The 253,411-nt window shown below is 37.9% G+C and overlaps 32 protein-coding genes, 4 long non-coding RNA genes and 2 pseudogenes across 54 annotated transcripts; 14 read left to right on the top strand and 24 right to left on the bottom strand.

Moving 5' to 3' along the window:
• Positions 1-1,739: 1,739 nt before the first annotated feature.
• Positions 1,740-5,544, bottom strand: LOC126607597 (ultraviolet-B receptor UVR8-like). 6 transcript variants are annotated; one of them, XM_050275257.1, is made up of 7 exons: positions 5,255-5,544; positions 4,497-4,539; positions 4,079-4,354; positions 3,640-3,989; positions 3,129-3,530; positions 2,634-3,018; positions 1,740-2,285 (listed from the first exon to the last, which is right to left on the bottom strand). In XM_050275257.1, exons 3-7 carry the CDS (start codon positions 4,301-4,303, stop codon positions 2,043-2,045), a joined length of 1,605 nt encoding a protein of 534 aa, XP_050131214.1. In that variant the 5' UTR covers positions 4,304-4,354; positions 4,497-4,539; positions 5,255-5,544; the 3' UTR covers positions 1,740-2,042. The 6 variants fall into 6 exon arrangements, with proteins under 6 accessions (XP_050131214.1, XP_050131217.1, XP_050131218.1 ...); XM_050275260.1 differs by having other exon boundaries at positions 4,471-4,539; XM_050275261.1 differs by lacking the exon at positions 4,497-4,539 and adding an exon at positions 4,568-4,653.
• Positions 5,545-12,381: 6,837 nt separating this feature from the next.
• LOC126607705 (ALBINO3-like protein 1, chloroplastic) lies at positions 12,382-15,907 on the bottom strand. The gene is made up of 9 exons (XM_050275411.1): positions 15,207-15,907; positions 15,034-15,094; positions 14,875-14,948; positions 14,660-14,764; positions 14,199-14,312; positions 13,945-14,048; positions 13,570-13,776; positions 13,112-13,488; positions 12,382-12,850 (listed from the first exon to the last, which is right to left on the bottom strand). The coding sequence occupies exons 1-9, from the start codon at positions 15,735-15,737 to the stop codon at positions 12,840-12,842; spliced, it is 1,584 nt and encodes a 527-aa protein (XP_050131368.1). The 5' UTR covers positions 15,738-15,907; the 3' UTR covers positions 12,382-12,839.
• A 721-nt stretch (positions 15,908-16,628) lies between these two features.
• On the top strand, positions 16,629-17,469 carry LOC126607706 (photosystem II core complex proteins psbY, chloroplastic-like). The gene has a single exon (XM_050275413.1). It carries the CDS (start codon positions 16,769-16,771, stop codon positions 17,366-17,368), a length of 600 nt encoding a protein of 199 aa, XP_050131370.1. The 5' UTR covers positions 16,629-16,768; the 3' UTR covers positions 17,369-17,469.
• A 3,420-nt stretch (positions 17,470-20,889) lies between these two features.
• On the top strand, positions 20,890-22,111 carry LOC126608521 (uncharacterized). Its single transcript, XM_050276462.1, has one exon. It carries the CDS (start codon positions 21,190-21,192, stop codon positions 22,012-22,014), a length of 825 nt encoding a protein of 274 aa, XP_050132419.1. The 5' UTR covers positions 20,890-21,189; the 3' UTR covers positions 22,015-22,111.
• A 1,105-nt stretch (positions 22,112-23,216) lies between these two features.
• On the bottom strand, positions 23,217-28,086 carry LOC126608684 (uncharacterized). 3 transcript variants are annotated; one of them, XM_050276653.1, is made up of 6 exons: positions 27,842-28,086; positions 27,252-27,319; positions 25,854-27,168; positions 24,006-25,706; positions 23,884-23,917; positions 23,217-23,652 (listed from the first exon to the last, which is right to left on the bottom strand). In XM_050276653.1, exons 1-6 carry the CDS (start codon positions 27,963-27,965, stop codon positions 23,505-23,507), a joined length of 3,390 nt encoding a protein of 1,129 aa, XP_050132610.1. In that variant the 5' UTR covers positions 27,966-28,086; the 3' UTR covers positions 23,217-23,504. The 3 variants fall into 3 exon arrangements, with proteins under 3 accessions (XP_050132610.1, XP_050132609.1, XP_050132611.1); XM_050276652.1 differs by having other exon boundaries at positions 25,845-27,168; XM_050276654.1 differs by lacking the exon at positions 27,842-28,086 and having other exon boundaries at positions 25,845-27,068.
• A 990-nt stretch (positions 28,087-29,076) lies between these two features.
• On the bottom strand, positions 29,077-31,675 carry LOC126608115 (very-long-chain 3-oxoacyl-CoA reductase 1-like). Its single transcript, XM_050275899.1, has 3 exons — positions 30,790-31,675; positions 30,513-30,582; positions 29,077-29,584 (listed from the first exon to the last, which is right to left on the bottom strand). Exons 1-3 carry the CDS (start codon positions 31,425-31,427, stop codon positions 29,327-29,329), a joined length of 966 nt encoding a protein of 321 aa, XP_050131856.1. The 5' UTR covers positions 31,428-31,675; the 3' UTR covers positions 29,077-29,326.
• Positions 31,676-35,560: 3,885 nt separating this feature from the next.
• Positions 35,561-37,613, bottom strand: LOC126608937 (very-long-chain 3-oxoacyl-CoA reductase 1-like). Its single transcript, XM_050276949.1, has 3 exons — positions 36,885-37,613; positions 36,613-36,682; positions 35,561-36,157 (listed from the first exon to the last, which is right to left on the bottom strand). The coding sequence occupies exons 1-3, from the start codon at positions 37,502-37,504 to the stop codon at positions 35,900-35,902; spliced, it is 948 nt and encodes a 315-aa protein (XP_050132906.1). The 5' UTR covers positions 37,505-37,613; the 3' UTR covers positions 35,561-35,899.
• A 3,884-nt stretch (positions 37,614-41,497) lies between these two features.
• On the bottom strand, positions 41,498-42,964 carry LOC126607869 (very-long-chain 3-oxoacyl-CoA reductase 1-like; annotated as a pseudogene).
• Positions 42,965-44,087: 1,123 nt separating this feature from the next.
• LOC126608577 (very-long-chain 3-oxoacyl-CoA reductase-like protein At1g24470) lies at positions 44,088-46,576 on the bottom strand. Its single transcript, XM_050276525.1, has 2 exons — positions 45,795-46,576; positions 44,088-44,597 (listed from the first exon to the last, which is right to left on the bottom strand). The coding sequence occupies exons 1-2, from the start codon at positions 46,430-46,432 to the stop codon at positions 44,270-44,272; spliced, it is 966 nt and encodes a 321-aa protein (XP_050132482.1). The 5' UTR covers positions 46,433-46,576; the 3' UTR covers positions 44,088-44,269.
• Positions 46,577-47,085: 509 nt separating this feature from the next.
• On the bottom strand, positions 47,086-51,299 carry LOC126608576 (regulator of G-protein signaling 1-like). Its single transcript, XM_050276523.1, has 11 exons — positions 51,007-51,299; positions 50,367-50,487; positions 50,182-50,245; positions 49,993-50,077; positions 49,718-49,791; positions 49,442-49,633; positions 48,727-48,815; positions 48,382-48,620; positions 47,958-48,082; positions 47,692-47,813; positions 47,086-47,583 (listed from the first exon to the last, which is right to left on the bottom strand). The coding sequence occupies exons 1-11, from the start codon at positions 51,081-51,083 to the stop codon at positions 47,413-47,415; spliced, it is 1,359 nt and encodes a 452-aa protein (XP_050132480.1). The 5' UTR covers positions 51,084-51,299; the 3' UTR covers positions 47,086-47,412.
• A 3,701-nt stretch (positions 51,300-55,000) lies between these two features.
• On the bottom strand, positions 55,001-56,067 carry LOC126607058 (protein NOI4-like). Its single transcript, XM_050274486.1, has 3 exons — positions 55,830-56,067; positions 55,331-55,552; positions 55,001-55,211 (listed from the first exon to the last, which is right to left on the bottom strand). Exons 1-3 carry the CDS (start codon positions 55,836-55,838, stop codon positions 55,182-55,184), a joined length of 261 nt encoding a protein of 86 aa, XP_050130443.1. The 5' UTR covers positions 55,839-56,067; the 3' UTR covers positions 55,001-55,181.
• A 527-nt stretch (positions 56,068-56,594) lies between these two features.
• LOC126607055 (uncharacterized) lies at positions 56,595-59,447 on the bottom strand. 4 transcript variants are annotated; one of them, XM_050274480.1, is made up of 9 exons: positions 59,284-59,447; positions 59,098-59,183; positions 58,849-58,895; positions 58,485-58,742; positions 57,919-57,979; positions 57,573-57,697; positions 57,365-57,427; positions 57,148-57,272; positions 56,595-57,003 (listed from the first exon to the last, which is right to left on the bottom strand). In XM_050274480.1, the coding sequence occupies exons 2-9, from the start codon at positions 59,147-59,149 to the stop codon at positions 56,862-56,864; spliced, it is 873 nt and encodes a 290-aa protein (XP_050130437.1). In that variant the 5' UTR covers positions 59,150-59,183; positions 59,284-59,447; the 3' UTR covers positions 56,595-56,861. The 4 variants fall into 4 exon arrangements, with proteins under 4 accessions (XP_050130437.1, XP_050130440.1, XP_050130439.1 ...); XM_050274483.1 differs by having other exon boundaries at positions 58,854-58,895; positions 59,284-59,438; XM_050274482.1 differs by having other exon boundaries at positions 58,854-58,895; positions 59,098-59,438.
• Positions 59,448-60,021: 574 nt separating this feature from the next.
• Positions 60,022-67,430, bottom strand: LOC126607054 (trans-Golgi network-localized SYP41-interacting protein 1-like). Of its 2 annotated transcripts, XM_050274479.1 has the most exons (9): positions 66,965-67,430; positions 66,663-66,869; positions 64,943-66,559; positions 63,023-64,738; positions 61,866-62,727; positions 61,107-61,747; positions 60,732-60,879; positions 60,557-60,638; positions 60,022-60,326 (listed from the first exon to the last, which is right to left on the bottom strand). In XM_050274479.1, exons 1-9 carry the CDS (start codon positions 67,127-67,129, stop codon positions 60,224-60,226), a joined length of 5,541 nt encoding a protein of 1,846 aa, XP_050130436.1. In that variant the 5' UTR covers positions 67,130-67,430; the 3' UTR covers positions 60,022-60,223. The 2 variants fall into 2 exon arrangements, with proteins under 2 accessions (XP_050130436.1, XP_050130435.1); XM_050274478.1 differs by having other exon boundaries at positions 63,023-66,559.
• A 1,287-nt stretch (positions 67,431-68,717) lies between these two features.
• LOC126607057 (E3 ubiquitin-protein ligase AIRP2-like) lies at positions 68,718-70,786 on the bottom strand. Its single transcript, XM_050274484.1, has 5 exons — positions 70,411-70,786; positions 69,763-69,925; positions 69,586-69,652; positions 69,240-69,483; positions 68,718-69,135 (listed from the first exon to the last, which is right to left on the bottom strand). The coding sequence occupies exons 1-5, from the start codon at positions 70,488-70,490 to the stop codon at positions 68,919-68,921; spliced, it is 771 nt and encodes a 256-aa protein (XP_050130441.1). The 5' UTR covers positions 70,491-70,786; the 3' UTR covers positions 68,718-68,918.
• Positions 70,787-76,152: 5,366 nt separating this feature from the next.
• On the bottom strand, positions 76,153-81,879 carry LOC126608890 (probable LRR receptor-like serine/threonine-protein kinase At1g67720). 3 transcript variants are annotated; one of them, XM_050276906.1, is made up of 14 exons: positions 81,724-81,879; positions 80,855-81,392; positions 80,188-80,699; positions 79,953-80,082; positions 79,291-79,362; positions 79,130-79,198; positions 78,959-79,030; positions 78,773-78,841; positions 78,504-78,676; positions 78,063-78,431; positions 77,905-77,970; positions 77,640-77,826; positions 77,418-77,550; positions 76,153-76,620 (listed from the first exon to the last, which is right to left on the bottom strand). In XM_050276906.1, exons 2-14 carry the CDS (start codon positions 81,307-81,309, stop codon positions 76,291-76,293), a joined length of 2,637 nt encoding a protein of 878 aa, XP_050132863.1. In that variant the 5' UTR covers positions 81,310-81,392; positions 81,724-81,879; the 3' UTR covers positions 76,153-76,290. The 3 variants fall into 3 exon arrangements, with proteins under 3 accessions (XP_050132863.1, XP_050132861.1, XP_050132862.1); XM_050276904.1 differs by lacking the exon at positions 81,724-81,879 and adding an exon at positions 81,517-81,698; XM_050276905.1 differs by lacking the exons at positions 79,291-79,362; positions 81,724-81,879 and adding an exon at positions 81,517-81,699.
• A 4,779-nt stretch (positions 81,880-86,658) lies between these two features.
• Positions 86,659-88,849, top strand: LOC126606481 (E3 ubiquitin-protein ligase AIRP2-like). Its single transcript, XM_050273867.1, has 5 exons — positions 86,659-86,978; positions 87,372-87,534; positions 87,651-87,708; positions 87,799-88,036; positions 88,161-88,849. Exons 1-5 carry the CDS (start codon positions 86,896-86,898, stop codon positions 88,366-88,368), a joined length of 750 nt encoding a protein of 249 aa, XP_050129824.1. The 5' UTR covers positions 86,659-86,895; the 3' UTR covers positions 88,369-88,849.
• A 5,181-nt stretch (positions 88,850-94,030) lies between these two features.
• On the top strand, positions 94,031-98,112 carry LOC126608113 (two-component response regulator ARR11-like). 2 transcript variants are annotated; one of them, XM_050275896.1, is made up of 5 exons: positions 94,031-94,312; positions 95,401-95,553; positions 95,653-96,039; positions 96,192-96,265; positions 96,685-98,112. In XM_050275896.1, the coding sequence occupies exons 1-5, from the start codon at positions 94,186-94,188 to the stop codon at positions 97,852-97,854; spliced, it is 1,911 nt and encodes a 636-aa protein (XP_050131853.1). In that variant the 5' UTR covers positions 94,031-94,185; the 3' UTR covers positions 97,855-98,112. The 2 variants fall into 2 exon arrangements, with proteins under 2 accessions (XP_050131853.1, XP_050131852.1); XM_050275895.1 differs by having other exon boundaries at positions 94,034-94,312; positions 96,189-96,265.
• Positions 98,113-98,181: 69 nt separating this feature from the next.
• On the bottom strand, positions 98,182-101,858 carry LOC126608114 (protein WVD2-like 7). The gene is made up of 9 exons (XM_050275898.1): positions 101,518-101,858; positions 100,471-101,043; positions 100,007-100,387; positions 99,846-99,904; positions 99,649-99,720; positions 99,244-99,340; positions 99,059-99,136; positions 98,805-98,915; positions 98,182-98,659 (listed from the first exon to the last, which is right to left on the bottom strand). The coding sequence occupies exons 1-9, from the start codon at positions 101,572-101,574 to the stop codon at positions 98,474-98,476; spliced, it is 1,614 nt and encodes a 537-aa protein (XP_050131855.1). The 5' UTR covers positions 101,575-101,858; the 3' UTR covers positions 98,182-98,473.
• Positions 101,859-103,074: 1,216 nt separating this feature from the next.
• Positions 103,075-103,815, bottom strand: LOC126608489 (uncharacterized). 2 transcript variants are annotated; one of them, XR_007617886.1, is made up of 3 exons: positions 103,749-103,815; positions 103,441-103,526; positions 103,075-103,318 (listed from the first exon to the last, which is right to left on the bottom strand). It is a non-coding gene; the product is annotated as an uncharacterized LOC126608489 (long non-coding RNA). The 2 variants fall into 2 exon arrangements; XR_007617885.1 differs by lacking the exon at positions 103,749-103,815 and having other exon boundaries at positions 103,441-103,742.
• A 549-nt stretch (positions 103,816-104,364) lies between these two features.
• LOC126606811 (small heat shock protein, chloroplastic-like) lies at positions 104,365-107,138 on the top strand. The gene is made up of 4 exons (XM_050274196.1): positions 104,365-104,851; positions 105,024-105,316; positions 105,870-105,877; positions 106,970-107,138. The coding sequence occupies exons 1-4, from the start codon at positions 104,596-104,598 to the stop codon at positions 107,106-107,108; spliced, it is 696 nt and encodes a 231-aa protein (XP_050130153.1). The 5' UTR covers positions 104,365-104,595; the 3' UTR covers positions 107,109-107,138.
• Positions 107,139-108,262: 1,124 nt separating this feature from the next.
• LOC126608653 (uncharacterized) lies at positions 108,263-109,857 on the bottom strand. 2 transcript variants are annotated; one of them, XR_007617937.1, is made up of 3 exons: positions 109,665-109,857; positions 109,207-109,296; positions 108,263-109,037 (listed from the first exon to the last, which is right to left on the bottom strand). XR_007617937.1 is itself a non-coding variant. In XM_050276612.1 (2 exons), the coding sequence occupies exons 1-2, from the start codon at positions 109,214-109,216 to the stop codon at positions 108,688-108,690; spliced, it is 360 nt and encodes a 119-aa protein (XP_050132569.1). In that variant the 5' UTR covers positions 109,217-109,857; the 3' UTR covers positions 108,263-108,687. The 2 variants fall into 2 exon arrangements, 1 of the variants encoding a protein (XP_050132569.1); XM_050276612.1 differs by having other exon boundaries at positions 109,207-109,857.
• Positions 109,858-127,061: 17,204 nt separating this feature from the next.
• On the bottom strand, positions 127,062-128,312 carry LOC126608578 (uncharacterized). The gene is made up of 3 exons (XR_007617911.1): positions 127,905-128,312; positions 127,171-127,729; positions 127,062-127,128 (listed from the first exon to the last, which is right to left on the bottom strand). It is a non-coding gene; the product is annotated as an uncharacterized LOC126608578 (long non-coding RNA).
• A 409-nt stretch (positions 128,313-128,721) lies between these two features.
• Positions 128,722-201,624, bottom strand: LOC126606572 (uncharacterized). The gene is made up of 2 exons (XM_050273973.1): positions 201,610-201,624; positions 128,722-130,721 (listed from the first exon to the last, which is right to left on the bottom strand). The coding sequence occupies exon 2, from the start codon at positions 129,639-129,641 to the stop codon at positions 128,967-128,969; it is 675 nt and encodes a 224-aa protein (XP_050129930.1). The 5' UTR covers positions 129,642-130,721; positions 201,610-201,624; the 3' UTR covers positions 128,722-128,966.
• On the top strand, positions 149,006-150,662 carry LOC126606571 (stemmadenine O-acetyltransferase-like). The gene has a single exon (XM_050273972.1). It carries the CDS (start codon positions 149,117-149,119, stop codon positions 150,404-150,406), a length of 1,290 nt encoding a protein of 429 aa, XP_050129929.1. The 5' UTR covers positions 149,006-149,116; the 3' UTR covers positions 150,407-150,662.
• LOC126606573 (stemmadenine O-acetyltransferase-like) lies at positions 154,345-163,133 on the top strand (annotated as a pseudogene).
• On the top strand, positions 180,738-182,229 carry LOC126606570 (stemmadenine O-acetyltransferase-like). Its single transcript, XM_050273971.1, has one exon. The coding sequence runs from the start codon at positions 180,781-180,783 to the stop codon at positions 182,083-182,085; it is 1,305 nt and encodes a 434-aa protein (XP_050129928.1). The 5' UTR covers positions 180,738-180,780; the 3' UTR covers positions 182,086-182,229.
• Positions 187,485-196,644, top strand: LOC126606568 (stemmadenine O-acetyltransferase-like). The gene is made up of 2 exons (XM_050273969.1): positions 187,485-188,965; positions 195,866-196,644. The coding sequence occupies exons 1-2, from the start codon at positions 187,648-187,650 to the stop codon at positions 195,895-195,897; spliced, it is 1,350 nt and encodes a 449-aa protein (XP_050129926.1). The 5' UTR covers positions 187,485-187,647; the 3' UTR covers positions 195,898-196,644.
• LOC126607872 (uncharacterized) lies at positions 196,662-197,466 on the bottom strand. The gene is made up of 3 exons (XM_050275574.1): positions 197,245-197,466; positions 196,973-197,189; positions 196,662-196,882 (listed from the first exon to the last, which is right to left on the bottom strand). Exons 1-3 carry the CDS (start codon positions 197,464-197,466, stop codon positions 196,662-196,664), a joined length of 660 nt encoding a protein of 219 aa, XP_050131531.1.
• LOC126606569 (BAHD acyltransferase At5g47980-like) lies at positions 197,918-199,521 on the bottom strand. Its single transcript, XM_050273970.1, has one exon. The coding sequence runs from the start codon at positions 199,405-199,407 to the stop codon at positions 198,079-198,081; it is 1,329 nt and encodes a 442-aa protein (XP_050129927.1). The 5' UTR covers positions 199,408-199,521; the 3' UTR covers positions 197,918-198,078.
• Positions 201,625-205,139: 3,515 nt separating the features above from the next.
• Positions 205,140-212,325, bottom strand: LOC126609001 (putative ABC transporter C family member 15). 2 transcript variants are annotated; one of them, XR_007618064.1, is made up of 11 exons: positions 210,992-212,078; positions 209,472-210,898; positions 209,279-209,365; positions 208,589-209,188; positions 208,323-208,487; positions 207,859-208,153; positions 207,216-207,736; positions 207,075-207,138; positions 206,725-206,964; positions 206,173-206,495; positions 205,140-205,570 (listed from the first exon to the last, which is right to left on the bottom strand). XR_007618064.1 is itself a non-coding variant. In XM_050277020.1 (11 exons), exons 2-11 carry the CDS (start codon positions 211,818-211,820, stop codon positions 206,356-206,358), a joined length of 4,368 nt encoding a protein of 1,455 aa, XP_050132977.1. In that variant the 5' UTR covers positions 211,821-211,927; positions 212,116-212,325; the 3' UTR covers positions 205,863-206,355. The 2 variants fall into 2 exon arrangements, 1 of the variants encoding a protein (XP_050132977.1); XM_050277020.1 differs by lacking the exon at positions 205,140-205,570 and adding an exon at positions 212,116-212,325 and having other exon boundaries at positions 205,863-206,495; positions 210,992-211,927.
• On the top strand, positions 205,584-206,150 carry LOC126609002 (uncharacterized). Its single transcript, XR_007618065.1, has 2 exons — positions 205,584-205,774; positions 206,057-206,150. It is a non-coding gene; the product is annotated as an uncharacterized LOC126609002 (long non-coding RNA).
• Positions 212,326-224,822: 12,497 nt separating the features above from the next.
• On the top strand, positions 224,823-227,538 carry LOC126608983 (uncharacterized). The gene is made up of 2 exons (XR_007618052.1): positions 224,823-224,927; positions 227,295-227,538. It is a non-coding gene; the product is annotated as an uncharacterized LOC126608983 (long non-coding RNA).
• A 1,957-nt stretch (positions 227,539-229,495) lies between these two features.
• Positions 229,496-231,272, top strand: LOC126607828 (mitotic spindle checkpoint protein MAD2-like). Its single transcript, XM_050275543.1, has 7 exons — positions 229,496-229,777; positions 229,895-229,910; positions 230,039-230,169; positions 230,328-230,448; positions 230,561-230,664; positions 230,758-230,879; positions 230,976-231,272. Exons 1-7 carry the CDS (start codon positions 229,705-229,707, stop codon positions 231,030-231,032), a joined length of 624 nt encoding a protein of 207 aa, XP_050131500.1. The 5' UTR covers positions 229,496-229,704; the 3' UTR covers positions 231,033-231,272.
• A 590-nt stretch (positions 231,273-231,862) lies between these two features.
• Positions 231,863-235,970, bottom strand: LOC126607827 (trihelix transcription factor GT-1-like). The gene is made up of 5 exons (XM_050275542.1): positions 235,185-235,970; positions 233,356-233,394; positions 232,766-232,897; positions 232,392-232,616; positions 231,863-232,247 (listed from the first exon to the last, which is right to left on the bottom strand). The coding sequence occupies exons 1-5, from the start codon at positions 235,732-235,734 to the stop codon at positions 232,045-232,047; spliced, it is 1,149 nt and encodes a 382-aa protein (XP_050131499.1). The 5' UTR covers positions 235,735-235,970; the 3' UTR covers positions 231,863-232,044.
• A 114-nt stretch (positions 235,971-236,084) lies between these two features.
• LOC126607826 (uncharacterized) lies at positions 236,085-238,358 on the top strand. 2 transcript variants are annotated; one of them, XM_050275540.1, is made up of 2 exons: positions 236,085-236,352; positions 236,848-238,358. In XM_050275540.1, exons 1-2 carry the CDS (start codon positions 236,208-236,210, stop codon positions 237,864-237,866), a joined length of 1,164 nt encoding a protein of 387 aa, XP_050131497.1. In that variant the 5' UTR covers positions 236,085-236,207; the 3' UTR covers positions 237,867-238,358. The 2 variants fall into 2 exon arrangements, with proteins under 2 accessions (XP_050131497.1, XP_050131498.1); XM_050275541.1 differs by having other exon boundaries at positions 236,207-236,352; positions 236,864-238,358.
• A 99-nt stretch (positions 238,359-238,457) lies between these two features.
• LOC126607829 (uncharacterized) lies at positions 238,458-239,003 on the top strand. Its single transcript, XM_050275544.1, has one exon. It carries the CDS (start codon positions 238,681-238,683, stop codon positions 238,864-238,866), a length of 186 nt encoding a protein of 61 aa, XP_050131501.1. The 5' UTR covers positions 238,458-238,680; the 3' UTR covers positions 238,867-239,003.
• Positions 239,004-239,948: 945 nt separating this feature from the next.
• LOC126608059 (F-box protein SKIP14-like) lies at positions 239,949-243,688 on the bottom strand. The gene is made up of 2 exons (XM_050275819.1): positions 241,973-243,688; positions 239,949-241,755 (listed from the first exon to the last, which is right to left on the bottom strand). Exons 1-2 carry the CDS (start codon positions 242,906-242,908, stop codon positions 241,201-241,203), a joined length of 1,491 nt encoding a protein of 496 aa, XP_050131776.1. The 5' UTR covers positions 242,909-243,688; the 3' UTR covers positions 239,949-241,200.
• A 2,931-nt stretch (positions 243,689-246,619) lies between these two features.
• Positions 246,620-250,420, bottom strand: LOC126608064 (uncharacterized). The gene is made up of 6 exons (XM_050275825.1): positions 250,225-250,420; positions 249,985-250,121; positions 248,986-249,338; positions 248,372-248,468; positions 247,994-248,275; positions 246,620-247,857 (listed from the first exon to the last, which is right to left on the bottom strand). The coding sequence occupies exons 1-6, from the start codon at positions 250,364-250,366 to the stop codon at positions 246,859-246,861; spliced, it is 2,010 nt and encodes a 669-aa protein (XP_050131782.1). The 5' UTR covers positions 250,367-250,420; the 3' UTR covers positions 246,620-246,858.
• Positions 250,421-253,411: the final 2,991 nt, after the last annotated feature.

Genomic DNA, 253,411 nt, shown 5'->3' on the forward strand with positions numbered 1-253,411 from the left:
TGTGTTTGGACTCGTGTGTCCAAAAAATACTTAAGAGTTCTATGAAGGCACCACTCCATTGAATATCCGAAACCACGAGAGTTGTTCTTCAAAATGGAAGAAACATCTTTAGCCAAGTTTGAACAAATGGCATCAAGCATTGTTAGCAGCCGTAAGTAGACATGAAAGTGGCACTAATTACTACGACGAAGTAAGTGTTTTCACAATTTATTTTAAATATTTAATTATATTACATTTAATTTCATAAATTAATTTCCTTTAATTTTTGTAATTATATTTTCTAGGTTCGTCAAGTGGAGAAATTGTATATGGAGAGTAGTTCGAAACCCCTTCAGTTTCAAAGTTGTTGGGAAATTTGTAAAGGGTGAGTGTTATTTGAAGATCCAGCTCAACATAGAGCTCCTACGCTGGTGTTCAGAACTGCATCCTTAGCTACAGATATGGATGAAGATGGATCTCCTACCATTCAACAAACAAGGGTAGAAAATCCGTCTTAGGGTGAAGGTTCCATACCTAGGGCTATGGGACGAAACAAGGCACGAAGGTTGAAGGAAAAGGGCAAGGTAAATGATGATTACGCCGCTCAACATGAAGTGGCGGCCTCATTGTGATTAATGGCGGAGCAAAATGACCTTGAGGCGGAAGAAAGGAAGTGTAGGCATGAAGAACGGGCCAAACAAATACAAGAAGAGATGGATGATAAAAATACGGAAATGAACACTTCGAATTACACTCCAATGAGTAAGGCCTATTTTGATAGGAAAAAAAAAAGAAATTATGACTCGGCGGCAATTGTTTACCTCTAACTATACTCCTACAATGGCGGATGATGAAGATGATGTTGATTATGATATTAAATTTAAGTTAATGTTGTTTTTAAATTTAATTTGTAGTTTTTAAATTTAATTTGTCGTTTTTAAATTTAAGTTGTAGTTTTTAAATATAAATTGTAGTTTTTAAATTTAAGTTATTGTTTTTAAATTTAAGTTGTTGTAGTTTTTAAATTTAAATAATAAATTATGTTTGGTTCTATGATCCTCGGTTGGAGACGATTTTTTGTGACAGGACTAAAACGAGCCCTATAGCCTTTTGGCCCTCGGTTGGAGATGGAGGCAAATATGACCATGTACTGTTCATTAAAATATTAATATCTTGGAGGTCAGATGGCTAAAACAAGTTCTGGCCAGCCCTCAGTTGGAGATGGCCTTAGTGAGCACCCTAACCCCACGGGTAGGTAGCAACTCTCTTGTTTGGGCCTCCAACTTCCTTTGCTTTGTGGGTTTTTTTAGCCATCATCATGCACAAGAAATCCTAAACAAACTTCCCTTCCCAATTCCTTAACCATCCAAATCCGGTAACGAAAATGGGTAATCATATCCAAGTTGACAGTCGATTCTCACCACTCCATTTTAATGCAAACAGGAACAAAATTTCCACACAAATGCTCAAATTTCCCATCACAAAAAAAACTTGCATGCAACTAGAACGTCAAGAGCAGATATTTCGAACCAATCATATGCTACTATTGCTATGTGAAAATGTTAAAACAATGACACAGTAACGTCACAATTACATGTAAGTTTACCTCGTTCCCGACTAAAAACTTAGTTTAGTGACCCAAGTGGACAGTGGCCCCTACAATTAACAAAGACAGTGACCCATGTGTACTTGTGTATCACAATGCTTAAAGAAAAAGGGAAAGTGATGCATGAACATCTTTCACTTTTCACCCCAGCAAATAAATCATAAATTTAATTTTGAGATGAAATAAGTCATGAAATGAACCTTGACAAATGTATCATCAGCTATCAACAACTACTTGAAGCCTAAGAGCAAGCCAAATTTTCAGAGATATAAACAACCACTTGGCAATCTGTTTTAAGCCCCTATTAACCTAATAAACTTGAAACTTCACAATTCTTTGTTTCTATGTACACAATAGACATGGAAATGCAAACGTCAAATGCAATGAGTTATGATGGTAAATTAGAGGATATAGAGCATTAGGGTGTGGCCGGGAAAGCCGGCGATATCGATGAACTCTATCTGAGATCAATATCGACCAGCTCTGGCTTTCCCCTTTCGGTCTGGTTGGCAACCAGTTCAATGCCTAGTTGCCCTTTGTCTCCCGCTCCAAATGCGTATAGCTTCCCTGACTCGGTGAGTGCAAAAGTGTGGGCGTTCCAGTATATGGAGTTGGTGAGGCTGATCTGTACAACCCGCTCGTTCACTTGCTTCAGTGATGTCACTAGCTCTGGTGCCAACACATTTGCATGCCTATTTCCCTGTAAGACACGCAACACACGAACGAGATTCAGAAACTTTGTTAGACTGGACGGCCTTTCATCCTATGCAATGCCCCAAACTGGTGAAAACAAATAACCGTTCACATAATACAACTCTGCAACAAGAAGCTTGTGAGTTATATCTACAAGGAAAACAGTGTCAAATATCTTTTAGGATGGTGAAGTCATTCTACTGATGAAAGATGATGTGCAGCAATTTGGTACCATTTTGGAACATGTAATTTGTGTTCACAAATTAATTTCATACATCGACTTTCTGCAATGTGAGTTAAGGAAACCAACTAAATTAAGATATGAAATACGAAATACAGCAGAAATAAACAAGACCTGTCCATCGGCGGCAGTACTATGTCCAAGACTAGCTGATTCTCCGCAACCAAATGAGTACACATCACCGTCATCTGAGACCACAAAGGTTGTGTAATCCCCTGTAGCAACGTGCACCGCTTTCACGTGGCTCAATGCTTCCACAACCTTAGGAACTGATTCACATTCTTCATTCCCGTGACCCAAGCAGCCATAACGGCCCCAACCCCAAGTGCAGACGCGTCCATCCTGCCCCACCACAGCGGCATGCCAAGCACCAGCAGCAACCACCATCGGCTGAAGGTTCAAAACCTGAAATTGTTCAATAAGTCGGGGGTGCTTCTCATCAGTTCTTAACCCATGTCCAAGCTTCCCTCCCAAGCCACAGCCAACAGAGTAAACTGACCTGAAAGGTATCGAGATCACACAAATGAGCAATGCTAATCTTCATATAAGATTTAATGCAAATACTACAATAACAAAAACTGTTTCAGGATGAAGACAGACAATCCTTACATGCCATTAGGTTGACAAGCCAGAGCAAGAAGGTAGCAGTATCCAGCTGCAATTTGCACCACAGGTACATTCTCAAGTGCTCCCAATAAAGGATGAGGCTCAACATCAGTTGGCTCAGTTTGGTGACCGAGTTTGGCATCGTTGCCCCAGGAAAATGTATACACCCTGCCCTCTCTTGACAACACAGCCGTGAAGAAATTTCCTATTGCAGCTTGTACCACAAATATGTCTTTCAAAGACTCAACCAACTGTGGAGTAGTAACCAGCTTCGATCCTTGAACCCCGTACTCAGTTTCGCCAAAAGAGTCCTTTCCAAAGGCATAAACTTTCCCCGCATCACTGATCAGCATTGTCCTGCCAGCCCCAGCAGCTGCGTGAATAATTCGAATGCCTTGCAGAGATCTGCAACACAATGGAGTTCCATTAACTTTTCGTTTATGTCAACAATTTCTCTTTCCTTTTTCTTGCATTTTACAGATTCGGGTCAGAGAAGTGGTCAAGAGTTCGCAACCTGATTGGCTGAGGCCGGTATTCCTCTTCAGTTGTGCCATGTCCAAGCTGTCCTGAGCTGTTTGAGCCAAATGAGTAGACAGATCCTTTTGAAGTCACAGCAATGCTGTGACCGGGCCCTGCTATTGCCTGCGATTTCTCCCTTCGGAAACATGCCTCTCCAGCCAACAAAAACCTCAGAACAAGTTTCCATGAACCCCCACATCTTTGCTTCAATTCTTGACGCTGTTCGGCTGTCATTGGCTTAAATATAGCTCTTTTTTGGCACATGTCCAGAGCAGCAAGCTCCGATATGGACAATTCAAAGTCAGGAGCAAAGTGTGCAGGCTGCCTAAAAAAGGAACATGTTGCCTGCAACAAACACACAGCCAAATATAAACCAGAAGCATTATAACTTAAAATGCCGCTGCATTACCAAAATAAAGAAAAATGTCACTTGCCTCTAACTTTGAAAGGTCTTGAGGATCCAAATTGCAGGCAGTAAGGACATGGAGGACAATGGAGGGGTTTGCAGCTAAAGGGAACTCTCCGGGGGTGGAGGTCCCGAAGCAATGGCGTTGCCGCCTTTCAAATGTTGGTACAGGAGTGGCAACAATAGTGGTAATTGGCTGGTCAGGAATGTTATGGTATTGTATAGTGGGGGTTCCGCTCGCAGTGGCATCCATTTGGCACTGCCAAAATTTCACAGTGGCCAAGCTTTGCAAAGTTCTAAATTGCTGAAAATTATGAAATATTGGGACAACAATTACTACATTACTCCTCTCAATTATCCAACATTACATTAGCATCTAAAGTTTTAAAACTTCAATAAGTTCCTGCAAATTTTATTCACCGGAGAATCTACGCGGCGGTATCTACCTCGAAAATTATGTCATTGATCAACAACTTCAAGTCTCAAAACCTACAAATAGAAAGAAAAAAATACATACCTATAAAACCTCGTTATATGACAGCAAGTACAAGAACATAAAATGCAACAAGTTATCTCCAATAAACATGTCATGGCATCAAACATCTGCAAAATTCGACAAACCAGAAAAATTCACAACCCGATCATTTGATCACAGTTCGATCAGAACAAAAACCGAAAATTTTCGGACTTTCCGAATCAAGAGGAGTTAACAAAGAAACCCAAAACCTTAAAACAGTAAAACAAACTTGAGGAACACTAAAAGATGGAGACTTTGAAGGGAAGAATACCAGTCTTCTATGAATGGATATTCCAACCGGCAAAAGACATCCGAATAAAGGAAAGAATTTTGACATCAAAACATAAAATATAATCCAGGTAAACTGGTTTTTACTGACACGGGTCAGATTAACCCGATCAAAATTAACTTCCATATTTTTAATATAAATAACAGGGGCTGCAGATACAAGCAAACTTTTTTGCCAATAATTATCCAGAAAAATCAAAGCTTTTGACAAACCCAGATCAGAAAATCATCGGAGAAATCAAAAAACCATTCACAAAAACTTGATCAAACACCAAAAGTAATCGAAGAGACAAAGAATCCAGCAGAAACAGAACACAATCACATGCTCAACAAGCTTTGTCAATTCTACATTACGATCGACACAGATCGAGACCCAACAACTAGGAAACGAAGAATTACATATCGGAGCAACCCAAGATTCCTGAAAACCCATCATCAGCATCCGTCGACAAATTGGCAGAGAAATTGACGTTTTTTTCTCAGACAAAAACAGCAAAAATTGGATCAAATGAAAGAGCAGAGAAGTGGGGTTGTGATCAAAAGGCAGAGAGTGGGATGGGATATTTCTCAAACGATTTTGAGAGATAAAAAGGAAGGGGAATTTTGGTTTTCGTTGTTTTTTTCAATGGGGGATTTCAGGAGGTGACTCTCTTCCCTTTTATCTCTCTTATGAGCTTTGGGTGGTGATGAAGCTTTTCTAGTTACTATAAATTTGTAGTATGCTCATTCCTACACGTCACCTTCTTCCTCTTGACTACGGAGATGGTAAAACTCCAACTAATTTAATCACCTCCTAATATCCTTATGGTTTTACGAAAACCAAGGTGAAAACCATCACGAACCAGATAGGAATCCTTTTTATAATTTTTATAATTTAATTTTTATTTTTATTGAAATTATTTTAAAGTCCAGTCGGTTGCATTAGACACGAATGATGACAATTTAAAATTATTTGGTTCTTGTTTGAGATGTTTTGGAGTCAAATTAGTTGAGAGGGTACAGTATGTTTTCTCCCAAGTCCAAGATAATTAGGGCTGTAATTTTATCCTTTTTAATTGTAGTCTAGCATTAGCATTACCACTTCACTTAATACGTAAGGTATCGCATAGATCCGCCCCGACTTGCCGGTCTAAGATTCGATTGTCCACCCCTAATTACATGTGTATTGGATGAGCTACAATTCATTTTTTCAATAGCTATTCACAACTAACACGTATAAAACGTTTGGTAAATGCGTGTTTTAAATTGAAACTTAATGTAAAGACACGGAATTCTTGAGTAACGTTATTTGACTTAGCATTCTACATCATGGTCTTCCATTTCATTTTTTATTTTTTTGAGGTAACATGGTATTTAACAAAATGAAAGCTAAGACATTTAGTTCAGGAAAACAAATTAAGATTTAGTTGACTGCAGAGGGGATATATAAGCATGGTAGTTAACAAAGTGAGAGCTGTAAGTTGTAACAAGCCAGGGTTTGTGTGTTTGCGGGGGGACCAGATCAAAAAGCTATAATGTTACTACTCGTGAAAGTTATTCTCCAACGCATGATTTGATTTGGCAATGTAAGAACTGTATAAAACCACGAGGCTAAAGGGTTGGCAAGGTCCATACGTACCTATGATATCTCACACTCAGAGCTTGCTTCATCTCCACTTTTGTTCTCTTTTTTGTTTCAATGAAAATCATGCAGTTTGCCCCGGTTTTGGAGATGAAAATCATGCAGTTTGCTACGGTATCGGAGATGGAATTTGCATGCAATTAGGACGTTTAGGTAGTTAATAAGTTAAAACACATAACGAGGTATAATAAGTTTAACATACCGCTATTTTAATTTGCGGTTTAATTACATATAAGTTTCTCTAATCAAGTAGACTATTCATAACAGTATAATTCATATATACTTGAGTTCTACGGTTCCTTGAAACTAGTTGAACTCAAATAAAACTGGTCCCAATGCATTACGTCTTGGTGCTAATCTACCTAGCACATGACCCTCACCTGTGCTTCAATAATGAAGTAGTAATATATTACAAATTAAAAAAATATAAAAACACCTAACGGTATGTTTTGCACAAAAATATTTTAAAAATTCAATGGGAAAAAAAAAAAAAAACCTCTTTCTTTTGTTCACCTGTTCGTGCTCTAACTGACCATTAATGTAGAATCATTTCCACATTATAAAGTCAAATTTCTAAGTTATTAGGTTTGAAATGTTTTTTTTAAGCGTAATGTTAGGAAGATGTTAGTGACACTCCAAACGTGTCCTTCCTCACTCATCATAAATATGTATTTTTTTCTAAATATAAAAAATTAACAGTGCAGAATAACCTTTTGAGGGCATGAATAATATTAAGAACTTATACGTAAAATGTCCTATATGAAAGGACATAATTGAAGAGATCAACAATTCTAAAATACCTAAGATATTTTATATTTAGAAAGAAATCAAAGAATGAAAACTACAGCTTGCCCAGTTTGACAGAATTCTTTGTATTGAGTGTCATTACACCCCATATTTTCTGTCAAGGACTAGTGTAGCTGGTATAAATTATCTTCAAAATTGTAAATCGATTTATGAACATGAAGTTTCATCATAAAATTAATTGGCAATATAAAGAGTAATTCAACTTATAAGCCGATGCAAGATTACTCCTTCTATCAATGTGAGATTCATTATCAAAACATACCTTCAAAGAAATTTTCAAATCAAACACGTAAAAACCACAAACGGGATAACGTGAAGCACGTGTGGTCGTTGGGCTTCACACGTAAGACAATTTGTTCTAATACCATAAAACAGTTGATATGGCACCGTAAAACTAATTAAAATAATATGGAAATTAAAATCAAAGTAATGAGCTTTGAAGAATTATCGAAACAATTGGGTGCTCTATTTGATTTATGAAATTAAGGGATGATCCAAAAACTTAAATTACAAGAATATGCTAATCGAATATTTTTTTTAAAGATAAAAGAGATGGTCCTTTTTTATTTTACTTCCTCAAAAGTTGTATAGAGTGAGGTTGAAATGATCTTCGTCGTTCGAAAGCAACGTGAATGGGATCTGTCGATCAACGAGGCAGGTGCTGGAGGGACACACATGCAATCGAGTTAGCTGTCGAAAATAGGAGGAAACATCAAACATAGGCCTTCATCATGCATGCAACTTGTATCGACGACACAAAAACCGTCTAGCATGTTCAAGACTTGCATAAAAATGGAACCCAATTTCCATCATGCAAAAAAGTTAAAAAGCTTAAAATCATAGTTTTTCCTTTTGATCTCCATTAATTAGTGTGCCAACTGTAATTATTAATATTATCTTTACATACAACGTTATTCTTTGTAATTGAAGTACTATGAGGGTGCGTTTGTTACATTAGACTATCTTGGACTGGACTAGCTTTAGGGACTAAGCTGGACTGGCTTAAATTAGACTAAGCTAGATTAACTTAGTGAAGCGTTTGGTGCAGTGTTGGACTAAAAAGCTGGACAATAACAAATATATTTTTAACTAATATTTTATTAATATTTTATATTATTTAATACATATTTAGTAATATTTTATTACTACCACTATCTTTTTTTTTTAGAAACCACCCATCCCCATTCCTGATTATTTTCCACTAATCTTCCCATTTCTTTCCAAGTTTGCTCCGTCCCTCTCCCTCTGTTTCTTCTTCTTTCTTCTTCACCCCTCTCTCTCTCTCCATCTTCACCTCCATCTTTTTCTTCCTATTTCTCTCTGCTCATCTCCCTCTTTTCTTCCTAATTTTTCTAGGACCCAATTGGCAAATCAGAACCCATTCAGAGTCTGGGTCATTTGGGTATTCATGGGTCTGCTTCTCCAGCGTCAATAGCAAAGGTCTGCGATCAGGGAGTCTGGACTAGGTGGAGTGTGAGCAGAGTTGCTGAGCGTTTCAGATGCACAACGATTTTGTATTTTTTTCCACTTTTTTGTTCTGAATTTTGGATTTGGATCTAGTTTTGAAAATGGAAATATTGCAGAAATTTTTGCCTTTTGTTTCCAATTTTGTGGGATCTGGGTTTGAAAATGGTAAATGATAGGGGCGAAGCAGGGCAGAGTTTGTATATGGGACCTAGGTTCCACATCTTGTGAGTAACAAGTTGATGGGAGGGCGAAGCGAGGAGGAACGAAGCAGGAGGAGTTGGGCTTAGCAATCCTGCCTATTTCGGGGGTCTCGCTAAGACCCCCTAGCGAACTACTTAGTCCCGTTTAGTCAGGGCGAGTGTCATTAAAACTTGTCCCAATTTGTATCACACACGGGACTAGACTCCCACTTAGTCTAGTCCAGTCTAGTGAATGCTAGTGAGTGCAAACAAACACACCCTGAAAGTCTATTTAATAACCTTTTTTTTTGTAGTGTTTGGTTCGGAGAGATGAAGAAGAGTAAATGATGGATGATATGAAAGATGTAGAAAAAGCATATAAGGAAACACATAAAAAATAGCAACTAAAAACCAACATACCAAAAACAATTTTAAATTGTTTTCACTTTTCATTTTTTTATTTTCATTCCTTATTTCTTTTTCTTTTCCCTCTCTTCCATCATTCTTCTCCCTCTCTCATTTGTGCCATATACTTTCTTTGAATCTCAAGGATATCAAACTTAAATAAAAAAATTAAAAACAAAATAGTTCTCATAAGAACCCTAATTTACTATTTTCTTTTCTAGTTTTCCCTTTACCGAGTAGGTTTACACGGGACTTTCTCCTTCAAATCCCTTTGCATCCTTTTCAACATGAGATCATATATGTCACTGAAAATAAATGTGTTCTACTCCACAAACCCTTTTAGCTAACTTAATTAACATTTAAAACAGTCATTGTCACTCTAAATAAGTCATTATACGCACTATGTTATTACAAATAACTTATATTAACTACTTTCTAAAGCATATTTTTGTACGGTAATAATAAAAAAGTATATGTCATAAACTTACCAGGGCGAAGTCCATATATATATATATATATATTTAGTAATATATTTCTGTAAATGGGACTTTAATAAGTCCCAAATAAATTTCCCTGTAACATATGATAATATTGATGTTGAAAAGGTATAGGAAATCGAAGTGGCCAATAATTAAGTGTCTGATTATCTGAATACAATTCGGTAGATCAATATCGAAAACAAAGGTACTATGGATGCTTTTGAGGGGAAGATCCAAAACAACGGTGATGCAGGCATGGATCAGCTTCATCATCAACATCATTATTAGCAAGATTTCAATGTCGACACGAATTAAAAATGCATGCAGTAATTAGTATATTTATATATTTACATGACACTTGTGAAACAGACAGCCGCTGCTGCTGCACCATCTGTCGTTTTGTTAATGTACTCATCATTTGTTTAATATAATCATTTCATATTATTTTTCATGTCCACCTTGTAGCTCGCTAGGGTTGCTGGATCTAAGGTGTAATATTTCTCTAAGATCCTTCCACGATTACGTTACGCACAAACTTGAAAACTATTGCTTGATGAGTGTGGTTAAAGTTGATCTGCCCGGCCAAAATTAAAAAAGTTTCTCACTGTTCTAACATCTAAGAGATGATTTGTCATGTAAAATACTATATCATCAATAACATTTAACGCAATCAAATATATCAAAATATAATATTAAAAATTCATTTTTCATTGCACCCAAATTCTTTATAATAAAACTCAAAGATTTGTCGGACTATAAAGACAGTTAAATCGATATAATGTAAACGTAACTAGTAGTAGTCGTGGGCTCTATTCTGAAATATTCTTAACAAGAATGCCTGACCAAACCAAGTCAAGCTTCATTTCCAAACCAACGTTAGAGCCAGATAGCTACATGGGATGATAATTAACGATTGCATAATTTGCATTAATATGATTAAACTCCTTTAATTTGACAAATTAGTTTCCAAAGCTTTTGCGACATATATGCACGGCAGACAAAATGAAAATGCGTGCCATGCACTTGATCTGCATGCGTCTGCACTCTGCACTGCAGGCTGCCAGCCTACTTACATCCTTCGGCTGCATGCATGCCATTGCTGATAAGAAAAGTTCCAGACTTTTTTTTGCGCATGAATCATGCACGCATGTGAATTTGAGTGTTTGTAAATTTTTCACTAATCTTGGAATTTTTTTGGACATATTATTTACACGAAGAGAATGAGGGATGGTGTGAAGCCTCATAATAGGCTGACAACGTGGTTTAAATTTTCATTTGGTAAAAATCAAACTTAAGATCTCTGATTTACAAATGAAAAAGAATATAACTAAACTATAGTACTAAACCGATAATATTGCATTTAAGTCTTTTCACTTTTATCAAATGCCATGGGTCAAATTATTCATCACATAAATATAACATCTAGTCAACTTTTAATTTCGACGAATTGTGTTCTCAACTCTCACTGATCACTAATTAAGCAGCATTATTTTGCAACTAATTATAATGCTATCGTTAAATTATCAATTAATTGTAGCATGATCTAACACTATCAAGTTCAGGTGAGAAATAATTAACTTCTTTCCTCCTTTTTTATTTGGGTCAATGAAATCAACTCCTTTCAAATGCCATCAATTATTGTCCTGCTGACAAACTCGCTAACACACTCAAGTTCAGGAGAAAAATAATCTCAATGACACACTTGACACTGACATGTGAATTGCATGTAATAAAATTATACTTAAAAAAAAAAATAGAACAAGCTTGTACTTCAAAATTATACTTAAAAAAAAAATAGAACAAGCTTGTACTTCAAAATAATTTGAAGTACAAGCTTGTTCTATTTTTTTTTTAAGTATAATTTTATTACATGCAATTCACATTGTATATATAATTATATATGTATATAGATATATAGAGTATCTTATTTATCTTCTTTTAAGGAGTATATAGTATTTTAAAATAAGATTTTATTTATGTAAAATGCATCTTTTTAACGCAAACTAGTCTTTAAGAAAATTGATATATTTTTACTAAAAACAAATGTTGACAAATAAAGTTACTCGTGTAAATAAGTAACTATAAAATAACTACTGAGGGTAACTCTGAAACAATAAAATAAAAATCCATAGGATAACATTAAGACATAAAAAAGTTTAGGTTAAGATATTATTGAGTATAAAGAAGAGAATTAGCTTCAATTTAACGAGTTAAATATTACCCTTTTCTAATTGAAGAAACATTATTGTAGGTTACCTTCTATGCGTACGCTAAGGTAATAAACACATATACGTTAACTACTGGCTGCACATGTCTCCCGCTAAACACTGTCTACGCCTATACATGTATGTCTCAAAATACCATACAAGGCGACGCACACCATTGACGAAGAAAATATGTCATAGCACAAGTTGAATACAATCGTGACTGAACTGGCGACACCCAAGAAATAATCAATCCAATTGAAGGGAACTAGGAGACCATAAAAAACCAAGCAGGAAACCAGCTGAGAACAGTTGGTGTGCAAAAAAAATAAATAAACAAACAGGTACAGAGCTACACAAGGAATTTAACCAGCTGAAATTTTATATCATTTATTGGTTAGTTTTGTGGTGACACAATGAGCAATAAAAAAATCTCTAAGAACATCTCCATAAATCTCCTATCCATTTTCCCTCTTCTCACCTAATATAACAAAAAAATAAAGAAAAAATTGTTGCATAGATCATACACGCATTCGAAAACTTCCAGCTACAAAGCAGAACCTCAAAATCTTCTCGTTGATCCTACTCGTCGGTCTTGGATATGATGTAATATACACCCAGTGATTGCTTTTTAGAATGTTCAGCCTGCTTCCCATTTTCTATTTTGACAAATATATAACTAGCCTTGTCAATCTGATTAACTTGACTAACCAGTACTGTCGCAATGCTTACACTCTGGTTGGTTGGTCACTCCCCTCTCACTTGATGTGTGCTTTCTCCAGAACCTTTTTTTTATCCATAGTGGCCGTGGGAGTTTGTACATCAACTGCTTCCTGAAAATCAAGAAAAAATTTGCAGTTGCTAATCAGAAGGCAAGTCAAAATAATTCAAGCATACATCGATTAAGTTTACTAGAGCCCTTTTTCTTTTCCTTAAGTCAAACGATTGTATTACGGAGAATAAATTTCAATCAGAAGCCGCCTAAACTATTTGTTCAATTTGTTCTTGTCTAAATCTTCTTTATTATACCCTAGTAACCCTACACATTAACAAAGAAAGCGCTAACTGCAAATATCAAAGCACAACCAGGATACCTTTGTCACCTAGACTTCCATTCAACTTCTGCTCATCCCTCCTATCAACCTCAAGATCAGTAGAAACTTCACTGTTTTCCATCTGAAACGTGGACGCTTTGTTGTGGTCTTCTTCCGTGTCCTGTATAGACTGATCACCATTCACAGAAACTCTAACATCAGAGGAATTATAAGTTGTGGTCTGAGATTGATTTTCTTCACTCTTGTCAACAACTAATCCAACTTTAACTCCATTTCCATTCTCATGTAATCTGGTTTCTCCCTCATGTCTGTCATTAGTTATTTGAGTCACTTTTGCTGCAGCCTCTTCAGCTTTCCTCTTTTCTTCTTCTCTTTGTTGTTTCTTTCGTGCTTCTTGCTCCTTTATCATTTTAAATCTGGAATATCACAAACTATTAGGAACATAAACACTATATGTACAGAAAAAACATAGAGAAATGACAGGAAAGACCATTTACCTTTCACCAGGTCGTAGACCCTCTGGCGTCAACTTTTCTTCTCGTTTGGTATCCTTTGGTATTGATTTTAATTCAGAGACAGACTTCAGAATTTGGGGTTCATCTTCCTTGATAATGTTATCACTTAATTGAGTAATTGGATTTTTCGCACCCCCAAATTTCTGAAGCCATACTGATTGTGCTGTGGTCAGTATGTTATTTGTGAACCTGCACACACGTATATGAAATATGTAAGATAACATAGGGAAGACTATCACCAAAATGGAAAGTTACCAGTGTCGTTCTAATGCAGATTAATGATTCACTAGAATTTGAAAAATACAAATAAAAACTTCTATGGTGTTCATAGAACAAAAGGGTTTTACATCTGCTCACCAATAGAGACTTAGACCAGAAGGCACTGATAGAGAAAAATAACCAATAATCAAAGGAAGAAACTTGGTAATTGCTTGAGAACTCTTCATGTTTGGATCGTTGCTCTGAAAAAAAGGATACCACATGAAAAGAATGAGTAATTGTAAATCTGGCTCAAACAAGAAATCCCAGTACCAAAGAAGGTCAGACATAGAAGTGCTAGTGAACTTTATCTAACCAAGGTTTGGACCAGGGAACTGAGTCAAATGACTGACCTGTGGCTGTGTTGATTGCATAATTTGAACAGATATGTACTGTGAGATAACCAGCAAAACAGGCAGTGCAAGATATGCCAGCGTGTCTGACCATCCAAGGGGTGGATGACCATCCTGAAAATTTATAAGAAACCAAAAGTGAAAATGAGATCCACAAACCATAGGTGGGTCGTAATTATATATCTAGTAAAGCAAACATCAGAACGATCCAAATTTCAAGCGAATACAAAATCTCCACAAAAACAATAAATAAAGACATTTAAGAGTAGAAAACTGGAAACAAAAATAGAGAGCAATTTGAGATTTGCGTAAGTGTTGAGTCTGAACTAGATAGCTACATAATTTCGAGGAAAAAAATTGTAAGGCTTGCATAGAATCCAAGTTAAAAAGATTTTTTGTTAATCAGGGCAATAAACAGAGATAAAGGGAGAGTTTTAGCTTGAAGGTGAAGAAACACCCACTACAAATGGAAAAAGCCAGGAGATGCCACTTCCATTTTGTCGAGCAGCAACCGTTGTAGGACCAGCCAAGGAGGGTATCCAGAAGAAGCCTTCTGTAAGGAGTCCCTTTATATAGAAATGCACACACTTAATAAGAGCTCGGAGTGATTATAAAGCATAAATAAATAACAGGAGGTTACTAAAAACCAATTAACACGAATACGAGAGGATGGTACCTCATTTGCCACATTTGAAAGAGCTCTATATAACCCAATCCACACTGGGATTGTTGCAAGTGTAGGCAAACATCCTGGCGCAAAACGAAGCGAAAAACCAAGAAGGATAAGATATATAATCAAATTGGAGGTTAGAAGAGTTTTGTAATTAGCTTATACCTGCCAAAGGGTTTATGCCTGCTAACTTGTATAATCGAGCAATTTCGAGTTGAATTCTCTCCTACAAGTAAAAGTTTACAACTTGAGCTCATAAAAATCTAATTTTCAATAATTGATGAAATGGGTTTGATTAAATTAGGTGAAAGAAAGATGGGTATGCATTGCATTTGCACCTGATCCCCAGCATAGCGCTCTTGCACAGCTTTCACTTGAGGTTGCAAGGACCGCATAGCCATGGCGGACTCCACCTGCTTCTTGGTCAACGGGAAGGTAGCAGCTTTAACAAGAACGGTCAACAGTATGATTGCGAAGCCATAGGAGTACGGAACGTGCACAGCAGAAAGCCCATCTTTCAGAAACTTAAGAACGCTCTCGAGGTAATTGGTGATCCCAGAAAGCCAATCGCTGCTCTGTTTCGAAGTAGTCAAATTATCCGACGACGATGACGACACCGCCGCATCGGCCACCGTGTAAAGCAAGCTCTCGGCTTTACCGAACAGCTCCTTCAGCACAGCTCCGGCATCTTCCGGTTCGGGAATCAGACCGGGACCCAGGCCGAGCCGGGCCACCACGAGCGAGCCGCGGAGGAGGGGCTTGGAGTGGAGAAAGCCGTATAGGTGGTGGGTTCGTGGGAGGAGAGGGTTCGGGGGCTTGGGAGATGGGGCGAGGACTGTGCTGGGTCGAAACGACGATAAAGTGGCCATCTTTGGAGGGGTTTGGGAAGTCGGGAAATTTAGAAACCCTAAAAGCTTGAGCTGGAGCAAAGAGATGAGTGTGGGTTTTTAGCATCTCTTGCTCCGATTCATGCGATTGCGAATGTCTGGTTTTCCAATTTGACGGGACTCTTGGAAGTTGAGAGGGTGACCAAAATGGCAAAATATCAATTCAACGACTTGTCGTTTCCCTTTCACCTATTTGTTGAACTTATGAGTTTTGAGCTTTGTTTTTATTTTCCAAGAGTTTTGGGCTTTGTTGCCTCTCCTAAGATCTATTGGATGATAAGCACCTTCTTCTTGTTGATGGCAAAAGGCCAAGTTAGAGGTTCAATGGCTTGGGATAGGCCCATGGTATATTGTAATTATGGATTTATATGCTCTATTTCTTGATCATGTATTAGATTAATTAGGGAGTGGCTAATCCCGTACTCACTTTGTTTATGCTCTGTTATTGTTCTGATCAGGTATTAGATTGGTTAGGAGGTATTTGATCTCGTACTCACTCTTGCTACACTCTATTCTTGTCTTGATCCTGTATTATATTGATTAGGACGTAGCTGATCTCATATTCACTCATTTTGTACTCTAATTCTGACTCTTCTAACTCACGACTTCTCTTATTTCACATAACTAAATGTCATTGTAGATTTGATATATGCATATAGCCATGCATGTTTCCCGACTATTCTAGAGGCCAATTAGTGACAAAGAACTTAACACAATTTGTGGTTTAGCCATCAATAAACTCAAATTACAAGAAGTGATAAGAAATTGTAAATATGAGGTTCTTGTTACACCAATCACACTCTCTAGATAAGAAAAGAATCCACACACCCCATTTCTATTGGTTCCCACCCCCCTAACTTTGCTCCACATCTATATTTCCCACACTCGCCACTCCAAACCAACCATTGAATCCCATCTGATCTCACTTCCCTCTGCACTGCACACAACTGAAATCAAAGCAAAGCAAAGCAAACCAACCAATCCCAAGCTCTCCACAAGAAAACCCTAAACAAATGGCAGCGACCATGGCAACAATGGCAATAATCAATGCGAAGTGCTTGAGCTCCACCACCACCCCCAAAGTCGCCACCAAGCTAACCGCCGCAAAACCCATCTCCCTCCTCTCATTTCAAAACCTCCCAAAAGGCCTAACCCTCTCAAAACCCATTGAACTCTCCAACATGTCCCCTTCCCTCGCCGGCACCGCCATCGCCGGAGCCATCTTCTCCACCCTGAGCGCCTCCGACCCCGCCCTGGCCGCCCAGCAAGTCGCCCAAATCGCCGAAGGCGACAACCGCGGCCTCGCCCTCCTGCTGCCCATCATTCCCGCCATCGCTTGGGTTCTGTTCAACATTCTCCAACCGGCTCTCAACCAAATCAACCGCATGACAAACAAGAGCGTGGTCGTCGGGCTCGGGCTTGGTGGGTTGGCTGCGTCCGGGTTTGTCTCGACGCCCGAGGCGTCCGCCGGCGAAATAGCCATGATTGCTGCTGATGCCGCCGGTGACAACAGGGGGCAGCTGTTGCTGTTTGTGGTGGCTCCGGCGATTCTGTGGGTGCTGTACAACATTCTACAACCGGCTTTGAACCAAATCAACAGGATGAGGTCTTAGAGTGATGGGTTTTTTGTATAGGGTGCGATGGCACAATTGTTGATGAACTTGCGTGTAATTGCACTTTTGTGTTAATGGCATATTAATATGTGTCTATATAATCTGTTTATTCACTCGAGCAAAACGGAGTTTGAAGCTCATGAGTTTCCACGATAATGCATGGTCATGTTGTCACCAATTGTAATGTGCAATTGGGAGAGAAACATTATCGCCAATTTGATAACATTGTGTCCAATGTTTCAAATCAGTCAAATTATATCATGTGTTTTAATTTTTTAACTTAAAGATACACAATTAGCTAGTCATTTCGTAACAGTGACATTACAAGTGTAATGCAGTTGTTCTCTGCAGTTGGACATCTGCTAGGTGCTAGTTAATAGTCTAGTGAAAGATTAGTGTTTAAAGTCCTGGATTAGATTAGGCATCAACTCACATTTTAGCTTCGCCAAAAATATTTCGAACTTGATGCACTCTGAAGTCTCATGACTTTATGATTGATTCGTACAACGAACCTCAAACACAGGGTGGCCATATCTCATATATACTCAACAAAATGGGAAAAGAAAAGAAGTGAAGAACCAAGTAATAAGAATCGGATCAACTAGTCCCTCAAACACAAGGTGGCCATATGATTCCTAATTTTTAAGTATTTGATTACAGATTTCAAGGGAATGCTTATAATTTTTCTATTTATTACGTATAAGTAAACACAGAAAATAATTAAGAAGTGAAGTGATTCATTTTAGTAAACGCAGAAAAATGAAGAATCAAAATGACTCCCATTTCTATTACTCACAGGTACAAAATGAAAGTAATTATAATTTCTTCTACCGGTAAACATTGCCCTTAAAGGGTAAACGCATTAACAAACAACAGTTGAGAATCTGTGCTTGAATCTCCATATTCTCCTCTGACTCGTTTTTGGGCCGAACCACACCTAAAAAATCCCTATTCAAAGCAAGTAATAACCCGGTCCATAATGGTATTGTGGACAACCCAATCCCATCAACCAAAGGAATTCGGCCCAATAAAAAATGAAAATACTTGTGTCCCCCTCGTAGGGGACTTACTTGTCCCTCTATTTACGGTTAACAAACTTTTACCGTCCGAACATCATATATAGAACTATTCATTATCTTTATCATCACTTAAGGATTATATATATATAATGATTTGATTTGGAGATCCTGAGCCATTCATACGCATCAAACAAATGAACGGTTCATCCTAAAGATGCTACTTGTTACAAAACCGTTAATTGGTTTAACACGTATGGATGATTGTTTGCAGATATGACCTTTAATTAGTTGATGATAAAGTGAATGAACAGTTCCGACTATGATGTTCGGACGATAAAAGTTCGTTAATCGTAAGTGAGGGGCAAGTAAGTTCCCCAAGAGAAGGGGTTGGGACACAAGCATTATCCAAAAACAAAAGATTTTGTAAGAAGAATTAGGAAGTTTTCCCTACTATACATCAAAATTGCATATTTAAGTTCCACATTTAAGCAAGAGCTGTTAGATTATGTTATGTTTAGACGTGTAACTTAAATGTGTGCTTTTGATGTGCACTAGAAATTTTTATAAGAATTAGTCGGTATGATCCCAAACTTTATCTTTGAGTAACCTGCTAGACTTAATTAGCACATTTTGTACATCACATTTGTATCACTGCTCCGTCGATATAGGACTCACTAATACAAACAGGTCTCACATCGATGATATAGATCGTTTGGAAGTTCTTTCAAAATGATTAAAAGAACTTTTGTTGAAAGTATTTTTTGGGTTCCAAAAGCACTTAAAATGCATTTTGGAAGAAGCATCAGTTATGTGGTTCTTCTTGCAGGAAGCACTTCAAGTGATTTTTTAAGATTTCACTTGCATTTTACTAAGGAGTTGTTCTAAAACACTTTCATCAAAAATGATTTAGACATTTTAAAATCACTTCCAAAGACACCCTGAAGAAGTAGTATAGATATACATTGTAAAATTTGCTTATGCGATGTACAAAATGTAGTGACGATAACATTTTTTATTCTTTTGAGGCTTGTGTGGCACATGAAATGGAGGAGCCTGAGTGGTGTTCATCGCAACTAATCAAGATGGAAGACGTAGCTAGGCTTCAACAACAAGCAACAGATGTGATCACAGGTCACGGAAGCCATGCAACAATGTCAATATGCATATGCATATGTAACCAATGCAATGTTCATCACTTTGTTAACAAATATCAGGTCGATCGGGACTCCAGAATAATGCCACTTCGACTCGTGCTTGCGCACTTACACACCACTTTTCCCCTCTCTGGTTGGTCATAGTAAAGTTTTATATTAATCTTCTTTGTTTATTAATGATCTTCCTTATACTAGAGTTACTTTTTACATAATTAATTAACGCATAGTTTTGTGGCTGAGGCAACTGAGTGGTTGGTGCATTCCACAATTCCATTCATTATAATCTCCATTTTCTTTTGGAAAATGCTAGTAGATCATGTTTTTAGAGCATATTGTATAGACTACGTAATATGTTGATTAATGATTGAATTTTTCTAACAATTTAAAGAAGAAATCTAATTATAGACGGAGTCAATGAAGGTTCACTGGAGGCAGATGCCCCAACTTAAGTAATTTCTTGTTAAGCTACAGACTGTAGTTATATACATACATATATTATATTTGAAGAAAGTATATGTATCTAATATCAAGCAAACTCCTATATAAAATATAACATGAGCAAAAGTGCTCCTGTTTCATCATTCAAAAGAAAAACCCATTTCTCACCTCTCATTTATTAATATTTTTCTCTTCATTTTGCCACTTTCTATTACTACACATAAATTTTTGTAACATTGAAATTGTGATGAATCATCATTTGAAACCATCCTCATTTTCATATTAGGTACAAGTCATACCATAATAAGGTTTTGTTAGTTGTTTTCGGATTGCCCCCATTAGAAGAAATTTCTAACTCCGTCCCTAAATCTAACCATCACTTGCCACATTATGTAATCTACAAAAAATATGGTTTAAACATATGATCTCTCTAACATTACTCTTTCTTTTTTATTCATGCAAATAAGGACATGGTATTTAATAAAGGTCTTAGAGCTAAGAAGGAAGTTTAATATCATATAACTATTTACACTATCCATCTGTTATGTTCAAATAGCTTTAATTAATTAACTGGCTAACAAGGTTACAATGTTTTAACTTTTATACATGTCAATTTATTCTTTATTATATAATACATGCCATTATATGACTAATGACTTCCTCCTTAATCATGCTACATTAGTACATTGGGACCTTGGTCTCATCATTTTTTTTTTTGCCGAATTATATAATTGACTACCAATATATTTATTATTAGAATAATTTCTTATTAAATTGTTTGTTTAGTAATTTATATTATCAAACTGCGAATCTAAAAATAGGTTCCGTTGTATAGTTAAAATTTGCAGTCTGGTAACAAAACAAAAAACTTCTGTCTGGCAACGTAATTGATGTGAAGTTAGAGTTTTTCTTTTGAGTAAGTTTAGGGGACGTTAGTTTTAGTTACAATTTACCCTTTTAAAACGAGGAGTTCAGCTAGGAAACAAATACGATTGAGCGAATACATCTCTTTCCTTTTTGTTGCTGGAAACTTGGAAAATATATACATCTCCTTCCCCCTCCAACAAATTTATACAAAATAGATGCCTATATAATATAGGGTTCAAGGAATAGGAGGAAGAAGACACAAGCCGAAGAGAACTGACGGAGGTCCTTGAAGAGAGAAAGAGATATAGAGAGAGAAAGTGAGGGGAACTCATGCAGAGATAACATGAAACACAACATTCCGACTTTCAAATACTTGTTCCTCTCTCTCCTCCTCCTCAGTCTTCCCATTCTCCTTCTCGTCCTCCGTCTCCAACCCCACAACCTCCACAGGACGGCCGCTACCGCCGTCGCCACTACACACAATAACATCCTCCCGGTTATACAACCCGAATCCCAACAAGAAACAGAAACCAATACCTCATCCGGCAAAGACATCCGAATCCGACCAGGCTACACCTCCTACGAAGCCTACCTCGAGCGGCAGGTCAACAAAACCAACAACCCTAGGCTCCGCCAGTTATGGACCACCCGCGACTGGGACCGAAAAATCCAAGTCTTCTCCCAAGTCTTCCAACAAATGAAGCGCCAGAACCTCCTCACCAACGGCTCCAAGGCCCTCTGCATCGGGGCTAGAGTCGGCCAGGAAGTTGAGGCGTTGAAGCGAGTCGGGGTGTCCGACTCCGTCGGCATCGACCTCGTACCGTTCCCTCCGCTCGTGGTCAAGGGCGACTTCCACAACCAGCCATTTGGCGACGACACCTTCGACTTCGAGTTCTCGAACGTGTTCGACCACGCTCTGTACCCGCGGAAGTTCGTTTCCGAGATCGAACGGACGTTGAGGCCCGGCGGGGTCTGCGTTTTACACGTGGCAATCTCGCGGCGGACGGATAAGTACTCGGCGAATGATCTGTATAGTGTGAAGCCGTTGGTGGCAATGTTTCGGAGGAGTAAGTTGGTTCATGTCAAGGAGGTTGACGGTTTTGGTGCTAACACGGAGGTGGTTTTTCGGAAACGGCAAAAGGGGAGCCCATCCAACGGTCCCAGTTGATTGATATAAACCAATTGTCACTCTGCAAATATGTGCAATATAATTTCTTGTTTAATGGGAAAAAATTTATTCAAATCATGTTATTATTTGTGTATATGCATTCTTGCTTGAGCAATGATTTCCATCTAATATCTATTAGAGAAACATAATCCTTCTTTCTCATGAGAATGATAAGGAGACTCTGACACCTCACATTTTAACGTTAATTTTCGTACTAAAATTATAAAATGTTGTGGACAACAGAGAGTGTAAGATCCCACATCGGCGGGGTAGGGGTTGGTCCCTGGTTTTATATGTACATGCCCATCTCTTCCTAGCAAGACGCGTTTTGGGCTAAGGCCTAAGAACAAATCCGTGAGGGCGTGGCCCAAAGCGGACAATATCTTGCTACGGTGAGTCTGGGATGTGATAGAGAGTTGATGAAGAATGGGATGTGATAGAGAGTTGATGAAGAATCCGACTTTTGAGAGAGTCTCCTTAGCATTTCTATTATTCACGTTCTAAGTTTGTTGTCATTTTGTTTTATCAATGATGACAAATTGAGGGGATTGACTACATGTATTTTTTATAATCACCATCTAATGGTCAAATATGTGAATATATGTAATTAATACAATTACCATTTGACAATTAAGATGGTGATTGTATATTCAATACATGTAAGTATGGTAGCCAAATCCAAAATTGAGAATGTGAATACATGTAAATATAGTAGTCAAATCCAAAGTTAGAATGTGAACATAATAATTTTGACGGTAATTCTTTTTATATATATATTTTTGAGACTATTATCGCCCTTCTCTTTCTCTTTGCATACTTTATTTATTTTTATCCTTTTATTTGTCTTTGATTTATATGTATGACCTAATTGCTGAAAATAAACACCAAAACATCAAATTAGTTGTCCAATGTGGGTATGTGAATGGTGAGAGATACTGATTACGTCATGCTTGGAATATTTGGAATTTTTAAGCCTAAAAAGTTAATAAAATACTTGGTTAATTCGAAATTTATACTTTAGACGATGATTTCCATAACGACTAAAACAATGCATTTGCAGTGGCCCCAATGCATGATTTTGTTGACTAGCTGCATAACATAAAGTAAAAATTAACGTAAAGATAGGAGATTAACAGCTTCTATTAGCCTGCTAATCCGCTTAGCAAACTGAAAATATGTTACTTCTTTCCGCGACAAAATCGTCCTACAAAATCCACTTTAATTGCAACCTTAAATAATCCATAAACCTGCCTTAATTATACAGTCAAACAAGCTTACTACATGGCGGGAACAAAAGGGGGCGAAAAAGGAAGCAATCTACAGATTCTACACGCACTAAGACCCTTTTGATTCATGACAAAACTGCCGCACGGATACGATGCAGCTGAAAGGGTTCCAAAGGAGGGGAGACAAACTAAACGTAAAAACAGAAAACAACATAATCTCAAGGCCTCGGAGAGAATGCGAAAACATTGGCGACGGTTCAATGACTATGATACAGGCTGACTGTCGGGTACGGGTTCAATGGGTTCGCTGTCCTCCTCCAGTTGTGACTGAGACGCTGTAAGTTTTGCCTTCTTGAATGTGCTAGAACTTTTGGCCAATTCATCCCAATTCATGTCCTTTATGCCGGAAGTGCTGCTCCACGATGAAACAATACATGAAAGGCCTCAGATATTGATGAGAAGGAAGATTTCAATATAAAAGTAACAATGCTCCGTGGTTCTTAGCGACAGATTGATCCCCATTACAATTCCGGTTTTTTCTTAGGGAGAAAAAAAAAAACAAATCTTCTTACGAGCGACAGACCAAGCGAATTAGATGAAAGGTACAAAGTTGTTAAAGAGGCATGGCTGCTAACAAACGTACCAGGATTTTATGACGCTTCTCTCACCAGCCTTTCCTGTGGAAAATGCAATGTATCGGATAATGAAATCATGAAAACTGCTGTGGGTATAAATATTCAAGACATGAATTCTTTTTCAACTTACCGCTTCTTGGTGTGCTCATATCTGCATTGCTTTCCCCATCTGAGTAGCCAGACGACGAATAATCTGATGGAGTTTGGGTGCTGGCCTTTGAAAGTTCATCTTTACCTTCATCTTCAGAACTCCCACTACTGTCATCATCCTTGAAAATTTTCCTTGGTGTAGCTAAGATCTTCCTCCTTTCTGGGCTGTTTACAACTTCACCATAATCGATACCATAAGGTTTTCCACTGGCCACACGATTTCGGTTCACACCTGATTGAGACTTGTTATCCATTTTATTTTGGAGAGGTTTATTGTTTGCTTTTTCCAATTTAGAATTCAGTCCAGCTGAAGAATCATTCTTTTTCCCTATACGAGTCCTATCAATACCAGAAACGTCAGCACCACTGTGAGTTCGGGCTGCTTTAGAAATGGAATTCATCTTATCAGACTTATCCGGGGTTGGGGCTTTGGTCCCAGTTTTAGGAACTTTCTTCGAAAACCTTTTTCCATCGTCACCCTTGGATGATGATCCTTGCGGCTGTATGGAGTTAGAGTTGCCAGCTTCAGACCTTCCATCGATCCCTTGGTTCTTCTTAGACTTGAGCGAACTTTGCAGATCAGGCGAGGGACCACTTTGTACATCAAGCTTTCTTCGCTTCTTTTTTGGTTTATCATCTGCTCTGTTTGTTCTAGTTACCTCGGCGTGCACTTCTTTAGAGGTGGCAACTTCATGCTGGCCTAGGCCAGGCACCTGATGGTTGTCAAAGTTGTCCTTATTGCCTTCACAAGAAACTTCCATGTTATTATCAGCCTCATTAGAGCATCCATTTTCAGGAGGGTTCCCAAAACTTATGCTAGTGTGTTCTAGTGCATGAGAAGGAGCTTTAGTAGGGTCAATACGCTTGGATTTTGACCGAGCAGGGACCGAATCAGTTTCCATGCCATAGCCCTTATCAGATTCCACAGCTTTCCCATTTGATTGTTCAATGGGACTTGTTTTGTCCAACATATCAGTTGTCGGTGTTGGAACCTGGTGACCAACTTTTTGCGCTTCAGCTTTCAAATTCGGGATTTCTTTTGTCATGGTACTCTTTTTCCTCTTAGATTTCTTTTTGATGTTCTGCTCCATACCTTCTGCATTTTCTTGAGGTTTGCCATTTTGCTCCAGGTTCCCCACCTCACTGAGATCAAGGTTACCAGTTTTCGCAACGATATGAGAACTGTCCGTTTCTTTTTCTAATACATCTATCCCATTTTTCTTAGAAACATTACTTGCCTCCTCCTTAGCTTTATCACTAGCATGTTCACCATGTACAGCTTCACGAGGTTCATCCAACGAAATTCCATTCTCAGAACCTTTAATGTGTCCTGCACCTGATTCAACCAAAGTTTCTCCTATGGATCCCTTGGTTTTTCTGGTCTTCTTTTTCTTCTTACTAGTGTTATTAGGAGTGACCATTCCATTTGCATCCAACCATTCAGATTTCACAATTACTTTTGTATCATTCCTATCTCTCTTATCCTGACCAGGCAACTGTGTCTTTTCAGACGTCACCAATTCAGAATCCTTTCTCTGTAATGATTCTCTCTCCTCTCCAATTCTTTCTACGCAATCAATTACACCTTCACTGGGAACTTTGAAAACAGAGGAAGGACGGTTGTCCAATCCTTCTTCAGCCTCACCACTTTTGTTTTCCACATTGGCAGTATTATTAACATCTATAAAAGAAAGAGCAGTAATCTTAGACAAAAGACCCCTTTTCCATCTAGATTAGTTAAATTCTTGAAAATCTAAGTTAGAAAGGATTCAAGGGAATAAAAAAAATCTATAACTGATCACATATCAATAGAGCAAACGAAACTTACCCAGTGATGAGGGTAATCCAGAATTTTCCCGCAACTCTTGGACATGAGCACAGTGATTTCCCTTCTGAGAGATTCCATTGAGTTTAGGTGGCATTAAAGCTTGTATACCTTGTTCATTAATAGAAGCAGCATTGTCTTCTACACCTGAATTTTTATCATTACTTCCTGAAGCAGCAACAGCAGATCTCTCTTGTAAAACATCTCTTCCGGAAGGAGCTGCAGCAACTACTTCATGAAGAGAATTTGGTGAAATTTTTCTCTTTTTCTTCTTCTTCTCTGAAGATTCGGCAGTTGAACCATATAAGATAGCACTTGCATTTTTCTGTGTGTCCCTTAAAGAGAATTCAGATGCAATCTCTGGCTTGGAAGTCACTTTATCATTTTCTTTCAGTGAATCCTCAAGACCAGATATGTTTTCAAACCTCCGCTTTTTCTTTGCAGCAGGCTGAGATTGTGAAGCATCTTCCACTGCTATATTGGAGACCACAAAACTGCCATGCTTAGATGTATTCTCCCTGCTCCCGATGTGTTTTCCAAGAACTTCAGTGCCCTTGTATGGATCATTTGTCATATGAATTCCAGAATGTGACCTGTTATCCATACTAGAAGCTGAACTCCCGCAAGGTTCTTCTGTAGTGTTTTTGTTTCCAGCTGCCATATCCTGTGAAACATCTTTACTGGTAGTAGTTTTCTTTCCAAAAGTCACGTCACATAGAACATCTCTACTCTGATTGCCTAATGAATTTTCAGGTGGTATATTATCTGGCTGCGACTGTTCTTTACCAAATCCAAGAACTGAAGCACTGTCTTCTTTTAACTGCACTGGTTTTTCATTTCTCTGCTTAGTCTTGCGTTGTCTTTTCTTTTCAGCAGGCAAAGCTTTTTCCGAAGAGACATCGCATTGGACATCAATTTCTTTCCTCGAGCCATCTGCCCTGCAATCTTGTGTTTTGGGAACTCTGTACCCCTCGCTACGTACGCTGTGGTCCTCCTGTATTTCAGGTTCCAGCCGATTGGCCGTCTCATCAAATGAAGTTGCACAATGACCAATACCAGAACTCTTGAACCCTATCTCCAATTGTTTTGAAGTTTCTCTAGCAGAGTCAACTGACCCAGCCTGGTCAGCAATATTAACTTTCTCTTCTGCACGCTTGTTCCCCTCAAGTAGCAATGGCATTGAATCATTAAAATTGGACAATCTTTTCCCCAGAACATCTTTAGCATCGGCAGAAACAAACCAGTTATTGTTGACCCTGAAAGCATTTCTAACAACCATGGAATCTGATAGGTGATAAAAGAATCCTTTGCGTTTTACCTACCAGGCATACAAATCATCCTCAATACCAAGGCTATATTTCAGCAAAAGTAAATTAACAGTTCATTAAGAAAAAAACAAACCTTTAGAGTTTCAACTTCGATTTTTCCCGCCCTAGTAAAGCACAATAGATGTTCATGTTCTATTTTCCCTGCACATTGAAGGCATTCACACAATCATTCACAGTACATAAAAACGCAAATTTCAAGTATTCATGGTAAAAAAAGTGGAAGGATGATAACTAATGGAACAATGTAGATGTAAAGTGAATCACATTAATGACAATCATACGAAAAGTTGTGATATAAAGCATCTTCCTATAGCTTTATAAGATCAGTTTTTTCTTTTGTACAAGCATCATTATTACGGGATAGGGGATTTGAACTCATGACCTTGTTTGCAAGATAAGCGCTCTTAATCACTCGAGCTACAAGCCGCCTTGTGATTTCTAAGACTCTTCAAAGGCCGAAAACAATGCATTTAATTGGGTATTTGGAGCTGAACAAATTGTAAATTCATAAATATTAACACCCAAATTTTCCAATTTGGTAATAATTATTCAAAGCAGCATTCTTTACCCAGAAAAACAATAAAAGCGATTAAATTTTTTGAATGGGAGGTAAAAAACAGTATCAGACTGAATACTAAAAGAGAAGGGATGGGATAATATTACGTTTGAGTGCAGAAACGGTGTCGTTGGGGTCGATGGTGACGGCGATGTGGGTGCCGAGGCTGGTGTCGACGAACACCGTGGCCTCCGCCGTATGGGAGACCAAAGTCAAGTTTTCCTTCCTCATTGATCGACCTGGTAACTTCCTATGACTTAAAAATAAAAACACAGGAAACCCACATACCAATTTTTCTTCGGAGGTATTTCAATGGCGGCAACAGTCGGTCTCTGTATATTAACCGGAAGGTGCGTACTGCGCTCAAGGCGTATGTGAAGGGCGGGTAAATGTTTACGGGCCTGAGATAATGTGCTTCAGGCCCAATGACACTTTCCGCTCACTTATGGGCTTGATTTTTTATTTCTCTACTTAATTTGTTTTATTACAACAACGGACCAAGAAACGAAGAATTTGTATTATCGATTCTTTTTTTATCTCTATACATGCAATTCCCTCTGCGTTATATTTTTCATATTATTTTGCACATGATTTTTTATACAATCTCGTATTTTTTGATCTTCTTGTACATCCTTTGAATAATTTTTTGGTTGTGCAAATCAAAGAGAATGATGACCTTTCGTCCCATAATCTCCCACTACTATATATCGTCAAACGTGACACATGTTTGTATTTTCTTTTTATCCCTTCAATTTGTTTTAAGCATAAGCTAGTATAGCGTATGAAATGGGTTCAATGTCCAATTATAAAACCCCTAGAAAAAAGAAGAAGGATGAATCGAGATATAACTACTACACCGAAACCGGGCACAACTGGATATGAAGCTGCATTGATTATTTGAATTATGCCTATAATCAACTAGGGAGAAAATATAGAATGGGTGTGAGGTAATAATTCCAAGTTGAGACCCAATCGAGAGATGTTTCGATTCATATTCCCATGTATAAGTGATAAGGAATACCAGTCAAACAATAGTACCAAGCGACAATTTTTTTTATGAGAATAAATGGAGAATTATAAGGAAAACCCATATCGCAACCTAGCCTCGTACAAACAAAGAGATTAGAATCGGATATTCCTATCCAAGTTGCGCCCGTAAGCAAGGTGCTTCAATTAGTTTGTTCTTGTCAGTCTAATTGAATTAAAGGAAAACTAATGAAAAGAGATTGAAAACTTTGAATTTTAACAAAAATGACAAAAAGGTGTTGTAAGTGAATGGTACCAGAATTGACTTTTGGAGTAAAAATATGATTTTTCTTTAAAGTGAACCGTACTGAGAGCCTTTCGTTAAATTTCCCTTGAAGTAATAGATCTTCAAACAATGTGGCTATTTCACTAGAGAGCAGTTCAAGGCATTAACAAGAAAGAAAACAGTGATCACCAATCAACAACGACCATGGAATTTCAAAACATACAACAGAAAATGAAGTCCAAGCATACAATCAGATTTCCGAAGTCCTAATCCGCTAAACCAAACTGGCATGACCTACCCAACAACGCATCTGAATAACGTAACAGTAGCGTTCGGTCATCTATGCCTGCTTCAGGGAAGAATCTTTCTGCTGTCCTCTCTTCCGAATCCTCAGGCAAAATCGCAGACGCCATGCGTCAACAACAGACTCCGGCAATGAGCATGCCAAACCCCAAAGAAGTGTGTGCGGCCAGTAAGGAGTGCAACGAGGCTCATAGCCTATCCAGCGCAGAGCTGCCCGGGCATAACCGTCAGTTGATGGTACAAAGAAGGAAGACCTCCTGATAGATGCCATCTTTGTTGCCACGTACAATGGAACCTGCAAAGAGAAACTCCTTAGTTTATAATGGAAACAACTCGAAGCAAAGTCGATACTAACAATCATCCCTACTCCCTAGTGGCAAGCATCCAATGCTCAACAGATAAGTTGCCAAACTATGGCAATATGCATACGAAGAGTCAGGATATAAGGGTTCTTCTCAGTGCTCTCACCCTCCATGTATTAGATACCATTTAATAATTTTGAATGTAGTCTAGGACACGTTTAATTGCCATTTCCTAATGCAACATATCACTCAACCTCAAAGTTTACGCTTAAAATCAGAAGCCGGACAGGGTAGCGTTCAAAATTAGAAAGGCAGGAAGCATGATGCACAAGACTCTTAAGACTCATTTCAACTATCGCTACTGACATCCTCACTGACTGCCTTTCACATTCAGAGATCTTCAATTTCCATTCAAATCTGCACCAATTAGTCCAATTTTAATTTGTGTTGACATCAGTTTCATTGCCGATCACATCTCAACGGTAGTTTTTACAGTTCCCATATACATCAACCTGTGATACAATCAGGTAATACATGACGACCATTGTGATGTACTCATGGACTCTAAAACGGAAACCAGATAAACGATCCGAAGCTACTTAAACGCCAACATATAACTACTATGGTATATGCAGCAGGGGGAAAGATTCTGATAATTTCAAAGTAATTGTAAAGCCAGAGCCACTTTTTGTTTCACTACATAAAGATATACACAACGCACCACCTTTCTATAGGTTTACTTCTAATGATTTGAGAGTTGGCTTCAATTACTTACAATATACTTAATATCAAAGTTATGGATCAAATGAATATTTTCTATTTGCCAAACAAATCGTTGATCAATTACCCGCAAAACGCGAAAACCAAACCAACTGAGCTAGCTATAACGATAAGTAAACAAAAAAATCACAGAAACAGTACCTGGCACTGCACGTCAATCCCACTTTTCTTGTATTCAACGTACAGGCACCTAGAGAACTGATCAATATACCTGAAAAACAATTACAACAATAAGCACAAATGGATCCCAGATAAAAGAATACACAAAAAATTACGCACTCAGGGGCTCGTAGCTCAATTAGTCAAGAGCATTCTAAACCCGAACTCGAACTCCGAATTCGATTCCCCCTCCTCCACTATTGCTTGTATAAAAATAAAATAAAAACAAGAAGTGAAATAGTAGGTGCAATATACTCACGCTTTTGTAGCTGCATAAACAGCATACAGAGGATCCGAGGGGATCACAATCGCAGCACCCGAACCAATGTTCACAATAGCACCTCTCTTCCTCTGCACCATCCCCGGCAAAACAGCCTGAGTAACCTTCGTAGTACCTTCGACATTAACCTTAATCAAGTTCCTCAGCAGCTCCGAATCCACCTCATGAAAGAACCGAGCATACGGGTACGAAATCCCGACGTTGTTAATCAAAAGTCCCACATCCAACCCTTCAATCGTCTCCCGAATGCGCCTGACGCCGTCGTCGAGGTCGCCGGTGAAGTCGACCACGACGGTCTTGATCTGGGTTTTGCCGTACTTGGCCAGGACAGCGTCCGAGACGTCCTTGAGTTTGTCCGGATTCCGACCTACCAAGATCAGATTGAGCCCCTTCCGAGCCAGTTGGAAGGCGAAGGCCTTGCCAATGCCATCGGTGGGTCCCGTGACGAGTGCCCAAGATCCGTACTTTTTGAGATTCTTGGCAGGTCTAAGGAAATTGACGTAGACCCATTGGAGGAAAGAGAGAGAGAGTTTGAGGAGAGAGAAAGAGCCGAGAGTGAAGAGCACAAGAACCCAGAAAGGCTGAGCCTTGAGATGCTCGAGTAAGCAGGAACCCATGTCTGTTTCTTGCTTTGGATCTGAATTCTTGAATTCTGAGATTTGGGTTTTTGGAATTAGAGTGGGGAGAGAGGAGGGAGTGGCGTGAGGAAGAAGGGCATAGCAGGGAGTGAACGGTGGGATTAAATTTATGGAAGCGTCTGAAACTGGTAGAGAGGAAATGTTGGATGAAGTAGATGAGCGGAAAACCACCCCAATTAACTACCTCTGTTTCCGGGGGTACCATAAACGACAACTACATTTTATTGAGGGTTTGTCCAAGTGAAGGAAATTTCCCTGAGTTTAGTTTACTAATTGTTTAGAGATGAAGGGGTGTATTCAATTGAGATTTAAAGGGATTTTAATTGTTTTAATGAATTTAAAGTGTATTCAATTATAATTTTAAGATTATTTATTAAAATCATTTGAAATTCGAGTGTATTCAATTAGGATTTTAAAAAAGTTTATAACATCCTATGTGTATTTAATTAGAAATTGGTTTTAAAGAATTTGAGAAAGTTGAGGAATTAGAGAGAATTGGAGAGATTTCATAACGTATTTTAAGCATCCATAAATCTCACATCTCCCTATGAGATTTTGAGGGAATTTCAGGGACCATTTGTAATAATAACTCAAATCTTATATGAATTTCTACAAATCAATTAAACTCTATAAAAATCCATGAATTTATAAATTCATTAAAATCTCTCAAATTCTCAATTGAATACACCAATATTTTCCTATTTGAAGAAATGATTTTTGGCAAGCAACAAGGTGGTTACAATCATCTTAATAATTGGGTGTTTACAATTTTGGCAAACAATATGGTTAATTTTTTTCAATCATCATTTGATGTTTATTTATGCAAAAAAATTAATAAAGTTAGCGATTGTTTTGGTCATCTATAATGAGGTATAAAGTTCAAACAAGGTAAAAAATAAATTTCAATGTCACGAAAAGAAGAAACATCATCTATGTCAACATTCAACGCTGAAACAAGTAACGTTAACTCATTTTTTACATATAAGCATCGTGGGAAAGAAAATATCGATCTAACTTAAGCTACAAACTTCTAATTAACTCTTTATTTTGAGGGTCAAATTTGTTTTAAAAACCCAAATTTCATTCTCCTTTCTCTTGAATGTTTGTTTTATTCCTTTTCTTTGGCTAAGTGAACAAAATACATCTTACTCATAGTTTGGTGGTGGTTTGACTTCAAGCCAAGGCCGACCTTGTTACAGGCGATACTATCTATGAGCAACTTCATCGTTGCAATGGGCACTTAGGGCAAGTCATTATTGAATAGCCTTCAATGAACAATAACTGTCTTTTGCATCTGCATCCCTATACTGAATAGCCCTGGCAGTAGGCAATAAAATATTAGCATTTTTTATTTTATAAAATAATAGAAAATAATTTTATTTTTAATTTTGGATATAATTTTTAATCAGTCTCTTTGTACCACGTGTCATTAAATAATAAATTACAACCCAAAGTATTTGAGAACATATAAAATTACGGTGTAAGTTGGAAGATATGATAACATATTTATAGAAAAATTAAATCAATTTTTATTTTTTTTTCAGATTTTTAAAATTAATTTTTTACATTTTAAATTAATTTTTCACATTATTTATTAATATTTAATATTTTTATTAATTTTATATTGTGACTGACGTCAACCATTCATCACCTGGCCTGTCCATCCAACCTCCCCCGAGCCCCGTTGCCCACATGGGCTGAAGTTGATTGCTGGGCTATTGCCTCATTTATGTCGCCTGTCCATCAGGTCAAATACACCGGTGGACTTGCTCTGAGAATTGCATCATATGTTGGGCCATGCATAAAATTAATTCGATTCGATTTTGGCAAAAATCAGACCTAAGACTTCTCTTTTAAAGTGAAAATATATATCACTAAATCATATTATTAAGTGACATTTAAAGGTAAACATTGAATGTGATTTACCAAAATGTCATTATCTTTTTAAAAAGGCAATCTTAGAGAGGGTGCTTTCTTGATTGAATCGTAGGATGGACCTTATTTGTTAAAATTTTGATTGTACACCAACCTATAGAGCTTTCTTCAAATGTTGCAGCTATAGCAGTTGGGGGACAGTTCTAGAGGGTAAACTAAAAACTTAGGCATTATTTAATTATCATCTACTAACATGAAATCACAATTTGTCCAACAAGCTTTTTTTTATTTTTCATACAGTAAGCTACAAACTTCTAATTAACTCTTTATTTTGAGGGTCAAATTTGTTTTAAAAACCCAAATTTCATTCTCCTTTCTCTTGAATGTTTGTTTTATTCCTTTTCTTTGGCTAAGTGAACAAAATACATCTTACTCATAGTTTGGTGGTGGTTTGACTTCAAGCCAAGGCCGACCTTGTTACAGGCGATACTATCTATGAGCAACTCCATTGTTGCAATGACCACTTAGGGCAAGTCATTATTGAATAGCCTCCAATGAACAGTAACTGTCTTTTGCATCTGCATTCCTATACTGAATAGCCCTGGCAATAGGCAATAAAATATTAGCATTTTTTATTTTATAAAATAATAGAAAATAATTTTATTTGTAATTTTGGATATAATTTTTAATCGGTCTTGTTGTACCACGTGTCATTAAATAAGAAATTACAACCAAACGTATTTGAGAAAATATAAAATTACGGTGTAAGTTGGAAGATATGATAACATATTTATAGAAAAATTAAATCAAAATTTTTTACATTTTTATTAATATTTTATATTTTTATTAATTTTATATTGTGGCTGACGTCATCCTGACATCAACCATTCATCACCTAGCATGTCCATCGGGCCTCTCCCGAGCCCCATTGCTCGCATGGGCTGAAGTTGATTGCTGGGCTATTGCCTCATTTTTGTCGCTTGTCCATCGGGCCAAATACACCGGTGGACTTGCTCTAAGAATTGCATCATATGTTGGGCCATGCATATAATTAATTCGATTCGATTTTGGCAAAAATCAGACCTAAGACTTCTCTTTTAAAGTAAAGAGATATATCACTAAATTATAGTATTAAGTGACATTTAAAAGTAAACATTGAATGTGATTTACCAAAATGTCATTATCTTTTTAAAAAGGCAATCTTAGAGGGTGCTTTCTTGATTGAATCGTAGGATGGACCTTATTTGTTAAAATTTTGATTGTACACCAACCTATAGAGCTTTCTTCCAATGTCGCAGCTATAGCAGTTGGGGGACGGTTCTAAAGGGTAAACTAAAAACTTAGGCATTATTTAATTATCATCTACTAACATGAAATCACAATTTGTCCAACAAGTTTTTTTTATTTTTTTATTTTTCATACAAGTAATATTAGAAGAACGAAATTGAACACAAAACCTCGAGTGTAGAAACAGACACTCTGAACTACTCGAGTTACATGCCCTCTTGGAATTTGAATACAACCTTTTGAATCTCAAATATTTTGCAATCTTCATGGATTTCATTCATTATAGGGAACTTTAATGAAAAGCTCCCGGTACTGTTCATTTTAACCAAAAACCACATTTTTGTACTAAAAAGTCAATCCTGATACTATTCACTTTACCCTTTATTTTGTCCTTATCGTTAAAACTCAAAATTTTCAAACTCTTTTCTTTAGTTTTCATTTCATTATATTGGTAATAAAATTATATTAAATAAGGGTATAGAATGGCCCAATCTTTTACCCTGCTTGAGAAGTAAAGGGGACTGATTAAAGTCAAGTGGTAAACCCAACGGCACAATTTTTGGCCACTGTCTGCAAATAGAGGGTTAGCTATATATTAGCTCGTCATCATGTATTTCCAAATACCGATAGGGATGTGAGTGTGACACACCACAAAACACAACCAAAAACCATCAAAAATTTTTATGAGAGAAGACTTATTTGTTTTAAGTTCAACCACCCTACTCCAATTGCAAGTGACCCTTTATCACAGTAGTGAAAATGTGTTGAGCCCTTACATGACGACGTGGGTTCAAACTATGTCGGTAACTAATATAATATCTAATCTAACAAAATTTATCGTTTGACAAAAAAAAAAAAAAACCATTTATCGGGATAATTTACGTTATAAACTTTTTTCACACTCGAAAATGGCCATAATAGTATAGTTTCTAAACACTGTCCAAAGAAAATTTCGCCCATCAAACTAGGGTCATTGCCCGAAATGACCTTACCGTAAATTTATTCACCCAAATAAAAAGTAATGCTATATGGTTATATCATAAATCACTAGTTAAAGATTAACTCAATAAGGCATCAATTGCAACTAACAAGAGACTTTTCCTCTTAGTTTCCGGAGATCATGCCATCCTAACGGAGCTCTCACTTGTGTAGGTGCACCGTGATCACACCATCCTTGACGCACCTCTCACTTTTTAGAGGAACATTTGTGCTGGGAAGCTATTTATTTTGGTCTCACTCAGCCGGTGTAGGAGGGCAGCCTACCGAAGTTTCCCTTCCATTTTATGTTGCTAAATTGCTTTGTTTCGCGACTCCTTCAATTGGCCTCTCTTTCGCATCCCAATAAAATACTTCAACATGATCGCATTCAACAAAACATCAGGCAGTGCATTTGTTATGAACCACTGCACAGAATGGCTCAAGTAAGGGGTGCACAGATGCTCATAACCAATGCATCTCATGCTTGCTTTGCTATACATCTCTGGTGATGCAATGAGGAAGGAAGTTGGCTTCATCTTTGTCATCTTTGTTGCCACCAAACTAGGAATCTGCATTGAATCGTATGCAGTTGGATAATATATGCAGGACTTCAAAAACACCACAATCACGTATAGTGATGACAAGTTTTTTCCCAAATTTGAAACGAATGAAATAAATTATTGAGCTTGGATTTTTTCAACAAAATTTTCATGTGGTAACAACAAAACCTATAAATTGATTTCCCTTCCCCCTCAAGTTTACCTATAAAATGTTCATCCATTATTTCCAATTTTCCAGTCTACACTTTCTCCATATCTCAACCACAAAAAGTGAAAATTAAAAACTAAATAGTTATCACACATACCCTAAATTTCCCATCAAAGTTACAAATTGCATAACAAAATACCTTGCTCAATACTTTTTGTTTAAATATACATAAATAAAAACAGAGTGCCCCAAGTAGGTAGTATTTTTCTCATTGAACTGGATAAAAAGAAAACATAAAAATGGGAAAAATGAGAACCTGGCACTGAATGTCAATTCCTTGCTGCTTGTACTCCAAACTAATGCATTTTGAGAACATTGATATGTACCTGCCAACGCCAAACCTCACAAGGATTTATGTCACAAGTTACAAATTTGACAATATGCTAAGATTAATTGAGCATTCCCGAAAGGGAGTAGTTTTTCAACATGACTCCCATCGTAACGTGTTGTTACTAATTTACTCATGCTAATTAAACTACGTTTAGTTGACAAGGCTAATCAAGAGAGAGCAGTATTAATCGTACTCACGCTTTGGATGCAGCATAAACAGTGTATAGAGGGTAAGAAGGGAGGGTCTCAGAGGAGGCAGAACCAATGTTAACAATTGCTCCCTTCTTCTTCCTCAGCATAGCTGGAAGCACTGCCCTAGTGATCCACGTGGCAGCCTCCATGTTCACCTTCACAATGCTCTCCATCAGTTCCAAATCAACCTCATGAAAAAACCTTGCATAAGGGTAAGCCACCCCAGCATTATTTACCAAAATGCCCACATCAAGCCCTTTTATTCCTTCCTCTATCGCATCAGCAATTTCCTGCCCGGTAAACCGTGCCAAATCAATGGCAATATTCTTGGTGTGAATTTTTTCACCGTACTTTTCGTGTATTTCGTTGGAGGTTGCTTCGAGCTTCGAAGGGTTTCGACCAACCAAAACTAGGTTAAGATCCTTCGAAGCCATTTCGAATGCTAGGGCTTTTCCGATTCCGTCAGTGGGGCCAGTGATGAGAGCCCACGAGCCGTACTCCTTGAGATTCTTTGGGGGTCTGAGGAACATGAGCCAGACCCATCTGAGAAAGTTGATGAAGGATTTGCAGAGAGAGATGAACCCTATAGTGCTTACTGCCACTAGGAAAAACTGTTGGAATTCCATTGCCAGCAATTACAGTGGAGAATGCGGTAGGGTTTCTGGTTTATCGGTAAGAAGGCGTGAGGCGGCCAAGAATAATTAAAGACGCCATGTTTTTGCCTAACGAGAAATTTTTCCAAGTTCCAGTCGTATATGACATCTGGTGTTCCAATAAATGAAAATTAGACACGTGGCTCTTCCTTGGTTCAATTAAATGGAAATGGATTCTCTTCTTAGCATATGTTCAGGATCCTGCTGAGCAGGACACGAAGATAGTTGGATGAAAATTTAACGGCTACAATTATTATAATTTTAAAGGGACTTCCTGATACGCCCCGATCCCGATGTCCTAGGGACAAAGGGATGGTCACGTGCTGGCCGACACCCGAAGGGTGACGAAAGCCATTTATTGAGTGCAATTGCTGAAAACAAGGAATAATTAAGACTTATAAATATAAAAGAATAATGAATATGCATTTAAGGAACGTGTTCAGAGCATATAACTAACTAGAACACTAAGGGAAATAATATAAAATTAGATTAACAAAGGAATGGGTCCTACACCGAGGGAACTCGAAGATACCGATGCGGAAGTGCCTGGATGCCGGGATTGTATGCCTCGATTCTAAGTCCTGAAGGGGGCGCAAAACAAACATGAGTGGACCAAGTTGATATATATATAATAAAACAGTTATCAACGTACTAACCCCCAGGTTTTATGAAAACACATATATAATGATAAACATAGGTTTTCCGAAACCTAGCATGATGTGTAGTGTCTCAAATCATAACTTGTATATATAATAATCACTAGTGAATTGTCCGATAACCCCTAGGCCCCATGCCGGCTCCCCGTCTCTGAGTAGACAGTCAGAGGAAAATACACTTCAGGCCCCATGCCGGCTCCCCGTCCCTGTGCTAAATAGCCAGAGGAAACACACTCCAGGCCCTATGCCAACACCAAACCGTCGCCCGGGACGGACCGGAATCTATCCCTACGTCCCGTAGCGGAAAGGACCACTAGGTAAGTACAAAACCATTGAACATATATATATTGAAAAACAACTTCATAGTATAAAGTCATTCATCATCTATACTATAAAGAGGTGTTCGAAACATGTTCTAGTATCATATCGTCATCCATCAGATATTCTATAAGAACACGGGTTATAGGAAAAATAGTAATAATTCAAAGTAGCCTCAGTAAGCATATCATCTCATAAAGTACTTCATAAAACATAACTATTAAATCATGTTTTTCATGTATGCATTTCTATTATAAAACATGCATTTTAGAAGGGGTCCACTCACAGTACTTAGTTGCTAAAAGATGCGCCACTAGCGAAGACGGAAACGTCACAATAATTGCCCCTAAGCACATTAAAGAGTCCAATAAATAAAACTATATAATAGCAATTGATTTGGGAAAACGGACATTGGAAACGGATCCAGAACGTCGAATTACCCTAAGAAGGGTCCCGGACGAAAACCCGAAAAGTCAACCCTAAAGTCAACGTTGACCGGGGGTCAACGGTCAAACTAGGTCAAACGGGTTTTAGGCTTGAACCCGGATTAGGGTTTAGAGTTTAAATAAAAATAGGGGATTTGGGATTGGATGGGTTTAGGGTTTTAAAGGATTTTAGGAACCTAGGATTTTTGGGTTTAGGATCCTAAGGTTAAAGGGTTTAGTGCTTAAGGCCCTTAAGTTAAAAGGGTTTGGGAAAGGGCTGAAAGCCCATTCCGATTGGCCCAAGGCCTTAATTCTAAAACAGGAAATAAATAAAAACCTCAAAAGGTTTTTGGGTTGGACTAAGGGCCCTAAATCTAATGGCCCGAAGGCCTTTTGGGTCCTAAACCAATAACAAATAAATAAAAACAATTAAAAGGATTGGGCTAGGGCTTTGGGCTTATGCAGTACGGGCTTAAGGCCCGTGGGTTTGAGAAACGGCCTGAAGGGCCTGGTTTGCCAAAGAAGAAGGCCGGAAATTCGGCCGGAAAACCACCCCACTTTAAACGGCCATAACTTTATCACTACTCAACGAAATTAAGTGAAACAAAAAGGAAAGTTATAGTACTCGACAAGACGAAGAGATTGATACCTTGCACGCCGGCCAAATCGCCGTGGTTTGGCCGGAAATGGCCTCGAAAGCCGTCGGACTCGCCGGAGGTTATTTTCTTGGTTTCGCCGAGTTGCGCAGAGGCAAGAGGAAGAGGAAAGGGACGAGGTTTAGATGGTGAGTTCTCAGCAGATGGCGTGGCTGAGTGTTGATCGGGGAAAAGAGTTGCAGCGAGGGAGAGAGATGAGGTCCGAGAGAGAGAGACACGGGAGAGTGAGGTAGAAAAGAGAGTTGAAAGAGGAGAGAGACCGGGGAAAAACCAAAAAAAAATCATAAGGTGGGTCCCACGGGCTCACCAATTAAGGCTTTAAAACAATTTTTTAAAATATAAAAGGGGTTGGGGTGTTTCACTTCATATTTGTAGCCGTTGAATTTTCATCCAACGGTCCTCGTGTCCTGCTCAGCAGGATCCTGAGCATACGCTCAGGAGAGAATCCATTTCCCAATTAAATTGCATTCTTAAAATACCAAAGTGACAAGAAAGTCTGTCAAACTTGTTCTCGTCCTTAGTTCTGATGGCCGTCCCTGCCCTCATACAGATAAACCAATCTACTGCAGTTATCAACCACTAACATGCTTTTATAAAAAATAGATATAAAAAAAAATTGCGTTGAAAAAGATATTTGATAAACATTTAAAAATAGCTTAATTTCATAATTTTAGATAAAAAAAGTTGAAAACGTGAAACAACAAAAATAAACTTATTCTCATAGCACAGCTGAAATAATTTTTTTTTAAAGGACAGCAATACCAAACCTGTACTTAGTTTCAGACAGTTCCTCTGAGTTGTACTGTCATTTTCCTTGGTTGGGTTATTTTGGCCCTTTCATGAAATTAGATAAAAACCTCATTTTACAGACAGATCAGTGCAAATAGGCCACCATGCATGCCTTGTCAAGCCAAATCATTCATTACTCCTTGTTTGATTTCATCAAAATCAAAGCCGGAAGAAGAAAAATAAAAACCCATAAATACCCATAAAAGAATAAGAAATTACTCAAAGAAACTTCAGAGAACTGAGAAATTAACGATGGAGGAGGAGGAGGAGGAGGAGGCCATCGCACGTTGCAGCAATCTGGATGATGGAGGAGGCCTTTGCACATCGCAGCAATCTGGACGATTTGAATTCGCTTTTCCTCTTTTTAGACGGCAGAGATGAAGACGGAGTTTGACGGAGTTTAGCGAAGTTTCTCTTTTCTAGTTTGTGGGGCCCACTATCTCAGAAATTATCAAAATGCAATTTAACTGAAGGGATGCGCTATTCACACATCCTAAATTATTTCTCACATATCTATTGTTAATTTCTATCCGTTGATCTTCTTTAATTCATCCGATCTGATAACCGAAAATTAGAAGAGTGTGTGAGAAGTAAAATGGGATGTGTGAATATCACATCCCTTAACTGAAACATGGAATAGCCACGTGTTTAATTTTCATTCATTGGAACACCAGATGTCAAGAAAAGCATTAATTGCCAGTGCAACCTGCGATGGGAGTATGATTTTTTTCCCTCCCCTCCCCTCTTATATGAACGATCATGGTTAAACCATATTAACATCTTTTATTAATTTTTTATAAAAAGATAAAGACAACATAGAGAATTTAAAAGGAGATGTTGGAAAGATACGGAAAGATAATCGTGCTTGCGTTCACATGAGTGTTGTATATAATATAATTATATAAATGAAAGACAAAATTATGATTTAAAGTATAATTTTAGTAACGTGCGAACTGGACTAAAGACGTGACAATGTTCCCATAACTCACATTAATTTTCCCATTGGTGAATCATATGTCCATTGTGAATTTGTTTGTTAAGATTCCTTAGCCACTGCAAACCAAATAACACCTCACAATCTTAACCAAAACAAAGAATGCGCGCACTGGATTTTCATCATTTTCATGCTGTTTGCTGCATCGTTTTATTGTCCAACCTTTTCAATTGGCCAATCTTTCGCAACCGATGGGCGTACCAAAATACAATAGCACTCAAAAACGCATCGAGCAATCCATGTAATATGAGCCACTGCAGAGAGTGGCACCAGTAGGGCGAACATTGGTTCTCATAGCCAATCAATCCATCGCATGCTTGCTATGCTGTATATATCTGGTGGTGGGAAGAAGGAATCTGGCACTGAATGTCAATTCCATGCTGCTTGTATTTCAAGCTAATGCTTCTTGACAACTTCGAAAGGTACCTATATATACAACATAACGCATGCATTCTTAATCACATAAACGGGGTTTTTTTTTTTAAGAAAAATATAATCATAAGGGTTAATATATACGAACTTCGTATTACAATAAGCAAGAATCTTTAAAAATCTAATTACGAACGACCCCATTAAAAGAAAAAAAAATTCCATAAAAAATAACCGGTTGTATCTAAGATTTTCTCCAATCGGAATTCAAATAAATTAATTGGACTTTCCAAGAGGGTCAAGGCATATGATATTATCAACATTGGGCCTTCATTTTGCCTTGTGGGTTTCAACTTTCAAGTGATCTTTTGGGAAGATATAGAGGAGTACTCGTGAAAATGTTGGTGCAATCTTAGGACACGTGAAAGTGTTGGTGCCTATGTGAAGTAAAATGTATGGGCTTCAATCTACAAGGCTATATAGACTTGCACTTAAACACATACCAATCGCCTAACCACGAGATATAAAAATATGAAACAAAGGTTTGGTTAGAAATGATGTGCTCCTCGTCTACACCCAAGTTTTAATCCCTTTGATTTTTACGATTATATAATTTAACTTAAAGCAGAATATCGCTTGAAAGAAGAAAAAGTTTAAGGAATAAATGAACTCAGGCTTTGGAAGAAGCATAATTGGTGAACAGAGGAAAGGACGGCATGAGAGGCAGAACCAAGATTGATAATTGCTCCCATCTTCTTCTTGAGCGTACTTGGATCTCCATCAACTCCCAATCATCCACATCATGGATGAACTTACCAAATCTGTAAGCCACTCCTGCACTATTTACCAAAATACCAACATCAAGCCCTTTTTACCTCTTCCACCATGGAATTAGCTATTTCCTCCCCCACTAAACTTTGCCAAGTCCATGAATATTCTTAATGCCAATTTTCCACCATATTTTTCACGTATTTCATTGGAGCTAGCTTCAAGCTTTGAAGTGTTTCGATCAAGCAAAACTAAGTTAAGACACTTTGAAGCCATTTCAAAGGCAAGGGTTCTGTTGATTCCATCAGCAGAGCCCGTAACGATTGCCTACGAGCCATACTCCTTGAGATTCTTTGGGGGTGTCAGGAACGTGACCCATACCCATCTAAAAAAATTGGAGGAGGATTGCAAAGAGAGATGAACCCTATAGTGCTTGCCACAAATTCATGTAATTCCATTACTGATGCTGCCACGTGGTGAGTGAAATCAAGGACTTTGTTTTTGTAGAGAAAATTTTAATTATGACGGGAATACAAGTGGTACATCACATGTTTTAGTAGAAGTGGTGAGAAATTTTATTTTTAAAGTTAATAACTTTTAACACATATCACACTATTCGTATAGTGACACGTAGTATACCATTCCATACACCAATCACACTGAAAAATCTCTCGTTTTTGTAAACAGACTGAACGACAAGTTTAATGTTGAGCAGCTGAAAAAATGGACCATGCCATTGAGTATGATGGTGAAAAGAGAGAAGAGTAGTTGGATGTTGCAAATGCTAGAGGCTGACACAAAACTTCAATGATTTGGCCAAGACGTCTTTTTGAGTTAGGTGAGTTTCAAAAACTTAAATAACTGCTAGTGCATGACCCGCTATTTATTTCACCTTTTCTTTTTGTTTTTTTTGTTTTTGTAACATGATTCCATGAAAGCCCAACGGCACTGAAGAAAACCCCAGAAAACACACATGAGATCAGCAACCATATAGCACAGCGAAAGTAGCAAAACCTAGGACCGAGACCGTCGGCGATGAAACCATGATAGCAGAGTATGAGAATTACAGAAAATGAATAGTTGCAGAGAAAAGCTTTAAGGAAGAAGAGAGAGGATCAGAGAAATGAATACAATCTTTTACTATTGATGAACTAGAATGAATGACAAACTAACTCATTTCTGAGTTATACAGAGCTAGAGAGAGACTTAGCTCCTACGCTAACCAATACAACTAACATACCAGACTTTTAACCAACTCTAACAACCTTCTAATTAATCTTTGAAGACTCATCAATATTACACTTCAATGATGACGAGGCAGAGTCAACTATATTCAACAAAACCCACAATAAACCATACTTCTATTATATGAGAGATTTTTTTTCGAGTATTACGTTTTTAAGCGGTACTTGACATGTTATAATACAAGGGAGGAAATGATATATTTTTTCATATCCCTATGCTTATTTTATGACATGTTTACTAATTAATTAAATACCGAGCACTGAAAAAATTTCTCGTATGATACTGAGACTATTGCAAGTTAACTACTCTTTCATTGCTTACGAAAATGTAAATAAGTTTTGGATAAATAAAAAGCGCTTTAATTAAGTTATGTGGTAGAAAAACTTAAATAGTAATATCATAGTTCCTCTCATGTCAATTCATATATAATCTAAAATTAATTGCATAAACTTGTCTGCTCACACAAGAGAGAAATAACAGAGTGTGTGTTATTTTTTGGTCAAAACACAAAGTAGGTATTATATTAGTTCTTCATGGAGTTTCTTCCCCCTTCTTTTTAAACCAATAGAGAGGCGCCAAGCATCGAGAAGAGAGTCGGGGGCCAAGCGCGAGAAGAACCACTGGACTGAGTGAGCCCAGAACGGTGCGCAGCGAGCTTCATAGCCAATCCGCTGAATGGCTGCCTTTGCATAAGCATCTGGGGTTGGTATGAAGAGGGAGGGCCTTTCGATCGAAGCAACCCTCGACGCCAGTTTTGTTGCTACGTATAATGGTACCTGACTTTGCACATCAATTCCGTACATCTTGTATTCCGCGTGGAGGGATCTAGACAGTTGATCCACATAACTGCATAATATATGTATGATAGTAAAACCAATCCGATTAAACCAATTAATTACAAGAGTAAATAACAATTAACTAGATATGTAAAATGTGTTCGTGATCGTTAAGCATGGCCAACAGAAAAACAGTTAGTTAAAGGATCGTTTGACGAGCTAAAAACGATAACAAAATAAAAAAAGTGGCATTCAAAAAAAAATGTAAAAGTGTTTTTGAAATCTGAAAATAACTAAAAGGCTTGTTTGATGCTGCCTTTAGAAAATAAAGAAAATTACCAAATGATAACAAAATCAAAAGTAATTTTTTTGAGAAAATTTCAAATGGTGCTTTTTCAGAAAAGCATTTACACACATAATTTTTAATTAAAATTTATTGTATTTTTATTTTTTAATAAATCACTACCAAATAATGTGTGTATAAGCAGAAATGTTCTCTACTAAAATATTCAGAAATATGTGTTAGCTAGCTAGATATACCTTGAATAATTATTAAATTTTTGATCAAAAACACAAAAATAAAAATCTAATTATTAAAATACCTCAAATATCTTATACCCTCGAGTACTATAAATATTTTTGTGTTTTTATATTCTTTTTTGTACCAACACACAGCCACAAATTCACAATGGTGTGTTGCACTTGCATTATTTAAAGAGTTGGACAACATATAGGTGGTCAAATTGATGGATTATTGATTCCCATGAACTTCCAATTGACAGGGATGCTGTACAAAGGTTAATTTGTTAATGCTTTTGACATTGGATGTTTCACATAGGATGAAAACGTTACCTTAATTAATGCATGAAATATAAACAAATGACTCAGTACTTAGTTAAAAGCGTCACGTGCAAAGCTTGATGGGCACCCATGAAACTGCATGCGGCAGTATAGCAGAGTTGTAGATGAATACAGTTAATAAGTCGGTTAGTTAGTAAGGGTTTTATGACATAACAAGATCGAGGGTAGTAGCACGCATTCAATTATAACTTCTTTTCTTTTTTTGATCTAGCAAACCTTGTAAATTCAAGGAAAATATGTATGTATAATATATGCAGATGTATGTGTGTGTGTATGTGTGAGAGAGAGAGAGAGAGAGAGATAAATTAACTTAAAATTTGATGCTTACGATTTTGTAGCGGCGTAGATCGAGAGAGAGAGAGAGAGAGAGAGAGAGAGATAAATTAATTTAAAATTTGATGCTTACGATTTTGTAGCGGCGTAGATCGTGAAGAGAGGATGAGAAGGCACAACAATGCCAGCCCCAGAACCAATATTAACTATTGCACCTCTCTTCCTTTCAACCATCCCTCGCACAACTGCCATGCTCACTCTAGCTGTACCCTCCACATTCACCTTCACAACGTTCATCCACACTTCCTCATCAACCTCGTGAAAGAATCCTGCACTCGGGTATGTAACCCCGACGTTGTTGATCAAAACGCCGATGTCCAAACCCCTGATCTCCTTCTCCAGCTGCTCGTCCAACCCGTCCAAGCCGCTGCCTGAGAAGTCGAATGCAATGGTTTTTATTAGGGTAGAGGGAGAGTTTGCATGGATTTTATCGGAGACTGATTTGAGCTTGGTGGAGTTCCGGCTGACTAGGACTATATTTAGGCCTTTTTGGGCAAGTTGGAAGGCAAATGCTTTTCCTATGCCGTCGGTTGCACCGGTGACCAACGCCCACGAGCCGTAATTTTTCAGGTTTTTGGGGGCTCTGAGGAGGAGGATGAAGACCCATTTGGCCAGAGCGGTGATATGCTTGAGGAGGATGAAGAAGCCAAGAGTGGAAGGAAGGAGAAGCCAGAGGGGTTGGGTCGTTAGGTCATGAAATGGAGGCACCATCTTTTTTGGGTTTTGGGGGAAAAAGACGGACTATAGGGAAGTTCTACACCATTTAAGAGCTGTGTATATATGGTAGCAGCTTTTACTGGTGTGATCTGTCATTTGGATTGATTTGGGGAGACGGTACATACTGTTTTTACTTTTGGGAAAACTTGTTTATTTCATTTATTGAAAAGACTATAGTACTAGTTTCTCTAGTACTAGTTTCCGAACTTTCACCCGGATAGAGGATTTTCCTCGCATTCTTTTTACGAGGATCTTGGAAATCCTCTAATCATATCCTTCAGCGGCTGATCCGTTTTCGTCAGATACTGTTTATATTTAATTTTAAATAAAAAAATTTATAATGATTTTTAACAACACAATATATGTTGAACGGATGTGATATGAGAATCTCTAGGATCCTCACAAAAATGATTCAGCGAGGATCCTCACTCCTTTCACCCTAGTTCTACATGAGCCCTTGGCAAATACTTAACTGCAGCTTGTTTCCGTATCGCTCTACTTTTAGTGTTCCTCATCACATGATTATAGTCGTGATTGAAGATGAAGAAAGAAGACCGCATGAAACCCAGTTACACGCAAGTTCTTCCCGAGCCCTTGTTATGCTTCCTCTCCATAACTAAAACATGAAGATCACAACAGCTGGAAACTACTTGTAGAATCATTTTTTTCAATTTTTAGACGGTAGTGTAACTCATAATATATCTGAAGAGGGGGTATGTACAGATCAAGTGACGCTACGCCTTCATAAACTAGCTAGAATCAAACACTTCTTCACGTGTCCGGTAATCGCCAAACAAAAGTTTGCTAAACTTTCATGAAACTTCCATATCTCTTCTTAATCTTCAGTATGTTCATACCGTCCAAGCGATAATGTTGTCGGAAGCATACCCTTGTGGGTCTAACAAGCTTCCAGTTACCATATTTTTCCATGTCTGGCTCATTGTAGGCCTTGGTGATGTGTGTTACAGCCAAAGTCATGATTCTTGTTCTTGGTGAAATGGATCATCAACGCCACGTACAGAACTCAACCTAGGAGTGGGAGAGGGGTTCCAACTTGTCATCTGTTCCAGCTCATGAGATCTCATACTGGCTTCTTCTTTGAACTTAATGGAGTATATGGATGACCAGAAATCTTTTGCCAAGCTCTTCAGAGGGTAAAAAAAGAGAAAGAAAAGCTTAGAAATCAATCCACTGTAATATTATACTAAAGTCAGTTGAAGAAAAATTTTTGGAGCCTGAAATATTCATCCTACCGTTTTCATCAGCTGTATCAGCTCATTTAAAGCATCATTAAAAAGATTTGGTTGTGCCAAATTGGAAGTAGTCAAAATTGCTTGTCTGCTTCGGTGAGAAATGTTCACCTCCATTGCTGCACCTGTATGGTGAAATTGGAAAAAAAATGCCCCCACATATTTGTGAGACTTAACTCCTAGTTAGTGTGAGACTAGGTTGAAGACGGTAAATCATATCGTTAAGCAGCAGAACAAAAATGTTGGCTTTCACTGACAAAATTACAAACCTGCAATTATGTATTTGTCAATGATATGCCGTGCCATGTAAATCCTTCTTACAGGATCATCCGCTGGTATTTTACCAAGTTCATGCACTTCCTCATAAAAATGGACACTCTCCCCTGCCAAACAACTGTGATTAAGAAGAACAATAGAACAAAATAAATACTCCACATGATCAATGATTTATTCTTTATCTCAATTGTCCGGGCAGAAAATAGATACCACTGCAAGTTTTTGATAGAAAAATGCATAATCTTTGAAGGTTCCATTTGGCTGGATAAAATTACTTTCAGCCTTTGGGCAATTCATTATTTCTTTTCAGTTAGCTTCAGGAGAAAGTCGTGTTCTGTACTCAAGAGTATATTTCGGCATAATAATTATTAGTGCAAATGTATTTTTAAATATGTAACTTAGTGAAAAACGGAATACCTGTTTGCAAATTCCATGAAGGACTGACGAAATATTTTGTTCATAAGAAGTTTATCAAGTGGTTCATTAGGATCCACCACAGGTGCTGGTTCCCTTGGCAATAGCATTCCACTGTTAGGTATGCCCAGAGCCTTACCCATTGTCTCAAATGATAGGGGCTCCCTTTTCCTCAAGCTGATTTGTGATAGAAGAGGTTGTGAACTTGATATCGAAAATAAAGCTAACACAAGAATGCTTGCCTATCATATATACCTTAGAAATGTTAGCACACGCATAACGCATAAGTACTTTTACACAGGTGCATAACATGAAAAGGTACTACTACTACCAGATGATAAATCATACCGTAACTAAGAGCACAAATCTAGAGGCAACTTGAAGCCCAGAGATATCATCATGAATTTCATTCAAAATGTGAGCAACAACCCATACTCCTGGAAGCAATAAGGAGAACCAGTCAAAAGCAGGGCAAACAAGTTGTACTGATTCAATTAACCATATATTACTGATATATTGCAGCCTTCATCATCTTACAAGAAAGTTAAGAATCAATGACACAGTTTTCAGTAACATGATAGTTTCTTCCACGATATCTAAGAGCAGAAGTAAACTAGCCTTTTAGCAGCCATGAAAATGCTAGGACTATTGTGCCTTCCTCTTTTTCAAGATTAATATGGAAGCACGAAACATTAGTAGAGATTTTTTATGTCATGCCTAAAACATTTATTTCGACTCCTATCAGAGAAACAAATTGCAGGTCAAAGTGTATAGTTTGATTGCCATGTGAGGCAGACAATTAGCGAGGTCCAACAAATGAGTAAAACCGCATCTACTATGTTTTCCCTTATACAACTTTATGTAGTCGAAACCCCCCCACAAACTTTATGACAGAGATACCAATAAGGCCTATACAACAAGACTATATTTGGGACCACTTGTCATTCAAACTAAAGAAATCTAATCTGAATTGGATTAAGATGAACACCCTTCATTGGAAAAAATTTGGAGTATCATTTTTTATATTCATCGAACAAACCAAAAATAGATCACCGTGGTGTACCAATAGAAGAGGCTGATACAAGTATTCCCTGCCAGAGGTCTCTAAGTTCGTCAAACCTGAACTCTATATGCCGAATAGCCCCCGTGAATCCTACCAAAATGGCAACATATAGTGCGTGGAGGGACATGTCTGGGATGATCCACTGAGTTCCCACGTGACATCGATGATTTAGAGGCCTTTTGATGTGGATCACTACAAATCATACAACACACACTGTGTAAGACACAGGCCTCCGGGGTAGATATCCCAATTAGAAATCAATTCAGAGAGCCTTACAAGCAGCCCAAGCAAACCATGGCAAGAGAATTAGTGGAAGAAAAATATAAGATCTGATTGGTGGTAGACACCTCCTGAAATTTCAATTGCACATAAGTGTAGCACACAGGTTATCAATAAAAACCAATACAAATGCAACCTAAATCTCTTTCTTAATTGGTTTTGGTTCCGCAGCTTAATTTTCTGATTGAATACTTGGCGAGTTGCAGCCCAATTGTAATATTGAGCTTTACAATGCAACATTGATTTCTTAAGTATGTAAAACATATGCTTACTTTACAAAAATGTAATACAGTTGAAAGGCCTGTGATATGCGGCAGCTAAGTAGTAAACCAAAGCCAAGAGGAGCTCCAATCCAGACTGAAAGAAAAAAAGATACTTAAAAGAGTACACAAAACTATAGAAATTCACAAACGAGAAACTGTAAAATTAACTTCAAAGTCATGATAAAATCAGTAAACAACCTGCCCAAAGATAGCAAGACTGCCACCAATATGTCTTCTCGAATTTCAGAAAATTGAGAGACATCTGCAGGAAAACATGCTTTATTTATAAATGGTAACAAAAGATCCCCATAATACAACTTATAACAGCTGAAGTTATTAAGAACAGTATTGATGGATTATTGAACATAGAAATCGATAATCACCACAAGCGACAACAAAAGGTTGAAGCTGGCGTAAATTTGAATCACTGGAATCCAAAAGCTACTGCGTTTCGGAAGAGGAATTTTGTGAACGGCAAAGGGTAAGATTACCCGTGAAAGAAGCCTGAAAGAAAGAAACCAACCATACAAAAGACTGGAGTTATTTTATGAGTGAGGTTTGTTTAGCATAAAAGTATAATAATCACAGAATAACTCAAAGCACATGAGCAAACAAATCAGCATATATAATCTGAAAATTCTATAATTTCTTTCCATTCATTCACTATTAAAAATGAGGTCAACAACTTTGCTTATCAAACTTTGAACATCAAATAGTACTTCTATCCAAACTAATGAACTCATAGAAAGCTAAAGGCTACAAATTTGGATACCCTATTGCACCCTTTCACATGGAAATTTCAAATCTTTTGCTTTAACTCAAAATTCTCTCTGAGACATTAAATCAAACAGATACCCAGCAAGCAATATGTTACAATATTTCACCCAATCTAACTTCCCCATCAGCAAGAGCATCAGAATCCCAAAACCCCAAAGCAAACTAATTTGAAAAAACCCAACAAAACCTATTAAACTGTGATGAATTTAAACAGATAGAGACCCACAAGAGCCAGAAAAAACTTACAGAATGAAACAGACGGCCGATATGGCTACGGCTAAGTAGTCGCTGGCACAGCCACCTTCCACAGCGCAGCTTACCATTTTCTTTGCATTTGGGGTATTCGGGTTCACCCAGTACGTTTTTAGGATCCGAAACCAGAAGATTTTAGGACGCCCCGCCCACCAAAGTCATCAGCTTCAAGGTGAGTCCTTTTTCTGTGCAGTGCAAGCCATCGGACAATGGCAGCTTGACTTTCGCACGTGATGTTTTGGGACCAAGATTGTCTGCCCTCCTAGTTTCCATCCCTTCCATGCCCTCCTACATTATCAACCATTCATTCCATACCAAGTTAATTTAAGGCTCCAGATTTCGCCACGTCACCAACAATACTCAAGTTTCTTTAATGCCCAATTTTTCTACCTTTCCCTCCCACTCCAATTTTCTTGCCGTAAAATGGACCAAGATTGTGAAGATGCTGGTGATGGTGAAGATGTTGTGTGCACAGTTTTGCACCTTATGGTGCTTTTATGGAACCACATGTGAGGAGGACGACAGATTCAACTGTTGGTTTCTGCAAAACAAATATTTTTTGTAAAATTTTGGATCTACAGTTTCTGGTGCTTCAGTCCAGGCGTTTAATTTCGTAAAATCTCAAATATTGCTGCTAAGACAAGAGTTGCAAAAACCAACAGTTGAATCTGTCGTCCTCCTCACATGTGGTTCCATAAAAGCACCATAAGGTGCAAAACTGTGCACACAATATCTTCACCTTCACCAAAACTTGAGTGTTGTTGGTGACGTGACGAAATCTGGAGCTTTAAATTAACTTGATATGGAATGATTGTTGATAAAGTAGGAATGCATGAAAGAGGATGGAAACTAGGAGCGCACACAATCTTGGTCCGAAGTTTTGACCAGTAGGGACCACAGTGGAAATATTGTTTTCCTTTGTTACAAAATCCAAGACTCCAAGATCGCAAGTGGCTTGTTAAAGAGCCATCTCAGCAAAAGGATAATGTTTTGGTGTCTAATAAAAAAGTGTCGTGTGTTTTTTGTATTTTTAAAGTTTAAAACAACTTAATTCCACTGTCATTATTTTTTAAAACAAAAATATGTGTTAAAATATTGTTGGGCAAAATCAAAAGGTATTCATTAATGAGCATCCAATTTTTATCCATTGTAAAAACACATCAAGTTTATGTAAAAGTCATCTCCAAATGAAGGATCCAGATAGTTAGAGGATTGAAAATAACTCGAAGATCATCTCCAACCTAGAGCTAGGCCAAATGGCTTGTGGGTCCCACTAGACAAAAAAGGGTCAACCAGCCGACCCAACCTAGCCAGCCAGCTGACCCCGGGCTGGGCCACAATTTGAATGCAAAGGTAACTAGCTAACGTCAGCTAGCCGTTATTTTTGAAATTTTTATTTTACAAAATTAAAAAAAAATTATATTGTTTTTACTATAACTTCGTAAGCCATTAAATAATATTAAGTAACATGAAACAACATTAAACAACATTAAACAATATTAAACAACATAAAAATTATACAATATAAAAAATATATTTAACAATATGAAACTTAAACAACATTTAACAACATAAAACTTAAAATGCCTACTATATGCTTCTTTTGGCCCAAAGATGTGCAACAAGATCTTGTTATAGGTACTTGTTTGTGGCACGGGAACTTATCATCTTATAGCACCTCATGTACTCATTTAACGAGATACTATCAGTTCTTGGATTGAAAGGCAAATTAGCCCCATCATATATTTTTGCACGAGCCCTTCTTAACCTATTTGGATCCTCTTCGTCATCATCAGACTTTCCATAAATATACCCATCTCACTTATCCTCCACAATCATGTTGTGTAAAATGATCCAAGACATCATGATGGAGTCCAAATTTTCTCGACTCCACCCTCTTGCCGGTTCCTTGATGATCTTCCACCGTACTTGTAGAATACCGAAAGCTCTCTCAACATCTTTCCGATATGCTTCTTGGTGTAAGGTAAAACACTTTTCGGCGTCATTCACAGGGTTTGGAATTGCTTGGACAATTGTCACCCACTTTGGGTAGATGTCATTTGCCAAGTAATACCTCATATTGTACTAACGGTCGTTGATGTAGTAGTCAAGATGAGGTGATTTACCTTCCGTCAGGTTATTGAAGAGGGGTGAACGCCTAAGAACTGTAATGTCATTTTGGGATCCGGGGACTCCAAAGAAAGCATATCAAATCCATGTGCCATACGAAGCAACTGCCTTTAACACAATAGTTGGCTTTCTCGACCTTCCGCTAAAGCCTCATTGCTATCTAGTGGGATAGTTATTCAAATTCAAATGCGTGCAATCTAATGACCCTATCATGCCTGGAAAGCCACAATCTTCAACTCTGCGAAGAAGCCGATCCAGATCTTCTTGATTTGGCTCACGGAGGTATTCCCCTTTGTAAAGATGAACAATTGTGTCACAGAATTCAGCAAGAGTATCAAGACATGTAGACTCAGACATACCATATGTATCATCCATTGCATCAGCTGGGGAGGCATATGCCATCATTCGGAGTACAATAGTAACCTTCTAATGAGGTGAGAAACCAGGGCGACCTGCTCTGTCCAGCTTCTATCAAAAGTATGGATTGACCTGTTGGACATCATGAAGTAAACGCTCAAACACATGACACCTCATCCGGGAGCGACGTTTGATTTCCTCTTATGTGTACACCAAGTTGGGGTTGAAGTAGTTGTTCATCAGATTGGCATGCGCCATCGCTCTGTTTTGTGGTTTGTAAAAGCGACCAATAACAGAGCCACCCCACTGAGGTTGTTCCTCAGTTGGCTGACACACCATGGACATAGCCATGGTTGCCACATATTGTGTGTTGCGTCATGCTTCATCTTCTTCATCAAACTCCTCATCTTCTTGTCTCATATGCGCCCATTTTTATTCCAATTCGGAATTGGATGAGGACCCCCAGTTGGAATTCAAAGAGGATCCAAAGTTGGAATTCATTACAAACTTGAATTGAAAAAGATTGAATTCAAAGGTGTGTGAATTATAGCCCAATATCCACCCTATTTATAGCCCAAAAAAATTCAAATCCAACGCCTAGCTAACGTCAGTTACCGTTGGATTTGAATTTTTTTTTTCAGCCAAAATTTAAAAAATAAATATTAAAAAGTTCTCATTTTTTCCTATAAATTTAAATTGTTGTAATTTTTAAATTTAATTTGTAGTTTTTAAATATAAGTTGTAGTTTTTAAATTTAAGTTGTTGTAGTTTTTAAATTTAAATAATAAATTATGTTTGACCTTATGACCATTTAGCCTTCGGTTGGAAATGGTAAGAACTATAGCTCTGCACTATTCATTAAAATATTAATTTTTTGGAGGACCGGAGGGCTAAAATGAGTTATCTGACCCTCATTCGGTTGAAGATGACCTAAGTACCAAGGCTTAGAGAGGAGCATTATTTGGACAAATTTTTGGGTTGGATCGCATCTTTTGTCCGGCTACACTTTCAGGAGTGTGTATTATGGGTGTATCTAGATTAAGTCATTCGTCGGATCAATTAGCAGAATTTGAAACTATCTGATTAATTGGCTTCTCAAATCATTCAATATCAATAAGTATATTCACACATTATTGACTACCACATTTGTTCATCTTATTAATTCCATCACTACTTTACTTAAATAATTGTCAATAATATATCGATATATTTGTCAATGAAAGTTTGAGTGGAACTACTGAATGATGTGGCACCATGCGACTGGTAAAGCAATCTGACATAAAATTTTCTCCTGTCTCAAATACTTGAAGTCTAATTTTTGAAAAAAAATGTGATCGGACGCGTGATATAATATATCCCGTAATGAAAGAATTTTTCCATGATTTGGCCAAGAGTATAAATGTGATCTAGAGGTGACTATTACAGATCAGTCAACCAGTTCCATTGTGGGTTGCATTAGCATTCAACAGATTGGGCAAATAAAATAAAACAAAACAGCTAATGAAAAAAAATAAATAGTATTTCATTATTCGTTCCTCAATATATCGCTCTCCTTGAAATGGAAAAATCAAGGAGTAACACATCAAAATTGAAAAAAAAAAAAAAAGGATTAAGGAATAAGAAGAACAATATTGTTTTCTTGTCGTGCAAGATTCTTTCGAATGAGTCAATGTCCAGAAACCCTAAGAACCGCAGCAGATAAGCCACTTGCTCTGCATCCACAAAGTGTAGGTAGATAATTAGTTGCGATATACATTCAATCAGAATTTAGAGATATAAACAAACTTAAATTGTTAAATAATTAGGCATGGATATTAATAATTATTATTACCTTTTTGGGGTGATTATTATATTTGTCACTTTTTTTACGGGAAGCATATTTTTCTGGTGCTGCTGCAACATTAATCAATGGAGTTCCACCAGACTTTCTGTCATCTCTGGCCTTGTTGAATATGACTGTAAATCCTTCAGCCGATGCCGGATTGTTCACGTCCCACTCCCCAAATTTTGGTAGAGGTCCCCCTCCCCCTACTGACGCCCTTCCCTTCTCATACTACAATTTATACAGTAAGCAAACAATGTTATTCATGGAAACAATTTCCTGTGTAATAATCACACTTTTGATCTTTCTGTGACTTCTAGACTTCGAACGTCCATTTTTCTGTATAAGATGGATCGTCACTGACGTGTTATCAATACAAAATCTGTCATTTTCTAAAAACCCTAACAGACGGACGTCTCATGCACAGATGATAGAAAAACAAACCCTACATCTCTAAGATCAGGAAAACAAGATTTACAAGACATGAAGGAAAACAAAAAAAACATACCGCTGCCATTGATGTGTAAATCTGGGGAGATTGGAATCAATTCACAGAGAGGGTTTAAACTTCAAAGAATCTGAGAGATTAGGAGTTACTGTTTGATTGAAAAGAAGGGATTAAGAGAAATATATATATAAAGGGAAAATTAGAGAGTAAAAAGGCAGAAAAGGATAAGGTCGAAGGATTCGGTAATTCCTAGATCGAGTAGGCACCCGCTCATATCGGACGCGGGAACAAAACTTGCCGTTTGAAAAAGCGCGTTTTTGGTCAAAGGCTGCTGCTGCTTCTTCTGCTTAATTATCCAAAACGCTGGCGTCCCTATTGATTTGATGATTTCCAAGCAAACCGCGAATAACCACAGCAGCTTTTGCGGGAAGCGTTCGTACTCGTACCCGCAACTGCGCTTCCAAACTTCGAATAAAGCTGTTGCAACTTGCAACACTACTCGTGGTTTCGATTCTTGTTTTTATTGGTCAACGATGCCAAAATTTAGATTAAACAGGTTTTTATAGGTCAATTCAGGTCTAATTTTGTTTGTTTTCATTTGAACTTGTTTTGGATTAACAGCGTTTTAACTACAAGGTTAGAAGAACTTGGCATGGATGTACCACAATCATAGCGTTTTGTTTTGTGTTAATCATACGATATCATGAAGAGACAACTGATCGAGTATCGATGTCCTTGTGTCATCTTAGTTGCTCACCTCAAAATTTTAGTTTTACTAGTTTTACATCATGAAGTTTTTAAATGGCATAAAAAAGAAGACAAAAGTTCTTTTAAAAGTACACAAATACGTTAAAAATAATGGGATTGACTTGAGTACATACTTGGTGCGAAATACTGACAAAGTGAATCAAAACTTGCACACTATTCGCGTGGTTATGAAAACCGTGTGTGCATTGGTTTTGTTTCAACTTTCTTCCTTATAGATATACAGAAGTAATACGTTTTAGTAATAGTGCCTCACTAGCTATACACTCCCCAATTTACAAGACAAATTATGTACATTTTCTGGTAAGGGTGACAGTGGCAGTCTTCTCATAACTTCCGTGATGAATCTGATCGGTAACGCCATAACATCCCTCCAACCAAATTGTTGACTGCATGAGAAGCCATTGGCACGATAAGGCTAGAGGAGACGACGGTTGCATAACCATACACAAGACCCACAAAAGTTGCCCTGAAACACGTTTTAACGCAAAATCATAACTAATCTTCAATGCAGTTTCATGAGAGTTCATCGAAATAATTATACGTGAAATATGAAATGAAAAAAGGAAAACTGTCTAACAATGACATGAATGAACCAGAAAAGGATAAGTACCAAACAGCGAAGGAATACTTTCGGCCACTGCCCAGGTGTAGAACACCAAAAATGATGGCGACTACCAAGGCACTCCTCCAATTAGATCCAAAAAGTGGTAGCAAGGCACCCCGAAAAAGAAGTTCCTGTCCATCCAATGCACGATGAATTAATGCAAAATTAGCTGAGCAGAGAAGAACTGAACAATACTACAATCAGGTTACAAGTACTAGCTAACCTCGCTGACCCCAGGCAAAAATGCAACGATTATGTAGTCCAAAGGTTGAAGTGATGTAAGGACCTAAATTACAGGAAATGGAGAGATGCGGAATCAACTATGGACGACACTATCAATAAAAAGCGATGTCTTCAAGCAGCAATGTGGGACTGAATTACTATATTGACAGAGTCCTTGCCGATATACAGCTAGAACAGAAAGTAGGTACCTGCTGATTGGCGGCTTCGCTGGACTCCGCGAAATCCGGCCATGTCTTCAATAATAGATATCGGCTAAGTGATATCAGAATAACCAATCCAGAAATCAACTGAAGATGCCACACCTCAAAATCAACTGGACCCGATGGGGGAAACGAGTTATGCTCTTGAAACTAATGAAACAACTAAATCCAGAAAAAAGACATTAAAAATCCAAAACATAAAGGAAAACAAAGAAGAAGGCAATAAAAAGTATCTTGCTTCGGTAACAGCTTATAGACTGTCTTTGCCAAAGAGAATAAGAACAAAATTTTCACTACTAATTCTTGCATCGAGATAGCATGTATGTGTTCATACATGGTACTTCCAATGAGCAGTCAAAGACTGGCAATCCTTCAATCTTTGCAACATGAGATGCCTGCAAGTTGCAGATAAGATATAAAATTTAAATGCAGATTACTTACCAAGTTAAGCAAAACTCCAACCATACTTTTCTGTTCCTTTTACAAAACCTGAGAGTAACATTACACTCTAGAGTAGAATGTCTTAACTATTAACTAAACTCGGGCCTCGGAGAAAACATTTTAACTTTTAATTTATAATTCAGGTTCTGATGGAAGATGTGTATGGTCATGACTAGTCGACGTTCGTGGGAAAACATATTGATTTTCTCAGACAAAATATGAACTTCAGCACATAAAATAATCAGAAACAAGGACAATTGTGTCACAGCATGATGTTTAAGAAATTTCAGTGCAGCATGTATGTTCGACAAGGTCCAAAATGTATATCCTGGTCTACAAAACCGACTGGCCAATGATCCTGTTCTCAACAAGGTAAAATAAGACAGTGAAAACAGTTGATTTGCGTGAACCGAAAACTTGAAAGAACATCGATTCAGGAACACACTAAGTAAATCCTACCTGTCGAATAATTATACCCAAAGCCGCTATCAACCCGGATGTAACAGTGCAAGCCTGAAGCACAGCACCTCTGGAAGGGAATGCAACCAGTTCCTCTGCAGCTAAATTAACAGAAGATTCCACATTCTCGTCATTTTTAACACAATCATCTTCGGAAGCAATGCTCTTATCTGCTACCTTTTTTCGTGCCTGCCCGTCCCTTCTCAATTTCTTCACCGAATTCCGACTTGCAAAAGCTCTCGGGCTAATTGCAACTCCCTGCCAAGACAGAAACACACAATTGAATTCACATTATAACAAAATCAAAACCCAACTTCTATACACCAAATACTGTATAAAAAAAAATTATATACGAAATTCTCACACTACATAATTTGGGAGGCAAAGCTTTGTGCACATCAAACTTCCCACCTGAACAAAAAGGTTCAAACTTTATACTACCAAATCAAGAAGCATAATCATAAACTCCAACACAGAAGGCCAATTTTTCGGTGTACCGGCCGCGTGGCGATACAATTCTACTCAAATTATAACACCACGTGACTTGTGTTCCCGATACAATAAAAATTTAATCCGAAGAAAGAAATAACTTTAAGCAGTGTAAAGGACTAACCAATGAAGATAGAGCTTCCCCAACTCAATGGGATCACAGAAAGGGAACCCATTGGCCAATTGCAGGCCAGAGTCCAATCCGAACCTCTGAGTAAAACCCCAGTTTCGGAAATGAAATTTCGGTTTAGTTTTTATTCATTTGAGCAAAAAAATTGGAAGATGAAGATTTAACGAGCGTTTTACGAACCTCTGAGTAAAATTATGGAGTAAAAACGGCGACTAAAAGCCCGGTGCTTTACAGCTAAAGAAGCAAGTGAGCGACCGGAGCTTCAAGCCCCCAGATTGAACAACCAACGACCACCACAACTGTTGCCACGTGGATCATTGAATACAGAAACGATATCCTAAAGTTGACAAATGTTGAAAGCCGGCACAACACCAGGGATGGGGAAAGGGATCCTCTCCCTCCCATCAAATCCACTAATCGGAATCTTTGAAATTTGATTTAACGGTTAAAATTATTATAATTTTTAAAGAGTTTTTGTTTTTAGCCGTTGGATCAAATTTCAAAGCGCTGGATTGATGGATTTGATGACAGGGATCCGGACCAAGGATGGATCCTGTATGTTATTCACAGAAATGTTCTCGTGTACGATCATTTATTTGCTAATGTGCTTTTAATGTTATACACTACCACGTGACGTCTCATGCCAATAATATAAAAACATGTGTTAACTTTTTCCCATATGTTTTGTGTTATTGACACCGAACCTACCGTGGCGGATTCAAGTGACGATGAATCCGTGACATGAGTTGTTCCCGTGTCATATCACACAAATAATTTACGAATAATTTTTAGAAACACGATTCATCAAATGGGAAATTCCGAAAGTTAAGAAGTGTGTCTGTGTTACTGGATTCACTAGAGAGATTTTGAGGTTCACCGAGTGTCATATACCAAACTACCACGATGAAACAAAACAAGTAACAAAATGTGGAAAATTTTCCACCTGCGATTTGATTCTCTGCAACCTAAAAAAAATGTGATTGCATCGAATTTTATAGTTTGGGGATGAGACATATATGCAAAGCGAAAGAAAAGAACAGCAAAAGGAAAAGACAAAATGTCTGTCTATGATACAATTTGGTTGCACACCCTAATGAGGGACAACCAGAGACTTGATTGGTTACAAAATGGTTCCCAGCAGCCACAGATGCAAGAAGAGCCAGTAGACGATAAGTCCGAGCCTTGCCCTCGGGCGACTCATCAAAACCCGCCCGCCAGATACCCTGCGTATATAGATTAGAAAACAAATAAGAATCAAGTGAAACATAGGAAATGTGGCAGACTGCATTGATCAAAACAACGGCTAAATATGCTGTGTGTTAGATGTTAGGCAGCTACTAAGGTTTTCGTGTAATAAGGTTTCAGAAAAAAGAAGGTGAAAAGAAGAAAGGATTTTGATGTTTTCCACCGCGACCCCCTTCTCTATATAACAAGGTTAATCTCGAGAGTTTACCAAATTCCATCTATTCGATCTGCAACCAACTTTCCCTGTCTTGGAATGAGACCAGATGCATTGAGAGACTTGAACACATGACCTGGAAAAGGACAAGAAAATAAAAACAGAAGGAAATAAGTTTTACCAGGCCTTAAAGGTGTTTGGAACTATAGACAAATCATAAAGTGCACACCTTTGTCCTCATCAGTTTCTTCACTGTTGAGTAACCGGGTGGATTCAGATCCAATTTCAATTGCCAGATGGTCAGTTGAACCCTTTCGCATAGTTCGCACATGAGCTGCTGATTGGACAGGAGATATCCCGTTCTTTCCGTGTGATCCCTGAAAAATTTGATTAAACTTCAACTCTTACAGGTCTCCGTACAAAAAACCACAACTGATATTGTTCGGCATGCAACTAACAATAGGCACACCTACTAATTTTTGCACCGTAAAACACCTCAACTTAATTGGAATTTTTATAGCATATGTCAACATGTTCAAAAGGAATCAAATGGTAACGACGCAGAGAATGGAATTATAATGGAATCATATAAATGAACATTTACCCCATCTTCAATTTCAGATATCTCTGAACCGGTAGGCAACGAAGGTGCTTCAAAGATGCTCCTGTCCTGGACAATCTCTGACTGAGCAGCCCTTCCTTGAAGTGAATTAACCACAGTCGATAATTCCTCCACAATCTTTTGGCTCTCTCCCAACTTAGTACCAAGTTCCTGGGCTTTTGATTTTGAACTTTCAGATTCCAGTTGTAAAGCCCTAACCTGCTTCTCCAACACTGATAGAAGTCCCGTCACACCAGAAGATTTCTGGTCTCCTACTAAATCATTACCTCCTGACATATCTATAATTTTTTCCAAACTATATATGAGCAGAGACAGTTCATTTTTCATCTTCTCTCTACCTTGTCTATCTCTATCATAACTTTCAACCTCCTCCTTCAATTGTTCAATTTCAAGATTCCTAGTCCCAAGAGTTGACTGCAACTCGTCTTTTTCATAAGACAATAAGTTTATCTGATGCTGAAGGTCACTAATACTATCAATAACGTAAAATAGTTTATTCACATGAGATGAAATGTGGGGCTGCGAGTCTCCTCCATGTGACTCTGGCATAGGGATTTCAATCCCGCTGATCTTGTCAAAGAGGATTTTGATTTCAGATGCTGACAGGAGTGAGTCTTCCGCCTCTGAAACAAGCAACATGAATAAGTAAGTCATTAGAGCACTTACAGTCATTACAACATCAAAATAAATATGTTCAGCAACATCAAAAAGAGAATAAGAAAGAAAAGAGAAGATATTCACCTTGTTCCTTCATTGACAAAGCATTGCGCAGTGATAAAACTTCTGCCTCTTTTTCGTTAAACTTATCCTCTTTGGATTGATAATCCTCTAGTCTAAGTGCCAGCTTACTGCATGAATTCTGTAATGCTTCTACATCAGTATCCAACTTGGAAATCCTATTTTGTCCAAGATCCCTTTCTTCAACGGCTTTCTCAACAGTCGTCCTCGCTTCTGTCAGTTTACTCTGCAAATCTTCAATTGTAGAGGCTGCCACTTTACTTGCGCTCTCAAACTGTTTAATCAAAGCTTTAACTTTTCTAATAGAAATGGACAACATTTCTGCAGTTTTCCCATATTTGCTGCCGTATAGACCTTGTTCATTGGTTTCTGTGGTCTCTCCACCAATTGCTCCTGTTTCTGGGAACAGATAATGTTTCAATTCTTCAAGCTCAGGAACAGAGCTCAGTTCAAGTAAATTGTTCTTGACTTGAAACTGAAGTTCTCCAGTAGCATCAGTACAAGAAGAGAGTAGAGAGTTAAGATCATTTTCTAAACTGGCTATTGTATCCTCCTGTTCCTGTTTACTTATTTCCAGATTAGTTGCTTTTTCCTTGACAGACTCCATGTTCTCGGACATAGTGATTACTTCATCCCTTATTGCCTGTAGATTTCTCAACAGATTTGCAATAAACTCATCTACAGAAGAAGAGAAGCGTTCAACATTTTCGGCAAGAATATTGTCTCGCAACTGAAACTTTTCTGCAGTCTTCTTCAAATATGAGGACATATCAGCATCGGAAACACTGGCCTCACCATTATCCTTTTCAACACTGTAAATATTGTCAAGGCCATCTGAGAAAGACTTTGTTGCATATGAATCTTCCTGGAATAAGTAATAAAAGGAGCTCATTAAAACAAAGATAAAAAATATTGAGTCATTGGGAACACATCACAGCGACATTATAATTATAAAGGAGTTTGGTTTTATCAGAGCCAAACATATTCTTCCCGGGAAGAAGTAAGAAATTGACAACAAAAAGAGAATATAAAAAGAAGAAAAAGGAAAGCTCAAAATGCAAAATGGATTCTGATCCACCAGCATCTGCATGGCATGCACAAAAGAAAAAATAAAGTGAACCGTACGGAACAAAACTTTCTCCACAGAAAAGCATATATACCTCCAACACTTGGTATCTTTGCAGCTCTTCTAAATTCATGGAAACACACCGGTCCTTTATATTTTTTAGAATGAGTTCCATATCTTTCAGGCCCTCAAATTTCTTCTCAAAACATCTTTTCACAGTGGACAACAGAGTTTCATCCTTCAGTAACAGGTGAAGATTATGTAGGTGACAACTTTGCTCTATGGACCTGCTTTCTGTGCTGCTATTAGTTCCAGACAACTCTTCGTTGCATGTATTTAACTTGGAATTAAGAGTTAATATTTCTTCTTCAGCATTTTTCTTTTCACCTTCAAGTACAGAAATATCATTCTCAGCCTTCAGCAATGCATCTTCCAGTGATTTTATGGTTGCCTGGGCATCTGCTACCTTGTTATCGTGGAATCGAGCTTCGTCTTGCAGTTTCTTTAGATCACCCTCTAAATTGGTCCTACCAATTTGAACTTCATTGTTTTGTTCAATGAGTAAAGAAACATTGTCCTGTACCTGCGATAGGGAATCTTCGAGTAACTTTATGGTCTTATACGCCTCTGTTAGTTTGCCAGTCTGAATATCAACTTCCTCTTTTACTTTCTCTAGCTCTGTCTCTGCAGCAGCTCTACCGGCTAAAGCTCCTTCTTTTTCACTGACAAGCACAGATATATTATTTTCTACGAGTGATAACGCCTCTTCCAGTGACTTTTTTGACGCACAAACCTCACTGTACTTGATAGCTTGAGACTTAGCTTCCTCAATTGCTTTCTCGAACTCTTTTTCAACTTTGGTCTTACCCACTTCCATTTCCCTCTTTTGTTCAACATGTTGAGAAATATCATTCTCTGCAACTGACAACTCATTTTCCAGCGACTTTATAGTTGAGTGAGCTTCTGCTAACTTACCAGCCAGATCATTGACATCCTCTTTTACTTTTCCCAATTCTTGCTCTGCTTTTTCCTTCGCATCCTGACACTCATTTATGTATCCTGCAATGAACTTCACCTTCCCCACAGGCTCTTCAAAAACTGGATCAACAGGAAGATCAATGCCATCAAGAGATTCGATTACTCTCTGCAACATGTTATTACTCTCCAATAAGAACTGTTCGAGTTGATCCCGTTGTTCCTTCATTGTAACTAGATCAGCATCTAACTTTGGGATGCGATCTGCATCAGCAGACAAACTACTTATCTTGTCCCTGCATTCAGCAAGTGCCAATTGTTCCTGCTGTAACTCAAGCTGTAACTTATCAATTTCCGATTTCTTTTCATCCAAACGATGTTTCAAGTTTTCCCGGTCTTGAACCAGTCCCTTACCTTTCTTGACTGCCATGGATAACTTCTCCCTTAGCACAGTATTTTTCTCCTCTGATCGTTCAAAATCTCTCTGCAGGGTCCCCTTTTCCTCTTTCAACGCTACAAGTATTTGAGATACATCCCGCAACTCATTCGATAGATTACTCACCTCTGACCTCACCAGAGTCTCCTCTTCTAGTAAAGTCTCACAAAGCATCAATTTCTGATCTCTTACATACAGGTGGGTTTGAATTGTTTCAAACAATTCAGCATCAACCTTTGCAGAATCAAGTGAGGAACTACTCTGTTCTTTTATCTTCCCAATGCATCTGTCAATGAGCAAGGCAGTGTCCGAGGAAGGCTCATAGACCTCTTCATTGTCCACTACAACTCCCGACACATTGAGTAACATTCTGACCATATTGGCCTTCTCTGAAGACACCTGTTGCTCTTTCTTGACAATCTCTTGGTATTCAGATGTCAGATTGTCCAGCTCTGCTTGGAGATATTCCTTTGACTGCAACTCAGCTGAAAGTGAAGCAGTTAAGTCTTCAATATTTTTACGCGCCACTTCTTTAGTTGCAGTAATTTCATCACGCAACACAAGTACTTCCTCTTTGGCCCTACCAGCCTTCTCCAAAGACACCTGTTGCTCTTTCTTGACAATCTCTTGGTATTCAGATGTCAGATTGTCCAGCTCTGCTTGGAGATATTCCTTTGACTGCAACTCGGCTGAAAGTGCAGCAGTTAAGTCTTCAATATTTTTACGCGCCACTTCTTTATTTGCAGTAATTTCATCGCGCAACATAAGTACTTCCTCTTTGGCCATATCAGCCTTCTCCAAAGACACCTGTTGCTCTTTCTTGACAATCTCTTGGTATTCGGATGTCAGATTGTCCAGCTCTGCTTGGAGATATTCCTTTGCCTGCAACTCAGCTGAAAGTGAATCAGTTAAGTGGTCTATATTTTTACGTGCCACTTCCTTAGTTGCAGTAATTTCATTGCGCAACATAAGAACTTCCTCTTCGGCCTGAGAAAACGATTCCCTAAGCCAATTCACTTGATACTCTAAGTCAGAAGATGAAATAACTTCTGGTAGATCAATTGCATGCATAGCATCCCTCAAGTTTTGGAATTCAAGGGAAATGCCCTTGAGTTTATCATTTTCATCCGAAAGCCACCGAAGCCTCTCTAGAATATCCATAGACTGAAGTTCTTCAGGTACACCGGTCTGAGACATAACCTCCTCCAAACTTTCAATGATTGCATTCTTCTGGGATACTATTTCTTGTAAGGATGCAATCGAATTTTCACTTCTAATCAATTCCTCCTTGGTTAACTCAGCAGCTTCAAGTGCACTTGACTTCTCTTGCAATTCAATCAAACACTTCTCAAGCTGACTTGTTTTTTCAGCAATGGACTGCTTCAACAAGTCCCGTTGCTGTACCAATGCCTTCCCTTTTGTCACGGCCATAGTAAGCTTCTCTCTGGTATTAGCGCACCTATGCTTCTCCTGCTCTAGTTCCATTTTTGTTTGTCCTAGAGCCGCATTTACCATCTCAACTATTCCTTTTTGATTTTCAAGTTCTTCAATCAATTTCCTATTTTCATCTTCTAGATGGCTCAATCTTTCGACAAACTCTGCTTCCTTTCTTTTGTGCTCAAATAACTCATCACGGGCAGCAGCGAAGATCCCCCCTAATTCATGCGAGTCAAGATCTGACCTGGCCTCCGGTAAACACTGTCTAAGTTGCTCAATTTCAGAAAGCATCCCGGTCAACTTTTGAATTAAGATCGAAGTGCATTGCTCAACATGTGCTAATTTTCCACCTATAGAACCATCCACCATTTCTTGTTGATCAACAACACCCTTAATTGAAGCCAACATCCTGTTAGTCACAAATTCAACATGTGTATCCTTCTCAATCTGAGCCTCAGATGACACTTCCACAAACCTCTGAGCAGAATTCAAAAAAATTGATACCACATCATTCAATACCGAAAACTCATTGACCTTGGCATTGAGTTCCTCAATCTCTTGATCCTTCTTAAACACAACTCCTTCAAGCTCTCTCACTGCGGCCTCAGTCTGCAACCGTTTTTCCAAAGCCGTCTTAACAAGTCCAGAACATTCATTTATCAACTCAGTCCATCGGGTATTAACAAAATTACCGCTTTCGCCAATCGATGGCTGTGGATCAGTGAAAGCATTGAGCTGAAACCGAAGACTTGCTAATTCTCTACCAAAAGCCTCTCTTTCTTCCTACATTTTAAAAAACAACAACAACAACCAACAATCAATACCAAAAACACGAAAATGCCTCGAAAAGCATCAGTCTGTTCGATTGAATAAAACAAATACCAACCTCGAATTGGCGCGCTAAACTTTCCTTCTCGCTAACAGTAGTCTCCAGCAAAAGCCGCAGGCGATCCACCTCATCCATGGCGTAATCCTCCGAGCAATCGACGAACTCCTCTTTCCCCGAATCCTCCGTCACTTTGCCTTTATCTCCCGGAACCCTGTCATCGCCGTCTTCGACTCCGTCCGCCGCCGGCGACTCCGACCCTAATTCCTGCAATTAAAACCGATACCATAGCTATTATGCACCCCCGATCGAATTGAAACGGCACCGTTTCGCAAATTGCAATTCCAGAATTCTCCGCTTACCTGATTCACCGGCTCGGCGACGTCGTTTCGAATCACATTCGAATCCTTGACCAAACCATTCGGAACTGGACTGCCCCGAATCGCTTGATCTCCCTCCGCCTCAGCTGCCGAGTCCTCCAGAACCTGCTTCAAGCCAGGTTTCTCAGACATCGGAATGGCGCGCATAAACCAATCCCTCCCTCCTCAGCCACAAGGCTCGGATCGGCAACCCAACCGAACCGGATTATTCAATCCCCGTAATCCCTAGAAATCAATCAGAGAGCTCCAAAATTGTCACCGACTGAGACCAAAACCCTAGAAATTTGACCTGTGGAATCCGGTAACAGTTCAAAAGGTTGGATACGATGAATAAGGACCACCGCGGGCGGTGTCTCTCTGATCCTGCATACTGCGGAGCTGACTGTAATTTTCCCACGTTACCCCCTTCTCTGGTTTCTCCCACCAATTTTATTTTTCTTTTTCTTTTTATTTATTTTATTTTGTGTTTTGATCTTTCCGTTATAGTGCAGTCAATGGCCACCGTTACTCTACACGTTTAAACTAAACTTCTACCAAACTACTAAACTTCTACCAAACTACTAAACTAAACCAGTCGAGATCTCTACGAATCTCTGTGTCCAAAGTTGCAAGATTCAAAAATTTGGACCGTTTAATTTAAACCTCACGGTCCTCATTAGTTCATTTTATTAGCTCACCTCATCTTTAAACTGCTTGGATCACTCTTTCTTTGAACGACCCGAATTTTCAAATCCGATTGCTCGAAATAAAGTGATTTGGAGAGGATCTTGATTCATTACTAAACTACTACTAGGCTTTCGAGGTCAATTTTCATTTTTACCAATTTACCATGATCATAACCTAACGTTACCAATACATTTAACATAAGATATGTAATATGTCATTTTAAAATTAACAAAAACAACTTATGAATAACGAGTTACATTCTCAATTTTTTTGTCGAACTATCAAGATAACCGTTACGTTTTTACGCAGGCAGAGTCTACTTTTCACTTGTTTGGATGCTAATCAATAGCTCTGTCATCAATTTCTTATCCCTCACTATGTATGGAAGATCAAGTTTTCTTTAGAGAAAGCGTTACATGTTAAATTGACGGTTAGATGGAAGAAAGAGACCACAGCACATAGTCTGATTTCATCTCAAGTACAGCCTGCCAGAGCACATTATCTGCTTCCGCAGTCCATCCACGCACTAACCCCCACGGGGGCTTCGAGTCATCCTTAAAGACATGCCCAATATGAGACGATAATGAATTGTTTACCCTTGACTTATTTTACGTCCAATCACATTAATGCTCTACATAATTACAAGGCCTAGAGTCGTCGAGTTTTTTCGAAAGTTGGTCATCGATAGACATAAATGTCTACAAAGAATAATGCTTTGACCGTTATATTCAGAGTCAAACCTCAGATTATTACCTCAATTGAAATTGACACCCTAAACTTTCTTTTAGAAAATTAACACTCTAAACTATTTAAAATCAGCCAGTTAACCCCTTGCCATAAGATTCAATGAAATTTTATCCAATTTGCCATCAAATACTAGCATGACTTAATCTTCAAGAGTGAATCACGTATTGGTCACATGACAATATTTGAAGGCAATGTGGATGAAATCTCATCTCTGACCGTGAAAAAAAGTTAATTGGCTGATTTCAATTACTTCAAAAATTAATTTGCCAAACAAAAAAAAAATGAGACGTCAATTTTAACTGGAGTAATAGTTCAGGAGATCTAACTTACAACAGAACTTGATTCTCAAGATGAAAATTTTGACATCAGTAAATGAAGCAGTATTACAACGACTTGTAAATTTTCGATATGCATAACATTTGAAACCGTTGTTTTGTGTAAAAATCGAACAGAAGTTCCTTACCGGGTTGTATTTACATTTGACAGGAGGGCCTTTTCTATCTCTACACCATTCTTCGCTCTCTTAAAACAAATTAGAATACTCGTAGTACACCAAGAAGAGGGCATCCGGGTAATCTTTCGGCAGGCTGTTGATATAGAGGTAGAAACGCAACAAGTCCTCTTTTGAAACCGTTTCGGTGTCAACCACATCTTCGTTGCAAGTGAGCACCCATAAGTCTTGAGACTTAACTCTCTTTATATTACCACGGCAAAATGGGCAAGACTCCGACTTTCTACTCCTGAAATTAAACCAGAGCATTGCAAGTGCAAAGAATAAATGACTGTCTAGAGAAACAAGCAGACATGGATACGGATAAGGGATATAGCGAAGGCTTGTACTTACCAATTTCGGTAGCATTTGATGCACATTGCGTGACAGCAATTAGGCAAGACCACTTTGGTGCAAGGCTCTAAACATATCCCACACTCCTCTTCTCTCTCCCCCTCAGCATTGACAAGGCTACCATCTCCCTTAATCATCTTCTTTCCAGAGCTTTCCATGCTGGGAACCCTAGGATCTCCATCCTTAGAATCGTCTAACTCCCCCAAATCCCCGTGCAGCCGCTGAAGAGTCGGTAAGATAACGGCTGAAATTCGGTTTTCAACAAAGCAAACTAAGTTAGAAACCTAATCGAGCAAATCACAACCAAACGACATCCAATGATCATAAAGTAGGAAATTCTACATACAATAGAAGTCCCTTATAGAAGCCTTCCGTCCATGAGTTGAAATGCTAGGCCTGCCATCTGTGTATACCTGTATCAAAATAGGACCGGCATGCCCGAATTAGGTGGAGCAACAAAAGTAAATTCCTTTTCCGCATCGATTAACAACGAATAGACTAGAGAGGAAGAAAAGAACCAAACCTTGTAGACAAGTATGTGGAAGAAATTTAGGTATCTTGGGAGCAGGCAAGTGATTGAGCAATCAAACCATTGCAACAAAAACAGAAAGAGGGGAGCCAAGTGATTGTAAACCAATTTCATCTGAAACCGGGCACCGCCTTTGCCTCTCGGAATTGCAGCAGCTCTGCACACGACCAAATCAAAATCAGAACTAGTAACATGTCAAAAGTTACAAACTTCACAATTTTATCTGATGACTCTAACATGATCAAGTCAAAACCCAAGAAGAATATCACAACTTTTCTCCCCAGAAAAATCCCAAATCAAAATCAGAATTAGTAATAGGTCAAAAGTTGTAAACTTTACATTTCAATCTAATAACCAACCATGATAAAATCAAAACCCCCAAAAAAAAAAAAAAAAAACAAACTTGCTCCCCAGAAAAATCCCAAATTGGCAATTTTGACAAAGGGTTTTGCATTTTCTTGCCTAAATTGAAAAATTATGATGTGGGTTGTGATGATCAGATGACCTAAATACAGCTTTTTGCAGTTAAACGTAAAAGTAAACTACCCACTTGGGAAAAAAAAAGGATATTCACAACCACTATAGGAAAACAGAGAAATTGAAACAAAAACAAAGAATTTCCAGAGGAATAAAGCAACTTACAGAGAATTTGCATGCTGTATATCTGCCTCTAAAGCACTCAAGGACTCCTGGTAAGAAGGCTGGTAATAAATCATCTCCATCTCTCTCTCTCCTCTCTTTCTCTAACAAAGAACAGAGAGCAAGAACTCCCCTCTCTTATCAGAGACTACCAAGTCAAAAGATCACCCACAAGTTCACTATTTTTTGTTGGGTTTTTTTCTTCTTTCTGCAGGGAGATTAAATAATACCCAGCAAGCACCAAAAACAAACAAACAAACTAAAGGCAGAGAGTGATAGGGACACAAAGGTTTATATCCCCAGGCTATTTTCTCTTTATCTTTTTCTCAATAGGGGCGGCTCTGCTTGAGACCTGAGACCGACTTTTTTCGGACTTCGCTTGCTTTATACGGTCAGAACGGCATACGTATTCAGGATAAACTGCGTCTTTTGCCTCCTCATTTAATTTGTGTTCCTACTTCTTAATTATCATAATCTTTTCCTTTATGTATATTTGCTTCTCTTTTTTTATATTGCCAAGGTGCCTTCTCTCAGCTTCTTTCTAATTTTTTTAATCAATGGTATTTACGAATATTATTATGTTTTGGGATGATTATTTTCTGGTTTTGGGTTATTTTATGAATGAATCTTGTTATACAAGCTTGACGTAGGATATAAATATATATTATATTCACATTCATGTGAGTCAATTTGATTTTGTTCCTACTAAATAGATGATGAGTATTAGGTACCGCTAGACTAGCCAATCGTATATAATTCGAGTGTTGTTTTTGTTCATATTTGGTAGAAGTGGGCTTAACTAATAGCATCTTTAATGAGGTAGCATTTGGGTAACAAAGTTAAATTTGTTAGCCACGTAGAAAATACGCTCTTCAACTGAGGTGGAACCCAATTAGCAAACTAGAGAATTGGCAACTACTAAGTCAGTTGGTACTTCTTCAAGTTAACAAATTGGGTTTCACAATATATTTTATTCAAAAATATTTTTTAGTAAAGAGTTTTAGAAAAAAAATTTGGGCCAATGAGATATAATAAAGTTAAGATATCAATATTTTAAAGTGTGAAAAAATTTAAAGAGTTAGTTGGGGAGTGATTTGAAGTGACAAAAGTAGCACAAAAGTGTCAAATGGCTATAGAAACTTTTTGCTATCTCCTTTAGAGATATTCTACGTTGATTAAAATAATGTGCGCTCCTTTATGCATCAAAGTTTAAATTCTCTTTTCCAAACTTTAGAAGAATTTGGTATAAAATATTATTTCGGCTTTTTAGCAAAAATGATCATTGAAATTTGGATAACTTTTCACTTTGGTCCCTGAGATTTGAAATCAATAGAAGTGGTCCCTGAGTTTGTCCACCATCAATCATTTTGGTCATCCCCTGAAAAATCTCCATGAAATAAAGATAAAATGACAAAAATACCCTCAATTTTCGTTAAATCATTTTGGCCCAATGTTTATTAAGTTGAGGGTATTTTTGTCATTTTGGTCGCTATTTAACAAAAAATTTCACGGAATAACCAAAATGATTGATGGTGGACAAACTTAGGAACCACTTCTATTGATTTCAAATCTCAGGGACCAAAGTGAAGAGTTATGCAAATCTCATGGACAATTTTGGCTAAAGAGCTTTTTTTTTTTTTTGCAAATGTATATGGGAACCTTGCCATTTGATTCTCTGTTACTCCATTTGAAATTGACCTCATAAACTATTTTCTAGTAAATTAACCCCTTAAACTATTTAAAATCAACACTAACCCCTCATTGTCAATTTTGACGAAATTTCACCCATTTTATCATCAAGGCATACCCTAAGTGAATCAGATGTTGGTCATGTGCTAGTATTTGACCGCAAAATGAATGAAATTTCATAGAATATGCTGGTGAGGGATTGATTAGCTAATTTCAAAAAATTCAATGAGGTAATTTAAAAAAAAGAATAATAATAATTGTCCAAATCATCAATTTCAACTAAGATAATAATGAGGAGGTTAAACGGCAACTTACTCAATGCATATGTAGGTGTGTTTTTGGTTGTGGGTTTTTATTATATTTTTGTTCAAAATTGTGGGTTTTTATTTCTGTGTATGAGAGCAACTCCACCCTTAGAGCCCTCCCCCCAGGCAATCCACTATTCAATCCACCATGTGAACAGTAACTGCCTTTTGCATCTTCACCTTTGCACTTGAATAGCCTTGGCAATAGGCAATAAAATATTATTAATAAAGAACACTATGATCCTAATCCCCCAACCCCTGCAAAAAACACTATGATCATAATCCCCCAACCCGAAACCAATCTCCCGTATATCAGAACCAAAATCAAGACCTCCCACTTCCATAATTTCAATTTCCACAAGCTTTTCTCCCTCAGAACTGGAATCGTCAGCGTGCAAACCACTGCCCCAATAATAAAAACCAAGCTTACCCACTGAAGCAGCATCAATGCGTTGAAGTTCACCCTCTTGTACTTGTGCGGCACGTCCTCTTCCAGAAACGGGTCGTCGTCGTTGTCGTCGCCGTCGCGGCTCAGCAACCCGAACCTCATCTGACCCGATTTCAGGATCTGTCTCGACCGCGGGATCAGGCCCGACTTGAAATCCAGCTCCTCGGGCAGGTCCTCCCCAGTCCCCTCCTCCGTCTTCCCACGCTGCACGAAATCAAAATTATCGGCATTAACAGCACAGTTGTCGTCCCCGTGCCAAAAATCGATGCTAGTTATACTCCATTACACGACGACACCATGGCGTCAGCCTGACGTCACACCCCTCGGGCTGAAAGGCTGTCAATCCCTCACGGGCCTGGCCCTCGGGCTCCCACCCTCACTCGGGCTGCCCAACGCTGGAGCTGAACCCACCGGCCCTCGGGCTCTTTCCTCTCGCATGTACCCCGAGCAAGGTCCAACGGTGGACTTGTTCTAAGAATTGTTCATCTGCAATCATCTGATGAAAGGGCCCACATTTGGACGCTTAACAGGTGGAGAAACCCATATGGAAAGCAATATAAAACTTTGCATTATGGAAAATATTATTGTGGTGGAGAGACAAATAGGTCCCTTGAAACTTAATCAACTACTTTCTAATTCAAGGATTGGGGTCCACTATCCATTAAAACCTAAAAACAAAGGGGGCCGAATCCTATCTTATTCTTGTGGAATTTTTATTTTTAATATTTTGGTTTATGTTAATTATACCTAATTATTCTTGCGGCCTTCCTATGATGATTTGACATTTGTTTAATTGTATTGATTTATCACTTAATAATATTTTTTTTACATATAAGTGTAAGTTAAAAATTTTAAGTTCGAATACAGTAATTTTAATATATTTTTTTTATAGCAAAGTCATCGTGTGACTTAGCATGAATTCTGTCACATCCCAGCCCAGGTCGTCACATCTCGGGCCCGTTCCACCATCGTCGCACGATATTGTCCGTTTTGGGCTTACCATTTCCTCAAGGTTTTGTTTTTGGGAACTCACGAGCAACTTTCCAGTGGGTCACCCATCCTGGGAGTGCTCTGGCCTCCTTCTCGCTTAACTTCGGAGTTCTTACGGAATCCGAAGCCAGTGAGCTCCCAAAAGGCCTCGTGCTAGGTAGAGATGAGAATATACATTTAAGGATCACTCCCCTGGGGCGATGTGGGATGTTACCCAGCCCGTTCCACCATTGTAGCACGATATTGTCCGCTTTGGGCCACGACTACGTCTTCACGGTTTTGTTGCTGGGAACTCACACAAGAACTTCCCAATGGGTCACCTATCATGGGAGTGCTTTCGTGCACTACTCACTTAATTTCGGAGTTCCGAAGGAATCCGAAGTCAGTGAGCTCCCAAAAGGCCTCGTGCTAGGTAGGGATGAGAATATACATATACGGATCACTCCCCTGAGCGATGTGGGATCTTACAATCCAACCCCTTAGGGGCCCGACGTCCTCGTCAGCACACTTCTGGGCAGGGATTGGCTCTGATACCATTTGTCACATCCTGGCCTGGGTCCACCACATCCCGGGCCTGTTCCACCACAATAGCACGATATTGTCCGCTTTAGGCTCCGACTACGCCCTCACGGTTTTGTTTCTGGGAACTCAGACGAGAACTTCCCAGTGGGTCACTCATCATGGGAGTGCTCTCGTGCACTACTCGCTTAACTTCAGAGTTCTGATAGAATCTAAAGCCAGTGACCTCCCCAAAGGCCTTGTGCCAGGTAGGGATGAAAATATACATATAAGGATCACTTCCCTAGGCGATGTGAGATCTTACAAATTCTCTACTAATGACCTAATTAAAAATATAATTAAGAATTAAACTAAACCTAATATTGGGCCATAAAATTAGCACATGTTTCGAGTTTCTATAAAAAAATCCATTGGTTCTCCTCTATTGTGGTGAATAGATCCTTTTTAAGCAAATTATTCTCGTTAAAAACAAATTTGAATCAAATTATTGTTAGTTCATTGTGAGACTAAATCTACATCTTTCCTTTTAGTGTAGATAATATCGCTTATTCAAAAAAAAAAAATATTAAGACAGATGGTCTTTAATTTATAGGGCTCCTTCTCCATTTTCTGCTAAATTAGTCAAACCATTTTCACAAAGAAAAATAAGACATTTAACAGAAACAAAAAGAGAAGGTAACAAATAAAACAAGTGAACTTTAACGAAAAACTCATAGTACTGTTCACTTTAACGAAAAACCATATTTTTATACTAAAAAGTCAATCATGGTATTATTTACTTTACCCTTTATTTTATCTTTATTGTTAAAATTCAAAAATTTTAAGTTATTTTCATTAGTTTTCCTATAAAACAAGTTGCGGAAAATCCAAGTGGAACATCCCTTTAGAAGGACACTTGGGGGGCAAGTGGTGACAACACTGAGCGAGCCGACATAATTTGCGTAGGATTTGGCGAGATAACCCACACCGTCCCCGACGAATATATGGAATATATGCATCATACATTTCTATCCATGCTTTGTCTAAGTGCATGTCGTTTTCCACACGGTTACGTTTTAGCATCTTTTGCACGCACCATGGACGACTATAGACCGTTCAGACGTTATAACACTTCACTTGCATCGACAATTTGTTAATATAAATTTTTTAAGAGAAATATCAGTTTAATAGGTTGTCACGGGTCACGCATGTAAAGCAAATAATTAAGAAGTTGTCATGTCAATACAAATTCAAACGGAAATTAACCATGATGCAAAGGGTTTATGAGATAGTGTGCAGTCCAGGCACAAAAAATAACATGCCGAACTATTTAGTAAACCAATTGCTAGACCAGTTAACATGAGTGATTGATTGTAGTAAATACTCTTGTACGCATAACAAGAGTTCTTACTAAAACCATTTTACAAACTAAGGTTAATACGGCTTAATATACTTTTCACGATGTGCAATTTCGCACCAGAGGCACGTCCATCCACTTCAATAAACATAACCGACATGTGCGGCAACATATCATGTCAAACTATTTGTAATAAAAATTACTTCTCTATGTGTATACATAGAGGTGGATGCACATTGGGTGGTCCCAGGACCGGAGTTTAGAAAATATACATGTGAAGGTCTTCTATGGACATTTCGAATCATTTGTACGGGTCACTTTGTACCTACTAGACATATCTTGAAAGATTGCGTGAACAATACTCAAAAAATTCTCACAATATAAATTGAAATTTTTTTTATGCTCTTCGCGCTTGTTTTTATAAAAAACTTGTACATTTAATATTGAAACGATCCAAATTTCTAATCCTTGATTCGCCACTTCATATATATCGTGTAAAACCAATAATTACAATTTTCAAATGAGAAAGAAAAGTAATGTTGGTTGGTGTTAAAGTGGTGAAATGTCAAAAGAAAGAGCGTTCATATATCATCATCTCATCTGGCTGATGGGACTAAACAATCCTTGGACAAATCAGGGCCCTCAATTTCCAGAAAACTTGTTAGCAAAGTTTTCCTGGAGGGTTGTGCTTTTGAACTGCTACTGCTGGGTGATATTTTCTGGTTGGATTCACTGCCCTTTTCAATCTTCATAGCATCTTGAACGGCTACGATTATCTCCTGCATTCTTGGCCTCGAAACACCATGTTGCTCAACACACTGGATTGCTACTTCAGCAATTCTCCACATGGACTCAACTTTCACACTTCCTGCTAGGATAGGATCTATGATGCTTTCAACATCTCCTTTAAGAATCAAGGATCTTGCCTGCAAAACAACAATTTTGAGTGATTATATGGTGTGTATAAAACGAAAATTCTACTATGTTCCGGTGTATGATATACACGGGATGAATGACGCACTGGATGTGGAGCCAAACATGCAAATGTCAAGAATCAACCGGACATGGATGTTGGTTTATCATATACACTAGAGTATACTAGAAAATCCCGCGCATATCAACCAGTCATTGAATTTTTATTCCAGAAAAATTAGCAAAGCCCTTGAATTTATAAACCTGCTTTCAATTTGCCCCCTGGGCTTTCAGTTTGGTTATGAGTTCCCTAATCTTTCAAACGCACCATTTTGCTCCCAAATGTCAAATTTATCACATTTTCCGTTAGTTTTCTTCAAATGGATTGACGAAAAATAGCCTTTAAATGGACGGAAAACTTGACAGTTTGAGAGTATTGGCACATTTTAATGGAGGTGGATTGTTTCACATTTCCATACTCTTCCCATCCCTTCTTGTTTGTGTGGTCACGGTTAAGCCACATCAACATTTTATATTGATTTTTTTATAAAAATAATAAAACAAAAAGTAACAGGAATATAAAATATTAACCTGGCTTAACCGTGATCACACAAAACAGGAGGGGATGGAAAGAGTATGGAAATGGGAGGGCAGACAATCCACCTCCCATTTTAATAGATTATGGAGTCTCAAAACGAAATTCAAAGTCGAGAGGAGTAAACCAGAAGAAGGTACTAAGTTCAAGGGGTACTGCTAAAACTTTCCATATACATTTTTCAGACATGTTTTTTAAGTGAATCAGAAAGCATACCCAGTGAACAATGTTCAACTCAGAACCAAAGTCTTCTGTTGAAACTGGCTTTTTTCCTGAAATCAGCTCCAAAAGAACAACCCCAAAACTATACACATCACTTTTCTCAGTTAATTGCTGACTAGCATAATACCTGCATCGGACGATTAACATGGCTGATTAAGTGCATACAGGAGAGATTGTGAACATAATTAATTTTTCGTATACGAGTCATGGGCTTACTCAGGATCAAGGTAGCCTACTGTTCCCCGAGCCACGCTTGATAGATGGGTTACATCCTCTTCTGCTTGCCTAGACAATCCGAAATCCGACACTTTTGCTCTCATGTTTATGTCTAAGAGAATGTTGCTTGTTTTCACGTCCCGGTGGATGATACTAGGGTTGCAACCAGTGTGTAAATACTCGAGACCTATACATATTAGTGTCAATAGCATGCACTTGAAAAATGAAGTATGCATACATTAGTATCAGAAGTTCCCTCTTATACCTTTAGCTGCATCTTCTGCAATGCGAAGGCGAGTTTGCCAGTCTAAGTGCTTCTGGGTGGTAGAACCTGTTGTCACCAAATTATGTCATGGATTTGGATGAAATTGGTAGAACTAAGAACATAAACTCAAAGAACAACTTTTTTATGAGAGTGTAGACCGTGTATGTGATCGCGTAAGGTTCCATTGTGCATATACTCGTAAACCAGAATGCATTGATGTTCTTCTTCGCAATATCCAGTTAGAGGAACCAAGTTCCGATGATGAATACGTGACAAGAGTGCTACCTCAGTTACAAATTGCTTATTCATGTGGGTAGATGATTCTGCCATCATTTTAACTGCTATCTCCTTTCCATCTTTCATCTTTCCATAATATACAGACCCAAAGCTTCCTTTTCCAATTCTTTTTGAAAAGCTGCTAGTCGCTTCTTCCAGATCAGGAAGAGTAATGTAGCAAGCTATGCCTTCATCCATACGAGAAATTGAATAGCCAGTTGAAGGCTTGGTGCTGGCACGCAGCGAGTCACCTGATGCACAAGAAAAGATGTTACATTGCAGAAATTGTGAACCGCACAGCAAACAGATTCTTGCGTACAAACCTTTTCCATTACTTCTCTGAAAAGATGACTTTCTTTGAAGATTACGCAATATCAATAGAGTCCCTAATAATAACAATGATACAGTTGCAACTACTCCAACAGAAATTCCAATTATCAACTTGAAATGCTTCTGTTTTCGTTCCCTCTTACGTAGTCCAATATTATATTCATATCTGCATGATGAAATAGCATATCTGTCGATGAGTTTCTAGGCTACGATATATTGTCATGTTTGTTGCATTGCATAGATCAGTGAAAAGCAAACTTACTTAAATGTGATTTTCCCCCTTAACAGTCCTGCCGGAATTTCCCCACTGAAAGAGTTGTTCTGTATGTACCTGCCACATAAGGATTTCAGATAATCAGATTACAGCATTTCCCCACAACGGAAAATGTTCAATACTAATCCAAATGATACATGGAAGTATCCAATTCACAATCCAATGGCTACTTACAGTTCTTGTAAGCTTGGCAAGCTAGCCAGGTAAGAAGGTAGCGAACCACTCAATTTGTTGTTCTCCAGATGCCTTCCAAGTTGGCAAAATATGAAAGAAATGCATCATTGAAGGAAAAATATCTTCTCCGAATTCAAATATGTAAGTTTGGAGAAGATTTGAAGATCTTACAGAATCTTTAAATTGATAAGATTACTGATGTCAGGAAATTGTCCGGTAAGGTAGTTACCACCCAACCACCTAAGTGCACAGAAAGATAGATTGCAAGCAAACTCAATGTAATGATTAAAAAAATACAAAGGCGTGCATCTTTAGAGGATAATAGCACATACAACTCTGTCAACTCCTGCAGGTTTTTAAGCTCCACGGGGATTTCACCCTTCACATTCTGTCCTGATAGGTCACTATACCACAAGTTAGAGGGTTCCGTAAACTTAAAATGCTTAATATCTGTAGAGACATTTGATCAATTTTTAAGTTTTCAATCAAGACGAAATTTTCATGACCTACATTGTTTTAATTGCAATAGTCCATTGATGCAATACCTTGCACTGTTTTGTGAAAAAAGGGGTTTTAATAGACATCCATCGACAAACCTATAAGCAAGCAACTGTGCTGAATGAAATAACTAGTGAGTGATATCTTCCGGTGTGATGTTCAGAAGTGAAGATGAAGATCTGATATTTGAATGCTTGATGCAGAAGCAATTCTGTCAATGAATTCAGCTTTTGTATATCAGCACTGCACCATAAAAGGTGCTTTTGATGAACATTCAAAGCTAACTAATTCCATGACTCTAACTTTGAACCATTCACTTAGCGTCTACAAATTTCCTTTTGATTTGTATATTTTCTTTCAGATGGTTTTGCATGTTTCAAGTTGGTTGCTGCAATATTCAGTAAAATTTGTTGGCAACTAAGTATCCTAGTATTGAATAGCAATGTAACAGAAATCGACATGAAGCAGAGTTGTTGCGAAGGTATGAAGAACTTACATTTTTGTGATTCTTGGTGGTGCTGTGGAGCTACAATTCACCCATTCCCACGGAGTTGGAGCACAAGGATCACCTTCATCTACTGATAGACTTTCAGCAGCCATGAAGTGAAGCACATTCAGAACCGCCACTACCAATTAAAAACCAAGCATAGCAATCAGCTCATCAATGATAAACCGCCTCCAATCTGATGCAAACTTTTTTTAAATAAACAACACCAAGATCATGGACTTACAATCTCGCCTATCGGTCTTTGCAGCAATTTGAACATATTTACTTATCTCCATTGCATTTAGAAGCGGCCCTCGCGTAGAATCAGGGGTCCTAACAAAGGCAAATGATAGAACAAACTCCAGACTCACATTCATGTAGCTCGGCTCATAAAGCCTGTAGTCCCCATTTGCATTCTCAGCGATATTTACCACTGCACTATTATAGTCAGCCGAGAAAGGTTGCTCCAACTTGAATTTCCGGTTCTCATTTGCGCCTAAATCCTCAATTTCTGCAAAGTAAGCATAAGCTCGACCCATTCCTGGGAAGCCATCCAGATTTAATCTGTAGCTCAGCACTCCCTTCGTGCCAACTACCGCGGTCTGTATTACTTTAACAGGCGGGTACTCTCTACTCCTTGTGTCTACATCCCTTGATGTACTGATTCTTTCTGTACCTGGTGCCACTCCAACCAAATAATTCTGCCTTTTCACAAGATCAGAATCCCAAATTCTGTCATATGGATCATCCGGGTACCTGCGAAAAACAATAAATTCTCCCTCAAGGATCAAATCACTAGATGCATTATCCGAACCAGCCTAATTCTGGTGCTCAGTTCTGTTCGTCCAATCCTCTATTACCTAATGCCTTTAAAAAAAAATAAAACATCAACATCCAATCTGGTTTTCTACCTTATAGCATCTTTGCTTGGAGCACCAAAATTCACCCTAGCTGCAACTTTCAAGAAAAACTCATCCTCATAGTCCGTGGCATACATTGAAAGATTCAAAGGCCTCAGCTCCAAAGTCGATATAAACGGAAACCCAGTTGTTGCGCAACATATACACACATCGACAGAATCCGACGAAGCCCTAATGATCATCTCATTCACATATGTTCTTGAAACATCAAAAATAGTCACGGTTGCCCACTGCGTGGCATCCAAGTAAAGCTCGAATTTCGGATATGTGTCTTCACTTTTGAGACTGCCGTACTGAAATGTTGCCCGGACTAAATACCTCCTCCTCTCCACAGTGTTCAATGTATAGCAGTACTTCTTGCTGTCTATGGGAAAATCCCTGCGTCTCTGAAACTGCGACAAGTTTCCATTAGGGTTTTCGACCTGGACTGATTTTCCCTGGGACATGAGTCCCACGTCAGAAATCCATGCCAGTCCAGTGCTTGTGTCAGTGTAGTTACTTGTCCCTCCACAATCTATGCTCACAAAATCTGCATATACTCAATTCAAACATATCGTCAGTCTGAAAACCAACAATTCCTAGCAAAACGCATGCGTCTGTAATCATGAAAATCTCTTAAAAATCGGTAATTAAATACAGAAAAAATCACATACCTTGAACCTGGGAAATAACAGATGATATAAAGCAAAGATAAATTATGAACAGGAAGAATGAGAAACCCATTTGATCATTTCATGAGATAAAACAAACCATTTTTCTATGTTTTTTCCAGTGTTGAGAATTTGTGTTCATTCATTTGATGAAATCGAAACTGATTGTAATTAGGTTAACATGTTTGTCTAAGCAAGGGGTCCACGCACCTTTCACTTTTTTTATTTACGAGTCTGCAATGTTCATCCACGTTCGTTTCTTTTTTTCAGATTTTTGGAATCTTAGAAAATTAATTTCTGGTTTCATTTTTTGGTTTAGCTTTATATTCACTTTGAAAAAGAGTACCAAAAAAAGTCATTATTTTGCGTTTTAAAAATGATTTGGCGGATGAGCTGTGTTGTATGTAGATTTTTTAAACAATGTCTTGAAATACATGCGTGGCTTCAAGTCGTCCCTCTAAAAAACTTAAGTTGGTACACAAATTACTACTGATTTTTCTTGTAACTAACGATTGTAAACCAAATTATGATGTTGCATGTTTATATGTCGTGTTGCTGCAGATATGACAATGTGGCCAAGACTGACAGATGACACTTTGATTTGTTGCTATCAGAATTTTTATTGCTTTTGTTCTATTTACGTACAAGTTTGGTTGACATGCAAGTGTTTCTGGTTCTGCAGAATTCACTGTGTAAGTTGTAAGTGCCACCACCCTACCACTTACCACTTGCAATCCATTGTTGTTTGGGGTCTTTTGATATGGTCCAAATAATTAAAAGTTGGACCTATTTCAAAAGTTAAAAGTCATTAAAAATTTGACCTATTTCAAAAGTAGACCTATAAAATTGAACATATTTCAAAAATTCCCTTGTTTTTTTTTTCTATCGCCACCAACAAAAGCATCAATAATCAATCTTTTGTAATACCTACGAGAAATGTGCGGTTGAGATTTTGCTCTTTGCATCAACGGTTAGGATAAAAAGTTTTGGGAGAAATTGCACGAGACCTGCTAACTGGTTGGTACCCAAGACAAACCCCAGGAGAGATAAATTCACCTAAGAAATTCTAAACTACCTATTAATCTACAAAAAAAATAAATAAAATAAAATAAAAGTTATGGGCAATATAGTAAATTAAACACAAAATAGTTTTCTTTTCTTTTTTCACACCCTCGCAGCTAGGTAACCACATTAGTTGTCTTCATTTTCTCTTTCACGTTTTTTTCTCAAATAAAATAAATTTTTAGTGATGAAATAATCATCTAGAAACAGTCAATCGTTAAAAATATGAACATCCTAATCTTTTGAAGTCGTTAGCAAAATAATTTTGCAACCATTTTTTGTATTCTTTGTAAATTTTATTTTTACAATTTTATTAAGCACATACATAACATGTGTACAATTGTTAGTACATGATAATGGTAAAAACCGATTGAACCATTCAAACCTGTTAAACTAAAGGGATGGTTTGATTTGAATTTCACACTAAAAAGTGTAATCTTAAACTACCTGAACGAAACTACAATCATTTGGTTTGGTTTCGTAAGACCCCTTCCTAAACAGCCCAATATTCAATTTAAGGTAACTGTCATATATGTAAGAAAATTTAGTTCCTTTGTGCTTGTTTAATTCTTGAACTATATCAAATTGTGATGGTAATGTTGATTCAGTTGTGATGTGAAGCATAAACTGAACTGAATTGAACTCAACTCAATCATGCACACTTATGTACATGTACATATTCAGAGCAAATATTACAATTAAGTATGCAATCAAGGTTATCAATGACTTCCAATAATGGTATCGAGTACACATTGAAAACTATAAAGTCAAAGCATCAACACAACATTAATAATATTGAGACACATCCTCATTCTAAAAATATTGTGGTTAATTGTAAGGCACAAAAATACATAAAATTTACTCATAAATATAATTGTGAACACGGAAAATTCCTGAAACGAAAGAGACAAGAACAACGCGCACAAACAAATATTTGTATTTGATGATGATTTTGGGTTACAATCTCTCTCTATTTTGATCCTCTGATTCGATCTCCGTAAGGTGTTGATTTGTGGGATGTGCGATTGATCCAAGGGCCGTTGAGGCTTGATCTTGGATGAACGAGGATGAACGGATCTTCAAGGGCTTTTGGGCTTGATCTTGAAGAATGGTGATTGACGGATCTTCAAGGGCTTTTGGGCTTGATCTCGAAGAACAGTGATGAACGGATTTCCGAGGGCTTTTGGGCTTGAACTCGAAGAACAGTGACGAACGGATCTTCGAGGGCTTTTGGGCTTGATCTCGAAGAACAATGATGAACGATGAACGCTTTCTTCAAGGGCCGTCGGGGCTTGGGCTTGATGAACAGCGGATGAGCGGATTTGTTGGTGTTGTCGATCCAAAGGGGCCGTTGGGGCTTGATCCTTGAGGATGAACAGTTGATGAACGATGAACGCTTTCTTCAAGGGGCCGTTGAGGCTTGGGCTTGAAGGTGGATGATTGTTGATCCAAGGGCCGTCGGGCTTGATCTTGGAAGAACGATGAACGAAGAACGCTTTCTTGATTCTTCGGGAACCTGGATGCTTGAGAGCTTCGGAGTTTCAGAGCTTCAGAGCTTCAAGAGTTTTGCCTAATGATTTTTGGTTCCTCCCAAATGAATGAAATGGGCTTGTATTTATAGAATTTTCCAAGGCCTAATTTTGAATATAATATCTCAGATGAAATAAGTCGTTTCTGCCAAGTCCTATTTGATGACTTTTCCAACTCATTTCAATTTTCGTTTAGTCACACGCTACGTGTAAAATTTATGTAATACATGAGCGTTGACACTTTGATTTATCGGTCAACATTTATTTACCGAAATTTCGATGTCTACAATAATCTATGAGATTCATAAAGATGTAATTGACAATTTGCCAAAGCATATATGATCATCATAATAATAAAATAGAAACTTAACCGGAATTAGGATGAAAGCCATGACGAATTAGAATTTAGCATCTTCAGTGAAAGAAAAGGAAGCAACATTATCAAGACTTGATGGCACTTGCCTTAAAATTGGCTTTTGCTGTCGCTTACAACGAATTATCTTTTCTGACATCCCTTTTGGACCAACTTGTCTCCAGCTTTTCTCAAGTTTGAAAAAGGATGAAGATGATGACTTCATGCCTTATTTTTATCTTGGACACGATATATTTTTTGTATGTGGAAAATATAAGTGGTTGAATTTTTTTTTCAAGTATTTATCTATTTATATTATAATACTTAATATCGGGTCGTGTTTTTTGATCTACTGAAAATCTCTCTTTGGACACATACATTGCAATCCCTGATGGTCTCCCCCATCTCTATCATCACTAATAAGTTAATAACAACTCAAAAGGTAGATCATATATATGTGCATTATTAATATTAAAGTTTAATATTTTTTTTTAATTGTAAATGTATCAAATTCGATTTACTTGGATGACTAAAACGCCTATAATGTCATTATATAAAAAATAAACAATTCGTACTTAGCATTATGGTCTACTGATATTCTTCTTAACTTGTAAATGACAGGTCTTAGGTTCGATTATCGCCAAAGGTGAATTTGAACTACATTATTGCTAGCACATTATGAGGCTAAACCTATCCCCTTCCCCTTAGTGTAGATAATATTGTTTGTTCAAAAAATAAAAAATAAAAACAATCCAAGGGCAACTTTGAAGTAAATGGAAATGCTTTTCAAAGAACATGCGTTTCTCTAAAAGAAATTTTTATTTTTGTGCCAAAGTATTTTAAGAGTTCAATTATTATAAAACAATATTAGCACTTCTAAAAGAAATCTAACACTTAGTACTACGGTCTAGCGGTATTTCTCATAACTGGTAAGTGAGAGGTCTTAGGTTCGATTATTGCCAGAAGCAAATTTGAACCACATTATTGCTAGCTCATTGTTAGACTTAGATCACTACTTGCCCTTAATATAGATAATATCGTTTGTTCAAAAAGAAAAATAAACCTAAGCAAAAATTAACATAGATGAGAAGCCAAATATTTTCCATGAGAAATTAATCCGTTCTCAGTCGAGTAGATAGACGTAAGATCACCATTTATTGTGTACTTGCTGTTGCAGTCTTGGGAGGCGTATCAAAGCAGAAGATTTCCTCTACATCTCTATTGGACCCGGTTTCCAAGTCTAGGCTACAGCACAGAGTAGCAACAAAATTTAAAGGCCAAGCTCAGGATGGGCTCAAGTCCATTCTAAGGGTCCACTATATTTGACACCTAAGCTTGGTCACTATTCATTACTTCTGACCCCACACACTAAACACGTATTTATCAATCGGGTCGATTGTGTATTCAAATATACATCAACGACTGAAAGTTACTTATGTTCGCATTGCTAGTTCATGCAAAGCATAATTCAATTTATTGTGGCTGTGTTGTGCACAGCACAATGTGGCTATTTTGATACTAAGAGTTAGAGAGTAATGTTAAGGATGTGTTGAAACATCTCGTATCGATTATATTTTAAGGAAAATAATAGTTTAAATATTCTAACTTCACACCTAATGGATTGTGCAGACATAATTATTAAGTTGGAGATAATATCAGTATTGTTGAAAATTGAGCTTTGGCCATGTCATATATGAGTGAAAATATAGTTAATTTTCAAATACATAATATTAATAAATATAAAATAAATACATGTATAATAATACTAGTGTATTAATACCATGAGTATTGTTAGGAAAACCATATATTTATACCACATTGGTGTACCATCACATGTGAGATGAATATAATCAATATCTAATAAATTAATTAATTGATGTGCCATGTACACATAACTTGCAACATCAAATGATACATAAATGTGGACGGAAAGTTACCAACATAGATATAATGAGGAGCTTAATACTTTGATTAATAATATACGCTAGTACCAAAAGTGGGTGGTTTTATTCTTTGACAACATTGATTAAGGAGGACTTTAATCCAAAGTATCAATTATCAAAAGTCAGAGTTGGTCTTGGAGTTGGATGGAAAGGGCAAGTAGGAGCCCAAACCTCACTAAGTTGATAAAATAATGAAAGAGAAGCCATCCCTTTCTTCAAGTGTGAAAAGGTTTGATCACTAAGCAAAGCCTCTCTCTCTCTCTCTCTCTCTCTCTCTCTCTCTCTCTCCTGTTTTTTACAAACCCCACCATCATATGTCTCCAACCTCCAACATAATTCACCAACAAAAACAAAAACCAAACCAACTCCACCCAAAAAACAAAAGTCTACTCTTTTCATCTTATCCCCCACCCTCTTTCCTCCTTTTGTGTTTCTTCTATTTCCCTTCTCTCTGTTTTTCCTTCCCAAAACTCAAAAGTGAGAAGAGAAAGAACATATGTGGCAAGCTCAGGCCTGCAAGTCTTCTTATGGAGAATCCATCAAAGCTCTTGAAGCTGATATCCAACATGCCAATACCTTGTGAGTCTCTGTTTTCTCTAAAAATCTTCTTCTTTTTTGTTGGTGTTTATTTCTTTATGATCAAGTTTGGTTCTTGATTGGTGATCAATCAAAACTGTGGATAATCCATGTGCATTTTCCTTTTCTGAGTAGTTTGTTCTGTTGGGTGGTTAATTTAACTGAATTGTGGTTGTTGGGTGGTGTTTGTCATTTGAGAGAGAAGGTCAAGTTTGCTGCTTAATTTTCCTTTTGGCATTTAAGTTTAACACTGTTTCCTTAAGGCTGTTTTTTAGGTGAGAAACTCTCCAGCTTTATATACATTACTGCTTTTATGTTGCCAATTTACACCCAGATGAGGTTCAAATATATTTTGATCTTTTTTTTTCATTGGTTTTTGAGATGGGATTTTTGCAGGGCAGCTGCTCTTCCTGGAGATTATGATGGGAACTGTATCCAAATGAGATTGTCTTATAGCCCCTTTGCACCTTTCTTCCTGTATCTCATTGAATGGATGGATTGTCGTTGCACTGATATACTTCCCAATTATTTAGGCCTTCACCACGTCCTTGTATACAAGGTGGGCTGCTCTCGGTTTCATGCTTTATTTGTTATATTTCGTGGTAGCCTTGCCTCCTGCAGAAAGAAAATCTTTTGTCGCCTAAAGACCGAAATTAAGCTTATGATATTGTACAGGATGGAATGCCTTCGTTGTCCTCCAAAGAACAGGTCGCCACTTTAAGGGAATTTTATGGTATGCTATTCTCTTGTTTGCTTCTTATTAAAAACATACTCGAAAATTTTGTTTCGACATCTCAGTGCATTTTGCTGGAAATCATTGCAGCTGTAATATACCCTTATCTTAGACAACTCGAAGGTGAATTTAACGAACTGGAAGATAATAATAATAAGAGAAGCCGATGCACAGATGTTTTGGGCAGAAAGAGGATGGAAGACCGGAGGAAGCATTCGGATAAAGATCTAGAGAGAGATGATGAATGTGGGATATGCATGGAAAACTGTACAAAAATGGTGTTGCCCAACTGTGGACATTCCATGTGCATCACCTGCTTCCACGATTGGTATGATCAATTTCCATTTTCACTTGTTCACTTATTAACGAAAACTGAAAATCATTTTACTTACCTGTGAGGTGATGATAGCCTGTGGAAAATATATATATTCTGTAATGTGCCTGAATTGCAGGAATGCAAGATCGAAATCCTGCCCTTTTTGCCGCGGCAGCCTAAAGAGAGTTAGCTCCAGAGATTTGTGGGTTCTCACTAGCATCGGCGATGTTATTGATGCAGTAACCCTTGCGAAGGAGAACCTAAGACGTTTCTATCTTTATATTGAAAATCTACCTGTTGTTGTGCCGGCAACACCTATTGTGGTATATGATTACATGCTCTGACTCACAAAGGAAGAATGAAGTTGCAAGTACACAGATTACTCGTTACCTCAATGTATATATAGTTTAATATAGGGAAGTTCTATGTAAACTGCCATGGTGAGTTGACGAGCTGTCTCATGGTAGCTGTATATAGTCAACTAAAATACCGAATGCCTGTTTTCAGACGATAAGCAGGTAGCTTTGGAGAATCTTGAGCTGCATCTGGCAGCATCCTGCCCGTCTCCAATGACCAAGACACCTGCAAGTCTCTGGCGGAAGCACCAGATATTCAAAGATTAATATGTATAAGAGGTAAGCTTGGCATTCAACTCAGCTTTTTGAAAACTGAGTGTTGGAATGGAAGGCAATTCATGGTCTCTGCTCATTACTTGATGATCTCTTATAAAATAATGAAAAAGTTCACAAAAGAATTATTTTGTTAAGAATGTAATGTCACGATGGAACTTCATTTTAATGAAATTTCATTATATACGAGTTTTAAGTCTCCGGTGCATTAGAGATGGCGTTAGTAGAATCATAGGTTTTACTTTGAATAAGATTAACCTTGAGGGAGTTGGTTATGTGGCCAGGATTTTTTTTTTAAAAAGCAACGATCCTGAGCTTGATTGTGCTCCAATCCAGCTCCAGAAGCCGCCACCAGCAGATTTTCCCCGCTGAGCATCGGTAAGTGTAGGACTGAAGATTGCCTATACCGTGAAGATAGCCGAATGCTCGAAGAGGGGATACCCTTGTGCCAGAACAAACGCATATCATACCCTCAACAGGAAGCAAACTACTATGCCTTCATTTTAAATCATGCTGTTTAACTTCACTGGATGGCTTGAATTACCTTGAACTGCATCCTTAAGAGACCTGGTTGAGTAACTTCTGGCACAGCTAAACCAAGTTTGTTTTATGTAGTTGTTGGCATGCAATATTCCTATCACAGTGATCTGCCCAACAAAATTAAAAAGGAAAACTCATGGTGAAAAAAAAAATCAGTATAGTAAAATTGTGCTAAGGCCACAAAGTTTTAATCATCGTAAATACACGAGTAGAAGTTAATATTAGTGAATTGGTAATAATACATGACAATTAGACAATGAATGCCCATTTATCAAAATGTCTCATCATTTAGGTTGAGCTTCTGAACCTTTGGGTCCAAAAATCCATCAAACCCATTGCTAACGCATCACGTGGTGCCTACACACAGGTTTAGACATACAACAACAACAATCATAAAATCTTATCCCACTAAGTAGAATCAGCTGTATAAATTCTACTCGGATATTCTCATTCTTAATCCTATTTCTTCTCGTGTACCCATACATCCAATGAAGCATTATCATCTTCACTACACTCATTTTTTGCATATATTGCTTTTAGACAACCTAACATTCTTTATTGTCGACAAGTTTAGACATATGAAAAAAATTTGAGCAAGTCAGCCGAAATTTGAATAGTTAGACACTTTCACATGAACACGATCCCATCTGTATTCGAAAAAGGCATACCATACTATTTTGCGAGAGTAACTTGACCAAATCCTACCGAACTTTTTTTCCAAACATATTCTCAGAGTGGTTGCTCATTGTATTCAGCACCACCAGGAAAACTAATGAAAATGGTTTGAAAACTTTGAGTTTTAACTATAAGAACAAAATAAAGGGTAAAGTGAATTGTACCAGGATTGACTTTTTAGTATAAAAATGTGATTTTTCATTAAAGTGAAAAGTACCAAGACATTTTCGTTAAAGTTCTCTTCAGCACCACAACAACAGTTAAAGGGGGGAGTAAAAACAAAATAAAAGATTAAATGGGTAAAGAATAGGGGAAGCATCATAGGAGAGCATAAGGGGCAGAGTCATATTCTTTTAACTTTTAAATAAACAAATAAAAAGGCACTCCACTGATAAGAAGTTGCAAATGGGATTCATCCTCCCAATTTGTTAGTCACCAATCATGCTCACCCTCTCTTTAATTAATTTATTGTAGAATTTCTAAGTGGGCATTTCCTTTTAGAGCCATTGAGTTTTTATCTCTTCAAAGTCCTTTTCTACCTCCCACTCTCCCAAAAGTATGCGTTTAGAGGCTTTATAAATCCTCAAAGTTTTTGAGAGTTGTAGGAGAAAAATATTGAGGGTTAATGGCTCACCCACTAGTTAATGAGGTTCAAACATGTATTTAGGCTGGTGAGTCATCACGATAGTGGTTTTTTGAAGGTTAAAATGCTTTTGTGAGTCTTTCCGGTCTTTGAAAGAATGGATTGTCGTGACAAAGCCATCAACTAGTCCAATTTTTAAACTGTAAAAAAAAATGTATTTAGGCTCACTCCACATGGCAATTATTTGCATTTTGGATATGTCACATCTCAGCCCCGGCTCCCACCACATCCCGGGCTCGACTCTACTGTAGCATGATATAGTCCGCTTTGGGCCCCGACCACGCTCTCACGGTTTTGTTTCTGGGAACTCACACGAGAACTTTCCAATGGGTCACCCATCTTGGGAATGCTCTCCCCAGAACTCACTTAACTTCGGAGTTCCTACGGAACCCAAAGCCAGTGAGCTCCCAAAAGACCTCGTGCTAGGTAGAGACGAGAATGTACATATAAGGCTTACATGATCCTCACCCCTCGGCAATGTGGGATCTTACATGATACACAAAGTGGAGGAAGACTTACTTACAATGAGAATATCTCTGACACTGCGACTATATTTTAAACAAAGCATGCACTGTTGTGTAATAAAATTAAAAATGCATGATAATGTATGACTGACTTGAGATATTGTTGTAGTGTCATTCATTATAAGTATAACAATAATGCATGATTAACTTGGAAGACTGCTATAATGATATAAATCGCCGTTTGTTATTTGTATGCATGATAAATGCTAAGGAGACTCTCTTAAAAGTATGACTCTGTCACCTCATATTTTTGGCACAAAATTTTCTAATGTTAGCATGATTACTGACATTAAAGTGTGAGGTGACAGAAAATCCATAAAAAGTCTCACTTTAAGATAATCTCCTTAGCATTTCTCTTGTATATGTACATGTGTCTCTTTCACAAAGTGTGCGAGGAAATCTTGTTCTTGCTGGTCAAGAAACCTAATTAAGTGATCATTGGCACAACTAAAACCATTCTTTTAAATGGAGTTTCAGAAAAGATGCCACTTTGTTTTGCACCAATGTGGAGCAAATGGCACTATCCTAGCTTCAGTATTTTTCTGCTTAGGTCATCGTGGCCTCAATTAACGATGATGATTAGCCTCCCTTAATCTTAAATATTTCAAAAAATCTGCAAACTCTGCCAATAATTTTTTCTTAATCAGAATCCTCTTATGTCACTGACTGTATGTCATCCATCTAGAGGCCTCGTTAGCTATTGGAGTGAATAGAAAATAGTTTAAGGACTAATTCTTTTGTTAAAAGTTTGATGTTCCCTCGAGATTAGCATCATGCAAGTCGTTACTTAATTGTGATGTTAAACTTAATAGCAACGTTAGGTAAACTAATATTTTAAATTAAATTTGTAATATATGATGTGTCATTAATAAGAAATAAACACGTTAATCAACATTTAAGCAATAATCTGATCATCAACAATCAAGACATATAATTTACAAAATTTAATTTAAAAAGTTAATCTCACTAGCATTACCCTAAACTTAACGAGGGTTAGAATCTCTCTAATTTCAGGTTTAAAATATGACAAGAAACAAAGACTGAAAACCACGCGCTAATGAGATGGAGACAAAATACACTGTGTAAGCTGATGGCTAATGTCACTATAAAATGTAAACAAACAAGGATGTTTTTGTCCTTCTCTTATTGATTTTTAGTTCTTTAAACACTTATGGGTCCATTAATACTAGTGAAAAATCATAGCAACAGACATTCTTACCTGTAAGGGGGGAGACATAATCAAATTACGTAATGAGTAAGTAAGTCAGATGATACATGAGATAGATAAATGAAGATATATATCGACTATTACACTCAAGTTTTTCTCTAAAAGAAGATACTAAGGTCTTGGCCGCGACTGATTTTCGGATCGCACAATGTGCCATGGTGCCATGCATGCATTTGCCCAAAAAAATTGACTTTACCCTAAGTACTTAAAGATACTTTAATTATATGCATTATTTGTTTAGCAATGACATTAAACAAGTAAATTAAGAAAAGGGGTTTCCCATATGCTTCCATTTCCACTGAACGATTTGGATAATGTGTAATCAGACTGGTCTAAAGAACATGCATGCCTTACAAACATTGGTTGAAAGAATTAAAAGGTCAAATTTTGTGAGTTTGGTACCAATTGGGTTTCAGCTGTCTTAAAGTTCATATGGTCTTGGCATTTTGTCCAACCACTACAAAAAAATGCTTCAGACAACTTTTCATCTTTGTCTCTCAAATGCATTCCACCTGTCCTCAAAACCTTGTTTTGTTTATCCAACATGAGGTGCATTTTAGCTCACCGCCCTTAAGAGGTTGTATTATTCTCCATTCTACTTATAATCGTTTGATTAGTTTAAATTTTGAGATTTATTTTAATTTACTACACAGATCTTGAAATTTAAACTTATCTAATAATAATAAATAGAGTGGTGAATCTCATCATAAAGGCGAGCAAAAATATTCCCATCCAACATGCATGAATTCATATTTTTGACCAAAAGCAACAAAAACATTACTCCAAATTGTTCTATCACCTTCCTCTCATGGTCTACAAGAATAAACAATAGCTTTTTTTGCCCAACAAAGAGGGAGGCTTTGCCTTTTATTTTCTTTCTTTCGGCCTTGAATACACAATAAACTATTATTGCAAAAGGATCTTAGGTGAAGAGTAAATAAAGGAGTCCTTACACGTAAGATAAATCTGATAAAATCACACTTTAGTATGCGGTTATAATATTTCGTGACTTTAAATGCATCGAAATATATATTAAATGAAATCAATAAAGGAACAAGATTTGTTTTTTTAAATCTCACTCGTGCATTTCACTATAACGTGATATTGAAGATATTAGTCTGTGATTTGTGTTTGAAATTGATGCATTAAGCTACCTATGTGTTCTTTACAAGATGCCCTTGTTCATTCAATCATTCTTTCACAAAGCATATTCACTCCCACCTTTAGATTCTACTTCTTTTATCTGGTTAACCCAAGATTCTACCCCCAATTTTTCATAATTATTAACATGCTTTGATCTTTCCCATATATTCTTTTTGGATACCAATGGTAAGACTTGTTTATCTTTTATTCCTTTTAATCATATAACCCAAGCATATATTTTTAACCATATTAAAAAAATACAACTGTAGAGACTAAGCAAACAATTGACGATTGATGAAGTATACTTAATTGCTTAGTGTCCTTCGATTTTATATGATTAAAACTTTGTCACGTGTTCTATTGAAAAACACTAAATGAAAAATAGATAATATATAAACCACAGTACCTGTTTAATGTTCCTCGAATTCTATTGATAATTAAAAGTTTATAATTAATTTTATTTTGATTAAAAAATTTAGCAACTCATTCTATTTGCACATTTCTCTAAATATATTTTTTGCCAACCCAAGAAAAAAATGATTAGAAGCTAACGTGAACCACAGTGACTGTTAAGCCATCCGGCGCCAAATATTCGTTGGTTCCTCTCTCTCTCTCTCTCTCTCTCTCTCTAAAAAGCATTGCCATAAAATCCAAAGAAAGCCATTTTTTAAATTTGGAGACACTCTTAAGCTATATAGTCTCATTCGAGCTGTAAGTCCCCACTCTGCCCCCTTCCCACTTCAATCTTAACTCTTCCTTCTTCCTTTAACTTTTTCCCAATGGAGAGTAGCTTCTCTTCTCCCCGGAACGATTCGTTTCCGGCTGGCCTCCGGGTCCTCGTCGTCGACGACGATCCCACTTGGCTTAAGATCTTAGAAAAGATGCTCAAGAAGTGCTCCTACGAAGGTTAGTTCACGCTATCTCAGTTTTGTCACTGTTCCCCTATTTCAATCATTCTTTAAAGTTCCAATTTTTACACTTTTTTTCCTCTACTTTTTTTTTCTGGAAATTCATGGTATTTCCGAATGTTTTTGGCGTTTTTGAGATGGGTTTCTTTAGTTGTGGTTTAGTTTTGGTGGGTTCTTACTTATCAGTGAAATTTCGATCTTATTTGGTAATTTGAACAACTGGGTTTGTTAAAAGCAAGGATTTTTAATCTCCCCAGAAGCAGCAATTTAGTTGTCGAATTTTCGATTTAAGTAAATGGATTAGCAGAATGATCAGGGTTTAGTTGAGATTGAGTATTTGATTGTCTTTACAGGCTGCTAGGCAGGAGGATAATGTGATCACTGTGCAATTGGGAACAAAGTGTACTGTTTCCTTTATTAGTTAGTTTAATTAAATACTAATTATTTATTATTCTATCGAATATAAGTGCGTAAAGTTGATCGATTTCAAACAACTGGAGTGTTCTTTGGTGCCTCTGGTAGTGGACTTGCATAATTATTACTCTGATCTCTGTATGGACAACTTGCTGCAGTTAAATACTGTCCAAATCTTGCTGTCATGCTTGGATTTCTGGGTTTAAGTGCCATGTAGTGCATTTTCCTTTCGATATTTGTTTCAACTACGCTAATCAAAGACCCATTCTAGCAATCTCTTTGTCTTTGTAATACCTTAACATACTTTATGATCCTTGCTCAATCAAATTTTTTGTGGTACTTCATATGTGGAACTGAAGCAGTCTTACAGTCACTGCTCAAGATGCATAGCTTTACAGTAGTTACTTTGATTATGTTGGGGGAGATTCTTATGCATGATTACTTATACATGATCTAAACAAGATAGAGAAGGCTTCCATTCACAATGCAGTCCTTAAAAACACCCACTCGTTTAGAAATTAAATTCCGTCTGTGTTACAGTTTTTTTTTTTCCGACTGTTAGACAGGATGCTTTGATCAGTTTGAAAATATAATCAGCTTTTCAATGATAACAGCATCAAATTTTTCATTATTTCTGATGGAATTTTCCTCCCTCTTTTGTCTGTGTTTCAGTGACTACCTGTGGTTTGGCAACAGAAGCTTTATGCTTGCTTCGTGAAAAGAAAAATGGATATGACATTGTAATCAGTGATGTGAACATGCCCGACATGGATGGTTTTAAGCTTCTCGAGCATGTAGGACTTGAGATGGATCTTCCAGTTATTAGTCAGTACTCCGCCATTGACCAAGAAAGCGTTGTCTTCAAAAGCAAAATGTCTGTCACCACTTAATTTCTGACTTATCATATCCATTTTACTTGTGCAGTGATGTCTGTTGATGGAGAAACGAGTAGGGTTATGAAAGGAGTTCAACATGGAGCGTGTGATTATCTTCTTAAGCCGATAAGAATGAAAGAACTACGTAATATATGGCAGCATGTCTTTAGAAGGAAGATACATGAGATAAAAGACATTGAGAGTCATGAAAGCCTCGAAGGTATTCAGCTTATAAGAAGTGGATCAGATCAGTATGATGAGGGATACTTTCTTAGTTCAGATGACCTCACTTCATCGAGAAAAAGAAAGGATGTCGATAACAAATATGATGACAAAGACTTTGCTGATTGTTCATCTACAAAAAAAGCTAGAGTTGTTTGGTCTGTAGATCTTCATCAGAAATTTGTAAAAGCAGTACATCAGATTGGATTTGACAGTAAGTAAATTCCTTGCTTATAAAGCTAGGTTTTTGGATCAGCATCATGAACCATAAGTCTGAATACATTTTGTGCTGCTTTTCAATGATATCGCCACCAACTTTATTATATTTCTACAGAGCGATGATGTGTAATGTCTGTTTGGCAGAAGTTGGTCCGAAGAAAATACTAGACCTGATGAACGTGCCTTGGTTGACAAGAGAAAATGTTGCTAGCCACTTGCAGGTAAATACCTCACTGTTTAGTTTTCCTGATAACATCTGAAACACTTACCTAGTAGGATTTGTACACCGCAATACTCTCATTATGGTAACTTGGTACCCAGAATACCTTGCGATTGATAATTTCCTTATGCAATAATATGCATATATATATGTATATAATATGTAGACACACACACACACACAAGTATAGTGACAACACACATTGCTCCCATTTCTTTGATCTCAGTCTGATTTTCAAACTTAAAATACGTATGAAGAAAGTAGTAGATAGCTATTTGAAATTAGTAGATCACTATCTTCTTATCACTAAAGTAATGAAACTCAGTCTCTCTTGTAACAAAAGGGGTAATAAAAGCTAAAGTGTAATACATAGTATGGTTACATTGCATGCTTATTCTCACTGAGAAAGTTCCTGTGCAGAAGTACCGGCTCTACTTGGGTAGGCTGCAAAAAGAAAATGACCTTACATCTTCTTTTGGTGGGATGAAGCGTTCCAATTCTCCCTCAAAAGATGCTCAAGGAAGTTTTGGCCTTCAGAACTCGATCAGCATTCAACAAAATGATCTTGCACATGGCAGCTTCAGAGTTTCTGGCAATAACTTAATTGCTCAGTGTGTGGATCCGAAGAGCCACGAGGGTGATGCAAAGGGGATTGTTTCAGAGCCTGTAGCAGAAATTAAGAAAGGTTCGAACGGAAATATTCCTGATTCTCAAAAGACCAGGAGTTTACAGATGGTGGACTTCAATAATTCTTGTGTAGAACCCAAAAACGGTGTGATTGGAAATGTTCCTGATTCGCAGAAGATCAGGATTTCACCACTGGACTTCAATAATTCTTATGCAGAAACCAAAAAAGGTTTGAATGGCAATATTCCTGATTCTCAGAAGATTAGGACTCCGCAGGTGCGCCCCAGTCATTCATTTACATCAGTAGAATCTGAAGTAAACTTCACAGAATTTGAATCCACTATCCGGACAAAGTATTCTTGGAACGAAATTCAATTGAAAAAAGAGCAGAAGCCACTTATTCAGTTGAACAGTGGATTCAACAAGCCACCACTGTCCGGTCCACACAACCATTTCCAAGTTGATCGACTACAATCAATTCCTTCCATTAGTCCAAGACCTTCTATCGTGGAGGGAGATGTAACTGGCCCTGCTAAGAGTAAGCCTTCGTACTCTGAGTACATAAATAATCAGGGTAGCCAAGTAAGTCCAACAATAAGCACGGCAGACTCCTTTCCTGATCAAATCAAGAGCTGTGTTGTAAACCATCAAGTTTCTGAGACCATTTCCAGTAGTACATCAAACATGAAGAACCAGGGCTTCAACTTGAGTAGCGTTACTGATTTGGAATCCGCCCAAAGGAGCCTAATCGTGGGAAGTGCATCACCTTTTGCTTCTTTGGATGACGACTTTCAAATTTGTTGGTTTCAAGGTGATTGCTATGGCATGAATCTCGGACTTCAAAACATAGAGTTCCCGGAGTACAATGATCCTGCACTTATTTCTGAAGTTCCTGCTCACTTGTACGATGCACTGAGATTTGATTATCCATGTGACGTGACCCATCAGAATATTCTGTCATAGATCAAGGTCTATTCATATCGTGATATGCCCCTGCGCCGGCACTCTTCTTCTGCGCAATTCAACGAAGAATGATCTATAGCTTTTTCCGTTTTGGTAAGCCAACATAAGTTGAGTATCCCAACTTAACGAATCTGGATATTATATCTCTGACCGGTTTGGATTTGAATGTCGAAATGTTTACAATATGAGTGATGCAAAACCCTAGCATAATAAGCTTTCTTGTTTAAATTTGATGAGATGTGCACTAGATTTCTTGTATCTTTGCCAGAATGGTTTTCTTGTCGAGTCTGTACCTCCGCATAAAACTCATCGTTCACTCCTCACAAGTTATGAAACGAAAAACATATGAAACTAACAACTGAGTCAAAAATAAACCCTACAAAAATGAAAGATAAACCCTACAAAATTTCACTTCTAACTGAAAGACAGAATGCCCCCCCTTCCCCGAAAGGAAACCAATCCATCCTCGCATACTTATTTTCTTACCCCATATTTCTTATTACAGAAAGTAGTTGCAGCCCTTCTGGGCAGTAGCCGGCCTTTTCCCTTTCTTTTCGATCAGAGGGTGTCAACCGGCTGAGTCAATCAATCTCCATGCATATTCCTGCGCTAGACACCCTCAACTCTGGATATTGGGAGGAGCATTCTCGCGAGCATTCTTTGAAAGAGAAGGCACCGTTCGATTTGTGCTCACATTATATTTTTGTGTGACATACTTGGAGCTGTGAGAATTGACCGATGGTCGAGAGCTTGAGTCCAGAACCTTGCTGACAGTAGAGTGTCTCCCAAGTTTTGGTGACCGAGACTGTATATGTCCGCCGTTAATAAAAGAAGATACATTAGAGGGATAAAATGGAAAGGTTATTGCAGTAGAAACTTTCCAAATACTATTGAAAGCCTTCACTGCATGCTCTAATACAAATACAAAGTTTGGAACAAAATGTGTATACCTTGTTCAAGTGATCACTTGGAAATTGTGATGCCGATGACAGATCTTGGTTTAGTTTCGCTTTTAAGGCAGTGCTGTGGTGCAGTTTATTAACATCCCCCACTGCTTTTTCCTGCATAAAATTTTCTTTCTTTTAAGTAAACTTTCAAATGGTTTGATAAAGATAAAAGTACATAAAACGTTACAGAATTCAACTCGCATTGCAAAACTCGAAAAAGAAGAAACCCCTTGCCAATATTTTCATAAGAAACTAACCTTTTTATTAGATTTCAGTTGCACCAGGTCACGTTCAGCCTCCTTGGCATTTTTCTTCTCTTCCAGCCTCTTATAGAACTGGTGCAGCAAAAGAAGAGACTTTTCTCTTAGCAAAGAAACCCTAAAATATTTAATGAACCGTGGCACGATAAGGAGGGAACTAAAAATATAATATCGATTCTTGCCTCTCTACGCTTTTCTGCTCTTTCTTCACTCTTCAATCTAAAAGGACAGGATACAATAGGGGGTCGTGGTTTACTTCCATTTGCAGTAGAAGATTCGCTGCCAAACAGAAAAGCGTAATCATAAGTTTATGAAAATGTTGGTTGTCCCTTTGAAATCTAGTGCACTAACTATTTTAGTCCAATCAGAATACAATCCAGAACATTATACGAATAAAAGTTCGTAGAGTTTGTTAAGTAAATCTAAAATTAACAGAAAAAGAGTTATCAGTTCCTGAAAAAAAAAAAAACAAAGTTAAAAATAGAATAACGCCAATTTTAGGTAAGCACCCCAGAGCATAGATATAAATAAAAGATGAAATGAACATAAAGAAAAATTCATAGGCATGTCAGTAGCAAAGTTCTTACTCTTTTGAGGAGGATATCCACTTCCCATCTGCAATTGGTCCAGCTACCGACTTATTAAGTAATGTTTTCGCCCTGGAAATAATGTAATTGATCACATAAGTTAGAGTACTCAATGCATGTATAAATAGCAGAAATGGTAAGGGCGTATGCAATGGACTGAGACATTTTGCGAGCATGTGAAGTACAATGCAGAATACCTTCTATCTTTGGACCATGGGTCAACTGAAGACTGCATCAATACCCCGCTAACAGATGCCTTAAGTTGGCAAAAGAATATTCTTATTAGAGGTGTCACATTAGACACACAAATCAAATGAATGAAGAAGAAAGAATAACATTAAATGGTAAGAACTCATACCCTAATAGCAGTTCGTCGAGAAGCTGGATTATTCATGGAGATATTAAGTGTAGTTGTAGTACTTCTCGAATTTCTAGTCTTCTCAACAATTGGTGAAGTTCTTTTACTGATTTCACTTTCACCACCATGAGAAGTGAAATGCTTTGACATGTGGAGAGATTTTGCAGTTAAACTCCTCTTGTCAACTAAGTCTGATGAAACCTTCTTACCCATTTGAGTGGCATTTTTCCCGTTTATGGTTTGCACACGAGTTGCTTGTTTGGCAGGAGGCGATGGTACCTTGGGTGGTCTACCTTTGGTGGATAACCTTGGGGAAGAGTTCATCAATCTTTTCTTGCTCACTGAAGCAAGATTCTCCTCACCGGCAGCTTCCTGGAGGATCTGTGAGATGACAACAGTTTGTGCGGTGAGAAAAAGTGATCAAGCAATACAAGAGTCAAAACAGGGCAAAACCCTACAATTACCTTATTTGGCATCTTCTCTTCTAGGGTGGCAACAATCTCATTTTGGTCTTTGCCATTTTCAAACCGGTTCGAGATTTCAGCGTGAATAGAATTTTCCAAATTAACACTTTCTTGAATTACCGCCTCTGCTCTGGCCACCTTGGCGGTATCCAGTTGATTCCCTTCAACAATTTGATTATGGCCATTCACATCAGCTGAGTATACTTCTACCTCGGAATTTGGAACAACATTTCCCTGTTCTTTATCAACAACCATCTGGCTCCCTCCATTCACCGAGTCTATGTCCATGGAGGAGCTCTCGTAATTTGCATACATAGTTACTGATGACGCTGTAACATTACAGGCACCAGCATTTGTCAGCTCAAGCAAGGCTGCTGCTTTCTCAGCAGCTTTTTTCTTGTAGTGAGCTTCAAAATAAGCTTTCTTCTGAGCAACAGATCCGGGCTTAGAGAACTTCTCGACTTCTTCTAAGTAGTGATTGTGGGAAAACGCAGACCATTTCTCCCAAGAGAGAGGTTCTGACATATACCTACCAAAGGAGATCGATTCTCCTAGGCAACGAAGGGGGTCACCCTGCAATGAAAAGCACATCACAATTTCCTCATTGAATTCAAAATCCTACTCGTAAAAACGTAACAAGTCCATCCAAACACAAAATTCAATAATCCAACAAGAACTACCGAGATACACATATCATCTAAACCACCATGAAACTCTCTCTCTCTCTCTCTCTCTCTCTCTAACAAACTGAACGAAACCAAGAACTGAAGGCATCCATTGAAAAACCGCCTAAACTACAACACTACGCGCACTTCCTCCCCTAAAAATAACAAAAGGAATAGCTCTAACCAAACCATCTTAATCCACACCAATCTGACCCAAGTTCTCAATTTTTCCCACGATTTCTCAGCAGCCAAACAAACCGCAATGCGATTAAAACAAACCAATCGGATCAAGACCCATCAAAGATATAGAGAAAACAAGAAAAACCCATGAATCAACTTTAAGAATCAAAGAAATGGAAAATTCTGCGGAAGGACGACTGACCTCTTTGACTTCAGTAGGGTCGGAGAATGATCTCGTCAGGCAGGCCGATTCACCCATTTCAGCGTTCTTGCCTTCTCCTCCAATGGTGTCGTTTAAAATATGGCTAGAAATTTGAATTGTGAATTAGAATTCAAGAAGGGCGCCTTATTGGGTCCATTCCATGTTTGGTTTTACAGTTTATACCCCGATAAAATGTGCAGAAAATGAAAGGTTTATAGAGAGAGAGAGGGGAAGGGAGTGTGGGTTTTTGTTTGCCTTTAAAGTTTGGGTTTTTAGTTTCTTGTTGATTTTCTTGGATGGAGATGTCTCTCCTATTTTCTTTTCTTGGAAATTTTATTTATTATTTTTTCACTAAATTGGATCAACACCTCAACGTTCATATGAAAGCAACAACCTTTATTTGTATTGGAGTGTGATTCGGGACCCATTAATTTGAAAATTAAAGCTTTATTTCCAACGTCTAGTTCCTTTTTTGTTGACCATTTTTATTTATGGCAAACATTTCTCAAATTTTGTTATAGAGAGAATTTAACAATTTAATACAAATGATAGATACCACGGTCTGCAATTTTCTTTAATGTGGTACGTATCATTGAGTAGTATGAAAAACAAATGTTTGAAATAAAAAATAGAAACCAAATTTAACAGCTAAAATATTCATAGCACTTAATGCGATTACATAGCATTGAAGTCACATCCTAAAATTTGAGCCAACTCTTTTTTTTCTTTTTGACAAAATTAAAATAATATTCTTTCATTTGTATTTTTTTTTTATAATTTCGTTTGGGAGTTGGGACCATCTATTCCATGGAGCGCAACACTTTGTCCATCTCTTGCTATAAGCATATATTTATTGTATAAACTTCATAACCTCAAAAGTTCATTTTCTTAATTATTATTAAAATCACCGCTACAAATGTAAATCAAACCATATATCACTTAATCACTTATATGTATCAAACAAATAAAAAATATTGGTACCATGTAAACAATTCATTTATGTGATACATATAAATAACTAAACGATTTTTAGTTTGGTTGGTTTTTCCTAAATATGACTTTAAATGATGATTACGAAAATAAATGATTATGATCATGAAATTTGTCCAATGAAAACACGCTAATCGCAAAGGGCGAACCCTTCCATGCAATGGATGCAAGTATATATTTTCCTTTCATGTATATGTTGGTTTATAATAATCATGTTATCTGTATTACATTTACTAATCACTTCTCAAAATAGAAATGTACGCATTTATATACGTGAGACTTAATAACATGTATTAGAGAAGTGGTCAACAATGTGATCAACAAATGTAGTCCAATTAACAACATTAATCACAAACAAATTATAATCTAATTAGTAATTATGGAGGTGGGTGTTGTGTTCATCTGATGCTTCATCCATAAATAACTAAGCAATTTTTTTGTGGGAAATTTGCAAACACTTTTCTTTTAACAAACTAAAGAAATTTGATTATATCTTTTCAGAATGAGGTTCCCGCGAGTAGTGTAAAACTAGAAATCGATGCCCGCGCGTTGCTGCGGGATTAAAAATTGTATGGAAGATTGTGTAAACATATGAAAGATTGTAAGAAGATTAATACTATTTACATTCAAAAGAATCTAAATAGATCTTAATCTGCTAATCCCTATAATAATTGGGATTACTAATATAGTGTCAAGAAATGATTGGACAGAAGAATATGGGTAAACATGTGACAGAAGACAGACTTACAATAATTCAGCCTTCAATCTTAAGGTCCTTCGGATCGGAGAGCTGAATCTTAATGCATTCTTTCTGCAATTTTCCATAAATACGAATAAAAATTTAAAATCCAAGTCTAAAAATTAACCGATATCCCAACTTTGTAATAAATTGTGATGACAAAATCAACAAAATAGAATGAAAACATGACTTACAAATTTAAGGCATACTTGAATCTTGATCTAAAGTCGGTGGTGAGTCAATTGGTTGTCACCAACTCTAAATGAGAATTCATCAGAACCTAGAAATTTAAATAAAGAATTTTACAAAATCAATATTTACTAAAACCCAATTATTTTGTTTATCATGTATTATGGCTTGCCAAAGACTGAATAAAAAAAATGCACAATAAAGAGTCAAAACTCAAAGTCAAAAATCCATCTTCAAAGTACTATTAAATGCCAGCATTTACCCAATTATAAGAAATTGAATTGTTAAAATTTAAATACCATTATCAATTCACCTTCCTTAATCTTTTATAAAGTTTCCTCGCACCCTTCTTTAACTGCTGCATAATAAATAAATAAATAAATAAAACACATATTACTCTTTAAATACTAAAATTGAAGATCTTAAATTCATAAATTATCCAAGACTTAATAAGCTCATCAAAATGGAAGAGCCTTGATTTTCCATCTTTCTTCCGTTCTAGGATGAAGAACACGTGTATAGCAGTAAGAAAATCCAACGAAAAGGCACACGGATGAGGACGCGTGTGCAGTGTGCACAGAGAAAGAAGAAAGCAGAAAAACAAAGGAAGAAGGCGGAGCAATGAGGGACACGTAGGCAAATGAGGGTAAAATTGCCTTTTTACTGTGAAAAAGCACAAAAAATGCCACAGAAAGAAGCATTTGAAGGGCGTTTTCGTCCACACACTGTTCGTGAACAGTAACCCATCTCACATGATGAACAGTGAGGGGAACTGGGCTTTAGTATATATAGATTTCAAAAAATGTAAATGCCGAAATGCCAATTGACCAAAACGACGTCGTGCGAATTTGCAACCGAGTATCTCAGATTTTTCCCTATCCAGGTGAGGTTTCTCCTTTCAAGAGCTCTCCAGAACTGTCAGTGCCAGGTTCTGAAACTCTCGTCTTCTTCCTTCGTTTCTTCTTCCAGAAAGGTCTACACTTTCCTTTAAATATAGGACAACCCAGTCCGTTTCTCCTCAAATTCCATTGTCCTTCACTTTCTGTCTCGATTTTCTTGTCTACCAAACAGTGCCCTACAACTCCATTAATTTCTGGTGCCAACAACTGACAACTTCACTCGACCAATAAACAAAAGCCCAACATTTGAGAGATACAAAAATGTCTCAGGCTATAGCAAATTTCAGCCTCTTTTCTCCCAATGTCATCTGCAAAAACCAAAAATGTGCGATACCAGTTTTTTCCAAACCAATTCATGGCGGTGGACGTTTTAGCTACGGTAAGAACAGAATCAAGGCCATGGCAGGCGATGCACGAGACAACCTCGACCACTTGCAGAGGACCGTCAAGCTCCAACAACAACAACAACAACAACAAGCCCAGCCTAGAAAGAGAGCTGCCCCAGCGCCACCCATCGGTAAATTCGAGTTCCCCCCTCAAACTTTTAAGCTTCTTGGACTTGCTTGAGATGCGTAGTAAGTACTTCTGTTCGTAAGTGCTTATGCTAGTAGTGTTTACATTGGAAACAGTCACTCAGACATGCCCTAGGTTTGAATAGTTTAATTGAATAACAAATTGATATTTGGCAGGGTTGTGGGATCGGTTTCCAACGGCGAGGACGGTGCAGCAGATGATGGAAACAATGGAGAGGATGATGGAGGACCCATTGGCCTACTCTGGCGGGTACACGCCGCCATTGCCAAGAGAGGCAGGAGTGTACGGCGGGGGACGGACGCCATGGGAGATCAAAGAAGGGGAGAGTGATTACAAGATGAGATTCGACATGCCGGGGATGACGAAAGAGGACGTGAAGGTGTGGGTGGAGGATAAAATGCTGGTTGTGAAGGCTGAGAAGGCGGCCAAGAAGACGGAGAATGGGGTGGTGGTGGAAGAAAATGATAGAATTAAAAGCACACCACAAAGTAGCACACAAATGTCCTATTGATTTTCTTTATTAACACTAAGATTTGTCAATTCTAGCATATGAAAATAAGGGTCTTTTCAGCAGAAGATTGTTTTATCTAACTACTTAAAATGTCACAAAAACAGGTTGCTGTCCCTACTGACCAGCCACCGAAAAATAATTATTAGATTGACTTACACTAATCTAAAGTCTACGAAATTTTATAAGCAAACACTAGACACACAGAGCTACACTTTTACAAATTTTTGGGATTTTTGGATTAGGTTTGATATTTAAATTAAATCAAACAAAAACAGGATAGAAACATATTTTAAGTAGTTCACATATTAAGAAAAACGAGTTAGGGGAATTGTTATCCACCACCAGATAATCATGCAAACATGTTATGTTTTATTCAAATTCCTTTTATTTCCGGATGAAGATGCTTAAGTTGGCTCAATGTTAGAACTCAACCTATTACTCTTTCTTACATAGTATGTTAAGAGAATGACATTTTCAACTTAACTTCTAGAATGGCGTGTTCATAGATTTAACAAGTAGGAATCATTAAGAATGAAAAGAGTTTGAGTCATCACAAGACATCGTAAGTACTGGCGTTGTCTTACTTATCCTAAAAATTGGTTCACATGTTAATCGCAGTTAACAAGTACTACTTTAGAACATATGTAGGTCCTCATTCTACAAGGGCAGTCACACACATATTCATAGCATTAGAATCCTATATATGCTTACTACGTATGCACCCATAGAAAACAAATAAAGAATTCATCAATGAGACAAGTAGTGAACTAATTTTCATCCATTCATAAAAGTAATTCAAACGAAATGTCATAACAAACTTGCAATCATATTTGGGGCTTCAAAACAGCCCCTAACTACTAAAACTTTAGTTACACACAATCCTTAAGTTAAAACAAAAGATAGACATGAGTTTGAGAAGATAGAACCGAAAGAAATCGACCGAGGCCTCCTCCCCCCTTTTCCTCCTTCCCCAATGCTGGTTTTAAACCAATTCTTGCTGCATCATTTTCTTCCCCTTAACTCACCCACTAATAGCCATTTAGTGATGACAATAAGTGAGAGGAAATTGTAAAACAATTGTAACTCTTTAGGTAGCCTTTATGCCAATTACTCCCTCTTAATCCTCATTTTTAATTCAATTTCCTCTGATATTTGAATAGGTGTTAGCTGACTTGTTCTTGGCTGCATTAGTTTTGGCTGCTAGATTTATTGGATTTATTGCTTTCATTGCAATTACAAACTGCCCAGTCTCTTGTGAACCTTTCAGTGTTAAAACGGCCATAACTTTTTCTACGAAAATGATATTAACAATCTGCGAAATGCTCCAGAAAATAGACATCCGTAGCTTTCCAAGCATATAAGGCTCATTCTCTAATTCATTTTGAGCTGTTCGCAACTTGCTTCCAAAGTCAGCTGATCTGCACAGACAGTTTTGACGAATTTGTTACTAAAAATCCTACTTGTGCTATTTTTCTTTTATTTGCTTGACAAATCCCACAAAACACAAAAACAAAGTAAATAGCTCAAAAATATAAGGAACTAACTAAGAAAAGAGAAGTGAATTTGATGTAAAATATATATAAATATGAGCTTATCAGAAAACGGGGAGGTGTGGTCTGCCAAGAGCTATGGGAGGTGCAGCAGTAGGATTGCGTTGCCGGAGAATATTCAGTTTGAGGAGATCAAGGCTGAGGTTAAAGATGGGGTCTTGTATATTACTATTCCGTAGGCTTCCGTTACTTCCAAGATTTTGGACATCAATGTTAGTTGAGTTGAGTGATGGCCATTTTCTTTGTTCAATCTTAATTTTGGTTTCTGAGTTTTGGGGTTGTATTTAGAGAATTTTATGATCATCTTTTTAAACTCAGTTTGATGTTCTTGTTTTTGTAATGGGTGATGCTAAAAATTTTGTGAGCTATGCTATTATAACTGAATTAAATACTTATTTTAGAATGATGATCCTCTTTAGGTTCTCTTTGTGAGGATCTCAGAGATCTTCTAATCACATTTGTTCATTGTATATCGTACGGTCATAAATTATTATAATTTTTTTATTTAAAACTAAATATAAACAATATTTGACGAATACGATATTGGAGGATTTTCAGAATTCTCACAAAGAAAATCCCCTCGTTTCTTATTTTATATTGATAACACATCACATCAGTTATTTGTTATTTTCAAGTTATTTTTGTAGAATAGTTCTAAGCTGTGTAAGTTCCATAAACCATAAACTCGTTCAACAATTTGGGCCTCTGCAATGGAAGATGAGCCAGTCAGGATTTTTGGCTTCAGTTGGCTAATATTTGGGCCACGCAACCGTAAACTTGTTTGGTCCGTGAGTAGTTACATGAGCCGTAGAGCCTGTCCCTTCAAAAGCAGATATCTTTAGATTAGGGCTTGTGAGGAACACATGACCAAACCCTCACAAAAATCTTGTACCCCATTCGTCCATGACTGTGACGTTCAAGTAGAAGTGCAGAGCGTAAATAAGTTCCCTTCAAATTTAGTAAATTCATAATTTGAAGTAATTTATCTAGATGTGAGATGATACTTCACATTCTCATACGTCTTTTTATGTGTAAAAGGTACTTAAGCTAAATAAATAAACAATATTAAAGTACATTAACTGTTGAGCTTCAAACATGTGTCAATCCTTACTATCTTAACATATTAAAGCTCACTTAGAATTTTGACACAAAAAAGAAGAAAGAAAGTGTTACTAGCAGCATAGCCCAGATTTTAAAAAACATCTACGCTTAATAATGGATTCCTTCGTTAGATTTTGATAGGACTCTGAAGCCCAGATTTCAAAATCTGAGGATCGTACACTCAATAATGGCCACGCTAATATAAAAAACAGTATCAGTTCTCAAAAAAAAAAAAAAAAAAAAAAAAAAAAAAAAGTATCTCGTAAAGTGTTATTAGCAGCAATTATTAGATGGTACAGTATTACCACCTGGCACTGACAGCTGGTAGTACCCACCAATAAATGCATGACATGTGGCAAGTTAATTATTAAATAAAAATTAATGGCTGGATTTTACAAGAACCTAACGCCGTTAGGTCTCTGCCAAAAAACTGATGTCTGCCTCTTCTCCTTCCCCACGCCTTCTCCTCCTTTTCCGCCGCAATTGATTCCTCGTATCTCACCTCCTCCTTTTTCGCCAAAACCAAAAGCTTTTCTATTTGATCTCAAAAACTGCCTCTTTTCTGGTTTAGCAAGCTCGTGATTGTGTTGAGAAAAAAAATTGAGCAACTTTCAACGTACCATCCGTTTGTACTGCAAATCGAATTCTAGCTTTGCATCATGTTCTTGTCTCTAGTTTATAAGAATTGCTTGCTTCTGACGGGTCACCATCTACCTTAAAACCTTCTTTTGAACAAAGATAACAAACTTGTCTTAGTTGATTCTTTCTATTATATCTCTTTTGTCCCTTACGAACACTGAATCCAAATGTCGTAGCATAGTTGTTGTAGAGATCATAAGCTTCCTTTTCATTTAGTACAACTTTTCCCACGAAAATGTCATCGAAATTCTCCGTTCGATTCACAATGACTGGATCTTCTTCTCTATTATTTTCTTCATCACTTTCTATATCAATGATTGGATCTTCTTTCTGATTATTTTCTTCATCACTATCGGTATCAATGAATACTGTACAAGAAAAATTTGTACGTGAATGAAAAATTTGTACGTAATTGAACGGTTAAATAATGGATGCAAAAATAACAGACATATGATAGCAGTCGAATAACAAGTTAAAAATGAAAAGAGAAATTGCTAAAAAGACAAACCAAATAGGCTGATAGGTTAAATATTTTACCAGTATCCATATTCTTCCTTGGTGAAGCTTTGCTTTTTTGTGAATGGTGCGGAGCCTACTTTTTGAGAATGGTCCCAGAATTTAAACAAGCTGGAATCGAAAAGGGTAAAACAAAATTCAAGCAAGAAATTGCAGTAAGATTCAAGCAAAAAATTCCAAATTGCAGTAAGATTCAAGCAACAATTTCTTGAAAATCATTGAAGGAGTCTGTTCCTTCTCTCCTTTGCATGTATACGTTATCTCTTGTCCTACTTTTCTTTATGATCAATACAAACACATACTAGCTTATCAAATTCAACACCAAATGACATATAACACTGCCTGGGTTTTACATCACTGCCTGCAGTTGCAGGTTTAAGAAGAAAATAATAACAGAAACACATATTTTTGGTTTTCGCAGTCAGATTCAAGCAAAAAATACCAAATTGCAGTAAGATTCAAGCAAAAATTTCCAGTACCTGTAGCATGAGATTTCTGGGTTTTGATTCAAGTAAATAGGGATGAGGTTCTTTTTTTTTTTTTTTTTTTGAACGTTGCAGAGCTTTCCTTTTCTTGAGAAATGACGGATTCGATTGGGAGCGCAACAAAAGCTTTTGGTTTTGGTGAAAAACCAAAAGGTGGGATACGAGGAATCAGTTTTGGCGGAAAAGGAGGAGAGGCAGACAGTCACAGCAGTTTTTTGGCAGAGACCTAACGATGTTAGGATCTTGTAAAACCCAGCCATTAATTTTTATTTAATAATTAACTTGCCACATGTCATGCATTTATTGGTGGGTACTACTAGCTGTCAGTGCCAGGTGGTAATACTGTACCATCTAATAATTCTCATAGCCATCAGGCCCATTACTTTGCGCTAGTCTTGGTTTCCGAGTCCCAGCAGCTGCGGGAGAAAATTTTCGGCTGCGGAGATGAAAGTGCGATTGAAAAGCCTTGTGGTCGGAAATCACTCTTCTTTGTACAATTTTTTTTAAATAAATAATATCGTTTGTTTTGATAGTTGTTTATTAAAAAAAAAAAATTCATGAAAAGCTTATTCTTACAACTGTTTAAAACTACTTGCCTAAGAGTGATTCTTTACTACAGTGGTAGAAAGGTGTTAAATTCTTACACGATGTGAGTTTAAATCTTATCAGTAGTTAATATAACAAAATCTATAATTTGACAACAAAAAAAAACTACTTGACCAAGAAAATTTTTATTGGAAATATGCAAAAAAAAAAAAAAAAAAACCCTATAATTTCTCCCTCCAGTGCATGTAATCCTCTTCTTTATCGTGTTTTTTTTTTCACCTCCTACTTTTGTTGTTTTAATTTAGAGGTGTATGATTTCCAGCTCTTCCTCATGAGCCTTAACCCTGATTTGGTATTGAAGTACTTTTAAAAAAAAGTTGGGTGCTTTTTTATGTTTGTTAAAAATTCAACTTTAGCTTTTTTTTTTACAGTTTTGGGTGAAAAAAAATCAAAAACACAAAGATGCAAAACTCAGCTTTGAAAAACCAACTTTTTTTGCTTGCCCAACTTCTGCACAAACCGATTTCGCAAGAGGAGCTGAGGCCTTTAATGAAATTTTCCAATACCCAAAATGGCCTTTAGCAATTAAATAAATTATACATTATACCCGTCGACTTCATCGTCGACCCCGCCACGTCTTTCTCCTGTCCTCTTTGACTCTGAGCTTCTTCGGATTTCTGGGACAGAAGAGGCGGAAGGTTCGTTTGATTTATGGGTTTTGTTGAAATTCGTGGCCTCTTCGTCGGATTTTTGGGCTTTGTCAAAATCTGGGTTGCACAAAGAATGCTAGATTTGCACCCTTCTGATTGACACCCAAAATCTCAACGGGAAAGCCACAACGCCTTCGCCGTTAACACCGACGGGAAGTCCTGAAATCGGAGTTCATCCATCTTCCGCAAATCGGTTGATGCGACCCAGAGGGAGTGAGCGGCGGAAGATAGAAGATACACAGGTTCAACAAAAATAAAATAGGGACAAGATAAAGAAGAAACGACTCTTAGAGAAAATAATATAATAAAAAAATTATAATTATCTTAATAAAAAAAGGTAAAAGTACATTCTTCGAAGCTCACAAGTGTTTATAAATAGTTTATATCAATCTTATAAATGTCATAATAAAGAAAAGATAAAAAATTTATTATATAATATTTAACATCATATATTTTTTAGTTATTTTACACAGTCGCAGCGGTTTTACATAAAAATTTACCAAACACTTTAACACTGCTTCTTTTTGCTAAAAGCACTTTTACAAAAAAGTTTACCAAACACTTTACTACTTTATTTCACAACTGTTTGTTCTCGCAGCACAGCAGAAGTAGTTTTTTTTCAAAGCACAACAATACCAAACAAGACCTTAGTGGAGCATTCTACTATCATCTTCATCTCTTAATTCCTCCACCTAGGCTACGCTCTCATGAGAGAGTTTCTTTGTTTTTCTTTCTTACATTTTGCATCATTTTCATGTGGCCTAATTGTGTAACTTTGCAATCGTATAATATGTCATTTTTGTTAAGAAAATACGATAAATATTAATGAAGAAGAGTAGGCAATTTGGCGCGTGCACACACACACACGAAGTTTTGTGATTACACTAGAAGTAGATGTAGGGCTAGACGAGCTAAACTACACATCGTTCTGTAATACATAATTGTGCAATTCTGTCAAAGTAGTGCTATTCTTACTCTTTTTTACTTCTCACACACTCTTGTTAATTTTTGTTTATTGATATTCTTCAATTCCTTCAATTTGGCGACCAAAAATTAAAGAATGTGTGAAGGTTAAAATGAGTGTTTGGATACCACCACCCTTCTATAATTGTACGATTGTAATTATATACTTGTATAATTGTGTAACTATGTAATTACGGAATTGTTTTTACTTTTAGATGTAATTATATACTTGTATAATTGTGTAACTATGTAATTACGGAATTGTTTTTAACATTTAGATTGGAGGTGGTCTCATGTGTTTTATGGTACATGGATAAGACGCGGAAGACAATTGCATTGCGAGAAGAATTTGATATGTCATTGCAAATTTAAATATATATATAATATATACAGGTAAAATAAAATCGTAATTGGGGCCTCGTTCAGTGGCACCACTGCACACCCTTAAGGCTAGCTTTGCACATGACCAAATTCTCACAAAACACTTGTCCCCCATGAGTCCACAACTTTTTTTTTTTTTGGGTCGAAAATGAGTTCATGACTATTACTTCAAGTAGAAGTAGAACTTGCAAAAATAAGAGCTTGTATAAAAGTGCTTTTAAAATTGAAAGAGTTTTTGGACTTAATCTAGGATATTATCTACACTAAGAGCATATGCAATGAGGGTTTTATCCTTCATGAGGCTACTACATTTCAAGCATTAGCGAGAAATTTCATCCCCAATGAGCAGGAAAATGGGGCTAAATCCACCACTGGGGCTAGCAACTTCCTTTCTTTGGTAGCATAAAATTGGGCTACATCTAGCCCAAAAAAACAGTGGGTCCCACAAAAAAATAGCAACTCATTGAGCAAAATTCTATCACTTTCCCTTCACTTGCAAATACACTTATACTCTCATTTTATTCTTTTTTTTTTAATTCTTTTTTCTTACTTATTTTTCTTGCAATTTGGCTAATTAATGATTGTTTTAAATTCCTTAAGAATTAAAATTTCAATTTGATTTAACATTCATGGGCATTGGTAGGTGAAATTTTCAAATAATATTTTTCAAAATTGTATGATACTAATTTACCAATTGGTGCTAGGTAAATTGTTGTGTTGTATGTGAAAATCAATTATTTCAGAAGGCGAAGTGGAGGTTTGTTTCTTTCAATGGATGAGATTGAGATAAGAGAATCTAATTTAACAAACTATGTTGATGCACAAAATCAGTAAGGACTTTGGTACAACAGAAAGTGTTAAGTTTGTGACCTTCGCTAGATTGCTCCGGCCACTAATGTGGATAAATAAGTAAATGGATAAGGATAGGGAAGCAAACACAAGATGTACGTGGTTCACCTAGATTGGCTACGTCTACGGAGTAGAGGAGTTCTCATTAATTGTGAAAGGTTTACACAAGTACATAGGTTCAAGCTCTCCTTTAGTGAGTACTAGTGAATGATTTAGTACAAATAACATTAGGAAATATTGTGAGAGAATGATCTCTATTTATAGAAGAGAGTTTCTAGTTTCATTCTAACATTGATACGTGTCGTGTTGTGATTGGCTTTTGATGTTGACACGTGTCATGCTATGATTGGCTTCTGATGTAAACACGTGTCGCACTGTGATTGGCTTCCTGGTTGGAGGGAAACTCTTCTGGGTCTTTGACAGTATAACGTTGACCGGTGCTCAGTAGTTTCGGGATTGGTCAAGTATGGTACAAACAATGCTCATTTAAGTTCCTGAGTGAAGAAAGCTCCTCGGTTAGAGACTTGCAAGATCCAAGCCATTGAGTAATCACGAAACTTCTAAGTACCGAAGTGTGGTATCATTTTCACTTGCCTTATCTGTCTCATATGTAGATGTGGTATCTTTTCTGGAAGTACTTTTCCTCCATCCAAGGGTGGTATCTTTAATCGATGAAGATGCACAAGGTAATGTATCAATTTCACTTGAAGCTTACTTGTAGTTTCGGGCTTGGTCAAGTGCGATACAAAACCCTATAGTAGGAGTCCCCCAAGTTGCAGAGCTAAGAGATTTGCCGAAAGAGCTAACAGACAAGGTAAGCAATCAGACTTCCAAGCAAGCAACCTGGATCGGAGGTTCGACTTCGGCTTCCGGTTGATTGTTCTCCTTCTCATTGTGTCGTAAACAGCAACAAGGATAAGGAGAAGCAAATGGAGAAGAGATGATATGAGATACTTTTGCTTTTGAAGAAGTAATTTTCCATAGGCTTATTCTTGAACTGGGCTGGAGGGTTTTCTGGTTTCCTCCAGAGTATAAGGCCGACTCAAGAATTTGAGGGTCAAAACAAGTCTATTAAATCTAGAGTACGTTCGACCCTGATGATATGAGATACTTTTGCTTTTGACAAAGTAGTGGATGTATCGGCACGTGTTCTGTTATGCTTGTCTCCACATGCTTCCTTGTATCCTTCTCACTTGCCCTATCTGTTCCTCAGGCAGATGTGGTATCGTCTTTGGAAGCATAAAATGTTGAAGATGAGTATTCGAGAGCAAAATCAGGCAAGGGGTTCCAGGCAGTCAATTCCTGACTGGAAGCTTGATTCCAAGTGCTGACTGATTACTTTCTTTCTCATTGTCTTGCAGGTAAAAACAAGGCCAAAGGAAAAGATAGGGAAAAAACATGATATGGGATACTCTTGCTTTTAACCCTGATGATATGAGATACTCTTGCTCTGGTGTGGCTGGTTTGCATAGGTATTATTGGGGGGAAGAAAGCTGAGTATTTCGAGAGGCTTCGTTGGGAGTGCCCTCTCGGATGTGAAGAAAAGTTGAGCATTTTTTTTATTTGCAGGTTTGCCTGGCTATGGAGGATGGAGGTCGACATATATAGGAGTCTCCCTAACAACAAGTAGTAGTGCTATTCCTTTACCCTTCTTGGTCATAGCAATGTAGTGGGAGCTGCAAGCTTCACGTGTTTTAACTTTGTCAGAGCACTTTGAAAAAATGGTCTGTGGTATCTGGAAAGCTGATGTTGCGTGTGAAGATTATAGATAAGCTTTATCCAAGGAAATCTGGCTCTCAAAGTTCGGAGAGCGGTGCCTCTTTGGTTTTCGAACAAGCAATCATGTCGGGGATCTGGCTCTCGAGATTTAGAGAACTATGCCTCTTCGATTTTTGAGAAAGCAATCTTGTTGGGAGTCTGGCTCTTGAGATTCGGAAAGCGGTGCCTCTTCGATTTTTGAGCAAGTAATAAAGCTGGAAGTGTTTTCTCGAATGTGAATAAAGGTTGGGCATTTTTGCCAGTTTGCCTTGCCACGGAGCACAGATGTTGACACACATTGGGACTTTTTAGTTATCATGCAGAGGTGCTGTTCCTTTACCCTTGTGGGTAATAGTAGGGTAGATGGACCTTCAAAATTTATGTGTCTAAACTTTGTCAGAGATCTTTGGCAAAGTTATCTGTGGTACCCGAGGAGCTGATGTTGCGTGTGGAAAGTGGTGCCTCTTCGGAATCCGGAGAGTGGTGCCTTTTCGATTCTTGAACCAACGGCCCTGTTGCCTTTTCTTTTATAAGGGCACCAGTTGTGTGCAAAAAGTACATTCAGAGAGTTATTGCTTGTAGGAATTTTCCCCTTACTTTAGAGATTTATTGCACCTCATTTCTCCTTCATCATTTCTGAGAATGTCTGGCTCATCCGACCGTCGTTTTGACTTAAACTTTGGTGAAGAGGCAGCTATACCTTCTCAAGACAACATATGGCGCCCATCTTTCTTATCCCCTACTGGTCATTTTACCGTTGGGGACTCTGTGATGAAGAATGATATGACAACTGCGGTGGTGGCTAGGAACATTTTCACTCCCAAAGACAACAGACTACTTTCCAAACGGTCTGATGAGTTGGCTGTTAAGGATTCTCTGACTCTCAATGTTCAGTGTGCAGGTTCTGTGTCTAATATGGCACAATGCCTATTTGCTCGAACCCGCCAAGTTGAATCATTGGCGGCTAAAGTGATAAGTCTCAAACAGGAGATCAGAAGGCTTAAGTATGAGAATAAATAGTTGCACATGCTTGCACATGACTATGCTACAAACATGAAGAGGAAGCTTGACCAGTTGCAAGAATCTGATGGTCAGATTTTGCTTGATCATCAGAGGTTTTTGGGTTTGTTCCAAAGGCATTTATTGCATTCGTCTTCTGGGGCTGTATCGCGTAATGAAGCTCCAAATGATCAACCTTCGGTGCCTCCTCCTTCTAGGGTTCTGCCCAGTACTGAGGCTCCGAATGATCACCCTCCGGTGCCTACTCTTTCTGGGCTCTGCCGACTGTTGAGACTTCTCATGAGAAACCTTTGTGAAGGCTCCCTCTTGTTTGTTTATTTTGATTCATGTATATGTACATATTTGTAACTTATCGGAGATATCAATAAATAAGCTTTGCTTCATTTCAACGTGTTGTGTTAAATACACCAAGGCCTTCTTCACTAAGTTCTTTGAATTTTTTCTTTTGTTGAAACTTGTATGTTGAATCTTTGAGAGTGAAGCATGTATGTTGAGGTAGTGCTCCCTTAATTTCTCGAGTGAGGAAAACTTCTCGGTTAGAGACTTGAAAAATCCAAGTCACTGAGTGGTCGTGAGACTTCTGAGTATTAAGGTGCAGTAACATATGGTAGGAGTCCCCCAAGTCTCTGGTCGAGGGAGTTGACGAATGAGGCATTTCCTTTCTAAGTGGTAGCCCAAAACTCATTCTTCATATATATTTGTTATAAAAGTTGTTAGGCCTAAAGAAGAGAAGGCCTAAGCAATTTTATTTTATTTTTTTTCGAAAAGATGCAAGGAAAACTGGTGTAGTACGAGAAAGTGGATCGATAGTGTACTTCAATTCACCATTTGGTGATATCCCAGGTAAAATTTGGAGAAATAACGGCAGATATATACATCCTTGAAACGTACCATACTACTTCATTTCACTACGCCACGTGCCAATAGGTCTTCAAATCTTTCTCGATACTCAATTCTCTCTAACAGCGAGAAATTAACTCGTACTTCGATTCTACTGTTTACCTGTTGAAGTGATCGAAATGTTGGCTAGTTGAAGAGGTTTTGTTTACCTAGATAAGTGATAAGGTAAAAACAACCATGAGTTTACTGTCCTAATACAAAGCTTGCTCCTAAGTTTCTTCGGCTCAGGTAGTCATTGTTAATCGATCTATTAGTCGCGTCGCTAATTAACTCACATATGATATCTTGATATTGTTCGCTACCCTGAAACTGTGAACTGACATTCCGGCATAAGGGTATCACTCCCAGATACTAGTACATGTGTCCGGTATCAGAACTCATACCGCCTGAATACTGGTTGACAGTTCCTGGATATCAGACAGCATCGTCAATTAGTAGCGCCACCATAGGCTGATTACAGGTTAAAGCCCACTCGGGTAGATGGTTTCAGATGATTGGTATGGAACTGGTCATGTGAGGTGGTTTAATTAATTATAGGGAAAATACTTACTACTTCGGGGATTTCTACTGACCGTAGGTATAACAACTCGTACACTTGTACTTATGCTCGTCGAAATAATGAGTACATCAACAAAAGAAATTCAGGAAACTAGTATTAGTTGGAATGATATTTCTTCTAAAGATCTGGAATGATCACTAGTGTGTTTGAAGAGATTAGTGCTATCAGGGACCAAAAGTGGTTGTCCCCCAAATGTTCTTCCATCAAGTGCTACCACTTCAGCACTAGGTAGTCGCTCAAGACAATTCTCATAGAAATTCTAATAAATGGTACATTAACGGGTACTGCCAAGGAATCAACTATTTCTGGTTTCCTACCTCGAAGGGGTTTGTAATGATGATTGCATGGGTTAAAGAATCTGCAGACAATTACCAACATATTAGCCCTATTTCAGGGCCACAAACTTGTCTCCAAAATGGGATTTTTCTTGGCCGACGATTTCTTCATTTAAAGTCTAAAGGCGTCCACCAAAACGAGGTTCTAGAATGTCGATAAGTCATCTAAGTAAATTAAAACTTAGAAAAAATTAACAAATTTATCGTGCTAGACGAGGTGGCAAGATTTGACAATTAGGTTCAAGAACTGAGAATGTTTACATCACGTATGTGATGAATGTAATACTGCCCAAACTTATGCTCTAATACCAAATTGACACACCCCGACCCATAATGTCCACTTGGACTCCGAATCGAGCTGTGCTAGCCGACATCAGGAAGGTGACGAAGCCACAAGGTGTAGTGTAATGGAACATGTGAATAAATTTAAACCTAAAAGTGCCTAATTATAAGAGTGTGCTAGTAAGCAGGAATGAGCCCAATTCACACGTGATGTCAGAGCATAAGTAAAGTCCAGTAAAGGTAAAAAAGGAATTATACTGTTGGTAGTATTCCCACAACAACAGTTTGCCAGAAATCCTCGTCAATGTGAAGGCTCAGCCACTAAAATCTGGAGGGGCGAAAAACAAGGGTGAGTGGGCCTAAAATTAAAGTTTTGTAAAAACCTTTTCGAAAACATAATAACCCCTCGTCGTAAAACAAATATAATTTCCAAAATATACATACTATGTATAGTAAGAAGGTACTTACTGTAACCTGCAATATCTCAAGATTCAATATGGCATAATATTTCGTAAGTAAACGCATGACGTCCGTAATCAACATAATCTCGCATAAGCAAACATCTCAGATCGAGTGCTCATCGACATGTGCTGACACACGAGTTCATACAGAGGTATTTTGACATGAACAAGACTAGGTGTAACAATGATATACGCTATAGTACTACAATCACGTTAAGACTGGCGTTATACGCAACACAGACGAGTCCTAATTTCCTATAGCAATCTAGGATAGGACTGGCACCTACAATGGATCCAAAGTGAGCGTACGGTGCGATGTGCACATACACTTGAAATACTAGCCCTGGTTCGGGCGAGTACCAACACCGGTGTAGCAAATGATGAGCAGATAACATAAACATAGACATGCCACAGTGATTCGATAACTCTAGTCAACATCACATTATTCATAGCCATAAATTTAGCTAAAGCATCCCGTACGATTTATAACGACTTGCTAATTCTCATCGTTACGTCATTTACCATAAACTTTAATTTAATTACGGCAGTCGTAAAGAAAGTTCATTATTAGATGTATATATGGAAACTAAACATATATATATATATATATATATATATATATATATATATATAAGAAAAGACCCACTCATAAATCATGTCGTCGAGCCAAACCCGCCTCGCGAGAATCGAAGATCCTTACGATGCGTGTCACTTAGAAATGAGGCCATTCATGTAAATATATAACATATTAATGTAGTCATACGATTTCATATAAAGTATGGTTAATAAAGGAACTATTTTAAAACGACGGAATTTCATAAAATAGATGGCGGAATCGGGTGTGGCACGTTAACAAACCTAAGGAGAGACCTTGGGTTCCTCCACGCACCGCCACAAGATGGCTGCACCAGCAACCACGTGCGCCTCATGCGCCGCGAGTACAACAGTACTCGCCTCCCTCGTGATTTCCTGCAATTTTGCAGGTTTTCCCCCCGATTTTTAGGGCTAATTTCTAGCTCAAAACCTAACCATTTTTAGTGTTCTACCTATGTAAGTGAAGCTTGTAATGAGGAGAGTACGGTCATACCATAATGGGGACAAATCGTGGTCTAGGCCAGTCGAAAAAACGTCTTGAAAGTGGCCAGATGGCCACAATTTTGCTTTTCCAGAAAACTAGGGAAGGTCTCCCATTCGTTCCTACATTCTCCAAACCCTACCTAAACAAGTGCAAAACCCTAAGATCTTCCACAAAAATTGAAAAGGAAGGGAAAAAGAGTGTTCATGAGGCCTACCTTGGTTGGAATCGACGAGAACTCGTTGGAGATCATCATGAACGGTGGCATGGCCATTGCATAATGCGAGTTTCAGTTTGATGGTGTTGATCCCGGGTTAGTAGTCGTGACAGGTTTGAGTTCATGGTGGTGTGCTTGTCGGAATGGAAAGGATGATGGTGGTGTATTTTCTCTGCGCTTACAGAGAGGGCCGAGAAGAGGTGAGGGAAGGTGGAGCAAGTGGCAGAGAATGAGATACGGTGAGGGTGTCATTTCGTCGTAGTGGTGAGTGGTGGCATTGTGACAGAGGATCTTGCCGGAGTGGCTGAGTTTTGCTGATCTCTGTAAAACAGAGGAATGAGGGAGAAATGATAAGTGAAATATGAGAGAGAAATTGAGAGAGAGTTTGAAATAAGAAAAAAATAATGAGAGAGAGACCGAGATCTCTCGAGGCTGAAGACATGGGACAGGACATGAGTGGGGTGTGGGCCCCACGTGTCCCATAAAACAATACAAAAACTCTCTAAACATGAAATTACCAATTCTCCTTTCACGTTCATAAATCCGTAAAATCTCCATAGTAGCTCCAAATTCGATTTTGCTTATGTCCACACGTTCGTATTGTTGCGTACTACGCAAATACACTAAAAAATGAGTCATACATCTCTCTAAATGATGGTCAACGGAAGTCAAAATCCTTACCTCAATAGGCATTTTCATCAATTCTCTCTTTTAAAATTAATAAAATCGTAAAATTAGGGACGGGTTGTCACATTATTCCCTTTTTTCTCTAGAGTTGAAGTGACGGAAATTACCTTTATAGTGGTAAAGTCTTTTCACAGTTCTATCTCATTCATCTTTTATTCCCCTTCTCTTCTATAAATATTGGCCCAATTTTTCCTTTTCTCTCTACTCATTTGATAGCCTACTTTTACATTTTAGCACCAAAAAATATTTTCAACAAATTTATATTAGAATACGAAGAAAACAAAAAGCTTCGTTAGCAAAGAAGAAGAATGCACAAGAAGAGTTATTGAAGCAAGTTGATAAGTGGGTTATTAATATTGAGAAACTACAAGGAAGGAAGAAACTTTCCTTCCCTTCCCTTATTGTTGTTGTTGTTGAACAATTTTATTAAGTGGATTTTGTTTTTGCCCCCACTTTCTTCTTATATAGCCTTTTCGTTTTCCTTTCTCTTTTAAAAAAAAAATTAATCAAATTCAAACAAAGGAATATGGTGTAACACCCCAGATAGCAAGAAACAAAAACTCTAAGGACCTCCAGATTTTATTTTTTTAGAATTTTAAAATTATGCAAAAATGGTCGAAGACGAGTTGAACTGATTCTGAAAAAAATGTCACACCCCGATCCCAACATACGTCCAGAATCGACAGGTGACATAACCAAATTCCCGTTTCTCTAACATACCTCGCTTCCGGGATATGTACAAGCCTAATTCAATACTCGAATTGCGTTGTAATTTTTGTATACTTTATGGTTGCATATAATCTCCTCATTAGACTGCCTACGTACCCTCAATAGGGACCAAGCCATTCGTAGTTCACCATTCACAAAATCAGACATTTATCCCACTGAGTTCAAGCAGAAAAGCATAACATTCCTCAATCATTTAATATAACCTGATAGCATGAAATTCTTGGGCTCAGGCTACATAACAAACCCTCATGAAATCATGATTTCTCTTCCACCATTCTCTAGCCACATTAATTAATTAATTTGATCAAAGTAATAACAATCATTCTCATATCTTCTAAATTCATACCTTAAGAAATCATAATCGAATCGTAGAAAATCCCGAAGAAGTCACCCATGCGTCCAACATCTTTTCTAATTCAATTCACAAAATTCTCGAAACCATTGACACAAATATATATAAAACTAAAGCTAGACTAGAGTGACACAGTTAGGCCAAGCCTACTTCTCCAAATAATTGGATTTCAGACCACTCTACGAAATCCAACAACCTCGGGTTCTGGACCACTCAACGAAACCAAACTAAATATGATCGCCTATCAAATGTACCAAGTACAACTAATCATCATCACCTCTAGAATGCGTATGGTCCCCCATCGCGAATATACCAAGCAGAAACATAGGCATAATCTCATCGTGCAGACAGTGATCACCTATCGCAGATATACCAAGCATGATCACCCCTAACAGTCCCTCATCACGGATATACCAAGCATGATTGTATCATATAACTCTAGGTAGTGATCACCCATTGCAGATATACCAAGCATGATCACTCCTAGCATACATATGGTTCCCCATCGCGAATATACCAAGCAGGACCATCCATGTATCACTACTACATGGTACAGTCTCATCATCACACATTATACCCAATTATACGTATACACACTATCGATTCCACATATCAACCATCATCTAGTCATATGGAGCACAACACAAAGAATTCCCCTAATTACTATTTCTACTAAAAATCTAATAAAGTACCTAACTCATCTCCTGACTTTCATCCCTATCACATACTAGGTAGTAATGCCAAGTTCAAATAGGTATTCAGTTGGCAATCATATCCAAATAATTATCAAACAATAGTTAGATCTCATAATTGTCATAACATTCATCATAATTATCATTCACATTATTAAAAAGACAATTAAACACATATATATCACAAACATACTCAGTACACAAGCCAAATCATATGTAATAAGCATAGGTCTATGGCTAAATATATAAAAATCACATTTTAGTAGAAATCATATTTATAAGACCAAATCATATTCACAAATGATACCAATATAAGAAATTAAGATAATAATCATATCTCATATATTCAAGTTCCTATCTAACTAATATAGGCCCACTAGACTTCAATTAGTCCCGTGGTACTAATTTTATTATTTAGAACTGTTTGTACCATACTTGACCAATCCCGAAACTACCGAGCATCGGCCAACGCTATACTGTCAAGGACCCAGAAGAGTTCCCCTCCGACCAGGAGGCCAATCACTACTCGACAAGTGTCAAGATTAGAAGCCAATCAGAGCGCAACACGTGTCAACATCAAGAACCAATCATAACATGACACATGTCAATGTGACAAAGCTACAAGTTTTTCTATAAATAGGGGTCATCCCCCCACAATATTGCCTAATGCCATTTGTGTTAAATCATTCACAAGAACTCACTAAATTGAGAGCTTGATCCTTTGTACTTGTGTAAGCCCTTCACTACTAATAAGAACTCCTCTACTCCGTGGACGTAGCCAATCTGGGTGAACCACGTACATCCTGTGTTTGCTTCTCTGTCTCTATTCATTTACGTACTTATCCTCACTAGTGACCGAAGCAACCAAGCGAAGGTCACAAAACCTGACACTTTCTGTTGTACCAAAGTCTTCGCTGATTTTGTGCATCAACATTTGGCGCCGTCTGTGGGAAACGACACTTATTCCTACTCTCTTCAGCTGTGTCAAGCTGGTTTCTATCATTCGTACACTTTCTTTTGATCAGGCATCCCTCTCCAACATGGGAAGCAAAGGAAGCCACAGCACACAGAATGACACCCCCCTTGCACATAGTGCGAAGCAACGAAAGAAGGAAGGAAAACGAGTTCTTCTTCAAGCTAAAGTAGATGAGTTGGAAGCTCAGAACAACAAGATAGCAATGAGGAATGAGGTCCTCCAGGAGCAATATGAGAAGCTCTTCGAGACACTCCACGAAGCTAGGCAAGCTCAGACACGCGAGCTTGTTGCCCCCGTGGAAGTCAACCATCAACTGGGTGCCCTCCAACATGGAAGGTCACATGCATTCGACATAGATATCCCTGATAGGGAACAGATTACCCCTCGACTTGATAATCAACATGAGGCTTCTCTTAACCCAGTTGCTTCGACCCGAACCATGAGAAGTGGAGGGAGACACCTCTTTGCTGAAGGGGCAGAAGGATCGAAAGCCGTCTTTCGCGATTGTCGGGATTTCCTGAAGCAACGTCGAGAGAATTCCATCCATATAAGCTCAAAGATCAATGACCCAAGGATTTCTGAGAGACTCGGTCCCCTGCCACGGCCCGAGCCGGCCACCAATTTGGGGAAGGGGCAACAAGTCTTAGAGAGACATGAGGGTACAGGGGACTCAGAGGTGTTCCGACAGACATACCCTGGAAGCCAGTACAGCGAGTCCAGGGAAAAATCACATGCCCTTGATCAAACCTTCCTAATTCCAAGAGGAGATGGAGATTTACGAAAGAAAGCTCCAGTGGCACATAACTCCGCTCAGGACCCCCTTGTCCTATAACTTCTTGAGGAAGTAAACAAGTTGAAGGCTGAACGTCAGGCTGAAATACCTGACTGGAACCAACCCAGGCCTGGCCCTCTTACAAGGAGGATCCTCAACACCCCCCTTCAAGCAAAGACAAAGCAAAAGCTTGGCTTGCAACTTTATACTGGAAAAGAGGACCCGATTGAGCACCTTAACCTCTTTGAGTCCACCATGGCATACCGGATGCACACCGACGAAGAGCGATGTCTTCTCTTCCCCTCCACCCTCTCTGGTGGAGCTCTAAATTGGTATTGTCGTCTTACACCTGAGACGGTAGACTCATTTGAGGAATTGAGGAAACTATTTGTTTCCCAACACATTTTCTAAACCGATCGCTTGCACTCTGCAGATGACCTGTACACTATCCGCCAGAAGCCAGACGAGTCATTACGTATGTATGCTGGCCGCTTCAGCCATGAATACTCCCGGTGTGCCGAGGCAGACGACAAGACTGCCCTCAAAGCCTTCACGGCAGGCCTACGTGATTGTTTCTTTAAATACATGATCAATGCCAATACTTGGAAGACTTACTCTGAGGTGATGGCGCATGCTTATAACCATGCCTCCGCCGAGGCAAAGACATATCAGGAGAAACCCCCTACAACCATCCTTTATCAACAAGTGGGAGGTGGAAGCCAGACTCACCTAAATGAGAAGACCTCGACTTTCCAAACAGCAGTGGCACCTCCTCATGCCTTGCATAATGCTTCGCCGAATCAACAGACATATCAATTTCAAGGCAAGAGGAAGGATTTCCATCCTCACCACTCTCATTTCAGTAAAAAGAGTAAGGGACACTATCCCGATAACCAAGGGTATCGCCACAATAACGCTCGCCCCCAGGCAGTCAATGCAGTGGGTCAAACCCGCGTCAAGATACCCCCTACCCCAAGGTATGAGACATACACGCTCTTGAATGCCACATGCGCGGCCATTTACCCCAGCATAGCTCACCTGATACCAAAGCCAAAGCCGAGGCACCCAGATTACACGCCCCCGAATAACGCGGGCATGTTTTGTTGCTACCATGAGCATAACGGCCATGATAGCGAGAAATGTATCATCCTCCGTGATCGTATTGAAGCTTTGGCACGAGAAGGAAAAATTGATCAATTCCTCCTTCACCCTCAAAGGGATAACCGTAACCAACGCCAGGTGAATGTCATATATTCCATAAGCGGCGGCACACCCATATCTGAATCTTCCAATAGGGCCATGAAAAACAGTGAACGAATTCTGAGGCCTGGTCACCAAGTGTTTCACGTGGAAGACATCAGGGGAGGGAAGTATCAAAAGCCTAACTGGGATCCGATATGTTTCTACCCTGAGGAAGAAAGAGGCATCATCTACCCTCATAACGACCCATTGATCGTGGAGGCTCACATAGCCAACTTTGATGTTCGACGAATCCTCGTAGACACAGGGGCTTCGGTCAATATCATGTTTGCCGAAGCTTTCAGGGCACTCAGTGTAGCTGAACACTTGCTCGATCGCTCGATTTCTCCTCTGATAAGCTTCTCCGGTGATATCGTGCAACCCTTAGGGAGCATACATTTACCCTTTACTATTGGTACAGGCCCTTACACGGCTACCATTACCACTAACTTCCTAGTGGTTGACTGCCCAACGGCATACAATGTCATCTTTGGGCGCACAGGCATCAATGATCTCAAGGCTATGGTATCCACGCATATGCTGTTGATGAAATTTCCAACCCCCCATGGCAACGGCTACATCAGAGGAGATCAGCTTAGTGCACGATCATGTTACAACACTTCAGTTAAGCAACAACACTTGCCCGGACCCAAGGAAACCCTGTCTGTACATGACCAAGTCACAAAGACCAGCCTAGATGAAGCGAACTTGGATCTTCCTGATAGCAACAATCAACCCGATGATCCTCGAGATGACTCTTTCACCCAGCAAGCCCAACCTGCTGAAGAGTTGGAGAAGGTACCTATCTCAAGAGATTATCCAGATCGCATGGTGAAGATTGGCACCACATTGTCACCACCCCTTCGGTTAGCATTGATATCTTTTTTGAAAGAGAACACTGAAGTCTTCGCCTGGTCATACGAGGACATGCCAGGCATCTCTCCCGATGTCATCTGTCATCGTTTGAGTATTGACCCCAAGATCAAGCCGGTGAGACAGAAGCGAAGATCTTATGACGCTGAACGATACGAGGCAATGAAAGCAGAAGTTGAAAAACTCAAAGGCATAGGCTTTGTCCGCGAAGTCAATTACCCGACATGGGTAGCAAATGTGGTCCTTGTTAGGAAAAATCCGACCAAAGAAAGTCTTTCGCTTCAAAAGGTCTTGTGGAGGATGTGTGTTGACTACACCGACCTAAACAAAGGGTGTCCGAAAGATAGTTTCCCTCTTCCTCTTATTGACAGGCTTATAGACTCTACGGCCGGGTGTGAACTCCTGAGCTTCATGGATGCTTACTCAGGATACAACCAAATCCTCATGAACCCTTCGGATCAAGAACACACAGCCTTCACTACCGACAGAGGACTATACTGCTATAAAGTCATGCCTTTCGGCCTAAAGAATGCAGGAGCGACTTATCAGAGACTAGTCAACTCAATGTTCGCCGAGCAGATTGGGAAGAGCATGGAAGTTTACGTTGATGATATGTTAGTCAAGAGCAAACATGCTGACCAACACATCACCAACCTATCTGAAACTTTCACTATTTTGAAGAGGTATCGAATGAGGTTAAACCCCAACAAATGTGCCTTCGGCGTAGGCTCTGGCAAATTCTTAGGTTTCATGATTAGCCAACGAGGCATTGAAGCTAATCCCGAGAAGATCAAAGCAATCCGTCTTCCACAGTCACTACAAAACAAGCAAATGAAGACCGTGTCAAGCGCCAAAAAAAACAAAAAACAAAAAAACAAAAAAAAAAAAAAACAGCTTCATCCAAAAAGCTTCACCCGAAAAGCTTCACCTCCAAAGCTTCACCCACAAAGCTTCACCTAAAAAGCTTCACCCAAAAAGCTTCACCCGAAAAGCTTCATCTACAAAGCTTCACCATCAAAGCTTCACCTAGAAAGCTTCATCTACATACTTTCATCTACAAAGCTTCACCATCAAAGCTTCACCTCGAAAGCTTCATCTACAAAGCTTCATCTACAAAGCTTCACCATCAAAGCTTCAACACCAAAGCTTCACCTACAAAGCTTCAACACAAAACCTTGCTCCAAATAAACAAATTTTGTTCACAAAACCCAAGATGCCCTTGAACTTGTACAAAAACACTTGGGTAAACATAAACATTTTTTGTTTTACACCCACAAGGGCCCAAAATTTTCCTTCTTATTTATTCACTTATATATGTTCCCAAACATATTATAATAGATCCAACAACAAGCCAAAGTCCCAAGTTTCATAATGGACAAAAGTACAAGCAATTCATCAATAATGAAGGTGCTACAAAAATTGGAATCTGCCCCAAAATAGAAATCCAACCCAAGAGACTTTTTCTCTCTCTCCCTCTTCCGCCTCCTTTCATCTATCAAATTTCTGCAACCTCTGCTCTTCTCCAATGGAGCTGAATTTTAGACACCCTATAGTTCTTGAGCATATGAACAACTTTCAAGAAGGAACCATTTCTGTTTGAGCGACGGAAATTACAGTGTTGAAGCTCCAAACATGATAGTCGGCTTCTTGCAGATTTCGAAGCTGTTGTGATGTTTCGAAGATCTGGAAATATTTAACCGTTAGTTCATCCTGAATTTTTGATATGTTATGAAAGAGTCGATGAGGAACAACTTCAATGAAGAACGCATACCGATCTGAACAAGAGAAAATAGAGTTTCGAAGCTCACAACAAATCTGACGGGTTGACAGAAAAATAATAACCAGTCATTCATCATACCTGGATTTCTGGAGTTATACTGCTCCGAGGGATCTCACATTTGGATATGTTGTAGTTCACAAGCTGAGGAACAACTTCAATGAAGAAAGCATGCTGATCTGAGCAAGAGAAAATAGAGTTTCAAAGCTCACAACAAATCTGACGGGTTGACAGACAAATGATAAACAGTCACTCATCATACCTGGATTTCTGGAGTTATACTGCTCCGAGGGACCTCAAATTTGGATATGTTGTAGTTCACAAGTTAAGGAACAACTTCGATGAAGAAAATATGTTGATCTACACAAGAGAAAATGGAGTTTCGAAGCTCACAACAAGTCTGACGGATTAACAGAACATTGATGAACAGTTACTCATCATACTTGAATTTCTGAAGTTGTACTACTCCGATGGATCTCAAATTTGGATATGTTGTAGTTCACAAGATAAGGAAAAACTTTCATGAAGACGACTTTGCAATCTGAGCTATAGAGAAAGGTGTTATCTTGCATCCACTCAGGCTGATTAGTGGAAACGAAAAGCAATTCCACCAAAGAAAAGATGAAAAAGAGAGAAAAACTACTAATTGCACTTGATCTTGTCTAGTCAATAGCATGCAGCATCAAACACACAAAAGTTGGAAATATTTTTAGATAAAGCATATACGAATGTGTGACATCGAAACAAGGATTCGTTACTTTGACAAATTAGTAACACGCGAGACACCTCATTCGACAACTCTCTTCGCCTGAAGACTTGGGGGACTCCCACCATATGCTACTGCACCTTGATACTCGGCAGTCTCACAACCACTCAGTGACTTGGATTTTTCAAGTCTCCAACCGAGAAGTTTTCCTCACTCGGGAAATTAAGGGAACACTACCTCAAACTACATGCTTCACTCACAAAGCTTCAACAATACAGGTTTCAACAAAAGCAAAAATTCAAAGAACTTTATGAAGAAGGCTTTGGTGTATTTAACACAATATGTTGAAATGAAGCAAAGCTTATTTATTAATATTTTCGATAAGCCACAAATATGTACATATACATGAGTCAAAATAAACAAACAAAAGGGAGCCTTCACAAAGGTTGCTTAGGGGAAGTCTCAGCAGTCGGTAAAGCCCCAGAAAGAGAAAGCACCGGAGGGTGGTTATCCGGAGCCTCAGTACTTGACAAAACCCCAGAAGGAGGAGGCATTGGAGGTTCATCATTTGAAGCTTCATTACCAGGTACAACCCTAGAGGACGAAGGCAATAAATGCCTTTGGAACAAACCCACAAACCGCTGATGATCAAGTAAAACCTTACCATCAGATTCCTTCATCTGGTCAAGCTTCCTCTTCATGTTTGTAGCATAGTCATGGGCGAGCCGGTGCAACTGCTTATTCTCATGCTTGAGCCCTCTAATCTCCTGTTTGAGACTCATCACTTCAGCAGCCAATGATTCAACTTGGCGGGTTCTAGCAAATAGGCGTTGGGCCATATTAGACACAGAACCTGCACACTGAACACTAAGAGCCAGAGAGTCCTTAACAGCCAACTCATCAGACCGTTTGGAAAGTAGTCTGTTATCTTTGGGAGTGAGAAGGTTCCTGGCCACCACTGCAGCGGTCATATCATTCTTCATCACAGAATCCCCAACGGTAAGGGGACCAGTAGGGGATATGAAGGATGGGCGCCATATGTTGTCTGGAGAAGGCGTGGCTGTCTCTTCTTCAAGGTTCAAGTCAAAACGACGGTCGGAGGGTCCAGACATTTTCAAATGTGTTGAAGAAGGAAGAGGTCAGACAAATCAAGATCTTAGAAGTGCAAGAAATGAGCTTCTACTGGTAGAGATTCAAGTGTGCTGTGGAACTTAATGTCAGCCTCTATAAAAATCTGCACTCGACGGAGCTTCAGAAATCGAAGAGGCGTTTGCTTTCTCAAAAGCTGGGCTGCTCAGAGACCACGAGGGCCGATCTCAGAAATCGAAGAGGCGTTTGCTTTCTCAAAAGCTGGGCTGTTCAGAGACCACGAGGGCCGATCTCAGAAATCGAAGAAGCACCTGCTTTTTCAGCCTCGTCAGCACCTGTCACATGCACAATCAGCTTTGCGGAAATTACGGGCACTCTGTCGAAGATTTCTGGTGAAGTAGAAAGCACGTGAATCTTACTGTTCAATCACCGCTCTCCATATGCACCATCAACTCCTCGGGTACCACATATAACTTTGTCAAAGATCTCTGACAAAGTTTAAGCACGAGAATTTCGAAGTTCCAGCTACCCTACTATTACCCATAAGGGTAAAGGAACAGCACCACTGCTTGACAACTGGAAAGTCCCTATGTGTGTCGACCTCCGTGTTTTGCGGCAAGACAGGTTGGCAAGAACGTCCAACCTTTACTCACATTCGAGAAAAGACTCCCAACATAATTACTTTCTAAAAAACCGGAGTAGCACCGCTTTCCGAATCTCGAGAGTCAGATCCTCGACGGGATTGCTTGTTCGAAAACCGAAGAGGCACAACTCTCAGAACTTCGAGAGCCAGATTTCCTTAGATAAAGCTTGTCTGTAATCTTCACACGTAACATCAGCTTTCCAGATACCACATACCACTTTTTCAAAGTGCTCTGACAAAATTAAAACACGTGAAGCTGGCAGCTCCCACTACATTGCTGTGACCAAGAAGGGTAAAGGAATAGCATTACTACTTGTTATTGGGAAATCCCTATATACATTGACCTCCCTCCTCAACGGACAGAAAAACCTGCAAAAATGCTCAACCCTTTCTCGCATTCGAAAAGGCACCCTCAACATAACCTCTCGAAATACTCAGCTTTATTTCCCCCCGATAATGCCTCAGCAAATAAGCCACACCAAGAACAAGAGTATCTCATATTATCAGGGTCGAAAGCAAGAGTATCCCATATCATGCTTTCTCCCTGTCTTTGTCTTTGTCCTTGTCCACACCTGCAGGACAAGGAGAAAGAGAGCAGTCAGTCGGAACCTGAAATCAAACCTCCAATTTGGAACTGACTGCCTGGAGCCTTTGCCTGGTTGCTTACTTAGCATTGCTCTCGAGTACTCATCCTCAACTGCTGTCAAGGTCACGAATTCCACCGGCAAATACCTCATGACAGTTGATCAGATATTGGCTCTTTACACTGAAGCTGCCAAGCGTGGATGAGTCACTATGAATGAATGTTCTGAAGGACCATTTAAATGCAAAGGTTGCACACCACTTCTGCCATGCAAAAGATTGAAGCAGAAGGTTCAACGGTGAGCTGAAACAGATCACTACAGCACGACACCTTTCCATACCACATTCATTATTCCGTCAACAGCAAAAGTATCCCATATCATCAAGGTCGAACATACTCTAGATTTGATGGACTTGTTTTGACCCTCAAATTTTTGAGTCGGCCTTATACTCTGAAGGGCACCAGAAAACCCTCCAGCACAGTTCAAGAATAAGCCTGTGGAAAGTTACTTCTTCAAAAGCAAAAGTATCTCATATCATCTCTTATCCATTTGCTTCTCCTTATCCTGGCAGTTGAATGAGAGACAAGGAGAAGGAGAACAATCAACCGGAAGCCGAAGTCAAACCTCTGATCCTGGGTTGCTTACTTGGAAGTTTGACTGCTTACCTTGTCTGTCACCTCTTTCGGCAGATCTCCTAGCTCGGCGACTTGGGGGACTCCTACTATAGGGTTTGTATCACACTTGACTAAGCCCGAAACTACAACTAAGCTTCAAGTGAAATTGATACATTACCTTGTGCGTCAACATCAGCTAAATACACCATTCCCGGATGGAGGAAAGGTACTTCCAGAGAAGGGCAGATGAAGATCAGACCACACTTCGGTACTTAGAAGTTTCGTGATTACTCAAGGGATTGGATCTTGCAAGTCCCCAACCGAGGAGTTTCCCTCACTCGGGAACTTAGGGGAGCACTGTTTGTACCATACTTGACCAATCCCGAAACTACCGAGCACCGGCCAACGCTATACTGTCAAGGACCCAGAAGAGTTCCCCTCCGACCAGGAGGCCAATCACTACTCGACACGTGTCAAGATTAGAAGCCAATCAGAGCGCAACACGTGTCAACATCAAGAACCAATCATAACATGACACATGTCAATGTGACAAAGCTACAAGTTTTTCTATAAATAGGGGTCATCCCCCCACAATATTGCCTAATGCCATTTGTGTTAAATCATTCACAAGAACTCACTAAATTGAGAGCTTGATCCTTTGTACTTGTGTAAGCCCTTCACTACTAATAAGAACTCCTCTACTCCGTGGACGTAGCCAATCTGGGTGAACCACGTACATCCTGTGTTTGCTTCTCTATCTCTATTCATTTACGTACTTATCCTCACTAGTGACCGAAGCAACCAAGCGAAGGTCACAAAACCTGACACTTTCTGTTGTACCAAAGTCTTCGCTGATTTTGTGCATCAACAAGAACATTTCGAGACATGTTGACCACAAGTCAACTCTCGGTCAACGATAAGGTCCACAACTCTACGTAATTTGATCCTGAAGATCCGCACATCGGATTTCTGATCCATAACTTCCCAAAGTCCACATTATGCTTCTAAAATAACATACTAAAATTTCATTATGATCCAACAGTCGGATTGTCGTCAATCACACAAACAAGTGGCGGTCCAATTTGATCACCACACCAAACAATTGAATTTCGGGAAACCGAGCTAGACATAGGTTCACAGGGTCACTAGAAGGTATTTGGTACTTATACAACACTTGTGGACGGTCCCACGCACCGCCACACACGGTGGTAGCCAAGGAGGAGGGTTTTGAAAACCTAAATTTTCAACATTAACTAAATGAGCTCAAATTTACGTGGTAGCTAGAGCTCAACAAGAAACACTTTTCACAACTAGGCCGACGATAAATTCTAACCAGAAACTGTCCAAATTCACCGGAGAAAACTGGATTTCTAGGGTTCTAAACACCCAACACTAAAATGAAAGCACGAACCAAGCATAAAACTTGAAGATTATGAAGAGTAGATGAAGTTTCATACCTCACTCAAAGGAAATGGTTGCCGGAATCGCCGGAAAAGTAGTGGGTTTTGTGGCTTCAAACTGCAAATATGGAAAATAAAATGGGGCATCTAACACTACAGAGTTGTAGGGCTCGTCAAGAGCTTTCCATGGACACCAAGATTGCCCAAAACAGAGCTCGGATGGAGGAGATACAAACGGGTCAAGTTGGTGGGTTAACAGGTCCAATCCATCCCAAAACGGGTTAGAATTAGACCCCTCCCTTTCTTTTTCCTTTTTTCCTCCTGATTCCTTGTTTCCCCTCCCTTTTTTTTTTTCAATTCTGATGGTCCACTTAACCCCATATCGATCTGGGCCTCTTACCCACAAAGTGGGAGATAATTAATTCCTAAAATCTATAGTATCACAACTTCAAATGTTCCTAACTATACCGTTATAATCCGAACTCGCAAACGGTTTTCGCCTATGTGTTCGTGGTTTCGAGATCTTTTCGAAAACATTACTTGTGATCTCGAAAGGTCAATGAGTAAATAATAATTTTCCAAACTTCACTCTTCGTAACTAGTTTAATTGAAATCTAAATTCAAATAAATTAATATAAATTCTTGAAAAATAATATAAAATCTTAATAATACAAATACGTAGATTATAACAGTGAAATCCATGAATGAGATTTCACAAAAAAAATGGTCGAGGATGGGTTGAGTTGATTCTACAAAAATAGATGAATACAAGTTAAACTAATTCTGCAAAAATGTCAATGACTGATTGAACTGATTCTGCAAAAATGGTTGAAGACGGGTTAAACTGATTGTGTAAAAATGGTAAAAGATGGGTTGAACAGATTTTGTAAAAAATGGCAAAAGACGAGTCGAAATGATTATGCAAAAATGGTTGAAGACGCCAAGACGGGTTAAACTAATTCTGGAAAAATGGTAGAAGACGGGCTGAACTAATTCTGTAAAAATGGTTGATGACTGATTGAACTGATTTTGCAAATATGGTTGAGGAAGGGTTGAAATGATTCTGCAAATATGGTAGAGGACTGATTGAACTGATTCTGCAAAAATGGTCAAGAACGGGTTGAACTGATTCTAGTAATAAATGATACAATTAAACTGATTCTACATATAGTTTCAAAACTGATTTTGTGGAAATAGTCTTGATATTAGTCATGAATCCTGCATAATCCTGCAGGCCATAAAAGTTGCATAATCTTCTTTCGACATAATGAAGCAAAGATACAAGTAAAAGGTTGAAGGAGATATGGGTATTTTAGGTAGAAAAAGTGGATTCCAGATGGAGTTTTTCTCTCGGAATCCAAATACTACCTATTATTTGGTAGTCCGATTCAGGAGAAATCAAGAATCAGGTTCCCCATTTTGGATGGGTCCCGAGTATATTTTCATTCCCTGAATTACTTGGAATGAATGCAATTCTCATTTCCCTCATTTTCTTCGCTTATCTAAACATGCCATAAGGATCATGCTAGGGAGCCTTAATTTTTAAACTAAATTTTGTAAACTAAATGATGTGGCTGTTAATGACTGGATTATTACTTAAGTGTTGATTAACGTATTTATTTCCTATTGATGCCACATAATTTGGTTTGTAAATTAGTTTAAAAATTTGGTGTAGCTAGCATTATATCCCTTGTAAAAATATCCAAATAACTTTAAAAGACACCAAAAGAGGACATAGCGATGATGCAAGTACTTAAAGTTATTAGGAATATGATGAAAAATGCGATGTATTGGGTTGTCGACACTTTTCACAATCCTAAATTAATTAGTTAATTTATATATATTGATTATATTTGTGAGACTGGTATTGAGATAAAACTGAAGTTTGTAGATTAGAATGCTCATTATTGAGAAATAGAAATAACAAACAGTTTGTTCTCTCTCTGTCTCCCTATCTTTACTTCATCTTCTTGGGCTATATATAGAAAGAAAAGAAATATATTTATGATGAATTGTATATTTATTTGAATAGCTAAATGATCTGCAATTTTGAAAGATTTTTTTATATTGATGATCTTCAAATAAAAATTGAAAGTTTTTTTATATTAATGATCTTCAAGTAAAAATCAAGAAATTAAACTGTTTTAATTATAAAATTTAGGAAGTTTTAACAAAACATTCCTGGTATTGTTCACTTTTAACGAAAAATCACATTTTTACCTTTAACTGGCACTATTCACTATACCTTTAAAAATAATTTTTCGTTAAAAGATAAGTTTTTTTGAACTTTTCGTTAGTTTTCCTTAAAATTTAACTAATGAAGATAATTTATTTGTAAAAAAAATGAGATATGTGTACTCCCCAAAAGAGGGTGCTGGTCATAGCCATATGTGATGGAATGAAAAACATTATCTTTCGTCGAATTGTTATATTAGTTTTGTCGTGTCACTAACATTTGCCACCTATTGCTGTTTTCTAGATTAAGACCTGGTTTGGTACTGATGTGATTCTGAAAAAAATGGGTATAAAAAAAAACTAAGAGCTTTTTTGTGTTTGGTAAACATTCAGCTTCAGTTTTTTTTCACAGTTTTGGGTGAAAAAAAGCCAAAAACACAAAGCTGCAAAACCCAGCTTTTAAAAACAGGCTTTTTTTTCACATCTGTTTTACATAAAATTTTACCAAGCACTATAATACTGTTTTTTTTTCAAAAGCACTTTTACAAAAAAGTTTACCAAACACTATGCTGCTTTATTTCACAGTTGCTTATTCTCACATTACAACAAAAACAGCTTTTTTTTTCAAATCACAGCAATACCAAACCAGCTCAAAATAGAAAAAATTTAGGAAGTTTTAACGAAAAGCTCACGGTACTGTTCACTTTAACGAAAAACCACATTTTTATACTAAAAAGTCAAATCTAGTATTATTTATTTTACCTTTTATTTTATCTTTATCGTTAAAACTTAAAATTTTCAAACCCTTTCAATTAATTTTCCAAAAAATTTAAGAGCTGGTTTTTTTGGGTCGATTAGATAAACTTGAATCAATTGCATCCTACGAACGACTTTTCCTTTCCTCATCAATACACATAAAAATTGTCAAAATAAAAAGGCGATGTGTTGTCTTGTCAAAAAAGGGACATAAAAATTGTCAAAATAAAAAAGCAATTTGCTGTCTTGTCAGTAGAGAAAAAAGGAGCTGCAATACTAACAAATACATATTTACAGAGAAACTAGGTATACAACGTGTGAAGGCACTACTGTGTGGGTCTCATTCTCCGATAGTTGGACGATTGAAAAGGGTTGGGGGACCAATATATGGGTATAGCCCACGGTTTCTTGCTACGTTCATTGTTTTACGCTCCGGCTCAGCGACAAGATTAAGAAAAGACATGCAGAAAAGGAAAAAAAGACCAAACTTTTTTTGGTTGACAACAAGGAAAAAAACAATCAGCAGCGTTCAAATGGCGACGAGCTCAGTGGTAAGTTCTAACCAAGACCATGCACTTCCTTCTAAATATACTCTTGTTTTTCTAAGTCTGAAAAATTATAATTATTTACCGTTTGCTTTTAATTCAACAGTGAATGAAAAAGTATAATAATAAAAGTTAAATAACTTTTTACAAATGAATTAAGATTGAATGATGAGTGACCACAATTTTCTTGAATCATAATCTAGAAAAACAGAATTGACTACATAAACCTGTTATAAATTACATCTCACCCGAAGACCTCACTGTTGATGTAGGCATTTCCTTTTGATATTTTACAGATCGATCAGTAATATTAATATTATTTTTTACTATTAATTATTTACTTTTTGATCAACAGTTATTTGGACTGCTTAATCTTGCACCAATAGTGCTCCAATGAGTATCCAATGAGTTTTTGGACTAATATCGCGATATTATCGATATCGCGATATTAGTCCAAAGATTTCTGAAAATTTGGAAAAGTCTCAATTTTGAGCATAGAGGGGTTCGAACCCCTCCCACTTAACTCCTTAACGCCTTAACTACTATACCACTTATGTTGTTGTGATAATATGCTACAATATTTATATATATGGTTTTGTTTTGAATTCTTTTTACAAGAAACAAATTTGCACATATTCCAAATTTTTTGTGGTATTATATTTTAAATTGTGTCAATTAATTACTTAGTCAATGGCATGTGGTTTTTAATTTTTCTATTTTTTATTTGGTCACTTACATGGTAGGGCTGGAAACAATTCCGGAAAATCCCAAACCAAACCGAAAAAGTCCCAAACCCAAACCGAAAAATCCCAAACCGAAACCATCCTGAAGTTCGGGAATCCCATCCTGAAAAATACCGAAATTTTCGATATGGGATTGGTTTCCAAATCCCATTTGTTTGGTAATCCCGAAAAATACCGAAGTATTTGGTTTCCTATTGACTTTTGGGTTTTGGTTCTTGAAAACCATTGTCATGGTTGCTAACTACTCTTCAAAATACACTCACTCTACACATAGAGATGATGAAGATAGTGAAAATTTTGAACCTCATAGGAATTCTATGTGGTACTAAGTCACTCATGTATCTTATCATGCAATGTATAAAGTGTAAAATATTGTACTAATTCATTATGTATAAATGATTATGGTGTGTTTAGACTTCTTTCATTAATTTCTACATATTTTCTACACTCACAATGTTTGTCAGCTCGCTATATAATCAACTTGATAATGTTAAATCCATCATGCAATGCATTTCCTTCCAATTTTTTGTGATAAACTAATAGATAATTGACTAAATAAACATCCTGCAAAGTTTCAATAAAAATTTCCAAGTTTTTCTTACAATTTCCGTGGTTTCCATGTAATTTTTATCGATATCGATATTATCCCGATATTTCCATCGATATTTCCGTGTTTTCGGACTACCGATATTTCCGATATTACCGATATTTTCTTCCTTGCTCTATACTAAATGGAAATGTGAAGTACTCCATATGATTCAAAAGTCGTTGATATGGAGTTGAAGATGGTATATATTATAAATTATATACATACATACATACATACATACATACATACATACATATATATATATATATATATATATAAACACTTAAATTCTTAAGGCAAGGTTACTTATTTTTGTGGTGTTGTTTCTTAATAGTAGTCAAGATGGCGAGAGAATTCTCAATGTGCCTGAAATACAGGGTGATGCACCACTTGTCTTTATACCGGTGGTGCACCACGTGTCTCTATACAAGTGGTGAGATTCTTGTGTTAAAAAATTAATAACATAAGAAATAAAATTTCTCACCAATTACATAATAACATGTGGTGTACCACTTGTGTTTCAGCGCAATGGGTGCTTTTATAGGACCAAAAAAGGTTTTAAGTTTCAAACCTTATGAATCTGAACCAATAATTAGACATTATCTATAAAACTTGACCAATAAGTATACACTATTTATGAAACTAGGCCAATAAGTAGACACTATTTATGAAACTAGGCCAATAAGTAGACACTATTTATGAAACTAGATCAATAAGTAGATACTATTTATGAAACGAAACCAAAGAGTTAGACACTATTTCTAAAACCAAACCAATAGGTGGAAACTATTTATGAAACTAGACCAACAATTAGATACTATTTATGAAAATGGACCAAGAAACTAGGGACTATTTACGAAAGTAGACCAATAACTAGACACTATTTATGAAACCAGAACAAGAAACATACACTATTTATGAAAATGTACCAATTACTATATATTAATTATAAAACTAGACCTAATAACTAGGCACTATTTATGAAAACATGACCAATGTCGATGCAAATTTCCGCCGTCTTCAGTCTTGACGAAAATGCACCTGCAAAACAATCAACACCTTTGATCAAAGACTTAAGCCTCACGCACCCACGAGGTGGGGAGGTTAGGTCAACGAATCTCCGATGCCTAAGTTAGTTTCTCAGAGAGAGTCTTTTTTAGGGTTGCAAAAGCTCTGAAATTTTGGTAGAATATGGGGTATTTATAGAGATAAGGCCGACCACAATATTAAGGTTTTACCCTACACATGGCAGCATCCTATTGGCCAAGGTGTTTATGGAGAAATATTCTCAAAATATTCTCAAGATATTAAATAGGAAATAATATATTGAGATAATGGTGTAATTATCTCTAATTTATTTAAATTGAGATTACTTACTTGATTTGAGTCAATCTTTAATTGGGAATGTATTAAAGATATAATTTGGGTAATTAATCATTATCTTTAATTTCTTGCCAATGGTGACACACCCCGATCATAGAATCAAAGCGTGCTGGCCGTCACGTGAGCGTGACGTAACCAAAAGTGCGATGCGGAAGCAAAGATAAAAGAAATACGAATGAATAAAAACCAATTACTAGCAATAATATCCAACTAACATGCTAAAGTGAGTTTAAGTGTGAAACACACATATTCAGAGCATAAATACTAGGTGCAGTCAAGTAGGACCATAACTAAATTACAACACCCGAAGGTGAGTCCTACATTTAGTAGTCTGTCAGAATGCCGTGGGAATCCTCGGGAGCCACCAACACAGCTAACTAGAACCTGGAGGGATGCAAAACAAAATTGAGTGGGTCAGTAAAACAAAGTTTTTCGAAAACATTTCATTTAGGGTAAAAGACTGTTTACTACCCTCATGTTTTGTGGTTTTCAACATTTAGTACATCAAGTTTTTTTCGTCTCAGATTCATACCTAAAGTGTAAATTTTGGGACAGTCTCATACATCCGTTAGTCAAACTGTTAAGTTTTCCGTTAACTGTGACGTGGCGCACTGACTGGGCGCCACGTGTCATCCACTTTTTTTTTTTCTTTCTTTGCTTTTCTTCTTCCTTCTTCTTCTTCTTCTTTTTCTTCCTCCGACTGCAACTTCTTTTTTTTTCTTCCTCCTCCTTTAATTAATCCTTTCATTATTAATTTCAACACGAAAGACTTGAATAAATGGATAAACATCAAATACAGCGTATTTGCGAAGTGATGTGCACGATCAGATATGACATTAGTAGTTGGTAATAAAACCGTTAACAATTATTATTTTTGTTTATATTGAAGGGTTTCAAATCCGACATTAACGCCAGTTATTATTATTATTATTATTATTATTTTATTAATATTTTGAAAGGTCTTAAATCGTAGACGTAATCTACTTTTATTCGTGACCCAATCTATTCTCACCACTAAACAAGCCCCAATGACTTGAATGAAGCCTTTAATCAACTAGCTAGCTAGAAATATTTATTCATTTCTATGACCATCTCCAATTTTTAGGGTTAAAATTTAACATTTTTAACTAAGAAAATTCATACTTTAACCTATAAATAGTTTTTTTTACTCTAATGGTTCTAGATTAAAATTTTAGTGTGAGAGTATAAAAAATGAATATAGGCTAATTTTTGTAGGTAACTGTTTTTCAAAATAAAATTTATGTAGATTATCATAATTTATTTTTATGAATATGTTAACCAAAAAATATTTAGAATCCAAAAAAAGTTGAAAATTCACTAAACCAGCCCCATAAAATATGTATTTATAGAAATTTTGGGTGAATTATGATTTAAATATATTTTATTTGTCTTAGCCATTAGATTTAATTTTGGACTATTATATTTTTTTTTACCGTTAGATTTGATCATATTCAATCTCAGTCGTTGAATTTAATGTATTTACAAATTTAAAATTTTATGTTTAATCTAAAACTTATTTTAGACCCAATCATTGAAGAAGAATTTAGACTTAGTTAGTTTAAAATCTAAATTTTGATGGGCCAATTTTTAAATTTGGCGTAAATTATGGGTTAAATTTGCTCAAATTTTAAAATTTAACCCAAAAGATGAATAGATTTAACCATTGAGACGAGTCTAATATGAATACAAGTTATCCAAATGCTCAAGCAAACACTTGCAGCATTTACATATCCTTACGCAATAATAACTTGAAAATAATGTGCATGGTTTTGGAGACAGTTCTTTCATTAATGGTTTCTGGTTGGGTATTTGCAATCGGTAGAGACTTACTCTGTAATTAGGGATTTGACATTTTGTCAGGCGTCATGGATGAACTCATCTGAGCACTTAATGTGGTTGATAGAGGTGGATTGTCTGCCTTTCCATTTTCATATTATTTTCATCACCTTTTGTTTGTGTGGTCACGGTTAAGTCATGTCAACATTTTATATTTATATTACTTTTTATTTTATTATTTATATAAAAAATTAATATAAAACATTGACGCAGCTTAATCGTGATCACATATTGCATGAGGGCATGAAATATATATGGAAATGGGAGAGCAGACAATCCACCTCTGTGGTTGATGGGCACTTTGTGGTTGATGCGTACTTATGAGCTAACCCTTGACAATGCCGTTATTAATACAAGTTTTGAAATGGATGGGGATTCTATCCGAATTCTTTTTATGAGGATTACGATAATTATTTTATTGCGTCTGTTCATCGTATTATTTGGTCAATTATCGTAAAATATTATGTATATTTAATTTTAAATTTAAAAATTTAAAATAATTTATAACTGCAGAATAATAGATAAGCGGACATGATAAAAATATCCTGACAGAAAAGATCCGGATAGGATCCTATAATCTGGTCTGCATTCTTACACGTAAACTTCAACTCATGGACTGATGAAAGTAGTGGGCTAATCCTAATCCTATGAAATAGAGTTTTATAATATTAGTTGAACCTCCTGTATATTATTGAGGGATCTGGCTTCTCTATCCTCCCACTTCTCATACATTCTTATCTTCTTTTATTTGTGCGATCACGGTTAAATTATATCAATATTTTATATTAATATTACTTTTTGTCTTATTATCTTTATAAAAAAATCAATATAAAATGTTAACGTGGCTTAACTGTGATCGCACAAAATAAGAGGGGATGAGAGTGTATGGGAAGTGGGAGGGCAGAGAAGCCGGGTCCATTATCACCTGACTCTAAGTTTCTGATGGCCGCCGTACGTACACAAAGTCTACAGAGCTAAATCCCTTTACTTATTATTGGACTTGGATTGTCTGCCCTCCCATTTAGGTGCCCTCCCCGTGCCCTCCTGTTTTGTGTGGTCACGGTTAAGCCACGTCAATATTTTATATTATTTTTTTATAAAAATAATAAAACAAAAAGAAATAGTAATATAAAATGTTGACGTGGCTTAACCGTGACCACAAAAATAGGAGGGCACATAAATTGGAGGGCAGACAATCCAAGTCCCTTATTATTAACTGAAAGCATTAGCTAAAAAAAGTAAAAATCTAAGGGCGTGTTTACGTGTATCCGTAATTAGAATGAAAATGTGGAATTGAATTTCGATTACGGAGTACCTCGGTGTTTACTAAACATGAAGGAATAAAAAAAGTAGTGGGGCCCACACAAATTTTGAAATTCAATTCCTTGTATTGGTGGAATTGGATTCCCTAGATGCATGTGATAATCTAATTTTTGATTGCTTAGACAATCGGAATAACACTTTTGTTCTCTTTATGCCCTCATTTACTTTTTTTTATTTCCAAGACTATCATTTATAAACTCATTAACCCTAGTTTAATCATACACAACTCCTTAATTTTTTTTATTTCCAAACTCATTCACATTATGCACAACTTCATGCTCATTCACATTATGCATAACTTTAAGCATATGCCGAAGAGAAGAAAATACAACTTGAGTGAGAAAATTTAAATATTAAAGTAAATACTTAAATTTATAAAATATAAAAAAATAGCAAAAGCATTTTAGTATGTCTATGAAATAAAAAGCAATTTAATTTTTTTTTCTTACTATTATATATTATATCAAATTTTATTAAAAAGGTATATAAAATATTTGATTTGGGACAAGGGCATTTTAGTAATAATACTGGTTTATATTCTAATTTTGCTGAATTAGTAAACAGTTTTATGTAATTCTATTCCGATTTCAGAACATTTAATTAAACAGCTTCATCAGGAATCTGATTCTGACGTCTCATCATTCCAACTCCTCCTCAATTCAATTCTTCTTATTTTCATTACGGATACGTAAACTTGCCATAAAAGCATTACGCTTTGATATGCCTACAACATAAGAAGATGGATTCCGGTTGTGAGTTATTCAAGTATTTACTAACTGTAATCTTAACAAAAATGGGGCCTACACAGATAAGGAATTCAACTCCCAATTTTGAAAAAAATAGTGTCTTTGGAGGAAATGGTAATATTTTGATTCCTGAATATATGTACTGCTAATTTCTTATTGTGAAGGATCTCACATAATTTTCTGATCAGAAAGGTCCTAGGTAGATTTTTGTAAATTTACTTTAATCTATTACGTTTTGGCCTTTTAACGATCTCATATGTGTTGTAGATTTCAAGTGATATTTATATACATCCTAGTTTATTGTATGTGGTTCAATATATTAGTGGATATGATGTTGAGTTTCTAATCATGCATCTTGAGTATAAAACTTCTTAAATAGTTGTAATAGTTTTGAATATTCTTCCTTAATAATAATAATATATTTAAAATATACAAAAAGACATTATATACATCCTTAGTTTCTGAAAAAAAAAAACATAAAAAAAAAGCCACAAAGGTGGAAAGAAGAACGTCACCGTTTGCCATACAAACATCTTCAAGCTGAGTCCTAGGTGGAGTTTTGCATACAATGATGAGACTAGCAATTAAAGTATATTTGTGTACCGACGATTATTCTATATGATTTTTTTTATCCAACTAAACTCTTTATTTGAATATTTTCTTAATTTTTTTATCCAACTAAACTCTTTACTTGAATATTTCCTTAAATTTTTATCCAAAAATCTCATTTGACACTTCAAATTTTTTATAATTAGAAAGAAAAATACACTTATAAGGAGTGTAGAATGAAATTTTTGAAATACTAATAACAATTCCCTATAATATTTCTGGTTGGTTTTGATCAATGACTGTGTGCGCAAGGTTTTGAGTTATTCAATTTCTGAGTGCTATCCATCTTCCTCGGTGTAAATATAAAATTGGCTAAGATGGTATGCTCGTACGTTTCTAAATTGCGTAGACAACTATAATAATACTCATGCATTTGTACACTCAATTTAGAGATCTAAATCCCGATTGTTCTTCCTAATCAAAGTATGTACTAAGTTTATCAACTTATTAAAGAGATTCAAAGTGACACACCCCGACCGAGATCAAGGCATGTTGGCCGTCACGTGAGGGTGACGTAGCTATGTACACAGTGCAGAAGCAATAAAGATAAGGAATATATGAATAATTAAAAACCAAAACTACTAGAGTGCACTAATAAACAGGAAGTGTTAGGAGTAAGATACAAAAGTAAATACTCATAGTCAGAGCATAGCAAGTCTAGGTGCAGTCCAGTAGGACAAGCACTAGTTATACAGTACCATAAGATGTCCTACAATTACTTCGATATGTCAGAACTACCGAAGTCCTCAAGGTCACCAACAACAAGCTTACCTAAAACCTGGAGAGGCGCAAAACAGAAAACGTGAGTGGGCAAAAACAAATGTTTTACAAAACCATTTCATTTATCAACATTTCTAACCCCTCGCTGTAAAACATGTAATATTTTTCCCAGAATCAGAATATAAGCATATAAATAAATATATATGTAAATATATCAATTCAAATCATGCTTCATAATCATATTTATATGTATGCCATGCCAAGATATAACAGAGTAAGCAATTCAGGTAAGAATAATTTCATAGAATATAACATATTAGCCGAACCCCTGTGATAGTCTGTACGGCTGAATTCATAGCTCAAAAGTTAATCTAGCCGGAGTCACTATAATGACCTATACGGCACTATACTGCACAAGAGTCGGAACCAAATGAAAAGGTCAGTACGACAATACTGGGTGTAATATAATTATGCTCAATACTACTCTCACATAACAACTGGGCGATAAATCGCTAGTCACCTACGAGTCAGAATTGTGCACCTAAATTGGATCCAATATGAGCATATGGTGCGGGAGATGACATTATAAACAGGCATGTGCCATATCTTTGGCTAAATAACAATCATCCTAGGTGCAATTTCATGAACTCAACGTTAATCAATCACATATCACATCATCGATAATTCACATAACCAAACATAACTCACCTGAGCTTACCTGAGCGTCCACAGCACCACAATTATATATAATGCATCATATACCAATTCATATATGAAATATAAATTCATATGCATGACATTTAAGGCATACTTTCATTTAAACGCATATTTCTGGGAAAATAACAAGTATATAAATATATAATGAAAACCAAAAGCCCACTCACTGGTATGTCGAAGGGTCGTAGCCCCCGAGTCGCCCTTGAACGCGCTCGTCCTCAGGATAAGTCTCACCTATATGCGAATTAACTATAAAAACGTTATTTAAAGTACATAGACAAAACTAGCTAATAACTTCTCATACAATGCTCAAACGGGGTGTTTGAATATACCAACGTGATCTACACAACTCCACGAACATCCCCATATTTTTAGAATAATTTTCTGACCACCCACGCGCCGCCACACGCCGGCCAAGGCATGGCCAGACGTGCCGCCCACGCGTAGGCACGTGCCTGGCACACCCACGGCAACAGTAACGCCGTTAGGAATATTCCGTTAAATAGTAACGGAGTCCGTTAAAGTTAACTAACGCCGTTGGAATATTCCGTCAAAGTTGACATAATATTCTGTTATCCCTACCATTGAACCTCCGACGACCGTTGTCGGCGCTGGAAACTGGGTAAAACTTGAAACCTTGATATCTCACTCGATACTCAACCAAAATTCATGAATTTTATATCAAAATGAAGCTTAGAACAATTAGAACAAACCCATACCAGTTTTAGGACCTAAATCCCACGAGATTCGCCTGAAAACTCCTTGATATTCTGGCCAAACTTGCAACTCACCGTTCTCGCTATTCCGACGTCCAAATTCTTCCAACGAACCACTCCTAACCTCGCGAGGACCTTCTTAAGCTACCTATAAGCTCCAAATTCCTTAAAACCTTCAAAATTACGTGTGCATGAACAGTGCACAAAATCGAGGTTAGGGTTTCTCGGGTTTTCGAAGATTTCCATTCTAAAAAATGGTACCAATGAACAAGAATCTTACCTCTTTGACATCGATCCGTGAAGTTTGAAATGGTTTTGGGTGTTATCCGTACGTGAGGGAAGAAGAGAAAGTGAGTCCGAGGGTGAGAGAGTACGGGAGTGAAGAGAGAGAGGGAGAGTGTGTATGTTCCACGTGGGTCACCAACCAACCACAAAATAACATCTAAGTCCCCAAAGTATGTCACACAAACACTACAAAGTTCAACGCCCAAGGTTAAAACCGTCATTTTACATAACTGATAATAGTAATTTGGGACGGGCTGTGACACAAAGTGCATATTAGTGCGGTGGGAGGAAAGATTAGAACTTAAAGAAAGTTAATGTTTTTTTATAAAATCAATTGATAATATGGAGAGTGGTTTAATTTACTTATAAACTCATGTAAGGTCCATCTTTGCATTAATGTGAGATTCATTCTCAACATGCCTCATCACACGCGACGAATTTTCAAGCCAAACACGCAAACAACACTGCGGGGTGATGTGGGGCATGTGTGACTGTTAGGATTCACACATGGGTGAACCTGCTTTGATATCATGAAAAGTTGAGGTTCTACTATAAAATCAATTGACAATATGGAAAATGGACAAAATTACTTAAACGCTCATACAAGATCTCTCCTCCCATTAATGTGAGATTCATTCTCAACACTTCTCTATTTAGAAATGTCTACAAAATAAAGTACAGCCTAGAACTAAGGTGTTCAATTATGTTATTGTTAATGTTTTACAAAAATTACATACGTACATACTACATTGCAATGCTTAGTTCAATTATACAAGTTATCGATGGTGTAATTATCCAAGTAACACAAACACATAAAGTGAATGTAAACTTTGAAGCATAAGTGCATCTTCGAATGAGATGTCAAAAGATAAACGTCAAATGATAATTTGATGACTAACGTGACAATGTCAGATTTTCTCTTTTTTCTAACCGATATGTTTTATTGTTATAAATAATATTTGTAGGACCAAATTTAAAAAGAAATAATTAAAATAAATTTTCAAGATTTATAATTAGTGCATTAATGGGATCCATACAATAAAATAATTAAAAATTATTTGACATCACATTTTCTCATATGTCAAATTTGACATATAAAAACTCATATATCAATCCACATAGAATTGATATATCGGTTGGAATTTGCTCCTACTTTCAAATTTGATTACATGACATTCCATTACAAAAATTAAGGGAAAATGATCCTCACCGGATCCTTTTCCTGGGGATCCAAGAGATATCGTGACTGTTCATCGTATATTATGCGGTCAGAAATCATTTGAAATTTAAAATTTAAAATTAAATATAAATAATACCTAAAGAAAACTGATCGTACGATAAACGTTTACGATCATGATCACGAAATCCTCCGAATCCTAGAAAAAGAATCCTACTAGTATCCTTTTCCAAAATTAAGATGTCCAAATCATAATTCCGTACAAATCGCCATCCTTTATCTGCCAAGGCGGCGTAAAGTTAAAGCTCACCGACCTTAATGTCCACTTCTTTTTGGAGTCTTATTATGCCAAACACAGTCAAAACCCAAAAGTTCATTTTTTTAATTTGTATTTACTCATGCATATATTCATGCATCCAGGAGACTTTGAATTCTCCATACAAACAGAAGTCTTCAAAGTCTCCGCCTCCTAATCAAGTGTTTTGAACCGGCATGCATCAAGTAGAGTAGAGATTTTCATTGTCCAAACATGAGCACATATGCCTTATATCATTAGACAAATAGAATGACACATGAAAAAAAAAAAAATTATTCTACTTATATAATGACATAAGATGTACACCGTCCCGTATTTCAGACACATTAAAAAATATGTAGAAGTAGAGAGATTGGGACTATCATCTTATCCACGGGCTCCATCTTAGATTAAACTTTTTATTAATTTCTTGGGCCAAAAGCATTGAAACCTTAACTTCATTTTCGCTTTGAAGAAAACTAAACACCTCCATATTGCATGCAACGAGTTAATAAGATAAGAAGAGGGCCTACTGGCCAGGGCCGGTCTAGAGATTTTTGAGGCTCGGGGCGACGCTAAAAAATATCCCTTAACTTCACATAAGAAAATTATTTATTTTCACATAAAAGACATCGATAAAATTATACTTAGAAAAACATTTCGAACTCAATAATTTTGAAACACATAAAGACTAATTTATTTTGTATCAAGAGAAGGAAACCCAAAAACTCCTGGTTTACAAGTTGATAAATGAGTTTTGTTTTCTATATGAACTTTTAAAGTGTTTTTGTATAAATCGTGAGATGTTTTTTCTTATTTGCTAACCTTGTCAATATGGGACTAAAAAAATAATAATGTTTTCGAGTCTTTAATTGATATGTATAAGTAATGAATGGGCACTAAATTAAACCTTATGATGACACGTCATATGATTTGTAAATTTGCTCTAAAAATTTGGTCTACGCATTATTGTTTGTTGAATATTAGACTTGAATTTAAACGAATTTTTAAAAATAGCAACCCATATAGCTACTAGCTAGTAACTAAAAATAAATTAACAACCAAACAAAAATTTGTTAAAATTGAAAAGAATAAACACACACATAGCATTTCAAACTTAGGACCTCTCGTTAATTTTAAACAACAAAAATCATTGCTTTTAATTAAACTTCTTGAGTATTTAACCAAATTTTATAAATTTATACTCTTATGAAAAAAAAAATTGTAAAAATTGGAAAGTAAATAAGCACATGTGATGTCTTGAACCCAAGACCTTCTCATTAATTTCAAATTACGAAACCACCACTTCTAGTAAAATTCCTTTGTCATTAAACCAAAATTTTTAAATGTATACTCTTATAAAAACATATATAAATATACCACCCGAATAATTTTGGTGCTCCCAATTTTTTTGGGCCCTGGACGGTCGCCCTGCCTGCACTGGGCCTGGGCCGGCCCTGCTACTGGCTTGGGACCACTCGAGCTGACGAGCACTATAAATGTAACACTCCCTAAGACAATAATCTACGACACCATCTGCTGCCATTTGCTATATACAACTAGTCTTCCACATATCAAAGCAAATTGCATTCTCTTTTCTCAACAATATTATCCTTACAAGATGAAGATTGAAGTGATTGAGAGAGCTTACATTAAGCCTTCTATGCCAACCCCACCCCATCTTTGTAAGCATGAGTTTTCTTTTCTCGACCAAATCGCAACACACATTTTCATGCCTATGATCTTTTTCTACAATAATAATCATGTTAACGATGCAAGAACTTATTCAGATAAGGTAAAACAATCTTTATCTGAGATCTTAACACAATATTATCCGTTGGCTGGACGTATCATTGAAAATGCCTTCATCGATTGCAACGATCAAGGTGCGCCTTACGTCCAAGCCCGAGTGAGGTCCCCACTTTCCGATGTCATATCCGAAGCAGACCCAAACCAGCTCAACAAACTACTCCCATGTGAACTAGACAAAGTCGGTGACTTGGTTCTTGCTATCCAAGTCAGCATGTTCGATTGTGGTGGCATGGCTATTGGAATTTGCATTTCTCACAAAGTTGCCGATGCATTGTCATTCATCACGTTCCTCAACAGTTGGGCGTCGATATCTCGTGGAGATTGCAACATTACAAATATCAGTCCTCCAATTTTTGATTTGGCCACGCTCTTTCCACCTAGAAGCATATCAGGATTCAAACCAAGCACTGGGATCGCTAGAGAAAAAATCGTCACAAAAAGGTTTGTTTTCAGTGCTTCCACGATTGCTTCTCTTAGGTCAAAATATACAGATAATAAAGCCAATGAGATAAAGCCAAGTCGGATTGAGGCCTTGTCAGCATTTATATGGGCCCGGTTTATAGCCTCCACTCAAGGAAAGCCGAACCCCAACACTCTTTACAGAGTGCTTCACACCGTTAACTTGCGGACGAGGATGGACCCACCACTGCCTGAATACCATTTCGGGAACGTGAGCCGGTTTGTCATGTCCTCGCCGTCGTTTGACGAGGGAGAGGACACGTGTTACGGGATCGTGCGCCAGATGAGGCAGGCTATAAAGACGATCGACGGTGATTACATAGCCAAAATCAAAGAGGGCAACGAGCTCTTGGAGTTTTTGAAGCAGCGAATGGAGGAGTTTATGAAGGGTGAAGTAGCGTCGTTTAGCTTTACCAGCTTGTGCAGGTTCCCACTTTATGAGACGGACTTCGGGTGGGGCAAGCCTGTGTGGGTCGGGTCGGTCAGCTTTCCATTTAAGAACCTGGTTAGTTTCATTGATGCTGGGTCGAGTGGTGGGATTGAAGCATGGGTGAATTTGAAGGAGGAAGACATGGCTAAGTTCCAACATGATGAGCAGCTGCTGGCATGTACTTATCCAGCGCAAGATGCCAAGGTTTAGTAGTTCGTTTTGTATAATGCTATTTGGATTGAATAAGTTGTACATCAGGAACAAAGTCTGATTGCAGAAAAAGAAGTATTAAGTAATATTACACTTACTAAATATTTGTATTATCATTTGTATCATCAATTTAATAGATGTACGGTCCACGAACATATATGAATCTCATTTCTATTAAAGAGATGATACAAATATGTAGTAAGAGGGTTTTTTTTATTTTTTATAAAGGTATATGATTTACAATGTCTTTATTTAATACTTATCTTAAGGCATTCCTAAGCGTTTCAAGGCTATTGCTATGCAAAAGGTGGTATGTATGTACATTTCCTTTGGTTGTGTGGAAAAGATGCTTCATTCAAAATGAAAGACCACGCTAATTAAGAATTTAAGATGATAATGCATATTTATATGGATTTTTATCACAAATGGTCCCTAAAATTGACTCACCCCATCAAGATGGTCCCTGAAATTGAAAATCAATCAATGTAGTCCCTGAAATTGGGTGTCACAAATCAATGTAGTCCTTCCGTCATAACTCCGTTAAAAATTCTGTTATGTGCTGATGTGGCAAGTGACGTGGCATACTTTGTTAATATAAATCAATGACATTTTTAGAGAAGATGACAGAATGAGAGTGTAATTATTAATGAGAGAGCGATTTTTCTGAAAAATTTGAATATTTCTTCAATTAGTCCTCAAACGCATTTAATAAAATTGGTTAAAAACACACATATGTTGATCTACGAAATTAAGTGTACCGTGATTAAAACTGCCATATGTTAAAGCATACATATGACTATATGAGAAGAAAGTAGACATTTCGAATTGCTCATCTCACATTTTCCACTAAGCTGACCATACTAAAGTCTTTCTACCACAATTCTGACCATGCATATGGTCTGCTTCCTTGCACGTAGCCCGACTGATTGGGTTTGGGGTGGAGAGGATTTTGTAGGTTTTGGGGAATTCAATCACCCAATTGCTTGGGTAATTGGGAGGGATAGACTTGCTCTTATGGTTCTTCAACTGTTCGGGTGCTGCTGAAATGTGTAAATTAATTTCTTTATGTTTGTGTTATGTGTTACAAATAATGTTAACCATTATGGGTTTTATTTCTTCTATAATTTTTCCTAAAATGCTTTACACTTTGATTGTAGCAGCACTCATGTCAATATGTACCAAGTCTCGCCTAATATTACATATATATGTTTCCAACACTCTACCCGAAGGAGAAGCTAATAATATTCAACAAGTCCATATGACCCCAAATAATACAATCGTTTTCAGAATCCCTTTGCCCTTACTTGTTAGCATGTGGAATTCTGACGCACCTTTACTTCACACGAAACACATATGCATTTCTGCAAGAAATAATTAAAGATATGTATTATATTGTTTGCTTAAACTAAGACACTTGAACAAGAGCCTACACCCGAAAATTCTATCCTTAATTATTATCTCACTGGAAAACTTATTCAACCTAATCTTCAGTTCAAGAAAAGGAAAGGCTAATATATTTTTAATGATACTTAAAAAATGAACAAACATGTCTGATTTTATGTTTCGCGAGTGTCGGATTGTGATTCGTGCAATTCATTAGTCTTCAAGTTAAACAAAACAATGGATGTTGTCATGGTGATGATTAAGTCCCATGAACCAATTGCGTTTTTGCTTTTGAAAGTTGTTAGACCCATCTCATTGTCTTATTTTTCCATCCACATTATAATCTCACACATCTTAAAAAATTAAAAAATTGAAATGTTATTTCCCCACCCATTATTATTCAAAAAATAACCTTTGATTATTATATATATGTGTGTGTGTGTGTGTGTAAAATTATAAAATTGTCTACCTGCAAAGAAATAAATCTGTGCGAATAAGAGCCACAGACGTATGCAAATTCAACTGAAAAAGTTTGATGGCAAAGATCAGTGCTAATACTAATCATAACATAGTAGGCAAAATTAAATATAAAACGAAAACTTCAAATGTAAAGATGCAGCAAATTCATATGACTCACACACAAAATTATTTTGGAAAATTTTATTTGAACACATGTAACTTCTTTCCACACTCAACTTACTCTCTTCACCCATATTGTTTTTTATTAAAGAATTAATCTCTCTTTAAACCCAAATTTATTACCTAAACTATCCTTTCAAACCCAATCAAAATGTTAAGTTATCTTTACACTCATTCATTTTATAAAATAACATCTGTAATTGATTTTTTTTTTTTATAAAAAAGGTGTCCTTGACCCACCGCCCTCTTCCCACCAGCATTTCCATGGCTATTTTTTTTCTTTTTGCTACCAAACCTAGACATTTGCCTTTTTTCTTTCTACTGATGTGCATAAGCAACAAATCAAACAATTCATCCCCTTATATTCATCAACAAGCAAGAGAGTTTATAATCTAAGAACATTGGTAAAAAGTTTTTCCTTAGAATTTTCCAATGAATATTGGTAAGAAGTTTTTCCTTAGAATTTTCCAATTCCAGAAAGTTTAACAAACCATTCGGGATTGATAAAAAAAATTGAAACCCAAATAGTCATCTTCTAAACTTTAAAAAAAATTGAAATCAAATGAACAAAATATTCATAAATTGAGTCATACCTTAGTTGGAGGATTCAAAACTTCAAAATCACCATCCATCAATAAAAAATAAAAAACTTGTTTTTCTCTACAAAACCTATTAGTGTTTTAGCCAAAATGAACATATGATAAACAAGAAGTGATGGTATGGTTTAATGGATTTATTGATAAATTTGAGTTTTATTATTAATTTCATTCTGTACTTAATAGTAATTATGCAATAGGGTAAAATAAAAAATTAACACTTTAAATTTAAGTTGGGTATAGAAAGAGGTTACATGGGTTCAAATAAATTTTTCCAATTATTCTTCTACCCCTTCAATGGAAACATAATATTCTATCTTTACCATAAAAACGTCATTTTCTACCTTTTCAATAAACAAGTCATCTTCTAAATCCTTTGGTTTTTTTTTTTTTTGCTTTCTCTAAATAAAAGGAGATGGAAAGATGAGTTAGGGTTTAAGGTAGACAAATCGTCTCTAAACAGAGCGTGAGAGCTACCACACCCAAAATTTTCTTTAAAAAAAAAAAAAAAAACTAACGAAAAGTCCAAAAAAACTTCTCTTTTAACGAAAAACCATTTTTAAAGGTATAGTGAATAGTGCCAGTTAAAGATAAAAATGTGGTTTTTCGTTAAAAGTGAACAGTACCGGAAGTGTTTTGTTAAAACTCCCTAAAAAAAGCAAAAGAGGGTAAGAAATGTCCTTATCAGTCAATTTACAAATAGACAAATTTGTAATTAAAAAAATTCATTAAAATTAGGTGGAAAGATAAGCCACTGGGGTGTAAATAACATCAATCTTGCTTTTTAACTACCGTCTCTTTTCTGAGTAATGCTATTCATACCACATTTCTATACCACCTTAGGTGGCATCTGATGTGGATAGCCACATCATTTGAAAAATTTGCAAAACCCAAGGAAATGAAGGAGAAAGACTTCTCGTATACCATAATCATCATTTAATTAACTAGTTTTTCTTAATTATTAGTTTATTAAATAATGAACTGAATTTAAAAATATGATTAATTTAAAAGGAAAACTAATGAAAAGGGCTTGAAAACTTTGAGTTTTAATGATAAGGACAAAATAAAGGGTAAAGTGAATAGTACCAGGATTGATTTGTTAGTGTAAAAATGTGATTTTTCGTTAAAGTGAACAGTACCGGGAGCTTTTCGTTAAAGTTCCCTAATTTAAATGATGTAGTTGTCCACATCAAATACCACCTAAGGTGGTATGAAAATATGGTATGAATAACATTATTCGTACCTGTCCCCTTTGGCATGCGGTAGCTTATAACTCTATATAAGTTTCCTTGAAGAGCACCATAGAAGGCACAACTCCAGCTGATACTTATACCCTTATTGTTTTGTTAACAAGATATCATGAAAGTCGAAGTTGAAGTAATCTCCAAGGAGATTATCAGACCGTCTTCTCCAACACCTGATCACCATTGCACGTACCAACTCTCCTTTCTCAACCAGATATCTCCTCCGGTCTATAATCCTATTGTCATATTCTATTCCTCATCAGATCCCGAAACAAAATTCGACATTGTCGAAATATCCAATCAGCTTAAGATATCCCTATCCGATGTCTTGACTCAATTCTATCTGCTAGTTGGACGTGCCCAAGGCAACTTGTTCATGGACTGCAATGACCAGGGCATACCCTACTTAGAAACTAGAGTTAAGTGCCAAATTTCTGACGTTATTGAAAACCCAATTCCTATCGTACTCAACAAATTCATTCTATTCCAAGTAGATGAAGTCACTGATATTTCCCTCGGTGTTCAACTCAACATCTTTGAGCCTGGTGGCATAGCTCTTGGTCTCTGCATTTCCCATAAGATTTCGGATGCCTTATCGTTTTAAACTTCATCAAAACTTGAGCAGCCACTGCTAGACAACAAGGTGATCATAATCATATAGTGCGTCCACAATTTGTATCTGCCAAACTCTTCCCACCAAAGAACATATCCGGGTTTAATCCAAGAGTTGGCATCACAAAGGATAACATTGTAACAAAAATGTTTGTCTTTGAGGATTCAAAGATAGAGGCTCTTAAATCAAAATATAGTGTTGGTTGAGATGAGTCCCACGTTGATGGGAGAAGGGACGTTGCATGGACTTATAAGACCAACTCCAATGGTGGGCTAAAAGCCAAATTATCCCCCAAAATGCTAAATGCTAAATGCTGAACCAAGGCCAGATTCCCCCTGAAATTTAGCCCAGAAATCGGAATTTAAATTTTTCAATATTTATCAGGATTTATTTATTTTTAGATTAAAATGTTCATAAAATTAATTTATGATAGTCTACATATTTATTTTAAAAAAAAATTAATTAATTTAACAAAAAAAATAGCCTAAGTTCATTCTTTAATAATTTCGGACTAAATTTTTAGGCTAGGACGGTTGGAGCAGAAAAGTTGTTTTTGGGCTAAAAACTAAATTTTCCGGGTTAAAATATTTGGCTTTTAGCCCAACCATTGGAGATGGTCTAAGAGGTTGGGTTACTTCTCATATTGCCAATTGGTTTTATGGTGGAACCTGAATTTTCTTCATGATATCAGAGCAGGTTGTCCCACGTGTGAAGCCAAACAGCCACACGTGCTCCACGTCACCCCGTTGTATTGTCCACGTATTAGGCTTGAAAATTCCACACACGTGAGGGGACGTGTTGAGATGAGTTTTACATTAATGGGAGGAAGGACCTTGCATGGACTTATTATTGGAATAAGTCAATATTTAGAAGAAAATGAATGTAAATATCTTGTAATTATTAGAGTCATGTTTTATGAAGGATATTGTATCCTTTACTTTGTTTCCTTTTGTAACAAGGATTGTATGTACTATTTATTCAGAATATGCAATACATGAAAATTAAGCCGTAAAATTCTATTTGGCATCAGAGCCTAGTTGTCGTAACCCTAACCAGAAAAATCTCGTGCCGTTGTGCTGCCAAGAAATTTGCAAAGGTTGTGCGTGCTGCCTTTGCCGTGAGTGCTATTAGGATATTGGAGTTTTGTCATTTTCCCTTTGGTGATTCTAACCTTTACATGCTGCTTTTGCCGTGATTATTATTGGGATGAAGGAAGCAGGAAAAATTGCTAGTGTCTGGTTGTTGTGCAGTTGTGTCGTGTATTGTGCTGCTGCGAGTGTGTGATCCCGTGGTAATTGTTGTACTCTAGCAATTGCTAGTTGTGCCGAGTAGTGATTTGTCGCTGTTGTTGATAAAAAAAAAAAGAAAAAAAAAGGAATTTGGTGTTGCTTTGCTGTACTGATTGCAGCAATTGTGCATTGAGTAACTGTATTTCGATAATTTCTGTTGCATTTAGTTTGGGCCTTTGTTTTTTTGTGCCGCGTGGTTATTGTTTGTGGTTTTGCTGCTACCTTGGATTGCAGCATATTGAGTTTGTTGTTTTTTTTTTACCGTGAGGTGTAGAGTGCTGTCACATAGTGCAACCTGTGTATTGCAACACCTGTAATCAAGATTGTATCCTTTAGTGTTATCGTACCTTCTTGTGCAGTCGTGTTATTACAATGGTGAATACAGGTTGGATTTTGGATTCCGGTGCAACGGATCATATGACGTATGATAAGACTTTGTTTCAATCTATGACCCAACCTCATAGAACGTGTGTGGCAACCGCCAATGGTATTACTGCTGCTGTTGTTAGAGCGGGAACAGTGTCTCTTACACCCTCTCTTACCTTTTGCTTGCTTCATTTTGCTTGCTTCAGGATAGTTAGACAAAGGAGATCATTGGGCGTGGCACTAAGAGAGAAAAGTTATATTATGTGGATGACGTCGTTCTTGGCCGAGCTAATGCAGTTCGAGCATCCCGTACCAATAATTTACAAGAAGTTTGGTTATTGCATCGTCGGTTAGGACATGCTTCGTTTGGTTATTTGAGGCGTATGTTGCCTAGTTTATTTCATAAAATAAAAGAATCAGACTTACATTGTGAGGTATGTATTCTTGCGAAGAGTCATCGCGTTTCGTTTCCTCCTAGTATGAATAAAAGATTGTTTCCTTTTGAACTTGTGCACTCTGATGTTTGGGGTCCCTCTCCTGTTAGTACTCTGTCTGGAATTAAATGGTTTGTTACCTTCGTTGATGATTGCACTCGTATGACTTGGATTTATGTGATGAAGAATAAAAGTGATGTGGGTATGGTGTTTCGATCATTCTCTCAAATGGTTGTAACACAATATTTCTCTGTTATTAAGGTTCTCCGCTTTGATAATGGAGGTGAGTATATTGGTTCCGAGTTGTCCGGCTTTCTTCGGGATCAAGGAATTCTACATGAGACTACTTGTCCTCATACCCCACAACAAAATGGGGTTGCTGAAAGAAAAAACCGTCATATCCTAGAAACTGCCCGTGCCTTGCTCATTGGTGCATTTGTACCTAAACGGTTCTAGCCTGAAGCTGTCACTTATGCCGTGTATGTGATTAATCGTATGCCATCCCGAGTTGTGGATTTTCGTACACCTTTTACAAGTATTGACAGAGTTTGTTCCAATAGTGTCAACTAATACTCTTTCTCCTCGTGTATTTGGGTGTGTAGCCTATGTTCATATTCACAAGATTCATCGTAGTAAGCTCGATCCATGTGCTCATCGGTGTATTTTTCTGGGATTTGCTCATCAACAAAAAGGGTATAAGTGCTACCACCCTGAAACTCGTCATATGTATGTAACTATGGATGTTACCTTTTCTGAATCTGGGTTCTTTTATGCTTCGACTCCATCACCTTCCGATCACTCGGGGGAGAATATGAGTGGTGATCTTGGGTGGTTGGAAATATGTAGCTCGGGGGGAGTATTTATTGACAAAAAAGGTTGTGAAAGCTCTCGGCAAGACACTGCTGAGAATAGAGACAGTGAATCTCGGCAAGACACTGTCGAGAATGTGAGTATCATTCAGCCAAGTAGCACCGAACCAGTTGAGTCTTCTCGGCAATGTGCTACCGAGTGTGATGTAGAGTGTCAGCAGGAAGTTGCCAAACCAATTTCACCGCTCCAGCAACCATTAGCTACTGAACCTGCAACCCTCTCTCTCTTAAGCTCAATAGTGCCACCCAATATGCATTCTCTGAATATTCCTGAGGTAAGTACTACAGATGCTCATGTAACTAATCCAGATAATGTTATGAGTACATATAAGTTGCCGCCAAGGTAAAATCGTGGTGTTCCTCCTGACAGGTTTTCTCCTGAAGGAAAAGTGAAGTATCCAATAGCTAATTATGTGTCATGCTCAAACCTTGCACCAGAACATCAAGCTTGGGTAAACAATGTGGAAGCAATCCAAGCACCAACTCGAGTTGAGGAGGCCTTGAAGGATCCTAAATGGGCTGCTGCGATGGATGAGGAAATGATGGCACTACATAAGAATGATACATGAGAGGTAACTGAGCTACCTAAAGGGAAGAAACCAGTTGGGTGTAGATGGGTCTCTACGATCAAATACAAGGCAGACGGATCGGTAGACAAGTATAAAGCAAGGTTAGTAGCAAAAGGCTATTCTCAAACTTATGTTGTTGATTATCATGAGACTTTTTCTCCAGTAGCGAAGATGAATACAGTACGAGTTCTGATTTCTTTAGCTGCAAATTTGAATTGGCCACTAAAACAGTTTGATGTGAAAAAATGCTTTTCTTCATGGGCACTTGGAAGAAGAGGTATATATGGATTTTCCTCCAGGGTACAATGCCGGAGGGAAAACCGGAGTATGTAGGTTGCGAAAGCCACTCTATGTACTTAAGCAATCTCCTCGTGCGTGGTTTGGTAGATTTACCCAAGTTATGAGGCGGATTGGGTATTATCAAAGTCACTCGGATCATACATTATTTGTGAAACGGGAAAATGGTAAAGTGACAACCTTAATTATTTATGTGGATGACATGATAATAATAGGTGATGATTCAGAAGAGATGATGAAGCTAGAACAAAACCTTGCTGCCGAGTTCGAGACGAAGAATTTGGGAGATTTGAAATATTTTCTTGGCGTGGAAGTTGCTCGGTCATCTAGAGGTATTTTCTTGTCTCAACGTAAATATGTTCTCGATTTATTAAAGGAAACAGGAATGCTGGGATGTAAGCCTGTGGACACTCCTATCGTAGAGAAACATTATTTGGGGATTTATCCAGATCAAGAACCGATTGACAGAGGTAGATATCAAAGACTAGTGGGGAGGCTAATTTATCTTTCTCACACTCGTCCAGATATTGCCTATGTTGTAAGTGTGGTTAGTCAGTTTATGCAGTCACCAAGTGTGGATCATATGGCGGCAGTAATGAAAATCTTGGCATATTTGAAATCTGCCCCTGGTAAAGGAATTTTGTATGAATGTCATGGACATATGAGGATTGAGGGATTTACTGATGCTGATTAGGTAGATGATGTGACTGATAGATGGTCTACATCTGGGTATTTTACTTTTGTTGGAGGTAATTTGGTTACGTGGCGAAACAAGAAGCAAAATGTGGTATCACAGTCTTTTGCCGAAGCCGAGTATAGGGGTATGGCACATGGTGTGTGTGAGATTCTTTGGCTATGAAAGTTACTTTGGAGTCTTGGTTTTAAGCATAATGAGGCAATGAAGTTGTATTGTGATAATAAGTCCGCCAGCGAAATAGCCGAGAATCCAGTACAGCATGACAGGACTAAGCATGTTGAGGTTGATAGACATTTTATCAAAGAAAAGCTGGAGAAAAAGATTATGTCAATACCGTTTGTGAACTCAGAAGAACAACTTGCAGATATCCTTACCCATGCCGTGTGTAGTAGAAGATTTGGTAATTCACTTGTCAAGTTGGGCATGAGTAATATCTATGCTCCAACTTGAGGGGGGGTATTGGAATAAGTCAATATTTAGAAGAAAATGAATGTAAATATCTTGTAATTATTAGAGTCATGTTTTAGGAAGGATATTGTGTCCTTTACTTTGTTTTCTTTTGTAACAAGGATTGTATGTACTATTTATTCAGAATATGCAATACATGAAAATTAAACCGTAAAATTCTATTCTTATAATTTTGCATATTGCCAATTGATTTTATAGTGAAACTTCAACTTTCTTCAGGTGATCACAACACGAGCTTAGAAAATCACCAAAAACCGCCTTCTCGTGTGGAGGCTTTATCCACTTTCATATGGAGCCGCTTTGTGGCTGCCACTCAGGTGAAGTCAGGCATTGCACCGAAGAGGCTCTACTCCATTGTTTATGCAGTAAACCTTCGTACGATGATCGACCCGCCATTTCTGGAACACTCGTTTGGAAATATATGCAGAATTGCAATGACAATCCCATTTTTGGATATCGAGGAGGGGTGCTATGGCATAGTGAAACAGGTGAGAGACCAAGTGAAAAGTCGACAAAAACTACATTGGAAAATTGCAGGAAGGCAGTGAGTAATGTTCATCAAACAGAACTCTGAGAATTTCTTCGAGGGAGAGCTGGTGACACTGAGCTTCACCAGCCTATGTAGGTTTCCGCTGTATGAAGCTGATTTTGGAGGGGGAAACCCTACTTGGGTTGGGTCGCCTGCCCTAACTTTCAATAATTTGGTTGTTTTCATGGACGCCAAGTCTGGTGGTGGGATTGAAGCAAACGTCAACATGAAGGAAAAAGACTTGGCTAAAATTGAAGGCGATGGTGAGTTCCTTGCGTTTGTTTCTCCATATGTGTTGAAGTGAAGAATGTGTTGGGTATTTCGAAGGAAAAAAAGAAGAAGTAAATGAAATGGATTGGGTACATTCTGTTTAGAGTAATGTTGGAAAGATTATCAATTTAAATTATATTTTGTAAGTTATATGACATAATTATTAATAATTGTATTATTATTTAAATATTGATTATTACTTATCAATCCAATGATTGCACATTTTGTTTAACTCAATTTTTGGAGGTTTTTTTATTTGATTTAGTTCGGTCTTTCAATTTTTTTTGCCCACCCCTAATAAATATAATAAAAACCTACAAGATATAATATCCACATTTTGGTTGTTTTTCTAAATTTCCCCTACTTGCTTTCTTTTCTTTCGGGTTTTCCATTCAGTCTCACTGCCATAAAAAACCCTCGCTGCTCTGAAAACTCTGCGCTGCATCTTTTCTCTCGCTCTCAGCACCCGCAAAACCCCTCAAACCAACAAATTCAATTCTACAATCTCTCACACTTAATCTAAATCCTCAATCCAAAAACTCGATTTCCAATACCAAGCGGCTAGGATTTTTGGTATTGGAATTCCGGCGAACTGTTTCCGGCCGGACGCAAGCGAAATGGACCACGCCGTTATTACCAATCTTCTTGATTTTGTCCATTAGGGTTGAAGCTCAAATTTAAGGTTTGAAGTCGACTCTAAGGTTTCAAAATTAGGGAGGGTTTTTATGTAATTTCAATATCAGTGACGCTTCTCTTTTTTTTAACAAGGGCTTCAATTCGATTAGGGTTTCATTCATTTTCAATTTCATTTTATGATTTTAGTTTTAATTTTAGATTAAATCTCATTATTTTGATTATAATCCAATGAATTTGTGTAAAGTAGGTTATCTGTTGGAGAGCTCGACTTCTCTCTCTGCGATTCTACTGGTGTCTCCCTGACAAAGTCGACAAGAAATTCTTGACAGCTTCCTATTCGCTGCAAAAGGTCCTTCATATTCTCCTCCAATTTCTTCATCCTAAACCCTAATTTCAAAAATTATTCCCTAATTTCTCATTTTTTACTTTGTACAGGCGTGAGTACGATGCGTATTTCTACAAGGTCTTCAAGGTGTACACGCAGCTATGGAAATTTCAGCAAGAAAATCGCCAGAAACTCCTCCCCTGTTCTTTCATTGATATCCCCGCTCTGTCTTTCTCAATCTTGAGGTATCTGCCGTTGGATTTTGTTTTCTGTCTGAAATATTTAATTTTTTATTTGAGTTTATTGGGATTAATTCGATTCAACTGGGGTGGGTTTTTCAGTTGTTTGGATTTTTTTATTAATTTAGATTTCTGGGTTTTATTTTTTTTATTTCTGGGCATGCATCAAGCTTCTGCCTTTTTATTTTGATGAAATCATGTTCAGAACTTTATATACATTGATTTTCAAGGGGATTAAATTATCCAAATTGCCCAAATATACATATATTGTTTGAGAAGGCAATTAAAAATTCACTCACTTCTAGAATATGACGGAAAACAGATTGTAAATGTTTTTTTTTATAAGAAAGTATATTACCATCATGTCATTCGCTGTACTTTCGAGAATTTGATTGCAGGTTCCTGAGGTTAGCAATTGTAATTAAGAGAACGAAAAGTTTGGACTGTCAAATAGCTAACTATTCAAACAAATATACAATCCTATGTTGGGTTACAATAGTAGTGTAATATTTGCAAGCAAATTCCGCTGTACATTCTAATAAGAGATCAAATTTCTCAGTTGTGTCACTCATAAAATTTACACATTCTTAGACACAGGCTCGACTTCGTGACGAGATATCATTGAAGCGTGCAATTGTTTTTTTTTTTTTTTCCATCCAAAAAACCACTTTCGTTTGTTTTTGCATTCCTATTCAGAAAGATTGAATTAAGTTCGTATAGGCATTTTGTTTTATGAATTGTCTTATTTAAGAATTGATTGACCTTTTGTGGCAGAAAAGGAAGGAAGAAGGAAGAAGAAGATGGTGGCAGAAATGCGGTAATTGTTTTATTTAATTTTTTATGTTTTTCTTGCATGTTTGAATTTTTTTTTAAATCTCACTGTTTGTTTTGTTAATTGCAAGTTTACAGTGTTTGAATCTGATATCTGGGAGGATGAGTTGTTATTTTTTTCCTTTATTTATTCATGTTGTTTTATGACTGCTTGCATGTTCTGTATCTGATTTCACCAACTCTTTTTGGCTGTATTTTTTAACAGTAGCTGCCATGTGTTTGTTCCTGTTACAAGTGATTACCATCTGATTGAGAAAAGGTATTAGCCAATTTTTGGGGCTTTTTAAAACAGTTATGTATATGTTTTGAATATTATTTGGTTTGTCCTGTGTGCAAGAGTGTAGGATTTGGAATAACATGGTTGAAAATTGGAATAGCCAATTTGAATCAATGCTTGAAAAATAAATAAGATTGGGGGGAGGTTATTGAATAACACCATATTTCAAAATATTTTAAAATGATTTGAGGTAATGGACTCCACTCACAAAGCTTCAACAAAAGAAAATTCAAAGAACATAGCGAAGAAGGTTTTGGTGTATTTAACACAATACGTTGAAATGAAGGAAAGTTTATTTATTGATATCCCCGATAAGCTACAAATATGTACATATACATAAGTCAAAATAAACAAACAAGAGGGAGCCTTCACAAAGGTTGCTTAGGAGAAGTCTCAGCAGTCGGTAGAGCCCCAGAAAGAGAAGGCACCGGAGGGGGATCATTCAGAGCCTCAGTATTGGACAGAACCCTAGAATGAGGAGGCATCAGAGGTTGATCATTTGGAGCTTCATTACGCGGTACAGCCCCAGAAGACGAAGGCAATAAATGCCTTTGGAATAAACCCACAAATCTCTGATGATCAAGTAAAACCTGACTATCAGATTCCTTCATCTGGTCAAGCTTCCTCTTCATGTTTGTAACATAGTCATGTGCGAGCCGGTGCAACTGTTTATTCTCATGCTTGAGCCCTAATCTCCTGTTTGAGACTCATCACTTCAGCCGCCAATGATTCAACTTGGTGGGTTCGAGCAAATAGGCGTTGGGCCATATTAGACACAGAACCTGCACACTGAACACTGAGAGCCAGAGAATCCTTAACAGCTAACTCATCAGACCGTTTGGAAAATAGTCTGTTATCTTTGGGAGTGAGAAGGTTCCGGGCCACCACCGCAGCGGTCATATCATTCTTCATCACGGAATCCCTAACGGTAAGAGGACCAGTAGGGGAGACGAAGGATGTACGCCATATGTTGTCAGGAGAAGGCGGGGCTGCCTCTTCAACAAGGTTCAAGTCAAAACGACGGTCGGAGGGGCCAGACATTTTCAAAGGTGTTGAAGAGAGAAGAGGTCGGACAAATCAAGATCTTAGAAGTGCAAGAATGAAGCTTCTACTGGTGGAGATTCAAGTGTGCTTTAGAACTTAATGCCAGCCTCTATAAAAATTTGCACTCGACGGAGCTTCAGAAATCGAAGAGGCGCCTGCTCAGAAATCGAAGAGGTGTTTGCTTTCTCAAAAGCAAGGTTGCTCAGATACCACGAGGGTCGATCTCAGAAATCGAAGAGGCGTTTGCTTTCTCAAAAGCTGGGCTGCGCAAAGACCACGAAGGCCGATCTCAGAAATCGAAGAGGTGCTTGCTTTCTCAAAAGCTGGGCTGCTCAGAGATCACGAGGGCCGATCTCAGAAATCGAAGAGGCACCTACTTTTCCAGCTTTGTCAGCACCTGTCACACGCACTCAGCTTTGCGGAAATTATGGGCATTCGGTCGAAGACTTCTGGTGAAGTAGAAAGCACATGAGTCGTACTGTTCAATCACCCACTTACCACACGCAACAGTAGCTCATGGGTACCACATATAACTTTGCCAAAGTTCTCTGCCAAAGTTGAACACGTGAAGCTTGCAGCTCCCACTACATCGCTCTGACCAAGAAGGGTAAAAGAATAGCAAAGAAACAACACTAACAAAGTTTAGACACATAAATTTTGAAGGTTTAGCTACCATATTATTACCCACAAGGGTAAAGGAACAGTACCACTGCTGGATAATTGGAAAGTCCCTGTGTGTCAACCTCTGTGCTTCGTGGCAAGGTAGACTAGCAAACATGCCCAACCTTTAATCACATTCGAGAAAACACTCCCAACAAGATTGCTTGCTCCAAAATCGAAGAGGCACCGTCCTCTGAATCTCGAGAGCCAGACTCCCAACATGACTACTTTCTCAAAAATCGAAGAGGGTAAAGGAACAGTACCATTGCTGGATAATTGGAAAGTCCCTGTGTGTCAACATCTGTGCTTCGTGGCAAGGTAGACTAGCAAACATGCCCAACCTTTACTCACATTCGAGAAAACACTCCCAACAAGCTTGCTTGCTCCAAAATCGAAGAGGCACCGCTCTCCGAATCTCGAGAGCCAGACTCCCAACATGATTACTTTCTCAAAAATCAAAGAGACACCGCTCTCCGAATCTCGAGAGCCAGACCCCCAGCATGATTGCTTTCTCAAAAATCGAAGAGGCATCGTTCTCCGAATCTCGAGAGCCAGATCCCCGATAGGATTGCTTGTTCGAAAACCGAAGAGGCAACACTTTCCCAACTTCAAGAGCCGGATCTCCTTGGATAAAGCTGTCTGTAATCTTCACACGCAACATCAGCTTTCCAGATACCACAAACCACTTTTTCAAAGTGCTCTGACAGCGTTAAAACATGTGAAGCTGGCAGCTCCCACTACCGTGCTATGACCAAGTAGGGTAAAGGAATAGCATTACTACTTGTTGTTAAGGAGACTCCTATATATGTCGACCTCCATCCCCAACGGACAGGCAGACCTGCAAAAATGCTCAACCCTTCCTCATATCTGAGAGGGCACTCCCAACGAAGCCTTTCGAAATATTCAGCTTTCTTTCCCCCCGATAATACCTCTGCAAACAAGCTATACTAGAGCAAGAATATCTCATATCATCAGGGTTAAAAGCAAGAGTATCCCATATCATGCTTTTTCCCTGTCTTTTCCTTTGACCTTGTTCTTACCTGCAAGACAAGGAGAAAGAGAGCAATCAGTCAGTACTTGGAATCAAGCTTCCAGCCAGGAACTGACTGCCTGGAACCCCTTACCTGATTACTTACCTGACATTGCTCTCGAGTACTCATCTTCAACATCTTATGCTTCCAGGGAAGATACCGCATCTGCCTGAGGAACAGATAGGGCAAGGGAGAATGATACAAGGAAGCATGTGGAGACAAGCGTAACAGCACACGTGCCGATACATCTATTACTCTGTCAAAGCAAAAGTATCCCATATCAGCAGGGTGGAACGTACTCTAGATTTGATGGACTTGTTTTGACCCTCAAATTCTTCAGTCGGCCTTATACTCTGGAGGAAACCAGAAAACCCTCCAGCTCAGTTCAAGAATAAGCCTGTGGAAAGTTACTTCTTCAAAAGCAAAAGTATCCCATATCATCTCTTCTCATTTTCTTCTCTTTATCCTTCATGCTGCCTGCAAGATAGGGAGACTGTGAACAATCAGCCGGAGCTATGATTGCTTACCTTGTCTGTCACCTCTTTCAGCAGATCCCCTAGCTCAGCGACTTGGGGGACTCCTACTACATGGTTTGTATCGCGCTTGACCAAGCCTGAAACTACAAGTAAGCTTCAAGTGAAATTGATACATTACCTTGTGCATCTCCACCAGTTAGAGATACCACCCCTGGATGGAGGAAGAGTACTTCCAGAGAAGATGCCCCATCTACCTATGAGACAGATAAGGCATGTCAAGACGATACCACACTCCGATACTTAGAAGTTTCGTGATTACGAGATCATTCTCCCACAATATTTCCTAATGTCATTTGTACTAAATCATTCACTTGTACCCACTAAAGGAGAGCTTGAACCTATGTACTTGTGTAAACCTTTCACAATTAATGAGAACTCCTCTATTCCGTGGACGTAGCCAATCTGGGTGAACCACGTACATCTTATGTTCGCTTTCCTATCTCTATCCATTTATATACTTATCCATACTAATGACCGGAGCAATCTAGCGAAGATCACAAAAAGCGACCGTTTTCGCTACCTAAGATTTATCGTGCAAGAGAACGGAGAATTAGATGGAGATCTCAACCATAGAATACAAGCTGGATGGTTGAAGTGTAAGAGTGCATCCGGCGTGTTGTGTGACCGTCATAGGTCATTGAAGCTCAAGGGAAAATTTTATAGGACGACAATAAGGCCAGCGATGTGGTATGGCACAGAATGTTGGGCGGTGAAGCATCAACACGTACAAAAAATGGGTGTGGCGGAGATGAGGATGCTTCGTGGGATGTGTGGGCACACGAGAAAGGATAAGATTGGGAATGAGGATATCCGAGGTAAAGTAGGAGTAGCCGAAATTGAAGGAAAGATGAGAGAAAATCGGTTCCGGTGATTTGGACATGTGCAAAGAAGGCCTACTGACGCTCCGGTTCGAAGATGTCACTACTGGACAGAGGTTCAGGGCCGAAGGGGTAGAGGAAGACCTAGGAAAACTTTGGAAGAGACTCTAAGAAAAGACTTAGAGTACTTGGATCTAACGGAGGATATGACACAAAACCGAGTGCAATGGCGTTCTATGATTCATATAGCCGACCCCACTTAGTGGGAAAAGGCTTTGTTGTTGTTGTTGTTGTTGTTGAGGTAATGGATGCTTTTAAAATAATAAGACTGCTGAGTTCTTCTTTTGTTGTTTAGTCTGATTCATCTCTTCATTTTCTGTATAAAGCGAGACGATATTTGTGGTTGCATGAGAGCTTAAAATAAGCCTATGAGAGATAGCTTTGTGGTTATGATTGTAATAAAAAAGTTTTCATCTGATTGTGTCTCAATTAACTTATGGCGTGTTTACATATGGGGAAAGGAAATGGCGGAATGGGAGTCATTCCCCATTCATGATTATTCCTCCGTTTACCAATTCAACCGGAATGCACAGTGTTGCCGGACCCATGTAAAATCAAGAGGTCAATTCCTGATATTGACAGAATTGGATTACTTACATGGAGGTAGTATTTGGATACCGGGGAGAAGGCTTCATTCGAAATCAATTTTTTCTTCCCAATGCACCATTCACCTTCAGCACTCTCTTCCATCTTCTCGTTGTCCTCCGCCATCCTCTCCAACAACTTTGTGCTCCTCCGCCACCGCCTCTCTGTGCCCCATGCTTTGCGGTGTCGAACTCTTTCGATTTGGGGCTCAGCTGTCGATTCTAATTCCAAAGACTGCAAATTTAGACTCTCGTTAGAATTTATAGGGGATAAGGATTGCAATTGGGCATCCTTAAAACACTTGAAAGATCAACCATTCAGCAACATATTAGCTTGAATCATTACGCAGAGCCGCATAGGGAAGGTCAGGTCAGAGCATAATCAAATCAACCAAAAATAAAAATTTACGTAGAAGGCTTACCTTGAATCCTTGATGGTGAGGTAGGGAGGGAGAGCAAAGAATGGTCGGAGTCTCAGGGAGGGTAGTCGCGGTCGAGTGTTAGTGAGAGGGTGAGGAGGAGGTGTTTTGTCAGCAGATCAGAGATCGAAGATGACTGATTATATTGGATTGAAAAGGACTTAAAAAACCTTTCTCACATAAATTAAAAATAAAATAATTTTTTTATTAAAGATAAAAAAGATTAGCATATAATATAGATTATTTAGAATAGGGTCATTTTAGTAATGACATTAGTTTTCATTCTGATTCATAACAATTAGTAAACAATTTATGTGGATCAATAACAGTCATATTCCGATTCCAGTTAGTTTTAGTAAACAACTTCAACAAAAATCTGATTCTGATTCCACATCATTCCAATTCCCCCTCAATTCATTTCCTCTCAATCTAATTACGGATTAGTAAACGAGCCTTTAGTGCCGTTGAGGAATCAACTTTTTACCATTGCTTTAAGTATGCTATACTAGAAAACAAAACTTAGTTCTTCGTCGCTTTATAACATAAGTTTATAAACATATATATACATGTAATCACTTGATTCACCTACATTATGAGGTATTTGCTATAGAGCTGACACAATCGAACAATACTTAAGAATGTCTAAAGCTGAAGAATTTATATTTTGTCGTTACAGTAAGATTAGTGATTCGATGGGGTTGTGTTTAATTTTTTTTGGAGTTTAAATTAAGGGGACTTTAACGAAAAACACCCGGTACTGTTCACTTTAACGAAAAACCATATTTTTACACTAAAAAGTCAATTCTGGTACTATTCACTTTACCTTTTATTTTGTCATTATCATTAAAACTCAAAGTTTTCAAACTCTTTTCATTAGTTTTCCTTTAAATTAAAGGGTTGAGCTTGATAGGTTTACTTTTCTCCTTTTTGTCTTTTCTTTGCTGCATTTTGTGCAAAGTTATGAGCTTTCAAACGGGTTCTTCAATTTTATTTATTTATTAATTATTTTTTTTAGAGTTTTCTTGGGTAAAGTTTGGTTTTTTATGGTGATCCTCATATCGGTATTGATATGAGTTTTAGATGCTTTTCTTTGTTTTTCTCTAATTTTTTATTATATATATATATATATATATATATATATATTTTGCTATTTAGTGTGAGAAAATGACTTTAAAATTGGATTTTCCGATTTCTGGACAAAGGAAGGTAAGAAGAGAACACCAATGGCAGTGATGATGGAGAATCTGTTCTTTGCAGTGGAAACGACTGTCCATGGGCAGCATTCAGCCCAATTTATAAGAGCAGGGGTCAAAATGCAAAACGAATGACATGGGGATTTGTTTAATTTTATCAAGTTTTGTACTGAGGTAAAACTCCCTCCCCATTTTATATAGTTTTAAATGCTGAGATGGGGATATGTGTAAATAGGACTGTAAGTATGGAGAAATTTTTTATTGTGACGGGAATACGGGTGGTACACCCGTGTTTTTATGTAAGTGGTGGAAAATTTTATTTTTTAAGTTACTAACTTTTTAGCACATATATTCCACCATTTGTATAGTGACACATGGTGTACCACCTCATATGCCAGTCATATTGAAAAATCTCTCATAAGTATGGTTGTATATATATAATAACATAATTGTAAACATTGTTCTAATTATGTGTAACTAGAGATGAAACCCGCAGCATCACGCAGGCTTTTTGGCTCGTGGAGTTATGCATTCATGTTTTTACTTACCGGCCGGATGTTAGAATATAAAAATATGGGTGTCATTCTCATTCATAAATAACAAGATAACTAAACATAAGAGTTTCAGTTCCACACGCCACTCTCAATCACTATACTACAAACACAAATTTCCTACCAAGTTGGATTATTCTTTTTGAATGAGAATATAAATTTAAGGTTCTGTTTGGTAGAACATGCATGTTATGGTCGAGGAACAAAGTTTCTTTTTCAGCGATACGACGGGATTTTGTTGGTTACGAACAATTAATTTCCTTAACCATTCGGCTTACGAGCCGAAGTTCAAGGAAACTGGGGGGCATTGTTTGGACCCAAAATTACACCATCGGCCCGTGCAATCGAGGCCGTTGAGTGAACATAGTTCCTAACTGTTGGATCAAGAAATAAAGGTCATTATTAAAAGATAATGATTTTTATCATAATTATCTTTTAATAATGATTTATTATGAAAGATGAGATATATATATCTGGAAGTATGACGGCACAACTGGCGTGTGAATGTGTGGATGGGATTGGATTTAAGCGACAGCCGTCAAGATGCATGCATGGATGAGTTTAAATCATAGGAAACCTAGGTAGACTAGGCTTTTTGTTTTACTTGGTGATAGATGTGGCAGACATGCCGTGGGAAAAAGCTATCATATATATATATATATTTGGTGGTTGCCGTACGTTTTGGCAGTCTGCATGCCATGGGAAAGGTGCAATATATATAAAATTGGTGGTTGTTTAGGTGAAGGTTATCCAAGTCACGTCAGATACATGGGAATTTGAAATAGGACTCTACTTGAGAATTAGGCCGTGCCAAGCAAGTATATCAGTCCTATAAATATAGATGCAATGTCAATGGAAGAAGGACCACCAATTCAACACACAAAACTACCATGCGCAAACCCTCTCAACAATTTTGAGATTTTTTTATTTTCTTTTTCGCCAACACATCTTCAGTTTGGATAAACAGCACTGTGAAGGCAACCGGCGAACATCTTCAGTTTGGATAAACAACACTGTTGCCGTAGAATCAGCCGACCGCGGAGCACCTTCAGTTTGGATAAACAGCACTGCATCGAGGCCGACTGGCTATCTATCCAAGTCTCGGTCGAGAAGGATTTTCGAATCCTTATTGATAGAGGTCATCTCATTAGCCTTTTCGGCGAAGTGAGGTGTTACAAGTTATTACATTCGGCACATTGAAAACCGAATTTGATATTGAACTTTGCAGAACTAGCGGCCTTGTCTTACGGCTCTAGAACCCGAAGGTTGAGAGTGTTCCTTCCTCGACCGCAGTCGCGAGATTCAGAAGTCAGCAGCGTACCCAACGCAACATCAACCAATTTTACTCCTCGGCTGAGCTCGACCGACGAGTTGGCACACCCCGCACACAACCGAAGGACGTAGTTAGCTCATAGATTACTCGGCCTGCGTGCCACGTAGGCTTGGTAGTTTTTATGATCAACAGGTTCTCACCTTGATTATTATTCAATTGTGATTCCCTGCCGTAGGCAGAGAAATGCTAATGAGACTCTTTTAAAATGGAACTCTTTATAAATTCTTTGTCACTTTACATTTTAAGGTTAATTATCAGGCTAACGTTATAAAGTATTGTGTAAAAAACATGAGGTAATAGAAAGTCCCTCATTTAAGAGAGTAACACCATCACCAGCTCTCTTTTTTGGATCAATTACCCATGGATATATTCCGTTACCCTACTTCTATGAATCCAACGGCACAAAAACCACCACTCAAATATCAAACATCCTCAAGACTTCTTTGTCCAAAATCTTAGCCTAATGTTAACCTTTCGCCGGCCGAGTGAAACACATTCTCTTTGTTCATTGCAACGATCAAGGCATCCCATTCTTCGAAGCTAAAGACAAACCCCAACTCCTCTCTGAAGTGATCGCCAACCCTTCGATCTCTGATCTCAACAAATTGTTGCCCTACAGGCTAGATGAAGTTACTGAAATACCCCTTGGTGTTCAACTCAATTTGTGTTTGATTGTGAAGGATTTGCATTGGCTTATGTGTTTCACATAGGATTGCAGATGGGTTAATAACATCTTTTACATTTGTGAACAAATGGGCAGCTCTAGCGAATTGTGATGCAAGGGAAGAGCATTTTTGTGGGTCCGGATTTTTCTGCAGCACCTATTTTGCCACCGAGAAATATAGGTTATTCAATTGTGATGTCGTATAGAAATGCTAATGAAAGTCTTTTAAAATAGAACCCTTTATATATTTTTTGTCACTTTACATTGTAAGGTTAATTATCAAGTTAACGTTATAAAATATTGTGCTAAAATTTTAAATTAAATTTGTAAACTAAATAATATGTCGGTTGATGATTTGATTATTAAGTGTTATTAACGTGATTATTTTCTATCAGGGCCGGTCTAGAGATTTTTGAGGCTCGGGGCGACGCTAAAAAGTATGCCTTAACTTCACATAAGAAAATTATTTATTTTCACATAAAAGACATCGATAAAATTATACATAGAAAAACATTTCAAACTCAATAATTTTGAAACACAGAAAGACTAATTTATTTTGTATCAAGAGAAGGAAACCAAAAAACTCCTGGCTTACAAGTAGATAAATGAGTTTTGTTTTCCATCTGAACTTTTAAAGTGTTTTGATATAAATCATGAGATGTTTTTTCTTATTTACTAACCTTGTCAATATGGGACTAAAAACATAATATGTTTTCGAGTCTTTAATTGATATGTATAAGTAATGAATGGGCACTAAATTAAACCTTATGATGACACGTCATATGATTTGTAAATTTGCTCTAAAAATTTGGTCTACGTATTACTGTTTGTTGAATATTAGACTTGAATTGGAACGAATATTTAAAAATAACAACCCATATAGCTACTAGCTAGAAACTAAAAATAAATTAACAACCAAATAAAAATTTGTTAAAATTGAAAAGAATAAACACGCACATATCATTTCAAACTTAGGATCTCTCGTTAATTTTAAACAACAAAAATCATTGCTTTTAATTAAACTTCTTGAGTATTTAACCAAATTTTATAAATTTATACTCTTATGGAAAAAAAAAATTGTAAAAATTGGAAAGTAAATAAGCACATGTGGTGTCTTGAAGCAAAGACCTTCTCATTAATTTCAAATTACAAAACCACCACTTCTAGTTAAATTCCTTTGTCATTAAACCAACTTGTTTAAATTTATACTCTTATAAAAACATATATAAATATACCACCCGAATAATTTTGGTGCCCCCAATTTTTTTGGGCCATGGACGGTCGTCCTGCCTGCACTGGGCCTAGGCCGGCCCTGTTTTCTATGGGTGCTACTAAGCCCACCCCAACGTCTTATTTTCCCACCCACTTTGAAATGATAATTTGATTGATAGTTTTATCCTTGTGGAATATGACCTTCAAAGACTTAAAAGATCATCCAATCATGTCCTGCCACATCATTAGTTATATTGCCAAAAACCTAAAATACATAAATGAGTAAAAAAAAACAAGGAAAAAAACCTAAAAACCGATCAAATTGTGGGGCTGAAAATGGAGGAGCAATTTCTGGCTTTAGCAAAGAAGACGTAATGTTGTGCAGGGTAAAGGCCCCGCTTGCAAGTGCCGAGGAGAAGCAGGTATGGGCGTTCAAAAGCTTTCACTGTTGAGTTTGCTACAATATTAATATTCCTTTGTCACCAGCAATAGCTTCCTCTGATGGGTCTTTCCATTCATCAACTACCCAAGTGTAATGGCGGTCAAGCAAAAGGCGTTTGGAAGGGAAAATTCACAACGTTGTAAGCTTGTAACGGAGAGTGAGGAAGTAGCTAAGGACTCCTTTATCTACCTCTACCACCCTCCTGTTTAATGATAATTTTTTTAAGGGATACTTTGGATGCAGTCCCTAATCCTTAACATTTTTTTACTAAAACCTTAATGATATTCAAAGTTTAATCAAAGTCCCTTGACTTTGTACACCTCATTATATTACAATTAATATTTTTATTTTTATTGTTTTGACATTAATTGTTTGATATTTTATGAGATTTATAATCCTATAAATTTAAAATCCCTCATTATAATACTATTAGAAACGGTTACAATAAAAAAATTCAAACATTTTGATTGAATAAATGGATAAAAACTATGTAAAAAATAAGAAATAATAAATGGCAAAAGAATGTATCCATAGTGTTAAAAAAATTGGTACATTTCACATATAACAAAGTGGTACATTAATAAAGAAGAATGGGTACATTATAAATAAATTAGGGTACAGATAAAAGATTAAAAAATTATGAGTACAAATGAATTTTTAAAAAATATAGGTGCTAAAAGAAATTAATACATGTGTACAAAATAAAACTAAAAAGAAAATACTACAAATTTAAAAAAATGTTGCAAATTAAAAGTGGGTACAAACTAAAAATATAAATATATGATACAAAGTTTAGGCATAAAACGTAAATATACCATATGTAATTTTTCTATCATTAATTAAATATACAATGTCACGTGACGGTATACACATGGGTACAAAACACAAATAAAACTTTAAAAAATATGGGCACAAAAAGAAACTAATATATGGGTACAAATTAAAAATGAAAAAAAAATTGGTACAAATTAAAAATAGGTACAAACTAAAAATAAAAATATATGATAAAACATTTAGCCATAAATATAAATATACTAATTGTAACATTTTTAACACTAAGGGAATATATTTAAAATAAAAATATTTTGTTATTCAAATAATTAATGATGTTATTAATATCTAAGGACCTTGATAAAAAATTGAAAATAAATAGGATTTTAATCAATGGAGTAGCAAAAAGAAGGATGTGAACCTAATTTCTTTTTTTCTTCTTCTAATTATCATAATTCTTTTAAAGCAATGGAAAATTGAAGAATAAATATATATGTCACATCCCGGCCCGGGGCGGATCATTTCTCAGGCCCGCTCCACCACCGTAGCACGATATTGTCCGCTTTGGGCTTACCATTCCCTCACGGTTTTGTTTTTGGGAATTCACGAGCAACTTCCCAGTGGGTTACCCATCATAGGAGTGCTCTGGCCTTCTTCTCGCTTAATTTTGGAGTTCCTACGGAACCCGAAGCCAGTGAGCTCCCAAAAGACCCCGTGCTAGGTAGGGATGAGAATACACATTTAAGGATCACTCCCCTGGGCGATGTGGGATGTCACAATCCACCCCCCTTAGGGGCCCAACGTCCTCGTCGGCACACTCGCGGCCAGGGTTAGGCTCTGATACCAAATTGTAACATCCCAGCTCGGGGCAGATCATTTTCCGGACCCGCTCCACCACCGTAGCACGATATTGTCCGCTTTGGCTTTGATAACATGTACTTTATCACATCTGTCTTGGCGATGATGTGCACGTGACAAGGTAACATGTAATGCCTTAATTTACTGGCAGTGAAATATAAAGCCAAGCATAATCTCTCTACCGGGGAATACCTTGTCTCTACCTCGGTTAGAATTCTACTGAGGTAGTACACTGCCTGCTCCTTCCCGCCTTCATTATTTTGGGCTAGCAAACTCCCAATTGACTTTTCAGAGGCAGAAATATACAGCTTCAAGGGTTTTCCCCTTTGGGGTGGCACCAACACTGGTGGAGAAGTCAAATAGGCCTTGATGCTGTCAAAGGCTTGTTGGTGCGGTGATCCCCATTCGAAGTTCTCTTTATCTTTTAATCTTAGTAAGGGAGTCAGCGGCTGGATCTTGCCTGCTAAATTAGCAATGAATCTCCTCAAGAAGTTAATTTTGCCCAGTAACCTCTGGAGTTGCACCTTGTTGGTGGGTGAAGGTGACTCCATTATTGCCCGAGATTTGTTCTTATCCACTTCTACACCTCTTTGATGCACCAGGAATCCCAAGAAGTTGCCCGCTCTTACTCCAAACGCACACTTCTTTGGATTTATCTTCAATTTGTGGATCCTCATCCTTGCTAATGTCTGTTTGAGATCTTCTAGATGCTGTTCTTCTGTCTTGGACTTCACCACTATGTCATCGATGTATACCTCCATGCTCTGGCTAATCAGATCGTGAAAGATGGCATTCATTGCCCTCTGGTAAGTTGCACCAGCGTTTTTGAGCCCGAATGGCATGACTAGATGTTCATATGCCCCCACATGACCGGGACACCTAAAAGCTGTTTTATGTATATCTTCTGGAGCCATCTTTATCTGATTATACCCGGCATTCCCATCCATAAAAGATAGTACTTTATGCTTTGCTACTGCATCTATGGATAAATCAGCCATTGGCATGGGATACTCATCCTTTGGTGTAGCGCCATTAATATTTCTGTAATCCACACAACATCGTACCGCTTTTGTTACAGCTTTTAAAACGGGTACAATGTTGGCTAACCATTCCACATATTTGGCTGGTCTGATAAGGCCAGCTTTCACTAGCCTTTCAATCTCTTCTTTGACCTTTTCTTCTATCTCCTTTAACATCCTATGTGGTGCTTGCTTGACAGGTTTATATCCTTCCTTGATGGGCATTCTATGTTCCACCAAGGTTGGATCTAACCCTGGCATCTCGGTATAATGCCAAGCAAAACAGTCTTTGAATTCTTGCAAAAGACAAATAATCCTTGCCCGATCATCAACCCCCAATAAACCACTGATCTGTATTGGTCTCGGATCCTCATCTGTTCCTAAATTAATAACTTCCAGAGGATCTTGGACTTCTGGTGGTGGCTTATCCGGTTTTTTACACAAAAATTCGACCAGCTACGGGCTCTCGGGCAAGTCGTCTGGCCTGTCTAGATCATATATGCACTCGGCCATTTGGATGGCCCTATACAGTTCTTCTCTGCAAGATTCCTCCTTGCTTTCATGCTGGCTGGTTGAAGTTCCCACCTGCCATTCCTGCTCTTCCCTGTCCAAGAGCTCCCTTTCTTGTCTTCTTCCCTTCCCATATACCAGCAGTCTTTTAATCAGGGATCTGATTGCCATTACCTGATCTCTCTTCTTTTGTCCAGTCATTGATGATGTATGGGATTTGGGAGGATACAAGGTCTATCCCACTCCTCTCTAGTAAGGAGCATTCCTTGTTCCAAAAGCTTTTGGGCCGTCACCTTGGTAGGGCGGCCGTTCTCGTCAGCTCCTGAACACTTCAAGATTCCTACATTGGGGTTGTAGAAACTTGCTTCCGCAACATTGGCTGTGGGGAGAAATGGCCGTGATTCGGCCTCTACCATTTCCCAAAAGCCTGGTCCTTCTGTGCCCGCTTCATGATAAACAGCCACTTGTTGATGAAGAGTAGAGGGTATGGCCAAACTTTGGTGGATCCAATCTCTTCCGCGTAAGGCCCCATAAGTGGAAGTGCAGTCCACCACAAAGAATGCCAGCATTATCTTTTTAGATCCCAAATCCACTTCTAGAGGCAATATCCCATGAGTCTTGGTGATAGCGCCTGAGAAGCTAGAGACCGTGAGGTCTGTGGGAATAAGATCCTTCGTGTCTTTTCCCATTTTCTTCATCTGCTTGGCTGGTAACACATTAACAGCTGCTCCTCCATCAATTAGAATTCTTTTGAATGGCACACCTTCTAAGTGAGCTGTAACATATATGGGTTTCAGATGATTGGCCAACGAGCTGTTCGGGCGGCTAAACACCATTTCGTCTGTGTAAATCCTTAGAGGACCACCTTTGGATACTCCTGAAGATTCAGCCTTGCCCGAGTTTTCTTCTTCAACTACCTCCACATTGACATGTGCCATAATTGGCTCAGTTGTCAAGTAATCACCCTCCATAGTAGCGGGTTGATCAGGTCTGGCACCAAATGTGGCGGACAACACATATGCCATGTTGATATGGAAATTACTAGGCTCGGGCAGACCTTCTTTATTGCCCCCAATTTGGTCCATAAATTCATCCAACCAGGCCATCGCATCAGCTGGAAGTAGCGGTTCTGGTGCCCTCTCCTGTTGCTGTTGATTCATGCCCGCATATAATGTTTGTTTTGGAACTTCACCAAAAGGATCCACCAATGGCAGAGAAGGTGGTCTCCTCTCAGATGAAACAGTTCCAACGTAAATAGGTTCTGGCTTCCACCCAGGGGTTGGCACCATGATTAGATCTTCTTGAGCTCTCCTCAAGATCCTATACTTCCCAGGGTGTTGGCTCTGCGGCACGTGATCCCCCTCGCCTTCTGTCTTGCTATTGGCCTTTTCCACCTCTTTCTTACTTTTCCAACGGAGCTGACTACTTCCCCCAGATGCTGTTTTCTCCAACTTTTGATTTTTGGAGGCTTCGGATGTTGTGGGGGTCTTCAGGGAATTCATGTAGGCTTTGTGCTGCCTTTGAACCCTCCTGACCATGGAGGCTCCCATTGGTTTGGTAGGCTGTCCGTTCTTCCCGACTACGTACCATTTTCGCCCGAGGTGGGCAGGATTTCCCTTTTTAACAACAGGATTGGTCATGCCATCAATCCTCTTGATTTCCTTCCCCATCTGGCCATATTGAGGATGATCTGCACCCCTTCGTATTTTGGCCTCCATATCTTCTGCTTCTTCAGAAACTTCGTGGTTTCAAAATACTTCTGACAAAGCTTTGGGTTGGGAATCACCTCATAGTCGTTGAAAAACGCTTCGGGAAGTGTCCTTTTTTGTTGCATGCTTAATCTTTTCGCGGGCTTCTCTTCTGACGTCTTCTTCCTTTTTCCTGATCAGTTCATGATCAATGAGGATTCCAGCCGGGGGAATTTTGAGCTCACACTCACATTGGCACTTACTACACATAACCATCCCCTTGATTATGGCTGCTTTTGGATATTCGGGCGATTTAGTCACCCCTCCTGTAGGTTTTTCAGCCAGTCTCTCCTCTTCTGGTTCCCTTGTAATTCTTTCTTTTCCCTTCTCAGCCCATGTCATATTGATCATATTTACAGGGGCTTCGGTGAAGGGAACTGCAGGTTTGGCCATCACCGACTCTTCTCGCTGGCTGGCTGGCTCTACGTCTTTTTCCTTCGGGAAGAACCAAGCCTGCATCATTTCTGGAGCTCGTGGAGGCTTTCTCCAATCTTTGCAACATTTGTAGTAACGTGGTTTGCAAATCTTCTGGCATTTTGACATATATCTTCTGATCAATTGTAGAAGTCCCACTGGGCGTGCCAAAACTATGTTCGCGTCAGGAATTTCCGTCGAGGATGTTTCCTGGCCGACGAGCACACAGCTCCCCTGGAGGTTGGCGCCGGTTGAGGGCTACTGTCGGGCTTCTGCTTCGCTATCGGGCTTTGTCGGGCAAGTTTCATCGGGCAAGTCTTGTCGGGCAAGACTCTTCGGGCAAGGCTCGTTGGGCAAGGCTGAAAGAGAAGAACAGCGTTAACTTTGAGAGGTGCCTTTGTGGGGCCTTAGGTGTAGGCCTTGAGGCTCACAATCAAGGTTAACTTTTAGGTGCTTAGGCGTGCCACTGCCATCTTCAGCATGGCAGATGTAAAATGGATGTCGTGTTTTAGTTGTACATATGTATATATCCGAGAAACCGTGTTAGTTATAACAGGTGCCTTTGTGGGGCCTTAGGTGTAGGCTTTGAGGCTTCCCATCAATAACTAAACCAGTGCTCGAACACATCATATCTGTTCTCGTGATTGCAGGAGTTTTCTAACTATTATACTTCTGATTACCCGAGTCCAAGAAGTAGAATGAACCCAAATAGGTGTCTTTGTGGGGCCTTAGGTGTAGGCCTTGAGGCTTCCCATTAGAGTTCGTTCTTATACTCAAACTCTCTAGATCGCAGAACGGAATGAATCCAAATGGATGCCTTTGTGGGGCCTTAGGTATAGGCCTTGAGGCTTTCCATCAGAATCCATTCCATGCTCAAGCATTCTATGTTAATCATAACATAATAGAAATAAAACTAGAGGGTAGGTCGATTACTTGCGCCCCAAGTAACTTCGGACTTCTCGTTTATCAAGGACTGTCGTGGATGGGTTAAGTCCACATAAGGTTCTTTTTTATGCCTTGAGGCCAAGGACTTTTAACTGATCAGATTTACATGCCCGAGGGTTTAGGACTTGGTTCTGGTTTGAACACTGAAGATATATTTAAATCGGATTCAAGTACTGAGAAAGCCTTTTAATAGTCATATTGCTAGAAATAACTTGCATATAACTGGAAGTATACAACATATTGTTAGGCTTAATGAATGAAAAGACAAAAACAAAGCAAAGAAGGTCGGGCAAGGTTAAACCTTATCAGGTAAGGCTGCTCGTCTTGTAGGTTCATATCTCTGTAGTTTTGTCAAGGGTCTGAAAGCTTAGAGGGATAGAGAGAGAGATTACAAAAGATAAATCGATACTACAGCAAGTTTGAACAAGGTAGCAGAGCTATTACAAAGGTTTGAAGAGAGGGTTATCCCGTGAGGGATGAAGGCTTGTCCCGAGAGGGATGAAGGCTGACTACAGCTTTGTTTTGAAGGCAAATCTGGCTTTGAGTAGAGTTTGTGCTTGCATTTGTTTGTTTGATTGAGTGTCCTTATTCATGGTTGTTCTTTCTTCTTATATAGACAACTCGGCTTGGCCTTCTGTAGCAGCAACCTTGCCCGAATGCGGTTTGAGGGTAATGACTCATCAGCTATTTTACATGTAATGCCACCATAAAGTACTTTATGGGCTGTGTAGCTGGTCAGTCTATACCACTTGGCCCTTGGGTAGGTAAGCAAGTGGTCTTCATGAGCTGCACCAAGTCAGGAAAGGGCCTTTCTGCTTTCTGGGCTTTGACTGGGCTTCGGCTGTCTTTCCCTTCGGGCCTTCTTTTGGGCCAGCTCCTTTCTTGAGCCCAAAATTCAAGTTTTGATCCAAAGAATATGTATAGGTTCATAAAAAGCAGGAGATATATTGCCTTGCATTTCGAATGTCAATTGTTAGTAGGTGAGAAATAAATGAGAATGGAGATTGAAGTTGAAGTAATATCCAAAGAGATCATCAAACCATCTTCTCCAACCCCAAACCATCTCCACCATCACCAGCTCTCGTTTCTTGATCAATTAGCTCCCCATGCATACACGCAATTTTTCTACTTTTACAGCTCCGACGGCGACGGCACCAAAACCTTCACTCAAATATCAAACATCCTCAAGACTTCTTTGTCCAAAGTCTTAACCCATTACTACCCGTTAGCCGGCCGAGTCAAACACAATCTCGTTGTTCACTGCAGTGACCAAGGCGTCCCATTCTTTGAAGCCAAAGTTAAATCCCAACTCCTTTCCGATGTGATCGCCAACCCTCTTCTCTCTGAGTCTGACCTGAACAGATTCTTGCCCTTCAAGACAGCTGAAGCTACTGAAATACCCCTCGGTGTTCAACTCAGTGTGTTTGATTGTGGAGGATTTGCAATTGGCGTTTGTATTTCGCATAGGATTGCTGATGCGTTGTCATATTTTACATTCATCAACAATTGGGCAGCTATTGCTAAGAATTGTAGCAATATTTTTGTTTGTCCAGATTTGTCTGCAGCCTCAGTTTTCCCACCAAGAAATGTGGAAGGGTATTTAGGGGTTTCTATCATCACCAAAAGGAAAGCAATCATAACCAGGAGGTTTGTGTTTGATGGGGCAAAGGTTGAGGCTTTAAGATCGAGATACCAAGAGAGCATGGAGTTTTCAAAAACCCATAAACGCCCTTCAAGAGTTGAGGCCTTATCAGCTTTCTTGTGGAACATCTTTCTGCCATCAAGGCCGAGAGAACCACTTCAAACTAGTCAAACTCTGTACACAGCTGTTTGCATTATGAATCTGCGGTCAAGATGTGATCCACCAGTGTCTCAATATGCTTTTGGGAATTATTACAGGGCTGCCACTGCAACTCCAACGTCGGTTAATGGGGAGGAGCGCCACCGCCTTGTGAGGCAGGCGATGGAGGAAATTGAGAAAATTGACAATAGTTACATGAGGAGATTTCAAGAGGGATATCAAGAACATTTGGATTTCATGAGGAAAAGAATGGAGAGGGCCGCAATAGGAGAGCTCGTGACTTTGACCTTTTCGAGTTTGTGCAGATCTCCCATGTATGATGCTGATTTTGGTTGGGGGAAGCCTGCATGGGTGAGCTTGGCTGCCATGGGCATCACTAATCAGATAGTTTTCATGGACACCAAAAATGGTGATGGAATCGAGTCATATTATAGCTTGACGGAGGAAGACATGGCCAAGTTTGAACTTCACTGCGAGTTCATCTCGTTGCTTTAGTCCCGAATTGGTGGTAATGTTAAGGAAAAATCAGTTTCACGTCTTTAAATTAAATGAGTAATTAGCGTCTCTGCAGTTTGATTATGTTTTTAGTGCTCATGTGTTTCCTGATTCGATCCAATAAAATTTGTTTATGGTAACAAACATGTCATGGTGTTTGACTAAATAAAATAGTGAATCAAGAGACAAAAACAAATTAAATTGGCGAGTGTAGAAAGATAAAAAGAAAGTGTGACAATCGTTTCTCTTCGAGTGAAGTTGGTGGTGTATAACACAAAGGAAAGAATGCAATTTATGTATGCATCGGCCTTCCAACTAGTGCAACAGTTAAATTAAAACAAATGTTTTTGAAGTTTTGAGCTAGTCTTTTGAAGATAATGCTGAATTGAAATTGTTGACAATTGAAGTCAAGTTCTGGAAAGAATTTGCATGGCACGAGTATTCCGTCATGTATCATCACATGTTAATAATACAATGACATGTGTTAAGTTTTTTTACATGTAGTTGTGTTATTGACACGAAACGTTAAGGTGACAATGGGCCCGTGCAATACAAGTTGCAAAAGTTTTGTCTCCACCAAATCTTGTAGTCCTGGTTGCTGTGGATACTAGATTTTATGTCTTTGAAGTTTATGGTGTGTTTTGTTGATTCTATTAATTCTTTGGATCAAATTTATGTGAAGTTTGATTTGTGGGGATTGGATGATTTGAAGTAGAAATTAGATATATGCAGGCACTCCAATGTTTGATAAAATGCCCCAATGGTACTTGCCTGCTTGGTTGTCATGTTAGCATAAAATTCGCATAACAACCATGATAAATTTTCAACAGAGAAATGAATTGGAGAATTACTAATTAATGGGTAGGGTCATTGTCTGCTTCTTGTTTGGATTTGGTTTTAGTGTTTTGTGCCATTTGATTCTTTTGATTTGTGATTATTAGGGCTGGACGTTGAGAAGAAAAAAAAAACCGACTGAACCGTTCGAACCGTATCGACGGATTGGTTTGGTTTAAATTTTTTATTTTATTTTAAATTTTCGATAATTAAATTGTACCGCACCGATCATAATCGGTCCTGCAAGCGATTCCCAGAATTTTCAAACCGAGGTTAACCGAACCGCACCGATCATAAGAGCCACTTTCCCTTGCCTTTGCTCACACTCCTGCGTGGTCGAAACCCAGCGTTGTTCTTGCCGTCTCTTCAGTTGATCAACATCCTTCTTTGTTTAACAGGTAATAATCAAAAGAGAGAAAAAGAGGAATTTTACCTGGCGAGAGTGATGGAGGAACTTGAGTGTGAGAAAGAAAGATAAAGCAGAGGAAGAGAAAAAGAGAGAGTTCTGAAACTTGACGGAAAGAACGAAGTTAATAAAAATTTTGAAGAGGGTGATGGATGGAGGGGAGGCTGGAGAGAACCCGTGAGTTCTAGAGGGTTGGAGTGGCTTTTGTTGAATTTTGGCCAAATTTGTGGCCCTTGTTTTTTGGTTGCCTGCATTCGGCTGAAGGAAGAGAAAGGTTGGTGTGTTGTTTTTTTTACTTTTTTGTATGCTTTTGGCTGAATGGAGTGAGTGATGCATTTTGTTTCAAAAAGGCAGCTGCTATTTTTGGGAGTGGGTGAGAGCGTTTAGCTCTCCCATGAAGCAGAGAAGAGAGAGAGAGAGAGCAGCAGCCCCCGCGGTTGGGCACGGCCCGGGCCGGGCCCAAAATTGAAGGAATCGGACCGGACCTTTTTGTAAATAAAAAGGGACGAGGCGGGGTAGGGTTTGGATTTTTCAAAATGGGACCCGGCCCTTTTGAAACGGGCTGGTTCCTACTGGTCCCCACGAGTCCAAATCTTCACTCACCCCAGCGAGTACGACGACTTTAAGGCGGTGGAGGTCAGATATGGAAGAGGGGAAAACGCCGGACAACAGCTGCACAGATTGAAAGCAAGGATAAAAGCTAACAAAATTTGAATCCCACATCACAACCCACAAATCCTAGGAAGTTCTAGTCAGATTAACCATTCCTAAAGAACCCAGATTTCAACCTCACAACCTGTCCCCACTTAGATTGACTCAATTCACCATAGAGAATGTGGTGGTCGATGATTTTACCACTCAATTAGACAAATCCGTCTCAGTTTTCTCAACAATCCATCATAAAAAATAAAAATTATCCAATGAATTACAGAAACAAAACAGAATCAATACAAGATCAAACATTTAGCTATTCATCTGATTAAATTGGAAAATAAAATTAAAAAACAAAAAAAACACAAAACCACCTAACTCAAATTCATCAACAAAAATGCATAGCTCAATCCGAACATACCCAATCACAATTTTGAAAGAAGAAGAAATATGAACATACCCAACGGAAACCTCATGTTGCTCAAGGGAAACTTGGCAGCGCCCTGGCCGAAAACAGTCGAACCCTTATCGTTGCTCTTACCCCTGCGAGCGCTCTGCGGCTGCTGTTGCCGTTCCTTGTTCCTGTAAAGCCAATGCTTCTCAGTGTCGCCCTCTTCGACGACGGTGGACTTGGACTGATTGGCCGCCTGCTGCTTGCAGTCTTGACTTCTGCTGGACAATTCCGATAAGATAGAGGACCTGGAAGGCTGGGATGATTACAGAGTAAAACAGATATGATTAAAATTTGTAATAAAATTTGAAAAAAATATGATAAATCAAGATATCCGTGAGGTGGTGGTCGAAGTTGAGAGGATGGGAAGGTGGTGGTCGAAGACTCAGAGTCAACTTCTGAGAAGCTGCGGGATCTCAACTATCGCGATTCGAGTGGGAAGAGTCAGTCTGGACTCTTGGAGAGAGAGATCGTGAGGAAGGAAAGTGAGAATCGACGATTGTGATACTAGAGGGAAGGCTAAGGAGAGAAGATTCATCATTCAGTCTGGGAATCATTCTTTGTGAAAGTGAACGGTATCTGTGTGTGTGAGATTTGAACAACATAGATGTAATCTCCACCAAAAGACACTAGGTACGGTTCGGGTCGGAGGCCTGTGTCTTCAGGAATTAGGAACCCGCCCCACCCCGTTGTGATATAAAAAAATTTAGACCCACCCGAACCTGTCCCGAACTGCTAGTACCTGCCCCTACTCGCTAGTTCAGGACCTATTTGCCCACCCCTAGCCCCCAGCATCATCCATAAACCAAAAACCGATTCAAACCAACTAGCTATTATAGGATAACCGACCTAATCGGTTTTAGACTCGGCTTGATCGATTTTGGTTTGCAATTTTAGCCAAACCGCTAGATCGGTTTTGGCCCAAAACCGACCCAAACCAACCCACGCCCACCCCTAGTGATTATTATTATTATTTATACACAAAAATATTTTAAGAAGAAGGATTGAGTTAGACCACATAATAAATAAGTCACTAATTAAATATCAAACTTAACACAAGTATAATTTGTACTCGCCAGCAATGGCAAAGCTACAAAGGGGTAAGAAGGGGCGGCCGCCCCTCCACTCATCGTAAATCGCCACTGAAAGTGAGAATTCCACCCCTCTACTCTACTGGAATCTTGGTTAGTTCTGGTTTTGGCGTTGCGCTGCACTGCAGCGATGTAGTTGCTATGTTTCTCTTCTTCTTTTTTTCAAAACACCCGGGCCAAAACTATGTCGTTTTGGGCATGGGATGGAAAACTAAATAAATGAAACGCTCGTTTTGTTTTGAAGCCTGATATTAGATCTCCACCGTTGAGCCTCTCTCTAGTCCTTGCTCTGCTCTATCTCCCTTTCACTCGGTTTCTCTATTGAATTCAAAGGCTCGAAATAACCACCTCACCCATCATATGATCATCTACTTCGTCTCAATCAGACCAAATTAAGTTGTAGGAGGATGTACGATTGAAAAATAAATTATTTTCTAGCTAGATTTAGAGATTTTATTGGGTTCTTAAATCTTGAACTCTGTTATGTTCTAATTCCAAATCTTCTGTTGAATTGGATTTGTTCCTAAGTTCAAATATTGTTCTTGTTTTTATTTTGGTTAAATTTATGGAATTGAATCTGTTGAAAAATAAGAACCAAATGTGTCTAAGAGAATGAAGCGATTTGGTCAATACCCACTAGTTGATAGTTCTGGTTTTCTGTGGCAGATACGAAAGATAAGAAATATAGTTTTGGTTTTATTGCTTCACTGACTTACATATGAAACATATTTCTTTTCATTTAACGTTATAATTGGCGGTTGAGACTCAAGCTTGGTATCAAACAGTTGGCTTTATTTATCTCAAGGCCTCATACATCTATGAAACTCATTCAGCTCTTGGTTGATAGAGAATGCATTTTGCAGAGTTATCCTTGATGATTGATTATTTGAAACATAGAAAATCTTTTCAATCTTTAGAAAAGGTCATATGGAGATGATTTTCTAATTTCTGCTCACATTTCAGGAAAACTTTAACATTCGAGGGTATTGAAGATGACATCTTAAGGGACGGAGACGCCCATACCCTTTTGGCATAAGTCACTAACTTAAGTTAGCTTCGAATGATGCAAGTATGGTTCATTGTGTTTCATGTGTTTATTATTCAAATGTATTCATGTGTTTTATTCAAGTCTTGGTTAGTAGCAAACCAAAACTATCTTTTAGCTGGAATGCCTTTCTCCATTTGGTCAATACTATCTAGTCAGTAAAGCCTGTTGAGAATAACAGTTCTGGTTTTCTGTGGCAATCAAATGCAAAAGATGATTTGTTTTGGTTTTGTTGTGTGTTTCTTGTGCCTCTTATTGTAAAGAACATTTTCTTTTTACTTAAGTTTTTATTGGGACCTCTTAACCTTCTAAATTTCGCCCTTCCCCTCGACAATTCCTGGCTTCGCCACTGCTCGTCAGAACATGTGATTGATGTTGAGGGAAAGAGATCCTCTCCAGATCTCTTCCACCAAGGCCACCAGATCAAGTGATCCGGACCCTTGAAATTTGATCCAACTGCTAAAGTTATTATAACTATTAAAGAATGCCCTTGTTTTTAGCCGTTGAATCAAATTTCAAGAGTCCAAATCACTTAATCCGGTGACCATAGTGAAAAAGATCTGGAGATGATCTCTTTCCGATATTGAGCCAGTTTCCCAATAATTCATATGGACCCAATGGCTTTTGGGATTCTTGTCTTTTAGGCAAATATTAAGTTGGGTTATCGAGAAAGTGGTCCAGTTACAGTTTCCCTAATAATTCATATGGACGCAATAGCTTTTGGGATTCTTGTCTTTTAGGCAAAGATTAAGTTGGGTTATCGAGAAAGTGGTCCATCTACAGTTTTCCCAATAATTCATATGTATAGGATCATAAAATGATCTGTTAAAAACGATTATGAGATGAAAGTTCGGAGGAAAAATAGTAAGGGAATATTTGAAAAAAGATTTTAAGAAAAGATATAAAATACTTGAAGTTAGCGGAAGACATTGTACAAAACAGTGACATTCTAGATTCATACAATCAACGTCACTTAATGAAATAATGGAATAAAACTTAGTTGTTGTTATAGGATCATAAAATGCAGGAGATATATTGCCATACATTTCTAATGTCAATTCAATTGTCAGTAGGTGAGAAATAAATGAGAATGGAGATTGAAGTTGAAGTAATTTCCAAAGAGATCATCAAACCATCTTCTCCAACCCCAAACCGTCTCCACCATCACCAGCTCTCGTTTCTCGATCAATTAGCTCCCCATGCATACATGCAATTTATCTACTTTTACAGCTCCGACGGCGACGGCACCAAAACCGTCACTCAAATATCAAACATCCTCAAGACTTCTTTGTCCAAAGTCTTAACCCATTACTACCCGTTAGCCGGCCGAGTCAAACACAATCTCGTTGTTCACTGCAGTGACCAAGGCGTCCCATTCTTTGAAGCCAAGGTTAAATCCCAACTCCTTTCCGATGTGATCGCCAACCCTCTTCTCTCTGAGTCTGACCTGAGCAAATTCTTGTCCTTCAAGACATCTGAAGCTACTGAAATACCCCTCGGTGTTCAACTCAGCATGTTTGATTGTGGAGGATTTGCAATTGGCGTTTGTATGTCGCACAGGATCGCTGATGCGTTGTCATATTTTATATTCGTCAACAATTGGGCAGCTATTGCTAAGAATTGTAGCAATATTTTCGTTGCTCCAGATTTTTCTGCAGCCGCAGTTTTTCCACCAAGAAATATGGAAGGGTATTTAGGGGTTTCTATAATCACCAACAGGAAAGCAATCATAACCAAGAGGTTTGTGTTTGATGGGGCAAAGGTTGAGGCTTTAAGATCGAGATACCAAGAAAGCATGGAGTTTTCAAAAACTCATAAACGCCCTTCAAGAGTTGAGGCCTTATCAGCTTTCTTGTGGAACATCTTTCTGTCATCAAGGCCTAGAGAACCACCTGAAACTACGCAAACTTTGTACACAGCTGTTTGCATTATGGATCTGCGGCCAAGATTTGATCCACCAGTGTCTCAATATGCTTTTGGGAATTATTACAGGGCTGCCACTGCAACTCCAACGTCGGTTAATGGGGAGGAGCGCCACCGCCTTGTGAGGCAGGTAATGGAGGAAATTGAGAAAATTGACAATAGTTACATTAGGAGATTTCAAGAGGGATATCAAGAACATTTGGATTTCATGAGGAAAAGAATGGAGAGGGCCGTAATAGGAGAGCTTGTGACGTTATCCTTTTCGAGTTTGTGTAGGTTTCCTATGTATGAGGCTGATTTTGGTTGGGGGAAGCCTGCATGGGTGAGCCAGGCTGCCACGGGCATCTCTAATCAGATAGTTTTCATGGACACCAAAAATGGTGATGGAATCGAGTCATATTTTAGCTTGATGGAGGAAGACATGGCCAAGTTTGAACTTGACGGAGAGTTCATCTCGTTGCTTAAGTCCCCAATTGGTGGTAATGTAAAGAAAAATTCACTTTCACGTCTGTAGGTTGAATGAGTAACTATCTCCTTTGCAGTTTGATTATCTTATTAGTGCTCGTGTTTCCTGATCAGATCCAATAAAATTAACAATTCATATCAAAAGAACTGAAAATATATGTGCAACGTCATCACTGGTGATGTCTTTTTTTTTTTTTTTTTTTTTTTTTTGGAGAACCTCGGCGGTACGAGGGAAATTTATTGATAAGAAAAAAGAAGATACACCTAGACAGGGGGGGACATAAACCTAACCCCTCAAAGAACAAGAAAAAAAAAAAAAATACAAGGGGGGGACATGCACCTTACCCCTTTTGAGAAAGGAAATACCGGAAAAAGAGGGGGGGGACATAAACCGTACCCCTCTTGGAAAAGAAAATACAAGGAAAAGACGAGGCGGACAAAAGCCCAAACCCCTCTATAAACCTTAAAGGTAATAACCTGCAAGACAAACTGCAAAACAAAAGGGAATCCAAAAAGGTTAGGAAAAGAAAGGAGAACACACATCAAGAAGAGGAGACAAACCAGTAGGTTGGCATGCCCAAGAAATCTGAGTGCAGAGGAGGAAGGATCTCTATTGGGGGAGTGGAATGCCAAACAAGTGAAGATGATAGAAGCCCTAAATTGGCTAATTTGTCAGCAACAACATTCCCTTCTCGAAAAATATGAGAGCAACGAAAACCCATGTTCTGCAAATGGAGAGTACAATTGTTCCAGCGTGTCTGGAGCGACCAAGGGGGAGAGAAAGATCCAGAAGCAAAACATGATATTACACTAGAAGAGTCGCTTTCAAACCATAAATTTTGCCAGCCCCGCGCGTGGGCCAATTCGACAGCAAGGATGACAGCCTGGAGCTCCGCATAGAAAGAAGTACGATGGCCCAAGCTTAGGGAGAAGCCGCCAAGAAAATAACCCGCAGAATCTCGAAAAACCCCGCCACATGCCGCAGGACCCGGATTACCTTTAGCAAGGCCATCCGTATTCACTTTGACCCAAGAAAAAGGAAGGGGGTGCCAAAGAACAGGGATAATAGAAGGAGCTTTACAGGAGTTAGGCGATACTCCAAGAGAGACTAAAAGTTGCCTATCCAAAATGCCTCGTACATGGCCAGGGGTGAGAGCTCCAACCTGCCTAATCCAGGCCGAGGTGGAGCGGCAGAGACGTGAGAATGAGGGAGGTTTGCCTTCAAACTTCACTTTATTACGCATCTTCCAAATAGCCATTAGTAAGAAAAACCCTGAAGCTAGCCAGACATTGCGAAGATGCGGAGAAAACCGCTTTGACAGAAAATCAAGCCATAGATCAGAGAGGGAGCCCGTAGGTGGAATAGTAGTGCCAAATTGGGTAGCTAGCCAACGCCAAGCACATTGTGCAAATTCACAGCTAGAAAATAAGTGGTCAATAGATTCAGAATTCTTGTGACATAGTTGGCATATTGAAGCCAACGGGATGCCTCGGCGCTGAAGTTGATCCTCCGTTGGGAGCTTGTTGAATAGAATCTTCCAAACTAAAATAGAGTAACGAGGTGGGATGAAAGGACGCCAGATAATGGAAGCCCAACTCTTGACAGGAAACCGATGACGAACAATTTCATAGCCATCGGAAAACGAAAAAACACCAGATGTAGAAACTTCCCAAATTAAAACGTCCTTATCCTCATCAATTGGAAGAGGCATTTCTAAAATCTCTTTAGTTAGGTCTGGGAAAGTAGAAGAAAAAATAGAAGGAATAACCCATTTTCCCATACGAATAATATTTGAGACCTTAGTACGAGATAAAGAAGGAGCAATCTCTGTTGCGCCAACGACGTCCACAATAGGCTTATCCAGCCATTTATCAACCCAAAGGGAAGTAGTAGAACCATTTCCAATCACCCAACGACAATTCTGAAACAAGATATGAAGAATGGATTTAATACCAGGCCATATAGAAGATCGCTTATAACTACAAGAATATAGGCGACCATGTAGCTTGAAACGTTCCCGAAGATAAATACTCCAAGGGGAGTCAGTAGTAATAATAAGCCATCCAAGCTTTAAGAGAGCTGTAGTGTTAAGAGAGCCAAGATCACGCAAACCCAAACCACCTTCATTTTTCGGAGCACATATCTGACGCCAAGAAACGGTAACATACTTTTTGGAGGTTACGTCACCAGACCATATAAAATTGCGAGCACATCGTGAAAGAGACCTCAGCAAGGAAGAAGGCCACTTATAAACAGAAAAGCTATGCAAGAGCATACTTTGAAAAACTGATTGAGTGAGTTGAACTCTTCCTGCCATAGATAAAAGTTTCCCCTTCCAACCAGTTAACTTAGCTTTAGCTTTATCTGCCAAGGCTTGAAGATGACTCCTTTTAGGCTTGCCACAGAAGATTGGAACTCCTAAGTAGACAAAAGGTGCTTTGCCTTCTTTGAAACCCAAGTAACTCTCAACCACAGCTTTGCGATGCCTTGAGGTAGAGCCCAAGTAGAAAGTACTTTTTGCCTTATTGATAAATTGACCAGAGGCTCTACTATATCTATCGAATAAACCTTGCAAATTACGCAGGGTGACACCATCACTTCTACAAAAAATGAATAAGTCATCTGCATAGAGAACGTGAGAAGGAGAGATACAACCTCTTGGAGCAAAAGTTGGCTTAGTAAGCCCATCAAGTTGGAGACGACTCAGGCCCCTTGATAAAGCCTCCTCAGCTAGACAGAAAAGTAACGGAGAGAGAGGATCCCCTTGGCGCACTCCTCGGGAACAAGAGAAAAAACCATGCGGGGAACCATTGATTAGGATGGACAATTTAGCAGATCTTAAGATGGTAGAAACCCAATCTATAAAACAAGTGGAGAACCCAAAGTTAGTAAGCACCCGCAATAGAAATGACCAATCAAGAGTATCAAAAGCCTTAGCTATATCAACTTTGACTCCCATATTGCCACCACGAGTTTTTTTGTCAAGCACATTGAAACATTCTGAAACAAGGCCAATACAATCTGTGATACGTCGGCCAGGTATGAAAGCAGCTTGATGTGGAGAAATAATGCGTTGAACAACATGAGAAAGACGAACTGCCAAAATTTTGGGAATAATCTTAAAGAGAAAGTTTGCCAAAGCAATAGGTCTAAAATGAGTCATGGAAATAGCGTCTTCCACCTTCGGTATCAAAACTAAGAAATTATTATTGGCATTGGGGTATAACCAATTTGATTGAAAGAATCGCTTCACAAATTGAATAACATCAAAGCTGACAATATCCCAACAGTGATGATAGAAAAAACCTGGAAAACCATCTGGCCCTGGCGCACTGGAAGCACTTAATGAGAAAACTGCCTCCTTAATTTCCTCATCAGTAGGTAATGCAGATAAGAGATCATTTTCAGAGTCTGTGACCATCGGCTGGATGACCTCGCAAACCTCATCAATACCTGAAGGGGTGAAAGAAGAGCCGAACAGAGTCTGATAGAAATTAACAATATGGTTCTCCATTGCCAGCGGGTCAGTAAGAAGATTGTTTCCATCAAGAATACAACTGATATGAGAGCTGGATGATTTAATACGAGCATAGGCATGAAAGAAAGAAGAATTTCTATCCCCTTTAGTTAACCACTTAACACGAGCTCTATCTTTCCAAAATGCCTCCTGCATTTGAAGAGACTCTATTACTGTATTCTTGGCGACAATCTCCTCCTCGAAAAGATCATTATTTATACCCTCAGTTGAAATTCTTTGTTGAATTATAGAAAGATTATGCCGAGCATTAGCCACTCTATTATGAACATCACCAAAAACCGAAAAATTCCATTGGCGCAAGCAGGTTTTTAGAGCTTTCAATTTTTGCAAAATGGTAAACATAGGACAACCATAGACAACTGTATTTCTCCAGCAATGAGTTACAGTTTCTCGAAAAGATGGATGTTGAACCCACATTAATTGAAAACGGAAAGGACGATGACCGCTGCTCAAAACTCTAGAACCAGAGAAGATAAGGGGGTTGTGATCTGAGACTACCTTTGGCAACGCTATGCAGTTAGAGTGGGGCCAAGAATCTAACCAACTTATATCACACAAGGAGCGATCTAACCTTCTTTCAGTGCGACCACGGGACCTCCAGCCATTAGACCATGTAAAGGCTGCCCCAGATGTGTTCAAGTGGGTAAAGTTACAAGTGTCAAACATGTTACTAAACTCAGCGCATGAAGCTTGGGACGGTCTGCCTCCTCCCATTTGCTCGTGGGCACCCAGGATAGCGTTGAAATCGCCAATAGCCATCCATGGAACTTGTGTTTGTGGGCGCAGAGAGGTAAAGTCAGCCCACAAGTCTCGTCTTTTGATAGATGAAGTGCTTGCATAAACAAAAGTGAACTGGCTTGGGATATGATCAAAAGTACAACGAACCGTAACCTGTTGATCAGATATAGAAATAACTAAAGGGTCTGCACAAGCCAAAGATGTTAGTAACCAAAGGTTGGGAGCAAGAGTTCCTCTAGAATTAAAAGTAAAAGCAGATAAATTTAAAGAATCCCAATAAGCAGCTGAAATAGAATTAAAAGTCACCATGGGCTCCGCAATGCAAACCAAATCCGGGTGATGCAACCGACAGATGTTAGAGAGCTCCGTCCGAGAGTCATCGTTACCAATGCCACGAATATTCCAGAAGAGAACCTTCATTTATAACGAGCTGGTATTCCTCGGACCCTACTCGGATATGGTTTATCATAGGGTTGATTAGGATTGGCAAGCTGCTTTTGTTTTTTCTTTTGACTGTTAGATAACACAGGAGTAAAACCATCCATATCACAGCCTTCTATGTGATTGACAATATCGATGACATCCTTAGCTAATGTCGCAACATGTTCAAAACCAGGGGGAATGATATGGTTGTCATGAGGATCCTGCATGCCAAAATTATTTGGGACATCGGTGTTGCCCAAATGCTGACTATTCTGAGCAACCTTCTCAACCTGTTCAAAGCCAGGAGGAGTGCTAGAGTCATCACAGAGATCATGTGGGCCAAGATTATTTGGGACATTGGTGTTGCCCAAATGCTGACCATAAGAAAGACCATTCTGAGGATGTGATCCATCTGGAGACAGCGATCCGGTCATAGAATTGCTAATGTGAGAAATCCCAGGGGATTGAATACCATGTTCTTCAAATTCAGAGTTATTCACAGCTTGGGCAATGGCCCCTAAGGCCGTATCAGCGGTGTCAGTCTCTGGTATGACATTACCAGAAACAATTGGCGTTATTCCAAGAGGAGACTGAAGAATGGGATCATCATTACCATCATCCACTGCCTCAATACCTGCAAGCAACAATTGATCAACCTGTTGAAGAGGTTCAGGAGCATGTGACCCACAAAAGACATTAACTGGTATTGTTGTATCTATTTTGGGACGATATTCCATGTTGTCCCCCATGTTACCACCCTTTCGCGTCTGGCTACGAGAACGACCTCTCGACATCTGTTTAAGTTGTCTGCAACTATTAGCCAAGTGCCCTATCAAACCACAGTGACTGCATTTGGGCGGTAAATTTTCATAAACCACCTCAACCGGGAAGCCATGGCTTTCTCTTTCAACCATAAGAGATGTAGGTAAATCATCTGCAAGATTGACATCAACTAATATACGTGCATAATAACCATATTGCCTTTCCCTTGTAGCTGAATCTAGTTGCAAGGGAGTGCCAACCCCTCTCGCAATTTCCATCAAGTGTCTAGGATGCCAATATTCCTGACTCAAACCAAAAATTTTAATCCATACCTGAGCCTGGGTTTGAGGGAGAACATCACCTGGTTTAAAATCTGGCGTCCATTTTGATAACCTGAATAAACCAGTAGCGAGAGTACACGTACCGCCACCCCATGCCCGTCGCATATCATCTTCCTTATTGAAATGGATATCAAAATAACCTTTACCTATAAGAACCAGGTTCCATGGTGCAGTAGGACGCCATGCATCTTCTAAACAAGATTTTAGAGCACCGGTCTTCATTGGCGTAGAACCCTTTTTTAGGAGCAAACGCCCAAGGAGATTATTTTGAAACAGCTTCAACTGTTCTTGGTATAGATCCTCGCTAATTTTGACATATGTTTTGTCCCCACGCACAACCGGAGTTGGAAGTTGGCTGAGATGGACGTCTTCAATTGGGATGGAAACCACAGAAGCAAAAGTCCTTGCCTTCAGAATTGGTTGAGCGGGGGGCATATTAGTTGTCGGCGTAACCATCTCTGCAAGAAAACCCCATGGACAAACGATATTTGTGCCCATGATAATTCAGATTTGAGTTGTCAACACCATAAAGCAAGGTTGAACGCAGAATAACCTTGGGCACCCTGAAAAAAAAAAAAAAAAAAAGAGCAGATTCTCTGGAGCAATTCGTCGAGCAGGTACAAGGCACCTTAACTGAGCAACCACCTCAGATCTCTCCCGTTCTGTACTCGTCTCAGAGGTTCAATGCTGGCAACGAGACCTCCGGTTTCTCTGGTTTCACCGTGAACACGAGCTCGTGTTTCTACTTCGGCGGTGAAGTTTCGTGCGAGTCGAGCAGAAATTCCGTCGGATACCTGCACACACACACTCACAGTACCACCAACAAATAGCAAGGTAAAATAACTACCTGGGTTTGGGTTCGAAGGGATCCGTGCAATCCACAGCAACAAACTCGCCGGAGTTCGTTGTCGGAACCGGGTTCTGGGTTCGAATTTGAGATTCAGGATTGGTATTCCTTTGGTAGCCTGATGGAGAGTGTTATCAGTTGGCTTTCCAAAGTGATCGGTTGTATGAGGATAAGCATCAATCGGAAACAAATGATCCGACGGATAGAATCAGATCCTTTTTGGGCGGCAACACCAGAAGAGAGCTGCTCCACTTTGTTATACAGTTCCCCTAATTGTTGTAGCCACTCAATCATGAGTGCTGGCCATTCCTCTGCCCTCGATCTTTTGGCATACGTCTCCAAGAATTGGTTCTTCCCCTCCCTCATTTTGGCCACAATGTCATATAACTCCAAGACATGATCATTGTCCTCGTGATCGTTGGATGCTGCAGTGAAGAACCAAGTCATGTTAGCTACACAGCTTTCGGGAAATGGAGGTGTTAGCCCCGCTCAGAGGGCCACTATCTGGAGCAGATAAGTTGTAAAAGGCACCGGCCCATTTGACATTTACGAAATAGTAGTAGTAGCAGTGTCAGTACGTGATTTAATTAAGGTGGATATGGCACATTTGAAAATGAGTGCATTAACAACTTCAGTGCATGTAGGGTTGTGCACTTTGTGGGCAACCATGGCTTTGAGGGCAGCAATTTTTGAGGCATCAAATACAAATCTCTTAGTGGCAGAGACACTCTCATATTTTGGTGCATCTTCATATTGGATTCTGGGCAGGTCACCTGTGGGAAATGTAGATGCTGCATCGAACTCAGGACGCAATTGATCACCATCCGCACAGGCTATGGCAGCCCAACTTACAAATTTGATCAAGGTGGTTGCACCCGTTCATGTGTAATAAAGTAGTACTAGGACTTGTGTAAAAGTAAAGAAGTAGCAAATAAGTGGGACTTTGGAACTGGTTAAGGAGATATTTTGTGTGTGAATGTAATATAGTTACATGGTATTATTAATTCACTTAAATAAGGATTAAAAACCCATTTTCTCCCATACATGATAAGTTTGGACGTTATCCAGTTTCCCAGACATTTGGTTTGAAAGAAGCATATAAGAGCAGCTCTTGGTCACACTCAAATACTTCATGTCTTCTAATGTCAATCTCACCCAACACTCTTCCATCACCATCTTCTGCGTCAACCAAAATCACCATGTTATTGCATGTGGGAACTGCTGAGCTCACCCACATTGGCTCCCCCCCACCCAAAATCTGCAGCGTCTTACAATTCAAACCTACACCAACCAAGTGTACACATAAAAGTCCATGTCATCACTACTTAACAACCCTATGGCCACCATCTGCGGTTCCGATCCTCACTCAACAGAACCCTTTTGGCCTTACTGCTGAATTGTTGAATCCCTTTCCTTCCCCCCCCCCCCCCCCCACAAAGTTCCCAACAGACTCATTAGGCACAGGAGGGACAACTCTGTTTCTAATGTTCACGTTCTGGTAAAATGCTGCTGGCCTGGATGAAAACCATAAAGTAATCCTTGAGGCATTCCTTGCACGTTTCCAAACCAGGGCAGCTAAAGCTTCCACCTTTGTAGGGTTTTCAATAAAATTATTAGCAATCTTTGAGCCGTGAAATACAAACCTCTTTGTCACAGAATTGTGTAGTATATCTCAACGGCTGGTGGGTCCACTGATATGTCTTTTGGTTGGCCATTGGCACTGAATTGAACAAAGGATTCACCACTCTCTGATCAGCACCAAAAGCACTGGCAGCCCAGCTTCTGATGAATGTTCTCAACGTGGCTGCATCAGCTATCTTGTGAGAAAGGCAACCCAATTTGAAGAATTGTTCAGCCTTATCCATTTTGATTCCTTATAAAAACAAGGAATGGTCGGAAAATTAAGCACAAGCACAAAAACTCACCAAACAAGCACAAGCACGCAAAGGTTTTGAATTTGGATTTGTTAGATTACAACGTGTGATGTGAATTCCTACAAACTCTCCTTTTAACTGGCACATCCGCACGCCCCCCAAGTTTGAAACCTCCTCCATGTGCAGATAGGGCCGTCTCTGAGATTTTGAGGGCCCTATGTGAAATTTATAAAAGGGCTCCTCCTTAAAATAGTTTTTGGAGGTCCCTTAAAATTTAGGGTTCTGTGCGATTGCACATTTCACTCCCTTCCAAAACCACCTTTGTGTGCATATTAGAATAGAATATAATTATCAATCTAATTTAAAAAAAAAAAAAAAAACTATCCTTTAATTACCCTTCAACTTTCACAAAAAAAATAGGCCAGAGTAAAAAGAAACTGTATGCAATTAAAATGACACTGCACAACACACAGCTGCATCTTATTCAAACTTCATATGAATTAAGAAACACAAGAAATGGTACCATATTAATTATGAGCCAAACATGCACGAACAATTTTAGAAACACAAAACAGAAACAAACACCAACGATATCCTAAGAAATTAAAGAGAAGAGCTCCTTGTTACAGGTTCAAATACACTTGGATTTACAGAAGCAAATGCAAGAAGTTCCGGGTCACGTTCGAATATGGCCATGTCTTCCTCACTTAAACTTATCCATGCATCTACTCCATCACGCTCTATGGTGTCCATCAAAGTAGCAACATTCTTGAGTGTACCACCAGGGATGGTCGCCCAAATTGGCTTCCCCCACCCGAAATCAATCTCATATATTCCAAAGTTGCATACACTTGTGCAGATGAAGAAGTTTATGTCATCTCTTCTCATAATGCTTCCAATCTCTTTAAAATACTCGCAAATGACTTCGAACATGTTTTCCCCTTTCAATCTCTTGGGATGGTTTTCATTAAACTCGATCATTGCCTTCCTCATTTGGGAAACCAATTCCTTCAACTCTATCCCACTCTCGTCCGTCCTTACAGCGTAGTACCCCACAAGATTCCCAACTGAGGTTTGCAGCAATGGTGGCACAATCCGTTTGCGTATGTTCACCGATTGTGACACCATTGACACCTTTGAAGCCCCTGAACTTAATTTTGATGCATTCATTGCACAACTCCATATGAGGCTAGTAACAGCTTCAACTCTTGTCGGTTTCTCAACACTTCCACTAGTGACTTTAGCTTTAAGATCCCTCATCTTTGGTCCATCAATAACAAATCTCCTTGTCACACACTTTCCTATCTTCATCTCCACGGCAGGCCTCTGCACCGAGAAATCTCTAGGCGGGAATCGGATTGCTGCACTGCTGAAGTCCGGTACCACAGTGTCACCAATACCAAGAGATGTGGCAGCCCAAGCTTTGACGAAAAGGCCAAGAGTTGATGCATCAGCAAGCTTGTGTGAGAAGCACACGCCTATGGCCAATCCACCACACTCAAAGAAACTGGCTTTAACAAGTAAAAGAGGCCCAGTTGCTGCTTCAGAGGATCCAACCTCAATGGGAAGGAACAATTTTAGAAAATCAAAATCGGGTTGATGAAGGAAGGTTGAGAGAAGCGAGTTGACTTGAGCTTCAACGTAAATAGCCCCCTCATCATTGCAATCAATAAAGATGTTATCTTTGATTCTTCCGGCAAGAGGGTAGAAGCGGGTTAAGGTTTCCGAGAGTGATTTCTTCAGCTGCTGAGATCTTTCCTCCGTCGCAACCCCATTGACATTGTTGGGGTAGAAAAGAACCAGAGGACCATAGGCTACTGGAGCAAGCTGATCCAAAAGAGAAAGCTTGAACCTTTTGAGGTAGTGGGGAGTTGGAGAGGATGGTTTTATGATTTCCTTCTTGGTGATCTCAATGTTCATCACTTGAGCCATATTTTTGCTCCTGCTTTAGGATTGAGGTCTAAGATCTTGATCAAGCAGGAAGACTGTTAAAACAATAATGCACATTTGAAATTTCAAACAATATGTCGACTGTTAAATTCAAGGGTTCCTTAAATTCAAATAATTTGAAAAATGCACCAATAGAAATGCTTAGTCTATCAAGTATTTCTAGTCTATTTACATTCATTTCTCTTTCATTAGGTTGCGGTCAATTAAGGACATCTAAGTTATTGTAGGATAGACACTTAGTGCTACGGTTTAGTGGTATTCCTTTTCACTTGTTGTAAGTGAGAAGTCTTAGGTTTGATTCTCGCCAAATGCGAGTTTGAACCACATTATTGCTAACTCTTTGTTAGCTAAGCCCACCCCCTCCCTTTAGTGTAGATAATATCACTTGTTTAAAAAAAAAACAAAGTTATTGTATAATAATAATTTTAAAAATTAAAGACAGTTTAACCTAGCTACTGAGTTCACCACATTGGCCTCCCCCACCCAAAACCTGCTGCCTCATACAATTCAAACCTACACCAACTGGTGCACACATAAAAATCCATGTCATCCCTACTTAACAACCCTATGGCCGCCATCTGAGCTCCGAAATTACCGAAATGTCACTCAATGGTGGCCTTACTGGTAAATTGTTCAATCCCTTTCCTCAGTTCAGCAACCAAACCATGCAACTCTTGTTGGAATGAGTATGAGATAGAGAAGTTTTAGGGACCGGCTATAGGTATTTAGTTTGGTAGAAAAGTCTTATTGATAAGAGGATTGTTAGTCCTTAATTAAGAAAGGTTTTGTATAGCATTAAGATCAGTTCTTATGGAACAAGGAAAACAAGTATTTGTCTTCTACAAGGATTTTAATAGGGAATCATTTTCTGGTATGGAAAGACTATGTGTGTATATATATATACATATATAGTGGCCTCTTCTCTCACAGAACACACGCTCATATTGGGACTTAAACCTATTGTAAGTCGAGTTCTTGATATTCTGCAAGAGAGAAGAAGGTTCACTGAAAGTTCAGCGCCATGGCTACTAGTTCAGGAACTTCTGCAGGTATGCCATTCTTCTTAAGTTATCTCATAGACAATATTGGTTGGTTCTTATTAGATTGTGATTCATGTTTAATCTTGTTTAGTTAATTACGTCTAACAACTCTGTCTCAGCAGCCTCTTCTGTCCTTGCAAGAACGACCCAACAAAGTCCCAACAGACTCGTTAGGCTCAGGAGGGACAACTCTGTTTCTAATGTTCACGTTTTGGTAAAATGCTGATGGCCTGGATGAAAACCCTAAAGTAATCCTTGAGGCCTTCCTTGCTCATTTCCAAATCAGGGCAGCTAAAGCTTCAACCTCCGTAGGGTTTTCAACAAAATTATTAGCAACCCTAGCTTTTTGGGCAGCAATCTTTGAGCCATGAAATACATACCTCTTTGTCACAGATTTGTGTGGTATCATCTCAACAGCTGGTGGGTCCACTGAGATGTCTTTTGGTGTGGCCATTGCCACTGAATTGTAAAGAGGAATCACCACTCACTCATCACCAATCCCAGAACCAGTGGCAGCCCAGCTTCTGATGAATGTGCTTAATGCGGCTGCATCAGCTATCTTGTGAGAAAGGCATAGCCCTACAGCCATTCCACCACACTCGTAGTAGTTGCCTTGAACAAGCAGCACACATCCCTTGCCTGCTTCTGAGGACTCGAAGTTAATGGGCAGAAACTGTTTCATTACTTCGTGATCGGGTTCATTGAGGATGTGTGAGGGTAGGTAGCTCACTCGAGCTTCGTTAAAGCAGGCCCCATCATCGTTGCATTCGATAAAGGCGTTATCTTTGATTGTTCCGGCAAAAGGGTAGAAGCGAGTTCGAGTTGCGGATGGTGACTCCTTTAACTACTGGACTCTCTGATGATCACTTGTGGGATAAAAAAGCAGGAGTGGAATGTATGTGGGTGGAATCATTTGATCCAAAATTGAAAGCTCGAAGGTTTTCAGGCGAGTGGGAGTCGGAGAGGAGGGTTTGATGTTTTCTCTAGCAATAATACTAATCTCTATAGCTGTCATCATTTTCTCCCTCCCCTTAATGTTAATAGGTCAATACTTCCAACCTAATTTGAATTGTTCAGCCTTCCCCACTTTGATTCCTTATAAATACAAGGAATGGTGCTGAAAATTAAGAACAAGCACAAAAACCTCACCAAATAAGCCTTTTGAAGTGGGATTTATTAATGCATGCAAGGGTTGTGAATTTGGGTTTGTCAAATTAAAAATATGTGCATGTGATATAATATCTTATTGGATAGGGTGTTAAGTTTCTAATGCGTCTCCAGTTCGAAACTCTTCTTCCTCGTGGCAGAGCCGGCCCTGAGGGTGTGCAAAAGGTGTCATTGCACAAGCCCCCAATTTGGAAGGGCCCCCAATATTTCTTTACATGTACTAGATAAGTGCAAAATGATACTAATAAATGTTCCAGCGCTAGCGGTGGAGGCCTTTTGTCTCTTCGCTCATAGCAGTTCCACCAGGGAACTGATAGGCCAGCACCCAACTAAAAAACCAACCCAGCACCCAGGCTATCCACTCCAGCCTAGCATTTTGACCGGCACCCAACCCAAGCCAGGCAAGAAACCTGCCTAAAATCGACAGACCCACATGCCGGGCCATCTGACGTCAGCCGGGCCATCAACCTCCCGCACGATCAACGCGTCGCAAAGAGATCTTAGTGCAGAGCTTCTCAAGGCTGTGGTTGAAGAAGGCCAATTTGCAGGCGGAGCAAAGGGTGGCGGGGATGGGGGTTTGGGCGCCTTCGACGCCCTCCTCGAGGCTAAGGTTCAAAGAGAGAGAGATAGATAGATAGATCCCTTCCACTGTGTTCTCCCATATCCCTTCATCTTGTTAATGGGTTTCTTTCTTCTCACATTAGAGGGGAGCGGTGGGGGAGCTTCTGAGGCAAAGACAGGGGAGGGGAGCAGAGATGCATTTGTTAAAAATTAAATTATTATTTTATAATAAAAATTAATAATATTTTAATAAAATTGACTAGGCTATTTGGTTTTAGGGGTGGAGATACTTTGGTCTATTACTGTTCACTTGACTCTATTACTGTTCACTTGAATGGATAAATGAGATGGTTGCTGGCGCAAAGTGGAATTGCTCTCAGGTGTTGGGCTCGAGTCCTTGTGGCATTATTTTGCTTAATTTTTACAAATTTATAAACTTTAAAAAGGCATATAAATTTATACAAAAAAAAAAAAAAAAAAAAAAAAAGAGAATGCAACCTGTTCGAAGTGGAGACCTTTGAAGAAAGAAAGCACAGTTGTCCACTCAAACAGACTTATTTCAATTGCACCAACTTGTAGTATTCAGATTTTATTGATAACGAAATTGAAAAATAATAAAGAAAATACTACATTAAGAAAAAATAAAGGGCCTTCATCTAAGTTTTGCACAGGACCCCTAAGTACTCAGGCCGGCCCTAAGCCAAGGCCGCCCACAATGCTTAGGTGGGAGAAATTGTTTAATTCATGTTTTAATAGCTTATGTTAATGCATGTAATCTATATAGCTCACTCAATTTTAATACAGGTTAGTGAATGATAGGTAATAAATAATATTTTTTATGCTGAAAGTAAAATGATTTCTATCTCTATTCCGTATCCTTTTATAGTGGCGGAGATGAGTGTTACCCTTGCACCATAGCGCAAGTTCGAACTCTGTCAGCTCCCTAATCCAACATCTAATCTAACAAATTTATTGTTTGACAAAAACAAAAAAAAAAACAAACAAACAAACTTTTTACCCTGTGCAATCTAGCCATTGTGCTTCGTACTCAAGAAAAGAACTTTTAATTAACCATTAAACCCCTAGCTCCGTAATTTCCTTACTTTCCATTGAGATTTTCCAATGAATGTCACATTGGTACGTTGTTAATCTCTTTTTTTACTATTCTTGATTTAATTAGCAGGTTAAATATTTATATGGTCCTTGAATTTGTCGATTAGATTACAATTTTGAGAAAAGTTTATATTTCATCGTTGTTATTTCATGTTTATTATTATATAATTTTATATAGGTAAAAAAAATCAACATATAATTTTGTGATACTAAATTAATTTCAGTTAGCCCACCCAAAAAAGTCCTAGCTCCGCCCCCTTGTTCTTCCCTTAAATTAATGTAATAGTTTCAAACCCTGCTCCTCTCCTTAATGATTGTAAAATTCAAAATAAATAAATAAATAAATAAATAAAATGAGATGTAAAATCCTACAGACTCTCATTTTAATGGGCACATATGAATCTAATCAAGTTAGCTATAGCAGTCTACTCTCCGCTCGCCTCCAGGTTCGAAACTCCTTGCTTGTGCATATTAGATTAGAATATGATTATCAATCGTGTTCGTATTAAAGAAAACTCTCCTTTATTTACCATTCAACTCTTACATTTAAAAATAATAATAAAAAAATAGGCCAGAGTAAAAAGAAACTTTATGAAGTAAAATGGCACTGCACAACACATAGCTGCATCTTATTCAAACTTCATATGAATTAAGAAACACAAGAAATTGTACCATATTAATTAAAGAAAACTAATGAAAATGGCTTGAAAATTTTGAATTTTAACGATAAAGAAAAATAAAGGGTAAAGTGAATAGTATCATGATTAACTTTTTAGCTATATGAATGGCACTGCACAACACATAGCTGCATCTTATTCAAACTTCAAATGCATTTGAAATTATATTTTTTATTTTTCATCATTAATTTCTAGCTAAAAACATTAAAGGTCTTGTTCTTTGTGTAAAAAAATGACACATGTCAGTTGAAGAAGTGAAGGAATCTAAATGCAAAAGTTAGTGCAAAAGTTGCTATCTTCGTAAAATCTAATTAGCCGATGATTCCGTGGACAAATGAAAGAAGGAATTTGGGATTATTAAAAATGCTAAATAACATATTTAGGACTTTGTTTTGCAGTCCCTGTATTTTGGGACTTCAATCTTCACGGTATGAGCTTCCATCGAATGGCTATCAAGTTCTACTGGTAATGGTGCCGATGATTTCGTAAAAATGCTTCCCCTTATCAATAAAGATCTTGTTCTTCAGATAACACATGTCATTTTTTTAACACAAAAACGTAAGATCGTTAGTAAAACAAATTTCAACCAATTGTATTATGACATTTGATGTACCGGACACACTAAAAGTTTTCTCCTCTAAGAGGGAATGCAAGTATTATTCTTAATTAATTATCATTGGTTTGTGATAATTTGTAAAATACATATGCTTGTGAAAAGTAAGATAAGTCAAAAAAAGTATTTGAATTTTTTTTTACTAAGACTAATATTAGTATTAGAAAGCGACTCTTTTATAATCGAAATAAATTTAATTAAACTTTGATTTGTTTTATTAATTCTTTCTTGAATTGCTTCATTACTGTTAATGTTTTTATTAATAATTTTTTTTGTTGATTCAAGAAAAAGTTGTGGAGAAATGCTAGCAACCTTTTGCATTTGGTTTTTTTCTCTTCTTCACAAGCCACTTGTAATTTTTTTACACAAAAAAAAAAAAATATATATATATATATATTTAATGCATTTGAAATTATATTTTTTATTTTTCATCATTAATTTCTAGCTAAAAACATTAAAGGTCTTGTTCTTTGTGTAAAAAAATGACACGTATCATTTGAAGAAGTGAAGGAATCTAAATGCAAAAGTTAGTGCAAAAGTTGCTATCTTCGTAAAAACTAATTAGCTGATGATTCCATGGACAAATGAAAGAAGGAATTTGGGATTATTACAAAAGCTAAATAACATATTTAGGACTTTGTTTTGCAGTCCCAGTATTTTGGGACTTCAATCTTCACGGTATGAGCTTCCATCGAATGGCTATCAAATTCTACTGGTAATGGTGCCGTGAGCGACCCCAGCACGAGTCCTTAGACATGTTTCCGAGGTTGATGCCTGGCTTCTGAAGTCGACACAGGCAGGGATACGAGCAGATTTGCACCGTGTGAGACATTGCGACATCAGTTGCGCATGCACGAAAGAGTGCCATTCCAGCGGCAGGTTCTTCCGGCCAGAGCCGGCCCTGAGGTGTGCAAGTGATGCCACCGCACAGGGCCTCCAATTCGGAAGGGGCCTCAATCATGATTTAATTTTGCCTATATAGATAGTATATATATTTATATTTGCAATGATTTACCAAATTCTTCTATAGCCACCATAATCTTATCTCAATTTTATACAATCATAAATAAAATGTAAAAGAAAACATAGCAACCAAATTGTTAGACCTTCTAAGGGCTGTTTTTTTGGGTATGCAAAAATAAGGAATTTCGAACCCAAAAACATAGGGATGCAAATAGGTACCTAACCACAACACCAGTCTTTTTTTTTTTTTTTTAACCTCAATTTATACATAATAATAAAAATTAAAATGTAAAAAGAAAAACATATCAACCAAAATTCTATACTTTTTAAAGGTCTCCCTTATAGTCTCACACAAGGTTTCTTATCTCAATTATATACAATCATAATTAAAATGTAAAAGAAAACATAGCAACTAAAATGTTAGACCTTCTAAGGGCTTTTTTTTTGGTATGCAAAAATAAGGAATTTCGAACCCAAAAACATAGGGATACAAATAGGTACCTAACCACAACACCAGTCTTTTTTGTTTTTTTTTTTTTTTTTACCTCAATTTATACATAATAATAAAAATTAAAAAGTAAAAAAAAAAAACATATCAACCAAAATTCTATACTTTTTAAAGGCCTCCCTTAGAGTCTCGCACAGGATCCCCAAAATCTCATGGACGACCCTGCTTCCGGCATTTCAACTTCCATCGGTATTGCACCTTTCAGTTGCAGAATATCATCCTTCATCCGTTCACGTCAACATTTGGGTAGTAAGAATAATAACGCGAACCAACAGCATCGTTTGGGAGTTACAAAGATGCGCCTCTACTTGGATCTCTGTAGCAGCTGCTCATGGAAGATCTCCCCAAGAATTCTGCCACCAACTTGGAGAATGCCGAAGAACTATCCTCAAGTAACCGAGCTGGAGAATCGTACTCCAAAACCTTGCCTGTACGATTCAAACAGTTAAAAAATCATTTCAGGGCATGTCACCTAATCAATAATACGTTTTTCAATAATCCGCTAAAGTGAAAGGTTCTATCACTCTTGGGAAAAACCTAGTGACCAGGTTATACTAGCAATCAAAAGTATTCTCGCCGGTCGTAAAGTTCCATGTTGTTTTATGTTTATTAAATTTAGTGTAAGAAAAAGCCCTATTTTAAGAATTCTTACACTACCTTCGTCAAGAACTAGAACCAAGTCGTTGTCAATAACAGTAGGAATCCTGTGAGCCACAGTGACCACGGTGCATCCACTCGTTTCTTTCCTTATGGTCTCCTGGATTACAATATCTGTTGCTGTATCAATAGAAGCTGTAGCCTCATCCAACACAAGAATTTTCTTTTTCTTCAAGAGCACTCGAGCGAGGCAAACGAGCTGCCTCTGTCCAACACTCCAGTTTTCTCCGTCTTCAGCAACTGTAATACAATCCAGATTTTCAAATAAATTAGGCAACTCGGTGAATGAGACAACAAAACAATTGATCAACTTTCATTATATGATTGAGTAGATTACGAGATCTTCATACCAGGTGCATCAAGAAGCCTTTGGTCCTGCCTAACAATCTCCGTCAGTCCGCATTGATTGATAACCTGAGTTATTGAGTCGCATAAGTAACGATACCATACCACCATATAATCTATCTAAAATAAAAGGTTTTGATCCTCACCTCCCATATCTCTTGATCAGAATGCTGTTGCAAAGGATCCAGATTGGTCCTCACGGTTCCCTGAAATAATGTCGGGTCTTGTGGAATTATGCTCAACCTTGACCTCAAGTCCTGCAGACCTATTTTAGATATATCGACACCATCAATAAGAATTCGCCCTCCCGAGGGTTCTACTACTCTGAAGAGAGCTTGGATCAGAGTGGATTTTCCACTCCCAGTCCTGCCCACAATTCCTATTTTTTTCATTCCAGGGAAGGTGCAAGTGATCCCCTTGAGAATGGTTGGGAGAGCTGGATTATATTGCACATGAAGGTTTTCAAGTTCAATTCTTCCGGCCATAGGCCATTCAGGCGCTGGTCTACAATCTTCAATCACAAGCGGTGCCTCACTTGGTATATTTGTGAATTGAAGAATCCGCTCGACAGAAATCATTTTGTTTTCTACATTGCACATATTCCATATTACCCAAGCCTGAAGGACATTCAGGTTCAAACCATAGGTAGCTGCCAATCCCGCCAAACCTAAGACCAGAGCAAGTACTCCATTAGTTAAGAGTTGGAATTTCAATGCCTGATAATGCATTCCAAGACATACCGACAGTTAAACTAATGCTCAACAAAAATCAGGGATTGGAGGTGCTTACTAGGGTCAATGGCAGACCTAGGCAAGCTCACCAAGATGATAAGAAGTAGGAAGTAGACAAGGTTAAACAGAAAGTTCGTCCGAACAGATAGCCACTCCATCGTGCCATAATTGTGAAAGGCTACGCGAGAATAATCATCAATCAAGGCCATTACTTTCATCAGGAAGCGGCCTTCTTGACTGAAACACCGAATTGTTCCTGCCCCTGATATCGATTCTGAAAAGTGGTGAAGAATTGGAGCTTTTCGAATTCCAACCATCCTGGCTAGTTCTCTAGCTGTGGTAATGTAATAAGCCTGCAAAACATATAAAATAAAATAAAATTCCCGTACCAAATACTTGAATATGAGCTGGAAGAACTGTCAACTTTCACATTGTGCAATATGGCGCAGATACCCTTGGAGGTTCTAAATAAAATCGAAAGTTTAAAAAGTAAAACTAAATTCAAAATGGGATATTACTTACTTGATACCAGCCGGAGAGTGCAAGAACAAGAAGGAAAAGAATGAAGACTTGCCAGGCCACTTGAGACATAAGGATGATGATGCTTATTAGCTGGATGAGGGCAAATACCAATCCAGCTAATCTATATGGAATATCAATGTCTACTGTGCTTTGATCCGAAGAAGACTGCAAACATTAACAGGGGAATAAGAATTAAGTGGTCGAACTTGATTTATACTTCAATGGAATTTATTAAACAGGCAAACGGAAGATGAATTTAAACTGACCCTATTGAGGATTCGACTAGAAGGTGTGGAGTCAAAAAATGAAATTGGTGCGCGGAAAACTGAAGTAATCATTCCAAGGAAGAGACGCTGAGAAGTCTGAATAGCAATAGTTGCCAGAAAAACTGCCCTTCCCAATATGAAGATGGAACTCCCACCAGACAACAGAGCAAATACCCAAATCAACCGCTGTTTGCTGACCCTGGATTCTTTCTCCGCTGCCCAAGCAATCCAGTAATTGCTTCCCATTTGTAGTCCCTGGAAGAGGACTTGACAGAGTAGGATGACCGGGACAAGAGCACCTCTATAAGCAGAAGTGACAAATGTTGAGTAAACATTCCATTTTACTCGACCAGTTACCGCTTCCTCTTCATGACTTTTTTCTGAAAGCTTGCCGTTGTTGAAAGGCTTTTCTTCTTCATCTAAAACCTCTATGAGATTAACTTGATGAGATTTGCTGTTAAAGGAATCATCTTGTTGGCAAGTGTTAACTTGTTCAAATGATTTTTTATGTGCAGACATTTGTCTAACAAGTTCACTGTTGGGATCCACAATCAAATCTTCATATTTTCCAGACTGAGAAATTTGACCATCCTTAATAACCTATCAGCAATTGAATTAAACCGGAGAGATATGAGACTCGATAAAACATGTAATCATCTCAGTATAAAAACGAAAATTTCAAAAACTTACCAAGACAAGGTCTGCTGCCTCTAAAAATTCTAATTGGTGGGTGGCATAGATAACAGTCTTCTGGGACAAGTGTTGCAAGAGACATTTCTGCAAAACATTACGTCTGATTAAAACCATGTCGCTACATAAAACATAAAATAACGATATCAGAAAAAACTAAAGAAAATATAAAATGATGAGAAGTTTGGCTTGCCTTAAACAAGTGTGTTCCGGTATGTGCATCAACAGCACTGAAAGGATCGTCCAAAATATAAACATCTGAATCGCTGTACACAGCTCGTGCGAGTTGAATTCTTTGCTTTTCTCCTCCACTTAGGTTCATCCCTCTCTCTCCCACTACCGTCAAATCTCCATCTGCCCACATCTTGACATCCTGGTCCAAAGCACAAATTTCCAAAACATCCTCATAGAATCCCCTTTTCATTTTCCTGCCAAACAATACATTCTCCCTTATCGTTCCAGTCTGAATCCAAGCACTTTGTGGAACATAAGCTTTTGTGCCATAAACTTTTGCTCCTGGCCCAGAAATTTTGGGAATCTCACCGAGTATACTCAATAGTAGGCTTGACTTGCCAGAACCAACTGAGCCACAAACAGCAACCTTGTATCCCTGCGGTATTTTTATTTTCTCTGTAATTCTGATTGTAGGTTTCTTTAAGTTTTGATTGCTTGTTTTCCACTCATACTCTCCTGTCTCGATAACAATCATGACATTGGATATTTTTGAATGATGGCAAGGAATCAGCTTCATTTGATCTTCTTTGATGAATTCTTGGATACGATCAATCGATACCTTTGTCTGTGTAATCATGGAAATGAGCTCTGGCAGGTTGTAGATAGGCTCTTGTAGAACTCTGAAAGTAGCTAAAGCGGACAATACAGTACCTACTGTCAAAGGTGTGTTTAGTATAATGCAAACACCAAAAGTGGTAACTGAAACTAGAGTTGGTGAAGCCCAGAAGAGAAAGGCAACCGCCGAGCATGTATAAAGGTATCTCTTCAGCCAATGCCTCTCTGTTTCCCTGAGCTGAAGCAGCTTCTTCAAGAATGTGGACTCCCATGAATGCAGCTTTAAAACTCTCATGCTCTTCAGAATCTCCGATGTTATTTTGATTCTCGAATCCTTCGCTTCCATGATCTTGGAGTGAAGCCTTTTTTGCCTATTGGCCAACGGTGTGTTGCATACCATGACCAAAACAGTGGAAAGAAGAGCAGCAGCAGAGGGGGCTGCACCAAGATTCCTGTAAAGGATAGCCAAGGCCAAAAATACCTGAAGCGGGAGCAACCAGATGCCATGAACGTACCAGCAGAAGTCTCCAATTCTTTCAACATCCACATTGATCAAATTAATAATTTTACCATTGCTTGGACCCGAATACTTGATGGAAATAGATTTCTTGTAAATCAACACGGTGAGAGCTGCTCTTACTCGTACACCAATTAAGTGAGCACCAAAATACCACTGTCTTTGACTCAATGATTCCAATGTCTTAGCAACGAAAAATACTAACGCAAGAATCAGTCCATGGCGGTTGCCTGAATCATCTTGTTTTTCGAGTAAATAATTTACAAAATTTGTAATCAGAAAAGGACCTATATATGATGCAGCCGTATTGACTCCTACAAAAATAAATTAAAAAAACACATAAAAACCTGCAGGACTGAATAAAACAAAAACTAAAAAGAAAAGTGATCCAAGAACAACGAGTTTACCTGCAAAAACAGCATTTACAGCTAATGATCTTCGCACAGCCAGCATTATGGATTTTGGCAACGAAGAGTCCTCCATCTTCTGTTTGCTCAGTGATTCATCGAGCAAAGAGGAAGCGTATGCTGCTCTTTCTGAGGGAGGAATAGATGGTATATGAGGCAATTCCAGCTTTTGGGTTCGACCCCGTTTGAAAAGCGGGTTCAGCCATTGAAATGTAACCTTACTCCAAATTCCAGCATTGGTGTAAGTGTCACTCTCTTGGGAGGGAATTTCATCTTCCTTCTCAAGTAATGGGTGTTTAAGGTCATTGTTTTTCTGGACGTAACTAAAAGCATTGAAACAAAGCAGTATTGACAAAGGAAACGAAGCGAAATCGACTAAACTAGCCTTTGGGAAAATCTCTGGAAAATTGTAGAATTTGAAGTGAGCAATGAGGTAAAAGCACACAGAAAGTGAGTAAAAAATGCAGGAAAAGATCCACCAGAAACTGAGGACCCAAGGCCACCTTTTTGGCTCACTGTGAGCTCTGTAAATCATTGAGTAACCTGTAACTACTGTGGCCAAAACCCAAGTCATGCCTGAGAAGATGGATTTACAGCTTACAATTCTACCACCCCAATACTCATAAATCCCAAAACCAAGGTAAAAGCTTGAGATTAAAGCATTTGCTGAAAAGGTGACCAAATCAGGAAATTTGCACCCTCTGTCTTCCGCTCTATATCTCAAACCTGTTTGGCCACCATTTTTTCTTCCTCTCATAATATCAAGCAAAACCCACGTTAATAACACTATGAAAAAAGCTACATTCGAAATCTCCAGTGAGATATCCATCAATGGCAGAAATAAATTCAGAAACTTTTTGAAAATCTAACTAACCCAACTCAAAGAATATGAAAAACTCTGGCTTCTACGTACAGGGAGAGTTTAATGGACGAGACCTGCATAAAAAAGGCCAATTGTATAAGAACAATGGGAACCCAATTCAGATAAGAAGCAAAAGATCGAAACCCAACAACCCAATCGCCATTGAAATGCCGCAGGTGCAAACAAAATTATTGGGATTATATTAAATGGATAGGAAAACAAAGAAAAATGGTAAGCTGGGTCGGTTTTTAAAGAAGCGAACCTGTGAATGTACGAGAGGACGCACGTGGAGGGAGGGTAGTGACGAGGAAGAATCAAAGTTGCTGAATGCTTTACATCTAGTGCTGCTGGTGGGTCTCTCTCCTCTCTCTGAGACTTTGAACAGTGCCTCTGGATCCTTATAAAGAACACGCACCGAGCAACGTGGGCGGTATGAATTTGGAATTTTAACATTCCTATTTGGATGATGTGCCGATTTAGTAAAATAATTCCTTAAATTTATTAAAAATCATTATTTTTGTTTATACTTGTTGTAAGACTATTTGATTGAACGATCTAAATCTTAGAGAGAGAGAGAGGGATTCGGCAATATTGAGAGAGAAGAGAGATTGATTTAATTGTGAGGTGTATTTGATTCACCTCATTATGCCTTTATTTATAGTAGTAGGAAGGGTAAAATCTTTCCATTTATGATTACAATATTTAATAGCTAATCTAATCCTAATAGGAATATAAAATACTTTCCCAGATTTCCTAAGATCTACACAATCACATTCCTCTTCTAAATATGACTGCAACAATACTATGATTTTCAAAGCTATTTTATCTAATTTTTCGTCAACTTAAGTTACTTGACACACTTTAGAGTGTAATACCATTATTTTCTCGAGTAAACCCTTAACATTTCATATAGGTTGCAAATTGAACGTCTAATGTACTCTCCAGAGTTAACACTATACACTATTTTTTATGAAAAATTACCAATCTACCCTCCAATATGTATCGCATGTAAACAATGTGACTTAAATTGACGAAAAATTGAATACAGTAGCTTCAAATCTAATATTAGGAATATAATTGGTAGATTTTTATAATTAAATGACTGATTTTTCTAAAGAAAATAATAATAATAATTTAGGAACCTAATTTTCACTTAGGTGATAATTCAGGAATAAATTGGCATTTCACCTTTCCTATTTATATAAAATAATTCAACTACATGGTGAACTTGGTTAATAATTGGGTAATGCTAGTAAGAACAAATTTCTAAACCAAATTTGGTAAGCCAATGAAGTGGACGTTGATGATTGGACTATTATTTAAGTATTGATTAACGTACTTATTTCCTATTGATGACACATCATTTGATTTTGCAGATTTGGTTTAAAATTTTGGTCTCCCTAGCATTATCCTTATCCTAATTCCTTTTCAATTAGATTGCCTCTGTGAACTATAATATTCTTTAGTTCTTGGCCTCATGTAAACTATAGTATTCTTTAGTTCTTCGCCTCGGCAATCTATTTTTTTAAGGGTTGGAAAGCCTCACAGAGGCATTTTAGTCTTCCCCTAACCACCATCGTGTAATTTAAATGCACCGAAAATCAAACTCATGATGTGCCTTGTGAAATTCATTCCTAACTAATAGACCATCCGATCATGGTTTAATATTATTTAGTTTCTATTTGTAATTATTGAGCACATCAATTTTGTTTTCTCGGATGACTTTGGCGTTGTTTGTTTTATTTTTTAATTTAATAATTAAATTGCAGATGTGCCAACATAAGTACATAACTGAAGTTTGGGTCTAATAATATAAATTTGTACTTGAGTAATAAATTTGAATGGTTATTTTATAATTTTTTTGGTATATTTAATTTTTTTGTGTATATTTTTAACATCGTATTCATGTCGTATCATGTTGTCGTTTTTTAAAATTTGATATATCTTCATTGTGTCGTGTCGTATCTTCGTGTCCATGTCCATACAACGTATTAGCCTTAAATAAGAGAGGACTAGCTACTGAGGAAGAGTGAAACTATGTGGGTTTTGAACTTTTAATTTTATACATGCACAAATTTATTGTGAATTATTCCTGATAGCTACCAGCTAGTACTGGTAATACTTGGAATAGGATTCTATTTGTGGGGATTCAAATAATCAATCAATCGTGTTCGTTTATCGTACATCGTGGGTTAAAAATTATTTTAAATTTTTTATTTCAAATTAAATATAAACAGTACCTGATGAAAATTAATCTCACAATGTACGATGAACGGACACAGTTGATTGATCATCCGGATCCCAAAAGATCCGGAACGGATCCTTGTCCATAATACTTTTCAACTTCAAGACTTGCAATTTTATCCAGTCGCCAAGAAAAAATGAATTAAAATTGTTGTTGGAAAGCGATGTCCAATTTGGCTTCGACTAATTATTAAAGGGACATTTGATAAAAACGTTTTATTTTCAATTTTCATTTTGTTTAATAAAATTAAAAATAGAAAACTCGTTTTTGGTTATTTTGGTTCTGGTCTCTAATCAACTTAATTGTTTGATTGAAATCTTGTTTGTTTAAATATTTTGATCGAGATCCTTAGCATCATTTAAGAGATTTAACTCATGCAATTATGCATTTAATGCCTCACAAATTATGAAATCTAAACAAATTCAAATAATATTTTTAAAATATAACAAATAGTTAAAAATCAATTTTAGAGTAATATTGTTCTTAACAAAAAAGTATAGCAAAAATAATAATAATAATAATATACCCACATAATAATGAACATATTTTAAAAAATAACTATTGATATATCCTGAAACATAAAAAAACAAAATACATATAAGTAGCATGGGTACGTTTAGCAAAATTAAAAATGGGTACAAATACAAATAAAAGTTTAAAAAATATGGGCACAAAAAGGAATTAATATATGGGTACAAATTAAAAGGTAAAATGGGTACAAATTAAAAAAAAAAGAGTTGCAAATTAAAAATGGGTGCCAACGAAAAAATATATATATGATAAAAAAATTTAGCCTTAAATATGAATATACCAAATGTAACGTTTCCAACACTAAATGAATATATTTACTTATTTAGAAATAAAAATTATTTTATTATTGGAATAATTAATGACGTTTTTGAAAATCCAAGGACTTTGATCAAAAATTGAAAAGGAATAAGGTTTTAATCAATGGAGGAAGAAAAATAGGGATGGGAACCTAATTTTTCCATTATAATATATTATATGCGGTTGTGGCCTCATGTAAACTATAATATTATTTAGTTCTTCACTCCAGCAATATATTTGTTCAAGGGTTGGGAAGACTCATAGAGACATTTTAGTATTCCCCTAACCACCATCGTGTAATTTACAAGAACCGAAAATCAAATTCATGACGTGCCGTCTAAAATTCATTCCCAACTAATTGACCATCCGGTCATGGTTTAGTATTACTTTGTTTCTATTTGTAATTATTGAGCACATCAATTTTGTTTTCTCGGATGACTTTGGCATTGTTTGGTTTTTTTTTAATTTAATAATTAAATTGCAGATGTGCCAACATAAGTACATAACTGAAGGTTTGGGTCTAATAATATAAATTTGTACTTGAGTAATAAATTTGAATGGTTATTTTATAATATTTTTGGTATATTTAATTTTTCTGTGTATATTTTTAACACCGTATTCATGTCGTATCGTGTTTTCGTTTTTAAAAATTTGATATATCTTCATTGTGTCGTGTCGTATCTCCGTGTCCATGTCCATACAACGTATTAGCCTTAAATAAGAGTGGACTAGCTACTGAGGAAGAGCGAAACTATGTGCGTTTTGAACTTTTAATTTTATACATGCAGAAATTTATTGTGAATTATTCCTGATAGCTACTAGCTGGTACTGGTAATATTTGGAATAAGATCCTATTCGGATCCTATTGGTGGGAATCCAAAAGATCAATCAATCGTGTTCGTTTATCGTACATTGTGCAGTTAAAAATTATTTAAAATTAAATATAAACAGTACCTGACGAAAATTGACTGTACAATGTATGATAAACGAACATGATGGATTAATTATCCGGATTCCTAAAAAACGATCCGAAGGGTGTCCTTGTCCTTAATACTTTTCAACTTCAAGACTTGCAATTTTCTCCAGCCGCCAAGACAAAATGAATTAGAATTGTTGTTGGAAAGCCAAGTCCAATTTGGCTTGGACTAATTATTAAAGGGACATTTGATAAAAACGTTTTGTTTTCAATTTTCATTTTGTTTAATAAAATTAAAAATAGAAAACTTGTTTTTGGTTATTTTAGTTCTAGTCCTTAATCAACCTAATTGTAAGATTATAACCTTGTTTGTTTAAATATTTTGATCGAGGTCTTTAGCATCATTTAAGAGATTTAACTCATGCAATTATGCATTTAATGTCCCACAAATTATGAAATCTAAACAAATTCAAATAATATTTTTAAAATATAATGAATAGTTAAAAATCAATTTCAGAGTAATATTGTTGTTCACAAAAAGTATAGCAAAAAAAAAATGTACCCACATAATAATTAACATATTTGAAAAAATAACTATTGATATATTCTAAAACATAAAATAAATACATATAATTAGCATGGGTACATTTAGCAAAATTAAAAATAGGTACAAATACAAATTAAAGTTTAAAGAATATGGGCACAAAAAGGAGTTAATATATGGGTACAAATTGAAAAAGAAAATGGGTACAAATTAAAAAAAAAAGTTGCAAATTAAAAATGGGTACAAACTAAAAATAAAAATATATGATAAAAAAATTTAGCCATAAATATGAATATACCAAATGTAACATTTCTAACACTAAAGGAATATATTTACTTATTTAAAAAATATTTTATTATTTGAATAATTAATGACGTTTATTAAAATCTAAGGACCTGGTTAAAAATTGAAAATGAATAATGTTTTAATCAATGGAGGAGGAAGAATAGGGATGGAAACCTAATTTTTCTTTTTTTTTATTATATCTATGAGAAGTCTCAAGTTCGGTTCTCATGAATTCTAAAAATGTTGTTGTATATTTGTGTGGAGTTGGATATTTATGACCAGCTAATTGTGTTGCTCAACTCAAATCACTCTCAGTCTTCCCTTACAATATATATGATTACTTGGTTTTAGGAATGAGAATTAATGAGTGTGAGAAGAAGTACATATCGGATAAACAACCCTCACAAGTCACAACCTCTTGTTTATCTCGTACCTTCAATTTTCATGTAGTCATACCCAAAATCAATATGAGATGGGTTGTGATGAAGTGGAGATTGAGCCTGACTCTCAAGTGATAATTAGTATGCTGAATGGGGAGTATGTGGTAGATGCTACTTTGGAGTGTTTTATCTATGATATTGATCATTTGACATCTTAATTAGGAGGGGTGAGGTTTGTGTTTGTCAAGCGGAATGGAAAAGTCGATGCTCATGCTGTAGCCTCCTATGTTACCGCATAGAAGTGTTTTCCGTTGGGATGCTCTTGGTCCGGAGTTTTTATTTAATATTATTGCTGAAAATGTAAACATTTCTATTAAAATGTAACAAAAGTTATCATTTGACAAAAAAAAAAAAAACCCCAAAATCAATAGGACCCGCCATTCCTATACATACTTTTATTGTAAAATATTGTTGTATATTCAAAAGTTTATTCAAAAGTTTTGGTAAAATATTGTTGTATACTCTATTGGCAAAATATTGTTGTATATTCAAAAGTTTATGGAAGATAGAACAAAAATAGAAAATAATCAATTCAGTTTAAGAAGGAAAATGAAAAAAAATGGGAGATCAGAGAGAAGAATAAGCGTGCAATTTTGCTCACTAACTTCAAGTAATGGTAATGTTCACTATATTACTTATTATCATTGAATAAGTTTAAATATTAAGATTTGTGTTTATTTATTATACAAATCTTGAAATTTAAATTCATCTTACAATAATTAATTAGGTGATAAACATCATCATATGTGCGTAATGGTCAGCAAAACAGATCTTGAAGGCATGCCAAATCATGTACTACTAAAAATGAACTATCCGCATCACATCATTCCAATATTTGTCCACGAATCTTTTTTTCCATAAAGTAATGTCATCATTGATTTCTTTAAAATATGAAAGGGGACCAGAATCTTATTAACATCCGTATTTACTTATATATATATATCATTTCACTATCTTGGCCTGTCTTTTGAATTTTCAACCTTTCAATTTTCTTGGAACTAAAGAAGGTGTTCATCGTTTCATCAACTAAAAATAAATAAAAAAAGGTAAATCTTAATTTCCTACATTTAAATTTCGTAGTTTTCAACATTTAGTATATGAAGTTTTTTTCATCCTAAATTCATACCTAAAGTTAAAGTGTTAATTTTGGAAAAGTCTCATACATCTATTAATCTTGTTATTAAGTCTCTCATTAAATGATGACGTGGCGTCCATGTGAACAATGATTGAACGTTACGTGTCATTAAAAAAAAAAATTTAAATTTTTTTTAAAAAGTATTAAAAAATTAAAAAAAAAAACGCACACACACCCACCCCTTCGTCTTCCCCCACCCTCCACCCCTCCATCCCCTTCACCCACTTCTCCCATCCCACATCACCCAACCCTTGCCCACCCGAGCCACCCTTCCCCCATGGTAAACAATCCCATAGCCGCCTTCACCAATCACAATCTCGCCAGCAAACCCATTAATGGAATCTTCAAGCTCTCTGAGAGTGTACCAATGTCCCCACCCCAAATGTGAAACCTCCGGCGCGACGATCATCCCCTGGTCCCCAGACTGAGCCTCTCCGCTGTCATGCGACGACTAACCACCGCCGCCCTTCTCCGGGTAAGAAATCTAGTGGTCCTCTCCAATCTCAATGTGAATTCTCTGTCGGCCGCCGCTCCCAGCTGGGCTGTGATGGTGATCGTCCTGCTTGAGAAGCAGGGGCTGGGCTCTGGCGGAGTCCGAGTCAACAGCCGGGTCAAGGTGGCTCTGGTGATTGATGTGTTTCGGGTCGCGCTGCGATGGGTTGTCTGGAAGTCGTCAATTCGGATTTCTTGGATCTCTTTGGAGACGTTCGGGATGGCGGAAGAGTTGTGTGTAAAGGTCTTGGCTTTCAAGGAGCTGCTGCTGTTGCGGCAATAAGTGAACCAAAGCGAGACGAGGAAGAGGACGAAAACAATGGTGGATCTGACGCAAATTCCCAAAACTACCCACGAATGCAAACCGAAAATGGAGGTCCTCTTCGAGAGATGGTCGTTCAAATTGGTGCAGAGGAAAGAATTGAGGGATAAGGGAGGAAGCGAAGTCGGGGGAGGTAGAAGACAACCAAATTTAATTTTTTTAATTTTTAATTTCCACGTGGATCTTTAATGACACGTAGTGTCTAGTCATTGTTCATATGAGTGCCACATCATCAATTAACGGAAAACTTAAGAGTCGGACTCACAGATGTATGAGACTGCCCTAAAATTAATATTTTAGGTATGACTCTGGGACGAAAAAAAACTCATGTATTAAATGTTGAAAACCACGAAATTTAAGGGTAGTAAACTAAGATTTACCAAAAAAAAAAATAAAAAAATGTGTTCATGCATGTCTTCATTTCAAGGATATAGATAATACATTGTTAAACAAGTGTTTTCATTATAGAGAAAGAGAAATGCTAAGAGTATTCTCTTTCAAAGTAAGAATTTTTATGAACTCTCTATCATCTCACAATAAATAAATGTGAAAGTAAGGGCTGCTAAGCACCTAGACCCATAATTCATTAAAAATGGAGTTCTTGGCACCGGTCTAGCAAAAATAATATGAATAGTGAGCCAACACTATATTTATTACTTCAATTTTTGTACCAACCTCATAAAATATTGTGAAAAAAAAAACATAAAGCGGCAGAGAATCCATGAAAAGTCTCACTTTTGAGAGAGTATTTTTAGCATTCCTCGTCTTCATTATATTGATTTTGTCGTGTTCAAGTCAAAACTTTAACTATTAAAACCTAACACCAAGATCTGCACGAAAATATTAGTAGATAAGAATAACCCTTTTAGAAACTTTTTGTACGATTCTACACATCATAACTACCAAAAGTAGGCACATAAGTGATAGAAATTTAGTGGCACATATGTTATTAAGTTATAATGTGTTTATATTCTAAGTTTTTCATTCTTTATCTCATAAAATGAGACGTAGGGTCTCATTTTACCTCAAAACTCAAATATGAGTTTTAAATTCGATGTGCATTGAATATGTTTTGTCTTATATTTGGATTCAAATATGATATTTGAGTTCTTGCATTGGAGATGCTCTTTTGGCAATGTCTTACCTCTAACAATTGATATTTTAAAAAGTGCTTAGGACTAAAATTTTCCATATTCAACCATGCATTGTTACATGTATTCCTTCATATTTTGTTACCTTTTTAGGTATAACTTAATTTTCCCTAGAGATACAAGTTGTCTGTTATGCGGCCAAACTTAACCTAATTTCCTTTAGCCTTTTAGTCTGAGACTAATTTTGTTAATTTAGGGTTAAAGGAGACCTATTGTCCTTAGCTGCAGACTAATTTTATTAATTTTAGGCCAAATGTGACATGTCACCCTTAAGTGAAAGTATCATAAAATCGCATATAACAAGTTATAGAACACGTAAATGACAAGTGGTAGGACACTCTTACACAAGTTTTTCTTAAGCCACCAGGAACAAAAAAAGGGCGATGATTTGATGAGACAAAAGTTGCTGAGGGCGTGTTGTTAGCCAGTGGTCCGGACCATCCGACTTACTTTAACTGTAGAAATCACGCGGTGGTGGGGACATGGCCGTCTGCCAAGCAAACCCACTGTAAATGTGTGCGGCCGTCGTGCCAAATATCTGCCCTGTCATTACCAATTTCCATCTAATCACCACTTAATATTTACATGAAAAACTAAATAAAATAAAATTTTCATGACCAATCACTTTTCATGGCTGCTAACGCTGATCCCTTTACTGCTTTAACAGCAAAGCAACCACTACTAGTTGAGTTGGCCAAATTTGACAGCTTCCCACATTCTTTGAACTTGACCACAACTGGTTTTGTGCAGACAAAAAAACACACATTGACAACAAACTGAAAAAGACATGAAAAATGAGTAGAAATTGTAAAACTAACGAAAAACGATGAATACTGGTAGATTTGAAAAGCTTATGGGTCGAGGGTGGAAAAGTACAGACCAAACTCCTATCTTTGTCTTATAGATAAAGGTTTTGAAATGAATGTGGAAAAATGATCCTCTCTAGATCCCTTCCATCTAATCATCCTCATCAAACAATCTGAATTTTTGAAATTTGATCTAACGGTTAAAATTATTATAATTTTTAGAGTTGGCCCGTGTTTGTAACTATTTGATCAAATTTCAAGGATCCGGATTGTTTGATGAGGAGGATTAGGTGAAAGGAATCCGGAGAGGATCCCTTTCCATGAATGTGGTAATGTTTTAAAAAGATTTTTACTTTTTGTTAAATTTCATGCATGCATCTTTAAAAGAAAGTAGAAACTTGATGCTTTTTTTTTTTTTAAAGAAACAAACGTTTATTTTGACATCTAAATGATATGTCACGTAATAAAATTTGAAAGTAGGAAAAAGTTTTAATCGATGTGTCAATCTTACGTGTATTGACATATGAATTTTTTGTTGTCAAATTTGATATATGAGACAATGTGTTGTCAATTATTTTATTGTGTGGATCTTATTAATGCACTAATTATAAATTTTAAAAATTTATAATGAATTTTCTTTCAAAAAATGAGTCATGCCAATATTATTTATAACAAAAAAAATATAGGTTGGAGGAAGAGAAAATCTGGTATTGCCACATCAGCCATCAAATTAACATTTAACATTTATTTTTTGACATCTCTCTTGAGGATGCTCTAAACAAATAAGATGTTAAAATAGGGTGGTGCTCCCATTTTTTGGCTGTTAGATCGAATGAAATGATAAAAATTAAAGGACAAACATTAAGAATATATTAAAGATAAAAAAAATATGTGAATAATACTACTCTTAAAATATTCAGAGGCAGTCCAATGATCACTACTAATCAACATCGCATGATTATCTTTAACTTAATTATTTATACAAGATTTTGTATAAAGGCTTTCATGCAATTAGAGGTATAGTCATTTAATATTAAAAAGATTTAACTTCATTTTCAATGTGAGATAATCAATAATGCGTACTTTTTAAAAGACCAATCCTCATTGCTCAAAGTACCAACAGGATTCTTTTCAGTTTTTTTATGAGGATTATAGAGATTTGTATATTGTATTTATTTATTGTAATATCATATGATTAATTTTTGTCAAGTATTTTTTATGTTTAATTTTAAATAAAAATATTTAAAATAATTTCTGATCGCACAATATACGATAAATAAATATAATTCACGAATTTTTGAAATTTTTATATAGAGTATTCCACGAAGATCCAGATTCCTCAAATTAATATCCGGATTCCTCAAATTAATATCTCAGATTATTCTGTCACAGTGTTTTGTAGTTTTTCTGCAATGAGCCTTCTGCAGCTTTTCATTTTTTTAAATGGCACTATGCAACGGCTCATTATATAATATTATATACAGTGTGGTCTATGTTCACTTATATGAATGTTATCATTTGTATCTCTTTTATTTTAGAGTGGTTCTATCTACACAATTTTTTTTTATTTTTTACGCATTTTTTGATAATTGTAGTTCTTTAATATTTTTCAATTTATTTAATTTAAAGATGGAAAATTTCGTAAAACCTAAAAGAAATGGGTTGATACCACCACTATTATTTTATTCCCTGCAGTTATCTCTCATATTGCTTTTGTATATCTTATCGATCCAACCCACATGCGTCTATTGACCTCCTTTTCTGGTACATGATTATTATATTTGGAATTAATTAAATTGTGACACCAGAAAGGATATATGTCGTTTATATATTTTGAGTGCATATCTCAAACCTGATCCGAATATTCTGAACTAGAATCTTGAATATAAAACATGAAATTAGGAAATTGAGTTAAACGGCAGCTCCTTTTGTTCGTATAAGACGATCCATACAAAATTTGAAACGAAAAATATCTCAAATGTTCATGTTATATCTCACTTAAAACTACATGAACAACAACCTTCAATTCAATGTATCATCTTTGCTTTGGTATTCAAATCCTTATATTGATCTCCTTGTTTTAGGTGGTATATATGTATAAAGGGCATTTAAGAGATTTCCGATCTATTGTATTAATTTTCCTATTTCAGCAAAAGAGATTTGTAAATCCTAATATTTATGGTTGAAGGATACATATAATATTGTGATTAGGAATGCTGAGGGGACCAGTGGCAGAGCTAGGATTTTACGTGAGGAGGGGTCTCATGCAAATGTTAAAAAAAGAAGAAGAAAGATATAGTATTTGCAAGAAAGTATAATACGTGCTTGGAGTTTGAGCTAATTAAATTTTTTGAGGTGCTAAATATTTTTTCATGTTAAAATTAACCTTCCAATATCAAGTCAATATAGAGAGTAGCTAATCAAAATTAAAGAGGATCAAATCAATTAAAAATGCTAGGAAGACCAAGTTTTGAGACCATATTTTGGATACCACATAATGCGATTGTTGATGATTAGATTTCTTCTTTATCGACTTAAAGTACTAGTCCAACCATTAATAGGTACATCATCATGTGGTCTCAAAAGATGGCTCAAGGAGATGGTCATTGTAGCATCGACCCAAATTAATATAAAATAAATTGGTAGATTTTATTAGTTTGAGGACTGATTTTTTCAAAAAAAAAAAGTTTAAAGACCTAATTTTCATTAAAGATAATAATTGAGGGAACTATTGGTGAAGAATTTAAGATTTTTATATAACTAAAAGAAGTATACTACTAAGTTTTAAAAAATATAATAGTAACTATTAAGAATGGCCTAAAGAGTGAGGGTAGGCCTTGGCCTATACTGGCCTATTAGTGCCTCCGCCCCTAGAGGGGACTCCCTATAAACTCTCTGTCACCTCATATTTTTTTAACAATTTATAATATGGGAGCATTTTTGCTCACCACCATTTAGTGTGATGTATGTTCACCATTCTATTTATCACCGTTAGATGAATTTGAAATTCGAGATTCGAGTAGTGGATAAGCACAAATCTCAAAATTCAAACTCATCTAACGGTGATAAATAGGATGGTGAGCATACACCACATAAATGGTGGTGAGCAAAAATGCACTCTTATAATATTGGTACGAAAACTGACGTTAACTGTGAGGTGGAAGAAAGTCCATAGAAAGTTTCTCTTTTGAGAAAATCTCCTTTGCATTTCTCGTTTGTGATTAAAGTAGAGGCCATGACCAAATTACCAAACCCATGCACATCAGTTTCCAAAACAGAACAGACTACATGTTAAATGATGGCCTCGACCAAATTCCCAAACCCATGCACATCAGTTTCCAAAACAAAACAGACTACATGTTAAATGATTGCACAAATTCCAGGAAATTAGGTTGAAATGTAAACCAAACATTTATAGATTACAGTGCTTTGCAGAAATGAGGAAATGAATGAACACATAACGTCGACATTTTTCTGAAGAAAAGGAGGTTCATAATTAATTAAGATATATCGAAGAGTAGAGGACCACGCACACATGCACTTACCCATAAAATACCAGCCTTTGAGTTTTGATTTCACGCCTGTGTACCATTTCCTGGAAAGCACCAGAACAGCTGATGAATCTTCATGCTTTCTTTGGTTTGAACCACTTTTAAGTTTGGCCACAGAAGTTTTGGCAATTTGCATAGATTATGACCCCCCCCCGCCCCCCACCACCCACTAGGGCAATGACCATATATATACATACATTTTTGTACCTGCAGTGCTATCTAACTCTATATATATTTCACCAAAAACGTAACAATCTATATGTGTTTGTGTGTATGGTTTAGGTCATGAATTTATATTCCGAGTTCCAATGCATGTAGATATCGAGATTCGAAAATGGAGGGGTCAAGACTCAAGAACAGTAAGTATTAGGGTTATGTTATATCATATGAGAATCATAGTTATGTTTTTGCTAGGGTTTGAATGCTCGCGGTCTACACTGACTCAGGCCACACATGTGTGTGCCCTTATTTTGGAGAGATTTTTCAGTGTGACTGGTACATGGGGTGGTAGTACACCATGTGTCACTATACAAACAGTGGGATATGTGTGCTAAAATGTTAATAACTTAAAAATAAAATTTCTCAACACTCTTATTAAAACACGTGGTATACTACTTGTGTTCCCATCACAACTAAAAATTTCTCCTTATTTTGTGTCATCCTGATTCCTGCATGCATGGATTAATTGTAGTCTCATCTTCTTTGTATTTAAGAAAATGGATTAGTATTGCATAAATTTTGGTTACTTCTAGCTATGAACACATCCATTTTTACTTCTTATATATTCCTCTCAATTTTTAACCGTCAAATTGAATGAATTAAATAAGATCAATAGTGAAAAATTAATAAAAGTGTGTCAGTGGTACAAATAGTTGTGTGAATCGCACTATCGGGGTGTACTCAAACTTGGAATTGAGAGGATTTTAAAAGACTTTAAAATCCTAATGTAGTCAATTAAAAGACTTTAAAGGATTTTAGAATCCATTAAAATTTAGGTGTAGTCAATTAAAAGATTTTAGAATCCATTAAAATATAAGTGTAGTCAATTAAAATTTTTTAAAGGATTTTAGAATCCATCCAAATCTAAGTGTATTAAAAAAATTAAGATTTTGAAGGATTTCAATAAGTTGTGGATTTTGCGGGATTTGAAAGCAAAAAGTATGTATAACCAAAACTAAAAAGAATCCAACCCCTAGGATTTCAAATCCTGCCCCCCCCCCCCCCAATTCACCACAATCCTCTTAAATTCTATCAAATCTATCACTTTTAAAATCATTTAAAATCTTAGTTTGACTACACCTCCTAAATTTATACAAGTTGACAGATAAAATGAATATCTCTCTTTTCCATTATTTTCTCGAAAAACAAAAAACTTCCTTGAATGAGAAAAACCCAAAACAATTACATCAAATCAAACTATCCTCCCCCCCCCCCCCCCCCCAAAATCCACCACAATCCTCTTAAATTCTATCAAATCTATCACTTTTAAAATCCTTTAAAATCTTAGTTTGACTACACCTCCTAAATTTATACAAGTTGACAGATAAAATGAATATCTCTCTTTCCATTATTTTCTCGAAAAACAAAAAACTTCCTTGAATGAGAAAAACCCAAAACAATTACATCAAACTAGCCTAATAAGGATGGGATAGCCAAAGCCCATTCAGCAAAAAGGCTGAAGAAAAACCCTAATCATCAACCCGTAAAGGCCGACCACCATCACCTTACCAACGACCACAAGGCTAGCTGCCCGAAGAAAATCATCTACACGTTGAATTCGTCGGCGGTATCACAGCAATAAGGAAAATCTCCTAACCAAATTTCACCGCCACACTGGAGAAGAGCCAACAGATCTAAACTACCAACACAAGCCCTTGCAAGTAGAACCAAAAACCAAAATAAATGGGAAGGGGTGGGGCTAAGGGGCATCTAAAACACCCTCGTTTTAGTCAAAGCCGCATCACGCTTGGCCCTGAATTTTTGGCATGTCGGTAGGGTGCGGAGCCATGAACGAAGGCTTAGGTCTGAGGACCAAAACAGGTGTGTCGCCTTAGCTTTGAGCATAGGTTGTGGGAGGGATGGCAAGTGAGACGGAGGAGCAATGGAAGATGATGGATGTTGGGGTTTAAGGACGAGAGTTGCCAGATGGGGATTGGGTTTATCAAAGCGCAAAACATGGTGAAGAACATCGAGAGACGGCAAAAACACCGGAAAATAGCAAAGAACGCCGAGAAAACTACAAAGAAAGTCGAGAAATAAAGATGTGACTTCTCAAAATCGACAGCCATGGGTGTCGAAAGAGCAGTTTACATGAGAAATTTCGTATTCTTTCATCATCCATTGGAAAAATATACCGGAATGTATGCAATTTAGTTAGTGTAACACTAAATCCAAGTATCTAATTAAAAAATAATAATTAGCCATGGAATTAGTACCTTCTAGGAACATTAGCCATGGAATTGGTACCTTCTCAAGAACATTCTCATAGCTTGTCATGCTAATTAAAGATAAAGCTAATTCAGTGGCCTCAATTTGCAGTAATCCTCAACATTTTAAGGTAGTTTAAGGGTTGTGTTGTGGTTGTTGTGAGAAACTCTAGTATTAAGGGTATATTAATACTTTTACATCAAGTTTTGATTATAATTATCATAAAATTAAAATAGTGGTTATAATTCTATATGAGATCTAAAATTTGGTTATTTTTCCAAATTTTCCTACATGCATAGCTAATAAAAAGGAAAGGAAGAAGTGGGAAAACATTAGAAAGAAGAGGCTGCCACCAACCCTAAGCCAAGAAAAAAGTTGGCGGCACTGAGAAGGGGTTTTGGGTTTGGCTCCGTACAAGAGAGAATGGGAGGAGCAGCTAGGGTTATTTCGTGGAGAAAATCTTCCTTTTTCCATTGTATGTAACACATAACATGTGTAAGGTGAAGTGACATTTGAATCTTAATTACTTGGTGAACTACACAACGTATTTTTGTAACATTTCTTTATTGTGTTTGAATGAGTGATTTTTAAGTATTAAGGGACTTCTCATTCAACGTTTATGGTTGTCGATTTGAGAAGTCCGTTGATACAAATATTTTTTGATACAGGCCAAGAATAAAGTTAGTGACTTCTCATTCAATGCCCATTGTTGTCACTACCATCTTGAAAGTGTTTTTAAGATAGTTGAAAACACTTTTCATGAAAAATATTTTTAGATTAATCTTTAGTAAAAATGCAAGTTAATCTAAAAAAAATAAAAAAAATAAACGTAAAGTGTTTCCTTTAAGAAGCACATAACTAATGTTTTCTACAAGAAACACTTCAAGTGTTTTTGGAACAAAAAAAAAAAAAATTAGTGATTACTCATTCAATGCCCATTGTTGTCACTACCATCTTGAAAGTGTTTTTAAGATAGCTAAAAACACTTTTCGTGAAAAATATTTTTAGACCAATGTTTAGTAAAAATGCAAGTTAATCTTTTAAAAAAACACTTAAAGTGTTTCCTTTAAGAAGCACATAACTAATGTTTTATACAAGAAACACTTCAAGTGCTTTTGGAATAAAAAAAAAAAGGTAAAAGACTGTTTACTACCCTCATGTTTCGTGGTTTTCAACATTTAGTACATCAAGTTTTTTTCGTCTCAGATTCATACCTAAAGTGTAAATTTTGGGACAGTCTCATACATCTGTTAGTCAAACTGTTAAGTTTTCTGTTAACTGTGACGTGGCGCACTGACTGGACGCCACGTGTCATCCGAGTTTTTGTTTTTTCTTTCTTTTCTTTTCTTCTTCCTTCTTCTTCTTCTTCTTCCTCCGACTGCAACTTTCTTTTTTTTTTCTTCCTCCGAATTTACCCAGATTCGGTTTTTTCTTTTTTTTTCCTTCTTTCTTCTTCTTCTTCCTCCGACTGCAACTTTCTTTTTTTTTTCTTCCTCCGAATTTACCCAGATTCAGTTTTTTCTTTTTTTTTTCTTCTTTCTTCTTCTTCTTCCTTCTTCTTCTTCTTCTTCCTTCGAATCTGCCCAGATTCAGTTTATTTTTTTCTTCCTCCTTCTTCTCCTTCTTCCTTCCCCTTCTTCGTTCTTCTTCTTCTTCCTCCGAATCTGGGGGAAGATTCAGTTTTTTTTTTTTTTTTTTTTTTGAGGAAGAAGAAGGAGGAAGGAAGGATGAGGAAGAAGGGGAAGGAAGAAGGAGAAGAATGAGGAAGAAAAAAAAATCGGAGGAAGAAGAAGAAAGAAAAAAAAAAAACAAACTTCCCCAGATTTTGGAGGAAGAAGAAGAAGAAGGAGGAAGAAGAAGAAGAAGGAGAAGGAAGAAGAAGGAAGAAGGGAAAGGAAGAAGGAGGAAGAAAAAAAAAGAAAAAAAAACGTGGATGACACGTGGAGCCCAATTAGTGCGCCACGTCACAGTTAACGGAAAATTTAACAGTTTGACTAACGGATGTATGAGACTGTCCCAAAATTTACACTTTAGGTATGAATCTGAGACGAAAAAAACTTGATGTACTAAATATTGAAAACCACGAAACATGAGGGTAGTAAACAGTCTTTTACCCAAAAAAAAATTCTTCAAAATCGCTTGCAATCGTTTTAAAAAGTATTTCCAAATGAATCCCAAGACACTTAAATAATTATTCATGTATTTTGTTTGCCAACTTATTCTCCTTTATTACGTCCATAAATACTTTCGATTTAATTTTTTTTATATCAAACTTAATTTTCAGATTTGAAGAGAAAATGGTAGCATTACGAAGAAATTTAGTGTAAAAAAAAAGAAGGAAATTGTTTTAACGGGTTCGGTGCCGACACACTTGGGCCTTGGTGTAAATCCAACAACGTACAGGACCGGCCCCACTTTCAAAAAAAAATTTGGTCCAAAACCCCCTTTCATAATTTCATACCATAAAATGGCGCAAATTTAAAAATGTTACCGTTAATCCCGGAAAAACCAAAATTAAAGAATCTAGCCGTTGCATTCGCACTACTTTACTTTCGATGATTTTCTCAAAGCCCTAAAAATCTATTTCTTCCACCTCCTCATCGCACATAACTCAGAAACCGCTTTTCGTCTGGGAAATTCATAATTTTCTTACTTGCCAAACAGAAAATTGGATAGAATCTTTATTGGGTTTGGAAACGCATCGTAGTAATGGCTTCAAAAACAGCGACCAAAGACATCATCACTCTGCGTGGCTCCGCCGCCATTGTCAGCGAGTTCTTCGGTAATTTATCGTCGATTGGATTTGATTCTCATTTTTCTTTGTTGGGTTTTGTTCGGTTTCCGAGAAATCTTTTTCTGATCTCTGCGTTTTGTGTTATTTCTGTGTTGCCTCTTTCAGGATATTCGGCAAACAGGTAATGGGCATGGGATATTGGTCTTTGTTTTTGTTGTTTATGTTCCCCTTTTTGTGTTTGATTCATTTGGGATATGTATTTATTGGATATTGAAGTTAATATTGGTTGGAAATTTGGGTATTTTATAGCATTCTGTACAATCGAGGAGTGTATCCTGAAGAAAGCTTTGTGAAGGTGAAGAAATATGGATTGCCAATGTTGCTTACGCAAGACGAGGGCCTCAAATCCTTCATTGCCAACCTAACCGCTCAGCTTTCTGGTAATTTCTACCTATTTAGGGTTATTTTTTCTTAGTAGGTCGATATCGAAATACGATACGATGTATATACTGCATTCTGCACCTACTAAATCTACATTGCTTGTTTGAGATATGTTGTTCTTGGAGACTGATATGTTTTAATCTTGAATCTTGTAAAGAATGGCTGGAATCTGGAAAGTTGCAAAGAGTTGTTCTTGTTATAATGAGCAAGGCCACCAATGAGGTTCTTGAGAGGTGGAACTTCAGCATTGAGACTGATAGCGAGGTCGTCGAGCAGGGGTAATTCAATTCAATTTTGGATTATTTTGAGTCCCTCGTGTTGTATGAAACTATAGTTTGTTTTATTCATTTCTAAATCATGTTTCATTGTTTTGTTTTTTTTTTATTAAAGCGTGTCGAGGGAAAAGAGTGACAAGGAAATCATGAGGGAGATTCAGGCAATCATGAGGCAGATTGCTTCGAGCATCACTTACTTGCCATGCCTTGATGAACCCTGTAAGGCAAACACACTCACTTATCCAAACGAAAATGGTTTACTTATTCATATTGGTATTTATCATGTTCATTTGTTCAATTACTTGCTTTTAGGCGTGTTTGATGTGTTGGCATACACGGATAAAGATGTTGCAGTCCCATTCACTTGGATCGAGAGTGATCCGAAACTGATTACAAATCCAGAAATAGTGAAACTGCATTCCTTTGACACCAAGGCAAGTTCCAGACATTGCATTCCCATTTTATAATTTTCATTCATTCAGAAATCTTTGGTTGCTGACAGTTGTTAATCTGTTCGCTGGATCGTGCAGATTCACAAGGTTGACACTCTAGTGTCGTACAAGAACGACGAATGGGACGAGCAGTAAGAGGAGGGGGATGGTATCCAGTATCCATGTTTCGTGGACTTCTGGTATTGTGAATCTTTTATTCACAATTTATTAGAATTGTTCGGACGAGGATGAAAAATTGTGTGCAGAACTATCTTATCCGTAAGATGTATTTTCGTCTTGGTGTTTTCGACATGGGAGTTGGATGTATTCATTTCGTACCAGACAAGTCATCGGATGTATTAGTTTCCATATGTCAAATAGATTCTGTTGTGCCCATGCTCTTCGAAATGCAGCAGAAAGACATCACTTAAATCGCATGAAAGCAATCCTTGGTGTGCGGTTAAGAAAACGAAATATTGTTTGTGCCTTCAGCATATATTGGGCCCAATAAAATGGGCTGGTCTAAGCTTGGGCTGGATAAACTAAATTTTGGGCTCACTTCCTCTTTAACAAGTGGAGCTATAGCTTTTTTTTTCCGTATTAAAAGTAAATTTATATAAATATTTATATCTTTTGGTCAAATACTCTATATCCTTTTAAAATTGCTCATGAGAAAGCTTTCTGACCAACAAGAGATACATGATGGGAAACCTTCTCGACAAGAAGTTTGATGCGCACACATTATATATATGAGCAGGTTTGAACAAGCACAATATATATATGAGCAGGTGTGACGGTCCTACCGAAAAGTTTGCTCATGGGAGTCAAAAGATTGAAGTAATAGAAAATTAAATGTTTATGGGCCATTTGATAACGAAAAATTGAATTAACTGAAAGCGAAATGGTTAGCAGGTCATTTAATTTGTCAAAAAATGAGAGGCGGAAGAACCATAAGAAATAAATGAAATGGATAGGAAAGGAGGCAATGAAGTGTAGAAGAGTAGAAACTAAACTTGTATTTACAAACAGCAAAGTGCAGGCCAACTGTGCAAATATAATATCGTCTTTCTTCTGCCATGCTACACAACCTGCAACACTGAACAAAAAAGGGTCCATAACCATCCACAATTACATTGAGAAGGGAACATGATAAGGGAACGCGGTTCCCTCAACTCACACCGCGGTATATTGCACCCGGGCGAAGGTCGTCCATATTTTCAATATTTCTGTACCCGTCAAACTCCCTTAGACACGACCACCCCCGGCGGGACAGAAACTCGCGATAATCTTCTTCTGTGTAGAAAAGCTTCTCCTCTGTGTGTACTGGTATGTGGTCCGACTCGTCATAGAGGCATACTTTGATGGCCACCCCTGAAATTTGGACTTCAGCATCAAGTTTTCAATACGAAAGGGGGAGCAAAACATTATTAGATAGATCTCTGTGAATAAGAGTTGCTACTTCTCAACCACTATCCTAAGGAACTACTAAGATCAATATGATCGATACACCTATACCTTCATCAAGATGAAGAGTGTAATTCCCCAAAGGCATGTCCCTGTCAAGACTTCGGACTATCTGGTCTTCATCCTCCAACCAGAATGAGCGTTTTGTTCTCAACCTAAAAGCAGACTTAATTGCATCCTTAATGGCATCTGCGGTGCCATCGATACCAATCCTTCTAGTATAGTCACCCCAGTTGACTAATATGACTCTACCACCATATGCTTGACCCTCCCCACCTGTCAAAAAATGGAAAAGAATTTGAAATAAACGAACTATTGACAACATATTAACAAGACATTTTGCGTGCTACTCATCCGTATACATTTGGAGCATAAACATAACAAGACGCTTGTTGAGCAAATTTCCCAACTTCAATTTAACTTACCATTTCCCGGGGTTTCTCTCCAATTCCACGGTGGAACTCCACCTGCTGTAACTGCATCAGCTGCAGTGATGGCAAGAGGATGACCATCATGATCCAAACGTCTTTCAAGATTGAGTGCCGGCCTGCCACTAGCTGCGCACCAAGGAACATAAAAAGAGAGGACATATATCTCTTTGAAAAGAAAAAATGACTTAGAAAAACATGATACATAGAAGCAGAATACAGGAAAAGAAACATGCAGAAAAGTTCATACGCTCACATGAAGAACTCATCATTTCTCATCATTTCCGGCCAAAAGGAAAAGAAAAGACAGAACTCAGCATTGACGATAAAAAAGGGAGGAAAAAAGTCATTGGTCATTGAATCTTGAATGCCATCTATCATGCTAATAATATCCAACATGAGCCATGAGATGAACTATTTGAGATGGTTGTACCGGAATAACCTTAAAGAACTGATCATTCCCCTAAAGATAATAAGTTATCATAATTTCTAAGAGTGGTCAAGAGTTATCAGGCAAGCTAATAATTAGGTGATGAAATAACATAAACATACACCAGAACACTAAAACTCAGGTTAAATTAATGTACCTTCAACAGGTGCAAACGAAATGCTTGCATCTTCAATACCTGCATGAGCAGAAAATCCGTCAAAGAAATTTCTAATCTATCAACACAACATAGAGAAATTTCTAATCCATCAACACAACATAGAGAGAAAAAAAGTTGGGGCAAAATGAAGTCGTTTATGTTGAAATTTTCGCCTGTATGAACGAATTATACCATTTAACCCCTAACTCGAAGGCAAACTAGGAAATGCGATAGCAGAATTTCCAAACCCCAAAAGACTAAAGAACACAAAGCACTACCCAAAAGAAGGAGAAGAAAAGGAATGAGTTGTTCAATCCCCATGCAGCACTTGATACATAGGGAACATGGACGGAACATGGGCAAGGATCACCTGAGCTGCAGTCCGCCCCGAATTGCAAGGCCGGTTACGTTCCTGATAAGGAACGTTAAAACAGCGCAAATCAAAGGATAAGTCCCCCCATTGTCTGTTACAAAAGTTATACATAACAGTTTTTTGCAACTCCAGGAAACGTGTCGTTACATGATAAAGTATTTAGAACGCACAACAGAAAATGTAATATATGAAGCTGATGTCAGTGGATATCGTCCCAGGAAATGGTGTTTTATACGGCCTATAATGTATCAGGACAGACGCCAGGGTACCATGATAGAGGAAAAAAACAACTAAGACACAGAAAAACACATGAAAAGTTAAAAACATTCCTTGTATTTAAGATTTGTTTTGTATGAAGCAGCGTCTTCAATACTTTACTAAATACCACACAACTTTCATGCACGTTCAACATGCTTTGAAACCCAGCATACGACATCTCTATAATAGACAATGATAAGCAAAAGGACAACTTCAATGCGTTGCCACAATATAGGCCAGTTTCCCTCTGGAAGCAGGCTAGTCCCCGAAAATGCTCGTTAAAGTTGGGGCTAAAAAATCTTTCTTGCTGAAACTTTACTTGTAGGATTGCACTTGAAAAACCTTTAGAGAAAGAGATGAACCCGCATACCAATGTCTTTAAGCCTTCCCTTCCACTTGATGAGAAACTTAAGGTAAGGCATGAGCATCCCCCCGTTTCTGCATAGCTTGCACGTGCCTTGTTCATCTTTTATAATATCAAGGGATCAACCAAGAACAAATTGACTTTTGACTAGGTTACACTAATCTGTTAATCCCTCTCCACTGGTTTATTAGATGTGCAATCTCGTCGTCAAAACTGGAAATACATCCAGACTGCATATTGAGCATCATGACTCAAGCCTACCCCAACCCGTATACCAGATATGAAAGCAAGTGCTGTGCAAGATACTCAGAATTAAACTCACACAGTCCGCTCTCCCGATAACATCAAATTACTCATCAAGGTTTTCATATCTTATATCTATAGCCATCACACCCAGATGTTCATGCAGAGCTACCATAAATATGTCTTAAATAGCCATTAATGCTGGAATTACTCAAAGGATAATACTTGGGGTATCAGCAGTGTGAAGAGGATGACTCTATTAAGGTCAGTATTCAACGGTCAATTGTTACAAACCTTTTATACTCCACATTACTAATTATAGCCATTTCCATATACAGGAACATTTCTAAATTGGAAACGCTAAATCAAACTCCTCTAAATTTAGATTTAACAGATTAATAATGTACCAAACTCAGATAAACAAAAACAACTACAAAAATGGAAAAGACTAACAAATACATCAAAAGGGAAGGCAATTTTCTTCAAAACACTATAATTTTCAGCTCAAGTTTAACAAAGCCACTTCGAATTCAATCACAAATATTCAACCAGCAATCTAAAAATTCAGAAAAAGGAAGAATAACCCGATACCTTTATCTGAAAATTGCACGAAAGAATCGACCTTTGGGGGAGTGGGGCTTTTGTGCTGCGTATTCTTGCTTCTCTCCTTCAAAATCTCCTCAATCTCCTTGTAATACGACATCTTAGCTGACCCACTTCCCCTATCATGGTGCTTAGCCTTCTTGAACTCTTTCAGCAAGTTCCTCCACTTGTCCGTGCACATCGTCGGCGACCGATCGAACCCTTTCTGTCTCATCTTAGCAGAAATCTGCTCCCACAAGTGCTTGTTCGACTTGGAGGTGTTGAACAAGCCGTCCATCCCGCGACGCAGGGCTATTAAGCTTCGGGTCTCGTCCTGCACCCAAGTCTCGGCTCGCTTCTTCGGAGCCCTCACTTCGTGGTCCTCACCGCTGCTGTCACCCATAAGCATCTGTTGCGGGGGCGGCTGGTGAAGATGAGCTTGGGATTGGGATTGAGATTGGGGAAGGTCCTCGTTCGAGACCACCACCTCCATCATCATGTCCCGGCCGGCTTCCTCTTTGTAGAAATCGATTGGTCGAGCATTTTCCGACAAATACATGGTGGCGGGTGTGGAAAAGGAAGAAGAAAGTGAAGTACTTGGTCAGCAGCAGAACTAACCCATTTTTGTTTCCGTTTTTTTTTTTTTCAGTCGGTGGGTTTTGGGTTTTCTCAGCTCAGACACAGAGAGAAAGTAGAGTGAGAGGAAGAAAGTGCTTGAATTTAAAGCTTTTGTCTTTTGATTAGCGAAGAAAGAAGAGAGAGTTCAGCGCTTTCTCTCTCCTCTCTTTCTCTCTCTGGTTGATGACCTTTATACCGAAGTTCCCAACTTTAAACGCTACGTTTCGAAGCCGTTTCAGTCAAAACAACGGCGTTTTTACTTTTTAGACTGGTATAAGTACGTGGCGTGTTGGACTTTTGGAAAATGTTATAAGCTGCTGCCCGCCCTAAAATCTTCTTCTTTTTCTCTCTATCAAATTTTGCAGCAGGAAAAACAAAACCCTAGAAATGGTGGTGGCTGGAACATAGTAACAGATGAAGCTCATTCAAGTCTCTTCCGCTCAGTCCAGAGCTTCTCCGTATTTTCTCCGTGGCGGAGTGACCTCTCGGACTCCCAAGCCACGCTCTGCTTCCTCCGCAGCTCCCAAAGTCGGAGCCTTTAGTTCGAGCCGTCTCTCAGGTATTAAATCAAACACCTTTAGTGCAAAATGTTTGTAGCCCCCTCATGTTCGAATTAAGGACTGCCAATCGTGCGGGTTTTGACTCTGAATCGAATTGGGAGATTGGGGGAGGAAGTTGAGCTTTTGGATTTTCTTTCTTTTTCCTCATTAGCATTGCTTGTATTTGAAGTAAACTCCATCATCTGGTTTTCTTGTTTTTTTTAATCGCTTCGCGAATACTGTGAATCGAATGATACATTTTGTAGGGAAAGGATCGCATTCCGGAAAATCAGTTCCTTCTTCGGTTGAAAAATTGATACTTGACCTAAAGGAGGAACAATAGAATGTGCTTCTTCACTTGGATATTTTGTTAAGAAGACAATTATTGCGTATTGTGTAGTGTTAGATGTGTCTAGAACGTATTTGGCATTGTTTCTGATGAATATTGTGTCTAAAATTGTGTAACCAATATCGTTTAAGGAAGTTTCTTCAACTAAGCATAAACTTCCAAGCAGTGTGTGGCTTTTGCAGGACCCTTCATCGAAACCAAGTAGCTATGGGTGGCATTGTCAGATTAGCAACGACAATGAGCAATGCCTACTGCACCGGATTCTGCAGGTCTCACCACAAAGCAGTAGAATTGCTATCCTCAAGGAAGGTAGGGTTTAGGAAAGATATTTTGAGGCCTTATTCCACATGCACCAAAACACTGATCTCTCCGGTTGTCCCTCTTGTCATTCATCGTCCCCCATCATCACTAGTGCTAGCCACCCGGCTTTCTCCGTCTGATGCTCCCCAACGATCAGAGGAATGGTTTGCCCTACGCAAGGACAAGCTGACCACAAGCACCTTCAGCACTGCCTTGGGATTTTGGAAAGGGACCCGCCGGCCAGAGCTCTGGCAAGAGAAGGTATTTGAATCAGAGAAACAAATTGTGGAAGCTTCTAAGAGAGCCATGGAGTGGGGCGTGCTCAACGAAGAAGTGGCCATTGAAAAGTACAAAAGCATCACAGGTCGTGAAGTGAGTTCATACGGATTTGCTACCCATGCAGAGGAGCGATATGGTTGGATTGGTGCCTCCCCAGACGGTCTTCTCGAGGGTCTTATTGATTGCTATCAAGGCGGTGGGATACTGGAAGTGAAGTGTCCATACAACAAGGGGAAGCCAGAGAAGGCTCTGCCCTGGTCAACCATGCCTTTCTATTACATGCCTCAGGTGCAAGGCCAAATGGAGGTACTGGACAGAGAGTGGGTTGATCTGTACTGCTGGACACCGAACGGAAGCACAATATTCCGCGTGTGCAGGGACCGGAGTTACTGGAACTTGATGCATGGAATTTTAAGGGAATTCTGGTGGGAAAATGTGGTTCCGGCTAGGGAGGTTCTATTGATGGGGAAAGAAGAAGATGCCAAGCAATACATTCCGACTTCTACACACAAGCAAACAGGCCTTGCCATTGTCAAAAGCTTGAAGCTTGCCAGTGAGTCTAAGCTGTTGTGTAGAGAAATTGCAGGTCATGTCGAATTTTTGTAGACGATAGGTTCAGTAAAAGGATGAGGGAAATTGATCCTTGTTTTGTTTTCCCTCCCTCCCTGGCTTGAAGTTGTAATCCAACGGTTCCCGAATGTTCCTATGTCTGTCGGGAACATCGACATATGTGCGAACCATCGTGTAATCTCAGCGATATCATGGAAATACCGCCGGCCTGGGAGTAAAAATGGCTTTTCCCCTCAAATTTCAGTGTTTGGTACTTGAGAAAAGGGGACATTTCGGCCGAAATGTAGGGAGACGATGTGCATCTAAGATGATAAACTTACCACTCTCTAAAACAGGCATTGTCTGTATGACATGGTTGGTTATAATTTACAGGGCTGGGCATGGATGTAGGTTTTAGAGTTTGACTTGACTGCTAATTGCCTACCGCTCGGTCAACCGCAGTTGATAGACATGGCGAAATCTTGTGTGTAACCAGTTATTTACGTTCGTTATAATCTTTTGCATCATGTGAATTCCGACAAAGGAAAACGAGTCTATTACTAACTACTTTAGTCCAATAACAGACATGACCAAATTAAGGATAATCGAGTTGGTTCAGGCAAAAATCAAGTTACATAATAAGCAAAAGACCGTTGGACAAATTTCTAAACTTGTTCATCAAACATAACTAACTTCTGCCAAACAATTTTCCTTTCGATCAAATTAAGGAAAAATCAGCATTGGATTAAAATAAAAAAACTAACCCCTTTGCAACAAATTCCAAAGCTCTGTTGCTTTGTTGCAAAAAGAAGTTTTTAACCTCGAAAAAGAAGAACACGAGAGAAAGAAAAGAAAGAAAAAAAAAAGGACAATGGATTCTGGTCTGTCCTGGGCTGATCAATGGGACAACAACCCCGATCCGCCGCCATCGGGATCATCCGACAAGGACAAGAAGAAGGGCAAAGATGGATCGAAGAGGAGCTTCGGGAAGGCAGTTTTGAGTTTCAAGTGGGTGGAGAAGATCCGGAAGAAAACTCAGAAAGAAGATGGGCAATGAAACAATGCGTTGAACAATATGGCTTCTTCTAGTATATATATATATATTGTCACTAACCAGTTTAATCCCATTTGTCTTCATATTTTCTGTTGAATAAATGGTTTAATTAATGAAATTTTCAGTTAAATTACGATCAATTTTACTTCATTTGTATTGCTTGAATTAAAATTGTATGTCATGAAATAAGATAAATTAGCATGTAATCAGAATGTTACTGCAGAGATACATCAATCAATCACGCAGATATCATCGCAATGACATCCCGTTGCATGAATTATTTGTCATATCATGTGCCCATGGCATAAATGAATGAACGACACATGGATCTGTCTCTGTCGCCAACAAGAAGTAAAATGAGCTGCAAAAATGGCTCCTTTTTCTTCGTTTTTGAGTGACGGCCTGTTGTATACCAAATATTTGAGTTAGCCCCACGCAAGACATGTGAGCGAATAATCAATGTTATGTTTTTGAGTTGGACCACGCACGCATGCTGACAGAAACATCCTTACCATGTGATGGCGACGTTATAACGATATTTTAAGTTAATTACATATTTTTATAAGAAAAAAAGTTATTTTAACTCTTATTTTCAACATCATTTTATGTATTAAAGAGCTACTGAAAACGTGAATAATATTTTCCATTGACCTAGAGCATCTCTAATAGGAGATGTAAAATGTCATGTTTGAGCACTTTACATTTCTTGTTGGACGAAAAAGCTCTCCAATAGGCGAAATGTAAAATAATCATCTTGACTAACAATGTATATATATATCTTTTAGAAGTGGACCCCAATAATTAAAGAAAAGTATATTATATCTCAAATTTATAAATGTCTCATCAAGTATATCATATTTACGTTGTTTTTGAAAATGTAAAATCAGAAGTAAATGTGATCGCATCGAAAAATGATAAGTTCTCCTCCTGGTAAACCCCATAGCCAAGTTGACTATAGCACTCAGCTTCTGCTCCCAACTTTGGGACAACATTGTTACAAAACATACTTAAAAGATATACATTTGAAAGGATTGTGGCCTAAAAGATCAAAGTCTTAAATATGCCAATGGATAAAAATATAAAGATGAAAGAACAAGTGGGAAAATCTCGATAATAAAAGAATAATACATCCAAGGATAGTGGAAAAAAAAGAGTATACATAGCTAGCAATAGCTTTGCCCGCTTTTGCATAAAACCATAACTTATTGAAAGTACATTTTACAACATTCGTTTCGACCGAAAAGAAGCAGATAACTTGGTGCTCAAGGCACACACGAAGGATAACTCTGGTTGACACCAGAGAAGCAGTATTTGGCAATTCTTTGCTCAAAGAGCATACAGTGAAGCTGCCATGGATCATAACTGAGACAGACGAAAGATGTCGTCCAAAGCAAGAACGCACCAGCATGGCCTTTTTTGAACAATGTACATGCCTGTCTCTTATTAACAACGTACAAGTCCCGTCTTTTATGAACAACATTGTTTCCTGCGGGAGGACACAATCGTAGCTTCATTCTTGACTGAACAAGAACGAATCTGTGGAATGGCATTATAGATGACACCAGATAAAATCAGTGCAGTATATAAAGCCAGGTAGAAGATCCCGTCCTGCTCTGGGATTCGTCCCAAATAGCAGGTCACAGATGGGCGTGCTACTGCAACAGCAATCTTCCAAACATAAACTGCTGCACAACTGGAAGAATGAACAATGTAGCTCCCTTGTATGACTGCGAGAACCAACGTACTTCACACTTCAAACTCTTCACAGGTAACCGAAGACCACTTCCATGTGTAGGCATAGAATTCACAGAGCACAATGGCCGATGTGCAACAAACACGTTACCTTTCCACTTTGCTCTCTACAAGTAGTAGTTCCTACTGTTGACTGCTCTAGTAGGCTACCTCGCATCTTGGTCAGATGCCAAGAGACTTCATACATAATACTCAAAGGCAAATCAACATACTCCTCGTAGAACAATTACTCATGCCAGAGCCAACTAACTGAATCACCAGAACAAAATTCCATGCCCTGGACAGTGGATGCAGAATTTTGTTTACAATCTCCTTCACCCCTAAAATTTCCATCTCTTTTGATTTTATTTTTGAACATTTTTTTTTCTGTTCATCACAACGTACTAGCAGTGGGCTCGGAGCCCCAGATGAGATACAAACTGCCAAAGCTGAAGTCAACCAATAGACTAAACCCGACAAAGCCAGCTGACCAAGCGGTATGAGATAAAGGAACCATAATCTTTAACTGATTGGACAACTTAGGAACCACTTGTAATTTTCTCATCCATTAATATGAAACCAGCAGATCTACAGAACCAACAGAACCTAGCCATGTCGACCAAGAGTATCATTCCGTTCATGGAGAACAGAAGGTTTGGATGGACCATAGGTTCCATCCTGTGTTTCTTGAGACTTAAGTAGCTGCTTCCAACAATCTGAGCAAAGCAACTCCAAACAAAACGTTTCCTCATATTCACTATCATTAATGCACCGTCCACACTCAATACACCTCCCTATGCAAAGTGTGCAGGCCCTGCACACCTGAGTTGGATGTTGTTTCCCTTGACAAGCCTCAGCAGGGCAATCATAGACAAGCCTCAGGTTCTGGCATCGAGGGCACATTTCAATATCAATGTCACTATCATCATCAGAGGCCAGATAAAAGTTCCCTCTTTGATAAAAATGTGGCTTGCGTGGATTAGGCTGCATCTGCCCATCAGTTCCCAACAAGAACTTCAACTCTTCAAAATGCTTCTGTGTCACACCATAGAGTCCACCAATTCGTAAATGCTTCACACCTTGTGCACTCTTGGAATTGAACGCTTTTAAGCTATTTACAATGCCCTCAATACTGAGTCTAGTACATCCAGGCACGCTCAACTACACAAATAAATGGAACATTTAAGATTGAACATGAATCAAATTTTTCTTCCCTAGAGTTAACTTTGAGCACAAGTCTAGGAAATTTAAGGTAAACAATTAATAATCATGAATGGTAGTGCAGAGATAAACTTCTTGTAAAGAGACAATAATAAAAGAATTCTAAGAAAAAAACGCTGCAAACAGTTGAGGTAAAATCCAGAAGCCAAAAACTAACCTTGGCTAGCTTGGGATTACTTTCAAGCACACACTTCAGACCATCATCAGTGATCCTTGGGCACTCCACCAGGCTCAAGCTCTGCAGATTTCCTTGAGCCCTATCAGTTAATTGAAAAAGAACATCATCGGTAATCTTCTCGTTCAGTGGTTGATATATGTGAATATTTCTCCACAAAAGGGGGTCACCGCGAACTGTAGAATGGAGAGATCTGCAAACACCTTCTACAACAAGAAGATCCTGCACCCCAAGATAACTAAGGGCAAACATCAAAGCCCCATGAGGAGCTCCTCCATCACCGCCAGCACAAATCCCATCGCCATGCTGGACCTCTACATTTTGCTGATTGGAAAAACCACAACTTTCATTGCCAAAATTCAAAATGTCAGCGACTGGACATGCTGATCCAAAACCGCTGTGTAAGGACGAATCATCAACTCCCTTCTCTTTTGAACACCCACCGAATCCACTGGCTACATTAGACTTGTGATCAACCCCAATATTCCCTGGGAATGCCTGGAACTTCATAGCATTATTCCAGATAAAATTCAACCCCGCAAAAAGTTCATAGTTACCGTTACTTGTCCCCACCTCATCCCTTCTGTAACCACTGTAGTCCACTTCCAAATCCTCAAGCCAGCCTGTGATAGCCGTAAACGTGGTACTTATATCCATGCCAAAAGGGTCCGAAGGCAATAGATCAAGAATGTCATTCGAAACGGGATCCTGTGAGCAACCCCTATCACATCTATCTCTTCCATAATCAAAGCAACCATCCACTTCCCGATTTGAATGCCAAAGCCTACCGAAACCATCTCCATTCCTCTCTGGCATACCCTCCACGAGGTACCCATTGGCAATCCTCATTGGAGAAACCAAATTGTCCTCAGACAGATGCCCCGGAAAGATTGGTCGGTGAGAAAAATTCAAGGCCATACCCCAACCAGATTTCTCTCTACATAAGTCTATACACAAACCCTAGATTTCTTGAACCCTTTTTCTCTCTTTTTCTTTTTTTTTTTTCGTTTTATCAAAGAAGTGGGAGAAAAAAATAAGAAAAATATGCAACAAGGGGAAGGAAGATCTAACAAGGAAACCCTCAATTTCTGATGGCAAACTAAAACGACGCCCAAAAATTTCACAGAATTTCTTGCAAATAACCTAAAATCAGCTGAAATGGAAACCGAAAAAACGATGCCGTAACCAATTTATCTACAGGGATAAGAATCAAAGAATTTAACTTTTTTGGGGGATTTTTTATTCGACTAACCTAGGGTTTATACCAAAAAGGCAAAAACAGATGCCCAACACAGAACGGATCAAAGAAACAAAATTTCGATAGACTTGAAAAGGGAAACTGATAACTCAAGGGATACCCAAATGAAATAAAATCAGAAACGAATCGAAACTATTACCACCAACCCTAATTTTTGCTCAGACGAACGCAATCGACAAAGCGAAGCCGCCTCCTGGTACCGAACCCTCGCGGAAGAAAAAGAAGGAGAAAAAGATATCAACTTTCTGCTCGATTCGATTGAAATTCTAGGGTTTTCAGAACATTCTGCTCTTTTCCTGAGGTGGGAATTCGATCCGAACAGAGGACGAGCGCTTGTCGATCGAGTTCAGGGAGAAGAGAGAGAAGGAGAAACGCCGAGAAAATTTAATAAAAGTTTAGAAATAATAAAAAACCGGGGGCGAGAAAATATTGTGGGAAGAGAGAGAGAAAGTCACGGTGAATTGTCCAATTTATGAGTGGGGTTGGGGAGAAGGACACGTGTCGGTTGTTAGAAGAGTTTACCGCTTCTTCGCATTAGGATGTGGCGGGAGAAGGAATCCTTGTTTCGCTCTGATTCGCAACAACCTCTCCCTTTCTCCCCCGCCCTCATCTCTCGCTCTCTTTAAACTCTCTCGCCCTCCAAATTAAAACAATTAAAATAATAATAATTAATAATTAATCTCACTTTTGATTAATAATAATGTTTTTCTTAGATCATAACATTTTGCACTTTGTGTTTTAGGTTTTTTGCCAATTGGATCTCCATTTTTAAAAATTGGCAAAAAAAAACAAAAAAAACTTTTTGAATTATGAATTTTAAACTAGGATTTTTATTTTAAAAAGAGACAACTAGTAGCGAACCATTGTTATCCACTCTTTTCGAGCTCGAAGAAGGCTAGTTGAGAATTCACAGCTTACAAAATATTGAACTTAAGACATTTCGTTTTTTTTTATAAAGAATTGTTATTCGCACTTTTTCACTTAACCACTTGTTGCGAATAAACTAAGATTGTTAGTCATAGCTTTCTCATGTTGAAATGCGTGCTGGAGCCACTAATATAATCAGAAATTGTGAAGTCTTTGCATATAATTTGTCTTAGAGACATGAGATCGGAAAATTAATGGACAATAAATAAGAACACTACTTGAGAATTACCATTTTCTTAATCTTTTATTTTTATTTTCTTTTCGTAAAGTGAGATTTGGATTTAGATTTGGGATTCTATTTGTGGCCGTTTGATTTTGTTGATCAGGTGGAGGGTAAATTAGTCATTGAAGAAGAGGGTTTACGGGTTTGGTCGGTGAGCGCAAGTTGGAGGGAAGATAGGTTGTGTTTGGGAGCGCGTGTTGGTGGAGTTTCTGTTTGGGGTTTTGCGTCCAAACGGTCAAGTTGGCGACGTGTCACCCACGGGCCCACTTTTGGAGTCTAGTTGGCGAGAGATTTTTCTTTGGACTCACAACACAATTAAAATTACAAACGGTAAAATAATTTCGTTAAAATACTAATAACTTAAAAAATAAAGCATCTCATTACTTATATAATAACACATCATATATCAAGCCTCGGACAATAAAAAATTTCTTCTTAATGGCTTCGGCATTATCCATCAGGATAATCCGAATCCAGCCCCTTTCGCAAGTCTTTTTTTTATCTTTTGTCAAAAGTTCAAAAACCCCTTGGGAAAGTTCTGTTCTTTTCATTTTGGTCCTAACCCCATTCACAAGTTAAGAGAATTTTTATTTATCCCATTTGTCTTTTGATTTATTTATTCACTTATTTGGTTATTTAGGTGAATTGATTTATTTATTTGTTTTGTTGCTTTGTTTATTGGTTGGTTGTTGATATGTGGGGTTTGAAAATGGAGTAGTAATGAACAAATATTGTATAGTGTCACATCACGACCCGGGCTCCCATCACATCCTAGGCTCAACTTCGTCGTAACACGATATTGTCTGCTTTGAGCCCCGACCATGTCCTCACGGCTTTGTTTATGGGAACTCACACGAGAACCTCACAGTGGATCACCCATCATGAGATTGCTCTCGCACAAACTCGCTTAATTTCGAAATTCCGATGGAACCCGAAGCCAGTGAGCTTCCAAAAGGCCTCGTGCTAGGTAGAGATGAGAATATACATATAAGGCTTACAGGATCCACTTCCCTGGGCGATGTGGGATGTTACAATCCACTTCCCTTAGGGGCCCGACATCCTCGTCAGCACACATCCGGGCAAGGATTGGCTCTGATACCAAATTGTCACATCCCGATCCACTCTCATGGACAATGTAGAATGTTACATATAGTCTAACCAAAATATAACAAACTACATTTAATAGAAATTAGTATTTTATTTGACAAAAAAAAAAAAAGAAATTAATAGCTTTGAAATGGTCCGAGCCTTGAGAAAAAATTAAATAAAAATAAAAAAAAGTTTAGATTGTTGTATAATGAAGGTGAATGGCAATAAAGATAGCCATATCAAAATGTTTGTAACAAAAATAGCATATGGTCTAATTTAATTGCATTTTTTCCCCTAAAAAGGGGATCAGCTCGTGGCTTCGTCGCGACAATCCATCATTTCGGAGACTAGGAAGACTCACAGAGGCATGTCAGCCTCCCCTAGCCATCATTATATATTCACCAACGCTAGAAATCGAATCCAAGATGTGCAATGTGAAATAGTTAATTGCACTTTTGCAAATTACCGATATATCACTCGTACGTTGTTGATATAAATTATAATTGATATCGTTGATAAGTCAATACTTCGATTTTAAAAATGTTCATATGGTTGTTGACAATTCGTCGATAAACTTAACATAAATTTAAGAAAAATGCAAATAACCTCAACAAAGAACTACTTAGATGAACAAATTATAGAAGGTTTTAGCCAATACAAAAAAAAGATGCTTAAAACAAGATAATGAATAAAAACAATAGGAAATATATGTATATATAAATAAGTTCATTTATTGTACGTTGAGGAGAGAGACGGGAGGATGGCCAATGTCAAGGGCCAAGAATTCGTGATAACTTGGAGTTGTCGAAGATGCTCCTTTGGCAAGCATCTCACATTCTCAAGGAAATCCACACATGCAAAGGCATCTCCACATTTCACGCCAATAAACAAATCAATTATCCACTGAAGCAACAAAAAATGCCTGAGTTTTCTGGTACGCTCACGCGGCATGCAACATTGGCATACCATAATCCCGGGACGGAGAGAGAGACTAACATAAAAGGGGATGACAAAATGTCAAACCTATCACGCGTCGCTAGGTCAAAAAGTTAAAACAAATGGTTTTATATCATTGGCTTGGGACGCTAGAGTGGCATGCAAGTCCTAGAATTCAGCACGAAAACACACCAAATTCGAATAACGAGTTAAACATCAATATCAAAGCTGAAATTCACAAGACATAAATATCAAGTTCTGAACCGAATTTCCTACGGAATGCATCATTTTTTTGTCGTCTTGAATCAGAAGCAAGCAGAAAAAAGGCCGATAATTTAACTACAAAATCTCAGTCAAGTCACTAGGCACCAAATTAAATTGTCTAAAATTCTGCAACCTGTCACAATAATCAACCCGGAAAATTGGATCCTTCAACTAGTTCCTAGACTTTTTTCGTGACTTCGATGAAGAAGGCTTGGATGCCTCTGCGACTGCATTTTGAGGCGCTCCTTTGGAGGTAGTTGCTTGGTTTGATTTTGTGTTTGAAGTGTTGGAAGCGGCACCAGTTTCATGTTTATCTCTAGCTACGGAACCCTGGGAGCCTCTTACCTGAGCGGCTCTCTTATCCTTTCTCTTAGGCCTGTAACTTGACCTTTCTCTCTTGGGGAGCCACCTCTCCGGATCTGGTGGTGGACCTGGGTTCGCAGGGTCAAACCCTTTAGGATACTTTGGCTTTCTCTTTCTCTTTCTTTTAGCCTTAGCCTTACTCTTCCCCTCTTCATAGGTCTCCGTGATCTTAACATGAGAAACACCCTCATCGTGTTTGGCCCCAGAAGTCTTCTCCAGACTATCCACATTGACCCCCTTCAGTCCTGGTAATGGTTTCAGCTTCTGCTCATAAGCTTCTGCCTTCTTAACATCCACACGAGCAACTGTAGTTACAAGCCCAACCAATGCTTCCACACTTCCATGGCTTTTCACAAGCTCCTCGTATAGACGGGCAGCCTCCTCTTCTCGGCCATGCCTGAGCTTGAAGGAAGCAGCCTCTTGCATTAAAACACTGAGCTTATTGTCCTCGGTCATGGCATTTGACCACCAGTTAATTGCAGCATCAAGCACAGCAGCTGCACCATCAATGTCCCCGCCACGCTCTCTAAGAGACACAAGAGTAGCGACAGTGGCAGGCGTGTGCTGGATATCAGGTATCTTAGCAAGGGACTCAGCTGCTATAAGAGGATGGCCAGCAGCAGCAGCAACCTGTGCCCTCGCTAAGAGAACCACCTTGGATTTGTCAGGGAACTTCTCGGAAAACTGCCCTAAAATTTCTTCAGCTTTCCCAGCCCTGTTTTCTCTGACAAAAACTGCAGCTTGAAGTAACACGGGCATCACACTATCAGGAAACATGTCTGGCAGTGCAGCAACAAGTTCTCGAGCCTGTAAATTTGAAGCAAAGAGTTGAGATCAGCAAGGGGAGCTGAAGCACCAATAAAGGCTTACTTTTGTAATATATTCATAATTAACATGTTCACAGCATTAGCACTCGAAAAGACATAAAAGCAAAGAGAAAGACCTGATCCATTTTATTCGCATGGAGCAGTAGAAGGACCCGGTTCACATATATTGATTCTTTTTGTTTTGGTGAAAGCTTGTTTTCTAGTCCAGGAGCCAGGTGGAAGTTTTGTTTCTCCTTATCTTTTAGTCGATCAAGTTTCTTCAGGCCATCAGAAACATCTCTTGGACCTCTCAAAGCAATGAGGTTGTTGACTGCCACACTGAGTGATACCTCATCTGCCATATCTTGTTTAATAATGTCCGTGTAAGCTTCAACAGCCTCTTGTTTCTGCCCAAGGAGCTGTTGAAAGAAGCTAATTTTCATCAGTGGCTATTGGATTTCTAACTTTCCGAAATAATGATAAGAGAAAATTTTGCTTAATGTTACCAATATTACCTGCTGAACATAAGCCAACTGGACAGCTATTGGCGCCAATTCAATTTGTATTTCGTCTTCAGGCACGTTATCAGAGAACAGTGCTTCCTGGCCAATTCTAAGAAACCAAGTGAATTACGTCCATCAGTTCATTGTCACTTTTACGAACGAGTTTCTATAGATAAATTTGTAAGATGTATAAACACAATCAAAGGCTGTTTAGTAGTAAAGTGAATGGTGGTTTTAAGACCAATACTAAATGGAAACGTCAAACTAAATACAAAAACAAAAACAATTAATGAGGGAGGAAATAATTAACATTTTAACATATATATGACTTTATCTGGGGATTAATGAGAGGAAAACCAGATCTACACAAAAAACCTTAAGTAGTGGCAAGGCCTAGTTGAGTTGAGTTGATAAGTTTGCATGCCTTACTTTTCTTAGTCCTTGATACTTAGGCTCAAAATTTCTTCAAAAGATATTCTAAAATCAGTCCAAACGAAATTTAGAGTGTCGTGGTACAAATTAAAAACAGAGAAATAGTAATAATAAACACAATAAAAAGCATTTACTGCCTAAAAATATGACTTGATTGGGTGTTGTCAAAGTCAACAAATAAAAGTAGCATTTACCTTCTGGCTTTCAGAAGGAGCTGTTCTGCCTCTGTATACTTCTCCAATTCAATCAAAGAACAGGCAGTGTTGAATGCAAGCTCAAAACTGTTAGTTGCTTTAACCCCAAGAGCTTCCAATGTACGCTTAACTTCAGAAGCCCTCCCAGCTGCAACCAAACTAGCTGCAGAATTTATCTCTAAGGATTCGACCTTGGGTTTTGGAAGGTTCTGATATATATCAATACAAGCATCCATCTTTCCTGAGCGAAATAATATCTGGGATTCTAAGATCATCGTTGCAGAATTTCTCTCTTGCCTCTTCAACAACTCAAGAGCTTCATCTATCTTGTTATTTCTGTATAAGCAGTATGCCTATTTAGGAAAATAGAAAAGAGCATCAATGAGAGATATTTGCGCGTCTTTATAACATTTTGCACAACTAAACGTACAACCAGAACCATCAGATGAATATGACAATGGACTACCTCTCGGTACACTGTTCAAATCAAAATAACCAAATTTCCAGTGTGAGAGGAGACATGCAAGTAATGTGCAAAAATAATGGCCAAATATCATAAATGGTACGAACAGAAAAGCTAATTTGACCAGAGCTTCTGTGTTTATTCCACTCAACCTAACAACGCTAACCAGCCACATTTTCTAATTCTAAATTTCGTGCAGTTAGCCTTCTATACTTACTATAGACGTAGGTCCATCGCAGGTAATTATTATGTAACAACACATTAACTTGTACTGAAAAGTGAACCAGACCTCTCTAACAAATATCAGACACATTCATAACTTCATCCCTGAAAATTTACAAGCTAACAACCGTAATTACGAGTTTGCATCGAATCGGAAGAAATGCCAATGTAATTATGCTACTGAGTTTTCCAAATCAATCACTAATTACATATAACAATGGCGGAAACAAATATGATAACAAACAAGTAACATAATGCAGCGAAAATAACCAAAATTTACAGCTGATTGCTAAAATATAATCGAAGTTACGAACCTCGAAGAAACTGAAATCCGGAGGAGGACTCTTGGAAGATCGAATCGTGGAAAGGGCGTTGTCAATGTCGTCGGCCTTGATCAAGGCCACGACCTTGCATCGAAGGGCGTCCTCATCGCCACGGTTAATCGAGAGAACTGCGATACGTTACCAAAAAATCACAATCACGCAACGTAATGAGGAATTTAAACTGAGAAATTCAGAGGAAAAACGAGATCAATCAAATCCTGGAGATATAACCTTGATCTGCAACCTTGACGGCTTTTTCGAATTCGGATTCCTCTATGTGCTTGCTGAGAGAGCCGAATAGTTCTTCGAGTGAGGGAGGCGGCTGCTGCGTCGACGCGGCGGCGCGCTGCCTGTCTTTGCCTTTCGGAGGCATTGGATTTTCTCGCTTGCCAAACAGAAGAGAGAGAGAGAGAGAAATGCTACAGGGGATATCGGCTTGACTAGTACTACTCCTTTCATTTCAGGTCCCAACCGGGTCGGGTATGTTAATCCAGTTTTTATGGGCTTCAAGGTCCAATTTTTATAATGACTGTCTGCAAAAATTACAGGCCCGTGTTAGGGAGTTCCTTGTGACCTTCAACTTCAAGGTCCAATTTTCGTATGCTATTTATGTGGTAAGAATAGCAAATTCCCAAGCATACACCACATATAGCAATTTTTCCTCTGAAATCGTCTTCTTTGTCATCCATAACGTGTACATGCAAAATGTCTCAGATTTGGGGTTTTATGCCCCTCTCTTGCTCAGATGTTGCTTCTCGTGGTCAATCTTCAACCACCAACCTTTGCTACTCGAGTCATCGGGTGCTTCTTCTTGACGTGCACTTTGACGTTAAGTGGATGTTAAAGTGTTATTAGCACTATTTCTAGGATTATGAAAGCACTTTTTGCACGGATGGCTCACTCACCCCCATTTTTAGGTCATCCAGTTTGTTCGTGAGTTCTTCTTCTAGGTGGTGGTGGCAGATTTGTGAGGGAGACACAGTTGTTGTGGTGGAGGCAACAATCCTTCAAATCTAGGTCTTTGTATATCTTGTGCTAGTTTTTTTAATTAATGAAGAAATTTAGTTTGACAAAAAAAAAGTGTGTACATGCAATAAAAATTAGAGAATTGCTAGCAACCTTTGCACTAACTTGCATCTGGATCTTTTCACTTTAACAAGTGTTGTATGTCATTTTTTACACAAAAAAATAAGACATTGAATGCATTTGAAATCATATTATTTTGGTTTTCACATTTAATTTCTAGCTAAAAGCAATAAGGTCTTTTTGTGTGTAAAAAATGACATGTATCATTTGAAAAAGTGACAAGGTCCAAATGCAAAGAAAGCTAGCACTCTCCTAAAAATTATTTCAAACTTACATAAGCTGTATCTGATTTCTCTCATTAATTTTTTTGGAAATTTTATTTGAACCTAACTTTCTTATCTTTACACTCAACTAGAAAAATTTGTCTACCAAACTTCCAAATTCAACCTTAAATAAATAAAAAAGAAAAAACAATTTTATAAACCCAAACACAAACAGCAAAAATTTCTCTCTCTACACCCATTTTATTTAGGCCCAATTTGGTATTTTTATTTTCACCAAAAACTGCTTCACTTTAAAGTTAAGCAGTAAAATAGTGTTTGCTAAAAATAAAATATACTACTTATTTTAAAAGCAATGACTTTCAGACAACAGCTTTTAAAAGCAGCTTGTAGGTTGCTTTTAAAAGATGTTTTAATAAAAAGCGGAGTTTAGCCTTTAGATTATTTTTAATTCATGTAATAAAGTTATTAATTTTAAACTATGATATTATTTTTTTGTCAAAGGGTAACTTTTGTAGAATTCTAATAGAAACTGTGAACACGGAAAATTCCTGAAACGAAAGAGACAAGAACAACGTGCACAAAATAATATTTTGGTGTTAATGGATTTTGTAGGGTTACGATCTCTTTTAACTTGATCATCTGATTCGATCTCCGTAAGGTGTTGATTTGTGGATGTTTCGTTGATCCAAGGGCCGTCGAGGCTTGATCTTGGATGAACTGTTGGAAGTTTCTTCAAGGGGCCATGGGCTTGATCTTTGAATGTGGATTTGAGCGGATCTTCAAGGAGCCGTTGGGGCTTGATCTTGAGGATGAGTGTTTCTTCAAGGGCCGTTAAGGTTTGATCTTGAATAACGGTGATGAACGGATCTTCAAGGGCTTTTGGGCTTGATCTTGAAGAACGGTTGGATGTGTGGATTTGTTGATGTTGTTGATCCAAGGGCCGTCGGGGCTTGATCTTGGATGAACGGATGATGAACGATGGTGCTTTCTTCAAGGGCCGTTAGGGCTTGATCTTGAATAACGGTGATGAACGGATATTCAAGGGCTTTTGGGCTTGATCTTGAAGATGGATGATTGTTGATCCAAGGGCCGTCGGGGCTTGATCTTGGGATGAACAGTTGTGTGGATTTATTGATGTTGTTGATCCAAAGGGCCGTTGGGGCTTGATCTTAGGATGAACAGTTGTGTGGATTTGGTGATGTTGTTGATCCAAAAGGGCCGTCGAGGCTTGATCTTAGGATGAACAGTTGTGTGGATTTGTTGATGTTATTGATCCAAAGGGCCGTTGGGGCTTGATCTTAGGATGAACAATTGTGTGGATTTGTTGATGTTGTTGATCCAAAGGGCCGTTGGGGCTTGATCGTAGGATGAACATTTATGTGGATTTGGTGATGTTGTTGATCCAAAAGGGTCATCGGGGCTTGATCTTAGGATGAACAGTTGTGTGGATTTGTTGAATACTTTCTTCAAAGGCCGTCGAGGCTTGATCTTGAATTGGTGGAAGTTCTTCAAGGGGCGTTGGGGCTTGATCTTGAAGGAGAAATTTCTTCAAGGACCGTTAGGGCTTGATCTTGAAGGAGGATTTGACGAAGAACGAAGAGGGCTTTCTTGATCCTTCAGGATTTGCTTGAATTTGGGAGGTTGGATGCTTGAAAGCTTTAGAGTTTCAAAGCTTCAAGGATTTTGGATGTGTGGGGAGTATTCTCTTCCATTTTGGGAGTAGAGAAATGTATTTGTGAATTGGTTTATGATACCTTGATGTAGAAGCCTATTTATAGGATTTGAGAATGAATCACCACCACAAAATATTTTTTTCTTTTCCAAGCACCATTGCCTAATTTCCCACTTAATACAATTTTAAACTTGAAGTGGTAATTTTATGGCCTAATTTTCCACTTAATATCATTTTAAACTTGATATGTGCATGCTTTGTCATTGCCCAAAATGAGAAGAAAACCTTGTTTTGATCTTCAATGGATTGAAATGTGCTTGCATTGTCATTGCCCAAAATGAGAAGAAAAACTTGTGTAATCCTCCAAGGGTATTTCTTTTTATTTTGTTGAGTCACACACCATGTGTACAATTTGTATGACACGTGGCATATGCCA

This window comes from Malus sylvestris, chromosome 16 (genome assembly GCF_916048215.2).
Source record: "Malus sylvestris chromosome 16, drMalSylv7.2, whole genome shotgun sequence".
Classification (NCBI taxonomy): domain Eukaryota; kingdom Viridiplantae; phylum Streptophyta; class Magnoliopsida; order Rosales; family Rosaceae; genus Malus; species Malus sylvestris.

Coding starts and splice junctions, on each gene's coding strand:
- LOC126607597 (XM_050275262.1), bottom strand. CDS start 4,303: ATGGATGCCACTGCGAGCGGAACCCCCACTATACAATACCATAACATT. Junction 3,990..4,078: donor AAGACCTTTCAAAGTTAGAG/GCAAGTGACATT, acceptor TGTTTGTTGCAG/GCAACATGTTCCTTTTTTAG. Junction 3,019..3,128: donor GCTTGTCAACCTAATGGCAT/GTAAGGATTGTC, acceptor GATACCTTTCAG/GTCAGTTTACTCTGTTGGCT.
- LOC126607705 (XM_050275411.1), bottom strand. CDS start 15,737: ATGGCCACTTTATCGTCGTTTCGACCCAGCACAGTCCTCGCCCCATCT. Junction 15,095..15,206: donor AGCGCTATGCTGGGGATCAG/GTGCAAATGCAA, acceptor TTTTACTTGTAG/GAGAGAATTCAACTCGAAAT. Junction 13,777..13,944: donor TCTGGTCTAAGTCTCTATTG/GTGAGCAGATGT, acceptor ACGTGTGTGCAG/GTTCACAAATAACATACTGA.
- LOC126607706 (XM_050275413.1), top strand. CDS start 16,769: ATGGCAGCGACCATGGCAACAATGGCAATAATCAATGCGAAGTGCTTG.
- LOC126608521 (XM_050276462.1), top strand. CDS start 21,190: ATGAAACACAACATTCCGACTTTCAAATACTTGTTCCTCTCTCTCCTC.
- LOC126608684 (XM_050276652.1), bottom strand. CDS start 27,965: ATGAGGAAGGAAAACTTGACTTTGGTCTCCCATACGGCGGAGGCCACG. Junction 25,707..25,844: donor CTCATCACTGGGTAAGTTTC/GTTTGCTCTATT, acceptor TTTCTTTTATAG/ATGTTAATAATACTGCCAAT. Junction 23,918..24,005: donor TATGAGCACACCAAGAAGCG/GTAAGTTGAAAA, acceptor CATTTTCCACAG/GAAAGGCTGGTGAGAGAAGC.
- LOC126608115 (XM_050275899.1), bottom strand. CDS start 31,427: ATGGGTTCCTGCTTACTCGAGCATCTCAAGGCTCAGCCTTTCTGGGTT. Junction 30,583..30,789: donor GTTTATGCAGCTACAAAAGC/GTGAGTATATTG, acceptor ATTGTTTTTCAG/GTATATTGATCAGTTCTCTA. Junction 29,585..30,512: donor GGATTGACGTGCAGTGCCAG/GTACTGTTTCTG, acceptor TTCTCTTTGCAG/GTTCCATTGTACGTGGCAAC.
- LOC126608937 (XM_050276949.1), bottom strand. CDS start 37,504: ATGGAATTCCAACAGTTTTTCCTAGTGGCAGTAAGCACTATAGGGTTC. Junction 36,683..36,884: donor GTTTATGCTGCATCCAAAGC/GTGAGTACGATT, acceptor TGGCGTTGGCAG/GTACATATCAATGTTCTCAA. Junction 36,158..36,612: donor GAATTGACATTCAGTGCCAG/GTTCTCATTTTT, acceptor GATTCAATGCAG/ATTCCTAGTTTGGTGGCAAC.
- LOC126608577 (XM_050276525.1), bottom strand. CDS start 46,432: ATGGTGCCTCCATTTCATGACCTAACGACCCAACCCCTCTGGCTTCTC. Junction 44,598..45,794: donor ATCTACGCCGCTACAAAATC/GTAAGCATCAAA, acceptor TATATTATGCAG/TTATGTGGATCAACTGTCTA.
- LOC126608576 (XM_050276523.1), bottom strand. CDS start 51,083: ATGGTAAGCTGCGCTGTGGAAGGTGGCTGTGCCAGCGACTACTTAGCC. Junction 47,814..47,957: donor TGACAAATACATAATTGCAG/GTTTGTAATTTT, acceptor TTCACCATACAG/GTGCAGCAATGGAGGTGAAC. Junction 47,584..47,691: donor TGATACAGCTGATGAAAACG/GTAGGATGAATA, acceptor TACCCTCTGAAG/AGCTTGGCAAAAGATTTCTG.
- LOC126607058 (XM_050274486.1), bottom strand. Junction 55,212..55,330: donor ATAATAATCACCCCAAAAAG/GTAATAATAATT, acceptor TTGTGGATGCAG/AGCAAGTGGCTTATCTGCTG.
- LOC126607055 (XM_050274480.1), bottom strand. CDS start 59,149: ATGGGTTCCCTTTCTGTGATCCCATTGAGTTGGGGAAGCTCTATCTTC. Junction 57,980..58,484: donor TGGGTATAATTATTCGACAG/GTAGGATTTACT, acceptor TGCAACTTGCAG/GCATCTCATGTTGCAAAGAT. Junction 57,428..57,572: donor GCGAAGCCGCCAATCAGCAG/GTACCTACTTTC, acceptor CCTGTAATTTAG/GTCCTTACATCACTTCAACC.
- LOC126607054 (XM_050274478.1), bottom strand. CDS start 67,129: ATGCGCGCCATTCCGATGTCTGAGAAACCTGGCTTGAAGCAGGTTCTG. Junction 61,748..61,865: donor TTTGTCAATGAAGGAACAAG/GTGAATATCTTC, acceptor TGCTTGTTTCAG/AGGCGGAAGACTCACTCCTG. Junction 60,327..60,556: donor GATCGAATAGATGGAATTTG/GTAAACTCTCGA, acceptor CTATATACGCAG/GGTATCTGGCGGGCGGGTTT.
- LOC126607057 (XM_050274484.1), bottom strand. CDS start 70,490: ATGGAGATGATTTATTACCAGCCTTCTTACCAGGAGTCCTTGAGTGCT. Junction 69,926..70,410: donor ATACAGCATGCAAATTCTCT/GTAAGTTGCTTT, acceptor GGTCGTGTGCAG/AGCTGCTGCAATTCCGAGAG. Junction 69,136..69,239: donor ATCAAATGCTACCGAAATTG/GTAAGTACAAGC, acceptor GTTTAATTTCAG/GAGTAGAAAGTCGGAGTCTT.
- LOC126608890 (XM_050276904.1), bottom strand. CDS start 81,586: ATGGGTTTCTCATTCTTCCTGTTCATAATTTATCTTTGCTTTATATCA. Junction 81,393..81,516: donor TGTTATTTCCCAGGTTCAAG/GTATGTGATTTT, acceptor GAGTATATGCAG/ATTTTGTGAGCATAGATTGT. Junction 78,677..78,772: donor AGGGGGAAAATCACATTTAA/GTAAGTTTGCTT, acceptor TTCATCATGCAG/ATATGAATATAATATTGGAC.
- LOC126606481 (XM_050273867.1), top strand. CDS start 86,896: ATGTGGCAAGCTCAGGCCTGCAAGTCTTCTTATGGAGAATCCATCAAA. Junction 87,709..87,798: donor CACTTTAAGGGAATTTTATG/GTATGCTATTCT, acceptor AAATCATTGCAG/CTGTAATATACCCTTATCTT. Junction 88,037..88,160: donor ATCACCTGCTTCCACGATTG/GTATGATCAATT, acceptor CCTGAATTGCAG/GAATGCAAGATCGAAATCCT.
- LOC126608113 (XM_050275895.1), top strand. CDS start 94,186: ATGGAGAGTAGCTTCTCTTCTCCCCGGAACGATTCGTTTCCGGCTGGC. Junction 94,313..95,400: donor CAAGAAGTGCTCCTACGAAG/GTTAGTTCACGC, acceptor TCTGTGTTTCAG/TGACTACCTGTGGTTTGGCA. Junction 96,040..96,188: donor ACATCAGATTGGATTTGACA/GTAAGTAAATTC, acceptor TCTGTTTGGCAG/AAGTTGGTCCGAAGAAAATA.
- LOC126608114 (XM_050275898.1), bottom strand. CDS start 101,574: ATGGGTGAATCGGCCTGCCTGACGAGATCATTCTCCGACCCTACTGAA. Junction 99,905..100,006: donor CTCGACGAACTGCTATTAGG/GTATGAGTTCTT, acceptor TGCCAACTTAAG/GCATCTGTTAGCGGGGTATT. Junction 98,916..99,058: donor AACTGAAATCTAATAAAAAG/GTTAGTTTCTTA, acceptor AATTTTATGCAG/GAAAAAGCAGTGGGGGATGT.
- LOC126606811 (XM_050274196.1), top strand. CDS start 104,596: ATGTCTCAGGCTATAGCAAATTTCAGCCTCTTTTCTCCCAATGTCATC. Junction 104,852..105,023: donor TGCCCCAGCGCCACCCATCG/GTAAATTCGAGT, acceptor GATATTTGGCAG/GGTTGTGGGATCGGTTTCCA.
- LOC126606572 (XM_050273973.1), bottom strand. CDS start 129,641: ATGTCTGGACCCTCCGACCGTCGTTTTGACTTGAACCTTGAAGAAGAG.
- LOC126606571 (XM_050273972.1), top strand. CDS start 149,117: ATGAAGATTGAAGTGATTGAGAGAGCTTACATTAAGCCTTCTATGCCA.
- LOC126606570 (XM_050273971.1), top strand. CDS start 180,781: ATGAGAATGGAGATTGAAGTTGAAGTAATATCCAAAGAGATCATCAAA.
- LOC126606568 (XM_050273969.1), top strand. CDS start 187,648: ATGAGAATGGAGATTGAAGTTGAAGTAATTTCCAAAGAGATCATCAAA. Junction 188,966..195,865: donor GCTTAAGTCCCCAATTGGTG/GTAATGTAAAGA, acceptor TTTGTTATACAG/TTCCCCTAATTGTTGTAGCC.
- LOC126607872 (XM_050275574.1), bottom strand. CDS start 197,466: ATGGATAAGGCTGAACAATTCTTCAAATTGGGTTGCCTTTCTCACAAG. Junction 197,190..197,244: donor CACAATTCTGTGACAAAGAG/GTTTGTATTTCA, acceptor AACCCTACAAAG/GTGGAAGCTTTAGCTGCCCT. Junction 196,883..196,972: donor AGTAAGGCCAAAAGGGTTCT/GTTGAGTGAGGA, acceptor TGGTTGGTGTAG/GTTTGAATTGTAAGACGCTG.
- LOC126606569 (XM_050273970.1), bottom strand. CDS start 199,407: ATGGCTCAAGTGATGAACATTGAGATCACCAAGAAGGAAATCATAAAA.
- LOC126609001 (XM_050277020.1), bottom strand. CDS start 211,820: ATGGATATCTCACTGGAGATTTCGAATGTAGCTTTTTTCATAGTGTTA. Junction 207,737..207,858: donor TAGGTCTGCCATTGACCCTA/GTAAGCACCTCC, acceptor CTCTGGTCTTAG/GTTTGGCGGGATTGGCAGCT. Junction 206,965..207,074: donor AAGGCTTCTTGATGCACCTG/GTATGAAGATCT, acceptor ATTGTATTACAG/TTGCTGAAGACGGAGAAAAC.
- LOC126607828 (XM_050275543.1), top strand. CDS start 229,705: ATGGCTTCAAAAACAGCGACCAAAGACATCATCACTCTGCGTGGCTCC. Junction 230,170..230,327: donor CCTAACCGCTCAGCTTTCTG/GTAATTTCTACC, acceptor AATCTTGTAAAG/AATGGCTGGAATCTGGAAAG. Junction 230,449..230,560: donor AGCGAGGTCGTCGAGCAGGG/GTAATTCAATTC, acceptor TTTTTATTAAAG/CGTGTCGAGGGAAAAGAGTG.
- LOC126607827 (XM_050275542.1), bottom strand. CDS start 235,734: ATGTATTTGTCGGAAAATGCTCGACCAATCGATTTCTACAAAGAGGAA. Junction 233,395..235,184: donor CGTGCAATTTTCAGATAAAG/GTATCGGGTTAT, acceptor CTGCTCATGCAG/GTATTGAAGATGCAAGCATT. Junction 232,898..233,355: donor TTCGTTTGCACCTGTTGAAG/GTACATTAATTT, acceptor CTTGGTGCGCAG/CTAGTGGCAGGCCGGCACTC.
- LOC126607826 (XM_050275540.1), top strand. CDS start 236,208: ATGAAGCTCATTCAAGTCTCTTCCGCTCAGTCCAGAGCTTCTCCGTAT. Junction 236,353..236,847: donor TAGTTCGAGCCGTCTCTCAG/GTATTAAATCAA, acceptor ACTTCCAAGCAG/TGTGTGGCTTTTGCAGGACC.
- LOC126607829 (XM_050275544.1), top strand. CDS start 238,681: ATGGATTCTGGTCTGTCCTGGGCTGATCAATGGGACAACAACCCCGAT.
- LOC126608059 (XM_050275819.1), bottom strand. CDS start 242,908: ATGGCCTTGAATTTTTCTCACCGACCAATCTTTCCGGGGCATCTGTCT. Junction 241,756..241,972: donor GTAATCCCAAGCTAGCCAAG/GTTAGTTTTTGG, acceptor TTATTTGTGTAG/TTGAGCGTGCCTGGATGTAC.
- LOC126608064 (XM_050275825.1), bottom strand. CDS start 250,366: ATGCCTCCGAAAGGCAAAGACAGGCAGCGCGCCGCCGCGTCGACGCAG. Junction 249,339..249,984: donor CGGATTTCAGTTTCTTCGAG/GTTCGTAACTTC, acceptor TTTCCTAAATAG/GCATACTGCTTATACAGAAA. Junction 248,276..248,371: donor AGTTGGCTTATGTTCAGCAG/GTAATATTGGTA, acceptor TTCTTTCAACAG/CTCCTTGGGCAGAAACAAGA.